The sequence below is a fragment of the Phocoena phocoena genome, chromosome 18 (genome assembly GCF_963924675.1).
Source record: "Phocoena phocoena chromosome 18, mPhoPho1.1, whole genome shotgun sequence".
NCBI lineage: Eukaryota > Metazoa > Chordata > Mammalia > Artiodactyla > Phocoenidae > Phocoena > Phocoena phocoena.
Window position 1 is genome coordinate 16,220,764 of NC_089236.1, and position 206,305 is coordinate 16,427,068.

A 206,305-nucleotide genomic window follows, 5' to 3' on the forward strand; every position below is an offset into this window, starting at 1 on the left:
TTCGTACCCTAGAGCGTTTGACCAAGACTGTAGTTGTGTCCGTCTTGAGAGGATCAAGAATCAGGGATGCTTCCCTTTTATCTATGTGTGCTCACTTTCTTCATGCATCAATCAGCAACTTTATCAAAAAGTATGCTCTTGGTTTTAGGCCTAGTACAGCTTAGTTTGATTAGCAAAGGTCCCTTTTAGTCAGTTGCACAGCAGTTTCTGGGTAGGAGTCCAAGAACTAGGTAGAGTTATGGCTGAAATTAAATTTTGCTGTTGATACCAATAAATAAAAGGAGCTATTGATTGGGGATAGGACAACGTCAGTGTTCCCATACTCCCAGTTACCACTTACTGTTAATATTAGGGTTTAGTGAGTATATCAGTTGGGGTCCCAACAGGAAACAAGTAGAACACTCAAATTAGGATAACTTAGAAAGGTTTATAAGAGGCTAATTACAGAACTGCAGGCAGAATTAAGGGAGCCAAAAGGGATAGGATGAATTCAGAAATGACAGCAGCTGAGCAATTATCACTCCTGGGCCCAAAGGGAAAAGGTGAGGGAAAGTTATGGAGCCTGGAAGGAGAGTCACGCATAGCAGGTGCTGTGAGAGGAGCAATGAGTAGGGTAGCTCGCGGACAGTCCAAGGCAACCTCTCCCTCTTCTCCCACCTTTGGACCTCCTGCCAGACTCCCCTTTGACTAAACACATCCTAAAGCCAAAGGCATGGGGCCATATGGGGCAGCCTTGGGACTGGGAGCAGAATGTAGGAGGGTGGAGAGGGAATCTGGAGGAACCAGTATAAGTTATCTGACACCCCTGGATTTCCAAAGCACAATAGGACCTCCTTCTTACCCCTCTAATCAACCTATCCATGTCTCTTCTTCTCCAGGTTATTCTTAAACCTGGCCATCTCTCAAGGTTTCATCCTCAAAGGGCTTCCTGCAGGCCTCTTCCTCCATAGGTTAAATAACTCTCACCACTCTGCACACTCCCTAGGAATGTAGCCCTACCTTCAACCTAATCCAACTTCCTGCTGGATAACTTGACCCAGATGGCCACTGGTACTGTAAAATCAACAGATCCCCAACCAAACCCATAATCTTCCACAACCTCAGCTCCGAACTGGTTCCTCTTCCTCCTAGCTCATACTACTTGGGTGGGTAGTACCATCATTCTCCCAATGACTCAATCTTGCAAGCTCAGCCATGCTTATCTGTGCCTTCCCTTTTCCCCTCCTCCACTGGTTGTTTGCAAAGTCCTCTACCTTCTTCTTCCAGTGTGCTTTTCTAGTGTGTGTCCAATCTCATGACTAGGTCCTAGTTATGGGCCTTTACTTTTTACCTGGACTATTGTAATATTCTTAAATGTTACCCTAGCTCCAGTCAGCTCTGTACCTAATCCAATGCACAAATAGTTAAGTTTGTTGCACCAAGTTGCTTCACTTATATGGACATAATCTTTGCCTCTGTCCTCCTTGACATTTGAGGGGAGGGAACAATCTGTAAGATAAATCTTCCTAAAGCAGTGCTTGTAGTAGGGCATGAAGCACATGTGACAACATGAGGCCCAGAGAAACTGCTTGTCTATATAACCCGCCTCGAAGACCCAGTGATCTAAGAAGCCTTTGATGACTCTCCTTTACTTTTCTGGTTAGGAGAGCATATGCATTACAGCTTGCCATTCTAGGGTATTTCCACCACGTGTTCCTAACTCATCTGTTTAGGCCTTTATTCTGCAACTAGCCCATACACAGCCTATTCTGGGATACAACTTGTAATCATCCCCATTCGTGTCTTTGCACATATTTTCTCTTAACTGGAATTGGCCTTCCCTCCTTTGATTCCCCAAGATCTACTTGTTCAACATCTGTCCACCTTTCAGAGAATATGCCATAGTACTCTTCCTTTAGACTCTCTTTTACAAAGTCCCTTACAAAGCCTTTCTGGATTTCCCCGACCGAATAGGATCTTTCTCTCCTTTAAGTCTCTAAAAAAACTTTCAGCACTCTTACTTTACCCTGGTCTCTCAAGTATCTGTTACCCTGCTCATGGCTATTTGTATACTTGTCTTAGCCCCTTATTATACTATAAGCTTCTTACACGCATGGCCTATGCCACTTTCTTCAACTTTATATTTCCTATAGTATTAATATAGTGAATTTCACAGAAATATTCTTAATTTCATAACTATTATTAAATTTTGACTTATGATACTTTTTTTCTCTAGAAAGAACTGATTATCCCCATACTTTTTCAATATAACTGTATATCTCTCATGTGTAGTTCTCTTGGCAGGAAGGGGTGAAGTTTCATTTGTTATCGTTGGTTTCGTGCCTGCTAAGATGATGGTATTTACAAGAGCATGTCTCATTCCTCTGATTCCTTACCATTCTCCTTGTTAAATTGGTGAGAGATAAAGACCAACTGGTCTAGTCTATTTTGTAAGTGAATTCTTTTTTGCAGTTAGATTGTGTGTGCAGTATACCTTGAAGAAATAAACAAATGATTGATGGAATGCATGCATAACATGACTGCTACTAGGCATACCTTCTGTCTCACTGGATGTATTTCTGTTCAAATTCTACCTCTGCTACTACTGAGCTGAGAGACCTTGGGAAAGTCATTTAATTTCTCTGAACCTTAGAGAGTATGGACTAAGTTTTCAAACTTTCCTTTTAAGTTGAGGAACTCTTTTATCAAATGAAATCTTACTCAGACATGCACTATGTAAAACTGATGAAATCAGAGTCAGAAGTAGTTTGGCTGAAAATTGGGGAAGCAGCTTTGGGGACTGAGGTGTGAAAACCAATAGACAAGGTGAATTGAAAGTCCATCCCACATTGAACTCCTTCATTAACCACTTTAATCAAAGAATAGTCAGGGCTAGAAGATTCAAGCCTGTACTGACTGGTAGGGGTTTCTAAAATTCGAATTGATTGAGAACATTAAAAATGAGAAGCAGAAAAACTTCACACCCATTAGGATGGCTATCTTAAAAAAAAAACAAAAAACAAAACCCAGAAAATTACAAATGTTGACATGGGTGTGGAGAAATTGGAATCTTGTGCATTGCTCATGGGGATATGAAATGGTACAGCTGCTATGGAAAACAGTATGGTGGTTCCTCAAAAAATTAAACATAGAATTACTACATAATCCAGCAATTCTAAGTACATACCCAAAAGAATTGAAAGTAGGGCCTTGGACAGATATTTGTATACCCATGTTCATAGCAGCAAAATGTTCTATATAGCCAAAAGATGGAAGCAACCCGAGTATCCATCGACAGATGAGTGGATAAACAAAATGTGGTCTATACATACAATTGAATATTATTCAGTTTTAAAAAGGAATGAAATTCTGAAACGTGTTACAACATGGATGAACCTTGAAATAAGCCAGACACAAACAAATATTGTATGATTCCATACTTCATATTTATTTGAGGTACATAATGTAGTCAAATTCATAGAGACAGAAAGTAGAATAGTAGATACCAAGGGCGGGGAGGGGGGAGTAATGGGGAATTAGTGTTTAGTGCATACAGTGTTTTAGTTTTGGATGGTAAAAAGTTCTGGAGATGGAGAGTGGTGATAGTTGCACAGCAATGAGATTGTACTTATTGCCACTGAATTATACACTTAAAATTGTTAAAACAGTAAATTTTATATTATGTATATTTTAGCAAAGTAAAAAAAAAAAAAAAAAAACCCCTAGGATGAGAGACAGAAATAGAATGTATTTATCAGTTTTGGAATTACTGAAGTATAGAGAAAATCTACCTATTGCATATGGTAGCCAAAATGAACTTCAAGACATCTAATAACAAAGGAGTTCTTCATTTTAGTATATGGAATTTCTTGAATGCTGATCTCAGGCTAAAGTCCATACTCACTGGAGAAAGACCTGCACAGCATTAAATCAGTGGTCCATCCCAATGACTTTTAGGATCAGATAGGTTGTTCCCTATTTATGACAGTGGTCTCTGAAGCCTAGGTCTCCAGTTCTTAATTTCTATCAGAAGTCAGGAGAGAACCTCAAGGACAAAACTGGGGTCTATGACCACACACCAGCACACAATCAAGCTTGCATAGGAAAGAATCTGAGAGTCCAGAGTTGGCTCTGGTAGCCCTGTGTCAAACCACAGAGGGAAACTCAGTCACAGGAGCTCTGACTGGGGCAGTGTTCAGCTATTGTTGGCCACAATGTAAGGTAGTAATGTTGAGGTCACAACTTGGAGCCAGGGCTGGCACCTCCCAGGGACAGCATAGACTGGGTCCACAGGTTACAACCTGTCCTTTGTACCTAAGCTACTTCTAAAAAATCTTACTGCTAGATAATTAACAGGCTTTCTTGTCATCTGCTATATATTAGGACAGTTTGGCTGTCCTACCAAACAATATTAAAGCATAAATTTAGACAGTTCAAGGCCAATACGGCAGCTTTAAAATAGCCAGACCCAAATTCTTTTCTTTTTCTTTTTTTTTTTGTCTGTGTTGGGTCTTCGTTGCTGTGCACGGGCTTTCTCTAGTTGTGGTGAGCGGGGGCTACTCTTTGTTGTGGTGTGTGGGCTTCTCATTGCAGTGGCTTCTCTTGTTGTGGAGCACGGGCCCTAGACCACGCAGGCTTCAGTAGTTGTGGCTCGAGGGCTGTAGAGCCCAGGCTCAGTAGTTGTGGTGCACGGGCTTAGTTGCTCCGTGGCATGTGGGATCTTCCCGTACCAGGGATCGAACCCGTGTCCCCTGCATTGGCAGGCGGATTCTTAACCACTGCGCCACTAGGGAAGTCCCCAGACCCAAGTTTTGCTGTCTTATTTTCTCTACTATCTTAGGGTGTGGTCCTTATCAAGATCCAAGATGTCTATTTAGCAGCAAAATGGAGAAGAGGGGTTGGAAGACATGCTTTTTTTGTTTAAAGTTACAGCCCCAAAGTTACATACATCCCTCTGCTGCCATCCCAAGAAAACAGAACACTCAGATGCCAAGGAAGCTGGGTGATAGAATCAATTCTGATTGTCTGTGTGTCCAACTAAAATCACGGCGTTCACTTACTGAAGTAAAAAAGTTGGACCTCCCAGACCTGATCATTCCATCTCCTTAAAATATTGGTGATTGCTTGCACTCTACCATCCAGGTAGATGCCCTGGATCTTGAGTATTGAGCCCAATCAGCAATCTCTGTCTTGGACGGATCTTTTGGTCGTGGGTCTGCCTTACACTTATATCCTCATGGGCTCTTTCTTAGAATCACAGATTGGTTATGCTCTGAGATTCAGTTACAACCTAACCCTGCAGATCTGTCTTCATTCTTGAGCTTGATAGGACATCATATGGCTCATTTCATTGCCACACAAGCCTTCCCTGGAGATCAGCAGAATTAAGTACAATTTTTACACGCTGCTATGTGTTTTGCAATGAGCATGTATATTCCCTATACATCAGTAAGAAAATTACTGTCCTTATTTTACCATGAGGTAATAGAGGCTCAGAGATGTTAAGTAGCTTTCCCTAGCAAACTCAGTGGCAGAAGTGGGATAGCATACTTTCTTATAGAGAAATTATGCAACTGGAGGGTTTTGAGCAGAGTTGTGTCGGGATGTGACTTCCATTTTAAAAACGCCACTCTGCTGTGTCCAGGAGAGTGAGGTGGGGGAAGGGTGGAAGCATGGACAGCAGTGAGGAGGCCACTACCACAGTGCAGGAAGAGTTGGTGGTGGCTCGGACCAGGATGGAAGCAGAGAGAGTGGGGTGAGCGTTTGGACGTTATTTGAAAAATAGACCCGATTTGTTGATGGTTTGAGTGTGATATGTAAGGGGGAAAATGTGAATTTGACGGTAGAATTTTTGTATTTAAGTGGCAATATAGCTCTCAGAAACTAAGACTGGAGCGCAAGGGAGGGGACGACGCTGGAGACAGAGGTTTGAGAAACATTCACAGTAGTGCCAGTAAGATGACTTTAAGGAGTCTCCAAAAAGCGTGTGTGTGTGTGTGATGTGAGTGTGTAGCCAGAGAACGTAACGGAGGCTGTTAGACCTTTAGCGATGTGAAGGTTTAAAGGGCAGGAAGATGAACCAAGAAAGATACAGGGGAAATGGGATAGTTGTCATCAATTCCAGATCACTAGATTTTGTACTTTGTGACTCAGTCTTTGAAAGAGAATGAATCAACATAGTACTATTATTGCTATTTTTGGAAGTTTCCTACTAATGGTGCTAATACTCAATTCTATTTTTGATTAAAGCACTTGATTATTTTAACCATTGAATAAAACATCTGACAGTTGACAGAACTTTGATTTGAAAAATTGGAAGGGCGATTGGTATACTTTTATCTTTTTAGTCCTTTTTGTTTCAGGCTGCTTAATTTGTACTTATGAAAAATGTGTTACATCCACCTGTGATGAGCTATTCTGTTCTTCCCACAGGCACTAACCTCATTCTTGTTTGGATTCAGTATTTGTTTTTGTATGTATAAAACACTAGGATTAATTTAATGCTCACTTTTGGGCTTATAAATCCTTAATAGAAATAAAACTGGCTTTCAATGGCTTTTCTTTTACATGTTCAAAAGACTCTGAATTGTAGTTTAAAATGAGTGTTACATAAGAAAGACCCTTTTATGCAAACAGCAAATCCAAGATTTAGCTGCTGAGTGAGAAGTCTTCTCTTTTATATAAAGAAGCATTTAACTATTCAGAATGTTAGGAGTCTGCATTGATAGGCTCAAGGCTTGCAGGCCACATGGAAGTGTAGTGTGTTCCACAAATATCCTCCAAGTTGACTGTGATCTGGATTTGATTTTTCCTCGTGGTCCTAGGTCAGTAATAATCTCTCCGTGGTTGCATCTCATCAGCCATCATCACCACTGTACAAACTCACGGTGATAATTTGATCAGACCTCCTCTGCATGCCTTCACCCTGTAAAGTATCCGCTTACACTCTTCCTATTTTACAGCCCACACAAATTTTCTTCCACCTGAGAATGCTTCCCACTCTTACTGTTAATCTTCTCCTACTGCTTTGTCTGAACATATTTAGTGACTGAAAGTGTGCTTCCATTATGACTGTCATCATCCAGAAATATCTTCTAATACATAATGGATTCCATACTGAGAATTTTTAAATTTAGGAGATGAAGATTTCAAAAACTGTATTTATATTGATACATTCTCTTAACAGTTCTGATTAACATAAAATGAAGGACCTGAGTGAACTTGTAATAGCCATAGCCAACATTGAGAGCTTACCATATGTCAAGCACTTTATATATTTTAACTTGTTTAATCCGTGCAACAAAATTCTGTGGGGCAGACATTACCAGCATGTCCATTTTACAGATGGGGCAACTGAGTCTTAGACCACTTAGTTAACATGGCCAAGGTCATACAGCCAGAAATGGGATTTGAACTCAAGCTGTATGGCTCCACAGTCCACATAGAGTGTCTACACTACCCTGTCTCTGTACTTCTTCACAGGGAACACTCCATTCTTGCAGGATGTTTCATATCCCTAGCTTCTGGCCCTGAATGTCAGTAGCTCACTGCCTGGCACATCCTCCATCACTGAGAAATCAGAAGCGCCCTCATCCATCTCCAAATGCTTCCCAGTTCAGTTTCTCCGCTTGAGAATCACCAGGGGGAAAGTCTGTATAAAATACATACATATATACTCTCTCTCTCCATATATCATCTGTCTATCTATCTCACAGCTTTTCTAAAAGTTTCAAATGTTTTTATAAATTTATAACTTTAAAAAACTTTTGTTACTTTAAAAACACACAGCAACACAACTGATAGGGAAAGAAAAGGATCAGGTGATGAAAATGAGATAATTCTGTAGGTGTGTTTGTAATGCTCCTCTTTATTACTTGTGAATAAACAATTTTGAGGCTAAAATGTCTTGGATAGTTTGAAAGTAATTATTAAGTAAGATAAACTCTACTGTTTACCTGTCTGCCTAGCAAACGTTTTTTTTTTTTTTTTACAGTGCAAAGGTAAACTTGACTTCAGCCTGGGCCGAATCTCAGAGTCACACATCTGAAAGTCAGGAGTTTTTCCATGTTTATTTTTGGCTGTCATATTCAGACCATCGGGCTTGTTGCCCTTTTACCGGCACCAACCCTTTCTCAGGGAAACCATAACAAGTACAAATATTTAGTAGAATAAAAAGGAATTTGGGGGTTTTGTATTTTCGAAGCTATGCTAGGTCCACTTCACTAGACTTTGCCCATTGGAGCTAAATCTCCAAGGTCATCACATAATTGGATCACCTTACAAGGCTGCAATGTGGACTTTGAACTCCATTTTTAAATGACTGCTTTCACAAGGATGTTATGACAATGCTCTGAGCTATGTAGGAAGAGGAATACATTTACTTAAGGAGGAAAAAGGGTCAATGATAGGTCGTATCCTGAAATAGATATGCCTAGAATTCCTCACCCCCACCCCGGTTTGGTTCACTTATTAAAATAGCCTACTAGTCTTAAACAAAATATTGTATCATCTTATCAGCATCTTAGGTGGTGTCAACACCAGGTAACAATGTTAGGTCTTGTTCCTACCCTCTATTGCCTGTCACATATCTGTTTTACAACAATGCTGCCAGAGCTTGAACAACACAGTAGATGAGATACCTTGATGTCCCTGAGGACCTAAGATTTAGGCCTTTTATTATTAGAACTATTTAATGATGATGTAGAGATTTAAAATAAGAATTTCCTTTTGACAGCTGTGAAGTGACTGACAAACCTACATACCCTGGTATAGCAAAGTGTGGAAATATGTATCATAATTCAGACACAATGAAAGCAACTCACAAAAAGTGTTCTGGTAGTTTCTTGAAATCTGATTCCTTAAAAATATTTTTATACCCCAGAAAGTAAGGCAGAACATACTTTAAAAAGGAGTTTATCCATAGTATGAGTATGTGTTTTTATTTCATTTAAAAATCGACTGTGCCAAACATTTTTACTTAACCTTTGCCCTTTTCTTGAGTGAGGGTTAGAGATGGTTAAGAGGAATAGGGCATTGCTGGCACTTTCCAGGCCCTTTTTGTGAAGGAAGATGGCAGTCTGCAACTGGAATTTCTGGTGGCTTCCTGGCAGGACAGTTTGCTAGTCCCGATCTGTGGAAAGGAACAAACTGCTGGATCTGAGTAACTAATAGGTTTCAGAATTCTTTATGAAAGTGAAAATGGTACTCCTTAAAGTATAAAAGGATCTTCTTGGATGCATTAGTGAGAAAAATGAAGTGCACTTTTACTTAAAAATTTTTTTATCTGCAAAAGATCCAATGGATTAAAGGGAGGCTTGCATTTTATTTCAGTTCTTTACAAAAGACATTGAAAATATCTTTTCAATATTGCTATTGTTATGCCTAAGCAAATTCTCTTTCACAAGTGAGACTGACTTCCAGTGGTGACAGTGTTGCCAATGAAATAATAATGCTGACACAAGTACTATAGGTAAGTGCAGGATATATGCTGAATTAAAGTTGGGAAGAGCTGGAATTAGACTAAAAGAAATAATTTAAAGAAAGCAAAGACTTCCTATAAAACAGGCTTAACTGTAGATGATGGGATAAATCTAAGCAAAGGGAAAAATAAGCAAGAAAAAGTTCAAAAGAAAAAAGTATGTACATGCTTCCTGGTGGAATAAGGCAATTAAAAGCTGCAATTTAAAGTTTATATATAAAATTAATATATAAAATTAATTGGATAACTGAATCAAGTATTTTGGTAATTATAGAGAAAAAAGACGAATCTTGCAATCCAGGGGAAGTTTGAGTTCAAACTTCATAGACTGGTTAAATTCATCATCTAATTGTTCATTTCTTCATATTACATTGCTTGTATTGTCTTGGGTTGTATTTTGAAAAGCGAACCAGAACCAAAATTACATTTCACAGATCTGAACATTAAAACCACAATACGTGAATTAACATCAAAGGTCACAAAATTGCTACATGAAAAACTTAGAGGCTAAGTCATATTCATGAGACAATCACATGTTTAGGGCATGGAGTAGAGGATCCAACATAGGCTGTAGAGTTTGATCAGCATTTGACTTACAGCTCTGCAGTCCCTGTTCAGGACACTTAGGCTCTCTGATGCCTCCTTTCCATGTGATTCCCCTTACTGGAGAAATAACTAAGTACTCAGAGTTGTTACAAAGATTGAGAGATGACAAGTATTTGTAAAACACTAAGCATAATGACTCCTAGGTAGATTTTTAAAATGGCTACATTCCCTTTCTTTTATTACACATACGCATACCCCTTTCATATTGAATTAATTTTAGAGAAAATATTTAGACAGAGGTTTTATGTGAAGTTTTTTGTTTGTTTGTTTTGCCTACTCATTTCAAAGCGATTTATATCATAAAAGTCCAGTATAACACAACATTGGATTGTGCTTCAGCTTTTTGTTTTATCATGGGATTGACTGGTCCATGGTAAACTACACGTATGAGGCAGATGTTAGCTCTAGGTATTTTTACATCTATGAAATTCTCCAAGTATTTTTTATTTTTCTATGTGAAAATGGTTAATTTTCTTATAAAATACATATTTGCCTTTTTTCTTCTTGTTGCTTCACAAAATCAAGTACCTTATATAAACCTTCTGGGATTGCCATTCCAGTGGCAATGCCTATAGCAAACCAGAAATTGTTGGAACTGAAACCAGAAACCCAATGATCTCCACAGATACATCTTTTTAAAGTCAAGATCTCTATTTAACAATAATATGTATGAATATGTATGTCTGTACGAATAGTACAAATAAATACTTGTTGTAAAATTTTAATGGTCCAACAGATGTTATTTTCTCAACATGTCACCAATGTGAACATGCTTTACTTATGATAAAATATATTTTTAATGATAATTAAGTACAATAAACAAATATTTTCCAACTCATGAAACATAAGAGAGAAAAAGGTCATTTATATTTAAAACTTTTGAGACTAGAGTGCATATTCATAAACTATTGACCAGTGTCCAGAATGATAATCTGGTAAATCCAATGAGTTTTTAAAAGTTGCCATGCCAATATTTTAGTGCCAAATGGAAGTTCAGTAAAAATGTGCTTTGATACTAAAAATTATGTTATTACCATATTGGATTCTTTACATGCATGAAAACATTACTACATTTCTTCATAATTACTATGGAAGAAATTTGGAGACATCACCACTAGTTTCATTTTTTTCTAACGATAACAGCTGCCAGTTTTTCAGCATCTACTATGAACCATGCTATTGATGCCACACACATGTTCTTCCTAATCTTGGCAACAGTCCTGCAGTGACAGAGATTGCAGGTTGCCTTCCTATCACATAGTGCAGCCGCCATTCAGGTGACAGTGGCCCTGTAACATAGTTGGTCAGTCAAATCTGAGAGGAAATTATTAGGATGGTTCCAGAAAATCTCTTTTCTAAGGAAAGCCAGCTCAGCTGACTTGCTTTTTTCTTCTCATCTCTTTTACCAAAGCAAACCTACAATACTTGAGGTGAAATAGCTTATTATCAGTTGACAAGCACACATTAAGACGGGCTGAACAAAAACCTGAGAAAGCCTCATGTTCTTAATGACATTATAAAACTTAAGAGTGGACAAATGAGGCCTGCCTGGACAGCCTAACACTGACACAGGTGATAAAAATAACCCTTATTTTTCAGGTTTCTTATTCACGGATGAATGCAACTCTCAACTGATTCACCTGCAAAGAAAATGTTGACCGTTCAGTCAGTATTTGGGGGGCGGGGGGGGTGGGCAACCCAGCTGGTAGAAAATAGGACATAATTTGATACATAGGTATCAGAATCATTAGTGGTCTGATTTAAAAGTGCTTTGAGAATCTTAGATTTTAAGTGTTATATATTATGGGGAAGGTACAATTGTTAGGGGCTATTGAAATATTTCCCTTAATTTTATTTCAATATATTTTTACCTTGGACAAGTGTCTTTAACCCTGGACCTCAGTTTACTTATCTTTAATACAAGAGAATCACACTAGATTTGTCTCTAGGATTCCTTCCATTGAGAACTATTAGAATGCTGTACATATTGGCCTATAATGAAACAACAACTTGGCCCCCAAATGCATAATTCCTGGCAATCTTATGAATACTAGTGAGCCATAAATGTTTGCAATACAGATTTAATACACAGGAGTCACATTATAGACTTAGAGGAACAGTCTAAACAGACATGTAGTATTATTATACTCTGTATTGAGGTTTAACAGCAAAGTGCTGAATGGAATCACTAAAAGAACGTGGACTTGGCCTTGAATTTTGCTTTTCTAGACAGACTGTGCTTTTTTTTTTAGAAAAAAACAAAAGTGCTATACAAGTACAATGCAGAGCATAGTAAAAGCCCTCTTATCCAACATTGGTAGGTGATTGGTGGGCTGAAAAAGTCAACTAAGGCAGAGAAATTTAAAAAATGACACTACATACCTAAAGGTAAAATAACTTGAACTGCAAATGTACAGTCGACTCTTGAACAGGGATTTGAACTCCGCAGTTACACTTACATGCGCGTTTTATCAACAGTAAGTACAACTGTACTATATGATCCCCAGTTGGCTGAATTCATGGATTTTATTTTTTTTGGCTGCACCGTGCGGCATGTGGGATCTTAGTTCCCCGACCAGGGATCGAACCTGTGTCCACTGCGTTGGAAGCGTGGAGTCTTAACCACTGGACCCGCCAGGGAAGTTCCGAATTCATGGATTTGATGTGGATGGTGGCTACCCAGGAACTACAAAAAATGGAGGACCAATTATAAATTATACTCAGATTTTCCACTGTGTGGTAGGTTGGCACTCCAACCCCGGCTTTGTTCAAGGGTCAACGGTATTTCATTTGTCAATCTTTTGAAATGCAAAATATTTATAGATTTTTACTTTTTTTTCTAGGCTTTTGTAGTTGTTTTGCTTACACCTAATTTGACAGCGATTTATTTAGTGACTTTGTTTCACGTTCCATTAATAAACATAGTACAAGTTCAGCTGGTATGAAGGGGCTTGGGGGAAAAATGCAACTGATTACACAAGCATGGAACTTGTAGTGGGTGAAGTTCACAATGATAGCAAAGGAAATTTTACTAGTTTGGGGCGTATATCACGACGTGGGCATGTTTTAAAGAGGGAATGAGGAGCATCACTTAATCTGGCAAATTAAGTGGATGTCATGAGTGCTCCTATGTGCCCGTCATCTGTGATAGATATTGCCTAATAAGATGTAAAGGTATTTTACTCACTGCTTTAGAACACTAGTGTTTGGAGACTAGCGAACTGAATATTAAAATGATATTCTTACTAACATCTTAGAAGCTCTCACCCCATTATCCTTCCCACTATGTTCTTATGAGCAAATTCCTCCCTTATACTATATTTTGTTGATTGGCTCCCTTATGTTTTCCTCTGTGTCTGAGGCTCTGCCTTGTTTTTGTTCCAAGTATCCCAGTTCCTACGTCTGCACAGGGATTAGAGCCCTAGCCCTAAGTCCCAATTCCCACGGATGGGTCAACGACAACTCCTGTCAGGCTTGCCCTGGATTATGCCTCTGGATTCAGATCCGGGTTCTAAGTCTATTCTGCTTTGTGGCCTTGGACTATGTTAATCAATATTACTTGTTCTCCATTTCCTTTTCTGAAAAAGAAAGAACACTTAGCTTGCAGGTTTGTCAGAAGATTAAATGATCATGGGAAGCTCTAGCAGAGTGCCTGGCACAAGTAGGTGATGTAATACATGTTTTCTGACCATTCCCTTGATTTCATATTTCTGACTCAGAGTTCTGACCACCTACAGGTATGCTTGTTGAATGTCCTAGAGGTTGACCACCTGCCAGCCGGGATTTTTGCCCATGAAGCGCTCAGAAGGTCTGCTTGCTTGTCCATACTATCCCCTAGCCGCCACTAAAGAGGTTTCCCTGGAGCATTTAGCTTGGTTGGCTTGGGCAGCCATCCATTTCCCCTTGCTCCCTTGGATGCATTCTCTCCACCTCTGAATCTCTCTATAATTGATTTTGTCATTCACCATAGATTACACATCTGCCCTATACTGGCATATTAGTCAGGGTTCTCCAGAGAAACAGAACAAATAGAAACAGAGGAACAGAACATAGAACATACATATATATACATATGTACATATATATACACATACATATATGTGTGTATGTATGTATATATATATATATATATATATATATATAGAGAGAGAGAGAGAGAGAGAGAGAGAGAGAGAGAGAGAGGGAGAGGGAGAGGGAGAGGGAGAGAGAGAGGGAGAGGGAGAGAGAGAGGGAGAGAGATTGTTTATAAAGAATTGGCTCGGGCTTCCCTGGTGGCGCAGTGGTTGAGAGTCCACCTGCTGATGCAGGGGACGCAGGTTCGTGCCCGGTCCGGGAAGATCCCACATGCCGCGGAGCGGCTAGGCCCGTGAGTCATGGCCGCTGAGCCTGTGCGTCCGGAGCCTGTACTCCGCAACGCTAGAGGCCACAACAGTGAGAGGCCGGCATACCGCAAAAATAAATAAATAATAATAATAATAATAATAATAAAAGAATTGGCTCACACGAGCATGGAGCCTGAGAAGTCCCAACATCTGCATTTGGCAAAGTGGAGACGACCTAGGAGAGCCAATACTGTAGTCCCAGTCCAAAAGCTGGCAGGCTTGAGACCCAAGAAGAGCCAGTGTTACAGTTTTGAGTCTGAAGGCAGGAATAGACTGAAGTCCCTGCTCAAGGTGGTAAGGAGAGACCTCCCTCTTACTCAAGGGAGGGTGTCTCTTTGTTCCATTCAGGTCTTTGATTGGATGAGGCCCACTCACTTGGGGGAGGGCAATCTGCTTAACTCAGTCTACCCATTCAAATATTAATCTCATCCAAAAACACCCTCACACATACCCAGAATAATGTTTGACCAAATTCTGGGCAGCCTTGTGGTCAATTAACATCACACTGGGCACGGTGCTGGGCATTGTTCACATTATTGTCATTATTTCTGGTCTCAGAGAAGTCAGTCCCCCTTCTTTCACATCCTTATGTTCCCACCTGTGCTCTTGACCCTGTCGTTTCCTCTCCCGAGACTGCCCCCCCATACCTCTCTCACATCTTCAGTTTCCCCCCATTTTTTCTCTACCTAAAAACATGTTCAGGTTTTTCCTTCACTTTAAAATAAAGGTTCTCTTTGGTCCTTTGAGCTACCATCCCATCTTTTTTTTAGTTCAAAAAGAGAAGTTTATATTCTCTGCCTTCAGTCATTCACTAAAATCCCTGGTGGGAATTCCCTGGCAGTCCAGTGGTTAGGACTCCACACTTTCACTAAAGGGGGCTTGGGTTCCATCCCTGGTCAGGGAACTAAGATCCCACAAGCTGTGTGGCAGAGCCAAAAACAGAAAAGTAAAAAAAAGAAAAATCCCTGGTGATCTAATTCACCTTATTTCTTCTGTCTTTATATTCCTTATAAAAGTCAACAATGGCTTTCTCAAATCTAATAGCTTTTGTTCAGCCTTCACTTTGTTATGTCATTAACTTTTTTAAAATAAATTTATGTATTTATTTTTGGCCGCGTTGGGTCTTCTTTGCTGCACGCGGGCTTTCTCTAGTTGCGGCGAGCGGGGACTACTCTTCGTTGAGGTCGCGGGCTTCTCATCGCGGTGGCTTCTCTTGTTGCGGAGCACAGGCTCTAGGCGCGCGGGCTTCAGTAGTTGTGGCTCGCAGGGCTCTAGGCGCGCGGGCTTCAGTAGTTGTGGCTCACAGGCTCTAGAGAGCAGGCTCTGTAGTTGTGGCTCACGGACTTAGTTACTCCGCGGCATGTGGGATCTTCCTGGACCAGGGCTCAAACCCGTGTCCCCTGCATTGGCAGGCGGATTCTTAACCACTGCACTACCAGGGAAGTCCTATGTCATTAACTTTTGAAAAAATGTATTTTCCTTTTGGAAATTCTCTTTTCTCTTTGCTTTGGCTTTGGTTGTCCACCTGTTCTCTGCTAATTTGGTGGGTTTCTCTTTCTTGTCCTGTCCAATTAGGTAATGTCCCTCATTGCATTTTGAACTTCTTTTTGGCATTTACCAAATTCCACTCCATGTTTTAGTTATTTCTATCACACAGGTTTAAAAGGGAAGCACCTAGCTCCACCACTTATTCCTTTTCCCTGCTTTATTTTTTTCTAAAGCACTTATCGCTGTCTTACAAATATAGAGTTTACATATTTTTTGTCTTTCTCCTCCTCTTCCCCATGTGGGCAGGGATTTGGGATTGTTTTTTTCACTAATGTATCCCCAACATCCAGAGCAGTAACTAGTGTTCAAATAATAATTGTTGAATTATTACAAAGATTAATGTATAGGGCTGTTCAGTGCATCTTTATTTATAAAAGTAAAACATCTAGAAATAAAATATCTAGTAATAAGAAAATAAATCATGATACACCCATGGGATGGAATATTATGCACTTATTAAAAGTCCTATTGAAAACATTATTTAATGAAAAATGCTTACATTATATTAGGTGGGAAAAAAGCAGGATAGAAAAAATAGATATAAAATACCCTAATTCTATTTAAAATATAAAGGAGGGAATATATACTAAAATGTTCTCAGTGGCTATATCTGTGTAGTGAGATTAAAAGTGAATTTTGGGGCTTCACTGGTGGCGCAGTGGTTGAGAATCTGCCTGCTAATGCAGGGGACACGGGTTCGAGTCCTGGTCTGGGAAGATCCCACATGCCGTGGAGCAACTAGGCCCGTGAGCCACAACTACTGAGCCTGCACGTCTGGAGCCTGTGCTCCGCAACAAGAGAGGCCGCAATAGTGAGAGGCCCGCACACCGTGATGAAGAGTGGCCCCCACTTGCCACAACTAGAGAAAGCCCTCGCACAGAAACGAAGACCCAACACAGCCAAAACTAAATAAATAAATTTAAAAAAAAAAGATCCTTTGCTTGGGTTTAAAAAAAAAAAGTGAATTTTGTTTTCTCTGTTATTTTTGCGTTTTGTAAATTTTTGACAAATTCTTTTAAACAAAATTTAAAGTTAGAAAATTGTAAAGCTTTGAAGAAAAATACTTCCTTATTCAGGTGCTTTATTCTATTCTTTAGTCTGAATGAATTTCTCACTTCAATTAGGGATATTATTTGCACTTATCTTTTGGCACTGATTAGACTGTGCTTAGTATTATGTATCTTTATTTGCTCTGCTAGGCCCTACGCTTTCTGAAATCAGAAATCATGTCTTATTTATAATTTTCAGAGCCTACAATACCTGTCTCTACATTCAATAACTGTTTGAAAGAAAAAATATTTTAAAATGTTTTAATAGCCAGAAATAATGTATAGTGTTAGTTGCTTAGGGAAACCATCAAATCATGTAAATTTCTTTTATTGATCTGATGTCCCTCATGACTGCCTTGAAAATACTCAGGTTTAAAGCCATGTCGGAATGATGACTATAGTTCTGGCTCAAGACAGCTACCTAGGAAGACCTTGAACTCACGTCCTGCCATGGACACAATGTATCTACAGCTGTATATAGAACAATTTCCTCTGAACAAAAACCTAAAAACTGGCGGAGCAACCCCTTCACGTGAGGGAAACCAGAGGGAAACCACATTGAAGCAGGTAGAAAGGCTGAGACACAATCTCACTGTAATTCCCACCCCTGGCATGGCGACCTATAATCAGGAGGCAACCCAAAACCCAGAGCTTCTTCCTGAGGAGTGAAGGGTTCATACCCAACATTGGGCACCCCAGTTTTTAAAATCAGCACCTGAGAGAATGATGACTACAGTACAAGTATTTTAACCTCTCTGTTGGTAAAAATTATTTACGTATTTTTCTAGTTGCTGGTACATTACTTGAAAACTTCTGATTCTGGAGTAAACCTGGGCATGATAGTAGATTTCAGGACTGACACATTAAGGTAGTTAGGCTAGGCTGGTGTTACAAAGAGACCATGGGACAAATGGATCCAAAACACATGGCGCAAATACGACGTTTGTTTCTTGCTCTTAAGGATGGATGTTCTTGGTTGGCAGGCAGGTTTCTTCCACCCATTTAGGGTCCCCGTGTCTTCCATTTTATGGCTTCCCAGGTTATACAGCATGTGCACTGTGTGCTAATTGTATTTACTAATCTCTGCCACCTGTAGGTTAGGTTGTAGGTTCAGTGAGGGCATAGAATTGCCGGATTCAGCAAATAAAAATACAGGATGCCCAGTTAAACTTGAATTTCAGATGAACAACACATAATTTTTTTTCTTATGAATTTATTTAATTTTGGCTCCTCATTGCTGCGTGTGGGCTTTCTCTAGTTGCAGCAAGCAGTGGCTGCTGTTCGTTGCGGTGGCTTCTCTTGTAGAGGAGCATGGGCTCTAGGCGTGTGTGCTTCAGTAGTTGTGGCGCACGGGCTTAGTTGCTCCGTGGCATGTGGGATCTTCCTAGACCAGGGCTTGAACCCCTGTCCCCTGCATTGGCAGGCGGATTCTTAACCACTGCTCCACCAGGGAAGCCCACACATAATTTTTTCAATATAAGTATGTTTCACATAATATTAGGTACATAATTATACTAAAAAATATGTATTATCTGAAATTCCAATTTAATTGTGGATCCTGTATTTTATCTGGCAACTCTCTGAGGGTAGCGAGTAGGTCTATCTCATTTAACACTGAATCCCCAGAATCTTTAAAAAAAATTTTTTTATTATAGTTGATTTACAATGTTGCGTTAGTTTCTGCTGTACAGAAAGTGAATCAGTTATGCATATACATATATCCACTCTGTTTTGGTTTTTTTTTTTGGCTGCATTGGGTCTTTGTTGTTGTGCGTGGGCTTTCTCTAGTTGCGGCGAGTGGGGGCTTCTCATTGCGGTGGCTTCTTTTGTTGTGGAGCACGAACTCTAGGCGCGTGGGCTTCAGTAGTTGTGGCAGGCAGGCTCAGTAGTTGTGGCCCGCAGGCTCCAGAGCATAGGCTCAGTAGCTGTGGGGCACGGGCTCAGCTGTTCCACGGCATGTGGGATCTTCCCGGACCAGGGCTTGAACTTGTGTCCCCTGCATTGGCAGGCAGATTCTTAAGCACTGCGCCACCAGGGAAGCCCTATCCACTCTTTTGTAGATTCTTTTCCCATATAGGCCATTACAGAGTACTGAGAAGAGTTACCTGTGCTATACAGTAGGTCCTTATTATTATCTATTTTATATAGTAGTGTGTATTTGTCAATCCCAGTCTCCTAATTTATCCCTCCCCATTGAATCCCCAGAATCTAAAACTGTACCTGTTGACTTTAAGATAAATAAATCTCTCAATTTTTTTTTTTTTTTTTTTTTTCCTGTACGCGGGCCTCTCACTGCTGTGGCCTCTCCTGTTGCGGAGCACAGGCTCCGGTCGCGCAGGTTCAGCGGCCATGGCTCACGGGCCCAGCCGCTCCACAGCATGTGGGATCCTCCCGGACCGGGGCACAAACCCGTGTCCCCTGCATCGGCAGGCGGACTCGCAACCACTGCGCTACCAGGGAAGCCCTCTCAATAATATTTAATGAGTAATTGGTATTCTGCCTGTCAGGGAGAACATATATTAGCAAAGAATACTTATTATTATTAATTAGAACAATACTGGTATTAGTAAGAACATGTATTATCAGCCAAAAATAGTTATTAATACTACTTGTTATAAAAATACTTAAATATCAGCAAAGAATACTTACCAACAGATAAGACTTTAAAATGTATCAGCATTTCAAACTACAAATGTTTTCAGTAAATGGATAAAACCTGTCTTCCCCTAGATATCTGCACAGCTCTGCCTCTCACTTTCAGGTCTCTACTCAAATGTCATTTTCTCAATGATGTCTTCCCTGTTCTCTATATCTAAAGCGGCAGCCCTTCCCCCTCTGTAACACTGTTACCTTTCCTGCTTTAGTTTTCCTCCTTCACACTTAGAGTGAACATATCATATACTTATCTTCTTTACTGCCTCCCTCCCCAACTAGAATGTAAACTTCATAAGGACAGGCATTTTCCAACCTGTTTTATTCACTGCTAAATTTCTAGCTGCTGCACATACTAGAGATTCAATAAATATTTGTTGAACCAATGACTGAATAAACACCATTGGTTCTTATTAGAATTTATAGTTACCAGTAGTTTGATACTCACTTCACATGACGCAAGATGGATTTAATCTCACAATATCATGATTCTGCCTGCATCTACTCAGTTCACCAAGTCCTATCAATTCATGGAGTCTATCACCTCCATGTCTTTTATTTATTTATTTTTCTATAAATAATATATCACCTCCACGCCTTTCATTTATTTATTTTTCTATAGATTATTTTAAAATTTTATTTTTAAAAATTTATTTATTTTTGGCTGTGTTGGGTCTTCGTTGCTGTGCGTGGGCTTTCTCTAGTTGCGGCTAGTGGGGGCTGCTCTTTGTTGCGGTGCGCGGGCTTCTCATTGCAGTGGCTTCTCTTGTTGCGAAGCACAGGCTCTAGGCAAGTGGGCTTCAGTAGTTGTGGCACGTGGGCTCAGTAGTTGTGGTGCATGGGCTTAGTTGCTCTGGGCATGTGGGATCTTCCCAGAACAGGGCTTGAACCTGTGTCCCCTGCATTGGCAGGTGGATTCTTAACCACTGTGCCACCGGGGATGTCCCCATGTCTTTTATAACACCTGCCTTACCTTACTGTCCCTGTTGTCACATCCACAGTGATTCCTATTTGTTCCGAGTTAAGGCAGAAATTGCCTAATTGGTCTCTTTGCTTACTGTATTCCCATTCTAATCCATCTTCCCAATTGTTCCTGAAGTTATCTTTCTAAAATGAGGTTTTGATCATATTACTCCCTTACCACAAAACTCTGTCTTCCTATCACCCGAAGATAAAATTCAAAATTTCTTGCTTGGACACATGAAACCCTTGATGTGGTCCGGCCTCAACTCCTGCCACTCTTCCACACACATGTTCCAGCCCCATGGATTTCTGTCTGCTCAAATGTCACTTTGTGAGATTAGCTGCTCTAGCTTCAGTACTCACAGAGCTCTTTGTATATTCTAGTGATGCTTATCTTTTTTTTTTTTTTAATTTTTATTTATTTATTTATGGCTGTGTTGGGTCTTCGTTTCTGTGCGAGGGCTTTCTCTAGTTGTGGCAAGTGGAGGCTACTCTTCATCGCGGTGCGCGGGCCTCTCACTATTGCGGCCTCTCTTGTTGCGGAGCACAGGCTCCAGACGCGCAGGCTCAGTAATTGTGGCTCACGGGCCTAGTTGCTCCGCGGCATGTGGGATCTTCCCAGATCAGGGCTCGAACCCGTGTCCCCTGCATTGGCAGGCAGATTCTCAACCACTGCGCCACCAGGGAAACCCCAGTGATGCTTATCTTAAAAGCTACAAACACTAAATAATATTTCACCGACTTTTTTTTTTTTTTAATGTTTATTTGGCCGCACCGGTCTTAGCTGGGGCATGAGGGATCTAGTTCCTTGATCAGGGATCGAACCCAGACCCCCTGCACTGGAAGTGTGGAGTCTTAACCACTGGACGACCAGAGAAGTCCCAGCATTTCACTGATTTTAAAATGTACATTGCTTTCTCTTTTAACATCTTGAAAACTGGAATTCAACCTTCAATAGTTGCATCTTATAATGCTGTCACCAGAAGGCAGTTGTGATGTAGCTGTCATAGCCTGTACATGCACAAACTTCATGATTATTCTTGGTGGCACAATGAGGCAATTGCAAACCTTACACATTTTAGTCAACTAAACGTTTAAAGAGAGGACATAAATCCTATTTGTGGCCTGAAAACCTTTCACTGACACCTTCTAGTTGGATCAAGAAAGCACCAGAATCAAAACTTGTGGAATGGAAGCCAATGGTTTAGAAGAAAATACTGAGGACAATAGTGGAGTATTCTTTTAAAACATGTTGTATCACTAATGCTCCTGGTTGGTAGAATTCAGTACAGTATGGAAAAATTCTAATTGATAAGAAAGCAATATGTCTTAGTTTATTTACTTTTAATTTTCTTGTTGTACCGTTCGGCTTGTGGGATCTTAGTTCCCCAACAAGGGATCGAACCTGGGGCCCTGAAGTGAAAGCGCCCAGTCCTAACCACTGGACCGCCAGGGAATTCCCATGTTGTAGTTTAATTAGCAGCATTTTTTTTTCTTTCAGTGCCCCAAAGTAATGGCATTTCTTAGAACCCGTGGTGTCTCAGAATTGATAAAATATGGTATCTTATCTTGCATTTTCAAAACAATCTTCTAAGACAGGTCTGGTTGTATCATGCCTGGGGTCTGCTGACATCATAAGAGTGTATTCTCACTATTTTTCTGTCTTCTTTCCATTAAACTATAAACTCTCTATGGCTTACCATAGTGATAGGGTTTCAATAGTGCCTGTCACATAGTAGGTGGGCTATTAATAGTTGTTTAAATAATTACTGCTATGTTCATGCTCCTTTGATAGAGAAACTGTTCCACTTTGGTTCTAATTCTCAATTTGGATATGTTCATGTTCAGTACTCATCTTGAATCGCCTAAGACTTCAACTATTACTGTGAAATGCTGCTCGTTGGAAAGGTCTAATTTCTTGTTAATAGTAGTCCCTAGTAGTATTTTTTTCTGAGGATTGACATTATATAATTGGTATTATATAATAAATTAGGAGGACCAAAATTAAATTTCCATATATATTATTTGAATATTTTCTGCTGCATAATTTCACATCTAATTTTTTATGCTTATTACTTCATTTTTTTTTGATGTTCTCGACCTCTCAACATCACTATTGTGATCTCAAAGAGTAAAACAGAGAGCTGAGGAAATGAATGGTAAGACAGCCAAAAGAAACTTTGTTAGGTTACATGTGAGGAACATTAAGTTCATCTGATTATTCTTTTCAGATGGTACAACCAGATACCATAAGCCAAGTCATTGGCACGTACTTATTTTTAAACCGTGTTACCCTGCTTAGTTTAAAATAATTTAAAAGGGCTCTGGTTGGCTCCTACAAATGAATATAATTCATCAGTTCTTAATTGTTAGAATAGCTCCATTTCAACAATTTAGGCTATTGTTTAAGCCAGAGTCACCATTCTTTCAGAGGGTTTTGTATAATTAATTCATTCCCTTTTAAATCGGAGCCATAGCATTTGGGCAGCATTCCTTTAAAAACAGCAGCAAAGAGCATGTTTTCTCCCACATACTTCTTCCCACCAATGTCCTCCCAGAAAAGTCTTCTCTAATCCCTTAGACTGCAACAGCACAGGGCTTAGCACACCCTACTCCAACTAGTTTTCCCTCTAACATTGCAAGAGTTCAGTTTCTTCAGTTGAGTCTGATGAAATAGTTGGCTTGCATTTGGGGGCCATGTTTTAGAAAAATAAGCCTGCATATAACCAGGATCTTTCTGGAATCACATTCTAGAATCACAGAGATTGAGTGAAGAAGAGATTCATGTTTCCCATCTTGTGCTTCCTGCAAGGCCAAAGCTCACTGAGGGGAACAGTGGGAGTCTCTGGCATTATTTTGTTTTCTCTTTTTCCTTTTTGTCAAATATAGTTGAATTCAAGCAATTTAAATATGCATGTGATGGAACTCCACTGTTATCTATATTGGTGTCACATTTATAGTTTTTTTCCCTTTTAGTTTGCAGATTTATTTTAGGAGTTTTAAGAAATGTAATTAACTCTAAGGGTATGTGAATTTTTAAAGTTATTTACTGAGTACTACTAGATGCTAGACACATATTCTTATACTTTAAGCATATAGCTCTTAATCAGCATTATTTAAGATTCACCTGAATAGCTTTTTAAAAAATGAGAGGTGGAGGGCCCACCCCAATTCTACTGTATCACTTTCCTCTGGGTTTGGGGATCTGGTACATTCATTATTATTTTTAAGCTCTATTGATAATGCTGATGTACATCTCCTGGCCCAGAACCACTAATTTAAGCCATCACCAACTAATAGCTTAATTGCCAACCAGAGTCACTAAGAATAAACCTGGCCTATTTCACAATTTTGTCTAGGGACCACTCGTCAATGCTTCCTGGTTTTGGACTGCCTCTTGATTTGCTGCCTATGTATGTCCTGATTTTTTTCCTGTTCTGCCTTGGGGCCTTGCCTTCCAGCACTTCTGGGCCTCTGAACTGGAAACCTGGCCTTTGATCTCAGGTGCCACCACAAGCATAGGTTCTGGTTATATGCTCCAGGTTGGCTTCTTGGACTTGGCTCTCCTGATCTTTGCATCTAATCCTGGCTCTACCATACACCTCCACTTACGACCCTAGTGCAACGATCTGCCAACTCCATGGAGTCAGGGAAGAAAGACCATGGTGGCTCCGCTGGAAATGATTTCAAGTAACGGCAATAGGTAAGGTCATTATTAATGCATGTTCCTCTACCTCACTCGTCTAGTTTGATTCCCTTCAAACACTGCTTTGTACTCAGCACCCTAATTAAAAACTCCAATTTATATGAAAAAAAATTCTTAGCCTGGAATAAAGGCCCTCTACCATCCAGACCTGACCTACCTTTCTGGATCTTATACTGTTCTTCATGTACCTGGTGCTCCAGCCTAGCTGAACTTGATTGTTCCCCAGGAAGCCATTGGCAATGCTGTGCTAACTTCCTTTCTTTACGACATCTTCAACGTCTAGAAGGAGTTTTCACCAGCAGCTTCTTTTCCTTTACCCACATACCCAAATCCTACCGATCTTTTAAAGCAGTGTTTCTCAAACCTGAGAAACGTAGAGGAAATTATGATCCTAGAAAATACATTTTCTGAAAGGCAGGAGTCCACAGAACAGTTTGAAAAAGCGCTGATAGAGAAATCTGAGGACCAACTCTATGAAAATCTTTCAGTTGCAAATTATCACTTTGAAAGAAAAAATTTGTCTTTATAACTAATAAAACAATTTGTATATTGTCATTAAAATGAAAACAAAAAACAGTATCAAAGAACTCTAATTCTTATCTCCAGGGTCAAGGATCCCAGTTTGAGAAACATTGCTTTAAGGCACCACTTAAACCTACTGACCCTGGAAAATTTGTTCTTTCATTACCCTAGGGAAATAAATTTTTCTCTTTTCTGAATTATTTAGTATCTAATCATTTTCTACTCTGTAGTAGCTAATAATATGTAGGCAATATTCTTCTAGCAAAACCACAAACTCTTTGAAGGCAGGGACAATATTTTAACCATTTTTTAACTCCACTGGTCCTAAGCAAGCATTGGATGTAAGCTCGCTACTCCACTTTTAGAAGTCCAAATCTCTTAAAAGTATTTTACTCTTCTATGGCACATACAGAACGCCATATTACTGAATAGCCCTACTATAAATTAACAAAAATTCAGAGGTTGTCTTAATTAGGAAAAGTCCGAGTTATAAAATTCAAAATTTAAAAAAAGTGCCACAAAACATGTCTGTTCTGTGTTAATGGTAATAGGAACAACTTCTTTGAGTGACCAGTAGGGAAATAATTAAGAATTTCAGGATAAACAATCGAAATGCTAGGCTAATAGGAGAGGCCCTCTAAATCTCTACACAGTCTTATACAGGTCGTATGTCCCTAATTCAACTTGTATTTTAGGCAATGTCTTTAAGTTTTCAACTAGTATATTTGAGGCAACTTTTCCTCCGACATAACTTAGGAGAGGAATCATTATGCCATCAAGCCTGATGACAGGGGCTGGTTTTATCCGAGAACGTCTGCCTTCAGGCAGTATTTGGATCGAATCTGAGACAGCATAGAGTGCAAGGAAAGAGCACTGGCAGGGCTATGGAGAACCCATGCTATGTGTCACCTGGGCAAGCCAAGTCAGTCTGTTCATCTAAAAACAAGAGTAATGGACGCTGCTTTTCTAAGGCCCCTTTTAGCTCTGAGATTGATATTCTGTGGCCCTAAGTAAACATGGCTTGTGAGAGGTTATTTCTTTGGGTAGGACGGGTTATTTTTCCCCGAGTATAAAAGGGGCAATAAACTGTTTATCGATATTTGAGTCTTCCCCCGCTGCCCTTTTAGGGCTGAGTTCGGAAAAAAAGGGTTTGTTCCCTTTCTGGTGGGTCCTCCAACGAGAGGGCTCCTGGCTAGGTCCAGCCCTCACCCTCGGTCGCTGCCCAAGGCCGAGCGAGGCTGCGGACGAGGATCGCCCCTCGTCCCCACTCCCCTACGGGAGCGGAGTGACTCGCGGAGACGATTAGTCCCTGGTCATAAACAACCTCTCACTTCCCTTCCCCCGCCCCGGGCCCGCCCGCGCTGGGGCCGGCCCTCCGAGGCCCAAGGAACCTCCTCCGACGACCGCGGGCCCCGAGCCCTCATCCGGAGGATGACCGCCGGCCTGCCCCGACTCCTAACCGGGCGTTGGATCACTCTACTCATCCCCTCGTCACTCGCCCATTGGGGAAGGGGTTCGCTACAGCGACCTCGAAACAGGAGCTGAGGCCAGCCTCCATTTCCCTTCCTCCGACCCCTATCACCTCCAACAGCCAAGGAGAGGCCGAGGGGCCTCACGCGCAGACTCACGGCCGCGGCCCCCGCCCCCATACCGCCGTCCTTCCGCGGGCTGTCCCCGCCCCTTCCCGGAGCCCGCCTCCGCGTCTGCCGGCCCGCCTGCTCGCCCCTCGCGCTCGCTCTCGCGCGCACCCGACGCTCCGCCTCCGCGCGTGCTCCAAAACTGTTCCCGGAGCCAGCCTCCAAGCTTCCCCCGCCCCTGAGCTGTTTGAATATGCTAATAAGAGGCCAGGGATCAGCCAATACATTAGCGGGGCGGTGCATCACGTGGCTAGAGGACGTGTCAGGGGGCGGAGCCTCTGCAGCCCCTGCCCGAGTTAAAACCGGAGTGTGAGAGAGAAAAGCGCTTCAGTAGCGAGAGGGGCTGAGAAAGTGGTGACACCGCCGGGGTGCGGAGGGAGTCCCTGAAACTTCTCCCAACAGCCCCAGGGCCAATCTCCCCTCAGCCCACTCCCCTCTTCGCCAGCTCCCAGGTCCCCACTCCCTGCACCGGGGGTGGGGTTGGGAGCCAGGCCCGTCTCCCGCTGGGACACACACAGGGGCCGGGAGCGGGGACGGGACCCCCGAGGCGGGGGGGACGGACCGACAGACAGACGGCCGGGCGCCCGCCCCAGCGGGCAGGCAGGCAGGAGGAGGCGGAGGCGGGGGTACGACTGGGAGGACTGGGTCTGGGGAGTTTCCTCTCAACTATCGGGGGAGAAACTCCCCGCAGCCGGAGGAAAGACCCAGACCGTGTTTTCCTCCCGGGGGCCGCGCTCCCCCGCCCCGCGTAGCGGCGGTCGCCGCCGCCGCCACCGGCGCCTCCACCTCTACCATCTCCTCTTTCTCCACCACCTCGGGCCCCGGTGTCCCCGGCCAGCACTATGCCCATCTTACTGTTCCTGATAGACACGTCTGCCTCTATGAACCAGCGCAGCCATCTGGGCACCACCTACCTGGACACAGCCAAAGGCGCGGTAGAGACCTTCATGAAGGTACCGACTGACCGAGCCCGGGCGGCGACCCCGGTCCGGCGGCCAGCGGGCGGCAGGGGTGGGGGGAGGGCGGCCGGGGGCGGCGAGGCGGAGGTGTCGGGGACCTGACTGCGGGAGCTGCCGGGCTCGGGGACCCCCTCCCCCACCGCGCGGGCGGGCGGGCGGGCGCTGCAAGCCGGGCTCGGCCCGGGCCGGGGCTGCGGCCCCGGGCGGTGTGCGGGGGCCGATCTGTGTGTGTGGGGTGGCTGCGGCGTGTGCGGTACTGTGGGGGGCGGCGGGGCCGCTGGGCGCCCCTTCTCCGCCTGGTAACCTCGCCTCTGTGCTTCCCTCTCGCCCGCCCTGTTCCTCCTTCCGTTCCCCACCCGCTCTCCCGCAGCTCCGTGCCCGGGACCCTGCCAGCAGAGGAGACAGGTATATGCTGGTCACTTTCGAAGAGCCGCCCTATGCTATCAAGGTAACAGCCCTCGCCCTCCCCCTTCCCTTCCCTGTTCCTTCCTCTCTCACCCTCCCCGCCCCCCCATTCACCCTTCATTATGCTCCCCTCCCCCACCCGCTGTGCTCCAGGCGCTGAGGTCTTTCCCCCTGCGGGCTCCCACCCCCTCCCCCGCTACGGAGCGTCCTGGCGCGGCGCGGAGTCGCCGGGCCACCGCCGTCCCCTCCCCAGCCCGGCCCGGCGGCGGCGGCGGCGGCGGCGGCGCTGCGATCAACATGGCCGACATTTCCCCTCCGCGGCGTGAGCGGCAGCAATGAACTGTGGGGGATATTTATTCAAGTTAGCCCGAGTGACAGCCGGGCCCGGCAGCGCCGAGCCTGGGTCTGCATTAAAGGGGAACCGGCCCGAGGCTGGGGCGGGGGGCGGGGGCCGCGGGGCTGGGGCTGCGGAGTCTCCCCGAGAGGGCCGCGGGCCGGTGGGACAGCGCGCTAGGTGAACTTCGCAAGTCCCGCTCACTTCTGCTTTCCACCAGTATCTTTGCATCCCCGAATTCTGGGTATGAGGCTGGGGAGTACGCTTCCCGGGGAAGTTATAAAGTACGAAGGCTGGTAGCTGCCGAAAGCTGTAGAGCCAGCAGGTTTATTCTTGGCCTCCTTTGGAAGAGAGTTTCCTCAGCAGTGATGCGTTATTGACACGTTACTCAAAACCGTGCAGCAAAGTGAAGCAGCCCCTTGGTGAACGGCAGATTGTAACGGCCGTCCGTGTGCACATGGCTTTGAAAGATGAAAAAAGATTCTTACGTTTTTCTTTTCAGGCCGGATGGAAAGAAAACCATGCAACGTTTATGAATGAACTGAAAAACCTTCAGGCTGAAGGACTTACGACTCTTGGCCAATCCCTAAGGACAGCTTTTGATTTATTAAATTTAAATAGATTAGTAACTGGCATAGACAACTATGGGCAGGTAGGTTGACTATTAAGGTGGAAAAACAGTTGATTTTTCTTTTTGTGGAAAAACAGTCCAGTCCCGAAACTGTATAACGTGAAATACAAGTGTAAAACATTTCAGATTAAAATCCAGTATGCACATAATACAAAAGTGAAACAATGACCACACTGTATATGGTTTTATAGCCCTCATTTTTTTTCTTTTCTTAAAATGTATTTGTGTTCAGAATTCGAATCTGAATTCTTTGCTATGAAGTTGGCATGAATTTAGTTTTAACCTTAAGGTTCACTCAGGAAATAAACGGGAAAACATCCTGCCTCACCACACTCAGTTTCTCTGGTAGTCTGTCCACAGGCAATTGTGCAACTCTTGCAATGACTGACAGACACTAGTTGATTAGTGGTCTTAAAATGTTAGAGGAAATTATTCTATTTGTTGTATCAGGGTTTAATTTAACCATATTATATAGCTCTGAAAGGTAAGAAGGTTTTCATTGTAGTGCACTAACTGGCTGAGTACATTAAGATTTCTCAGCTTTTGAGGTGTGTCCAGTAAGGCACTACGCAGGAAGAATTCTGAAGCCATTCTTGAATTAAATGACAGGTCCAGAGTTTTGTTTTTAAACTCCAAACCCTTGGAAAAGAGGCTGTTTAAAAATATGAAAGAACCCTTCCTTTCTCCCTTAACTCTCCCAGTTCCTCTATTGCACTTGCTGTTATCTCTTTGAAGATGAGACAAGACCATTAAATCACATGATGGTTCACTATGGGATAATGCAAGGTGGTCCATTATAACACTTCTTGAGATAACTGGCCTGGGAAGTAAAAGATACTGAAGAATGTGTAATGTTACACATAACAAAGGAATATTAAATCCAAGGAGTTCAGTTCCTATGTTGTGCAAAGCACTATTACCACAGTGATACTTTTAGGCACACATTTTGTTCTTGTTCCCAAGTTCCATGAGCCACAGTTTTCAGGAGTTTCACAAATTTCAGGGAAATTCTTCCCACAACTACAGCTTTTGGTTTCTTTATATAGAAAGAAGCAGAATTGTTCCCTTGTTTTAGAAATGTTTATGCTTTAGTTTTTAAGGGTAACTTTTCAGTGCCTGAACATCTTTGGCTTTGGAAAATGGTTGAATGTAGTTCTGTTGCATTTAAAGTATATGTTGCAACTTGGAGTCACTTTGTTTCTATCTTTATGGAATTACGGAATTGCATTTCATGTATTTTCTCACACATTAATCTTTTTCTGTTTCCCCTTTCATGCTGCTTTATTTTTCAGCTTTTAGTAAGTTGGGCAGATTTGCCATGAACTTTTCAGTTTGTTTCTTTAAAATAATGGATTTATTTCCCTTTCATTTTCCTTTGTTATCTGTAGCACTGTGCAGTCTTATTGCTTAAGGTTTTGATCTAAACTTTGAGTTCAAAGACAGATGAAACTTGCCATTATTCAGTTATCCTTATTTCCTTATTATTGGATATACTAACTGTTATTATTTGGTTGTCAGGTTGTCAGTGTATAGCAGAACTACTAATTTCCTGATCTTCTGCATCACATTTCATAAGTGGGAAAGGCATTTAGACACGTTTACCTTCTACCTCCTATTAAAAATATGGCTTAGGTGTTTCCTTAGAAAAAACTGATTGTCATGGAGAGGCTGAGGACATTTGTAATTTAAACCCGTTTTTTCCTTTTCCCAGTTGCCATCTTCCACCAGAGGATGCTTAAGTTCTTGTCTATAAAGCTCACAAAAAGTTTGAGGTTGAAGGTGGTCCTGCTGTGCTCTTACCACTTTGACCAAGAGAAGAGCCTGGAGATAGGATGTTTTTGTATGTTAAGATTTATTAATTCAACAGAGGGGAGAGATTATGCCTTTCAGTTATTTTGATGAATAAGCAAGGATGCAAGGAGTAATATCCTGAATTGGCACATGAAAATGATACTAGCATTAAAATAACTAAGGAAGCCACAATTTTCCAAATGAAAATGACAATGATTGAGTCTAATGATTGTGATTCTCATGATTAATTAGAAGAAAACATCTTCCCAGAAGACATTTTTCATCATAAGATTTTTTTCTTGCTGATTTAAATATACATTTTGTATTCAAAAAAGGATAAATTATCAAGAATTTTGGATGTCTCAAATATTTAATATTGAATATAGTTCATGTATTTTCTTCGTAAGGTTATCCGCCTATTTTTTGTGGAGTACCAGTATTCTGTAACCTCAGTGTTTCTTGTAAATACTTCCCGTTTCATGCTCTATATTAGGATCTTCAGAGCCCACAGTACTAAATGCTTTTATATAATCTCAGTAGTTGAAGGAAATGAGAAAAGGTGAGCTAGATGAAAGGGCATATTGATTTTATAGAACATCTAAAAACCTTTATATGTTTCAGAATAATTTTTCTTAAACACTTAAATGGGGTTTATATATATATGTATCTGTATATTTATATAGGTATTTCCACACGTGTTCCCATTACCCACATACATGCACATATGTGGTTTCCATAATCAATTCCAAGAGTATTTTTAATATCTATATCTATATTGCATAAGTTTAGTTGACATACCTACAAATAAAACATCTTTGAGATATTAGCTAGGATACTAAGAACTTGCAGGGCATCAGTAAGGTTAAAGTAGCTGAGAAGAAAATGATTCTTGGTGAATGTTTTCTCAAGCACTTTGGATATCTCACCAAGTTCCTTGCATATAGAAGTCCTTATAAATACTTAATTTGGGTAATCAGTACCATTTGCTGATACTTGTACAATCATGGAACAATGTAGTCAATCTTTTCTTTATAAATTATAGTAACAGCTTACTAAATTGCTTATCCTTGCAGCTAAATTTGATAGATTTTTTTCCCGCATGTATTCACCAGAGTTTCAAATAATGCTGATCTTTTGAGAGCCACTGAAAATTTGAACCTGCCTATCTAAAGTTTGGACATGTATAAAGTTTTAGAGGTCTGATTAAAGTTTCCTATGTAGATCGGTTTATTTTTCATACTTTTCCAAGTTCTATTTTCTGTCAATGTTTTCAACATTGTTTATTATTATTTTTTTAAGTTAGGTTCCAGTTAGGTTTAGCTGCTAAATATTACTCTGGCCTGCAGTTCATCATTTTTGTCACTGGACTGATTCCACACTCCTACTACTGAATGTACTAGTACTGATTCAGTTGTTCTAGGACTTAGAATGGTACCTGACCTACTACTGTATGCCTTTGGTGAAGACAGTCCTTGAGTAATACCATAAAAGGAAGTATAATATGTGTTTAATTTTTAGAGGGTTTTCTATTCCAAGTGTTTACCTCATTGAAAAATGGTGGCTTTCAGACACCATCAAATTGAATGAATCTTAGGGAGAATAATGTTAGCCAGTTTTATTCTTCAGCATAAAGAGCTATTTGTGAACTTAGCAGATAATTCAGGTAGATTTCTAATAATACGGCTTTTTTCCCTTTACCAAAGCAGCAGTACCCATTTAGTTCTCAGGTAGTACATAATAAAGGCTTCTCTTTTAATGTTGGTAGGTGAAGTAATGAAAACTTGATTCCCATTTGGGTTTTTGGTTTCCTTTAGGCTATCAAGAAATATGTAAACAATAGTTTGGTATTTATTGACCTATAGATATCTTTTCAAAGGAAAGTAGATTATTATACTTGAACATTCTGTGCTGAATATGAACTGGAGACATTTTTTAAGTCTCTGAACTTTTTTTTCTAATTTTTAAATTGTGGTAAAAAACACATAACATCAAATTTACCATCCTAACCATTTTTAAATGTACAGTTCAGTAGTGTTAAGTATATTCACATTATTGTGCAACCAATTTCCAGAACATTTTCATCTTTCAAAACTAAAAGTCCTTTCAAAACAATATCTCCTCATTTCCCCCTAACCCCAGCCCCTGGCAATCAAAGAGCGGCACCATTCTACTTTCTGTTTCTATGAATTTGACTACTCTAGAGATGCCACCTATAAATGGAATCATACAGTATTTGTCTTTTTGTGACTGGCTTATTTTACTTAGCATAATGTCCTCAAGGTTCATACATGTAGTATGTGTTGGGATTTCATTTCTTTTTATGGCTAAAATAATATTCCATTGTACATGTATACCACATTTAAAAACTTTTTTTGCGTATACCACATTTTGCCTACCCATTAATCTGTTGTTGGACACTTTGGTTGCTTCCACCTCCTGGCTGTTGTGAATAATGCTGCTATGAACATGGGGTAAATGTCTCCTGAGATCCTGCTTTCAGCTCTTTTGGATATATACCCTGAAGTGGAATTGCTAGATTGTATGGTAATTCTATTTAAAAAAATTTAAGGAAGTGCCATATTGTTCTCCATAAAGTTTGCACTATTTTATATTCCCACCAATAATACACAAGAATTTCAATTTCTGCACATCCTTGATAACACTATTTTCCTTTTTTCTAATATTACCCACCCTAATGGATTTGAAGTGATATCTCATTGGTTTATTTGCATTTACCTAGTTATTATTTATATCGCACATCTCTTCATATGCTGGGTGGACTTTTGTATACTGGCTTTGGAGAAACGTCCAAGACCTTTGCTTATTTTTTGTTATTTTTTTCCGTTGTTGGTAGGAGTTCTTTAAATATTTTGGATATTAACCCCTTATCAGATGTGCAATTTGCAGATTTTTCTCCCATTCCATGGTCTGCCTTTTCACTCTGTTGATTGTCCTTTGTATAGAAGTTTAAATTTTTGATGTATTCCAATATATCTATTTTTTATTTTGCTGCCTTTGCTTTTAGTGTTATATCCAAGCAATCATTGCCAAATCCTATGTATTGATGCTTTCCCCCTATATTTTCTTTCAGGAGTTTTAGCTTTATGTCTTATATTTACGTCTTTAATCCATTTTGAGTTAATTTTGGTATATGGTGTAGAATGAAGTAAGCTTCATTCTTTTGCATGTGGACATCCAGTATTTCCAACACCATTTGTTGAAGAGACTGTCCTTTTCCCTTTGAAAGGTCTTGGCGAGCGCCTGAACTTAAGGCTCCTGAAATTATTTTCGGTAATTATTGATGGATAGGGGACTCTATAGTCAAACTTGCTTAAATGTTTTATCTCCATCTTTAATTGTGTAAAAGAAGAGCAATGGCTAGGAATGTGAAAATTGCATTCCAATTCTGACCTTGACATTGAATTACTATGACACATTGGGCAGTCACTTTACTGCGCTGTGCCTCTGCTTCTTTGTTTCCCAAATTGCCAGCAATGAAGCCATTAATACCCTTAGAGAATCGATGAGAGTCTGAAATGGGATGGTATATTAAAATGTAATTTAAAAATTATGAAGTGCTCAATAGACACAAAGCATACTTTTTCTCCCCTCCATAGATAATTCACTTCTGGTTTTCTCTTATTTTTCACCTTTGAATTTGAAATTAGTTATAAAAATCTAGTGATATTTAAAGCTGATTATTATTACATGCTTTGAAATCTGTTAGTAGCATATTAAGTATATATATATTTTTCTCAGGGGTGGGCTTTATATTGCTTCCTGGGGAAGCAGTGTGAAAGGTAAATATAACTTGATCAAAGTTGTCTTAGTGGCAGTTGATAAGCATGGGATAAAGTACAAGGATGGTATTTTAAAAAAAACAATGTTAAATGAAAACTGGATGAATATCAATTAGCAGATAAGTCAAAGTCATTCTTTCATAGGAATACAAGTTAGAAAAGGAACCCTTAGAAAACAAAAGCACATGTTTTAGGATTCTTTCAAATAGGGAGCTCCCCCTAATGCGTTTAAGATGAGATTTACACAAGTTTAATATGCAAGGAACTTCTGAGGAGCACATCTATTAGGTAGATCAAGGGATGTTTTAATAAGAAGGTTTGACCGAGCTCAAAGTAGTATAACATGGCTATGATTTATTTCCTATTGTCAGCATTAATTTAATTTATTATTTATTTATTTATTTTTACATCTTTATTGGAGTGTAATTGCTTTACAATGGTGTGTTAGTTTCGGCTTTATAACAAAGTGAATCAGCTATACGTATACATATATCCCCATATCTCCTCCCTCCTGCATCTCCCTCCCACCCTCCCTATCCCACCCCTCTTAGGTGGTCACATAGCACTGAGCTCATCTCCCTGGTGCTATGCGGCTGCTTCCCACTAGCTATCTGTTTTACATTTGGTAGTGTATATATGTCCATACCACTCTCTCACTTCATCCCAGCTTACCCTTCCCCCTCCCCTTGTCCTCAAGTCCATTCTCTACGTCTGTGTCTTTATTATTCGTGTCCTGCCTCTAGGTTCTTCAGGACCTTTTTTTTTTTTTTTTTGGATTCCATATATGTTACCATCTCTTTCTGACTTACTTCACTCTGTATGACAGATTCTAGGTCCATCCACCTCACTACAGATAACTCAGTTTCATTTCTTTTTATGGCTGAGTAATATTCCATTGTATATATGTGCCACATCTTCTTTATCCATTCATCTGTTGATGGACACTTAGGTTGCTTCCATGTCCTGGCTATTGTAAATAGAGCTGCAGTGAACATTGTGGTACATGACTTTTTGAATTATGGTTTTCTCAGGGTATATTCCCAGTAGTGGGATTGCTGGGTTGTATGGTAGTTCTACTTTTAATTTTTTAAGGAACCTTCCACACTGTTCTCCATAGTGGCTGTATCAATTTACATTCCCACCAGCAGTGCAAGGGGGTTCCCTTTTCTTCACACCCTCTCCAGCATTTATTATTGTTCGTAGATTTTTTGATGATGGCCATTCTGACTGGTGTGAGCTGATACCTCATAGTAGTTTTGATTTGCATTTCTCTAATGATTAGTGATGTTGAGCCTTCTTTCCTGTGTTTGTTGGCAATCTGTATATCTTCTTTGGAGAAATGTCTATTTAGGTCTTCTGGGTTTGTTTTTTTTTTTTTTTTCTTTTTTTTTGTTTATTTATTTATTATTTTTGTCTGCGTTGGGTCTTCGTTGCTGCGCGCGGGCTTTCTCTAGTTGCGGCGAGTGGGGCTGCTCTTCGTTGCGGTGCGCGAGCTTCTCATTGCGGTGGCTTCTCTTGTTGCGGAGCACAGGCTCTAGGCACACAGCCTCAGTAGTTGTGGCACACAGACTCAGTAGTTGTGGCTCGCAGGCTCTAGAGCGCAGGCTCAGTAGCTGTGACGCACGGGCTTAGTTCCTCCACGGCATGTGGGATCTTCCCGGACCAGGGCTCGAACCCGTGTCCCCTGCACTGGCAGGCGGACTCTCAACCACTGCGCCACCAGGGAAGTCCCCTGGGTTTGTTTTTTTGATATTGAGCTGCTTGTAAATTTTGGAGATTAATCCTTTGTCAGTTGCTTCATCTGCAAATATTTTATCGCATTCTGATGGTTGTCTTTTCGTCTTGTTTATGTTTTCCTTTGCTGTGCAAAAGCTTTTAAGTTTCATTAGGTCCCATTTGTTTATTTTTGTTTTTATTTCCCTTTCTCTAGGAGGTGGGTCAAAAAGGATCTTGCCGTGATTTGTGTCATAGAGTGTTCTGCCTATGTTTTATAGCTTTATAGTGTTTGGCCTTATATTTAGATCTTTAATCCATTTTGAGTTTATTTTTGTGTATGGTGTTAGGGAGTGTTCTAACTTCATTCTTTTACATGTAGCTGTCCAGTTTTCCCAGCATCACTTTGAAAAGGCTGTCTTTTCTCCATTGTATTATTCTTGCCTCCTTTATCAAAAGTAAGGTGATCATATGTGCGTGGATTTACCTCTGGGCTTTCTATCCTGTTCCATTGATCTATACTTCTGTTTTTGTGCCAGTACCATATTGTCTTGATTACTGTAGCTCTGTCTGAAGTCAGGGAGTCTGATTCCTCCAGCTCCATTTTTCTTTCTCAAGATTGCTTTGGCTATTTGGGGCCTTTTGTGTTTCCATATACATTGTACAATTTTTTGTTCTAGTTCTGTGAAAAATGCCATTGGTAGTTGATAGGGATTGCATTGAATCTGTAGATTGGTTTGGGTAGTATAGTCATTTTCGCAGTGTTGATTCTTCCAATCCAGTAACATGGTATATCTCTCCATCTGTTTGTATCATCTTTAATTTCTTTCATCAGCGTCTTATAGTTTTCTGCGTAGAGGTCTTTTGTCTCCTTAGGTAGGTTTATTCCTAGGTATTTTATTCTTTTTGTTGCAGTGGTAAATGGGAGTGTTTCCTTAATTTCTCTTTCAGGTTTTTCATCATTAGTGTATAGGAATGCAGGAGATTTCTGTGCATTAATTTTGTATCCTGCTACTCTACCAAATTCATTGATTAGCTCTAGTAGTTTTCTGGTAGCATCTTTAGGATCCTGTATGTATAGTATTGTGTCATCTGTGAGCATTAGTTTTAAAGATGGTAATTTAAATGACAAATTTCAAGACCCAGGTTTTATTTTCTTTGAAAATACTTGCTATAATTTATCTTCATAATTTTATACTCTAAATCTGTTTTCTAAAGGATCAAAAAACCACCCTGGTGTGTTTTTTTAAAAAGAGAATGAAAAAGAATATCCTAAAGACATCAATTGCATTCTTAATTAGAAATTATTGAAAATAAATCAGAAGTACAAAAGGTAAATAACACGTTCCATTTCTTCAAAGAAATTTTTATTTTCCCTTTATGCAGAAGAATGTCAATAATTATGTATTAAACTGTACAGCTGAAAATTTAAAAGCCAGGAACAAATATTTGAATGAAAGAATTTCACTTATTCATTTATTTTCAATTGATTTAAGGTCATTTATGGTCAGAATTAGATAAAAGTATCGTTCAGCCATGTTTGTGTTATGGATTTCTCCAAGGAGATCATATAATATTTTATAACTTGAAATTTTCCTAAATATTTAAAATTATTTTTAGTCATCATAATCCTTCACTCAAATTTATACTCTTATAAGTAAAATCATCTTGGTGGGTTTCTTTTCTTTGGTTGGTCAGTGCTCACGTACACCAGCCCTGTTTTCTTTCATTTTATTTTATTTTATTTTTTAATTCTTATTTTGTTTTTTTGACTGGGGCACTTGGCTTGCGGGATCTTAGTTCCCCGACCAGATACTGAACCCAGGCCCTTGGCAGTGAAAGTGCAGAGTCCTAACCACTGAACTGCCAGGGAACTCCCTGTTTCCTTTCATTTTAAATAAGTAATTTCTTTATACAAACTTAATTTTCGTTTAGCCCTATTATTAATCTGTTTAATTTAAGCATGGTCCGAAACCATAAAGTACTGAGTTTTTTGGGTTTTGTTTTTGTCTTTATTCCCTGATCCCTCTTCTTTCCCCCCAACCTTTTCTGTTGAGATATACCTTAAATGCACATATTCTAATTATGAAGCTTAGTAAAATTTTAAATACACTCTTGGAAAAAAAATTGAACTTTTTGTATCTACTGACAGAACTTTTCAGCAGACTTTTTGTAAATATTATTATGGTTATTGTTTCCCAGGGCTTTATAATTGAAAGTGATGTTAGATTCCATCTTCCTCATTGTATTAATGTAGAAAGTAAGGCCCAGAAAAGTTATAATGCTGAATTTCTTCACATTATGAAAAATTTGAAAAGAGAGCAATTGGTTATGAAACAGTCATGCAGATTTTATTAATAATTTGTATTTTATTTAAGAGCAAATTTTATTGGAAGGTATAGCCAGTAGATCTGAGTCCCTCTGGGTGGGGGTGTATCAGTAGCTCTCCAATGAAATGTGTGTCCTTTCACTTCCTCTGTGAGAAGCAGGCGTTTCATTTTGTCATTGTGTTACACTTAGCTTTTCTTGTAACACCTGTTAAAATACAGTTTTTTACATTCAGTTGGATTTTCTTCCCACTCCCTCCTTCCCTCCCCAACTCCTTGGAAAAAAAAAAAAAAAGTGTGAACATGGGGGATAGTTGCCAGGATTTTATACCATTTTTTTTTTTTTTTAATACCATTCTTAATTTAAGGCCTGGATGCTAATATGTATGTGTGTGTGTGTGTGTGTGTGTGTGTATATATATATATATATATATATACACACACAGACACATAGTGTTTGATTTCATATTCATAGTTTATTTAACGTTTCTGATGTAGTTAATACAGGACTATTAACCTAGTCTGTTAATTAGTTGACTTTTCCCATGTAGTGTGCCAGTATTACTGCTATAATTATAAGTTTTTACCTGGACAGCTTTGTAATTAGTTAACTATCAATTAGTTTCCTTTGACGTAAGATACTTTTGAAAATCTCTAAGCATTGTTGTTAAGATTCAGAAAAATCTGTTTGGCTCTATGAATTCCTAGTCCACCCATGGGTTCCTGGCAAGTCATGTAATCTCTCAGCCTCAGTTTCCCCATTAGGAAAATAGAATGAAATAATCTATCTTGCAGGATTGTGGTAAAAATTGAGTGATATATGGTATAATTTGTTATTGTAATACACGTATTACCATTTTTGTGAATTTCCTTTTATTTAAATTTTAAAAATTGGAATTGTGGGTAGAGTATTTTATCCAGCTTTTTAAAGAACAAGAATTGTGGTGATAGGGAAAGAACGGCTTCATTAGAACTGGCTGTGCCTGGCTCTGGGGCTACTAGCTTATGTTGTATTGACTGACAAGTCCCTTAACCTCACTGAGCCTCAAATTTCTCATCCACAAAATGGTGGTAATACCAATCTTGAAAAAGTTTTTAAGGATTGGAAATATTTTTTTTTTTTTTTTGCGGTACGCGGGCCTCTCACTGTTGTGGCCTCTCCCGCCGGGGAGCACAGGCTCCGGACGTGCAGGCTCAGCGGCCATGGCTCATGGGCCCAGCCACTCCGCAGCACGAACCCGTGTCCCCTGCATCGGCAGGCAGACTCAAAATCACTGCGCCACCAGGGAAGCCCTGGAAATAATTTTGTTAATCATCTATCAAAGTGCCTGCTTGGAAAAGGTTTATAATCTGAAACCTTTGAGAAAAAAAAAGTTTTTTCATAACCTAATATGTATACATCACAAGAAGCTAGAATTAGCTGTCCAGCAGTTTCAGCTAAAGTAAATTTTCTTGCCATAGAGAACATAATGGTTTTTGGCTTTGAATTGAAGCTCTGTAGATTACTCCAAAAATACTTTTTCCCCTTGGAGTTACAAAAGTCTTTTCCCCCACATCTCTAATTCTTATTCAGAAATGGTTTAATAACAGTGAGTACTTCAAACAAACAAACATGTTTTTGATTTTCAAAGCAAGAAAGGTTTCAAGCTTCTTTGAGGAAATTTAGATCTCGGCCCATTTTTAGGGCTTTGTAACGGTATATTTTAGAATTCACGTTGCTGATGATTAGGATGGGGTGGAGGATGTCATTGTGCAGAAGAAAGGTCAAATGTAAAAGGTATGATCAATTTTATTGTTTGTAATGTAGATTTATGTGGGAAAAGAACATAATAGGATGACCCTAGGAAGGATTATTTTATGTGATGATACTTCTCTTTTAGGGCCTATGTGATTTGAAATTTGATTATTGGTATATTGAGAGATAGTTGTACCTCAAAAGTATTTTAACTTAAAAATCTTATAATTAAGAGGATTAGTTTTAATCAGAGGACCAATTTATCAGCCTAGTGATGACTTAGCAAAACTTATTCTAGGTCCTACATACGCTTGCCTTTTTTATCTTTGCCTTAAAAGGAAATGACGTTTTAACATTTTCCATCTATTAGTTTTGCTCAGAGAAGCTGGGGAACATGTGAAGGTCCTTGGGAGGATTATATCATCTAAAAAACTTTATTATAGAAAGGAAAACAGTTCTGAGTATGTGAGAAAAAGTAATTGTAGCATTAGCTTATTAGGTAATGTAATTTGCAACTAGTCATTGACAGGATTGATGCTGGCATGTTGAAGGAAAACTCTCACTTGGTCTTCAAGCTGGTGAACCTAGTTAGATATTAGGAAACATCAACAAAGTCTGCTTATTCTGGAGTGCAGACACTGGAGGCATCCAAACAACTATTCTGAAAGGATTAAAAACAATTGATTATTTTTAATCACAGAAATTGAAGATGATTGAGTATGCAGTGCTCTGTGAAAGGTTAGACTGCAAACCACAGTGGATGATGTTACAAAGCCTGGGTCCCTAAGATAATGACAGATAATAGTACTTTTGGATTATTAGGAATAAGCAAAGTGATGTTTTTGTGGCCTCTGATGTAATGCTTGAGTTGTGATGGTTCCTGATCATTTATGTACTTTGGAAGGTAATAACTAATGTAGAATTTTGAATTTTTGTTGTACATTTTAAATTGTCAATCCCATTTCTCAAACCAGTATGTTAGAAGAAATACCCAAGTAATTGCATTCAGAAAATTGGGTCTAAATCAAATAGTAGAAAGAGTAAGAGATCTTTACATCTAAGTTTTATTGTTAATCAAGAAGGGATAATATCTAATCCCAAACAAGATTATATTGAATGTAAATCCTAATGTAAAAAAGAGTTACCTTGTCATGTTCTTAGAGCTTCCATTTCAGTGAGCTATAGTATCAATCAAAAACATGTAGCGATCTGTGCAGGCACCCACCCATCCATATGTGACATCTGCTTTTTCATGAGGTTCATTTCTAACTTAAAACCTTGGTGGATTTGTATGTATAGATAGGAAGGCTTGTAAAAATTTGTTTTTAACAGTAGAACCCAAATATTATGTGGTTAGTTTTTTGTTTCCCAAATGTGTCATCTATTTTGAAAAATTTAAATCTATAAACACTTGGGAAGGTGCTTAGCATGAGCATCAGTAAATGTTTGAATCAGAATTTATTTAGCAAGAATGAATTTCTAGAAACTCTTTACTCAAGTTCATATACCTGTATAATGGATTTGGAGAAATTTAAATATTTCCTCCTAAAAAAACTTACTGAAATTGGGTTACCACAAATTCTTTCCTAGAAAACGAAAATTCCATATATACATTTTTTTTTTACAAAGCAGGGCCCCTTAAAACTAAATCTCGCATTTTGATGTATCCAATTAACTTATTTTGAGGTTGACCTTAAGCCATAGCATATGGGAAATAATAGACTATTAGTTTTTCCATGTGCTTATCATGAATTATTTTTCTTTATGAAGTTTAATACTTTATCGCTAACTTTACTGATATGCAGTATTTATTAGGCAGTTCTTCATTTTCAATAGTAGTCTTAAAGATACTTAGGTAGAATTCTGTGGTTGAATTCCATCTTTTTTGTAGGATAGCTGTGGTATGTGTGAATGATTCTTTTGAGAGCATATTCATAGTGTGGATGTTTAGAAGGAAGTAATGATAATGGTTAAAGATGTGATTTAATCAGACTTTTGCAAAAGTAATATCTGTAGGTTTGGTGTAGTCAACAACCCAAGGAGGTGATTATTTTTGATAGAATAGGCAGATCTGTATGAGGTGTTTTTTTTTGAGGTTAAATTAATTTGCAGCATTATTGCTGTATAACTTTACCTATCTTTGAAAGTGTGTTTTCATCTTGGCTTTTATTTTTTTACTTTTTCTGTTATGGTTCTAACATGTTTTTTTTAAATTATTTTATTTTTTTGGCTGTGTCGTGCAGCTTGTGGTATCTTAGTTGCCTGACAAGGGATCAAACCTGGGCCCTCGTCGGTGAGAGCACAGAGCCCTAACCATTGGACTGCCGGGGAATTCCCTAACATGTTTATTATTACATGCTTTGCTGGAATTAAGTTAATACCACATAATCCATTTAGTATAATGGATGTATTAGGTTCTTTATCCAGAATGTTAGTATTTCTTAAGTAAAATTATATTTCTTACACCTTCATTACTCTTTTTATGCCAGTATAAACACTGTTTGCCTGCTACTATGTATTAAATAATGCCAAAACCAAGTATTTATTTGTTAGAGTAATCTTATCCAAATTTTAGACTCCAGTTCAGATGTAAAACTCAAAATTCTATGAAATTATTTAAATATTTAAATATATTTAATTTATATTACTTTCCTTTGATGTGCTCATTGTTAGTCTTATCAGTCATTGAGTTTAACATTCATCTTTTTCACAAAGTCAAGCTAGTAATTCTTCAGTTCTTACAGTGAATATTTTTTACATTACTACCACAGCTGACCCTTCCTTGAATGACACATGGGGAATTTTTTCTTGCATACTACAGTACTACACAGTCGGGGGCTGATTGAATCCGAGGTTGCGGAATCACAGATATGAAGGTCCGACTATAAAGTTATATGTGTATTTTTGACTGTGCAAGGGTCAGCGCCCCTCAACCCCTTGCGTTCAAGGATCAGCTGTATTTAGTTTATTATTTAAATCAAATCCTAGGATATTGCTCCTTACTCATTATGTTAAAATAAATATATGAGATTCCCTCCGACTTTTGCTCTAGTCTTATTCCATCTGTTTCTAATGCTTTTTTTTTTTTTTTTTTTTTTTTTTTTTTTGCGGTACGCGGGCCTGTCACTGTTGTTGCCTCTCCCGTTGCGGAGCACAGGCTCCGGACGCGCAAGCTCAGCGGCCATGGCTCACGGGACAAGCCGCTCCGCGGCACGTGGGATCCTCCCGGACCGGGGCACAAACCCGTGTCCCCTGCATCGGCAGGCGGACTCTCAACCACTGTGCCACCAGGGAAGCCCTAATGCTATTTTTTAAAAAATAAGGAATTAAAAGATAAAGGAACTGTATTGGTACACAATTGTATAATGGCATTACTTGAAACTAAAAATATAGTTCTTTTAATGGGGAATTTTAACATGTTTTTCTTTAGTTTATACTTTAATGTATTCTAAGTACTAGGTTTCTATACACTAGGAGATTTTTTTTAAAGTTTTATTTTTGGATACTAAGCACATTTTAATTTTGAAGAGTACTTGTTTTGAATATGTAATAAATGCATGTGGTTAAAAAGTTAAAGCATTAGAGAAAGTTATACAGTTGCTCACTTCAGTTCTTCAGAGGCAACCATGATTAATCAGTTTATAGTGTGTATCCTTCAGAAATCTTTTGTATGTAGTCGAAGGTATTATTTTAAAAGCAGTGATTTCTTTTTTTTTTTGCTTTTTTAGCAAAAACATTTTTTGAATTTTATTTATTTATACAGCAGGTTCTTATTAGTTATCCATTTTATACATATTAGTGTATATATGTCAATCCCAATCTCCCAGTTCATCACACCACCGCCCAAAGCACTAATTTCTTAAGATGAATATCTGAGTTTTTACATCAAAAGACTTATTTATGCCACACCACTTGGGATCTTGACTCTAAAAGTAATCTTGCTGAATTTGAAAACAAACATAAAACTTGTAATTCTGGCCTTGGAATATTGATTTTAATGTAAGCCTGTTGGGCCTTTACTGACTTAAATAATAATTATATTTTGTTTGGAATGTGTAATTAACGAGTTGTGCATTCATCCCTGTAATATAATGAACCCCCCCACCCTTTTTTAAAAAAAAGCTAAGCAATATTAATGACAGTTATTGAATAGAAAATATAACTTGCACATCAGAACTATGATTTCATAGGTCTTATTACTAGAGTTTGAGGCTAAAATAAAAAAAAGGAACTGATGTAAAGAAAAATATTAAGAATGTAAATATTAGTGCAGGTAATAAGTAGATACTGAAAAAATTCTGGTTGTGGTATTCAAATGTCTGAAGTTTGAGCAATACTGAACTAAAGAATGTTATTCTGGTTGACTTGTGTTGCAAAGTATGTATTAAAAGCCTACTTTCTCAATTCTGTATAGTTGTAGAAGTGTTTATTAGTATTATGACTAATAAGGCTTTGGATGTGAATTGCAATCTAATACTTTTAGAAATAAGCTTAAAGTAGAAGAATATGTTTAATATTGATGTTTCTGTATTATATTTTTTTATAGAATCTGATTTTTGACAAATTATAAAGGGAAATGTCAGAAAAAGTTTCTAAATGAATATGAGCTGGTTTATCATATTTTAGAACATATATTGTTACCTCTTTATTATCTATGGTAATAGAGAAAAATAAGGTAGATAATGCAGGACTCTTTTCATATTTTCAGTATTTATATAGATTTTACAGTGATGTAAATAAAGGGAACCTAAAGCTCTAGTCTTGAACTTACTTACAAAATTTTTAGCAGCAATCCTGCTAGGTACTTATCCCGTATATGCATGAGAACCTTTAGTGATGTAGTACTTATTTCTCAGGGCTGCCCTTTCCATTTCCTTACATTTTTGCTTGTTGTCACTGTAATTTCCTTGAAAAGGAAGTTTTTTTTTTGTTTTTTTTATTTTTTATTTTTTTGTGGTACGCGGGCCTCTCGCTGTTGTGGCCTCTCCCGTTGCGGAGCACAGGCTCCGGATGCGCAGGCTCAGCGGCCATGGCTCACGGGCCCAGCCACTCCGCGGCATGTGGGATCTTCCCGGACCGGGGAATGAACCCGTGTCCCCTGCATCGGCAGGCGGACTCTCAACCACTGTGCCACCAGGGAAGCCCGAAAAGGAAGTTTTAGATTGAAAAAAAGCACGTGCTATTTCTGGAAGTTTTTGATTTTCTGCTAGGTAATATACTTTTAGCCTGGACTTATCGTGTTGTACATCTTAACATCTTTTTGGTTGATTTCTGTTGGCCATAGCTTTCCTGGCACATAGCAAAATAGCTAGCCGGTAATAGATGTGGGTTAGCCGAAGATGCTGTCACAGGAGCGAGCCAGAGAGTGGATCTTTGGTGTACATTTTCCCTGCCCTGGGAAAAGTGTAGCATAGACAGGCACTTGGCTGTCTTTCTGGGATTTGTTTAAAGCAGTGATAATCATGGTGGAGCATGGTGGCACGGAAAGAAAACTTGAGGCCTGTGGTCCTGCAGCAGAGGTAGCCACTAAAAGGTCTGCTGAATGCTCAGGGCTGCCTTCCTTTCGCTTCAGAAGATAATAAAGACATGTTTAAGGGTACAGTAAAATTCCTGTGCCTCTTCCCCCGACATTTTAAATTTCTTGGGTAAAACTAAAACTGCTGATTCTGAGAACCAGGTTAGTTTATATTTGAAGGTAAATTAGCCTTAATTTTATGTTTTCAAAACTATTTTTGCTAAATAACTTGTTTTAACATTTTCAAAAGCATTTCCTTTGCAAAAATGAAATAGGTTTTAGTGGATAAGACCTACTTACTTTAATTATATTCTTTAAATTTTCTTATTGAGATTTTATGCCTTAATTCGTTTAACATCAGAATACTGTTAAATTATTGAGAGAACTTATGTGAAGTAAAAGTTTTTGTATTTGTCTTTAACAAAACTCTTTTACCTGAGACTTTTGACCGATATTAAAACCAAATTTTCTAAATGACAAGATTTCCATTAGTAAATATCTCTAGAGGTAGAGTATTATACTTTGCACTGTAGTTTTTGTTACATGTCTAGATTTCTTTATGCCAAAAACCGGTGCGAGTAAAACATCTGAGTTTAGTTTTGCTAATGGCAAAAGTAAACTTTTAGTCCCTCTACTGGCTGCCTTTGTTGTAGCAGAGCTTAAATTTTTTTTCTTTTCAACTCTTAACTAAGATAAAGTCTAGCTTTATGACCAAGGTGAATTTTAAGGCAAATTCTAATATGAACTGTCCCCAAATTGAGTGACTTCGTAAACAAACTTATTAAGAATAAAAATGGAAAGTAGTGACTTTTAAATATAAAGATTTGAGAATTACTAAACTGCAGAGGCTTGGCCCTGAATAGCTAAAAACATTATATTACACTGATTAAATCATAACTTTAGACTTTTGAAATGTTAAATTATTTTTTGTAAAACGTGAAAAAAAATAATCTTGTGATACTGGCAGACAACCAAAAATGTATTTTAGTTTGCTGGATAAAAGAGAATGTCAGAGAAAGATGCCAGTTACTTATGCACTTCTGCCAAGAGTAAGTGTACTACCAAAGGCGGAGGAAGAGCAGCCTAAAACTATACATGAGAAGCTTCATGGTGCAACATGGTCTGCTCACTTGCTGCAAGTGATTTAAAAATTTATGCTTAGGTAAATGCTAAGACAATCAGCTTTATATAGAGGTTGGGATAACTTTTCCCTGAAGAAAAAAATCCCTCCTTTTGTGTATAAATTACGTTTGTTAAATCATTATTTTAATTTAAAAAAATTTTTGTTTAGTTTTGGCTGTGTCGGGTCTTTGTTGCAGCATGTGGCATCTTCGATGAGGCACCTGGGATCTTTCCTTGCGGCACGCAGACTCTGTTGTGGTGCGCAGGCTTCTCTCTACTTGTGGCGTGCGGGTTTTCTCTTCTCTAGTTGTGGCGTGTAGGCTACAGGGTGCGTGGGCTCTATAGTTGTGGTGCACAGGTTCCAGAGTGCGTGGGCTCTGTAGTTTTGCAGGACGTGGGCTTTCTAGTTGAGGCGCACGAGCTCAGTAGTTCTGGTGCGTGGGCTTAGTTGCCGCATGGCATGTGGAATCTTAGTTTCCCCGACCAGGGATGGAACCCAAGTCCCCCCGCATTGTAAGGAGGATTCTTTACCATTGGACCACCAGGGAAGTCCCTCATTATTGTAATTTTTATCATAACTAACACTATTGCTTTTCTTATTGTGATTCTTGACTAAACTCTTTCACCTTAGAAAGGAAGGGATCTTAGGCACAGTAGGGTTAAGTGACTAAACAGATGAAATGAGGATAACCATATTCTTCTTTACTTTTCTCTGCCTTTGATCTTTACCTGTATTTTCCAAAATTTAAAGTCATTAAAAACTTAATATTTATTTTTTTGTTTGTATGTAAAGTGAAAATTGATTGAAGTTATATAGTTTTCAAAAGTAAGTGATATCTATCTATATAGCATTTTGTTTTACTATGTTTTTGCTGGGAGGTGGTATATTGATTTATATATAGAATAAATGGTAGGTAAGACATCACAGAGCAACAGGAAACCAAGTAATGGAATAGTCCTACTGTACGTAGTTAATTTTACTGCAGATAGAATATAGTAAACCAAACTACTTGTAATAACATTCATTGTTGTGTGACTGTGGCACAACCCAGGTTGGTGTAGAATTGTATTCAAGAGAATTTAGCTGCTACCAGTGGGACCTTCAGATGCTGTAGAAAGACCATGCGATTTAGAGTTGGAATCATGTTCTGGCATTGCCAGTTACAACTGTGTGACTGAGGGTTATATTGTTTAATCTCCCTGAACATTTTACCTCACCAAGTTTTTAGGGTCAGATGAGATAAATATAAGTGCTTTATTGTTATTATTAAGTACCTGGTTATTACAGTAATTCCAGGCATAGACTCTGAGGAGTATCATGTGTATAAGACTCTAGTAAAGTATCAATTGAAAGCTTTGTTGTCAAGCAAAAAGTAACTTTGATTTTAGTGTTTGAATTTAGCTTAATTTTTTTTTTTTTTTTTTTTTTTTTTGCGGTACATGGGCCTCTCACTGCTGTGGCCTCTCCCTTTGCTGAGCATAGGCTCCAGACGCGCAGGCTCAACGGCCATGGCTCACGGGCCCAGCCACTCCACGGCATGTGGGATCTTCCCAGACCGGGGCATGAACCCGTGTCCCCTGCATCGGCAGGCGGACTCTCAACCACTGCACCACCAGGGAAGCCCCTAGCTTAAATTTTAATAACTCAGACTTCTTGCTAAATTTGAATACATTTGAACTTGACTTTTAGACATTGTGGTTCTTTAGAAAGTACATATTAGCTTTTGGGTGGACATCATCATCCGTAAAGTTCTTAATAACTGTAGACCATTGTCATTTAATTATAAATATGACCAATCCTTCGGCGGATAATTCTGATCATGCTTACACAGAAATAAGAATAGATGGGTGTCCAACTTTTGATCAGAAAGTATGACTTTGATTTAGGTTAAAAAGTAAAGGTGATACAGAGATACTTTTGCAAGTATTTAGTCCATGCTCTAGTGGCATTAACAGATTTGCATGTCAGCCAAAGTAGTTTTAGCTTAAGAGTGAAAGCGAGGTACAGTAGTTTCGAAGATACTAGGACTTCTTGATTTTCTTTATCTCCCTTTGCTAATTTTTGAGCTAAAATGGTATTTGTAGAGACCAGGAGAGGAGAGTTATTATAGGTACATCGTTTATGATGTGTGAGAGTAGTGATTATGTATCATGCACTTAACACAATTCCTATGTATGGTAGCCACTCAGTAAATGTTTTTTTTTTTTTTTTTGTGGTACGAGGGCCTCTCACTGTTGTGGCCTCTCCCCTTGTGGAGCACAGGCTCCGGACGCGCAGGCTCAGCGGCCACGGCTCACGGGCCCAGCGGCTCCGCGGCATGTGGGATCCTCCCGGACCGGGGCACGAACCCGCGTCCCCTGCATTGGCAGGCGGACTCTCAACCACTGTGCCACCAGGGAAGCCCCCTCAGTAAATGTTTGAATGACAAACATGAATGAATGGACAATGGACGGTTGGACATATGTAGGAAGGAGGTGGTGTACCCTTGTAGCCTAGCAAATTGTTATATGTTAAGTTTGGGAAGCACTCATTTATATTGAGGTAAAGGTAAGTAACATCTATATATTTTGAAGCTTGTTGAAGTTTGAGTAATTCCGAGTGGCTCTGTGAACTTGGGCAGGTCTATGTTAGGCTATAATCAGTGAATCAGTATTTAACTGTCCAGTGCTTAGATATTTTGTGCTCAGTGCTGAGGAAGAATTATGACATGATCCTTGCCTTCAGTGTATTCAAACAGGAAACAATAGCAAACAGTACAAAATGGTGTATTTTTTAAGAAGTGCAGTAAAAACGCATAACAAAATTTACCACCTTAACCATTTTTAAGTGTAGAGTTCAGTAGTGTTAATGACATATATGTTGTTGTGTGAGGTGTTGTATATTTAAATTGAAAATATGAGAAGGAGAGGATAAATGCTGTGGGGAAGCGGGATTCAAAATGTACTCTAAGAAAGCACTCCAAATCCAATTTTATTTGAGGAAATGTTATATTTATACTTTTATTTACTTAAGTTTGAAAACTACCACTATTAAAATTTGGAGAGGGAAAGGGCTGAATTATTCAAGGCCAGAGTAATCAGGGAAAGTTTCAAGGCAGAAGAGGAAGACTTAAACTGGGCCCTAAAAAATGATTAGGAATTGGATGGGTTGTGGGCAGGGAAAAGGAAAAGCATTCTTCTTGAGGGAGCCAGTCAAAGCTCAGAGGTTGGGGATATGAACATTGCCTGTTTCTCGATTAAAGAGAAGATCTGCATTATGAGAATTTATTGTTTATGTTGGGGGTGAATGGTGTGTAATGTAATGTCTCCCAAAATGTGTTCCATCTGCCATGAATGTTGTAGAGGAGGAAGGGAAGGGAAATTCTTGTCTTTCTCCTGCAAGGTTCTAGTAACATTTGAATGCGACTGTGCATTTGAGAGCTTAAAAGGTTGTATCCAACGTATTTTAATTTTATACGAGCAGAGGAAGTTTTCTCTACCTGGAACCATTGTTTCTTGGACACCAGTTTGAAAACTGTATATGCCACCTACATACACTTTCTTGACTTGATCAAGAAATTTAATATACCAGATATCCCCCTGCTCCCACTTTATGATTAGATTATAATCACAGTTAACCGTATGTGAAAAGTGTTGGTAAACTCATTCAACAAATACGGAGTATGTACTGTAATCTGCTAATGATTGAGAGTTATATACATGTAAGGAAAATGTTACAGAACCACAAGATATTACATGCATATAACCCTTCTACATTCTTGCTATTCTATGTATGGTCAGTGAACATTAGCGTCTCCTAGCCTGCAGTCTTGTTAGAAATGTGAAACCTTAGTCTTTGTCCCAGACTTACTGAAGCAGAGCCTGCATTTTATTAAGATCACCAAGTGATTCATATGCCCATTAAAGTGTGCTGTTTTACATCATATGCAACACAACTTTGTTCTGTCCTTTCTTGAACACTGTTAGTAGCAGAGAATTTGATACCTTTGATTTCCAGCTTAGGGTTTACCTTCTTGAAACTTCTACCCTCTGGTCATGGTTTTGTCTTAAAGAGTTATACAGAATCTGCTTCAGTATCTCAAATGAGAGTCATTTATATGTAAAAGATAAGCTTATGTTTATCTGAGTCCCTAACAAAATGTGTCACCTAGAATTGATCATAGTACTCATAGAGTGACTTGGCCAGAGATTTGAATGGAAGTTATTGAAGTTATTTCACCTTAACTATAGAGCATTTAAGAGCTCTGTGCCACTGTGTTCCATTGCCTCTGCTGCTGTTATTTTTTTACTCCTCTCGCCAAGCAATTTCTTTAAGTAGCCATCCTTCTTACTTTTAACTTTTCACATTGGACTGTTCTTAAATTTTGCTAAGCTCAGGGTAGGCCTAGTGTTTCTTTGGAACCAGCTCTTAGAGCCCTTCCATACCTAGTCACTTGGTTAGATACTTTGATTAAAGACATAGATTACTTGGTAAAGGATCACCTAGTATTTTGCCTTCCTCTTTAAGAAGTTTCTAAAGAAAATTACCTATTATTTTAATTTGTAATATCTAGATATGTCAAATCACTAGAATTGAAATGTAGGGTCCCTTTTAAGTAATTAAATACTTTTAGTTACATAAATATAGATGCTCACTGTAAAAATTAATACAATACAAAAATGTAGAAAGAAGTGAGAAATCCATTTTTTCCTCTTTCTAATTCTAACCTTTCAAGGTTAACCTCTGTTTAGTTTACATTTCCTTCTAAACCTTTTAAAAAAATGTACAAAAGGTATGTGCTATAAATAAAATTTAAAAACAAGAAAGGGGGATTTATATACTGTTCTGAAAATTGACTTTTTACTCAGAAAAATTAAGCTGATCTCTAGACCTTAATACGATCAATGTGTTTTTTTGACTTTAGGGAAGAAACCCTTTTTTTTTGGAGCCAGCAATAATTATTACAATTACTGATGGGAGCAAGTTGACTACTACCAGTGGAGTCCAGGATGAGGTAAGTTATGTTTATATCAGCATGGATTATGCAAATGCAGTTGAAAAATCTTTATTTATGTGTACATTGTAGGATATTGAAACCTTAAGTAGGTTCGCTCTTTATTTGATGCAATCTAGAGTCATCTGGCTCCTAGAACTCATTTACTTTCTCTGTTGTTTGTAGCAATGGCCTCTAAATTTTCTTGAATAGGAATCCCTTCTGTGAAAAATTTTGGAGCCTACCACCCATCTCAATTATATATGTATTTTTGAGTTTATGTGAGGGTCACAAGTGTCAGTTCATACATTAAATTTAGTAAAATGAATTCTTATTTTCAGGCTAAAAAAATGGAGACAGCATTCTAATAATTTCTTTCCATATTTTAGTGGTTTGTCATATGTACTGCACTATGGAGACTCCTAGACTAGAGTACAGCCAAGCCAAGAGGAGGTTAAAACTAGGAAAAGTGAAGGTGTTTGGGTATTTTAATTCTAAGTCAAATGCCATATAAATAATTTACAGCTAACTTCACGTATTCTCTACTAGCATGCATTGTACAGAGTTGGTTGTGTGTGATGTGATAGGGTGAGTGCAAGAGGTTTATTTTAACTTTAAGCTGTTTTTAGTTTAGTATTTGAACTGCTCTTTTTTTTGTTGTTGAGGCATGCGGGATCTTTCGTTGCGGCGCGTGGGCTCTTTGTTGTGGTGTGCAGGCTTCTCTCGAGTTGTGGCGTGTGGGTTTTCTCTTCTCTAGTTGTGGTGCACAGGCTCCAGGGCGCGTGGGCTCTGTAGTTTGCGGCACGCAGGCTCTAGTTGAAGTGCATGAGCTCAGTAGTTGTGGCACATGGGCTTAGTTGCCCCTCAGCATGTGGGATCTTAGTTCCCTGACCAGGGATTGAACCTGTGTCCCCTGCATTGCAGGGCAGATTCTTTACCACTGGACCACCAGGGAAGTCCCTGAACATTGCTTTTGAACATTTCGTTTATTAAAATAGGTTGTTGTAGAAAGGAGATGGTTTAGGCTACTCTCTTTACTGCTTGCATTTGATTTAGAATCTTAATTTTAATTCTCACTGTATTTACACACGGTTTGATTAAGTAGGAAGAGTGTAGTCTTTAAGTTCAATAATTTTTAGAAATACTTTCACTTGTGTGACATCGTGGAATGCAAATTGGATATGGAGTCAGGACACGTGGGTTCTAGTCATTGTTCAACTACTTTCTAGCAGTGAAGTTTGTTATCAGTTACCTAGCTTCCCTAAATTTCTATCCTTGTTCGTGAAATAAAGGTGATAATTCTTGCCTTACCTCATAGGGCTGTTGGAAGACTGAAATGAAATAATGTATATGAAAGTGCTTGGTAGGCTGTAATGAAAAGAACAACTGTATTGTTCTATCATGAAGCATTGGAACTAGTAAAGAATTGTTATTGCCTGATCTTGACTTGAGGGGAAAAGAGCCAGAATTATTTTGTTTGAGCAGTTGACGTTGAAGGGAGTTTAGGATATAATTCATAGAGAAACAGTTGAAAAATTTAGGTAGATTAAAATTCATAATTCAATAATTTATAGTCTATACATAATTAGTAGCCTTGGAACACTCCATAGCTGACCTTAATGGATTTTGGGGCTTTCCTAAACATAGTTTATGTGTATAGCCAATTATATCCTGCCGCTATCAGGAACAGATAGACATTGATTATATACATGAACAATCAATATGTTGCTTAACTTTAAATTTGAAGCTCTCAAACTGATTTTTCCCACTTTACCTTCCTTTTGAAAAATTTGACTGAGAGAAAGATTGAGATATCAATCAGGTCAGAAATACTAATGATTTAGTTTTGTAGTTATGATGACTTCAAAGGTATTTCTCATTTATATTTACATTAATATTTATATTTATGTTCCTACGTGTGAGATTATCCATTCAAGGTGCTCTGGTCTTACCACCTTTGTAGAAATGCCCTTTGGGGTACAGTATATTTTGTTCCCATATATCTGGATCTGGTTTGTTTGTAATATTTGTTTTGTAGGACCTCCTCTAGCTTTAAAAAAATATCTTGAAATATACATGGATGTTGGAATTGCTCACCTTTCTTCCTAGGTCCTTGGGAAAGATACTGGAGAAATAGACCTATGTGTTTATAATAATCTAAAACTCCTTGCTAGTAAAGTTGGGAAGACTTTCCTGTGGGCCAGGAGCTTACCTTTTAGTTCTCTTATATCTTCTACAATATTTAGCATAGTTCTGAGAACAGAGCTTATATTTTAAAAATATTGATTATAAATACTGTTGTATTGAGTCTGGTAGTCATCAAGATCAAAATTTATCACTGCTACTTCTTATCTGAGGTGGAAGTCATTTGTTATAAGGCAAAGGTTTATTTTGGATATGCGGTTGGAACGTAGGTCTCTGAGTTGTGTTGGGTTTCAAATTTAGGAGTTTCTTCGATCATCGGCATGTTTGTTTCTTAATGTTCCAACAAGACTCATTTTGTGGGCCAGAGGATGTACCCTATATGTGTATATTGTGGAAACTTAATTTTTAAAAAATTTTATTTTATTTATTTATACAGCAGGTTCTTATTAGTTACCTATTTTATACATATTAGTATATATATATGTCAATCCCAGTCTCCCAATTCATCCACCCCCCCCCCCCACTTTCCCCCCCTTGGTGCCCATATGTTTGTTCTCTACGTCTGTGTCTCAATTTCTGCCTTGCAAACCGGTTCATCTGTAACATTTTTCTAGATTCCACATATATGTGTTAATATATGGTATTTGTTTTTCTCTTTCTGACTTACTTCACTCTGTATGACAGTCTCTAGGTCCATCCACGTCTCTAAAAATAACCCAATTTCATTCCTTTTTATGGCTGAGTAATACTCCGTTGTATATACGTACCACATCTTCTTTATCCATTTGTCTGTCGATGGGCATTTAGGTTGCTGCATTGAACATTGGGGTGCATGTGTGTTTTTGAATTACGGTTTTCTCTGGGTATATGCACAGTAGTGGGATTGCTGGAATGCTGGTCTCTTCTAGTCCAAGTAATTAAATTATGTTATTCATTTTGAGGAGAATTATCAATTTATAAAAAGCATAAAGGTGCTTTTTTGTTTGCTTTTGTGTTTGTGTGTGTATGTGTGTGTTTGCATGTGTGTGGTACATGTGATCTATATTGTAATTTCTACTAGGAGATAACAAGCAGAATGTTCCCTTTGCCTCTTTCTCTTCAGTTCTCTTAACGTTTGCCTTTGGCAGAACTTGATTCTTTTTAAAGATTTATTGAATGAGTGATTGTGTTGATGATTTCCACATTAGGTATGTGTATAATTCTTGATTACCTGTGACTGCTATTAATGTGACCTGTTACTGTTTATGGAGTTGTGCATCCCACCCATACAATACCCTTTGCTTACGAGTTATATTATCTCACATAGTGTATTTTATCTGTTCTGCCCGTGCTATTTTTCAGGAATAAGTTTTCCTGCTGCTTTGAAATCATCCTTATGGCATATAAGGAAACATGGAGCTCATCTAGTATTACTTTTTATTTTACAAATGAGGAAATTGAGATCCAGGGAGGCAAAGTGATTTGCTGAAGGTTATAACATTTATTATTGCCAAATTCTGGATTAGAATTGTTCTAAATTCTAAAGATATCCCAGCCCCTCAAGACCCAGTGCCTTTTCCCTGATGCTATCTGCAGTCTTTGTGTTTGATTCTATTATTGTACGTTCTGGAAATTTACCTTCTATTTACCTGATTTCCTGTTTGTCTGCTTCCGTTTTCTATACATTTGTGACGTAGGTATTATGTTCTTATTCACTCAGTGTCCCTTGAATGACTATTATGACCTGGGCATTTCTAGTCAGTGAAGATAACAGAGATGAATAGGGTGGATTTCTGGTTCTTAAGTTCACAGTCTTATGGGGGAGGATAGCCTATTAAGTGGTTTTATGAATGATAAACTAGAGATGCCTACTAGGTGTATGGGAGTGCTAAAGAGGGAGGGGAGGGTTAATATTACCTATCTTGTACATATGTCAAATCCTGTGTAATGTGAATTTTTATAGTCATTTTAATGTTGATTAAATGCAAGGATCTTGTGGATGATTTGGTATAGGATGTGGCTCATAGATTATATCTGTGAAAGTTATAGAGAAACCTGGTACAAAGTTGTTTTGAGTGTAGAAAATAGTTAATGGAAAAACTTGGTGCCATACTGCCTCCTGACCTGGCTAAATTTGTACAGGCCAGAATGATCTAATTACTTATAACTTGTTTGTCAAAATAATGTAGGGATAGCATTTCCTCTGTGACGGTTCATCATTTAGCAGTATGTTAGCAATTACAAGAGAAACAGTGTATATTATGGACAAAAATCCTGAGCTGTATAAAATCATTTTACCTTAATTTATAATTCTAATGATCTTTTTTGGCCTTATTTAATAAAAGTCCAGGCCATTGTCGGAATTGTTCATGAGTGTGTTTCTAGTGTAGTGTTTTTTGGATAACTCTGTAGGACTTTTGATGACTGCTTGTGATGGAAGAGTATGTGTGTATTTTTTGACTTTTTTTCTTTTTAAATGTAGCTATTTGGTAAAACTGGTTGGTTGCCGTATTTTCACTTATGAGCTCTGAGTTAGATGGGACTTTGAATTCTGATACACAAGAAATTTATATTTCTTATTGCCATAATAGTCATCTTTGGTGGGTTTTTTTTTATCTTTGGTGTTGATAAACATACTTGTGGTCATATACTCATAATACCATTTATCATGTTATGTTACTAACGTATCAAATGTTTTGGTAGAATCACTAAATTTTAATTGGAGTTACAGAAAAAAAATTTTTTTCTGGTTTTTATTGCTTGCAAAGATCTTCTCTGGTACTCTTTTGCAGTGGAAAACTATTCTGTGCTATGATTCCAGGAACACATGGCTAACTATATTGCTCAATAAAGTAGTCGGAAGAAATCCTGCCAGTACCTTCTTGGTGATGAATGACATTCCAGGATCATGTAGCAGTTAGTTTTCTCTTCCTTGAAAGTGCTAATAGTAGTGTTATCTTTCAAATATTGAGATTTGCTGAAGACTCTTTCTGCATCTCTTGATCAGTTATGATTGCCCTGGAGGCTAACATTTTAGAGAAGATAGTTGCAGTCATAAAAATCCTGTTGGCTTTTGGCATTAAAATTTTTGCCTTATGAGCTTTCCCAGCTTTTTAAGACAAACTAGGACAGCTACCTTCATAACCTCTTGGAAGATGTTCAGAAAGTGCACGTGTTTGTAGAAAGAGAAATGTCTGAGTAACCTCAACTGTGTGTTCAAGTGGCTATAGTTTGGGGTCTTATCTTTCAACTTGTCAGTTCTCAAAAGTTGATGCAGAAGTCCCATCAGTCTTTGAGATGTGGACTGGTATTAGTGATTTTTCTGGATCATTCTGGGCAATGTTTAATGGTTTTATCTTTTGTAAAGATAATCTGTAATTAGGATCTGTAATTACAGTTTGTATTTAACTCTTCATGATATATACTGATTAAAAAACAATCCAGAATTTTAAAATCTGTTTCTACTATCTGAAATAATTCAGATATCCCATCTCCCCACCACCATAAAATATTTGTATTTCACTAAAGTCACCAAAAATATGTGCCGTAAGCTGTCAAAGCTATTTTAATTGTGTCTACAAAGATTTTTAAACACATTTAAAATTGTTGTTTCCCAGTACACTTAGAATTTTGGGGAATTTTGTCTTTATTTTTTTCTTTTTCAAAAAGACGTCTAAGGAATCTTGAGGGACGTCATTGTAGTATGATAGACTGTATTAAACAGATCTGTGTGTAAATTCGTTTCTGAGTTTTCATTATCAAGGTTAGCTCCTGTCTTACTGATTTGTGATTCAAATGTTCTAAACATATGTGTAACATTACTATATAAATATGTTAGTCTCTATCAATTCAACTTTCCAAGAACATTTATTAAGAGTTTGTTGGATATAGATCATTTGCATTTTCTTTTTTTTTCTTTTTAAGCAGAGGTCTTCTTAGAAGCCCATATGATTTAAATTTATTTATTTATTTATTTATGGCTGTGTTGGGTCTTCGTTTCTGTGCGAGGGCTTTTTCTAGTTGTGGCAAGCGGAGGCCACTCTTCATCGCGATGCACGGGCCTCTCACTATCGCGGCCTCTCTTGTTGCGGAGCACAGGCTCCAGACGCACAGGCTCAGTAATTGTGGCTCACGGGCCCAGTTGCTCCGCAGCATGTGGGATCTTCCCAGACCAGGGCTCAAACCCGTGTCCCCTGCATTAGCAGGCAGATTCTCAACCACTGCACCACCAGGGAAGCCCTGCATTTTCTTTTTTACCCATATTTTTGGCTGTGTTCTCTCAACCCCTTACTTCTGGTGTGCTATAGAAATGTATAATATCTACAATTATTATTATTTGAAAATATGTAATTATAATAAAAATGCATAATTAAAAGAAGTTGATGGTATATTTCAATTTAATACCTGTAGTGAATTTTCAGCAGTCCACATTTGCAGTACTCTTTTTGAAAGAACCTTTTTTCAAGGTCATGTGGAAAGAAAAACTCTTAAGGATTGCCTCTAGACAGACACTGTAATAGAATAATTAAGAGGAAATGCTGGCTGATCATTCTTTAGTGAAGCTGTATGGCTACAGTTACTCAACTGTTATCTAGAATTCCGTGTTAAGATATATCAAAATAGTTTTTATTTCAGAGGGTGAAGCAATTTCACCCTGCATTTATTAGCCTGTCAGAACCAATAAGCAATAAGAGATGCTACACATGTAAGAAAAATTTCATTTAGAGATGTTTCTATTATTCTTCTGATTCTAGCTCTTACATATATAAACTACTGATATTAAGAAAAGTAGTTTTCAAATGACTGCATCAGAATCACCTAAGTGTTTTATAAAATATACATGCCTCAGCTCTAATTCTGGAAATTTTGCTTCCATTGATTTGGGCAGGAACCTGGGAATCTGTATTTTTGGATGGGTCCAAGTTGATTTTGATACACAGAAACTATGCATCAGAATCAACTATAGCTAGAAACCATAGTTTTAGAACATAACTACAAATATATATATATTTTAAAACTACAAAACATACTTGTGAAAATAAACAGCTTTAACAAAACAAGATAAAACTGTTTTTGATGTACATGGCCAGCAATATGTTATTTTTTTTTTACATCTTTATTGGAGTAACAGCAGTATGTTTTGTTTAAGATAAAAATTAATTCTTGACCTTTAGAATTGTTAAACTTGGGAATTGGGTGTCCAAGGGATATGAAATAGGTCTTCTGTGAATTTTTTTTTTATTGTGTTTGATATGACTTAGAATCACTTATTGGATAGCCCTCAGATACTAACTTCTATATCAACTGCAGTCAGTCTTTAGTTACTGCATATGGTATGCTGTGTTGAAGAGGACTCTTAGACCCTGAGAATGAGAATAGGGTAGAGGAGAAGAGGGTAAAAAAGGGGGAGTAATTAATTCATATTATCTGTCATGTGCTTGCTATATCTGTCTTAGGAGTTTTTATCGAAAGGACTACGTAGTTTTCTCTTACCCTTACTACGCTTTAATTCCTGATTTGGATGTTCATAACTAGCATTCTTTTTTTTTAAGTTTATATATACATAGAATTGGTGATAGTTACGCTTAATTTTTGCTTTCTAGAGAGTTGCTGCTAAAATACCCTTCCATAATGAATTGTTCCAATTTTGAATGCTTAAAGTACATTTTAGATTAATTCAGCAATGATTTTTCTTGTGCTGCATAGTGACTTTGGTTGTGTACAAGAATCGTGGCACACCATACATTTATATTTAGTACTGCTATATTCTAGGTACTGGGGACACAAAGATGGAATTAAGCAAGGCTTTTGCCCCCTAGAAAACATATTGTGTTTCAAGATAGGAAAGTAAATAAGCATTTTTAACACTCTAAGATAAATCTCGTGGCAGAAATAATGAGAGAAGCTAAGTTTTGAGGAATGAGTAAGGAATTGAGCCGTGACATTTCAGGAAGAGGGAACAGTGTACATATATAAGTATGAAGGCATGAGAACAGTATATTGGGAGGCTATAAATTCTATGAGTGGAATATGGTCAGTGTAGGTAGGAGAAGTGGATGCTTGAAGTGTAGGTAGAGGCCAGATGAAACCATCCTAAGGAGACTGGACATCGTTCTGTTAACATTTGCAGAGGAGGTATTGAAGATAATTAAGCAGATGAGTCACACGATCAGATTTGCATTTTAGTGAGCGTACTTTGCTAGAACGTGAAAGAAGATAGATTTGAAGGATGGTAAACTGGGAAGAATTAGCAGACTACATGCAACAACCCAGGAAAAACATGGGGTGTGCTAAAACTAAGCCAGCGCCGGACAGGGAAGCAGAAGTCTGAGAGATTCATAGGTTTTCATAGGTGCGCTAGGCAGGTCCTCAAGGACAGTAAGGGAGAAGAAAAAAGCAAAGTGTCTGACAGGGTTCTGAACCCAGGGTCCCTGCTTGGGCTTCAGAGGGTTCTGTAAATTCCCTGAAATGTTATCCAGACATTGTCTAGATATATATGCACGGTTTTCTGGGGGACAGAAGTCTCTAGCTTTAATCATATTCTCAGACAAGTAAAAACAAAACAAAACCCACGGTTTTAGTAGTATTTTGAGGTTTTCAACTTGGGAATCTATGTGTGGATATTATTGGTAGTGGTGACTGAGATGGGGATATTGGATAAGTAGTAGAAAAGAATATAAAGTAATTGTTTGATCAAGTATCATTAACTTTAGGGTACAAACGTATTAAAGGAGTTATGAGCCAACTTTTTAAACAGTAAACTTAAAGACTTTTTCTTGCCCTTTAACATTATGTCTTAGGAAAAGTATTTTGTATTTAAAAACAGAGAAGTAAGCAGAATTTTATCTCTGGGTTCTGACAGAATTTTTATTTTGAAGCAGATTAAATAAATAATCGTTGTCATCTTATCATTTATTTATCAGATCTTTAAGTTGTTTTGTTTAAGGCCATAATGTAAACATCTTCAAGTGCTTATTTTAAAGAAGCATGAACATTGATAGTCAGAATGCTCGGACAAGAGCATTGTGTGTCGGGGGTAGAAGTGTCAAGTCATTTAAAGAGGATGGAAGCTTAATTCCTTTTCTGTTCAGCAGTATGTAATTTAAGATGGGCTTTGACTGCATTGGCAGTTTCTGCCAATTAAACTCAGATCAAGTCAGTATGTTAGGTGTATTTCATGCCTCTCTAAGTCAGATTACAATTTGAGAGCATGAAAAAGCTGAGTACTTGGTCTCCTGATGGAGCACACTCACCTAAGCCTGAGGCTGTTAGTCTTTTATAAATACCTTCATTATATTATTTAGCTGTGTTCCATAAATAGCTATTTTATATAACTTCCACCTTGAATTGTTCTTTTCAGCTGTAATACAATAGATTTACAGTTCTTTATGTTTGCGTATTAGGAATAAACGTGCATTGACTGGAACGATACTGAAACTATGATCTTTACATCAAGGCAAAGCTACATTTTGATCTAGACAAGGCTGTTTTGGTATATTTTTCCCCACGCTCTGTCTTTTCAGGTTGAATTACTGATTTTTCCCCCTTTGTTTTGTTTGTTGTGGTTTTGATGTTTTTTTTCCTTTCAGCTAAAGGAGCAGTCCAGTGGTTTTCAAGAAGTGCCAAAGTGCACTGACTGTCTCATGATGACTGGTGCCTCAGGGAGGGTCATGATTCCTGGATACAGGATCGACCTGATCCTGGATGTCACTTCAAGCAGTCAGATCGTGGGGAAAAGCCTTGTCTAATGGCTAGCCTTCCTCAAAAGTCTGATGCTAGTCATCTCGGAAGGCCTCAGAAAGAGCCTTAAAGGTGAGCAGAGTAGAGTGTAGTTCTCTCTGGGGGCTGTTACTATTTGTTGGAGAATATGATTCAACACAGAATGACAACCCTAACCTGATAAATCCAGGTTCAGTTGGTAAATTTAGTTTATAAATTTGTTGAGGATGGTGATCAGACCTCAACTTTTGACTTATTAGAAACCACCTTCCTAACCTTAAGATCTGTAAAGGGAGGAATTTGGTATTTCCTGGGCCCTTCAGAACCTTAGGTTAGTATCTGTTGTCGTAAATGGAAACAGCCTACTATCACAACTAAGGAACACTTTAGTTACAAAATTGCATTATGTTAAATACCCATGGATTAAAAAAAATGTAGTGAAGTATTCTCTTAGTTTATATGGTTATCATATATTGATTATATATCAGGCATTTGGGCTTCAGGGCTTGGAAGGGCAAATTGGCATTTGATTTGTCTGTTACACTGATTTTTTTAAGAAACAGCCACTTTTGAAGCAGTTTGGATTTATGTAACACATATTTGGTTGCATTCAACTTGAAGAATTAGTACTACCTGCATCATTTGAGTAACATTTTTAACCCCATAAAAGATTCTTTAGAGATGTTTTGAGCATTTTGGTTTGGAAAATATTTAATTCTAGGCCTCTTTCTCTTGTCCTTTGAAGTACTTACAGAACCTAATTGTTCATCTAATAATCTTGATTGCTAAATTTTCAATAAACTCTAAAACTTGTCTATCATAATAAGACTTACTAGGTTTTTGTTTAAAAATTTTTTAATTGAGTCACTTCTATTAGTAAAAAAATAATATGGGCATGCACAATCCCCAATGTATTTGTGTACATTTTTACATTTAGAAATTATATATTCACTAATGTATTAATAATATTAGAAAACATATACAAAAGTAAGAATTTTAAAAGATGAGATGAAAAAACTCATATAAAGGGAGTTCTGATATTTTCTTTCCCCCCGCCATGCATCATGATGTATTTCGGGTTGACAAACTCTTTTTAAAGGCCAGATAGTAAATATTTTAGGCTTTTCAGCCCATATGGTTTCTGTTGGAACTACTCAACTCTGCTGTTGTAGGGTAAAAACAGCCACAGACAATATATTAAACAAATGAGCATGGCTGTTTTCAATAAAATTTCATTTACTGAAACAAGCTGTGGGCTGGATTTGGCTGGAGGGCCATCGTTTGTTGACCCCTGGAGTATACCCTGTTTTGCAGACCACTGCCCTAGACTTTGCAATTGTGTTATACTACTTCTGTTAGATCCTTTCACCATCAGTTTTAGAGTACAGTTGATCTTCCTTATTGAAGTGAGCAGAAGAATATTAGTAGTCAGAATGTATTGTTTAATTGAACAGATACTTATTGAATACCAGTGATGTTCAGACATAAGGTTAGGTGCTGGGATGAGTTTGGTAAGAGAGATAGGTAAACAGTTGTGGCGTGGTGTAAGAAGTAATTTGATTACAGCACAAGCTGCTGAGAAAGTGAGGCTGGCTCTGGGAAATGATGTATTAAGTTGGACTTGAAAACTTAATGCAAATTTGTGAAGTAGATGAGTTCAAAGGCATATAGGTGATAGAAGAGAGCATGGGAGAACCATATATATATGCCTCCATAACTGATTGCTGGCAGAGTGTTCAAGAAAGAAGCAATAAGGAATGAGACTGGACAGATCAACATGGCTCACAGTGTGTGCTCTGCCAAGGAGCTTGAACTTTGCCTTATAGGTTGATGGTAATTGTTGAGATTTTAGCAGAGGAAAAAGCCATCAGATTTGAATTTTAGAAAGATAGTGGCAGTAGTGTGGAATATACAAGGAATAAATATTTTTGGTAACTTTTTTTTTTTTAACCTCTTTGTAAAAGAGGACACAAATTGTTTTTGTGGGTTGTTTTATACCAGACATAAAATAAAGAAACTTGGGATATTATTTAGCAACGAAAATGAATGAACTATTGACATGCTACAGTGTGGATGAACCTCCAAAACATTATGCTAGGTGCAAAAGACCACATGTTGTGTGTTTCAGTTTTTACAACATTTTATGGAATGTCCATAAAATAGATTAGTGGTTGCCTGGGAATGGACTGGGGACTCACTGCAAATGGGCACAAGTGATCTTTTCAGGGTGTTGGAAATGGTCTAAAACTGGATGGTGGTGGTAGTTGTACAACTCTGTAAATTTACTAAAAATAATTGGATTGGGCACTTTTTTTTTAATTGAAGTAGAGTTGATTTACAATGCTGTGCCAATATCTGCTGTACAGCAAAGTGTCTCACTTATACACATAGAGACATTGTCGTTTTTAAATATTCTTTTCCATGATGGTTGATCCCAGGAGGTTGGATATACTTTGCATTGGACACTTTTTAAGATGGGTGCGTTTTTTTTTTTTGTTTGTTTTGTTTTTTGCGGTACGCGGGCCTCTCACTGCTGTGGCCTCCCCCGTTGCGGAGCCCAGGCTCCGGACGCGCAGGCTCAGCAGCCATGGCTCACGGGCCCAGCCGCTCCGCGGCATGTGGGATCTTCCCGGACCGGGGCATGAACCCGCGTCCCCTGCATCGGCAGGCGGACTCCCAACCACTGCGCCACCAGGGAAGCCCAAGATGGGTGCATTTTATGGTAGGTAATTGTATTTCAATAAAGTTGTTAAAGACCTCACTTTTGAAATTTTTTGGATAAAACATATTGCTGATTCCCAAATAATTGCTCTTTACTCTGAACAAATAATGATCTTAAGCTGCTGGAACCAAAAAAAGGTGTTTTGTTTTGTTTTTTTCCTCCTAAACTTAAAGGGTGTACATTGTAACTATAGAGTTAACTGTAGGAACTACCAACTAAATAAATCATGTTGTTACTAAATTTTATAGAATTCACTTTGACTTTAATATTTTAAATTTTCCTTTCCTTATTAAATATCATATGAGGAGAACCTTCTTAAGTAGAATATTGGATAATATTAAAAAGCTAGAAGTAGCCTAAGGGAAATTTACTACCCGCCCCCACCTTTTTTTCCTCCAAGGAAATAATTGCTAAAGGAAAAACCTGAAGTTTGATGATTTAAAATTTATAAGTTGTTTCCTCAGTCTTAACAGTTATAGAAAATAAAGTACAGAGCAATTGGAAAATAGTTAATTTTACTCAATAAATATTTATTGAGGGCCTACTATGTGCTAGGCACTGTTTTTTAGAAACAGATTTTAAAAGGTTCTTACTATGTTACTTTTATTCCTGGCTGCCAAAATTTATGACGTTCAGTCCTAATCATTAAAATATGTGCAAAACTTAATTGTGTTACCTTTTATTGTTTACAAGGTAATTTCACATCTCACTTAATTCCTAATTCTGCGAGAGTAAGGAAAATGAGTTTTGTAGTATAGCCAATTCCCAAGTAAGAGCCAGAGCTGGGACTTGACCATTGGTGTTTATTTTTACTTCAAGTCCATTGCTCTTTACATGCTAGTGTGTGATTTAAACAAACAAACAAACAAACAAACCCCCACCACCAACAGTACAGTACTGCATAAGGACAGGCATATAGATCAATAGATAAAATCAAGAGTCAAGAAACAAACCATACATTTATGGTCAATTGATTTTAAAAGGGCGACAAGATAGTTTAATGGGGAAAGAATAATCTTTTCAAGCAGAGGTACTGAACAACTGAATATCCACATGCAAGAGAGTGAGGTTAGACTCTTACCTGACACCATGTACAAAAATGAAATCAAAATGGATGGGCAGCCTAAATGTGAGAGCCAAAACCCTTGAAAGAAAAAACATAGGCGTAAATTTTGATGACCTTGGATTAGTTAAGCAGTGGTTTCTTAGACATGGCACCAGAAACGCAACCAAAGGAAAATTAGATAAATTTGACTTCATCAAAATTAAAAGCATTTGTGCTTCAAAGGATACTGTGAGGAAGAGATAGTAACAGGAGGAAATATTTGCAAATCACATATCTGATAAGGGCCTAGTATCCAGAATATACAAGGAACTCTTATGACACAAAAATAAAAAGACAACCCAATCTAAAAAAAGGGCAACAGATTTGAAAAGGTATTTTTCCACAGAAGACATACAAATGGCCAATAAGCACATGAAAAGATGTTCACCGTCATTAGCCATTATGGAAATGCAAACCAAAACCAATGAGATACCACTTCATACCTACTATAATGGCTAAAATAAAAAAGATGGATAAAGCAAATGTTGATGAAAAGGTAGAGAAACTGGAACTCTCATTGCTGGTAGGAGTGTAAAGTAATGTAGCTGCTGTGGAAAATAGTTTGACAGTTCCTCGAGAAGTTCTACACAGTTATTCTGTGACCCCAGAATTCTACTGGTATGCACCTAAGAGAAATGAAAACATTACCACGTAATATGTCATATCAGCATTATTTATAATAGCCAAAAGGTAGAAACAATATAATGTTCATCAGCTGATGAATGCATAAACAAGTGTGGTATATCCATACAAATGGAGTGTTGATCCCCTTAAGAAGGAATGAAATTCTGACATACACTGCAGTGTGGATGAACTTTGAAAATATGCTAAGTGAAAGAAGTCAGACACAAAAGGCCACTTACTGCATGATTCCATTTATTTGAAATGTCTAGAACAAGCAACTCCACAGAAACAGAAATAGTGGTTGCTAGGGGTTGGGGATAAGATGAGATGCTAATGGGTATGGGGTTCCTTTTTTGGGTGATGAATATGTTCTGAAATTAGATAGTACCTCCCTGGTTCAGCCATTCTAAAGAAATGAAATAAAACAAATGGAAAAACTATCTTTACCTGCATACATCTATTTCCCTCTCTAGTGCCTTTCTTAATTTCCTTTCACAGCAAATTTAGAAGTTGTTTCTGCTGTCTCCTTCGCTTCCCTACCTCTTTTTTACTCCTTAACCTATTACAATCTAGTTTCTGATTCTACCCATAATGAGGTCAGCAATGTCTTCCTCATCTTCCAAATCCAACCGTTGGTTTAAAGTTTTTCTCTTTCATGACGTTTGGCCAGTACTATTGAACGCTCTTTCATAAAGTTTTCTCTTGGCTTCTGGATTTATACTCTCCTGGCTTTCCTCTGGCTTTCTGTTCTGTTTTAATCCTTTGTCTTAATTTATTTGTTTGTTGCTTTAACACTTGTGACTGGTTTAATCTTAGATTTATTTTTATTTTTTTTCCTTTTTATTTGACATTGCTCCTCTTGGGCAGTTTCATTCATTCTCAGGCTTCATCCATCAGTATTGTAAAAATTTCCATCTATAAACAGATTCCTAAGATTTGTTTTGCTAACCTGTATCTTTTTAAAAAAAAACTTTATTATTTTTAATTTTTAATATGGAAAACATCAATAGGTAGATATAACCCACATAAAAGCTCTTTAGGATCCTCAGTTTTTGAGCCTTCAAATGGTGTCAAAGTAAAAAGTGTTGAGCAATGCTGCTCTTGGGTGTATGTATGTATGTATGTGTACATATATATATATATATATATATATACACACACATACACACACATATATGTATTTTTTGAAAAATTGAGATATAATCGAAATATAACATTGTATTAGTTTCGGGTATGCAACACAATGATTCTATGTTTATATATTGAGATATATACATATATATATCACTATAGTAACTCTAGTGAACGTTGATCACTATACATAGAAAAAATTTTTTTTCTTGTGATGAGAACTTTTAAGATCTGTTCTCTTAGCAACTTTCAAATATACCAATACAGTATTGTTAACTGTAGTCACTATGCTTTACATGACATCCCCATGATGTACCTGTTTTATAACTGGAAGTTTGTACATTTTGACCACCTTCACCCATTTGCCCACCCCCACCTGCCTTTATCTTTCTAATTGAGGTGTTTTTTTTTGTTTGTTTTTTTTTGCGGTACGTGGGCCTCTCACTGTTGTGGCCTCTCCCGTTGCGGAGCACAGACTCCGGATGCGCAGGCTCAGCGGCCATGGCTCACAGGCCTAGCCGCTCCATGGCATGTGGGATTTTCCCTGACCGGGGCATGAACCCGTGTCCCCTGCATCGACAGGCGGACTCTCAACCACTGCGCCACCAGGGAAGCCCTCTAATTGAGTTTTGATGCTACTTAGGTGTTCTCCGTTTTCCCCTCATTTCCTCCCTTGGGATATCTGTACTCCCTAACTGGGCATAAAAATCACTTTATGATTTTATTCCAACTTTCCATGATTTATTTGGTTTTTACTACTTTTAAGTGCTTCACCAACAATGAATTGACCCCATTGTTCCTTGAATACATGACACTCTTATTTGTTAGGGCCTGTTCCATAATTTTGGAATGTTTCCTGTCTCTTTCCACCTTTCACTCCCCAAAACCTACTCAGTATTTGTTGAGACACTGGTCAAATGCTACCTCTTGTGAAGCTTTTGGGCATTTAGTTCTACTTTCTTCTCTGCACTTTTAGGGCTTTCTTCTTGTCACTGTAATCCCAGTTTTTGTTCATTATTTTACTTGTTAACTTACCTTACTGCCACTAGACTTTGTGTTGGGCTCCTGGCAGGCCTTTCAGTTTGGGAACTCATATCCTTTAAGTTTCAGAAATGTTCTTATTTCTTTGACAATCTTTTCCTTCTTATGTCTCTATTCTTTCTTTTTGAATGTCAGACTTATGAATTGATTCGTTACAGTCATCATCATCATCATCATCATCATTATTTAACTTTTCTCTCCTACTTCCATCTTTGTCTTTATTCTTTCTTTGTTCTCTCTGGCTAGGTTGGTAAAGGGCTTGGCTTTTACTAATGTTTTTATATTTTTTTGTTGAGGTGAAATACACATAACATAAAATTAATCATTTTAAAGTGAACAATTCAGTGACATTTAGTACATCCTTTTTAATAAAACTCTCATACTAGGCAGAAATATAAACGTGATATAATAGAGTGTGTTGTTCTTCTCTAATCCCAAGCAGCAAATTCTAGGATAGGCAGATTTCTTTCACATATCTTTTCTCCACCAGATAATTTCAGTTTGGGTATCCTTGGATTTTAAACTGTTCTTGGAAATAAACAGAAAAATAACTGAGGATTATGATTGTTGAAGGGTAGAATCTTAGGGAGAGAAAGGATGTTGAAGGACTAAATCTTGAGTTTTAGAATTATTCCTGCATGTATTGGGAAGGAGGAAACTGAAATGAATCTGTAAGGGCCTGATACTAGTTATATGGATTTTTTTTTTTTTGTTCATTATGAGTAAGAGCTAACGCTGTATTATATTTGAGGAAGTAGGTTTAAGAAATACTCAGTTCCACTGAAAATGTTAAAACTTTATTTGAAGCTTTTTTCCCATCTACATTATCCAAGCAAATCTGAGTAATGGGACTAGAATGGGACTTGATCCTGGAGGTGCCAGCGTTCTATTTATTAAATAACAAAGGCATTCAGCATTGGTTTGATTAGAGTGTGTGCTTCCCTGCCTTTAATGCACAAAAATTGCCTCTTCGAATGCATATTTTCTGCAACAAAGCAAAACAAATTGACAAGCATCTAGTTCAACTTTCAAGGATTGTGAAAACTTCTGGAAAGGTATATGATTTAGGATACTGGCTCAGTTTCTGTAATTGGGACAAGAGTAATAGTGGCTTAAAGAGAAAGTTTCTTTTTCTCTCCCATCAAAGACAGAACTGGTTGGTGGTCTGGGAGGTAGGGTGGCTCTGCTCCAAGCTATTGTCTAGGCCCCCACGTTCCTTCTCCTTTGTTGATCTGTCTGCTTTACCTGAATGCTTGACACTGGTTTTATAACACATCCTAGTTCAGTACTACAACTGAATTTCAGCCTGTGGGAAGAATGTGGAGGGCAGGCAGCTTCCTAATGTGAACATGACCTAAATCGTCTATGTGGCAGTTCCAGTCAGAGTCCATCAACCAGAACCTGGCTGCACTTACTGCAAGGCAGAGTATAATCTCTACTTGGGCGGCCGTGTGTCCAGCCAAAATTTAGGGGTTTTGATGAGAAGGAAGAAAGAGAGATTGGATTCTGAGGGCAGTTTTTAGTTTCTGAAATGAACGGGATGGTAAAGAAATTAATTATGGTTTAAAAGCTTTGGAAACTTCCTTACCTTGTAGTTTGACAGCTTATTCTAAGTTTATCTTGTACATTTTTGCCCCAGACCTGGAATCATATCAGGTTCTGTGTATTTGGAAATGGTATGTGGAAACCCATAACCTGAGTGTTAAGAGGTGATCTTTGCTGTTGAGTTGGTCATTGTTTTCATGCCTTTGCAGTAGACAGAGTTAGGAATACATACTTTTTTTTTTTCTGAAAGAAAATATGTCATGAATTCATACTAGTGTTTCCAATTCAAATTTAAGGTAGATATTTAAAGAATGTAATTAAAGAATGTGTTTGTGTTATAAAGACCCAGGCTTGATTCCTGGCTTTGCAGCTAATTAGAGATGTAACCTAATTCTCTCTTGTTCTAAGCTTCAGTTTCCTCATCTTTAAAATGGGGATAATAATAACTGTATCTCATGGTTGTTGTAATGATTAAATGAGAAAATAAGTGCTCAAGAAATTTTACTGTTTTATTATTCTCTATCACACTGCAAAAAGGAGAGACTTCTAATTTTTGTAGGAGTTAGAGAAGACTTGCCCATTAAAGTAACACTGGTGCTATCAGGAAAGATTGGGTGTTAATGGGGTGTAGAGATTTAGTTATAAAAATATCAGGGCAAGAGACTCACCAGGGAGGAGTGCTCTGCATTAGTTAAGACAGGAGCGTAGGATTCTGTTTTGCTCTTTAAAAAAAAAAGAAAAGGAGGGAGGGAGGGAGAAAGGAGAAAGAAAGGAAGGGAGGGAGGGAGGAAGGCAGGAAGGAAGGGAAGAAAGAAAGAAGGAAGGAAAGAAAGAAAGAGAAAGAAGGAAAAAGAAAGAAAGAAAGAAAAAGAAGGAAGGAAGGAAAGAAAGAAAGAAAAAGAGAGGGAGGGAGGGAGGAAGGAAGGAAGAAGGAAAGAGAAAAAGAAAACCTTTTTCCCTTATAGCGTTTAGCTTAGTGTGTAATTACATGGTAATCTGTGTGCTTATTTGATTAATGTCAGCCTGCCTTCCTGCCCCACAAGGGCAAGGACTATCCTGTCTTCCTTTTGCTTACCTTTGTAACCCCAGAGTAGTCACTGCACAGAGTAGTCACTCAGTTGATATTCGTACCCTGAATGAACTTTTACAGCATTTATAAATACGACAAAATTTAGCATTTGATTATGTACCTATATTATCATTCTGTAGTTATTTCATTAGTGTTACCTTGTCTCTAGCTCAGCTATAGCTCATGAACTACTAATTGACCTAATTTCTTTAAGATTGATAACTTATAATACTTTGCAGATTTTTATCATTTATCCATATCTGACAGCATTAGTTCTTTGTAAATTTTTGTTCAGAGTGAATTAATAAATGAATCTGCTGGTGATTCCATTTGTTTGGGGCTCAGCCTGTTGTGAAATGTGTGCCAAGTAATCTATTGTTAAGAGTTTAAAGTACTTCAACTATATCCCTTACAGTGAAGCCACTCGATGCTTTCATTTTGTCATGTTGCCTTAAGTGGGCGAGCGCAGGGTGTATATATATAGTTAGATTATCTTCCCAAGAATTAAGTCTAATACTCCCATGGGAGTGTGTGTGCATGTGTGCTCACATGCACATCTTTAGTGTCCCATGGAAAAGAAGGCAGCATGGTTATAGTATAAGGCACCAGACTCCAAATTACATGGCATATGTATTCTAGAGCCTTTTCTCTTTTTCTTTCTTCCCTTTTTTTTTTTTTGCCACTAAATATATGGTTCTCAAATTTGTGTTTGCTTATATTTCTTTTGTTGTTATTTCCTCTTTGTTTAGCTGCAATCTATATATAATAAAATGTAGCAATTTCAAGTATAAAACTTGATGAGCTTTGACAAATGTAAACATGGTGTTATTAACAGCACAATAATGATATAAAATGTATCTGTCATTCCAAAAAAGTTTTCTTATGCCCTTTGCAGTTAATTTCTATCACTGTCCCCTGGAAACCACTGACATGCTTTCTGTCACAATGTGTGTGTGCGCATGCACGTGAGTGCGTGTGTATAGTTTTGCCTTTTCTAGAATTTCATATAAATGGAATCATTCAGTGTGTAGTTTGTGTCTGTCTTCTTTCACTTAGCATAATGCTTTTGAGGCTTATCTACATTTTTGCATCTATCAGTAGTTTGCTCCTTTTTATTGTTGAGTAGTATTCCACTGTGTGGATATACTATATCTATAATTTGCTTATCCGTTCACCAAAGTAGAACAGTTGGGCTTTTCCCTTTTTTTTTTTTTTTTTGGGACCGTTATAATAGTCATTGTGTACATTGGCATGAAAATTCTTTTGTGAGCATATGTTTTCATTTCTCTTGGGTATACACCTAGGATTATAATTGGTGGGTCACTGACAAGCTTTTTTAAAAATAAATTTACTTATTTTATTTATTTATTTTTGGCTGTGTTGGGTCTTCGTTGCTGTGCACAGGCTTTCTCTAGTTGCAGGGAGCAGTGGCTACTCTTCGTTGCAGGCATGGGCTTCTCATTGCAGTGGCTTCTTATGTTGTGGAGCACCGGCTCTAGGCGCACAGGCTTCAGTAGTTGTGGCTCGCGGGCTCAGTGAAACTGCCAAACTGTTTACTAAAGTGGCTGTACTGTTTTGCATTCCTACCAGGAAGTGTATGAGAGTTCTAGTTGCTCTACATCCTTCCAACACTTGAATTTTTTCAGTCTTAATTTTAGACAGTATAGTGGGTGTGTAGTGGTATCTCATTTTGGTTTTAGTTTGCATTCCTTAATGACTAATGATGTTGAACATCTTTCATGTGCTTATATGTCACCTGTATATCTTTGGTGAAGTGAGTGTTCAGATTCTCTTGCCCATTTTTTACTTGTTATCATTGAGTTATAAGAAGCTTTTACATATTCTGGATACAAGGCTTTTATTGGATACATGTTTTCCAAGTATTTTCTCCCAGTCTATGGCTTGCCTTTTCAATTTTTACAGTGTCTTTTAAAGAGCAAATGTTTTTAATTTTTTTCTTTTTTTAAAATTAATTTTTATTGGAGTATATTTGCTTTACAATGTTGTGTTAGTTTCTACTGTACAGCAAAATGAATCAGTTATACATATACATGTATCCCCTCTTTTTTGGATTCTTTCTTTCTTTTATGGTTTGTGCTTTCTGTGTCCTATTTCAGAAATCTTTGCCTAACTTAATGTTACTTTCTCCTGTGTTTTCTTTAAAGAGTTTTGTAGTGTGAGCTTTTACTTTTAGGGTCATGATTCATTTAGGAATTTTATGTATGATGGGAAGAAAGTGTTGAGGTTCATTTTTTGGACACACTGTTAACTAATTGTATCAGTACCATTTGTTGAAAAGGTAATCCTTTACCCATTGAACTGCTGTGGCATCTTTGTTAAAAGTCAATTGGCCACATATTTGATTGTCTGTTTCTGGACTTTCTATTCTGTTTCATTGATTTCTATTTCTGCCTTTTGCCAGTATAACACTGTCTCTATTACTGTAGCTTTGTAAGTCTTGAAGGCAATTTGTCTCCAACATTTTCTTTTTCAGACTTGTTTTGTCTGTTCTAGGCCTTTGAATTTCCATATTTAAGTCATTTAATTTTTTCCATATTTAAATTTATTTAAATATCCAAATTTAAAGTCAGCTTATTAAATTTTACAAGAAAGCCTACTGCACTTTTGATTGTAATTACATTGAATCTCTAAGTTAATTTGGGGGAAATCCACATTTTACATTATTGGTTATTCTGATCCATGAGCATGGTATATCTCTCAAATTTTTTAAGTCTAATTTTTCTCACCAATGTTTGTGGTTTTCCTTGTATAAGTTTTACACATATATACTTTTTTTTTTTTTTTTTTTTTTTGCGGTACGCGGGCCTCTCACTGTTGTGGCCGCTCCCGTTGCGGAGCACAGGCTTCGGACACGCAGGCCCAGTGGCCATGGCTCACGGGCCCAGCCACTCCGTGGCATGTGGGATCCTCCTGGACTGGGGCATGAACCCGTGTACCCCTGCATTGGCAGGCGGACTCTCAACCACTGCGCCACCAGGGAAGCCCCTACACATATATTTTGACGCTTTTGTAAATCAGTTGTTTTACGTTTAATTTTTGATTATTTGTTGCTAGTACATAGAAATATATTTTATTTTTATATTTTGACCTTGAATTCTGTGACTTTCCTAAAATGACTTATTATCTAGCAGTTTTTCCCAGATTTCTTGGAATTTTTTTTTTCATATAAAATCATGTTGTCGGGCTTCCCTGGTGGCGCAGTGGTTGAGAGTCCGCCTGCCGATGCAGGGGACACGGGTTCATTCCCCGGTCCGGGAAGATCCCACATGCCACGGAGTGGCTGGGCCCGTGAGCCATGGCCGCTGAGCCGGCGCATCCGGAGCCTGTGCTCCGCAATGGGAGAGGCCACAACAGCGAGAGGCCCGCGTACCGCAAAAAAAAAAAAATCATGTTGTCTGTGAATATTCTTTCAAGTATCTGTCTGCTTTTTGGTTTGTTTTTCTTGTCTTAATGTACTGGTAGAAGTGGTGAGAGTAGACATCTTTGCCTTGTTCCCAGTCTTGGCAAATGAGGTGAGAGTGAAACCTTTCACTATGTAAGTGTGATTTTAACTGTAGGGTTTTTTTCTGTATTCCTTTTATCAGGTTTTGGAAGTTCTCCTTTGTTCCCAGTTTGCTGATTTTTGTTTTTAAAATATCATGAATATGAGTATGGAATTTTGTCAATTTTTTATGCATATGTTGAGATTATCATATGATTTTTTATTTTGCTAATATAGTGAATTACATTGATTAATTTTAATGTTAAACCAGCCTTGTTTATATACATATATATTCTTGTTATATATTTTAATAGATGAGGAAACATACACAAAAGTGGTGATGTGAGTAAGTAGACATAAGAGCTCAGGAAGCAGCAGTCTGAAATTAATTACTATAAGTCAAGGAGAAAAACAGATTTTAGTAGTGTGACACACTACTAAACACAGTGTAAACATTAGATGAGAATCCAGATATGTAACAAGGCTGTAGCAAACTGGGAGAATGTGGGTTTAAATCTTGCTTTTTCCAGAATCTGCAGTTACTTAGACAAATTTATCAGTCTCTTTGTGTCAGGGTTTCCTTGCCTTCCTCCCACCCCCAAAGGATAATTCTGTATTTATTTTGTTCTAGGAAATATTATCCACCCTTAGCCTCTCAGAGTTTCTGAAATCAGGAGAAGTTAGTTAGCTTTCAGCTAGACGGTATGGACTTACATCCGGTACTGCCTGTGTCCGTGCATATTGATGCACAGGTGTGGGTCATTTCGCTCTCACTTGGGCTGAACTATTTGCTTTATTAACACCTCGTGTCAGGGGAAATTTTTTATATTCTGTTTAAAAGAGTTAAAATGTTCCGGTTTAAATAACATGAACATTTGGCTAATGTAGTAAAAGCACGACGAGGGCTAGTAGTAAAAGCAAGACCTCCCATTCTCATTTCCTTTCCTCAGAGGCTTTTAATTGCTTGCATTTTTAATTGTTGTGTTGGTTATTCACATATGTCCAATCAAAGAAGTTTTTATTGTGGAACTTTTAAACATATACAAAAGTAGGGAAAATAAAATAATTAACCTCAAGAACCCTTACCTAGCTTCAATAATTAGCCACATTTTGCTGGTCTCATTTCATCTGTTCTGCCCCTACCCCATACACATTTATACATTTATATAAACATTTATATATACAGTATACATTTTAGGGGGAATATTTTAAAGCAAATTCCAGACATCGCACGCACACACACATGCACCCCCCCCGCAATGTTCAATATGACTTAACAGTAATTTATTTTAAAAAATCTTATTAAATTTAAGTTTAAAATATAATTACTCTAAATTAATTTCTTTTTATAGCTTAACAAAAAATTTAAGGTGTTTAATCTAACATCCATTCTATATCCCAGTTTCTCTACTTGTCTCACAAATGTTGACGATTGTTTTGTTTGAATCAGAATGCAAACATGGTTCACAGATTACATCTGATTGTTACGTATTTTTATCCAGAAGTCTCAGAAGTTTAACATAAATTTGTATCCCTAAGGAAATTATTACTTTACAGTGAATAAGCATTGAAACAAACAAAAAATATGATACATACATTAGATCACCTAAGGTACAACAGGCAGTGCAATATAAAGACAGTTGAAATTGCCCAATTTCTGAGAAGAGAGGTAAAACTTTCAAAGCTATGAGATGGTATTATGACTCTTTTACCAGTTGTGAAGAACTATTACTGAAGAATCCAATATCTGTTCAAAGCCAACCTTTTAAAGAAGAGCATTATATCATCTAGTAATTTATCATTGAAATAAAGAGAATGCAAAAACATTCTAAGGTTAATCAAATAGGAACTGCAAATGAAATTCTAGTAGCCTTTGATATACCTTGAAGTGACACTCTTCAAACTAAAGGTGCTATAAAGAGGTCAAGATCATAAGCACAGGCTATAACATATGACTCTGATGTTCTGTTTAACTTATCATGGCCAAAAGGGATTCAGAAGAACCTCTAGACCCAGTGTGGAGAAGACTTAGACTAAACTCTGTTTGATACTCAAACACCATGAAACTCATGAGATGGAAGAAGGGGGGGATATGCAACTTTATGGATAATTATGCGCTATTGTTGGAAAAAGTTTCACATACACTTAATGTTAAATTTTGGGGAAGCAAGGAAATATACATTAAATTGCTGATATATCTTAGAATCTAAGTTATAGGTAACCAGGTGTGGTAGAGGATTAAATATGATGATTCAAGCAGAGTATCTAATTAAAACCCCGGCACAGAGTTCAGTTAATGAAGACTTGTCAGCCTGCTAACTTGCCATGTGATTTGGGGCAATATTTGGTATGAACAAGAGGTCTTTAAGCTTTTTTCTCTCCCTACTTCTTTGAATTATCAAGAAAAGTTTATTATTGTTATTTTTTAGGGGGTACAATGTATTTCCAGACGATAGGGACATATATAACATACTGAAGAAAGTTTGTTGATAAGTTTTTATGCTTGAAGCATTAATTGCTCTCGGTTACCTGGGAAATAATGAGTCTCAAAATGATTCACAAGGTTTTTACTCTATTTTCTGTTTCTTTACCAATGTGCTTTAAATTAACCTTCTGACCTAATACTTTATAATTTATTTCAGTTTAAATGTTTTATGTTAGATTCTGAATAATTTGGGATATTATTTAACAATTATGTGTAGTTATACGTTAGAGTTGGTAACATTATTGTGCATCTTTTGAGAAAAGTGCTCTTTTTTAGAGTGTGTGTGTGTGTGTCCTTTTGGAACTTAGTTTTGCATTTTTTTAAAAGTCACGCTTCATGTATTACAGTAACTTGTTATCATTTGAACATGTTAAATCATCACTGCAATAGTAGAGGTAGAGAAGGCATCAGAGCCTTAGGGGGCATATCATAATCTATATTTTTTCCTCTATAATTGTCTTTGATATTAGTCCCTTGCTTTTTGTTTTCATTAATTTGTTTCTTGCTTTCATTCCTATTCCTTTTGCCATCATTCACCTTGATGTTTTTCTTAAACTATTAATTAGCTCCTTAACTTGTCTTGGTTTCCTTCAAATCTGTCTTTCCATGGCAATAATTATGCTAAAGCACACCACTTGAGTGTATTATTCTATTGTTCAAAATGTTTCATTGTTTTCCATTGTCCACTAGATTCCTCTGGACCTTTCACAGTTAAGCCAGTTACCTTATTTATCCATCCATCTGTTTTATTCATTCAGCTATATTTATTGAGTTTCTTCTATGAACTAGACACTGCTGTGCTCTGAGGATCAAATGATAAAACAATCAGGAGCTCAGTCCCCTTAGGTCTAATTGAGAAGAGAGACATTAATAAAAGTATCATGTGTTAAAAGTAGAACTGCAGTGATCATGTATCCTACAAAAGGGAGGAGTATGTATTGTGAGAGCTTTTAATAAGGGCACTCTGGATCTAGTCAAGAAGGTCATTGAAAGCTAAGATTTGAAGAGGTGAGGAGGATTTACTATCCAAAAAGTGGGAAGGATGATCATACCAGGTAGAGGCACTGTACAAAGGCTCTTCTCCCAAAAGGAGTATGTTTTGAGACTGAGGGACTAGAAGAAGGCTAATGTGACTTGGAGCATAAAAAAAGAGGGATCATTGTATAAAATGGAAAAGAAGGTTGGGATTGACCACACAAGGGGTTTTGAGGCCATGCCAATTAATGTTATTAATATGAATGCAATAGGAAGTCATCCAAGGGTTTTATTTAGAGGTAGGGGGTGGAGGAGTGAAAGACAAGTGGATGTTGGAAGACCAGTTAGGCATTGTTGCATTAGTTCTGACAATAGCTTGGTCAGGGGGTTGGTGATAGTAAAAGGGATAGAAAGAAGCAGCAGTTTCAAGAGAGATTTAGAAAGTTAAGTCAACCAAATTTGCTGATATATATTTCATTTGGGGGTATAAGGAAGAGGGAGATGGCTTCTTGCAAAACTGGATAGATTGCGGTGCCATTCATTGAGCTAGGGAATCTTGAGAGAGTACCATTTGGGGTGGAGGAAAATCATGAGTTCAGTTTTGAGCAAACTGGGTTTGAAGTACCTTTGAGCCATCCAAGAGGGAATGGCAAGTAGGCAGAAGAATATTTTGGTGCTCAAAAGAAAGATCTAGGCTGGACATATCCAATTGTAAGATATCATCTGAGTATAGGTAGTAATTGAAACTGTGAGTAGGTGGATTGAGGATTTAGAGTATAAACTGGCCAAGGCTTAATACTGAGCCTTGAACGTCAGCAGCATGTAATGGCTAGGTATTAGAGATTGAGGGGAGGGTCGGGGTGGAAGACAGAGGAGCAGCCGAAGAAGCAGAGGGAAGCCATGAGAATATTTCAAGGTGAAAGCCGAAGGAAGAGTATCTTTCTAAAGAGTGGTAAATAGTTTTGAATGCTGCTGGGAAGCTAAATCTGAAAAATCTTCACTAGGTTTAATGACTCCTTTGGTTATCTATTTCTGTGTAACAAATCATCCTAAATCTTAGTGGCTTAAAACAACAACAGTTTATTATTTCTCAATATTCTGCGAGTTGGCTTCATTCATCTGGGGGCTCAGCTGGGGCTGGAACACCCAAGATGGCCTTATTTACATGTCTGGGGCTTTGGTGCCCACTGTTGCCTGGGCACCTTGCTTCTTGTCCCTGTGACTTCTGTCTCTCCGTAAGATCTCTTATCGGGCAGTGGTCTAGTTCAAGCTTCTTTACCTGGCGACTGGCTCCCAACGGGCTGGCAGTGAAGCTTCAAGGCCTGTTAAGACTCAAGCCTGGAACACTTTGACCACACTGTCATCTACCACCGTGGCCAAAAAAAGATCTTTGATGACTTAGTGTGGGAGTTGTTTTAGTAGAGTTGGAAAGACTAGGAAATGATGAGCAGATGAAGAAAAATTCCTTATCATTCCCCTATATTTTCTATAAACTTGACCCAAAATAGGCTACTAATTTCCTGAATGCTTCCTGTTTATTTCCTCACATGCTCCTTTCTGCTAAATATTATTCCTCTATCTCCACCATATTAAAATCTTACCCGTTCTTTTTTTTTTTTTAATTTTTATTGGAGTATAGTTGATTTACAGTGTTGTGTTAGTTTCAGGTGTACAGCAAAGTGAATCAGTTATACATACACATATATCCACTCTTAGATTCTTTTCCCATATAGGTCATTACAGAGTGTTGAGAAGAGTTCCCTGTGCTACACAGTAGGTCCTTATACGTTATCTTATATATATATATATATATATATATGAAAATCTTACCCATTCTTAAAGGCTTTCTTAAAATCTTCAGTTTCTTTCCTTTGTATGTTGCTCCCCAGCAGTTCTGAATTTTAATTTAATTTTTTATGCCAGTATTTGTTATTTCTTGCCTTTTATCTTTTTGATCATGATCTTCACTCTGCATGTCCTGCAATCTGCAAAAGGTTATAGATTCTCAGTAAACTTTTCATTCTTCAAACTAACTCAAATGCTACTTCCTCGGAGAGCCTTCGCTGGTCCATCCCCCAGATAATCAATTATTCCTCTGTACCTCATGCATACTTTTACTATTGTACGTATCATAACATATTTATTTACATGTTCTTGAAGGTAGGAGATTACAGTGTCTGCTGTGTTGCCTTTCATTAAATAATTCCTGAGTTATAGCTCGATTTGTGATCCCCATTCTTAATATTTAAGAAAAATGCCCCACATGATAACAATTAGAAATTTTGTGTTAATAATGACCTAATTACTTTTTTGATACTGTGCCAAGTTCATTGATACTAGGCCAGTGCATTAAACTATAAAGACAAGTTTTGGTTTGGTGTGTGAGGTAAAACATTTTTGCAAGAAAGAATGTATGACCACACTCTTTGTATCTCTAAATTCTAAGGCTAAAATTTATGAGGTTGTATTCTGTGTGGCCTCAGTAGAAGTATGTCCATATGTAAATTCTCATTGTGAATATTGTACATTGAGCTCGATTCAGGAGTTGTTAATGGCTTCGCCATATGGAATGGTTGTTTCTCTACCCCCTGCTGTAGGTGTCAGGCAAATTTTTGCAGCTCGTGTCTTTATATCCTCTATGTGTGGGTACATACAAGGGACATAGAGATCAGCTGGTTTCATATATCGGGGAAGAATAATACTTCAGCTCTTGGAGATGGGACTAGCTGGTTCTGCGACCCACCACAGTATGACAGTGGAATCTGTGTTTGTGTGTTTGCATTCATATCTGTGTATGGTTTGGGCTGGGGGGAGCACAAATGTTGTTGGCAGGACACTGACTGGTGCTTGTGCTCTGCAGCCCTCATTCCGCTCCTCGTACTGTACTACTCTAGTCCTTTCCTTAGGCTGTGGGAACAGGACAAATACTATGGGGGGGACACAGAAAAGAATCAGATCCCTCTCCCTGCCTTCTCTCAAACTGGAGAGGGATAGGCAGTCAGGGAAATAGGTCATTAAAACTTAAGGTAGGAAGTATAATTATTAAAGGACTTATAATGAGTTACTTCAGTAATAGAACCAGTTGCAGAATATCCAGCTGCAAGGGGAAACCTCCTAAGAGTTGGTACAGATCAGTCACCTGACTCTCATGATGTGATCATCATCCAGGAGTGAGTTAGATTGCGTGCCAGGAGAAATCCGTTCGGGTCCTGAATTAAAAATGTTTTTAAAAGAAATTTCTTTTATCTTCTTTCAGTGTTTGCTGACTTTTATTTATTTATTTTTTACATTCTGCAAATGTAAAAAATAAGTAATAACGTATGAGAATCCTGATTATCTGAAGTTTTATAATTGGTTATCTTAAAGTGAGCTAGCTAAAACGTTATCCAAATCTTACTTATTTGGCTTGGTAGAGTCCTTATTAAATCCTGAAATAATGCCATGCTTGTGGTAGGCACTCACAGAATAACTGATTAAAATTTAAGTTGATCTTTAGTCCAGCCGTAGCAAAATCACAAATAATTAGGGTCTGAACCATAAACAAATATGAAACAAATTAAGGGGAAGTCACACTATTATAAATAAATGAAGTTTGAGTATGCCTAATGATAGACAATCACCTTCCTAATCGGCCCTTTGTTTTTCATACCTATGGAGAAATAAATTGTCTTCTTTTTTTTTATAAGAAATTGAGGAGAGACTCAAAGGTGAGAAAGGGCAGTAAGATAGTTATCCAAAGGGAAGAAGGAAAAGTAGGACAGTCTTCCTCAATTTAAATTGAAGTTATATTTCCTTTTCTGTCAGCTACCAAGGTAATTATATAAGAAATCTGGAATGGTGAGATCAATAAAATTAACCATTTAAAATAATAATATAGAAAACCTCAATTGTATTCAAGTAAAAATAAAACTTGGTTAGTATAAAGTTTTCTGTGTTTATTAGTCCATTAGACCGAAGCTTTGCAAAGTATAATCTTATGAAGACCCTAATAAAGACCAATAATGTCATGGTTACGAGAAAGTTACTATATTATTGAATTACACATGATTCATCCAGTTCTTAAAATTTTCAGTCCTTCTTTGATGCTCTAAACTTGATTATATAGCAGGGGTTATTTGAGTCAGTATTCTCTCTTGACACACAATCTTACATTGCAACTTGTCTGTAAAATGGGGATAATAATAGTACCTACCCCATCGATTTGTTATAAGCATGTTATAAATGTGAAAAGCTCCCAGAATGTTGCTTGACACATACATAGTGAGTGCTTATTATGCTAGCAGTTATTGTTGTTTATTTTTATTGTTGTTATTACCCATGTACTTGAGAACTGGAAGTGAATAGCAAGAGGGAGAAAGTGCCTCTTTTCATCAAAGAGTAACTGGGGGAAAAGCATAGAATTGTGCTTTATAAAAACAAATAATCTAAAATGTTCATAACATTTAGTAATTAGTGGTTCAAAATCACCAGATTGATTCAGAAATGGATGATTAAAATTTTTTTCTAAAAGTAGTTATTTTTATAATTAAAATTTTCTTTTTCCACTTAATAGAATTAGTTTATTTTTTACATTAATATCTCAACACTTGATCTTTTTAAATGCAGATTATGATTTCAATAACAGGCAGTACAATGCAGTGTTTAAGAGCACAGCATCAGGGACCGGTCTACCTGGGTTTATATTCTGTCTCCTCATCATTTACTGTGTACCTTCTGGCAAGGCTCTCTGTGCCTCAGTTTTTATCATTTGTAAATAGGAATGTGTAGTGCCTGCCACGTTTGTTTATTTTGTAGATTAAATGAGTGTGTGTGTGTGTGTGTGTGTATACACACACACACACACATATATGGTTTAGAACAGTGTCTGCCAAGTAATAGTTACTACTGTAACTATTGTTGCTAATGACAGTTTTTTTTGCCTTATCAGACATTTAAATTTGAGTACTCTCTTACTAAAGTTTCCTGCAATTAAGTCTCAGAAAACGGCTTTTATAAAACTATTTTCCTGTCAAGTGTTCAGAAATAAAAATCCTAATAAATATCTTGATAGCCAGTACTGTGATTTTCTATCTTCTTTCTGTTTGTCAGCTTCTCCTTAAACACATCTCTAAAACCAGTTCCTTTGGGAACATGATCCCTGTCCTCAGAAATCTTGGGAGTAGTGGGACCATATTTTATCATGCATCTTTAAGTCCTCCAAATCCTAAATGTCTAATATTATAGGGGCATAAAAAACGATGAGAGAAAGCAAACATAATTTTCAAGAAATATTCTACTGTCTTACGGTATATTTTAATAGCCAGTTAAGTATAAGCAGAACTCTGTGTGAATGTCCTTAAAAATGTCTGAGCTTTGGGGCTAGTGATTATATCTAATCTGCCTTTTATTGAGTTGAGACGTGTATGAAGTTTTCTTGTGTTTCATTTTCTTATAAAATGATAACACTGTTATAAAAGAGATATAGATAACTGCTTGAATGGATAGTTTACTGTGTTTTTGCATATTATTATATTCTAATATTCTGGATGAGAGTAAGTGATACAAAAATTTCTGCCATATTTGCTCATTTTGATTTTTTTTTTTGTTGAGGATTTTTAAAAATTTAGTGAATGGAAGAGAACATTGCAGATAGTTAAGTGCCGTTTCTTTTCTTCCCTTACTCAGTGTTATTTCCCTCCCTCTTCCCCATCCAAGCAGCAACAATTATCATGAATTTGGTGTGTAGCCTTCCAGTTCATGTTTTTTTACTTTTCCTATATGTGTATGTTATACACATATAAAACTACACTAAGTAATTGTTTAATAGTGCATATAGATGCTCTGCTCTATGTATCATTTTGCATCTTGCCTTTAATTTGTATTATCTGATGATTAGTGTATTTGAGCGTCTTTCTACCTATTTATAGGCTATATGAGTTTCTTCGGGCATTATTTTTTTTTGTTGCCCATTTTTAACTTTGGGAATTATCTATTCATATTTATTGCACATTTTTCTAGTGGTTAATTTTATGTTTTTCTACTTGATTTATGTGCTATTTGCCTTGATTTTCAAAGTCCACATATCCAGAAAGACCTCCCTTGGTGATTATAAGACATTGCTAGAATTTCAACTGTAGACTTTAGGTTTGGAGTAATCCAACCCTCCTGAGAATATTTTTTCATTAAGGTTTTTTATCTTTTTCCTGTCCCTGTTTGCTTGCCCTCACTCATTCTTATTTTACTAGCACATTTCAGCTATAGAGGAGTTTTTCCTGCCTCTTTGGTGATGAGGGAGGGTGGTAGTGATATGGAAGGCGTAAATAATAAGAAATAGAAAAATGAATAAAAATTTGACAAGTTTATAAAATTGATATTGCTCTGTGTAAAATATGCTTGTGACCCTTTGCTTATTTGTTTTACTTGAAGTACATTCTAGATCTAGCATTGTGCGGCCAATAAAAAGATAATGCTCATCATTATCTGATTGGGGTGTGTGTGTGTGTGAGCATTACTTGATAAGTTGTGTGTGTATGTGTACGTGATTTGGGGTCTGTTGTTGTGTGTGTATGTGTACGTGATTTGGGGTCTGTCCACTATTTATTTATACATGAGGTCTCTGCAGTGCTGTTGTCCACTGGATTCTTGAGACAGGTCCACGTATCCATTACTTTCCAGAGCTACTGCATTAACAGTTGAAATCTTCCTCCAGTGCCATTGGTGCTTCGATATTTATCTTCTGGCAGGGTGTGGTGATAGCAGCAAGGTCTTGGAGTTCCCAAGCTGTTTTGCAAGTGTCACAGAACCTTTGAGGTTAGAAAACCTTCCTCAGGGAACACCCTGGCCCAGATTTCTTAATTTAAGAGTCCTTCCTTATTATTGCCTCTGACTTCTGCCTTAAAAATAGGATCAGTGCCAGGAGAAAAGCTCATGACTCTTGGCCATGGGCACGAAATCTTGGCTGATCCTGATGTAGGAATCTTGCAGCAGATTCTCTTGACATGAGTCTTTTGGAGAGAGGTGCCACTTTAGCAGAGCTTTGCTAGGAATTCTCTTCTTAGAATTGAATCTGATTTTTTTTTTAATGGTTTGATGTAAGTCATTGAAGAAACTTGAGTTCTTAAGTCAGTGTAGAATGACTTCAATCCCTAATTTATCAAGTTCAGAAATCTTCAAGGTGAGAAATAGAAAGGCTGTAAGCAATACAATTATGTCTTGTTTTTGACAAAAGTAGTGTAAACTCTGGCAATTAATTTGGAAGTGACAATTTTATTTTATTTATTAAAAAAAATTTTTATTGGAGTATAGTTGATTTACAGTGTTGTGTTAGTTTCAGGTATACAGCGGAGTGATAATTTTGAAATGTGTTCTGTATTTTAAAGAAAACTCCAGTATTTGTATAAATCAGTCCCTGAGTATGCTGATCCTGGGTTTCATTTCTTTTTTTAAAAATTTTATAAGTGATAAGGACTTTTGTTTTCCTAAGCACTATATCATCACACTTAAATATTATTAATAATACCAGTAACATGTATTTCAAATTTTCCCGATTGTCTTAAAAATCTTTGCTCTTGATTGTTTTGTCTCTTATTCTCTAACAGTTCCACCAGCCCTCCCCACTCCCACTCTTTGCTTTTTCGTGCCATTGATTCATTGGAGAAACCAGGTCATCTGTCCTGTAACATTCTGGATTTGACTGATTGCTCCCTGTGGTGGTGGATAACTTGATCCTGTATCGTCAGTTTTCCCTGTAAACTGGTGGTTAGAACTGAAGGCTTGGTTAGATTCAGATTCAACCTTTCCTTCCCTTTTTCTTTCCTTCCTTTTTTCAATGTTATGTACTTCACATCATGAGGCCCATATTGTCTGGTTGTCCCCATTTACTTACGCTAAGACTGATGTGTGGATCTGTTGGTACCTTGTGACTGTTGGTTCAGAGGTACCCATTAGAATCACTTTAAAGTGTTTAAAAATTCTTAAGAATCTTGGATTCTGATTGAGCAGGTCCTAGAGGCATGGGGAGAGGCATAGATTAAAAAACACATGGAAGAAACCCCCAAACCCTCTACCTTTACTCAGAAGTAGTAAGAATCATTACCTTTAATATATTTAATATGTAACTAGAGTAATAAAATTTACTTTTAAGCAAATGCTTTGGGAAGATATGTTTCGTATGAAATGAAGCATATTTAAATCATTAACTGTGGAGGTGTTTGAGGCTACTGTGGTGTGGTAGAAAAAAATACTGACTTGTGGGACGTCCCTGGTGGGACAGTGGTTGAGAATCCGCCTGCCAGTGCAGGGGACACGGGTTCGATCCCTGGTTTGGGATGCCGCGGAGCAACTAAGCCCGTACGTCACAACTACTAAACCTGCACTCTAGAGCCTGTGAGCCACGACTACTGAAGCCTGCGCTTCTAGAGCCTGTGCTCCACAACAGGAGAAGCCACTGCAATGAGAAGACGGTGCACCGCAACAAAGAGTAGCCTCCACTTGACACAACTAGAGAAAGCCTGCACGCAGCAATGAAGACCCAAAGCAGCCAAAAATAAATAAATAAATAAAATACATAAATTAATTAATTTTAAAAAAAAAGAAAAAGAAAAAATAGTGACTTGGACCTGGGAGGCCAAATCATTTATTGTCTCTGAGGCCCATTTTTTTTTTTAATCTAGAAAATAGGAACCCTAAGATATTTATCATAGGGTTGATTTAATGATTAAATGAAATGATTTATTTAGAAGCAGTCCAGCACCTGGTGGTGAGTTGTGTTGAAATCTGAAAAGCATTACAGAAATAGATTTTTTTCAATTGAGGTCTTCTTTGAGCAAAGCTTAAGAAAATTGAAGTAATAATATCTTATATGCTATTTTATATATATATATATATATATATATAAGCTTTTGTTTTTTGAGCTTGGTTTTTTTAAATGATAGGAGACTCATGACTCATGATGTAGTTTTAATATGTGTCATTAATGTAGCCTTTTTGGGAGAAATAGTGTTGGAAATCTTATTGTTTTTTTATTTCCCCTTACTTTCAGCTCCATTTACCTCTTAATTCTCCTTTGCCTGGAAGCGAATTGACCAAGGAACCTTTTCGTTGGGATCAGAGACTCTTTGCATTAGTGTTGCGGTTGCCTGGCACGATGTCAGTAGAATCAGAGCAGTTGACAGGTGTGCCTTTAGATGACTCTGCAATCACACCAATGTGTGAAGTGACAGGCGGTAAGTTCTTTGCTGGCAGTAATTCAGTGACTTAAGCAGAGTTTATCTGAATGTTTTAAAGTGTGCATTTCAAAATCTCCATGTTTGTTTTTGTTCAACAAATTAATATTAGAAGTTAGTAGACATAGATGGTTTTAAAACTACATTGATGAAGGTCTTTGATTCGATTTGAATAGGATGTGAATACTATTGGGTCTGATAATGCATAATATTTTTTTTCTAACCATATAGAAAATGCTGGTATTTGAAGTTGTTAAACTTACATTCTTATCTACAGAGATTGCTAATGATTTACAAATGCCGTAGAACTTTTTTCTCTGAAAAAATGTTTTGAGAATCATCTCATTATCCATGTAATGATTAATGCCTGGTTAAGTACAGTTTTCCCCAGAGGCAAAGAGGAAGCTAGATAGGTTAGAGGAAACAGGTAGTGAACTCTTAGCCAGCTAGTCCAGGTGGTCACTGTGCTCAGTGAACATTAATGAAATTCTTGAAACAGAATATGTAAGAGACTCAGAACTTTTATAATGTGGAATTGGTTAACAGGTGGGTTAAATTCATATGGATATGTATTGAGTGCCTGCTGTGTACCAAGCACTGTTCCATGCTTTAGGACTTCCATAGTGAATATGACAGGCATGGTATTCTTGCTTTCATGGTGCCTTTTAGTTCTTGCTTAGGGAATTTGATACTAAAATGTCCAGGTTGGGCATACCACTATTTCATCAGTGTCAGGGGCTGTGACATAGTCTCCATACACTGTCAGTGCTCTATTGAGATTCTATCATAGCCAGCTATGTAAGTTAAAGGAAAATATAAAGTCTAATTTATATTTTAGGTGCCTTTCTTCTAAAATTCTGTGGATTTTGGAGATCTGCAAATTTCACAGACAAAAAGCGTATCCCATATAGATAGGTATGTGAAGAAGATAAGTTAGAGAGAGTGGCATAGACATATATACACTACCAAACGTAAAATAGATAGCTAGTGGGAAGCAGCTGCATAGCACAGGGCGATCAGCTTTGTGACCACCTAGAGGGGTGGGATAGGGAGGGTGGGAGGGAAGGAGACGCAAGAGGGAGGGGATATGGGAGCATATGTATATGCATAACTGATTCACTTTGTTATGAAGCAGAAACTAACACACCATTGTAAAGCAATTATACTCCAATAAAGATGTTAAAAAAAAAAAAAAAGAAGAAGATAAGTTAGAAGAATATTCCAAAATCACTGTTGGTAATATCTTTCAGTGACCCAGAAAACTTAGTTGGTCAAGGAATTAGGGAGCTTTCCCCAATATACATCCTGAATCTCTTCTGATGTAGTGGTTTATTTACCTTTCTTCATGCTCCTGCTAGCAACAATGGGAAGCTGGTCAAATGTCACTCACCTTTCCATATTATGTGAATAGTATGTTTTCTTCTTTATTTTCAAAGAATGTTGACTAAAAAAAGTTTTGAGGATAAAACACCAGAAAAGTAGAAATAATAGAAAAGCTAACATCCACTGGTGTTGTACTATCCAAATATGTAATCACTGCTAACAATTCTGTGCATTTTTAAACTTGATGATAAGAGTAGTGTGTGTACATTTATTTTTTCCATTATAGAACAATTCATGTTCATTAAGGAAAAATTGGAAAGAAATTTGCCTGTGTTGCCAAAATAACTAATATTTTGTTATATTTTTAATGTATACTTTAAAAATTATATAATTGTAATTGTAAGCATTTTTCTTTTATTATCAAGTAATTAATGAATACTCTATGCCAAATAACTGTTTTTGATCCTGGGAATACAGCAGGAACGATAGACAGAAAGCTTACATTTTTGGACTGTGTGACAGATGAAATCATGTAAAATGAATAAATAATATTTCAGAGAGTTCTCCTTACTATCAAGAAAAAAAAAATAGGGTGAGGGTGCAGAATGTAATGAGGCAGAGAATGAGTATTCCTGGGAAGTCTTTTGAGGAGGTGACTTTTTTTTTTTTAACCATCAACCTAAAGGATATGCTTACCCCAGTTTGAATCAATTTAAAATATTGCATGTCCTTGGAGATTGTTATACTCTTTGTCTAAAGAAGTAAATAAAACAACAGTTATTTATAAATTACATTTGCATATCTCTAACCTTGATGTTAAAGTCAGTTGTTTGAATAAGGATTAAGTCAGCCCTGGTTGTACCTTAAAAATATTAATCCCTCTAAAATTATTGTTACAGCATGTTCATCAACCCTCTCTCTTTTTTAGATATTTTAGTTCCAGGTGTACAACATAATGATTTGATATTTGTATACATTGTGAAATGGTCACCACATGCTAACTAAGTCTAGTTAGCATTTGAACAGAAATCTGAATAATGGAGTAAGCCATACAAAGATCTAGGTAGAGGAAATAATAAGAGAAGGAATATGCCCCATATTTTTGGGAGCAACAGCAAGGCTGATATGGCTGGAGCTTTTGTAGGGAGAAGTAGAGAGTAACAGGTTTGTTTAGAGGGGTAGGCAAGGGCCAAGTATTGAATAGCCTTTTAGGCCATAATGAATATTTTTTATTTTCCAAGTGTGATGAGAAGTCATTGGAGGGCTTTTTATAGGAGGTGACATCTGATTTCTGTTTCTGAAAGATCACTTCAGCTGTTGGATGAGAATATACTGTAAAGTGGTGAGAATGGAAGCAGGGAGACTAGAAGAGATGATAGTACTTTGATCTAAAGTGTTAGGTTTGGAGGTGGTGGGTGAGAGGTGGTCTGATGGAAAGGAGATACTGAGGGCAATGAGGGAAGAAGGAATCAAGGCTGATTCCTAGATGATTCAGTTGGCCTGAACAAGTGGAGGTGAATGGCTATGCCAAGTACTGAGATGGTTACTCAGAGGAGAAGCAGGTTTGGGAGAGGCGCAGGTATGACATCAAATTTTAAAAATGCCTAATAGACATGTTGGTGGACGTATTGAGGATAAAAAGCTTTTTATAAAAATTGTAAGACTTTTCTAGATTAAATAAATTTAACTTTCTTAGCCTGTATAAGGACTGTTGCCCAACTTAGAAATGTTCCTTTTGTCTCTTATCCATTTTACTAAAATGCTAATCTAGTATACTCTGGGGGAAAGTTTTTTTTTTTTTCCTTTGTTTCACTTTACTGCCTTCAGACTCACTATGTTTAGATTTTTTGGGGGGGATCCTCTAACCACAAGTGAGCCAGCTTCTTGACTTGAAAGTATGTGCTTTTCTCACAAATATTATTAGTGATCCCAGAAACTTTATCCTTCAATACAAGGTGTTAAACATTCCAAGAGGTGAGTTTTGACATAAAGAATAAGAGAAACATGACATAGGTTATAGGTTCACTTTGTAAAGATGGCAAAATTTCCTTTAACTTTCAAAAGAATTAATGAATTTTTGTTATTTTCTAAGTGACTCAAGTTTATTTTTTCTCCAATTTTCATAAAATGTCTTTGTTAGTAATTTTATTTCATACTAAGATCATAACCTCTTATATTTTCCTAATCAATTAGTTGATGACACAGGTTAGGGGAGTAGAGAGGATTGCCACAATTTTATACTTAAGAACTTCTGTTTTTTATTAACATCTTGGGAATATGCTTAAATATCATGAAATAAGATATTGAACCTTTATATAATCTTCTAAATACTTCCTGTGTTAAGACGGTCAGCCTTTTTATGTATTGTTTTATGTACATGTTTAAATTGACTAAAAAAATTTTAATTTGCCAATTCTTTCAAATAAGTGTGGTTCCATATAGGCTTTCTACTTTAAAGTAACATCATGGTTTTCAGGGAAGAACGTATGTCCAGATGAAAGTGTCTAATACCTTGTAAGGGTTTGAATCTTGGCTGCACTACTATACTAACTTGAATAAATTAGTTAATCTCTCCATGCTTTAGTTTTCTCATTTGTAAAATGGAGAAAGTAACCAATAAAATTGTTGCTAGGATTGGATAAATTAATAGAGTGATTAGAATAGTGCCAGGTACATAGACACTCAGTAATTGGTGAGTATTTTTATAAGTGTGGCTCTTATTGTTGTATTCAGGGTAAGCCATTTGTTATATGTTGCTTGTTATTCTAAGCTGACTGAGGATTTGAATCACTCTACTGCCTAATGTTCTCTTTTCTGAGTAGCCTTTAGCAAATCACATGTTGAGTGTAAATTGATATGAGTAATTTGATATGTCAAATATAATAATATAACGTGTTTGGTAATAATTGGTTGAATTTCTTAAGGAATAGGACTTTTTCGTATTGAGCTTATTGCAAATAACATTGTAAGATGTTTGATTAAAGATTTTTAGTTGTCATGGTTTTCAGCACTGGTCTAGATCAGTACAGATAATAGAAATATAAGTTATATATATAATTATAAATTTTATAGTGTCACATTAAAAAGAAACTGATAGGGAATTCCCTGGCGATCCAGTGGTTAGGACTCTGCACTTTCACTGCCGAGGGACTTGGTTCAGTCCCTGGTTGGGGAACTAAGATCCCACAAGCTGAGTGGCGCAGCCAAAAAAAAAAACCACCAAAAAACTAAAAAGAAACAGGTAAAATTAGTTTATATAATATTTATTTAAATCAATATATTCAAAATATTTCAACGTGATATTGGTAATTAAAAATTATTCAGGGATTTTACATTATCTTTATATTACATCTACAAAATCAGGTGTGTATGTTATAGTTACTGTATATCTCAATTTGGACTAGCCGTGTTTCAAGTTTTCAGTAGCCATATGTGGCCAGTGGCTGCAATATGGGACAGCACAGGTCTAGATATATTTATTGAAAAATCCCTGTTTAAGAAGTCTTTTCACTGGTATTTTTTCTTAATCACTAGCATTTTAATGCTTCTGAACTAAAAATTTCATAGGTTAAAATATTCAAGAGGGAAATTCACTTAAGATAGGTAATTTCTAAGTATGTAAGCCAAATGAAATTCAGAGAAGCACATGCTACTATCTATATATTAAAGTGCAAACACTTAAAATATGCAGTACCTACCAGCAGATCAATTAAATAATTATTGAGTATCATCTATGTTCTTAGCATTAATCTTTAGTGATAATACTTTTGTTAAGCAGGAGTAAGATTTTGGGGGTTCGTTGCCAGATGTTGTATATGTGTAATAAAGATAAATTGTTTTGGAAAACAGTTGGAGATAGTTTTTTTTAATTTATATATATTTTAAAATCTCATTTCATGTAATACATTGTGTATATATGTAATGATTTTTTTCATTGTGGTTTGCTCACACAAAGATTTCTATTTTACACATACCTTTAATTACAAAGAAAAATTTACATACTCTCACAAAATGGAATTGTTGATTGATTGAGAATAGCTATTTTTGTTTTGTTATTCTTCTATTAGATAATGAAAAGGTCAGACTTTATCATTGAACTTTCGTTAGTCAGTATTGTCAAAAACCCTACTATGGTTCTTTTTTGTTAAAAGTAGGAATTTTTGCAACTTTATTCTTTTTATTTCAGGCCGTTCATACTCTGTATGTTCTCCAAGAATGCTTAATCAGTGTCTGGAGTCCTTGGTGCAGAAAGTACAAAGTGGAGTGGTAATAAACTTTGAGAAAGCAGGACCAGATCCTTCCCCTGTAGAAGGTATTATTGTACTTCTCTTATAGACATTGTAAACTGGCTTTATCAAGTATTCAACTTGAACTGAAAAATTACTATGATTTGGCCTTGTCAATGTTAAGGTCAGATTATTAAGATGACAAAACAGCTGTTGGTAAAGAGGGAAGATTAAATAGGAAAGTCAAGGTAATATGACAGTGGTTTGGTAGCATCGCATTTTTATATTGGTTGTTCATAGCCTGAAAATTTATAAGCGCCAAAACCCTTTTTAAACATTGACAGATTAGCATATTTCCTTTTTAGTATTGTAATGCTGACTCTCTCCAGTATATATGCTTCTTCCATGTCCCTTAATTCACAAGAGTGTTCAACCCTAAGTGTTTATTTAATTCCTTAGCTACATTTTTTCTAAAGATCAGACTGATCAGAACCAAATGGTTGGTCTGGTTCCCAAAATGAGAAACCAGCCTTTGACATTCAGCTTGATCCTTTAAAGTCTAGCTGAGCCCCACCTGGCTTTATTCTAATATTTTGTGATCATGAACTATTTATATTAGCCAGAGGGTATAAGGAGTTTTACCAGAACCAATGGACAGTTTACATCTGGACCTTCTGCCTTGTATGATGTAGCTTATGACAAGAATTAGAAAGTCATTAATGGCACTGGCAGAGGTGATCCACTAGAGTGGGTAATTGGGAGAAGAGAAAGGTCATAGAGATGAGAAAGTGGTACCCTCAGAAGGGATTATAGGGAAGGAGCAGAAGATGGTAAGATTATATAAATCGCATACTGTGTCTGGTTTAAAAAAACAAACTTAAAAAAAATTGAATTGTTACACATGGAATATATTTATTTTTAAATTATTTTAGGACTTTGCTTAGAGTTAGGCACTAAGTAAATGTTTACTGAACTGTTAAAGAGAGTTACCGTTTTCTAGAATTGTTTTAGATTAAAGGTAGGCACTCAAATCTGGATTTTCATATTAACTTTTCATTTTAGTTATTAGGCTTTAGTTAAAAAGATTGATTTTAAAGAAATATTCATTTAGCAATACTTACCTAGTATTTACTAAGCCAAGCATGATGGTGAAGAAATTGAGTGTTTGCCCTTATCATCTAGTGGGGAAAACATGTCATTCGTTAAACAAGTATCTACCATAAAGTATGTTTTACATAATCTGATTGGACAAGGAAAAGATGCTGTGGGACTTCCTTTCACCTATTGAACTCATAGTTGGAATTTGCTGATGTTAGTCTCTAGTGAATTCTGATATAATCTAAATGTTAAGCCTTGGTCATGATAGTATTCTACCATTTAAGAAAAATAGGAAAATCCAGAATTGAAGAAGTATTAAGACATTTTCACTAAGTAATAGTAGATATAATTTAACTGCTTATGTTTTTCCTTTAATGATACATACTTTGCTTTGATTTCTTTGCCGTAGATGGGCAGCCAGATGTATCAAGGCCTTTGGGATCTCAGCCTTGGCATAGCTGTCACAAACTCATATATGTCAGACCAAATCCTAAAACTGGGGTTCCTATAGGCCACTGGCCTGTTCCAGAGTCTTTTTGGCCAGATCAGAATTCTCCAACACTAGTAAGTACCAGAGAGACTGTGACTTTGTAATAGTAACCATTAACTGCTTTTCCTACTAGTTTTAAGTGCTCCCGTCAGTTAAAGTTGTGGCTGTTGTATAGGAATTAGACAAGCGCTCAAAGTGCACTGATGACCTGTTACTTGCTTAAGTGTATTGTATTGTTCATCAGGAAGTAATAGAGAAGAGGCATCTGTCTCCTTTAGAATCTAACATTATGCTTATGCTTTTATTATTGGCATCTGGTTACAGAAGCATAGATATAACAAGAGCTTCTCTTTGGATTGTAAATATAATGTAACATGAGGATTTGTCTCTGGGACATAATATACAGTTTAAATGAAGGCTTAGAAAATAATTCTGATGGTTTGCCTGCAATCTTTTAGGACTTAGTCTTAGAAATTCATGTTGACTTGCATAGTTTTAGTTATATTCAGTGTTTTCAGTCTGGAGGTTTAAGGTAGCAAAGATTTTCTGGTCTTGTTTATAGGAATTATTTTTAGAAACAGTGAGGCTTGTTGAATGATCCTGGTGAATTATCAGTGTTCACTGTATGGTTCTTATAATAATAGGGTAAATTTGTACAAATATCTATTAAATCTTGTTAATACCCTTTTTTCAGATTAGTGTTTTTTGTAGTAATTGAGGACGCCATGGGATATGACAGTGGTTCTTTTGATGTTACCTTTAGAAGATAAGAGTTGTATTTCAAAGGTCATTAAGCAGTCTTTAGTAATGTTTCATGCAGCTATCATTTATGAGTTAAATTGAACTCTTTTTGAATGAAACCTTTTATGTTTTAAACCAATATCAACTCTTTAGGATAATTTTTACTTTTATTCTATACAAGGTCTATAAAGTGATATTTCCTTTATTCATTAGGGATTTAATGTAGTATATGAAATTAAGTTTTTATACATTTCGGTGAGGTATTGTCTTTCTTTTTTGGATTGAACCATCATAGTTTTTTAGTCTGGCTTTAGAGAAGCTCTCAATTTCTTTGGTCATACTACTTTCTCCTCTAGAGCCCTTTCAGAATTCTTATGGAACAGATATCATATTTATATGAAATATTATATTGTTGGTTATTCAGTCTATTATATTTATTTAACACCTACAGTAGTTAAATAACAAGTACATATGGTACTTGTTAAGTCCTAATAGGAAGAATTCCAAAACCAGTATCACAAGCATTATCTATTAATATTGCTCTAGTGGTCTATTACAAATTGTTACATGCCATAGAGGATTTTGAAGTGTCGGTAGGATTTCAGTTGGAGGAGGAAACTGTGTGAGAAAAAAGTATGGAAGTAAAAAAGAACAAGGTGCATTTAGAGGAATGGAAAGTAACTGTGAGGATAGGTGGGTCATAATATGTATGTAGGACATTGAGAGTACTATTAAATAAACCAAATTGCTTATGACTTTACATGCAAGGTTAAGGAATTTGAGCTTTCCTTAATAGCGTTCATAGAACTGAAGACATTTTTAACAGAGTGTTCCTTTAGGAAAATTAATCTGGTGGTTGTTACATGAACTGGAAGGTAAGCTATTTACCTAGAGGGCTATTGCTTTGGTTCACTTAATATAAGAGTTTTAATTAAGATGATGGAAGAGAGAATGATTAAAAAAAAAAGAGAGAGAATATTAGAAAGAACTGGCAAAATTTAGTAACTGAAGGATATTTGAGGGGAAATGAAATTTATATAAATAATAGTATTTCATATAAGAAGTATTGATACTGAAATTAAATGTGATTTATTAGAGACTGGTTCTGAATTTGAATCATGGCTCTACCAGTTATTAGCCATATATCTTTGGTTAATTATATTCTCTAAGCTCAATTTCCCATCTGTTAGAGATAGTAACTCCTATCTCATAGGATTATTTTGGGGATTAAATGAAATAATAAATGCCCCCCCTTTTCTTTTTGGATCTCAATATTGTCATCCAAAAAAATAGATGAGTTTCACAGACCCATTAATTACGCTGTATGTCAGGTACATGCTAGGCACAGGAGCAAAACAGTACTTCCCCTCTGGAACCTTACCATTCCATAGGAAGGTCAGTCATATAAACATAATAGAGTACAGTGTGCTGTCATAGGGGGCAGAGCAGAGCCCAGAGGAGGTGGTGCCTAACTGCCTGGTATGTGTTTGGGGTACATGGTGAGACTGTGTCAGGGAAGAAGTTTCTTAGAGGTTGGTACTTGCCTTGCCAGTTCAGTCTTCAAAACTTGGTTTGTTTGCATTATGCAAGGGGGAAAATAGTAAAGCAGCTTGTGATAACATGAAACACCGGGGCATGAAAGATAATGATTTGTTTGGGCAACTGCAAGTCGTTTTGGTATGGCTGGAGCACAGGGTATACATGGTGTGGTGGTTAAAAGGCAGATGGGGACTGTATTGTCAAGGCTCTTTGTAAAACAATATTAAAAGAAAAGAATCTGGCCCTAATTTTAGGTGGTTGGCTGCTATTTTTACCCAATCATTTGAGTTAGGAAAATTACATGATTATATTTATCTTCCATGGCCATGGGATTGATTGGAGGGGGCTGACTAATTAGGGAGACTAATTAAAAATGAACAGTTGTACTAATCTAGTCTGAGAAATGATGAAGGCATGAATTAGAGTGGTAAGAAATAGAAGGTAAATTTTTAGAGAGATGAGAATTTAGCATTGACAGAGGGCAGTAACTAAAATAGTGAGCATCTGCCATGTTTATGTATTCTGCTAAGTGGCTTAGAATTTGTGGTATCATTTAATCTAATTCTTTGTGACAGTTAAGTATGGAGGATAAGAGGGCAATATTAAGGCTAACATCTAGGTTTTTTAGAACAGGTTTTGTGGTTTGGGGGTGAAATAATGAATAATAATGAATTTGAGGGACCTATAGAAAATTCAGGTTATGTACAGTAGGTAGTTGGATACATAAGAGAAATGAGAGAAATCTGGTCCCTATACAGTAGATTTGGGAGCCACCAGTGTATGTAGATAGTAACTGAGGCCAAAAGGAGTCCTTTATAGCTATGAAATTCCACATTATTTCTTCATAGCTCATATTTTCTTCACCAGTCTTCACTTGGTGAGATTTTTAGGAAGGAGACTGTTAAGGGGGAAATAGAGTAACTTGCTTTTTTTTTTTTCCTTTAAAGTATTGTGGTTTTTGTGGCTCTACAACAGGGCCTCCAAAGTAGGGTGTATTTAACACAGGGGTAACCAATATAGTCTGCTGGAATAGGGAAGGGAAGCATTAGAACTTCTATGTATGTTTACTCTTTTCTATTTTTAATATTATTTTGGTATATATTTTATTATGTACCTATAAATTAATAATTTACAAGTATAAATATATATATGCCCTAATATATTGTATATTCAAAAATTTGTACTGATCAATGTGTGTCATCAATTTCGAAGCCAAGTAGTTAAATTGCTACAACTGAGGACTTAGGAAGGTTTCTATTAAATTAGTTGTTTCTTATATATAAAAATTAATGAGCACTTATTTAATTCCAAAATTTTGCATTTAATTTTTCTGATAAATCTGATTTTAAGACTTAACAAAAATTTTAATTCTGTATAGATTTTGAAGTGTCTTTTTTTCTTGTGAATATTATATAATTTAAGCATTACATTTTAAAGTATTTTCTTTCAGCTTAGTGGTGCTTTTGGTAGTAAATTAAATTCTCACTAGCAAAACTGAGAAACTGAGTAAACTTTGGTAGTGAGGGATACTAAAAAGGAGTTTGTTTCTGGTACTTTGTGAAAGAGTAATAATAAGACTTTCCCCTCTAGCCACCTCGTACATCTCATCCTGTAGTGAAGTTTTCCTGTACAGACTGTGAACCGATGGTTATTGACAAATTGCCTTTTGACAAATATGAGTTGGAACCTTCACCGCTGACTCAATTTATCCTGGAAAGAAAATCTCCTCAAACCTGTTGGCAGGTGAGCTGAACGACTATAGCAGTTTAAAATTTTATTTATTTAATTTTTATTGAGAGTATAATTGATTTACAATGTTGTGTTAGTTTCAGGTGTACAGCAAAGTGAATCAGTTATACATATACATATATCCACTCTTTTTTTTTCTTTGTTGCTGCGCACAGGTTTTCTCTAGTTGCAGTTAGTAGGGGCTACTCTTCGTTGCTGTGCATGGGCTTCTCATTGCGGTGGCTTCTCTTGTTGTGGAGCACGGGCTCTAGGCATGTGGGCTTCAGTAGTTGTGGCACACGGGCTCATTAGTTGTGGCTCGCGGGCTCCAGAGCACATGCTCAGTAGCTGTGGCGCATGGGCTCAGTTGCTCCGCAGCATGTGGGATCTTCCCCGACCAGGGCTTGAACCCGTGTCCCCTGCATTGGCAGGTGGACTCCTAACCACTGCACCACCAGGGAAGCCCTATCCACTCTTTTTTAGATTCTTTTCCCATATACGCCATTACAGAATACTGAGTAGAGTTCCCTTTGCTATACAGCAGGTCCTTATTAGTTATCTGTTTTATATATAGCAGTGTGTATGTGTCAATCCCAGTCTCCCAGTTTATCCCTCCCCACTCCCCACACCATAAGTTTTATTTTTTACACCTGTAACTCTGTTTCTGTTTTGTAGATAAGTTCATTTGTAGCCTTTTTTTAGATTCTGCATATAAGCAATATCATATGATACTTGTCTTTCTGTCTGACTTACTTCACTCAGTATGAGAATCTCTAAAAATTTAATTTGATGTTTCTTAAAAAGTTAAATTGAATCCGTGGTTTATATAACATTCTGTAAAGGTTATTAAATGTGAAGTTTTAACTACTCCTTTTTAACAGGTATATGTAAGCAATAGTGCAAAATATAGTGAACTTGGCCATCCCTTTGGTTACTTGAAAGCCAGTACAGCACTGAACTGTGTCAACTTATTTGTGATGCCTTACAATTACCCAGTCCTCCTTCCCCTTTTAGGTAAGTTATTCTCATCACATTCTCTGTGGCTTAGCATACATACAAATTTTTCCTAAAAACAAACTTTGGGAACATCCCTCCGTTTCTAAGTCTTCTTGTCTTCTGGAAATTAATGAAGATTTTTTTTTTTTTTAATACTCTAAAATACTGAAGCTGTATAAGGTTGTGTTATAGCAACCCGTGCATGTTTCTGGTAAATTGGAAGTCAGTGTCAAACTACCTTTGATTCTGCAAACTATTGAAGATATTATATTTTAAGTTTCTAAATTAAGTATTCTCTAAGTTTTTTGCAATTAGATTTCTTACTTAGTTAGAATTAGTAATGCAGGCTTTGTATTCGGTAAATAATTAGACATTTTGTAGAAGCATATCATATTTATAAGATCTGAGTATTTTCTAAGGATTTATCTGTACTTTTAATTTTCATTTGGCAAATATTTTTAAATGATGAATTTGTTCTAAAATAATATGATAAGCCTAAAGTTGGTTTCTGGGGACCATTTGACTATAATTTTTTGAGGGGTACTGTTGGAGAAGACATCTTTCCCTTCATGGAACTGCATCAGATTTAAAGATTACAGACAAAATATTAATAGGTATATTTTATAGAAAACATTATGCATACTTTGTTTCTGTCTTCAAATCTGTTTCATATATAGATTTTCCTTGTGTATTTTCTGATTCTACCTTTATTATTACATTTAATTTTAGACCATAATTGGCACCTTTTTATTTTTAAAGTGGTATTACTACTCAAAAATGCCAGAATCAAAAATTTTAACCACCTTTAATTTTGTTAAAAATATAGGTCAGATGTTCCTCTCTCTTATATAAGTAAGAAAGCAGACTTTAAAAATGAAACTTATTTGACTTGATTTTCATGTGTGAAAACAATGAATGATGATAGTTTGTTCACATTATAAATTTATAGATGACTTGTTTAAAGTACATAAGGCAAAACCAACATTGAAATGGAGACAGTCATTTGAAAGTTATTTGAAGACAATGCCTCCCTACTATCTTGGGGTAAGAATATTATTGTTAAAAATAGAACTTGTTATAAAATTTTATATTATGCTTATAGTTTACTATAGGTATTAAAACTTATTTATTGCTGTTATAGAATAAATGTCATGAAAATTGAGTGTACAAATGACCCATATAAATGTAATGGGAAAGAAATGTTTCAGTGATTTGCAGAATAATGATGATGATGATGATAATGAGAATATATATATATAATGCTTACCCAGGCCTGGTTCTATCCTAAGCACTTTACATGTATTAACCTCATTTAATTTCTATGGTAACCCTATGAGGCAGAAACCACTGTTCTTATATCACAGATGAGGAAACTGAGGCACTAAAAGATTAAATAATTCATCCAAGGCTACATAGCTAATATTTGGGGGTCAGGAATTCAATCCCAGGCAGGCCTGGCTTTAGAATTTAAGCTTTTAACCTCAGTTGTTATACTAGCTTTTTAAATTGCAGTTTTATAATTATTTCCCTTTAAGGGTACAAAAAAAGGTTTGTGTTGCATTATTCCCTAAACCTCCAGAAATATTGCTTAAAACCTAGTGTATCATAATAGATAGGACCAATAATGCATATATTATTAAATATATTACTTTATTTATTTTGTGAAAAGTAGCTTCTTAACAAAAAGGCCTACACTAAAAGCACTTTAAAACATTACTTCTGCTTTTACTGCAGGAATGTTACAGTATTTGACTGGAACTAATCTTTCTAAATGGTCCCTAATAAGAACACTAATTTCTTGAGCTTTGAAAATCATATGTTATAGTTGTAAGAGAAAAGTTGTGTGTGTCTAGCACATAGTGCCTGCTATGTAAGAGAGGGAAAAGGAAGAAACACTTGAATGTGAACTTGCATATGTTTGACTCCTATGTTTCATAGCAACTGGGAGGATTTAGCCAAAGCCACATGAATATTAAATATCAGATCTGGGATTTGATTCCAGTTTGACACCAGTGCTTTTATACATTTTCTAATATGTCATTGGGTGGTTATCATCCTTTTTCTGACTCTGTCCCATTCACATGGGCTAGACAGTCCTGCTAGTAATATTTTTCCTTGCACAATGTGGCTCTCAATTAGTCCTTACAATTGAAAATCACTGTATCACATCCATAGTAAATATTAGATGATTTTTGCCTCCTCGTTTTTCCTTCAGAGCTTGTTTCTGTTTTTTCAGCTCAGCTAATGATAATAGTAGTAATGATTAATACCTACTGAATGCTTACTGTGTGCCAGATGTATTTACATGTATTAATTCATTTAATCCCATGACAACCCTATGAGGTAGATACTACTATTATCATTTTACAAATGAGAAACTTAAGGCACAGAGGGGTTATATTACCTGGTACGGGGTCACAAAGCTAGTAAGGGGTTGAGCCACAACCCTTCCAGTTACCCAAGGTAGAAATCTTCTATTTTCCTTGACTCCTCTTTCTACTTACCACCCAAGTTCTATCAAATCAACCTCTGCAATGTGTCTCCTGCCCTCTTCTTCCAAACCTAGTGTCTCCAATGGTGCTAAGAAGTCCAGGACTTCACCCTTTCTTGCTCTGGGTGTTGTTATTATAGCCTCTCATCCTTGTTTAGTATTTCAAACTGCCTTTCATACCACTGACAAACATTTTAATGAAGTACAAATATGATTATGTGACTCTTACTGAAGAAAAGGAGACATTTTGGGAGGTGAAATTTTCAAAATTGACAATACATATAGCTATAAGTTTTTGACAAGCTCAGGATTGAGTGGTATTTTCTTTTTCCCTATAGCCTTTGAAGAAAGCTGTTAGAATGATGGGAGCACCTAACCTAATTGCAGACAGTATGGAATATGGACTTAGTTACAGTGTCATTTCATACCTCAAAAAATTGAGTCAGCAGGTAATGTTAAGAAATAGAGCCATTAAGTATTTTGAATGGTTTTGGCTAAGGTGGTCAATAGGCCAGATGTTAGTTCTTGATGATTCTCATAGAATTCCATCATATTAATGTATTACATTTTAAAACCATGTATATCATATATTAACATAATTCTGTCTCAAGTAAATGGTATGCTATGTTTTGAAATGATAGTTTCAAGCAGTAATTCCTAGTTTGTGAAAATGGCTTTATTAATGTGGTCCTAGCTTTCCTGTATGTGAACATTCTTTGTTTTCTTTTGGGAAATTTATGTTAGAAAGTTGTTTTTCTTAGACAAAAAAGTCAGTTTCTTTTGCTTTATGTTTTAAACCTATAGCTTCTTCTTTCAAAATGGGAGTTTCTTTTGAAATATTTGTAAAAATACTGAATTTTGTCATTTTGGGCATACATCACATTAATAGATACTATAGTAGTCAAGCAGTGTACACTTTGACTGCCAAGTTATTAAAATTGTATAAAACACAATTTTTCCAGTACTCCTGCCATCTCTACTTCAAGTGCTAATTGAAATGTAGGTTGGAAAGAGTCAAAATATTGCTATTTGCTTTCCAGTGAAAAACTCCATCAGTGTTTGCCGTATCTATGAACATTTAGTTATGTGCTAGTAATAATGTCTTTAAGTAAATATTGTTGAGATTTTTTTTTTCTAATTTTATTTCACCTCTGAATTGGAAATATATTTTTTTATTTAGGGTACATTTACATTTCATGGTTTAGGTGTAGTGGGTATTTAATAAATAAAATAAATTGAAGTTGTGTTTGTGAACCCTGCTGTAAAACGTTAAGAATTGTGATGATTTAAAATCATAAGACATGATTGTTTAAACTATGTTCAGTTTACCAAGGACTTGACATAAACTTCTCTACTTAAGTAGAGTTTTTAAATTTCTTATGTACTTTTTAAATATAATAAATACTTAATTTATGGAAGACCAAAACGATTAGCATTTAATTTCCACTTCAGATTATGTCAAGACAACTTTTTTTTTTTTGCTTTAGGCGAAAATAGAATCTGATCGAGTCATCGGTTCTGTAGGCAAAAAAGTAGTACAGGAAACTGGAATTAAAGTCCGAAGCAGATCACATGGTTTATCAATGGCTTATAGGAAAGATTTTCAACAGCTGCTCCAGGGAATTTCAGAGGATGTTCCTCACAGACTGCTAGACCTTAATATGAAAGAATACACTGGGTTCCAAGTTGCTTTGCTCAATAAGGTAATGGTTATGAGAATTTAGTACTGATATAGTTATAGTCTGTTATATCGTTGAATATGGCAAATTTTCTGTTAACTGATACTTAGTTTGTCCGAACTTCTGTACCTCCGCAGAATAATGATCAATTATATTATTATTGAATCATTAGATTTTAGAGTTAAACACTGTACATGGTGAGTGGATGAATGGATGGACTGCAAAGAGCAAACCATCCCGTTCATTTTATAGACGAGAAAACAGGCTTAGAGATTGCCTAAAGTTACATAGCTAATGGTAGAGTTCACTGTAGTTTGGTACTTTTATACTGCTGACCTTGGGTACACAGCATGATCCTGAAGTGCTTTGTGAATACTCATTAAAAAGATCTTCATCCCAGTAGTCTTTTTTGTAGAAACAGGCTGATTCTAAAACTTATATGGAAGTGTAAAGGTCCTAGAGTAGCTAAAACAATTTTGGAAAAGAATAAAGCTGGAAGCTTTGCACTATCTAATTTTAAAAGTTACTGTAAAGCTACAGCGATCAACATGTTGTGTTGTTGGCATAAGGAAAAATATATAGATCAGTAGAACAGAAGTAGGCCCTCACACGTAGAGTCAATTAATTTTTAACAAAGGTGCCAAAATAATTGAGTGGGTTAGGAGACAGTGTTTTCAACAAATAGCTTGGGAACAATTGGCTATCCATATGCAAAATAATGAACTTGACCCTTACCTCACATTACTTGAAGTGATCATAGTCATACATGTAAGAACTGAAACTATAAACTTCTACAACAGAACAGGAAGAAATCTTTAAGATGTTGGATTATGGATCAATGAAGATTTCTAAAATACAACACACAAAGCACGCACACACACAAACTTGATAAATAGAACTTCATTAAAATTGAAATTTTTGTCTTCAGAAGAAACTTTGATGCTTCTCCCAGGCAAGCTATAGCCTGGGAGAAAAGCGTGTATTGAATAAAGAACTTGTTTCAAAATATATAAAGAACTCATAGAACTCAGTAATAAAAAGACAAACATCCAATAAAAAAAATAGACTAAATATTTGAACAGACAGCTCATATACAAACTTGAACAGGCACATAAAAAGATGTTCAATATTATTAGCCACTGTGGAAATGCAAATTAAAACCATAATGAGATCCCACTTTATGCCCACTAGAATGGCTAAAATTTAAGACTGAAAAATATGAAGTGTTGGTAAGGTTGTAGAACAACTGGAATTCTTATACATTATTGATGGAAAATAGTTTGCAGTTTCTTAGGAAAGGTAAATATTGCTATATACCAACAGTTCTGCTTGTAGGTATCTACCGAGATAAATGAAAATATGTGTATATAAAGGCTTTGTATGCAGATGTTCATAGCAGCATTAGTAACAGCCCCAAACTGAAAATGGACCAAGTGTTCATCAACTGGTGAATGGATAGAGATATGGCATATCCATGTAAAAAGGAAAAGACAGTAAAAAGGAATCGACACCAATACACGAACAACATGGTTGAATCTCAAAAACATGCTCAGTGAAAGAAGCCAGATAGAAAAGATTGCATATTGCAAGATTCCGTCTATAAAATGGAATGTAGAGAGAAGGAAAGTAGATTAGTGGTTGCTTGGGGATAGCAATAGAGATTGACTACAAATGGGCACAAGGAACTTTCTGGGATGATGGAGATATTCTAAAACTGGATCGTAGTGGTGGTTTCACAACTATACATTTATGAACACTCATTAAACTGTTTACATAAAATGGATAGTTTTATGGTATGTAAATTATATGTCAAAGCTTTTATTTACTTCTCTTAGCCAGAATATGTAATAAAATCTTGGACAGATATGAGTTTGAGATTATTTGGTTGAGCCTCACTACCAAATTTTTATCTTTTGGTTATTAAAACAGTACAGTAAGATTGCATCATATCTCTTTATTTTTTTAAGCTAGTTAGTTAACTTGTGTATCTTATTTTCAAAGCTATGCTGCAGGCTAGAGATTTCAGTCTCTTAATTCTATGTTTGAAAATAAATCTTGTCTTTAAATCTTTTTTAACAGGATTTGAAGCCACAGACATTTAGAAATGCGTATGACATACCAAGACGGAATCTTTTGGATCACTTAACAAGAATGAGATCTAATCTTTTGAAGAGCACCCGCAGATTTCTTAAAGGACAGGATGAAGGTTAGATCATGGTTTTAATGTTGGTATTTCTTCAGTAAACTTATTTCTTTATATTGGAAATAAATAGAGTGTTATTGTAACTTTTAAAGAATTATAACAGTAGTAGTACATTCTCGTTGAATGAAGTAAAAAGTGAGTCATCCCTGATTCTCTACACTCTTCCTACCATCACTGTTGCCCCAAATTCTATTCCCCAGAGGTAACGACCTTTGTTAGCAGCTTAGTTTCCTTTTTAGCTTTCTTCATACATTCACATATACAGGCATATGCGCAAACAAATCATTTTCTTGTGATCTACTAGTATCTGGTAGTTTAACTAGTTTAACTCTGGATGGCCAATATATATCATATTCTGGTATTTCCTTCAACTGTACCCATGGCAGCTACTACAAATCAAGTCAGATGAGAACTTAACCCTTTGCCAACTCTCGTGTAAGCATTTCAACTATAGTTTTATATAAAAAGGGTCATCTATGTGATATCTCTTTTCTGTAAATTCTGCTTTAATTAAATTCTGCTTATTTGGAATAGAGTAGAAGAGACATTTCCTTTTCATAGAAAGGTTACATATATGCTTATTCTATACACTGAAATTAACTGCAATATTTTTGCTTTGTTTAGAAGATAAAATCAAGTATTTAAAATTTTATTTTAAAAAAATCTCAAGATTTTATGTCACAATATTTATAATGGTGACAAAATAATTTAGAATATGTGTTAAGGAAAGATTGACTAGAATAAACCAGACAGCATTCATACATAAGAAGACATTATTTGATAACTAGTTGGAAGGTAGTTTCAGTGAGGTTAACTTTTGTTTTTGCTCTATTCTGTTTGAAAAGATCAAGTGCACAGTGTTCCTATAGCACAAATGGGGAATTACCAGGAATACCTCAAGCAAGTACCTTCTCCACTAAGAGAACTTGATCCTGATCAGCCTCGAAGGTTGCATACATTTGGCAACCCCTTTAAGCTGGATAAAAAGGTAAATTTGAAATGTTCCATTATATAATTTATTTGCGCTAGGCACTGTGGAGAGGAGCAGTTCTTAATTTAACTAAAGAAAGCTGAAGCTATTTTCTTGGTAGAATACCTAATAAATGTCAACAGTTAAAATATAGTTATTTTACTGGGTATTGGAATTAGTTGTGCGATTAAAAACTGTATGTAAAGCTAGGGAAATTGTATTCTTTTTTGTCATAGGGTATGATGATAGATGAGGCAGATGAATTTGTGGCTGGACCTCAAAATAAACATAAACGACCTGGAGAACCAAATATGCAAGGCATCCCTAAGAGACGTCGCTGTATGTCTCCACTACTAAGAGGCAGACAACAGAATCCAGTTGTGAACAATCATATTGGAGGAAAAGGACCACCTGTACCTATGACTCAAGCACAGCCAGATCTTCTTAAACCCCTTCCTCTTCATAAAAGTAAGAGTTTTTCTTTAAATGTTATTTGCTGCTCTTCGGTTCTTCATGGGAAAGATTTTTGTAATACAGAAAAAATTGATAAGGTCCAGGAGTGTCTAGAGAAGATATTTGTTTACTCTAAATTAGCATGTAATCATTTTTATGTCTTTTTAATGAACATGTATTGAACATTTCATATATTCATTATGCTTAATAGCTATCATGATTTGAAATATCATTTGCAAATCTTAAGTATTTAAAAATAACAGTTTTTAAAGGGGCATTATCAACACCCACAGAACGATGGTTTTCAATTTCAGTTTAATTCAACAACTAATTCTTAAATGATATGCTAATTTAGACAGTGCTAGGCACTGAGGTATAGCAGTGAACAAGACAATAGTGATCTCTGCCTTTATTTATAATGAGTGAGGAAAGAAAGTCATTGAACATTTCATTAGAAGTGTGATGAATGTTACAAAAGGGAAGTCAAGCGTGTTGTGGAAGTATTTGGCAAGAGGATTTAACTTAGTCCGTGGGGTCAAGGCACTTTACTGAGGAAGTTCTGTTTATGCCAGTACTTGAAGGATGAATGGGAATTAGTAAACTAAAGCTATGCATTTGCCTATGCCTCAGTAGTAGTCTAAGAAGAGTATGTGCAGAGGCATACAGTAAAGAGCAGGGCGTTAAGGGAACTGAAAGAATGCTGGTTATAGCAAGGGTTGTTGGGAATGAGGCAAAGTGAGAACTGAAAGATATACATGCAGAGTCTAGATCATAGAGGGTCTTGGAAGCCATTATAAAGATTTTAGACTTTATTCGAAGGACAATGAGAATCCATTGAAAGGTTTTAAAGAGGTAGTGATCTGATCTGATTAGCATTTTATAAAGACCAGGCTGACTTTACTGTGTGGAATATTATTAGGGAAGAATGAGAATTGATGTAGGGAACCCTTAATTAATGGATTCATTAATTATAGGTAGTGATCATTCATGGCTAATGACATCTTAACTGGAGAGAAACCAAGTATGATACCTCCTGATGGAATTACACAGTACTACTTTTGAGGTAGTCCTGCCCTCCCCCCACCAAAAAAAAAATACTGAACATCAATCTGACCAAGCCTCTCTGTCTAACTACCAATTTTTAGGAAATATAAGGGACAGAGAAACATGTTAAATAACAAAACAGGGATAAAATTAGAAAAATCCAGATTGTGGGAAATTCTATAGGACAAAGAATCTGGTGTATGTGTGTATTTTTCCAGAAAAAAAAAATGCATAGAAAAAAAGAGGTACAGAAGGATTTTTATAGATTAAAAGATAGTTAAGAGACATGTAAATTAATTGCAATGTCCAGGTCTGATTTGGACTCTGAATCAAAGAAAATCAAACTTTTCACAAACAGAAACTATATAAGGTAATTGGAGATTGTGCACAGTGACTGGGTATTTGATGTTGTTAAATAATTGTTACAGTTGCACAGAAACCAGTTAGGAAACACAGGGAAGAGCTAATGGTTACCTGGGAGTGTGGTTGTGAGAAGAACCTGTATTGGAGAAATACTTGGATATATCAGCAAAGGACTTGGTGATGACTGGCTGGATGATGGAGACAGGGCAAGGGAGGAATTGAGAGACCCGGGGTATTTCAGTGTGTCAAGGGTGGAGTGGAAGAAGAGAGGTTGAATGAGTTTAGTTTAGAAGTGTCTGTTAGATAGCCAAGTGGATTTCCTAAGTTAGAAGATGGGTCATTGAGTTTGGAACTTATGAGAAGAGGACTGGGCTAGAGAGATAGGTATGGGAGGCAGCCTTAAGCCCCATTGGAGTAACCAAGGGAAACAGAAGAAAAAGCCTAGAGCAGAACTTTGAAAGTACCAAAGTTAAGAGGAGAAATAAGGTTCGGAAAAGGAGATTGAGAAGAAAGGAAGAATCCAAGAAAGAGGAGAAAATAGGGAATAATTTAGTGTTATGGAAGCTAAATGGAAAGAGAATTGAGTGGTTGGTGGTCTCAAATACTTCTTAAACAAATCATTTGAGAGGATTGGAATAGTTCTGTAGGTCTTTAAGATGACAGAGTTGAATATATTTAAATGCTGGTGTGATGGAGCCAATAGAGAGGGAACAGCTGAAAATGAAGGTGAGACAGAGTATAATCACAAAATCACTGAGAAGGCAAAAGGGAATGAATGGTCCAGAGCCCACATGAAGAATGCTTCTTCCATTAAAGCCGAATGGGTGTGGTGGGCACAAGTTTAATGGTGGGAAGTCGAGGAAGTTCACCTTCTTTCTGCTTTTGCTTTCCTCTGTGAAGTTGGAGGTGATGTGTACTGCTGAGAGGAAAGAGACACTGGGAAAGTCAGAGATGTTAAGACAGTGGAGAAGGTTTGAATGATTTTTTTTTTTGTGGTAGAGGGAGAAAAGGTTGTAATAAGACTGCTAGGCAGTGCTAAGATCCAGGTACAGGTGGTGACTGTGACCATTCTGTAGAGCTGTGTCATATTTCTCCAGGAGTGCCTGCTCATCATTCCACATGTGAGTCTGCAGCAAGAAGATAGACTGCATCATCAAATTTGGGATTTTTGCTTGGCAGGGGTCATGGGAGGACAATAGAATGAGAGAATTTAGGACATTGTTAAAAAGTGATACATTTTGGGATATAAGTTAGATAAGAAAGTGGATATCTAGAAGGAATCTGATTAATATGAGGGAGAACGTAGAGGAATTGCTGGAGTGAAAAGTCTGGCAGAGTTCAAGAGCCATAGTAGGAATACTGCAAAGACGAGGGTTACACATGCCTCCATCCCTGAATTTGTGTTTCACTCGAGAAGCAAATGGGTGGGTGGAAAAGTTCCTTGGAGATGAGAAATTGAGGAATTGGGAGGCCAGGTTCTTAGCAGGTGATGTCCTTAGACATGGATGTCACATACTACAACATTTCTCAAACCTTAAGGTGTATGTGAAGCCAGGCGGGGGTCGGGGGAGTGGTTAGTTAAACTACAGATTCTAATACATTGTTTGGGATAGGGCTCAAGATGAGCATTTCTAGCAAGCTCTCTGATGGTACTAATGCTGCTTGTCCACAAACCACACTTTGAGTAGTAAGGACCTAGAACGATGTCCCAAGGGACATGGGGTGGAAGGAAGTCTGTGAACCAGGTGCCAGAGACATCCGTGACCACGGGTGTGCTCTGGAGGTCAGTAAAGATAGTGATGAGGAGAGAGAGGATGAGTTGAGTGGGATAATTAAATCTCAGAAGAGCAAGAATTTTTCAGGAGTGCATGGAGAAATGTTCTTGAAGTGGCATTGGAAGGTAAAGGGATTAGTGACTCCACATCCTTATTTATTTATTTATTTTTATACATTTATTTATTTTATTTTATTTTTGGCTGTGTTGGGTCTTTGTTGCTGCGCGCAGGCTTTCTCTAGTTGCGGCGAGTGGGGGCTACTCTTCGTTGCGGTGCGTGGGCTTCTCATTGCGGTGGCTTCTCTTTGTTTCGAAACATAGGCTCTAGGCACGTGGGCTTCAGTATTTGTGGCTCGCGGGCTCTAGGGCACAGGCTCAGTAGTTGTGGCTCGCAGGCTCTAGAGCACAGGCTCAGTAGTTGTGGTGCACGGGCTTAGTTGCTGTGTGGCATGTGGGATCTTCCCGGACCAGGGCTCGAACCCGTGTCCCCTGCATCGGCAGGCGGATTCTTAACCACTGCGCCAGCAGGGAAGCCCCACATCCTTATTTTAAGTCCACGGAGAGTGTTTGACAGACAGCAGTTTCTTTGCAGGAGAGTTGGGTTTCGATTAAAGCAGGAGTTACTCTAGAGAATATTCAGTAAAGTTTGCACATCATGGAATAGAATTTAGGAGGGAGGGAGTCAGAAGTTCAGGGAATTTTTGTGGGGATGAGTTTACATTTTGAACAGTAAAGAGATGAATTCAGCTGGTGTCCTGGTGGTTTGGTGAGCAATCAGAGAACTTAGAATTTAGCTGCTTTCTGTGAGGAGCAAGTACAATAATCTAATATTAAGTAGTAAGCTTGCAAGCTTTTAAGTCTAGTAGTCTAGTGAACTAAAGTGGGCACCAGCTATTCTTCACTGCTCAAGTAATGAAGACTATATGGATGGTTATAAGAAAAGGGGGCGCTGTGGAGGTTTGGTGGTGTGTTGCTGCAGAATATTGATCAGTGTAAACTCCCTGTGTTCACTTTTGTCTCTGAACGGTAATAACTTACAAGGTAGAGGTAAGTTGGAGTGAACTAGTACTCTCTAATGAAAGGATAACCATGATAATCTTGATCACATATATTTCCCTAAAGCATTAAAAACCTACTTATTCAATAAAATTGCCATAGAATAAAGCAGAGAACTAAAAGTTGTTTGAAACTGGCTTTTATTTTTATTCCTAAGGGCAAATATTGTACAGGTTTTTAAAATATTGTGAATGTTTCACATTGAAATATACCATATATTTGGCAAAGCTTAAAAACCATATCAAATTGTTAATTTGCAGCAGTCAGGGAGATCAGTTGTGATTTGCTGTAATATTGTTTCTTTGAGGTTTTCTTTACTGTGTGCTTTGAAATTGGCTCTCATCATTTTTTTTTCTTACTTTTATTTTTAGTTTCAGAAGCCACTAATGATTCGACAATAGATGATGTGGTTGAAAATCATGTTGCAGACCAACTTTCATCAGATATTACACCAAATGCTATGGAAAGTGAATTTTCAGCATCTTCTTCTCCAGCCAATTTACTGGAACGACCAACCAATCATACAGAGGCTCTCGGCCATGACCACTTAGGAACTAATGACCTCACTGTTGGTGGATTTTTAGAAAATCACGAGGACCCAAGAGATAAAGAACAATGTCCTGAAGAGAATCTACCAGCGTCTTCACTCAACAAAGGGAAGAAATTGATGCATTGCAGAAGCCATGAAGAGGTCAACACTGAACTAAAAGCACAAATAATGAAAGAGATCCGAAAGCCAGGAAGAAGTATGTATAATTAGACACAAACATCAGATTTGATTTCTGTTTGTGCTCAAAAAAAAAAAAAAAGTCAAATAAACTAAAGCATAGATCTGATTTTAGATCACTCTTAAACAACATATGAGCTATATAAGATTTGGTTCTTTATTCAGCCAACAAACACTTACTGAATAGCTGCTATATCCAAAGTACTGTGTTAGGTGTGTTAAGTAGGAGGGACTGAGAGCAGAGCAGGAACTCACAGACACACATGGTTCCTACCATGACAGGAACCCATTGTCTTGAGCATTCTGTCAACCAGCAACTGGAATTTTAAGGTAACAGCAAACCCAGACAGATGTAGTGACTATTAAATGACTTCGTATTTGTAAGGTTCTAGGCATAGTACCTACCTACCATCTTAACTTTTAAGATTTAAACTATAATAGTGATCAGGGATGTGTTTAGGCCAAAAAACTAAAATTATGAAAGCTATCTATTATATGAGTACAGAAGAACTTTGTGTGAGATAAAGTTTCAATATTATTGACATTCATTCCAAAGATGTTGGCAGATCACCTGCTATGATGGTGCGGTGGCCCATGGGTGGTCCAGAAGTGGGTAAGACTCAGTACTGGCCATTTAGGAGCTTATAGTCCTTGGCAAAGTTTTATGTGAAAACTTGAAACTGAGGCAGCATCCTTTTTTTTCCCACCAATTACGACGTGTATATATATATATATTTTTAAAAACATCTTTATTGGAGTATAATTGCTTTACAATAGTATGTTAGTTTCTGCTTTATAACAAAGTGAATCAGCTATACGTATACATATATCCCCATATCCCCTCCCTCTTGTGTCTCTTTCCCACCCTCCCTGTCGCACCCATCTAGGTGGTCACAAAGCACCGAGCTGATCTCCCCTGTGCTATGCAGCTGCTTCCCACTAGCTAGCTATTTTACATTTGGTAGTGTATATATGTCAATGCTACTCTCTCACTTTGTCCCGGCTTACCCTTCCCACTCCTAGTGTCCTCAAGTCCATTCTCTACATCTGCATCTTTATTCCTGTGAGACAGCACTCTTAACTTTTTTTTTCTCCCCCGCTCTATTTTATCCACTCCCAAGGTTAGCTGTAATTTAGAATTTGTCATAAGGATGGATTTTTGTAAAGGCCACTTCTTAATTTTCTGTGGCACTACCAAAAAGCTGTTTACTCATCCTTCTAAGCTTTATATTTGATACCCTATTGAGAACTTTTACCAAAAAAAAAAAAAGCAGTGTTTGAAAAGCTATTTTATCTTTTTTGATGTATGATGAAATATGTGTATTATAAAATCTCTAATGAGCAGTGAAAATTTTATGTAGACTAGTTTTGGTTTTGTCTTAGTATATCTTGATATAGTAAACTGTAATAGAAAAATATTGAATAAGAATGCAAATTAAAGCCACTTAATTTTTCTTTTTGCTTCTCGTTTTAAGAATATGAAAGGATCTTCACTTTACTGAAGCATGTGCAAGGCAGTTTACAAACAAGACTAATATTTTTACAAAATGTCATTAAAGAAGCATCAAGGTAAATAATCTGTTGTACATTATGATATGATACAGTGAGTCCCCAGTTTTCTATAGGTGGTATTTTAACAGTATCTGTTTTATACTTGTGTTGTTATGCATGTATATGACACACCCCTTTGTATATAAGTACTTCTCTCTTTTTTTCAGTTTATTGAAAGAAGTTCACTTAAAAAATAGCTATACAGAAATTCTTCAGAAATCATGGACCCTTTCTCTCTACACATTACAGATTCTTGCATAATTCTCGTTTATCCTACTCTGTGGCTTTTTGGTGTCTTTATATGTTATAGTCTTTAATTTTTCTCCTTTGTATATTTGAACTACAGTTAATATTAGTGATAAAACGTAATCTTGAAAGGCAATATTTGAATGCAGTTCACTTGTATGTGGGAAAACATGTAATTAAGGGGACCAGAGCTGGACAAATGGGCCTTATTCTGATTGCCTCAGTAGCCCAGGATTATGTACTTTAGTACAAGGAATGTGGATCAAGATTATAAATGGTAACTGTGAAGTGCAATTAACTGGAAAGCATAGTTGTATGAGTTCAGTGAGTAAAAAAGCAAATTTTTATTTCTTCTTCAAGACTTTTAGAATTTTAGTAATGTAAGAAAACTTAGCGTTTGTCTCATCTGACCTTCCAAGATACCCACCCTTTAATTAGTCCCCCAGTTTCTTCCATCCTACATGTAAAGGTTTTTTTAGATAAAGCTGTTAATTCTATTTTTTTTTTCTATGAGTGGCTAGAGCATAGGTTACTTTGAAGTTTCAAGATAAGGCCATAACTTTTTATATTATTGATATTGAGTATTTAACTCATTCTGCTCTTTATGTAACATTCTGCCAACTCAAACTTCATCATCGATTTAGCTATATTCCGGGTGCCTGCATTCTACTTCTGCCACCTTTTTTTTTTTTTGCATTACGCAGGCCTCTCACTGCTGTGGCCTCTCCCGTTGCGGAGCACAGGCTCCAGACGCGCAGGTCCAGCGGCCATGGCTCACGGGCCTAGCCGCTCCGCGGCATGTGGGATCCTCCCAGACCGGGGCCCAAACCCGCGTCCCCTGCATCGGCAGGCAGACTCTCAACCACTGCGCCACCAGGGAAGCCCTACTTCTGCCACCTTTTAGAGAGTTGTGTAGTATTATGGTCGGTAGTCATATTAGTGTACGAGTAGAGAGGAAGTAGGTATAGATGTGGGCAGTGTTTTTGGATATTCTGAAAAGCATCAGCAGTATTAATACTTAGGCAGACAAAAGCAATTTTAGTCTACTATATTTATTACCGCAAAAATTTAAAACTTGAACTTTGTTTGCTGTATCCTATACTACAGATGTCTAATTGTCCTTGATTTGCTAGTTTTCAAATTGTAATAGTAGAACACCACAGTTTAAATGCAATTGCCCAAATTTCATTTCTTCTTCTGTTTTGTGGGGAATTATATTCATATTTTATTCACATTCCATTCAACATTCAGTGTTCAAAGAGCATAAGAAGCTGTTGGAGTCATTGCTTTGGGAGCCCATATTGCTGGAATATTTATAACCCTTGTATTTATTAGGGTTTTTTCTTCCCCCTTTTTCTTTTTGATTGTGGAAGAAATAACCTCTTTCCCATTGTACTTAGGCCTGGATTATTTGTTTTAGGAACAAACTATAATACTCTACTGATAAAATAATTTGCTAATCTTCCAAGAGATTTTATATATCATAAAGTTGTTGATTTTTCATTTTCATCTCACTTTGAAAAATCTTTCCAAGGCAGTTTCTCTCCTTTAAAAAAAAGTATACTGATATATAACTATTTGTTAAAAAGAAATTGAGAGTGCTATTACTTATTTTTTTATACAGGTTTAAAAAAAGAATGCTAATAGAACAACTGGAGAACTTCTTGGATGAAATTCATCGAAGAGCCAATCAGATCAACCATATTAATAGCAATTAAAAGAAAACAGAATGTGGCCACTTATTTCACTACCTTCTCCAAATACAAAGTAAATACAAGACTGTTGTGATCTTGCATTCATTTTTTGACATGCATTGTTGGCTTTTTGAAATACTAAGAGCAAGTCTACAGATCCTTTTTCCATCATTTTACAGTGACCTTTTCTTCATTTTGGTTTATTTTTGTAATGTGAAAAGTATCACTCTAAAAAACATTTTTATTTAACAAACTAAAAATATTCCTCCAGATCTCTTGCTTGTCATTGACTCTTGCGTGTCAATTTCCCTCAGGTTCTATTTTCTTAAACCAACCTTTAAAATTGTCACCTCTGTTAAGGTTGAACTTTGCCAAAAAAATAAAAAAGAAGTTACTTTGTAATTTTTGGGGAAAAAAGCACATACATTAAAACTAGGCAATGTTTTGTATATACAGTTATTTTGGATATATTATTGTAAGTTGTACAAATGTATTTTGAAGAATATTTAAGAAAAGCACTTTTGTTATTCCATCAATAAATGCTCTATTTTACTCTTGTGTGGTTTAGGAAATAATCACATTTAAAGTAATCATTTAAAACCATCTTAAGATAATGGAATTTTAAAGGCCTTGCTTTTTAGCATTGGAAAAATACACCACTTGAAGTTCACATTTGTTAAACCTAACTGTAATTACGTGTTACATAATCTGCATTGTCTTTTTACTCTATGTTCTTAGATTTTGTTGGCCACTCCAACATGCTCCGTTTCTGCCTAGATAATGGAAATGATGGTATCTATGGCGGATAGGCAGACTCTTTAAAGCTATTTTAAAAGCAGATGCCTTTGGACTTTATTGGTTTCCTTACTTACTTTCCTTCAACCCCTTTTCCTTTCTCACTAGGATTGTGGATGGCACTAAGGTGAAGCTATCGGTCAGGGAGTTGTAAGTTTGGGGTATACCACATACTCTGAAACGTCTAGCATTTAGCAGCTTGATGCCATACTTACAGAAGTCTCACAACAGACTGGGGTTTCAACAGGGATCTCTTAGTTCTGCTCTGCTATTACACTTCAACTCTCCATTTTATTTAGAAGCTAAATGGAAAGGAAACATGTTTCAAATGACTTTGCTCATTTTGCATTCTCCCTAAGTTATCCAGGATAAGGAAAACTGAACACTGTTCACTGTCCGCCCTCAGTCCAACATGGCCTCACGTGTCCTTACTGAGGACGTGACCCTGTGACCTGACTCACTTACCATTCATAGATCACTGCTGTGCCTTGTAGTGCTTTTGGGATAACCAGTAGAAAAGAAGGCTAAAATACATTTAGATTAAGAGAGGGTGAAATAAATTTATAAAATTATGGTAAAATTGAAGTATTTTTAGGTTCATAATATTTGAAAATCACATACCCTTATCTTTTTATACTTTAGCAGAACATTTTTAAAATCAAGGGTATAGCAAAATGAAATTGTAACTTTTTATGAAGAAAAGCATCGATGAAAGTAGAGAACATGCTTGAAATCTGTTAATTCAGTTTAGGGGATTTGAAACTCTCCCAATACTGAAGACAAATGCTGTCAAGAAAAAAAAGCATTTAATGTAGTGTTAAATAGTATTTTCATATGCAATTCTTTAAACATTTTTTCACCTCTACAAAATACCTTTAAGCAGGATATCATTTAGTAAATGGAATTGTTAAGGTAATTAGCTGCAGTCACATTGCTAAATTCAACAAGAGATACACAAAATCCAGAATATACTGTCTGGTTTTAAATTATATATGTTTAGATTCTGAGATTAACAGGAGGGGGACTATAAGTCATTCAGATAAAAGTTAATACTTAACAAGAATATTTAGGAAAGGGACTCAATCTAGTCCAATATTTGGCCACTTTCCTTATCAGAAAGTTCTTAGTTGCATTTCACAGGTTGCTCATGAGGTAATAATCCTTTAGACTCTTGCTTGACCTTTAATACATTTTGGGGTATGAGCCCTCGAGGGAGTTGGAAAGAAGCAGTTTGTTCTGTCTCCTCTTTTCGTCCTAAATCTCTCTGCCTCCATACTCTACGCCCTCATCCCAAAACCTAGTCACAAGCTTTGAAGCCCATCAAAATTCAAGCTTAATATCTCATCTCTTGCAGGTTTTTTTACATTTTAAGAAACTGGGCATATTAGTTGAATTAGTGAAATACTGCAGAATTTTTGTAAGCAAAGGGGAGGGGGAGTACATTTGAGGGGAATATCATGTCTTTTAGCCCCTTTAGATCAATGGATGGATGACTGACTGTAGGCTGGACAAATGATGTTCTCCAACAGTTTAATTTTCAGGTTAAGATCATTTTTTGTAATGTTCTTGTATGTGTCCCATTTGTCAACTGATTGAGTCATTATTTACCCTTATCAGTAAGCTTTGTCAATTTGGTGTACTGAAGGCTGAGACTCATTTGTCCTTTCAATACCCCGTCACCAGAAGAATAGCCACTTTGCCTTGTGTGTTATGAGCAAGTACCTCCCAGAAAGAGAGGTAAATAAATTCACAAGGACTATATTTAGATGTGCGGCGGATTATGGAACTGGTGTTGGATTGTATTTTCATTCTGTTTACTACGGCCGTTCTGGAAACTCTTAGCACGGAAACAGTGGTGTGTCCTTTACTAGGTAGTTCAAAGATTTTACATCATTTTATGCAGTTGAATTCCAAAAGAGAAACTGTTCTCTCTTAACTGTCATCAACCTTTATTGGCTATGAGCTTTTGACAGTGACCTTTCTGTTCAAGTTTAGTCCTGTTTCTTTGTTTCTTGAGGGAGTAGAACCTGTCTTTTTTTTTCATCTTTCATTTTTTGACCTGTATCCTTTCTAAGAGAGGGCTCTCTGTTGCCTGTTCTGAGTGATAAGTGACATTTTCATCTAATAAATATGGGGTTGGGATGATCATGGTGAAATACTAAGAGGATATATTTTGTTGATGGACTTTTTCTCCCCAAATAATCCCCGAATAGATGATTTCCTAGTGAATGATTATCTTCATCCTTTTTGTCGCAAGTGTCTCTTTGATTTCTAGCACAAGTTACAGCAGTATGCAAATGATTCTCAGATAAAATGATGTTGACAGTATTTCCTTAACAATTTGTGTAAAACCTATGCGTAATTTTCATTATTCTAACTTGACTTTTTTTCTCTCCATAAATAAAAATAATGCCTGATGTTTAGTTAAAGTAGATCCACTTTTGCTTGATTTTGTTAGACTTGTTCCATCCTATTTCTTTTTGACACATTGTTTAGACTTGCCAACAACTCTTTACTGAGAATCTCTTTTTCTTTCCTAGGCTGATAAGTAATTGCCAGAGAGGGTGGGGCGACATTAAGAGGAATAATTTGAATACTTTGTTCACTGTTGTTGATGCTTAAAGGACTTCTGCTTGTCCTTCTGATGTGCTAAGGCTCTGCCTGTACCATCCCCTCTTTGGATTGAGATGAGGTTGTGTGGTGGGACCTAACAAGTACTAGGGCAAACATTTGATTTTTGTGTAACTTCAGCAAGCTTGAGAAAGATCAACAGGAAAACTATAGAAATGCAGGTGCGTTCCCTAGGATACTAGGGGTGCTGAGAGCCAGAGGACTGCTTGGACACTCTAGTGGCCTGAAGGAATTCTTTCATCCTCCAAGGCCAAGAAAGCTTGGCAACAATGGGGAAAAAAGATTTATCATTTATTTTACTTTCATGACTTTAAGTCTCCCCAGAAGTAGAAACCTGAATTTTTAAAGACCTACATCAACTATAAATGAGCTGAGAGAAACAGAAGGCAAAAAAGCCACCGAGGTTATTAGTTTGCTCAGTAGTTATGAAATATTCCCCTTTCTCAGGATACATGACATAGCAACTGAGAAGCTTCTGAAGCACCATGGAAACCAGCTAGAAGGAATGCTTGTTTTAGGTTAGGGTGGACAAACGAGGCTTTGTTGCTAGAGAGATGCTGATAAATATTTAATTTATGTGACTCCTATCAAAAAATACTGTAATACCTGTGTTGGGTTCTCTCAGGAAAAAGATGAATGGCCGATCTGCTTTAAAAATAGGAATCCGAGACCTTTTCAGTAACAACAGAGCTGCAGGAAAGATAAAGAATAGAATCCCGTTGTACTTTCTCTTCATTTGAGGAAAGTCACTATTAAAATTGGATACGAAGTCACTTATATGCCTTGATTTTTGGAGAAATAAAAGCATCCTAATGATATAGCATTGTTTAGTGTTATGATGGGGTGCAAATGGGAAAATTAAAGGGAAAAGATACCACTTAGCCAACACTGTGTCCTATTTTCAAAATATTCCATGGAATAAATTCCTTCCTGAAGGTAATTTTCAAAATGACTCTATTCCTTGTTTATGGGGTCGTGCTACAAATCCTTTTCAAAATGGCTATCTCTTTTCTCCCATCAGTTTTCAAAAACTTTGTTAACATTTCTTTTTTTAGAATGCTCTACTACATCTGGACTTGGGTTTTTAGTGGGGAGGCTTAGAAGTGTGAAGGTTGAACTGGATAAATCTAACAGAGGGAGATAAGGGGGAAGCAGCTGACTGAGTGTTGCTGACACTGTGCTCTTAGGAACATACCTGTAGCTGCAGATGCCTTGGTGCCTTCCTCTGAAACCTCAATCTTGGCTTTGTGGATTGCTTCAGAAACATAAACGCCATCCTGGCCTAATCCCAGGACATAAAAATGTGATTGTTTATTTGCATTTTGATGCATTTAGTTGAAAGATTTTAGTACATTTTTAAAGAATGGACTTCACTTACAGTCTCGTTCGTATGCTGCTTACTGTGTAGTTAGGAAGAGATTTGTTTGGGAAATTTTAAGGTACAATAATTTATGCAACTTTCAAAACCTCAAATTTGGTAAATTATCTAATAAATAACCCCTCTCAGATTAACATTCAGGTCTGTGCCCCATTTTTTTCAATAGTTAATTTTCAAAAATAATTTCTAGTTACTGTTGAAATCTTTAGTCAGTGTTTCTAAAATTTCGGTGGTATAAGAATTGCCACAGTGCGTGTTAAAATGCAAATTCTGGAGCCCAGGAATCTGCGCGTTCAGCAAGCTTCTGAGATGATTTCCCTTGAATCTTGGGCTGCATTTTAGGAGCCACTTTTAAATGACAGAAGTTTGTACTATGGGCCTTAAAAGGCAGTGTATAAAAAATGTCTCATGCCTCATGACTGCATTCTGTATACTGAGTATATCAGTTATGCAATTATCTTGCCTTATTGGCTAGAATTTGCAAAGAAAATGAGAAGTTAGAACTATAATAGTTGTATGCCAACAATTTCAAAGATATTATAAGCTTAGCAAATAGGAATCTGAGTGATCCAAGTGTTAGAGGAATTGACAGGTTTTTGTAATTTAGCCATCAATCATTTTTAAACAACTCTCCACAGTGAAATGGTACTTGATCACACAAAGAATGAAAGTAAGAATCTTTAGAATGAGAAGAAACTTTAGAAATCATTCAGTCCAGCCCTCTCATTTTAGAGTGAGCTGTGAAGTCATCTGAGGCCACACACTTGACAAGAGGTCCAGTCGGGCATATGCAGGTGTTCTGAGAGCAGGTGCAGTGCCTATTTCCACCCCACATTTCCATACAGGCGCCACCACCTTGGAAAAGTGTGTTCTAGTCCACTGCAGGACGCACTAGAAAGGGAGCTGTGGCAGGAGTCTTAAAATAATCATTGTGATGGACATGTATTTTGAGGGGGCTTCTTTGTTTGAGCTTAGACTAATATTTAAATTGTTTTGCATTTCTCATGCACATACAAGGGGATGGCAAATGAATGTTGTGAGAGAATAATACCAGTGGAGTACAGAATATGCAGCATTTCATCCATCTTGTAAATAAGGCATACACAGGAAATTGTGAGTTGGCTGTGTTCAGTGTAAGGAACAGATACTTTGCAGCATCAGTGAAGGGGGCCAGACAAGGGCCAGAGGAGGAGAAAAATCAACGGAAACATTCACCTGCCATCGCTTGTCCTAAAACCAGTGCAGAATCTGATTGATTGTAGCAGTTGGTCTTTTTCTGTGGGATCTTTTAGAAAAGAAACAAATTTCTCTATACTAACTAGCCTGTCTCACTAACTCATTGAGCAAACTGAAATGCAGTGCCCAGATCAGAATTGTGTGTATAAGGAATGGTTGATGGTCATGAGAAGCTTTTACTAATCTGTGACTTCATTACTATCTAGTATGCCATCTGGACATTTAAAATAAATGTTAATGAAATGAGCAAAGGTTCTTTATCAGCTAGAATATAGTAAATGCGTTTGTGTTAGAGTCCAGGCACCCTGGCACAATGTGAGAAATGGGGTCGACTGGTTGGTATGAATGAGTTTTTGGCTAGATGGGCTTGGCTCTTTGAATTTCTTGAAACTGCAACTGAGGTTTCATTTAAGTAGCTTTTTTCTCCATCATATTACAGGAGTGGTCCAATAATTGACATTTACATGTTTGCACAGACATAGGCTAAGACCCATAGCCTCTCATGTCCTAGCATCCTCATCTCTCATACATTTTATCTCTGGTAAGAGTTAACATTTCAGAAGACCAACGTTCGTGAGCAAAATAAGGATTCAGGAGTCATCTGTGGGTTTGTGTTTTTCTTGCTTGATCTTGTATTACAGATCCCTGTTTTGCTTGTTTTTGTTAGGTAGCTCTGGAAATGTTATGCAGCAACTAATGAGATCAGCCCAAAGGGATTCTCCTGGCTTTGGGCTCATCCTCTCCTGCAGTGTTGGCAGCTGTCTAGTGCCATTGACGGCCATACAACCTGTTTCCCCAAAATTTGTTCCCAAGGTTGTTTATAGGTGCTATTCTATTAAAAAGGGTTCCATGAGTAATTACAATGGGAACTGCAAGTTGGATAGGTTTGTGCTTTTGTTTTTAATAGTGGACTTCTTAGAGCTGCTAATTTGCTAACGTTCATAGTGAATCTCCACAGGAGGGCTATAATATGTAGTGTTTAACCATGGAAATACCCACACTATCTCCTGTCTCCAAATTTAGCAGGTTAGCATTCTACAGAACATACTTTGGGAAACTAGCTGCCTTCCCCCTGCCCAATAAACTCTTCTGCTCCTATATTACATTTCAATATCCAAAGCAAACAGGTAAAATTCTTCCTGCCCTCCCTGGCATACTCTACCCTTCTTCCATAACATATAAGTATTTCCATCTCAACTTTCCTCATTAGATTGTTAGTTCCCAGAAAGCAGAAGCTGTATTATTTGTTTTAAATATTTACTTTGCTCAACTAGCATAATAATGCTTGGTACACGTATGTGTTTAGTAAATGTTGGATGAATGAATACTCGACACTCCTCACACTGTACATTTGTTTCATTTTCCCATAAAAACAACTGACTTAATGTTCTTTAATCTGATTTCACTTGTAAGGAAATGTTGGTTGCTGTCCTTGGAATCACTGGGGCACAGCACAGAACGAGTCTTTGGCTAATCTCATCCAAATGACTTTTAAAACAGTGTCCCTTCCCCTTTGTGAGTGGAGCCCGTCATTCTTTTTATGTGATTGGCCATACTTTCAAAAGGCTTAAGAGTTTTGATAATATGACATTGTGTAAATGTAAGATTTGCAAAATATAAAGTAGTAATCCTACATTTCATCCTCAGCTTCTCACAAAGCAGGACAAACATCATTTGCTGTGTCTTTTGTCTTCCCAGTTATTATCACTTACTATTGGTAACATTAATGGCTTTGAAAAAGTTATTGCCAGAATTTGCAAATTTGCTTCTAGTTTATCTTTCTCATCCTCTTGTCACTTAGTTGTAGATGGCAAGTGTGTGTCACATAGCACCCAGCCCAGCATATAAAGAGTGAGTACTGGAAAGAATCTGAAATGGCCTCTGAAAGTAGGTGCTTAGTTCCTTTCTCCATCCTTCTCCTCCAGCCCACTCCTCACATCTTTCTTTCTCCCCACCCTCCCACCCAGCTTTGTTGAGATGTAATCGACATATGTAACATTGTGTACATTTAAGGTGTACAGTGTGATATTTTATGTATGTATATATCACAAGTAATATATCTTATATCTGTACCCTTTGACCACCTTCATCCATTCTCCCCACCCTGGCAAACACAATTGTACACTCTGATTCTATGAGTTTAGGTTTTTTAGATTACACATATATGTGAGATCATACGGTATTTGTCTTTCTCTCTCTGACTTAATTCACTTACCATAATGCACTCAGGGTTTTTCTATAATGTTGCAAATGGCAGGATTTTCTTTTTAATGGCCGAATAATATTCTATTGCATATGTATGTACTGCAACTCCTTTATCCATTCACCTGGTGATAGACACTTAGCTTTTTTCCATGTCTTGCCTGTTATAAATAATGCTACTATGAACATGAGGGTGCAGATATCTCTGTGACACAGTGATTTAATTTCCTTTGGATATATACCCAGATGTGAAATTGCTGGATCATATGATAGTTCTGACTACTTTCCGTAGTGGCTGCACCAATTTACATTCCTACCAACAGTGCACAAGGGATCCCTTTTCTCCACGTCCTTACCAACACTTGCTATTTTTTTCTTTTTTTGGCTGTGCCACACAGCTTGTGGGATCTTAAGTTCCCTGGCCAGGGATCGAACCTGCACCCTCAGCAGTGAAAACGTGGAGTCCTAACCACTGGACCACCAGGGAATTCCCAACACTTGCTATTTCTTATCTTTCTGATAACAGCCGTTCTCACAGATGTGAGGTGATACCTCATTGTTTTGATGTGCATTTCCCTGATGATTAGCAATGTTGAGCACATTTTCATGTACCTGTTGGCCATTTGTGTGTCTTTCTGGAAAAATGTCTATTCAGATCCTCTACCCATTTTGAAATTGGATGATGATGATGATTTGCTATTGAGTTGTATGAGTTCCTTAGACATCTTGGATATTAACCCCTTAACGGATATGTAGTTTGCAAGTATTTTCTCCCATTCAATATGTTGCCTTTTCATTTTGTGAGTTATTTCTTTTGCTGTGAAGAAGCTTTTAGTTTGATGTAGTTTCACTTGTTTAATTTTGCTTTTGGTGTTTGTGCTTTTGGTGTCATATCCAAAAAATAATTGCCAAGACCAATTTCAAGGAGTTTTCTACTATGTTTTCTTCTAGGAGTTTTATGGTTTCAGACATCCATTTTGAGTTAATTTTTGTGAGTGGTGTAAGATAGGGGTCCAGTTTCATTCTTTTGCATGTGAATATCCTGTTTTCCTAACACCATTTACTGAAGAGACTATCTTTTCTCCACTGAGTATTCTTGGCTTCCCTGTCAAATATTAATTGACTCCATACGCAATGGTTTATTTCTGGGGTCTCAATTCTGGTCCACTTGTTTGTTTTTAGTGCCAGTACCATACTGTTTCAATTATTATAGCTTTGTAATATAGTTTGAAATCAGGACATGTGACACCTTCATCTTTGTTCTTTCTCAGGATTACTTTGGCTATTCTGGGTCTTTTGTGGTTCCATACAAATTTTAGGATTGTTTTTTTTCTGTTTCTATGAAAAACACTGGAATTTTGATAGGGATTGCATTGAATCTGAGGATTGGTCTGGGTAGTATAGACATTTTAACAACATTAATTCTTCCAGTCCATGAACACAGGATGTCTTTTCATTTATTTGTATCTTCTTCAATTTCTTTCATCAATGTGTTGTAGTTTTCAGTGTAGAGATTTTTCATCCCCTTGGTTAAATTTATTCCTACGTACTTTACTGTTTTTGATGCAATTGTAAATGGGATTATTTTATCTCTTTTTCAGATAGTTCATTGTTAGTGTATAAAAAACAACTCATTTGTATGTTGACTTTGTATGTTACAACTTTACTGAATTTACTGATTAGTTCTATCTAATTATATACCACCATTACAATATTAGAGAATATGATTTTGATGATATATTTACTATTACCAGTGATTTTTACACATTCATACATTTTTACAATGTTAATTGGCATTCTTTTATTTTAGCTGCAAGAATGTCCTTTAGCATATCTTGTAAGACAGGTCTATTGGTGATGAATTCCCTCAGCTTTTGTTTGCTTGGGAAAGTCTTTGTCTCTCCATATGTGAAGGACAGCTTTGTCAGTATAGTATTCTTGGTTAACAGTTTTTTCTTTGAATATTTTGAATGTGTCATCCCACTCTCTCCTGGCCTGCAAAGTTTCTGTTGAGAAACACATTGATTGTCTTATGGGGGGTTCCCTTGTATGTAACTTGTTTCTTCTCTCTCGCTGCTTTCAAAATTCTTTGTCTTTGACTTTTGGCAATTTAATTATAATGTGTTTTAGGGTAGCCCTTTTCATCCTCAACCTATTTGGGGTCATTGGGCCCTCATGAATCTGGATGCCCATTTATTTATTGTTCCAAGTTTGGGAAGTTTTCAGCTAATATTGCTTTAAATAGACTTTCTATCCCTTTCTCTTTCTCTTCTCCTCCTGGGATTCCCATAATGTATATATTGTTTCTTTTGATGGATGTCCCCAGCTCTCATAGACTTTCTTCACTCTTTTTTTCTTTTTGCTCCTCTGACTAGATAATTTCAAATGATATATCTTTTAGTTCACCAATTTTTTTTCCTCTGCTTGGTCAAGTCTGCTGTTGAGGCTCTCTTAATCTTCAGTGCAGTCATTATATTCTTACGCTTTAGGATTTCTGTTTTGTTTTGTTTTTTTGATGGTTTCTATTTCTTTGTTGAACTTGTTACTTATTTGTGCACCGTTTTCCTAATTTTGTTTGTCTGTGCATTCTTGTAGTTTACTGAACTTTTTTAAGAGGATTACTCAGAGTTCTTTGTTAGACAGTTAACAGATCTCCATCTTTTAAGGGTAGTTATTAGAGATTTATTTGTTTCTTTTGGTGGTATCATGTTTTTCTGATTCTTCATGATCCTTCATTCCTTGCATTAATATCTACGTATTTAAGTAAGCAGTCTCCTCTTCCAGACTTCACAGGTTTGCTTTGGCAGGGAAAGACCTTCACCAGTCAGCTGGTAGCAGTCGTGGGCAAGTAAGGCTCTCTACCAGGGTCTCTGTTTGAGCAAGGCTACTGCATATGCTCTGAGGTTGCAGGGGTTGCTGCTGGCTGGGTTACTTGGTTGGGTGGGTCTGCTGGCTGGACTGTGCATTCAAGTGGGGCCACTGCGGGGACTCCCTGTTCAGGTGGGGCTTCTGGCTATGTTTTATGGTTGGGTTGGGCCACTAGCTCTGTAATCGCCTCTGGTTGGGTGAGGTTGCAGGCTGTGTTCCCTGGCAGGATGGTGCACTGATTGGATACCATGATTGGGCAGTTGTGGGATGGGCTCTGCAATCATTCCTGGTCAGGTGGGGTCTCAGGCTGTATTTTCCAACTGGGTGGTGCTGTTGGCTGGGCTCTGTGCCAGGTGCAGTGACAGGCCGGGATCTGGCTTGGTGGTACCATGGGTTGGGCCCCAAGGCCGTCCAGAGTCACCAACCGGTCTTCCTGGTTGTATGGTGTCAGGGGATATGCTCAACAGCTGGGCAGGCCATCTGGCTTGGCTCTTTGCCCCAGCAGGGCTGTAGGATGGGCTTCCTGGCTCTCTGGGTTCTCTGGCCAGGCTTCCTGGATGAGCAGGAATTGAGGCTATGCTCGGCAGTTGGGTTGGGCTGTGAATTTGCTTTCCTGCCTGGGTGGGTTGGGAGTATGGCCCTTTGACTGGAGACCCAAATCACAGAACTGCCAACTGAGCCCTCTGGCCAGATGGGGCCACTGGCTTGGCTCTGCAGATGGGCACTGCTGCTGGCTGGGGTCTTTGCTCAGGTGCCGCTGCAATATGGTCTGTTAAGGTTTGAGTGCCGATTGCTGTAAGCTTTGCCCCTCTTCTCCATCTCTTATCTGATTCCCTGAGATCAGAGACCTGAGAGGGCCTACCAGGATGTGTCCTGCAACATTGAATGTCTACCTTGGGCTCTCTTTTCCCACTGGAGAAACCATAGACCTAGCGCTATGTCAGCCTGGAGGAGGGGTGATGTGGTCAGAGTGTAGCCACTCCTCTTACCTTTCTAAGGTGGTCCTTCTCAGTCTCTGTGTTTCAGAGGGGTGCCTCAGCCTCACCTCCTGGTGGGGGTATTTCCACAATGGTGACTTGTCTATGGATAGTTGCTAGTTGGTCTTCTTGAGAAAGGGACTGAAGTCGGGAATGACCTATGTTGCCATCTTGATGACCTACTGCAGCTCTGCCCAGTCATCTGGTATGGCATAAGTTAACTTCCGTACACAACCAAACAACTGTGGGTGGTTTCCTCATTCACATCATAGTAACAGGGAACTTGTACTTCTTCATGAGCAGAGATTGAAAACTATTCACTTACAAAAGTCAAGAATAAGACAGTTTCTTCAAAGTTTCAAGTTGGTGCACAAGGAGTATTTCTTGGATTAGGAAGCATGGGTTGGTATCAAAGCCTGCTGATCCTATAGGAAGTGGGATTGCTCAAAAAGGGTATCTCTAGCTGATGTCTTTAGTGTAAGTGAAACTAGAATTATTCTTAAAAGCTTCATGTAGTGTCAAGTTTGTCTGGGGAGGAAAATTATACCCTGGTCTCAGTTGGGCCTTGAAATGATATCAAGCAAGTTCATCATGCAGCCAAAAAAGGATCTGATGCCATGAAAGGAGAGATGAGTGACTTTTAAACGGAGCAGGGGAACTTGAGTAAAATGATACTGGACTTTGGAACCAAATGGAAAGAAAAAGCCAAATGTTCCCTGTGGTTGTTTAGTTTCCATCAATAGCACAAAACTGTTTGCAACCCTTTGTTAATTGTAAGATGGGAGGCCAGCATTTTCTGATCATTTACTCTCTGACAAGCTCTCTAATGAAGCTTTGCTATATGATAAGGAATTTCATTCCCGCAAGTAAGATGTGAGGTGGGTGGTGGATACCCCATTCAGGCATGATACGACGATTTGTTAGTGAGATTCAGTGGCCATGTCTCCAGAATTAAGTCAACAGCTTACTTGGGCACAGAAGTGACTCGTCTTTTGATTATGTTTAAAGAACAGCATTGGAAAGCAATATTTTAGTTGGCAAACTCTATCTGTAAAAGGCCAGATATTAAATATTTTAGCCATTGCAGACCATGTGGCATCTGTTGCAACATCTCAATTCTGCCATTATAGCAGGAAAGCAACCACGGATGATTTGTAAATGAATGGGAGTGGCTGTGTTTCAATAAAACTTTATTTATAAAAAGAGGTGGTGGGCCATCATTTGGTGACCCCTGCATTAGAGGAACAAAACTTTATGGGAGAAGATTGTAAGGTGGATGTGTTTTATCTGTAGGAAACATGCATGCAAGCTTCCCACTTGGTGCATGGTAACTGCATGATAGTTATTTAACAAGCCAGATCCATGAGCCTATATTTCTGCTGATTGGAGCAAATATAAGTAGGCTTTAATTGCATTATAAAACAAGAGGTTAGGTATTTTAAAAGGTTCTTTTTAAAGCTAAGCTGCTTGTTAGATCTTATCAAAGAAGCTGTGGGCCTCAGAAGTCTTTACCAATAGGGGAACTGCACGATGTGGGTTGCGCTCAGTCCTGTTTGAGGACACGGAACTGACTGCATTTTAGGATGCACTTCTAAGACATAAAGTCAGAGAGGTTTGAGAACCAGGAAGGAGCAGTGAGTCACAGTGATTACTTGAATGTAGTGGTGTGGAAGAAAAGGTCAGAACAGCCCCAAAGTTTTGAACTAGGATGATCAAAACAGGAATGCCATAGCTGAGCTCCAGGGCCACAAAAAGATGCTGTGATTGGATTCTGCAGGTTATTAAAGACAGTGCACTCAAGTTCTTCATCCCTTGCTCCTTCCTTGCTTCTCATCGTTTTGCTCTAATCTTCCTCTTTTCCTGGCAGTGCTAGATTATGTCTGTGTCACCAGGCAAAATTTCTGGTAGAGTCATTCAACAAAGTCAACAGTATTTACTGGATATCCACTGTGTGCCAAGCATTGTTGGGGCACTGTACCCAAACTGGACTATCACCTTGCTTATCTCTTTGTTTCAGCAATGAGTTCAGAGCTGGTGGATTATAAACAATCTAGAATAGATCCTTCCTCCTGTGTTTTATTTGATGTGCCATGTAGTCTAACTGGTCACATCTAATGCCCAAGCTGAGACTTCTCTTGTGGACCAAACTCCCATGTTTTTCTGTGATTGCTTAAAGAAATCTGAGCAAGCCTTTAGAAAACTTATCTGTGCTATGAGGTTCTAGCATTCAAAACAGAGATTTCACAAGCTCATCAGGCAAGGAAAACATCAAGGCCAATGGCTATGCCTGCCCCAGTGTCATCTTCGTATAGATAATTTACCATCCAGAGCAGAAATGAACCTGAGCCTTTGGAGTTGGCAGTAGTTTAGCCAGTGGTCTCCTGAGAGGATTCTGGAAGATAAGGTTCTGGCATTCCACTCTCTTTTAACGTCAGATGTAAGTCTGTCAGACCATACGTGAATACAGATCCTATTGATTAGGAGTAGCTTGTCTACTACAAGCCAAGAAATTGAATATAGACTCTGGGAGGGAGGACATTTTAAGGCAAGGTTGTAGATGGATGAGTAATTTGAAGAAAGGAAGTTGGATGGATGAGGGTAAGTTCCGAGGTTAGCTCATTAGAAGAGGACAGAGAGGTACAGGAAGGGAGGGAGGGGAGGTAGAAACAGAGTGACCGTGAGGGCATCAGGACAGCAGGAGGTCAGAACGAAGGGCTCTGTTGCACCAATGTCTCTGGCATCTCCTAGTCATGCCAGGCAGAGGAGGGGAGTTGTACTGTGTCCTGTGGTCACTGACTTTACTCTGAAGATGGCATCTGAAAATGGTGCTTAGAGGTGGTCTCAAGAAACACTCCCTCCTCAACAAAGTCCAACCCAAATCTGTTATCTAAAGTAACAAATTCTTATGTAAAGCAAAGCACTTTTAAAATTCTTTTAAATGATGTTAACTCTAGCTGTTTACCTCTGAAGGCTCTGTAGATGAGAATCCCTTAATCAGTGCATGATTACTGATTAGAAACTGCCCCAAACACAATGCTAATAAGCTTGGAAGAAGAACTGGTGTTACCTGAAATTCCTTTCAAGTTAGCTTTGAGTGGGTCGAAGAGATCGGTAACTCCCCAGGAATATAAAATGTTTTTCAAGTTGAAATGATTTTGGATCCTAAACCTAAAAAACAAAAACAAACCATCAACTTTCACTTAAAATTCTCACTCAGTGGACTTCCATACACATCACGTGACAACCAAACCCCCTCACTTGAAAGTCAGGCTCATTTCCAGCTTCATCTGTCATTGCTCCTTCCCAGACCCCCGACCCCCTGACTAATCTGACCACACAGCACTCTCTCCCAACTCTGGACCTTTGCTTCTGCTGTTTTTTCCAGGTCTCCCTTGAGACCTTTCCTCTAAGCTCAGATCAGTTGTTACCCCTCCTCTTCCCCAGCTGTTTTGTAACGGTCAGTTCTTAAGGCCCCTTTAAACACTTTGTTTGTTCGACTCTTCAGATGTATAGAACATTCTGCTTCCTGTTACTGTTATTTATGATACTGTAAACTATTTGAGAAGAGAGCCTGGTCAGTTTTTAGTTCCTCATAATAATTAATGTTTAATGAGTACTTACTATGTGCTAGGCACTACAGCAAGTACTTTATGTGCATACTCTCATTTCATCTTCACGTAACTATGTTATTATTATCCTCATTTTACAGATGAGAAAACTGAGGCTTAAAGAGCTTAAGAAGCTTGCCCAAGAGGACGTCCTGAGTACGTGGTGGAGCTCAACTCAGATGCGGCTGAGCACAGAACCTGTGCTCTTGGCATCTACACTTCACTACCTCGCATCCCGGGTGGCTTCTCACACACAGTAGGTGCAGAAAAGAAGTTGTTGACTAACTGCCAATTGATAGAGTGTCTCATTTAATGTGTTTATCTTTGATACAACATATTTTCATGTTTGCTGTGTGCAAGCAACATGGTTTTCCTAGCAAGTCCCGAGAGCGGGAAGAATCAGCATGCCAACTTCCTCATGTTTCTTCAAGGGCAAGGCGTTTAAAACTTTAACGCTGAAGGAGCCTTTAAAACTACGGCTGACATTATTTTTCTTTGAGAATAAAAAAGTTCAAAATGGAATTTAGATGGTCGTTTCTATAAACCATGCGGAACTTGTAGGAGAATAAAAATACTGCACAATATCAAAGTTCTTCACTGCCATACAAGACAATGTAACCAATATTTTAAACAAAGGAATCAGATTTTCTCGTATATGTGAGTTTTGAATCTGTTCAATAGTTTCAAAAAAAGGCACAAGCTTTCTCTAAGTATGATGATATTTCTCAAAAAAATTTTGGATCACCTTTTCTGAAATTTTCTTCCTTAAACTGCATGCTTTCGAGAACTCTCAATGTTGAAACACAGTGGTTAAGAACATGAACTTGGGAATCCAGTGCCGGGGTCTGAAAGCTGGCTCAGCCTCTTACTACCTGAGGGACTCAGGGCAAGTTACTTTGCCTCTCTTTGCCTCAGTTTCCTTGCTTGTGAAACGAGCCTAATACTAGTGCTTAGTTCTTAGCTTTGTGAAGATTAAATAAAACAGTCCTTGTCAAGTCTTCAGAACAATGCCCAGTGCAGCTCATGCACTTTATTGCTACCACTGTGGTTTTATTGTTTTGCAGTGATATTGAGAAAGAGCTAAGGCACATTTGAAGCCAAGTATGGTGGTTATGGTAGGTGATAAAACTGAGTAATATCACTTTTAGTAACTAAAGACAACAGTAAAAGCGAGGTATGACTATGAAAGACGACAGTGATTTGTCTTTTGTATGGCTACGACGGCCAGTCCAGAAGAAATGCTACAAAAATATCCTGAGTTAAAAAAAAATACCCTTTACCAACACCAGACAAGGATATCACAAGAAAACGACAGACCAGTGTCCTTTATGAATATAGACGTAAAAATCCTCAACAGAATACTAGCAAGTTGAATCCAGCAACATATAAATCCCCCATGAGCAAGTGGGATTTATCCCAGAAATGCAAGGTGGGTTCAACATATGAAAATCAATCAAGGTAAAACACCATATTAATGAAATAATGGACAAGGGCCACGTGATCGTTTCAAGAGATGCAGAAAAAGCATTTGACAAAATCTAGAATTCTTTCATAAAATCAAAAACCACTCAACAAACTTGGGATAGAAGGGAACTTCTTCAGCCTCAAAATGGGCATTTATAAAACTCCCACAGCTAGCATCATCCTTGACGGTGAAAGACTGAATGCTTTCCCCCTAGATCAGGAACAAGATAAGGATGTTCACCACTTCTATTTAACATTGTACTGAAGGGTGTGCACGGCGCTTATGCAAGAAAAAGAAAGCAAATGCATCCAGAATCAGAAGAAAGAAGTAAAGGTATATCTATTCACAGATGACTTGGTCTTGTATATAGAAAATCCTAAGGAATACACACACACACACACACACACACACACACACACACACAGAAAAAACTATTAGAACTAATAGGTGAGTTCATCAAAGATACAAGATCAAGATACAAAAATCAACTGTGTTTCTTTATACTAGCAATGAACAATATGAAAATGAAATCCCATTTAAAATAGCATCAAAAAGGAATAAAATACTTAGAAATAAATTTAATGAAAGAAGTGCAAGACTTGTACACTGAAAACTACAAAACATTGTTGGAAAAAACTAAAGAAAATCTAAATAAAATGAAACACATCTTGTGTTCATGGGTTAAAACTCCTAATGTTGTTATAAAGAAATTATTCCCCAAATTAATCTATAGATTCAACAAAATCCTTACCAAATTCTATCTGTTTATTTGGCAGAAACTGATAAGCTGATCCTAAAATTCATATGGAAATGCATGGGACCCAGAATAGCCAAAACAATCTTAAAAAAGAAAAACAAAGTTGAAGGACTCACACTTGCTGATTTCTAAACATATTAAAAAGCTATAGTAATCAGTCAAGAGTGTGTGTGGTACTGGCAAAAGTATAGATATTTGTGCCTATGGAATAAAATTGAAAGTCTAGAAATAAACCTATACACTTATGGCCAATTGATTTTGACAAGGGTGCCAAGAAAATTCAATGGGAAGAAAGAATACGCTTTTCGATAAATGGCTCTGAAACAACTGGAAAGCCACATGCAAAGGATGATGTTGGACCTCTACTTCATCCCATACCCAAAATTAATTCAAAATGGATCAAAGACCTAAATATAAGAGTGAAAACTAGAAAACTCTTGGAGAAAACATAGACACAGATCTATGTGACCTTGGTTAAGCAATGGTGTTTCTTAGGTATGACACCAAAAAACCCCACAAGAAACAACAACAAAAATAGATTAAACTTTATCAAAATAAAAACATTTGTGCTTCAAAGGACACCATTATGAAAGTGAAAAGACAACAACCCACAAAATGGGAGGAAATATTTACAAATCATGTATCCAATAAGGAGCTAGTATCTAGAATATAGAAAGAACTATTGTAACTCAACAATAAAAAGACACATAACCAATTTAAAAATGAACGAAGAATTCAAACAGATATTTCTCCAAAAAAGATGTATAAATGGCCAACAAGCACATGAAAACATTGTTGACATTAGTAGTCTTTAGGGAAACATAAATGAAAGTCAGACTGAGAGACCACTTCACGTGCCATAATGGCTCTAATCAAAAAGACAGGGGATTCCCCCTACAGCTGTTGTCACACACAGTTGTGAGGTCACCCAGGCTGCAGTGACTTGCCCCCAGCCTGAGGAGGAGGCCAAAGCACAGAGGAGGGCATTGCTGAAGGGCAGAGGAGGTGAACGCATCCTGACTAATGTAACTAAGAATAACGACACAGTTCCTGAGTGCAAGCTTTATAACATCCCTACTCTTTAATCCACAATTTGGGAAGGCAGTCTTTGCCCTTTCCCTATCTCCCTTGCCTCCATAAAGAGGGGCCTTTAAAAAAATTATGGTAAAATATACATTATATAAAATTTACCATTTTAACAATGTTAAGTGTATAATTCAGTGGTGTTAAGTACATTCACACTGTTGTCCAATCACCACCAGTATCCACTCCAGAACTTTCTCATCATCGCAAACTGAAACTCTGTACCCATTAAACATTAAACATGAAGAGGGTCTTAGGGAAAAAAAGGACAATAGCAAGTGTTGACAGGAATATGGAGAAACTGGAACCCTCATACATTGCTAGTGGGAGTGTAAAATGGTGCAGCTACTTAGAAAACTGTCTAGTAGTTCCTCAAACTGTAAAGTATAGAGCTAACACATGACCCGGTAATTCCATTCCTAGGGTATATACCCCAAATAATTGAAAATACATAGCCACAAAAATGTGCACATGTAGCACATTTTAGCTACCACAAATGTTTGTGGTAGCCAAAAAACAGAAATAAGCCAAAAAGTGTCTTGGCACCTAAATGTCTATACGTGGATGAATGAGTAAATAAAATGTAGTATATCCACACAATGAAATATTACTTGGCCATAAAATAGAATGAAGTACTGGGGCTTCCCTGGTGGCGCAGTGGTTGAGAATCTGCCTGCCAATGCAGGGGACACGGGTTCGAGCCCTGGTCCGGGAAGATCCCACATGCCGCGGAACAACTAAGTCCGTGCACCACAGCTACTGAGCCTGTGCGTCTGGAGCCTGTGCTCCGCAACAAGAGAGGCCGCGACAGTGAGAGGCCCGCGCACCGCGATGAAGAGTGGCTCCCACTCGCCACAACTAGAGAAAGCCCTCACACAGAAAAGAAGACCCAACGCAGCCCAAAATAAATAAATAAATAAATTTATAAAAAAAAAAAAAAAAAAGAATGAAGTACTGACACAGGCTACAACAAGAATGAACCTTGAAGACATTATGCCAAGTGAAAAAAGCCAGACAGAAAAGGCCATGTATTGCAAAATTTCATTTACATGAAATGTCCAGAAAAGACAAATCCACAGAGAGAGAAAGTAGATTGCCTAGGGCTGGGGCGAGGGGGATGCCAGTGACTGCTAAGGGGTGTGGAGTCTCTTTCTGAGGTGATGACGATGTTCTGGAATTAGATAGTGGTGATGGTTGCGCAACTTTGCAAATATACTAAAAACCTCTGCATTGTACACTTTAATTGTAAATCCGTTTGGAAGAATGGGTTTTATGGTATGTGAATTCTCTCTCAATTTAAAAAGGAAGAAAGAAAACACCCTCAGAAAAGTGCAAAATGCACATGGTGATGATCAGCAGCTCCTTGAAGGAAGGGCAAGCTCATTTGGGATTTATGAGATCTGGTGGGTTTAAGAAAATGCACATATCATGTCTAACATAAGAAAAAAATGCTCATTGTTTGGCTTCCCACTTTGTTGACCTAAAAACTAAGTGTTTTACTCATTAAACAAATATATATTTGACATAATTAGCCTTTCTTGTGGGTTTTCTTGATTATTCTTTTGGTATGGTAATGTTCCTAGTGAAGACTGACAGCCCTTATATATTCCATTTTATTTCTTTATAAATAAAAGTTTACTTTGGAAGGTAGATATCATAATTCATCCAGAATCTACTGCTGCACTGCTTGGTGATGTTTAACCAGAAGGCTCACGTCGTTGCCATACAATTTTTGCCTGGCTACCCACAGAGTGCCCTAGTTTTGGCCCTTGCTAAGTAAAATATGCAGGCTGACTTTAGAGCAGGTCATACTAAGTGATGAATCAATGATTTGTGGAACTAGAGGAAAATTCTTGCCCAAAAGCTGACTTGCGTCTACCATGGTCCAAAGTTTCGTACCCAAATCTAGACCTATTAAAATAGTTTTTACTTCCTTCTTTATTCCCTAAAGGGCTTAAAGCTAGTTTTTTAAAACTTGTTTAGTTTTGCTTGTGAAATAGCCCTAATAGGGAAGGGGAGTTTTATTTCCCTAAAATCTTCTATCCTTCTCAGACAGCAGGTGGTCTTAGGGAGATTAATTTTTTTTTCTTTTTAATCTGGATGAGGTCAGGTGTGAAGCAATACTTGGGTTACTGTGACCTCTGCCTTCCTGTCCCTTCTCTGTCCTCCAAAGTTTTTTAGGATCATTCCTCAAGGGTTTGCAAGTTCTAAAGGCGGATTCAGCACCAGTGAAGAGTTCGCAATGGAGCTAGGCACCTCCCTGGGGCCTCTTCCTTATACCAGCTGCTCCAGGACAAGGCCAGCCATCTGCCTCATACGCTCAAAAAGACTGTAGCAAATTCCTGCACCTGGCTGCATTTTCTCTCCACTTTTAGCCTTGAACGCTCTTCCTCCTTTGCTGAGCTTCTCTCACACATAACAGAAAGATCAGGGCTGCTTCTGCTCCATGCCAGAGAGATCTGTTGAAATAGCCAGTCTTTGGACTTTGATTTGGGGTCTAAATATTTCGCTTGGAGAGATAGGCTTTGTCTTAGAGTTTAGTTCACCTTCTGCCCTCGCTATGCCGGATCCCGCTTTAGACCTTGGCCCTTCACTCACTGGGTCTCTGTGTGTTTTTGTTCCAGTGCCTGGACTTATTTTTAACTCCTCGAGGGACCACTGCCAAGGCCTCTGGCTCAGCGCTGCTGACAGCCTGGTCAGTGGAGGAGCCCAAGGCGGCCAGTGGGAAGGCACACGAAGAATCCACATGCTTCAAATGAACCCTCGGATACTTTTCTTGCTTGATGCTGGTGTACAAATTAATTACGCATTTACTCTGATTTCAAATGTACCGGAGAAGCTTATCATTTAAAGATGTTCGTTGAGGAATCCTTTGTAAAGTAATGAGGTTTGCAAATAGGTTTTGTTTTGCAGAAGCAAAATCCAGCACCATCATTTAACTTTTTCACCTCTTGGGGTTTTGTATTGGTACCCATTGGGTTTTCTTAAAGAAAGGCTCACCTTTATTTAGAAAGAATAAAACTTTCAGCACAAGGACCTAAAGTCTTGAATTCGTATGCTTTAATTTGCCTTCAGATCAGAATTATATCTGTATTTGCTCAACTGCATAAGCGATCTTGCCTCTTTGGTTTTGAAAATGATGTTTGTATACTCTTAGGATGTGATAAGATTTAGGGCACATTCCTCCAAGGTACCTGTACAGACCCTTGAGTCGGGCCACCTGGGTTCCAGGTCTGGCTGACTGAAGCAGGCTGCAGAGCCCCCCGTCACGACAACGCAGCTGCTCACCTGGGCAGGAGCACGTCCATCCTGGCTCTCTTCAGGCTGGAGGTCCAGATGTGGAGGATGCTGGCTGTGAGGTGAGGCTCAATGTGGCTCAGTGGCGTGTCTCTGTCTCTCGGCAGCAACAGGAGGAGACTGGCCACATTTCCCAGGTATGGCAGCTCGAGCACCCCTACCTGATGGCCCGCGGGGTCCTGGAACTGGCCTGGGGATTCAGCGGATGGGGGGTTAGTTCTGTCCCAGGAGTCCAGGGAACCTAACAGTGCCAGACCCTGGGAAGGGCCAGCTCACAGAAGTGGAAACAATGCATTTTATTAACAAACACGGTGTCCACCTCTGCCTCAGGGAGCAGTTTGAGGCCGAAGACTGTGGGTAGCTGTGGCCATCTTTTCTACTCCTAAGACCTAGAACATCTCTAAGATATTCTCATGGGGCTTGAACCCCAGGGCCGACAGTGGCTGGGCAGGGTGGGGAGGATGGCACACGGGAGAGCCTGTCTTAAAGGGGCAGCCAGTCCAATCCTGGCTTGTTGTTGCCATGTCAGGACCCAGGCTCTTTGTGCCAGATTTTCCTATCTTTCGACAAAAGCTCTAAACCCAGATGTCACGGGAAATTTCTCAATTTCGAAAGCACTGCACAGGCCTAACGAAACAGAAGTCCGGGCTGGATTTGACCTGATGTAATTTGTACCCTGTAGGTCTCAGGATGGACAGCTGGGAGCTTGTGGGCAATGGCACTGGCTGGCTGAGGACAAGTCCAGGCCATTGGGCAGAGCCTGATTTCAGAAGCTTGTGATGGGACGGTGGCAGCAGACCCAGATGGCCAGAGATCAGAAGACCCGGCGAGGGTTGCTGGTGAATGCAGACGCAGTGGCCAGACTCAGTGACAGGGCAAGATGGGCAAGTAACATGCAGCATCCAGCTGGGCTGGGGAGACCTGGCGGTCTGTGGCAGCCCCGGTCTCGGGTGGAGCTCCAGGCCTGATCCCTTCCCTGGGAGGATGGGGAGGTCTGGGCCTTAATGTCGAGGGACAGCTGAGTTGGCGGGTCACTAAGGCAAAATCTTAGGATCAGTGGGGAAAGACAGGGGCGTGGTTCATACTCCTTATTGTGTCTGTTCAATAAATATTTGCTCAGCCTCCATTATGTGCCAGCCACTGTACGCTGGGGAAAGCAAGAGCCTCTCAGAGCCTGCCTGCCAGCCACCGCCCAGCGGACGGATCAAGCCTGGGTCACAGCAGCGATGGGGAAATGTTAGGAGCAAGAACTACAATCGCTGTAAAGGTATATTTTACTTATTCAATAGACGTTCTTTCATTCCCGTCTTACTTGACCTCAATTAATAAGTACTGGTTGAATAAACTAATGAATAAATTCACTGAGAGCTCACAAGGGTCCTGTATGGAATCAAAGCAGGATGACGGCAAGTTTTCTAAACACCGAAGTTCCTAAAACACTGATTCAAGTCTCACTGGCTTAATTAGTGAATAACAACATAATTAGCCCCACAAGCCGGAGGGAGCTGAGCCTGCAGACCAGGGTTTGGCGGGGTGCAGGGGAGAGGAGGTGTGTAGGGGGCAGGGCAGTGGGGGATGGGCAGCGGGGTCCCTCCCTCCCTGGCCTCGTTGGGGCCCCACTGGAGCATCCACAGTACTCACTAGTCTGCTGGGATGGGGGGCAGCCTGGCGTACCTCCACTGCGAGGGGGATGAGTGACAGTGGGCAGGGTAGGCAGGCAGAGAACCCTGGTATTTCAGGCCAGTGGCACTTTCGGGTGGACATGCTCTCGAGAACCTTCTAGACTGGACTCTCAACCTTCCATCCTTTCTCAGCACTGAACACTGAGGCCGGTGTTCATTTTACGGGAGTGACTGCCAGGGGAAGGGATTTGCCCAGACGTTCTTGGTTTCACACTAAGTCCCCCCCTTTACTCAGCGCAGAAGGAAAGGCCAGGCATGAAATCTGGTTTCTCTTCCCCCTGTGCCCCCTCACTATCCTGATAGTCTCCGGCTCCCTGGTCTGTCCTTCCTCCGTGGGCCCCGCACAGCCGAGGGTATCGCAGTGATGCTCGGTTCCATCCTTTCAGGGCAGGCCTCCCCTCCTGCCCTCACGGCTCCCTCCCGGGCTCTCGTGGCTCACCGTAGTTGACCTCGGCCGTTTGGTACATCATGGGGACCTGGAGGACGACGTCCTGGGCGCAGGTGAAAGGCAGGAGCTGAGTGTCCGAGAAGGAGAATCGGTGCCGCCAGGCACTCTGGAAGGACACGGTGCTCACCAGCACCAGCTGTGCGGAGTCCACGCCGCCGCCGCCTTGCTCCCAGGTGGAGCCCCCGGGACGCTCACCTGCAAGCAGAGAGCGGAGCGCCGCTGTGATGCTGACGCTTGCGTGCACACCCGGCTGAGGCATCCCCGAAATTGGGTTTGTAGCTTGCTTTTTAGTACTTAGTTGTGGAACTGTAGTGTTTGTAACGAGCTGTGGTTGGAGACCATGCTTTAATTTTTTTCCGAACAGCTTGGGATGCCCTGGCTTGTTCCAGCTGTGTTCCGGCTGGGACCGTTTCCCAGGAAGCGCGAGGCCTGCGCTGCTCAGACAGCCCCCTGGGAGGGGCTGGGCGCTGTGATGGGAGACGCTGCACAGCGTCACCTCTACCCTCCACCCCCATGGCCCCAAGTGCTGCTGGGCCTCATGGCTGGCAGAGCCTTTGTTTACACAACAACGTCCAGGGCATGGGCTTGAAATTCCGGAGCGGGCTGGCCACTCGTCAAGCGGCCACGTTGCTCCAGCTCATTATTCATTTACTAAACACACACTTTGCGCTAGGCTCTGTTATCAGTGCTTAGCAAACGCTCCCCAACTCCCCCTGCCAGCTCTGTTGTTACTCCCAGTTTTAAAGATGGGGCACCACGACTCAGATAGGCTGTCCAAGGTCTCATACTTGTGAGCTACAAAGTCACCATCCGCCCAGTTACCCAAGACAGAGACCTTGGATTTGAACCCAAGCAGCCTGGCCCCGGTCTCGGGGCACCAACTACCCGTCTTTCTTGGAGGACCATCCGTTCCCCGGCGCCGCACCGACCCCTACCCACGGGGTTCACAGCAGCAAACCGTGGCCTTGCGTCTCCCGGAAGCACAACAGCTGCAACAGGGAGTTAAACGTTTTTAAGTAAATTGAAAGACATTGTGAAACGTTGGAGAAAACTGAAAGAGAGGAAACCTCCTCATCAATAAAGATCTTAACGTCTGCATTTTAACTCTGCACTCCTGCCGGCAAACATATTGTTCTCAATTCGTAAAGTACGTATTCCCTGTTCTGTCTTTTAAGCACTGGGTCTTCAACGTTCTCCCTATTTCTGTGTAACCTTTGTAATCATCAAGGATGCTGGAGCCAGACTGCCTGGGTTAGAATCCTGGCTCTGCGGGTGCAGGGCAGGAGGCACAATTCTCTGTGCCTCAGTTTCTCCGTTTGTGAAATGGGGCCAATAATACCACTTAGATCTTAGGATTACTGTGAGGGGGAACTGAGCTAATAGGCACGGAGCACTTAGAAGGGTGCTAGATAAATAAACTGAACACTCAGTAGATGGTAATGATGTTCATCATCTTTGATGGTAATTACAGCTGCATGATATGTAGGTGCTATAATTCATTGAATCATCCCTAATTGCTGGACAGGTAGGTTATTTATCAGTCTTTTTCTTTGATAATACTGGGCTAAACGTCTTATTACATACAAGTATTTCCTTAAGCTAAATTCCCAAGATACCACTTTTTGGGCTCCTACTGCCTCTTGCTCTGAAGGGAGTTAGCTGTCGATGAGAACAGAGCTCAGTGGGAACACACCTGGGGGGCACTGCATGGAACAAAGCCTGCAGGGCTCGGCTGGGGGTGGGAGGCTCTGAAGAGCGCCCTTCTGGGTGTGCCTGCGTGTGTGCCTGTGTCTCTGGGGGTGGGGGAGGGGCAGAATGGGACCAAAAGTGAGCCTTGCTTCACTCAAGGGTGGGGTCTTCCAACAGGAGAAGGTTCTGCTGCAATTGAGGGCGGCCTGAGTGCCCGTCGCCTGGCTTCTGATGAGTAACGGGGGGAGGACCTGTCTCTTCAGCCCTCCACCTTTAGCCTCATCAAGGTGGACGATTTTCCTTTACCTGTGGTCTGCCTGGGGGCCCATCCGTTGGCCAGGATGGTGGTGCCATTGGGCTCCCTGAGGTTGGCTGCCTCCAGGCTGCTGTTGGCCCACCGGGAGACCTGCTCCACGAAGCAGGGGGCGAGTGGCATCCCCGTTTGCACGTAGAGGGTGCAGGTCAGCTCCAGCTCGGCGCCAGGGCTGGCGCTGGGTAGCGCGGCATAAACAGCTCGAAGCCACTCTCTGACCCTTGGGTCTGCAAAAAAGATGTTGGGATCGATCAAAATGGTGAATGTAAGAGAGGAGTTAGCCCCAGCTCTGTTTGCACGTTGCATGGGAATGGGACCCCAGAGGCTCCACTCTCATTTCCCACGGTTCATCCACCATAGACAGTCAAATGGGTAAAGTCATAGCTAAGTTGCTCAGGAATTAGCCTGGATCTACAGATTAAAAGTTGAGGGGGAAGAGGGCTTCCCTGTTGGTGCAGTGGTTGAGAGTCCGCCTGCCGATGCAGGGGACACGGGTTCGTACCCCGGTCCGGGAAGATCCCACATGCCGTGAAGCGTCTGGGCCCGTGAGCCATGGCCGCTGAGCCTGCGCGTCCGGAGCCTGTGCTCCGCAACGGGAGAGGCCACAGCAGTGAGAGGCCCGCATACCACAAAAATAAATAAATAAAAAAGTTGAGGGGGAGGAAACTAGATTTGAAAGAAATCAGCCTGGGATTAAGTCAAATAGAAAAACACTACCAACCTCTCAGAGACTATGCTTCCTAAACACCTTGAGTCAGAAATGTAGCCCAGTGCTACATTCCCTCATCCCCCTGAGCCCCAGCAGACAGCCCGTTATTATTCATGTCCGCGAGAACCTGCAAGAATGTTGAGGAAATAATAGGCATTTGAGAGAGTCGATGGTTTCCACCTTCTTGGCGGCAGCTGGGCTTCTGGTTATTCACGGCTTACACAGCAGATTGCTTCCTTCTCTCCATAGTCAATAGTAGATTTCTTTCTCGTACTGTTGTTCACGACTGCGGGTCTCTCCCGCCAGCCCTGGGCATCTGGAGCTGGAGCTAGGCTTCTCACCTGCTGCCGAGTCACGACACAGTTGAGTATCCTCCCGAGACGTGCAGGCTGGGCTTTTCCAGCAGTCAGGACCCCTTCCCAGGCAGGCTGCCTCTGGAACATGGCCCTTCCCTTGTCCTCCTGGCCTCCCCTTCGTCTTAGGCATGGCCCAGTGGCTGCCCACAAATCTCCCCCGTGACACCCAGGCTTTGCACCCTATTCCTGCCCGACCCTGCCCCTACTGGCTCTCCCAGGGCGCCAGGGATCTGTCTTGGCTTGGGGGTCCGTCCACACCATGTCCCATCCTTCATGTCACAGAGGCCAGGCCAAGAGGCAGCAGCAGACCCCCTACCCCTGACGTGCCAGCCAGAGTCCTTCTGGGGACACAGAATATATGCCGACCAGCGTCCCCAGCCACCAGGCTGCAGAACGGGGTTGTGGGCAGATTCTACTCCACAGAACTTTCACTACCAAAGCTGCTTCTTAGAGTCGACAACTGTGCTGCTCCTCAAGTGCTTGCTTTTTCTTTTAATGAGAAAAGCCATGAATGAAAAAAAATTCCCGTCAGATTTTCCTCTACTGAGGAAGGTCATAAGTACTTATGGAATCATGTCCCTGTAGAATGTAGACTGTCTGCAGGGGAGAACGGAGACATTTCTGTGGTCCTCAGTGTCACGTGACCTTAGGGGATGGTCACAGAGCTCTCTGTCCTCTCACCCTCTCTGGCCCAGAGGACCAGCTGTCTTTCTAGCCAGGCACTTCCAATTAGCAGAGTCAAGAGGCTTGAGAAATCTTGTCTCCACCTGAGCCTGCTCTGTCCCTACCATTAGCACATTGGAAGTGCTTTTCTAGATGCTGCCGGAATGAACAGACAGCGTCAGAATAAAAGATACTGAAGGTTGACGGTGTTCACACTCTGTTAAACGCTCTACATGCATGATCATGGTTAACCCTTTCCACAACCCTGTGAATTAAGTGCAATTATGATCCCATGTATAGATGAGGGAGCCGGGGCTCAGGCAAATTAATAAACTTGCTCAGTGTAACCCGGCGTCACCCCCCCGCTCCCACCCTCTGGTGAAGGACAGGTGGGCTGGGAACAGTCTGCTCCTCTGCTCGGGAGAGCCTCACGAAGCCTCCTGTTTTGCTGCGTTTCCTAGGCCTTCTCTGTAATGCGGCAAAAGGGACTGACGTGAGTGGTGACAGACGGCTCCCCCCTCCGCCCCAGCCCTTGAAACTGCTGCCTCAATTCCTGTCTCCTCCGCCTCCCCTCCTACAAAGCTGTCCTTCCTGCTGGAGGGGCTGGGTGGCTCTAACAGAACGGTGAGCGAGAAGGAGGGAAACCAGGGGGCTGCAGTAGATCAGGAATGTAGCGGGGAGGGTGGAGGGTCTGAAGGGAGGGTCCCTGGGATGGCGCAGAGTGGCAGGAAAGTGCTGGAAGAAATGGTATTTTCCTGAGTCCCGCTGCAGACCAGCCTTTTAACTCATTTGAGACACCAGCTCGGAAAGAGCCTTCCTTCTCAATACATTAGCTGAACTGAACGTCTTGAATGTGACGCTGAATCCAGGGGCGGGGGGAGGGGTTCTGGATTGTAAGATTAATGTATATAAAATTCTCATTTGGCAATTTGTGATGCTGATTAAAGAGGGTTAAGTTTCGGATGATGTGCAAAGGGTTTGGTTGAGCTGAGAGAGTGATGAAGATGAGTCTGGTGAAAAATCAAGAAGGTAAGGTGCTTAGATATGTTTCTGCAGCTGCTCAGTGGTTGACAGTGGGGCTAAAGAGTTGAGGAAAGAACGTAGGACTGGAGTCAGAAAATCTGGAACTGGAATCCACTTGCCTGTGGGGTGAGCTGAGTCTTACCAAATCATTAACCACTTGTCTCATTTGTAAAATGGGGACTTTAGGAGGCCTAGCGATTGCATATGGCTTCTCTAAGGACCAAATGACATAATGACTGTAAAAGTGAGTCCATGTGCATCATCAGACAAGATTCTTTCCCAGGGGCCAGGCTACCTCCGTCTCTGAGGCCTCTGTTCCCAGCATCATTCTTGTGATGAATAGAAAGCTGTAAAGCGTTCTTTATTAATTTACCTGGAAAAGCAATGGGAATTCCTCGAACTTGGACCATTGGGAAATCGTGTGTCTCATGCGGCGAAAACAAAGGTATTTTGGGGGGATATCACTGGTGCCTGTTCTGAAACTCGTGCTGTGCTTTAGCACCAGCAGGTGGGGATCCTGGCAAAGCTGCTGGTGGTCACCTATTGGCTGGATGTCAGTGAGAAGACAGGGCCCATGGGTCCCACTGTGAACTTGGATGGATCTCTGTTGGTCAGACGGGAACAGTGCCCCAAGCCCGGACTGCACCCACTTGTAAGAGAAAGGCTGGGCCAGGGCAGGGGTGGTGGGCAGTGGCAGGTTGTTTTTAAGTCAGCACGCAGCTGATTCTCTGAGCAATTTTGTGGCAAACAGAAATCCAGGGGTATTCTATTAACTAGAGCTCTGTAAGCAGCGCATTCCTGTTTGTAATAATTAACCATGGCTCCATAAGATAATGAAGCCATTTGTGAGTAAGAAAAAAAAAGGTGGGATTATGTTCCACAGAGTCTGACCATTAAGCAATTCTGGAAGTTTGGTAATTCTTGAATGGGCTCTATGGAAACCCTGTTAATCATCATATTTGGTTAACCAGGTACCATGGTTGTCCCTGTAAACAAAGAATTGACTGTCATCCGTTCTCTTTCTCTGCAGGGTAACTGCGCTTGCATTTCTCACTTTCCCCGTAACCCTGACTTCTGGGAGAATCTGCTTCAAGGCTGAAATGCCCGCCCCTCTTTCATATTCCTATTTATTCTTCATAACCTAACTCAGGTGTCATGTTTTCTGGGGAGGCTTCCTGATCTTCCAGTGGAATACATCATTCCCTCCCCTGTACTAACTTATTTCAAATGAGTACACTCACTGCCTTGTGTTAGAATGTGTTTCTATGCGCGTCGTTCCTATGAGACTGAGCTTTTGTGTTCAGCGGTTTCCTTACATACCTGGCTGCTAAATTCCTGGCGTAACACCAGCCCACGCGGCAGGAGCTCAGAAGTACTTGATGGATTGTGTTGCACTGAATCTAATGTGGCTATGCAAGAGTGACTCCATGGATACGTGCATTTCCGTGATACACTTGCCGAAGAAAATTCAGCTTGATAATTTATGTTTGTCTTCACTTATTCCCAGAGAGAAAACACATTTGTCTGTTGGCCAGCAGGCCCACAAGAATTGTTTTGGCAGAGGACAGGGTACGGATGGAGGGGGACAGGACGCACAGCTGGTGCCTTGTGGCCTGATGTTTGGAGGGCTCACCTTTACTTGCCAACTCAAGATTCCAACTCAAAGGAAGCTCTTGCCATGACTGTCCTGGTATTAGTTCCTGCGCTTTCTAAAAAGTATTAATTTATACAATTGTAGCTCCCATCCTTTTTTACTGGCATCTTATTCCAAGAGAAGAAAAAGCTGTGTGCACGAGTGTCTGTGTTTGTATGGAGTTGGGAGGTTGGGACCAAGGCCAGGCTTTGCCAGGCCCTGAGTGTGGGCCAGGTGTGGCTGACCTGGCATTCATGAGGCTCTTGCCGCCACTGACAGAGCTGTTCTGAAGCCCATAATCATAGAATTATGTTGGTAGGTATGGCCCTGCCTTGAAGTCACAGATTTATGAAAGCAGGTTGGTCAACAGTGCGAGCTCTGAAGCCAGACAGCCTGGGTTTGAGTCCCAACTCTGCTGCTTCCAGGCTGTGTGACCTTGGGCAAGTTGCTTGTACTCTCTGTGCCTAACTGGGCTCCTCTCTAAAATAGGTTTGATGAGATAATTACCTACCTCAATAGGGTTGTTGGGACAATGAATTAGATTATATTTGTAAAGTGCTTCAAGCACATCCTGACACCTAGTAAGCACTATGAAAGGGCTTGTGAAATGCAACTGAGAAATTGCCACCAAACCTAGAGTAGAGGGAACCTTAAACATCATCTGGAGTCACGATGCAGAGTTTGAGTGCCTTCTGCTGCGCACTTGCCCGTGGGCAACCTTCTCTGCCTGCCCCCTGGGGGCAGCCTGAACGGGAGGAGGGTAAGTGTGAGCGGGGCAGTGGGCGTGGGCAGCAGAGTACGGGGAGCAGCGGCCCGCTTACCGTGGACGGTGTACCCCAGGGCCTGGACCAGCTGCCTCCGGGTGTTCCCCTGGGCTCCGAACTGCAGGAGCTCCAGAGGGATGAACGCGCCGGCGGGGGAGAGGACCAGGTTGGTTCGGTTGCCGTCCGTGGCCACGATCCGGTAGAGGCGAAGCGCGAGCTCCGTCCTCAGCAGCGTCAGGTCCTCAGGGAGGTCGCTGGCTCCTCCAGGGGGGCAGGCATGAAGGAGGAAGAGAGCGAGCAGGACAGACCTCATGGTTCCTGCGGTGGAGGGAAGATATGCAAGTGAGGCAAGAGCCGGTCCATCCTGCAGAGAAGCAGGCATCGGGCGCTGGGACAGGCCGAGGGTGCTGATCGCTCAGCTGGCTTGTTACCCGCCCCTGTCCGCTCGCACCGGATGCTTCAGTGTATCCTGTTGTGTCCGCATTAGAAATACTGAGAAACCAAACTGTGAGTCGGAAGGCCTGGATTTTAGGCCTGCTCTGTCACTTACCACATGTGTGACCTTGGGTAAAGCTCAGGTCAGACCAGAAGCAAACCATTATGTTGGAAAATTAATGTAAGAAGTACATCCTACTCAGTTTTCTTGGTACTTAGCTAGCTTATAGGTGGGCCGTGTCTATCATTAATAATAATAGTAACAACAAAAATATACTAAGTTAAGAAGGATTTAGTATATTTTCTCAGTTAATCATTGCAACAGTCTTACAAGATAGCTGTTATTATATTGTAAATATAGAGATGATGAGGTTTAGAGAGCTCAGTGGCTCATTTAAGAAAACATGAGGATAGAAAAGGCCCACGACTCCAGTCCTGGTCTCCTATGGGTGGTACATGAAATATTGGGAATATAAATGCACATTAAAATATCGAGCCATGAGCTAATTGTACCTAGGATATCAGAATTCTTGTGATGTGAATTATTCTCATAAAAAAGAACACTTTCACAGAGAGTAGAATGATACAAATATAACTCCTACTACAGAAATATACCCCTTCGAGGAAGAGAGTGCATTAGTTGGAAATTAATGCAAAGGAAAGAAAGTAAAGCAAAAAGTGTTTTCAGTGACTGTGCTACACAGACAGCCTGCAGCAATTTCTGCTAAGTTGTCCGACTTTGGTGTCAGACAGGATTGGTGTGAGGGAGGCCCAGTCCAAAGTCACCTGAGGATGAGAAATTTGCATGTAAAGCCACTGGACTCAAAGGTGTTTATTTCAGATAAAGGCCCCACATGGAAGAGTATCCTCTTTTTCTCAACTCTTCCATCCTATAGGCGAGCACAAAGGCAGTCCCTGGATGACTTGGCATCTCAAGGGGAGGGACGTGCATGGACATGGGGGTCTTTCTGTGTGTGTGTTTGGAGGTGGAGGGTCCCAGCCCAAGGTCATTGTGAAATGACCAGTTCCCAGGACTCCTGAAGCTCCTATCACCTCCTGAAGGGACAGAGCAACCAGACCTTCATGCCCATGGGCTCCCCATGACCACATCCCAGCCGCGGTTCACTGCAGATGAGCTGTTTACTCACGGACTCTTGTATGGGACTGTCAGAGTTTCCTTGCTTGTTTCTGTTCTCGTGGGTCTCCAGCGTTAACGTGCTCCCCTTTTAAAAAAGTGGAGCAGAATCTGCTTTGAATCACAAGACAGCATAGGGAGGAAGCTGGTAATTGCCGTCTCTGTCGGCGATGTCTCTACCACTCGGTCCAAATTCCTGGAGCCTGAGGTCCTGCAGAGAGCCAGGGGAAGGAGCACAGCCCGGCCAGCCAAGCCCAGATCGGAAACAGAGCGGGCCCTGGGGAGGGAGCCAGCCATACCCGTCAAGCCTTCTTAGGCTTGTGACCTGGTTGTACCAGCAAGGAACCCCTCATCTAGCCCTTTGTCACTTTGAGGAATTTCACTGATAACTCTGCCATTAGGGCTTTTGCTGGGTACCAGGTACCTAATGCTTCTCCCCTCCTCCTGTGAAGAAAACAATAAATCAGTCATTGGGCATGACTTGAAACTTTTAGCAAATGGCATTCTGCAAAAAAGAAAGAAAGAAAAAAAAACCAATGCAAGATATAGCACAGTCAGTTTGGAACAGGGTGACTTGCCTTATTTATTATTAATAAAAGTGAATGCACTTATTTATATGTAATATAATAAATATTATAAGTACTATTAACAATCTTGTTCTTTTCAGATACAACAGTTAATAAATCTGATGACTCAGTTTGAGAAAGAGACCATGTTGTCAATACACAAATGCACATTTGGGGAAAGAATAAGCAGATTCTATCCAAAGTCTGTCCTTGTGACCTATTCAGAATCTCATACATTTCAATTAAGGTCTTAGACGTTGTGTTAAGTACAAAATACATGGTAGGTTATATGTTGTTAATGACTAAAGAAAAGAAGAAGATTTGGAAGATTTAGTAATTTTCTCTCAGGCACCTGTTAGAGTTAATATTTGAAAAAGAATGGGGCTGTTTTTTATCTGACGACTACTCACACCCTTGTAATCAGTGGGTAATTCACTTTAAAGTAAACTGTTGACACTCAAGCCCGGAATCGTTTATATGTCTTAGGATAGTTACACCTCTAGAACTGTTTCACATGAAATTTCCCCAAATCTTTCATGTAGATATAGTGCATTCTTGCATGCTTTGAACTCTAAGTTGTAGTACGATGGGGGAATAAATATGTATAACTTATTCTACAGCATCTAGAGCTGGCATCCCATCCATCCATCCATCCATCCACCCATCCAATAGCTCTTACCTGCCTACTAGGTTCCAAGGCACTGTGCCAGGTCTGGTGGATGTAGCAGTGAACCAGCAACCTGGGCTCAGCTCTCAGGGGACCTACAGTCTTTTCCGTGAGTGCAGACTTTTGATGTTGATGCTGACGGTTTTAAGAAAAAGAACCAACCATGAGGAGGACCGTGGTAACTTGCAAGGGCTGTCTCCCAATGCTGTGAGTTCCCCGTGGTTGCAATTATTTGAGCAGAAGCTGATTCACTCTTTGCCAGTGGTGGAGTTGGGGAGATGCTTATGAAAAGGTTTCCCAAATTCAAAAAAGTCTAGCTGTGTGACTTCTGCTAGCATTCCTTCCTACCTGACACTAAGAATGTATCATTCTAAATTGCTTTTACATTCTCAAGAAAAAAATACCAGGGAAGTTAACATACAAAAAATATTTCCTGTGTAGGTTAAACATTTCAAAGTGTGAATGAAATGAAAGATGGGCAGCAATTTTTCGTGTGTGTGCTCAGCTGTGAACCTGGGTAAGTCTCTTTGTTCTCTGACCATTTAAGCAGCGGTTATCATGCTTGTTTCTGCCTTGCTGGGATATTGGTTACACTGCTCAGGGAGCCTCCATTCCTGAAGGTATTTATCATAATTATAACAACAAAGCTAGTGAACATTATTGAGCGCTTAGTGTGTTCCAAATACTCTGTTATAGCCTTTCAATTCATAATTGCAATGAATCCTCACAACAGTCCTATGCGGAATGTATTATTATCGCCATTTTGGAGAGGATGAAACAGGTTCAGAGAGCTCAAGGTACTTGCCCAAGTTCCCACAGTTAGTTAGAGGCCAAGCTGGGTTTGAACGTAGGGCCGCCTTGATGCCAAGGCTCATGTTCTTTGCCACAGTTCTGGTGGTGTCTTTCAGGAGCCACGGGGCTCTTAAAATCCCTCATGGCTGTGGGATTCCAAGACATTTGGTGGAGAGCCCAGACTCTCCTGGCTCATAATGTGTGTCCACTCTGTCCACATTCACCAGGGATGCTATGGTGACTCTCCTGTAGACAGGCAGCTATGAGGTGCAGCACCTTTTTAACTATAGTTTTTAATTTTTCACAACCTGATTTTTTATAGGCATAAACTATAAGGCAAATCACTTTCAAACCCATCTACACTCCATCAACATCCCACATTCCTTGGTACTTCCCAGCTCTCTTATTTTTCCAGTGTAATAGGTGCAAAATTGTATCTCATTGAGTTAATTTGCATTTAGGTGATCACCAATGATTTTAAGCGTGCCGTCGTATGCTTATTTTTGTGTTTCCTTTTCTGAAATGACCTGTTCATATCCTTTACCATTTTTCTATATTGTAGTTGGGTTTTCTTCTTATTTTTGCAGTCCATATCTAGTATAAATCCCTTGTCAATTTTGGATATTACAAATATCTTCTCCTTTTCTGTCCATTATCTATTAACTATCTTCATGATGTCTTTTGTTAGAAAGAAATCCTTAATTTTGATGTATTCAAATCATCCTTTCCTATTGATTTGTAGGCCCCTTCTCTCATCTATTAAATCTCTGAGCTCTCTAGTCTATTCCATTGGTCCATTTATCTCTATCAAACTGTTTTCATTACTACGGCTTTGAAATGTATCTTATTATGTAATAGGGCAAGTTCCTCTTCCTTACCATTCCTTTTCAATGCTGATTCAGCTTCCTATAGACTTTTATTACTCCAAATCAATATTAAAGTAAGTTTATTAAATACTTCAAAAAATCCAACTAAAATTTGATTATGATGGCACTGAATCTACAGATTATTCTGGAACGAATTAATGTCTTAATAATATTAAATCACCCCATCCAAGACTATAAAATGTCTTTCTATTTATTAAAATCATCTTTTTTCCATTTAAATTAATTTTATTGTATATTGGAGTTTAGTTGATTTACAATGTTGTGTTAGTTTCAGATGTATAGAAAAGTGATTTAGTTATACATATACATATATCCATTCTTTCTCAGATTTTTTTCTCATATAGGTTATTAGAGAATATTGAATAGAATTCCCTGTGCTATACAGTAGGTCCTTGTTGATTATCTATTTTATATACAGTAGTGTGTATTTGTTAATCCCAATCTCTTAATTTATCCCTTGCCCCTGCTTTCCCCTTCAATAACCATAAGTTTGTTTTCTATGTCTGTGAGTCTGTTTCTGTTTTGCAAATAAGTTCATTGGTATTATTTTTTTAGATTCCACATATGTGATACCTGTCTTTCTCTGTCTGACCTATTTCACTTAGTATGATAATCTCTAGGTCCATCCATGTTGCTGCAAATGGCATTATTTCATTCTTTTTTATGGCTGAGTAGTATTCCATTGTATATATGTACCACAGCTTCTTTACCCCTTCCTCTGTTGATGGACATTTAGGTTGCTCCCATGTCTTGGCTATTGTACATAGTGCTGCAACAAACATTGGGGTGCATGTATCTTTTTGAATTATGGTTTTTCTCCAGATACATGCCCAGGAGTGGGATTGCTGGATCATACGGTAGCTCTCTTTTTAGTTTTTTAAGGAACCTCCATACTGTTCTCCATAGTGGTTGTACCAATTTACATTTCCACAAACAGTGCAAGAGGGTTCCCTATTAAAATCATCTTCTGTAATAGACTAATAAAATGTTAAAGTTTTAAAAATAGAGATCTTGTATGCATTCTTGATTAAATTCCCATGTTTTATACTTTATTGCCATTTAAAAAAATTAATAGATTTTTAAAGGCAGGTTTAGGAAAAAAAAAAAAAGGCAGGTTTAGGTTTCCAGAAAAATTGAAAGCACAGAATGCCTGTAAAGCCCTTCATCAGACAATCCCCCACCAGGTTCCCCAGTGATTAATATATTGCCCTGGTATGATTTGTTATAACTGATATGTTATCATTATTAATTAGAATCCATAATTTATATTAAGGTTGACTTTTTGTGTGGTACGGCTTAATGGCTTTGGCAAATGTATAATGTTTTGTGTCCACCATTGCAGTAACATACAGAATAGTTTCACTGCCCTAAAATCCTCTGCGCTTCACCTATTCATCCTTCCCGATCTCCCACCTGCAACCTCTGGCAACCGCTGATCTTTTTATCGTCTCCCTAGTTTTGCTTTTTCCAGAATGTCATATAGTTGGAATCTATAGTATGTAGCCTTTTAGACGGGCTTCTTTTACTTAGCAATATGCATTTAAGATTCCCCCATATCTTTTTTGTGGCTTGATAGCTCATTTCTTTTTAAAAAAATTAATTAATTTTATTTTTGGCTGCACTGGGTCTTCGTTGCTGCGCGCGGGCTTTCTCTAATTGTGGCGAGCAGGGGCTTCTCATTTTGGTGGCTTCTCTTGTTGCTGGCTCTAGGCGCGCAGGCTTCAGTAGTTGTGGCGCATGGGCTTAGTTGCTCCGCGGCACGTGGGATCTTCCCGGACCAGGGCTCGAACCTGTGTCCCCTGCATTGGCAGGTGGATTCCTAACCACTGCGCCACCAGGGAAGCCTGATAGCCCATTTCTTTTTATCTCTGAATAATATTCCATTGTATGGATGTACCACCATTTATTTATCCATTAACCTACTTAAGGACATCTTGATCAATCCCAGTTTTTGGCAATTATGGATAACGTTGCTGTAAACACTCACATGCAGGTTTTTGTGTGGAGGTAAGTTTGCAACTCATCTGAGTAAATACTTAGGAGCGTGAATGCTGGGCAGTATGGTAAGAGTATGTTTAGTTTTGTAAGAAACAGCCACCAAACTGTGTTCCAAAGTGGCTGTACCATTTTGCATTCCCACAAGCAATGAATGAGAGTTCCTGTCACTCTTCGTCTTTGTTAGCATTTGGTGTGTCAGCGTGCCTGTTTTCTTACTGCTGAATTGTAAGCGCTTTTTGTTTATTTTGGGTACAAATCCTTTACCAGATATGTTTTTCAAATATTTCCTCCCAGTCAGTGGCTTGTCTTTCAATTCTTAATTCTTTTCTTCTATGAAAAATTTAGAGAATGCAAAATGGTAAGTGCTTGCAAGAGTCACAGGGAAGGAAGTATTTAGGTCATGTGATCAATGCATGGTTATGTCGTTCTAATGGACAGTGGGTGTCACTGAGTTAGAGGCTGTGTTGGGCAGATGTCAGAGGGGTTCATGGTGTTTTTTAAAAATTTTATATTGGGGTATAGTTGATTAACAATGCTGTGTTGGTTTCAGGTGCACAGCAAAATGATTCAGTTATACGTACACATGTGTTGATTCTTTTTCAAACTCTTTTCCCATTATGGTGATTTTTTTCCCCTCATATTTTTGTTCTGATTGGGAAGGGTTGATATTTGTGGTTATGAGAAGTTTAAAATGTAGATATGGGGTGACAGGCCATGTGATGTGAACCGGACAAAGGAGAGCAGATGATCGGGCAAAGAGGTGGAAGTGGTTTGGGGACCTTACAAATGCTGGGGCTGTGTGCCTGGGGCATGTTGGGGTTTTGTTCACGCCGATGAGCTTTGGTGCTCATCCCAGCTGCTCTGCAGTCCACTGTGGTACCAGAACCAGTGCAGAGAGCAGCTCTGCCTCAAAGCTGGCTCCAAATAATCCTAAGAACAGGGAAAATTAAGCAGAGAGTAATTAAGGTTGAAAATAGGAAAAAGGCACCAAACTGTGTTTGGATATTCTGGTTCTGTAGAGCTTGCTTTTCAGTGTTATTTTCTCATATATTTCTGTGTGATTCGTTAGCATTTTGGCCATTTTTATTAGTTGGATTTAAAAAATAATAATAAAACAAGAAGAGTTGGGACTATGCCATGTTTTTCTCTCTAGCCTTCAGCCTGGGATAACTAGACAGGGGAGGCCGGTCCCCACTAAGCCAGCATCACGTTTAGGAATTGGCAGCTGTAGTCAGTGGGAAAAATCAACCCAAGGGCTGCGAGCCCAGGACATGTGCTTCTCCTCCTTCACCACAGAGCTGTGGGCATCACTGATTTATTACAACAGGCTTTCCTGGGAGCTTGGCCTCGACCTACAAGGCTTCTCTGAGTAGGATTTGAGGATGCTGCTTCTAATTTATCATAGTTAGTTCATGCCCTGGTCAGCTCCAGCTGCTGTGACAGAATACCACAGACTGCATGGCTTAAACAACAGAAATTTATTCTCACAGTTCTGGAGGCTGGGAAGTCCAAGATCAAAGCACCAGTGGATCTGCTGTCTGGTGAGGGCCTGCTTCCTGGTTTGTAAACAGTCAGGCGCCTTCTCCTTGTATCCTCACATGGCAAACAGAGAGAGAGGGAGAGAGAGGTCACCTTTCTAATGTCTCTTCCTATAAGGGTACCAATCCCATTCATGAGGGCTCCACCCTTGTGACCTTATTACTTCCCAAAGGCCCTACCTCTTATTACTGTCACAGTGGGGATTTGGGCTTCAAAATATGAATTTGGTGGAGGGATCAACATTCAGTCCAGCACAGACTATGCAAAGAAATGTATTTGTCATCCCTGAACTACCTCAAAAAGACCCTCTGGCTTGGCTCAGCTCTGAAAACTCCCACGGCCTCCTACGAACCCAACAAGTCAGGACCCTGCTGGCTGCTGGACGCCATGGCCGGACAGGCATGTGGGCAAGTTGTGTAAATACAGTGAATACACAGGGAAGAGACTGACGGATCGCAAGCCCACTTAGGAGGCCTTGAAACCTGAGGCCGGGAAAGGGAGCTCTTTCTGGGCTGGGCCGACTACTGCCGTGGCTGTGATCCCGTGCGGGTGCACTGCTGTGTCCTCTTCATTTCTGACACACCGTCCTTGTGACCTGAGCCCGCCATGTCAGAAACGTCTGCCGTTGGTCACATGGAAGCCACAATCTGGGGAAAAAGCATGAGCCACTGAGGAGCTGTGCAGGGGTTTACGAATGGGAGCGGGACGGCAAGGCTGGGGAATCTGGTAAGTGTTTTAAGTTGTGGCTTTAGACAAATTCTGCCCAAGGGAGGGGTTGGGTTGGGGGCAGGGGAGGGCCGTGTGGTCCCTGGGGAGACCCTGAGGACTCCAGGGAGGAGCCTGTGAGGGGAAGCCACAGGGATACATCAACACAGTCAATTCTCATTCTGTGTTCAAATGGCACATTAAAGCAAACGATCACCTTTTTGAGGGGGTGTGGAAGGAGGAGGGAGAAGAGGTGAGGGGCGGAGGGAGCAACAATTAAAAGAGTTTTAAGGCATTTTGCGAATCTAACATTGCAAGTGGCCCTTGGCACGGGGGTTTGTGGGGTTCACGTCCTGCCCCTGGGGGCCCAGCTCTCAGAGCAGCCCCAAGTGTGGGTCCTGGGAGGCTGTACCTCCACCTTCTGACCTGCTGCTGAGACGTTACGGTGAGGCCCCAAGTGACGATATGAGGAGGTTATTTTAAAAGCTGGGGCAGAGTTCCCAGCACACACATTCAGTTACCGCGCCCCTACGGGAGATCAGGAGGTGAGAGAGGTCGGGGTGTGTGGGAGTGAGATTTAAAAACATTATTTCTCTTTTCAAAACACTAGTGATAGTGGTTAACAGTGATGTGATTTGCTTGGCGGTGGAGTCTGTGAATGCTGGGGAAGGGGGGCCACTCAAAGAAACCTCAGATGCTGGCACGGTTCTGGAATGCTTATGGATCCCTAAGCCAGAAACCTAATGTCTGTAGGAATAGCAGTGACAAGCACAGATTCAGCTCTCAGTGAGAACCCAGCAAGCCAACTGGGAAAGGGGGTGTGGGTTCTGGGCTGCAGACACAAGGCAGAGCCCGGGGAGGCCCCCAAGGGAGCCTAGTGGGCTGGTCTTTTGGATGATGAAGGCTTGTCAGTCCTGCTGGCTTTTTAGCTGAGGGGTTGAGGTCTCTGCGGACAAGTCAGGGCTATCACAAAATCACGCACCTTAGGAGAAATGCTGCACCTTAAAGGCCCACTGCATCACCCCCAGGAGCATCCTCACTGCAGTAGCACCCATACCTGATTGTTCATGAAGAAATGGGGAATTTCACACATGGTGGGCTCCCTACAACCTCTTTATTGGGCTTGGCAATGCATATAATGATGTGATGGTGGTTTATTCTGAGGAATTACACCTCGAGGCAAAACAAAGACCCAGATGCAAGACATCAAGGAGTAGGAACCATCAGGCACAAGCACCACTTACCCTAAATGGGGTTCATGCCTTTATTTCCTTCAATGAACTCAGGGGTCCCCGGGGGCCAGCAAGGGGACAGGGTGGAAGGCATGCCTACCTGTCTGGGAGTGGCTTTCCCTCACTGCTTTGGCCGTCACCCAGTCTCAGCTGGTGTATCCAGTGGTTTCCACTGGCAGAGAGCTTGTTCTCCACCTTCCTCAAAGGCAGGAGTCCCTTATGGTACAGCACAGACTGTACCCTGCTCATGCCACACTGGGTAGATGCAGGAGTTGTCAGCGCTCATGTGGTCCGGCAGCTGGGACGAGATGCCAACTGGGGAGCCTGAGTACCCTGGGCTCGTCTCACAGTCCATTGGTTTACAGTTGCATCTGCCATGTTGGTTGTACATAAACCATTCCATCATTGTCTCTATAAGTTCTTTGCATGTTGCCACAACTTACCAATATATTACTTGCTTTTTTTGTACCATCCAAAACATGTTTATGACTTTGGGATACAGCAGATGTTTATCTCCTTTAGAGGAGATAGCCATATGCTTATTGGTAATGGGATAAGCGTGTTGGTAATTCTAAGTGATTTTGAGAAAAACGTGTTTACAAGCAAAGGAATGGTTTTGGTGGAAAAGCTTATCTTTTTTTAAAAAAAATATTTATTTATTTATTTGGTTGCACCGGGTCTTAGTTGCAGCTCACAGGCTTCTTAGTTGCAGCAGGCGGGCTCCTTAGTTGTGGCATGCGAACTCTTAGTTGCAGCATGCATGTGGGAATCTAGTCCCCTGACCAGGGATCGAACCTGGGCCCCTTGCATTGGGGCCACCAGGGAAGTCCCACTTATCAGTTTTAAGCACAGCAAACAGGTGTTCATTCGTGCCTCTTAAAATGTAGGATGAGGCATCATTTACAAAAAGTCATTTCATGTTCCTCAGACTGGACAGTGGATTACCCTTACCACCTATTGTTTACCCCAATCTGGATTTAGATTCGTTTGCATTTCCCAGTACACCTGGCTTCTCATCCTGGAAGCAGGGTGGTGCCACTTTCATTTGGGAGCGTTTCATTGAAAAAAATGCTACCAAAAATACTTAGGAGAATAACAGCGAGATAATGTCTTGGGTACTTGTGGTTTGGATTTTCTGGACGCTGTGTTCCATGGGCATGGGAGACATTCTTTCTTGTTCACAACTGTATCCCCAATTCTGAGAACAGAGTCTGGCATGTGAAAGGTGCTTAATACATATTTGTTGGATGAGTAAATGAATGAATGGAAGGAAGAATGACTCTTCTAACAGATACTTTGTAAACTCACCCACTGCCCAAAAAACAAAGAATTCAAAATACTACACAGATCTTACTTTTTACTCAAAACTTCTTCCCGATGAGATAAGAAAAGAGCGGTATTTGAGCCATTCTACAAATAAGAAAAAAGAAATGCTTTAATAGCTTTGCCCTTGGTTTCCCAGGTGGATCCATAGTAAAGTGGAGTCTCCTGGATTCTCATCGTGGGCCCCAGGGGGCTGGACCACGTGGCCCGGTGGGGAAACTGTAAACCGCCACTTGTCTGCCAGAGGCAGCCTCCTATCCCACGCCAGCCCTGGGGCTCTGCATCCTGCCTGTCACCTTGGGGGAAACAGCCCTCCCCTCGTGTACCCATCAGGCCTGTGGCTTATCCTGATTCCACCGAGGGGGAGGGGCTTGTGGGGACCAGGGACGGATGCCTGGTTTCTAGACTCAGGAGTTAACAGGGAGCCTGGAGTCAGGAATAAGGGCCAGGTGATGCTGGACTTCTTTGTCAGACAGACACAGAGAGCTGCCCCTGGGCCACAGTGGAGGACAGTAGCGAGGTCCTGCTCGCAGGAGTTGCGTTCCGCAGCCCCTCGTGGTGAGTCCATGAGCAGAGTCATGGCCATGGTCCTGCAGCTGCCTCCTGGCTCTGCCATGTTGCTACACACTAAGTCGCCTGGGTCCAGTCTTTAATATCTTTACATCTCAGTTTCCTAATCTGTAAGGTGGCAACAATAAACCCATCTGAAGTTGTATCTAAATAAAATAAGCCATATGAAAGTGTTTGTAAATTATGAAGTTCTAGAAAATATATTCTTGTTTTTGGTTAGACTTCTTTTTCTTTTTAATGAGAGCCAGCTTTTACTGGCTAAGTGGCACGCTAAGCCTTTTATGAACATTATCTCATTTAATCTTCATAATCATCCTGCCAGTTAGGCAAATGTTCCTCATGGTCATGGCCGAAATATTTTAATAGAATAAAAATGTAAAGAAAACCCCAAATACCTGTGATTGCACTCCGATGAGTGGAATAACTTGTTGTTTATTTCACTTTTCTTTCTATCCTCTGGGATGCCAATGCCAGTGAGGTGAGGAACAAGGTTCGGGAAAGGTACGCGTGTACCAGGGGAGCGCCCAGGTCCGCGCTCCGGCCACTGACTCTTGGGCCAGTTGGGGCGGGGTGATGGGGCCGGCAGCCATCATGCCATCTACTCGGAGGCCAGGCCCGTCATCCGGGCAGTCAAAACAGGAAAAGGGTCAGGAAAGAATTGGCCATGTCCAAGCCCAGGAGAATGGCGGTATAAAAAAAGAAAACCGTGGTTCCCGTTTTAAGCCCTTACTGTGTTCTAGGCACTGAGCTAAGATTCTTATCTGTATTTCATCAATCCTCATGTCACCTAGAAGGCAGGTGCTGGCTATGGTTCCTACTGTATAGATCAGAGATGGAGGCGTAGAGAGGTGATTTGCCCTAAAACACTTCTAGGAAGTATCAGGCTCAGATGTAAACCTGGGTGGACTAGCTCCAGGCCCTTGAAGCCCCGCCATCTTCCAAGAATAATGGAGCCCATTGAGAGTCTGTTTTGCCACCCATCTGCTGAGATTTCTCCCTCTCTCAGAGGGCTCCCAGCCTTAGAGGGGTTTGTCCCCAGGCAAAAAGAAAGGGCATGTCTCTAACACCACTGGTAGATTGCTATTCTCTGGGCAGCCAATTAGACGCAAGCGAGCACACAAATGATAAAAAAATGTACATTTGCTGCCTGCGGTGTCCGCCCAGGCAGTGCCGTTTGTTGGCTTGTGTGGGTTCAGGTACTTCAGGCCACAAGGCGGTGGATTTTAGAAGTCAGTTTCTTTGAGAGCTGAGTGAACCCCCAGGGCAGGTGCAGGACCCCAGGCCTTGGTCGTTCTTTCTCCCATTTCATCCCAGCCCATAAGCAAAAAAGTCCAGACAGTCCCACAGGATGCCTTCCAGGGCTGGCTGCTGGAGGAGACAGTCAACTGCATGGATATTTTGGGCTTTTTTGTCTTTGTTTTTGTTTGGCCACACTGCGTGGTATGCGGGATCTTGGTTCCCAACCAGGGACCAAACCCGTGCCCCCTGCAGTGGAGGCACAGAGTCCTAACCACTGGACATCCAGGGAATTCTCTGCATGGATATTTTGGGAAATTTGGAGAGGGGGTGTCAAATATAGGTGCTGGAGTCAGCAAACCTGAATCCCAATCTTGGACAAATTACTCACGTTGCAAATCCTTAGTGTCCTCAATCTGTAAAATGGGAATTGAGACCTGTAATTAACATCACAGCAGGATATGGTACAAGTGGTGAATCTTAATTTCTAAAAGCTCTGAATCCTTCTCCATGCCTGTGAGGACTCAGGGCCCAGTGGACTCTTCTGTTAGTTATCATAAAAGCTGGGGATTGAAAACTAGTTTGAACAAGGGCGAAACCTGCTAACAACAGGAAGGTAAGTCTACTGGAGAAAAACGACCCAGTGCAAGTACTGGGAAGTCCTCCACCCATTGGGAAGGCCATGGCCACAGCTCTGGGGGCTCAGGCTGAGTGAGCTGAGCGGCACAGGTGGTGGCCAGAACCCTCTGTTCTGAAATGCCTGGGGGAGAGAAAGGCCAGCCCACCAAATAGGGGAGCTTTGACCAGAGGGAGGACAGACCCAGTCTGGGATGCAAATTTATGCAAATGAGCCAGTGGGCCCAGGAATCCAGGCACTTTTTTCCCACCTGAAGAGCAGCATCGTCTGATTCCTCTCTGCAGGCCTGGGCAGAGTATGCGTTCCATCTCATAGGTGAGGCAGCTGGGACTGCACAGAACTGGCTGGAGAACTGGGCGATGCTGAGGGTGGACGTCTGGGCCGACTGCCTCTGCCAGGGTCCCCTCCCGGGAGAGGCAGGATGCACACAGGCAGGTGTTAAATGCTATGTGCCAGACGCTGGCGGGCTGGGGTTACACAGTGAAAGAAACACACAGCCCCTGCCCTAGAGAAGCACACAGTTTAAGGGGAGGCATGTGCAAATGAGTATCCATGTAAAATTCCATCATAGTACCTTTGTACAAAGGCCTCCAGAAGACAAATGAAGGAGCAAATAGTCATTTAGTCATAACGATCCTAGGAGATAGGAATAATTGGCCCATTTTTCAGATGAGGAAACTGAGGTTAGAAACATTTCCTGCCTGCCTGCCTGCCTTCTCTCTGTCTGTCTCTCTCTCCCGCTCCCATCCCCACCAGTGCACCTTTCTTTTTTCTCCTCCTTTTTTATTTCTTTCATTAAGCAGACATTTACTGAGCACCTCCCACATGCCAGGCACTGTGCTGGGTGCGGGAGTGGGCAGTGAAATACACATGGTCCTGTCTGCATAGGGATTTACAGTCCAGAGGGAGGATAGTCAGCACACAAATAGCATTAAAAGCAATATACTTACTATTATAGTATGGAAAATAAAGGGCACAGTGAGAGCATGAACTGGAGCTGTGTCTAGTGTTGACTGTGTTCACACAGCTGGTGGGGATCAAGGCCCCGTCGCCTGACTCCTGCCCACGATGTGGTAAGGAGGAGGATACTTAAACACCTCCCTGGGTAAGTCGTGATCAGGTACTTGCAGAGGCCACAACTTCCTGGACCTATGACTGTGACTTTAGGAAAAATTCCCAGCTGAATAGCGGCATAATTTTAACACTAGATTGTAGGCTGCTCCTAACTGGCGTTAGCCAAGGGGCTCCAAGCAGCCCAGCAGCTGGGCATCCTGGCTTTAGCATCAGTGGGTCCCGGTTACTCCGAGTTTAGATGAGCCTGTCCAGCCGGTGGGTGGGTGGAGGACATAGAAAGAAAGAAGAGGCCAGAGGTGGGCTTGATCCTCACCAGGGTGACCGTAACACAGGCCCAATAACATACATCCAGCTGCATGCTTGTCTTTCCTGCCCTGCTTCTAAAACACATTTTCAGAACGCATTTGAGAAATTCTTATTGGTCAGAAGGCAAGGTAAGCCTCTCCCACGGAACTCAGCAGGAAGCTGGAACAACACGCATTCTGGGTGCGTTTTAGATTTAATTAATTTGCCGGAGAACATTTAAATTGCTTTCTCTCTCATATGAGTGAAATCCACATGATTTCCAATCAGTTTCCATCCTCTGTTCAGATACGTTAATTAGCTTGTCTGTTCATTATGGAGGTTGGTGCCTTTTTCCCTCCCCTTCAAATTTGAGCCCATATTAATTTAGTTTTGATTTCAACAGTGTTTAAAAATAGAGCAAAAGTTATTTTGAGTAGCATACAATCAGGCCTGTAGGTGCTTAAGGGGTTTGTCACAGGCATCTAGATTTTCATTACTTTTCTCTTTCCTGGGCTGGAGGTGTGGCTGTGATCTCCCGTCTTACCTTGCAGCAAGGTGAGTCAGTCTCAATTTTCTTTACAATATTCAGCTTCACTTAAAACCTTTGGCCCTTTGGCCTGCCGGGCAATCACATGCTCTGGAAACCACCAGGACTCTCCTTAGGGTAGGCCTAGGCAAATACATCTTCATGAAGAGGAAGATTAGTTACACTTTGTTTGTTTTTTATTTTAACATCTTTATTGGAGTATAACTGCCTTACAATGGTGTGTTAGTTTCTGCTGTACAACAAAGTGAACCAGCTATACCTATACATATATCCCCATATCTCTTCCCTCTTGCATCTCCCTCCCACCCTCCCTATCCCACCCCTCTAGGCGGTCACAAAGCACCGAGCTGATCTCCCTCTGCTATGCGGCTGCTTCCCACGAGCTATCTATCTATTTTACATTTGGTAGTGTATATATGTCCATGCCACTCTCTCACTTCATCACAGCTTACCCTTGCCCCTCCCAGACACGTTTTTTATTTAGTGGTTGAAAAGCATGAAAACCCCAGACTCCCTCATCCTAAGACACTGGGAGCTATCATTTAATGCTGTTCCGAAGACTTGATGTTTTCCATCCAAGCGCCCTCCTCGGGGCTGCTCAGCCACAGCCCAGGATGACAGCGGTGGGCACAGGACTCACCCAAGCAGAGGACAGCCCTGTGTCTCTGGTTCCTTACCTTGTTTTACTCCCAGGACAGAAGTGCTCAGACTGGGCCATGCTTTTGCATCGCCTGGGGGGACTTGTAGAAAGTACAGGTGCCTGGGCCCCATCCAGCCCCAGTGAATCAGAGTCTCAGGGTAGAGCCCAGATGTTGGTATTTTTTTTTTTTTTTTTTTTTTTTTTTGGTACGCGGGCCTCTCACTGCTTTGGCCTCTCCCGTTGCGGAGCACAGGCTCAGTGGCCATGGCTCACGGGCCCAGCCACTCCACGGCACGTGGGATCCTCCCGGACCGGGGCACGAACCCACGTCCCCTGCATCAGCAGGCGGACTCTCAACCACTGCGCCACCAGGGAAGCCCAGATGTTGGTATTTTTAATACCTAATGGGCGGATGGGTTTGAGGAGCACTGACTGCTTGAAGGCCTGGTAAAAATGGGGTGATATGCACTGAATTGTGTCCCCCCCAAAAAGATATGTTGAAGTCCTAACACCCTAATTCCTCAGAATGTGGCCTTATCTGGAGATAGGGTCTTTGCAGAAGCTGTCAAGTAAAGATGAGGCTGTTTGGATGGACTTGATCTTGGACTTCTGGCCTCCAGAATTGTAGATAATAAACTTCTGTTGTTTTAAGCCACCAATATGTGGTACTTTGTTACAGCAGCCCCAGGAATCTACTACAAGGGAGCATCACCCTATGTTTAGAGGTGCCCATGCCTGCTGGCAGTGCCAGGGAGCTGCTCGGGAATCACCTTTGGATGTGTCTGAACCAGGGAGCATCTCTCACAGACCCCCTCCCCCAGCCGAGGGCCTCATCCGAGGGCTATGAGGACAGGCTATAAAGGCCTATCCCTGTGTAATCACGTCTACTCTGGCCATCGTTTCTGGCTAACTCAGTCCTGCCTTTTCTCTGCTTTAGATCTTCTGTTTTGCCCCTGGAATTAGGACTTCACCCATCCTTAGGAGGTTATGCTTTGAGTCTTTCCGTGCTCCCTTCTCTGGCTGCTGACTCCGGTGACCCTTTGGCCGGTCCTCCCTACTCCCACATTCTTTCCCTGTTCCTGAAACCCCAACGGGGATTGAGCCCTCCTTTCCCACATGCTGGAGGTTGGATAGACCCCCCCAAATGCCTGGGGCTCTCCCTCTGGTCCCCAAAGTAGGGAATAGGTCTGTCTTCTGGATATGGAGCATCTTTACATGCACCATGTTGGTGTCAGCTGCTGTCCCCTGGCTGAAACTCCATTTCAACTTGTTTCGTAGATCTGAATATAACAACATTCTTCCTTATGAAATAAACATTTCTAGTGACTGTTACTGCAAGGGGTATCCATTGTCTTGCTTCTTCCAGGTAAAACTCTTCATGAAAACTGTATGGATGATGTGCTGTTGAAACACCAGCCATTTCTATTCTGGGCTTACCAGATGCATTCAGAATGACCAGAGTGACCATGAAGCATCAGAATCTCATCTTAGAAAATTCCCGAACATGAGGAAAATGTGAAGATCTGTAATCTGTGTGTCGAAACATCCAGGGAGAAAACTCAGTTTGCCATCCAAATGTTTATTTTATATATTTGGAATAGAAGAAATTCAAGCCCTGAATTTTTCACTTCTTATCTGTTTCCACTGTCAGCTCTTCATCCCACTTCCCCCAGCCCTCCTCAGCTGGAGGAACAGCCCTACCTGGCTCCAAAGCCAAAGCTGACCAGGCCAGTAAACACAGGTAGAACCTATCTACCCAAGTGGGCGAGGCCTGGACCTCATCCTGCTCCTGGGGACCTGATGGTGTTGTGGGCATGAGCCCGTGTTTACTGAAAGCCCAGGCACTTTACCTATAGGCAGTGGGGTGTAGAGGTTAAAGATGGGAACCTGGGAGTCAGACCTGGGCTGGGTTTCTGGTCTCTGCTTACTGGCCGTGGGATCTTGGGCTGCTTCCTAAGCTTTCCAAGCTTCTGATTCCTCGTCTGTAAAATAAGGTTCATGAAGAACTACTCATTAAGGTGGTTGTGAGGCCCGTGGGAGATGTCACGCAGAAAGCACTGCATACGGATTAAGCCCTGGACCAGCCCCCTCCTCCCTGGGTCTTTGTTTGGTCTGAGTGAAGACCCCTTACCTTGCATCTGCTTGGGGCCCTCCCTGAATTCAGGTGGACCACAGAGAACTATGATGTCACCCCCACCTGACTTTAGGTATCGCCCCTGCTCAAACTGGACCCCCCAGAAGAATGACAGTAGCAGATGGAACCCAACTGTCCATCCCCCTTGGTTAGTGCTGGCAGGGGGCAGCTCAGGCTGCAGCCCAGGCTTGTTCAGACCCGCCTTCCTCACCCCACCGGTCAGCGGCTGAGGCCTCACAGACTGTGTGACCAAACTGGCTGCCTCAGGACCTTGGCATATGATAAACATCAGGACTTCAGGGGAAAACAGACCACATGTCTGTAAATATTTTATAGTTCGAATCATCATAGATATTCATCTATGTTTTCATTTTCTGTAGAAGAGAAAATAGAAAGCAAAAACTCATCACATTACAGAAACCTGAAAATGGATATAAATCTATGTGGGTCTCTTGGTGCCATTATAGGCAAAACATAGAACTGCAAAGTAAAGTGAGAACTTCAATAAACTCTGTGTGTGTGCGCGCGCGCGCGCGTGTGAAAATGACACCCTTCCTGATAGATCTCTTCAGTGAAGGGCCTGCTGAGTCAGCCTTACAGAAACTCAGCCACACCCTCCTCAGGTGAGAGCCCCTCCCGCTTCCTGCCCCACACCTGTCTGGTTATAGCTTGTCTGCTTCCGGCTGACCGGGAGCATCTTGGGACCTGGTCTTGTATTCCCAACATAGACCTGGGTTTCTGGCACATAGTAGGTGCTCAGTAAATACTGGACAAATGTGAGAACGAGGTCCTATGTGCTTCCTGAGTCTCCCCTCACTCACAGCTAATGCGAGCGTGGCCTACACTTGTCAATTTCTTCTCTTTAAAAAGGAGCACCTCCTAGGTGCCAGCTCCTCATTGGACACTTTTTTCCATATACTGTTTAGTTCCCTTCTCACAAGAACCCTGTGAGGAAGGTATTCTTACCCTCAACTGGCAAAGGAGGCCCCTGAGACTCAGAGGTGGAAGAATTGACTTCGGTCACGCAGCTAACGAGACAAAGAACCAGGAGCTGGTCCTGGTCTTTGTTTAGTTACTCAGCTCTCTTATTTTTATTAACTTTGAAGTTCTTACACCACATCAACCCCAGCTATACAGTCACTGTTTTGAGGGCAGGAACCAAGGGTGATAGTTCTTTGAAACCGTCACAGTGCCAGGAATACCTGATAAAATATTGTTGATTGATCCCATAAAAGGCCTTGATAGCAGACAGCTGACCAGTCTCATGACAAGCCTTTCTCTTTGAGAACCTTCAGATCTATGAGTTGGCTCCAGGACACAGGGATGAAAGCAAGTATTATGTATGAGGACAGGATCGGGCATCAAGTCTGTAACCCTGGAAACCTGCTTTGCCAGGAGCAGTGGGCATGAGTCAAGTTCATGGTTAAGGTTCTTAATACTTTTTAACCTTCTGGACCCTGTATACACAGAGACAGGCAGTCAGCATGGATTAAAGGAGCCCCAGTTAACACCTAACTCTCCATATTTGGTGATTACACAGAAGTGGGCTGCCAGGTGCTGAAGATTAACTGGCTTGGATTATCTGCCTGGGCAGATTAGCTGGCCCACGTTGCAGCAGCTGAGGGTCCCTCGGCTGAGTGGTGCTAATTGTAGGTCAGGGCAATGGAAAGTTCTGTTTAAGGTGGAGGTTTTGAGAGAATGCCGGTCTACGTTGTGTTACGTGAGTGTATTAGTTGCTAGAGCTGCCATAGCAAGTACCATAGACTGGGTGGCTTAAACAACAGATATTTATTTGTTTGCAATTCTTGAGGCTAGAAGTCTGAGATCAAGGTGTTAGCAGGGTTGGTTTCTCCTGAGGCCTCTGTCCTCGGCTTGTCGATGGCTGTCTTCTCCCTGTGTCTTCAAATGCTCTTTCCTCTGTATGTGTCTGTGTCCTAATCTCCTCTTCTTATAAGGACACCAGTCAAGTTAGATTAAGTGTCCACCCTAACTTCATTACCTCTTTAAAGACCCTAGCTTTTGATACAGTGACATCTGAGGTTCTGGGGGTTAGGGCTTTAGCACATGAATGTGGGGGTGGGGAGACAATTCAGCCCCCATAAGAGTGAGAGCATGGGTATGGTTACCAAAAAAGGCTCATCACTGATGGATGCCCCGCAGCCCCGCAGTTGCCATGACATTTGGTACTGTAAAAGGAGCTGTTTCCTGTCGTGGCTGGGTGGGCCATAAGACAGAGGCCTGTCGGGAAGTTTTGACTCAGGAACCCAGAATCAAAGTTATGCTCCAGGACTTAATAAGGAGGATGATTCTTATCCTCCAAATCAGGAAGCTTTGGAGAATGAGAGAGCTGTTAATAAGTACATGGGGTCAGCAGATACAGACTAGGCAGGTCCAGCAAACCGGAGTCATTGGTCTTTTTATTATTAAATCACATTACCGTACTTTTCTGCCCTCTAATCCTACACTGAGCTATGTCAGTGTATCACTTGCATTTAACACATAAGAACTTCTGAATTATTTGTTATTGATTTCAAGAGGTGCTTAACCATGTTCAAATTCTTAGTGGCAAGGAACAGAATCCAACTCTGGCTGTTCTGAGCAGAATTAGAATTTTTATAAAGGATATTGGTGGCTCACAGCATCTCTGGGAGGGCCAAAGAAACAGGTTATGGTACAGAGCCAGGAACAATGCCCCAAAGTCCTCCATAGAACTGTTCAGTGAGGGTTTCAGTGGGTGCACACAGCAGCCTGTGCTTTGATACCACACATCCTCGATGCTGGACGTGGCCTCTAATCTGGAGAATCGTGCTGGTCACTTAGCTTCCTCCCTTGCTCCTTGTATGACGTTCTATTTTCCGCACAGCAGCCGGAGCGATCTTTAAAAACTGCCAGTCATGGATAGGAATAAAGACGCACACATGGGAGAATGGACTTGAGGACACGGGGAGGGGGAAAGGTAAGCTGGGACGAAGTGAGAGAGTAACATTGACATATATACACGACCAAACGTAAAACAGGTATCTAGTGGGAAGCAGCCGCATCGCACAGGGAGATCAGCTCGGTGCTCTGTGACCACCTAGAGGGGTGGGATAGGGAGGGTGGGAGGGAGAGAGACGCAAGAGGGAGGGGATATGGGGGTATATGTATAGGTATAGCTGATTCACTTTGTTATACAGCAGAAACTAACGCACCATTGCAAAGCAATTATACTCCAATAAAGATGTTAAAAAAAAAACCACTGCCAGTCATATCGCCTCTCTCCTCCTGTGGCCTCCCGTTACGTGTGGATGTGCAGGCCCCTCCTACTGCCTGACCTTGTCCTCTGTGCTCCTTAGATACGAGCTCTTCCCACCTCAGTGCCTTTGCATTGTTGCTGTACCCTCTGCCTGGGACTCTCTGCTCCAGGGTGGCCAGTTTCTTCTTATAATTCAGGTTTCTGCTTAAATGTCATGTTCTCAGAAAAGAGGCCTTTTCTGACCAGGCAATCCACAGAAACCCTTCCCTCCAAACGACTCATGATAACATCATCCTGGGTTATGGCAGCCCTTAGCCGACACATTGTCCATTTATTTGTTTACACATTGGTGTCTGTTTCTGGGCTCTAGACTGTTTTCTGCAAGCACCCCTGCTGTCCCCTGCTCTCTCCTCAGCCGCAGACACTGAACCGGGTAAGTGCTCAGTAAATCTAGACCTCTTCTTTTGCACAAATGTTTGCTGAATAAATAAGGGAAGGAGCAGCATTCAGCAGAGAGAAAGTAGGGGGGTACTCTGTATGTCCTGAACAGGGATGGGGCGTTGAACACCGTCCTCTCTCTGTACCACGGGAGTTAAGGATGAGTCAGCTGATTTTAAGAGCCCAGGGTGCACGTTTTTCCGCAGGAGGAAGGCTGACTGCCGACCTCACAGAGCAGGAAGAAGCGCCAACCCTCTCGCAGCCCCTACCCGGCAGTGGCTCAGCCTGTGAACGGGGTCCCATCAGGAGGCTTTTTCTGCAGAGCAATCACTCCTCCTGCGCCTGTGGGCTCAGGAAAAAGACCTCTGTCTGACCCCACCTTCCGGTTCCTGGTTAATTGGTCTGCGTGGGGCCTGGGCGCCCCTAGTGGTGAAAACAGCTCCTCTGGTGCTTCTCAGATGAGGCCTGGCTGGAGAAGCGGGCAGAGCTCCGGCCCTCAACTTCCACAGCCCGCAGTCCCCGGGGTGCTGGTTGGCCTGCAGACTCCCGCTCGGCCGGGTTCCACCCAGCTCCCAGGGGATGCGCTGGCTCTCCGACCTCTCTCTGAGTGGCCAGAACCTAGATCTGCCCAAAGGTATCATTTGACAGGGGAGTAGGAGGCTCCAGTTTGGCCTTAGTCCCCAACCAGCTACTTCTGGAGGGCCCTGCATTTCAAAGGTATGGGACTTGCTCAGATATTAGTGAGATTTTCGTTCTAATTTTGCTAGTGTGATGTTTGTGCGTGTGTGTGCGTTTTCCCTGATGGCCAGACCCCCCCCCCCCCAGTTGAGGGGTTGCAGCAGAGTGGGATCCCTGGGCACAACCTGTTCCCCAATGGTAATATATCAACACTTCCCCTCCAACCCTGACACGCAGCGTTTCAGACCGCCAAACCCAGTCTGCTCAGGTGCGCCCAGTCAAGCTGTTTTCCTTTGCCGGGTTTGTATTACAGGTCTCAGACGCCTCTGCTCCTGCATTCAGCGTCTCGGCTCTGCTGGGACCAAGTGGATACCCCGGGGGCCCTGGAGGACACCAGGTAGGTCCTTTCAGTTCTGACTGCGTCTCTGGACCAAATGGGGTCTTGTTTCCCCTCATCTCTGTGTCCTTCTGATGTTCACAGTCGCCAGCCTCATGGTGTCCCAGCCATCATTATGTCCCCAGCACTTAATACCATACCTGGTGTAGTCATCCCCCAGTAAAGAACTGAAGGAATGAATGACCTCCTACCCTCTGGTCTCCGGTTCTGACGCCAAGCACAGTTTCCTTTGACATGGTTATTCGGAGTAAGAGACAGGTTTCTGTTTTACCTGTAATGATGCTGTGTGGTACTAGTCTTTAGTCCAATAAAGGAGCACAACATGGTTCTTGGAAAAACCTCGGTGATTACAGGTTAGACATCTGCAACAATTAAAATTTTTGGTTGAATTACCAACCATGATCTCAGTCATTGATTCTCAATCCTGGTTGACCTTTAAAATCACCTGAGGAGGATTTTTAACTGTAGATGTTGAGTTCCCAAGCAAATCAACGGAAACTTAATCTCCAAGGTTTGAGCTTTGGGCATTTTTACAGGTGATTCTGCAGCCCACTGATGGCTGAGAATCACTGATGTAAATAAGAGTGAGATTGCCAGGATCTGGTGTGTTGGTTACTTTTCCTTATAGAAAAGCCTGGGAGTGGCTGGGTTGCTTCTAGCAGGCTATTTGGAAACTGCCTGATGTCTTAGAACAGTGGTTCTTAAAAGGAAGTCCCAGGACCAGGAGCCTCAGCATAACCTGGAAACCTGTTATTTTTAAATTTCCCATCCCAGCCCAGACCTACTGAAGCAAAGACTCTGGGGATGGCGCTTGGTAATCTGCAGATTAACAAGCCCTCCAGGTGATTCTACTGCAGGCTTAAATTTGAGAACCGCCGCTTTAGGGCACAGCCATGCTACCTGGAGGGAGTCTCCACCGCGGGCGCCCTCTCCCCTCCACCTATACTGCGTCTTGGCTGGGTTCCTTATCAGACCCAAATCCATCCATGCCACCGATAGTAATCAAACCTCTACTACAGCTAGGTACTATTCTACGCTCTGGCATGCAGAGGTGAGCAAGTTAGAGAAGATCCCTGTCCTCCTGGAACTAACAGTCCATTGGGGAGGACGGATATTATTTCAACACTAGCCTAATTATATAATAAACGGCGAACACTGCTGTGCAGGAAAAAAGATAGCTTATAATGGGGGATTTGACCTCATTTGAGAGGACAGCCTCCTCTAAGGAAGTGACCTTTGAGCTGGGACCTTAAGATTAGTACGAGTGAGTAGGTGAGGGGTGTTTGTAGAAGAAGAGAGAGATTTAGAGGTGGGAAGGGCAGGCACGAAGGCTGTGCAATGGGTGACAGCATGGCACTCAATGTGCTGAAGGAGGCCAGTGAGGTGGGAATAGGGGTACTGGACAGATGGGCAGGAGATCAGGGAGCTGCTATAGTAGTGGCTATAGTGGTCAGAGAGTGTGTGTGTATACACACGTATTTATATATATACACATGTAGCCCCTATTTGTCGTAGATATATATAGTAGTATATATAGTGGCTATAGTATATACATATATATATAAAATAATGTGTGTATATATATTGTATATACATATATCAAATGCATATTATAATATATATATAGCAGTATATACAGTGGCTATAGTATGGCCATTCGGTCTCTGTGGTTACCTTCTTCTCCGTTCACAGCCCCTCATTATGCCAGAGACGTGATTTTGCATCACTGCTAATTCCCCAGCCTTGGCACTTTTTATCCACCAAGTTCACCTTATGTTGCAGTAATGACAGCCCCCAGGAAAAGCCCAGGCTGGATTAGTGCAGGGGACTGTTATTTCAGCACCCTGGGGATTCACAACTGGGATTCACAGCTGTGAAAAGCTGGTTCAGCCCCACTCCCTTTCTTTCAATCAGCAATGACCTAAACAAACTAACTCCACTGCCGAGGAAATTTAGCTGGAGTCAGTGCACTGAAAACTCAAAGGCACAGGATAAGAATGAAAAGTTTGTGGTTCTCAAAAGCTACAGTGGAAAGCCAGAATTTATTATGTCTGCATAGCCCTCTAGAGCTCAAATTTCTCACAGAAATTGCTGTTCAAAATTGTTTAAATGCAAATGCTATAGTATTCCAGTCTCCCTAGAGAATTTCACTTTCTCGTGAGACTAAGTTTGTGGATCTCTTCCTCATCTAATGTTTTTGAATCAAACTTCAAGGCTTTGTGTTTTTTGAGCTCCTAAAACGAGTAATATACAATGTGAAATTCCTAAGGAATCCCTCAAGGAAATCAGAGTGGCAAAGGTCACACATTCCCAGCAGCCCATGAAAGGCGCTCACAGATGCAGCTGAATGTAATATGATGTGAGCATGAGGGAGGGAGGGTAATAATTCTGATATGTGTGTGTGTATGGGAGGGTAATAAAGAAGCATCACTTCCTTCTGGAGAGAATAAGGACCTGGTCTTCTCAGGCTTTACTTCTTCCATTGATTTGAGTTGCCCTTTGCACCAAGAGGTTGTAGAAAGCAGGAGAGGAGAGCACCCCAAAAGGGAACATTTGGCCTCTGTACTTGAGATAAATGGTACTTGTTTTACAAGGAGAACAAAATCTAGCAAAGCAAAGCTGCAGAAAGATGCAAAGACAAAAAGGACTGGGGACAAGATAAGGCAGGGATTGCCTGTGTTTGGGTTGGTTTGAGAGGGCTTCTCTGCAGAGAATCGCGATGTGGTTAAAGACAAATTGATGGGATAAAACACATTGACCAACAGGGTGAACTGGCAAAAATGAATATCACCCCAATTTTTTCACATATTGATAACTTTATTTTGCCAGAGAGGCAGTTCAGCAGTATTTTGTATGTTAGTAAGCATTTCTGCTCATATTCTAGCATATTGAATGGTTTTAATGGTTTGGGATTTTATCGCTTTTATATTTTATTTCCAATTTACTTTCAGGTGTTTGCGACTCTTTTACTTGCTAATCAGTGTGTTCATGAGTCCTTAAAACTTTACCTTTGGCTGTTAGCAAATTCTCCATCTGGAAAAAATGGTTCAAAACAAATCTTGCTAATTTCCTGCTCAGGTTTTTTTCTGACATCTCCTGAATGCATGTAAAAGCAATTTTGTCCATTTTCTAAGTTATTATTTTAAATTATTAATTCACTTTCAATTAATGGGGTGACAGCTGTCCCAGTTTGCCTGGGACTGAGGGGTTTCCGGGGATATTGGAGCTTGCAGTGCTAAAACTGCGAGTGCCCAGGGCAAAATGAGATGGTAGTCATCCTAGGTAGCAGTGCCTACTGGGCAGAGATAGCCAGCTCTCCCCCAAACACTCACATTTCTCTTTCATAGTGTCACATTTTTGTCTAGCCAGGGACACACTTCCCAGCCTCCTTTGCATCCAGGTGTGGCCACGTGAGTGGTTCTCATCCATGGCTCTAATGTTAGCAAAAGTGATACAGAAGCAGGTGTTTCTCTACCTGCTTCTCCATATTACCTGGATGTTGACACCCAAGTCAACCTTGGAAATGCCGTGCACTGACAATGGAAGAGCCACTGTGGATCTGGTTAGTGGTTGACTGCCTGTTGCCAAGGCCCCCTCACCATCCTCCTTGCCACCACTGCCGTGGGGCAAGCAGGATACAAGCTTCTATTGGGTGTCAAAAGTGAGGGGTCAGTCTTCCAGCAGTTGGTGCTATCATAATTAATATAGCTGTCCAACCTTTTAAGCTACTTTCTGACCTTTTTTTTTTTTTTTTTTTTTTGTGGTATGCGGGCCTCTCACTGTTGTGGCCTCTCACTGTTGTGGCCTCTCCCGTTGCAGAGCACAGGCTCTGGACGCACAGGCTCAGCGGCCGTGGCTCACGGGCCCAGCCGCTCCGCGGCATGTGGGATCTTTCCGGACCAGGGCACGAACCCGTGTCCCCTGCATCGGCAGGCAGACTCCCAACCACTGCGCCACCAGGGAAGCCCTGACCATTTTGATTGTATATTCTTTTTAAAATTAAAAGGCTAGGGAGTTTTACCATAAATTTTTTTTAACCATCTATGATATTCTATAGTTACCATTTGATATGACTTCTGTTGTCAGATTTGAAGGCTGAAACTCCCCAGTGTGGATTCAGACTCAGTTGGACCTTTTTTTTTTTTTTTTTTTGCGGTACGCGGCCCTCTCACTGTTGTGGCCTCTCCCGTTGCGGAGCACAGGCTCTGGACGCACAGGTCCAGCGGCCATGGCTCACGGGCCCAGTTCCTCCGTGGCATGTGGGATCCTCCCAGACCGGGGCACGAACCCGTGTCCCCTGCATCGGCAGGCGGACTCCCAACCACTGCGCCACCAGGGAAGCCCCTCAGTTTGGACTTTGCCAGAGAATTCTTAGAACAAGAGGGATGGGCATATCAGTGAGGGAAAGGCGCACTGGCAGATTTCTTGTCTGAGAGGGGCTGGGGTGAAGGAAGGATATGAGATTACTGCAGGTAACAGTCCTCATTCCATTCAACCTACAACAAAATGCATCCCTTACTGAGGCTCGTGAAAACTGCATCTTGGCTCCAAATCTAGAATTTCTCTAGAAAGCTAAGCAGGGCTGGCAGCTCCGTAAAAATACTGAGGGCATCAGCAGCCACTTTACTCACCAGAATTCCCCTTAGATTTTTTAAAATCTGGGAATAATAGTGCTTACCTTTATGAGTTAAACGAGACAACGTATTTGGTAGGTGCACCTTGGTAGGTGCCCTGTAAATCTTCTTTTCCTTCTGTCTTCGCAAAAAGAAAAACGGCCCTTTCTTCTCCTCTTACAAACACGATTCAAATGTTCTAGGGTGGTGTATCCATCAGAGTCCTTGAGAAGCGGATGCGAAGATGAAATTCGATGTGCAGGAGAGTCACTGGGGGGAGAAACCTTGAAGAATAAAGAGAGGGAGAATGGGAGAGGGGAGAACCGTTGATCGGAGATGCTGGTCTGACACCTTGGAGGGGAGGAAGTGTTGGTAGAAGGAGCTGGAGAATTTGGTCCAGCTTTGAGAAGCTCTCGGCCAGCCAATAGGGAGCCCAAGCAAAGACTGCCCACTAGAGGATCCTGCTGTGGGAGGAGTGGCCTGGCACTCCCACTGGGCCCAGGCATCATCCTGACAGCCAGCTACATCCCCTGCAGTAGCTCCTCTTGGCAAGAAAGAATTGAATGGTGCATTCTCACAATTGCTAGGTATAGGGAGATTTTCCCCAACAAACAAAAACCTCTATTGAGGGTTTCGCATAGATTTCAGGTTAGAGTTATAACTAAAGCTTCAATAGCTGAACAGAACAAACTGGTAAAAAGTTCTGCTAAGAAATCTTGGATTTTGTGAAATAGCCAGGAGGTGGAAAAAGCCTCCCGTGTAACGCAATTCAAAGTGGCACAGCAGCCTGGGAATTTGGGACCGTCTCTCATAAGCTGGGTTCATGTCAGGTCCTACGGATGAGCCTGTGATGTGTAGCTGTGTGGAGGTTCTATTACCGGGAGAAGTAAGTCTTAGGGTTAAATCTCTGCTTTGAGATATAAAATGAGAAGTGTCCTGACGCCTTGAGTAGGTAGGGAGCGTGATAGCACTTGAGGACAAGCAGGCTGAGGTGGAAGCAGATTTGGGGGACACCTCTTTTTGTTTTCTGTGCCCCGAGGAGACAGAGGTTTAGAAGAGAGTTAATGGGAGTTTTAGAGACCCGGGGGCTTTGTTTCCACTGGTTCAAGTTACTTCAATGATCTGGGATTTATAGTCCTTAGAATAAAAATGGGAGTCGCGCCCTGTGCTGTCAGTTCTAATCTTCTCACAAGAGACTGGAAAATTTAAATTTTAAATTGATCCTGAATACCAGGTGTGAGTCTGGGGCCTGAAGCTTACATAATTTGTGGGGACTCCTTTAAAAAAAAAAGATAGAAAATATTCGAAACAGGTAAGAAAACAAATACTTAGAATGAAGAAAGAAATCACAACAAATTACAAATTGGAAATACCTGACCAATATCACACAAATCACAAGATCCAGAAAAAGTCTAATATTTTAATGAACTAAGTACCCGTCCCACATCTATAATACTTTCCCCCTACGTTTTTTGTCCACCTCTTCTTATAACAGTGATTTTCGTAATACTATACCAAAATCAGATTATCTTATCTCTCTGTAGAGAGAGTAGAAAGGTAATTCAGACTTTACTAGCATAATTGATCACAAATTTTCCCCCCAGTTTTATTGCAATATAACTGATATATAAGATCAAAATATTTTAATTTGATAGTCGGGATACACAAAACATGTGACTTCATATACTGAAGTATAAAATATTTGTGTTAAATTACTATAGGTTTGTGTTTTATGGACCCAGGCATACTAATAAATTCTGTTCCATGTAATTCCCATGGAAATAAAAATAATAATGCGTGGCATGTTTATAATTGTATTATTGAGCATATTCTGGACAAGGCCCCTATGAGAACTGAATTCTCTGCTCACATTTTTACATGTCTGGGGTTTGGAAGGATTTTCCCGAGACAAGCTTTGGGCTTAGGACATTTCAAGCCTTATTTCTCTCTGACCACCCAAGTTCTTGTAGTGTCAGGTGCCAAAAAGGACGTGTTCATATGCTAGTATGACCTGTGGGCTGATGGGGACCTTTCTGGATTTCTTTTTTTATGAATGCGTCTCTTTTATTATGAATGCACATTTCTGACCCTTTGTCTATGGTTTTGTCTTTTTCTCTGAACCTCTCTGCCTCCTCCTTATAATTTTAAGAATACTTGGGCTTCCCTGGTGGCACAGTGCTTGAGAGTCCACCTGCTGATGCAGGGGACACGGGTTCGCGCCCCGGTCCGGGAAGATCCCACATGCCGCAGAGCGGCTAGGCCTGTGAGCCATGGCCACTGAGCCTGTGCGTCCAGAGCCTGTGCTCCGCAACGGGAGAGGCCACAACAGTAAGAGGCTCACGTACCAGAAAAAAAAAAAAAAAAGAATCCTTGTGATGAGCTGGGTTCACCCCAATTCTAAGGTCAATTGATTAGCAACATTAATCCCACCTGCATTTGGCACATTTTCTTATGTTTCATCATATTCTTTTGCTCTGTTAATTTTTCTTATTGATGTATAGGAGTTCTTTGTATATGAGTAAAATCAGCTCTTTGAGATATAAACTACAGATGGTTCCTGGCCCTCCCCACAGTTTGACATTTGGATTTAACATTGCTTATGATGATACTTGTCTCGAAAAATCTCAAGTTTTACGTAACAAAATTTGTCTGCTTTTCCTTTTCGGTACCATACTTGGGCCTTCCTTGCTCTGAGACTATAAAAGAATTCTCCTATGATTTCTTCTGCTTTATAATTTTATTTTTTACATTTAAATATTTTAACCACCTGGAATTTTTTTCTGGTGTAAGGTATAACACATGGTCCCAATTTTTTTTTCCATATGACCACCCAGTTAATTTACCATTATCTTTTCCACACTGATTTGAAAATCTTATTATAATAATTTCCTCTGTGTATCTGGGTTCATTTCAGTTCTGTCTTTGACCTGTACGGTTATTTATGTACTAGGTCCACACTGTTGAGTACGTTTATGTTTTTTTTTTTTTTAAATTTTAATTTTTTAAGTTTTTTTTGGCCGTGCCACGTGGCATGTGGGATCTTAGGTCCTTGACCAGGGATCAAACCCGTGCCCCCTGCAGTGGAAGCTCAGAGACCTAACCACTGGACCGCCAGGAAATTACCTATTTTTATTTTTAATTTAATTTTTATCTTATATTGGTGTATAGTTGATTTACAATGTTGTGTTAGTTTCAGGGGTACAGCTAAATGATTCAGTTATACATACACATATATCCATTATTTTTCAGATTCTTTTTTCATATAGATTATTACTGAATATTGAGTAGAGTTCCCTGTGCTATACAGTAGGTCCTTGTTGATTATCTATTTTATATATAGTAGTGTGTGTATGTCAATCCCAAACTCCTAATTTATCCCTCCCCACCACCTTTCCCCTTTGGTAACCATAAGTTTGTTTTAGAAGTCTCTGAAGTCTGTGTCTGTTTTGTAAATAAGTTCATTTGTATCATTTTTTTCAGATTCCACATATAAGTGATGTCATATGATATTTGTCTTTCTCTGTCTAACTTAGTATGATAATCTCTAGGTCCATCCATGTTGCTGCAAATGGCATTATTTCATTCTTTTTTATGGCTGAGTAGTATTCCACTGTATATATGTACAACATCTTCTTTATCCATTCATGTGCTGATGGACACTTAGGTTGCTTCCATGTCTTGGCTATAGTAAATAGTGCTGCAGTGAACATTGGAGTGCATGTATCTTTTTGAATTATGGTTTTCTCCAGATATGCCCAGAATTGGGATTGCTGGATCATATAGTAGCTCTATTTTAGTTTCTAAAGGAACCTCCATACTGTTCTCCATAGTAGCTGTACCAATTTACGTTCCCACCAACAGTGTATGAGGGTTCCCTTTTCTCCACACCCTCTCCAGCATTTATTGTTTGCAGACTTTTTGATGATGGCCATTCTGACTGGTGTGAGGTGATACCTCATTGTAGTTTTGATTTGCATTTCTCTAGTAATTAGTGATGTTGAGCATCATTTCACATGCTTTTTAGCCATCTGTATGTCTTCTTTGGAGAAATGTCTATTTAGATCTCCTGCCCATTTTTGCTTATGTTTTTTTGATATAGAGCTGCATGAGCTGTTTGTATATTTTGGAGATTAATCCCTTCTCAGTTGTACCGTTTGCAAATGTTTTCTCCCATTCTGTGGGTTGTCTTTTCATTTTGTTTATGGTTTCCTTTGCTGTGCAGAAGCTTTTAAGTTTAAGTAGGTCTCATTATTTTTGTTTTTATTTTCATTACTAGGTTTATGTTTAAATATCTGATAGGGATGGTTCCGCCTCATTATTTTCCTGGTTACTCTTATTTGTTTGTTCTTCCATATAAACTTAGAATCAACTGGTCCATTAAAAAATCTTATTGCTATTTAAATGAAATCACATTAAATTTATGCACTAACATAGGAAGAACTGATAATATATTTATGTTATAGAGACTTTCTATCCAAGAATATGGTAGGAATTTCCATTTGCCAAAGTCTTTTCTGTCCCTAAGCAGTGATTTAAAGTTTTCTTTATACATATCTTATAATTTTCCCCTTAAGTTTATTCTTAGGGATTTTTAAGTTATTGCTATGAGAAACAGGATCTTTTCTTCCTTTTTTTTCTTCTAATTATTGATGGTTTGCATACATGAAGGCTATTGATTTCTGTATGTTAATATTGTAGCCAGATACCTTACTTAATTCTTTTTTTCCAGTTTTATTGAGATACAGTAGATGTAGAACACTGTATAGTTTAAGATGTACAACATAATGTTTTTCCTTTTTTTTTTTTGCGGTACGCGGGCCTCTCACTGTTGTGGCCTCTCCCGTTGCGGAGCTCAGGCTTCGGATGCACAGCCCCAGTGGCCATGGCTCATGGGCCCAGCTGCTCCGTGGCATGTGGGATTCTCCCGGACCGGGGCATGAACCCACGTCCCCTGCATCGGCAGGTAGACTCTCAACCACTGCGCCACCAGGGAAGCCCCCAACGTAATGTTTTGATATGTATATATTGTGAAATGATCACCACAGTAAGTTTAGTTAACATCTGTCACCTCACATAGTTACTGAAAGGTTTTGCACCTAATTTCCAATGTGTGCGTGTGTGTGTGGGGGGGTGTTTCCACACCACCAGCAAGCAAGCAGTTCTCTGACACCAGCTGGATATCCTACAGTTTAACACAGTTCTGACACTATCTACCTGGAGATAGAATCAGATTCCACAGGTTAAGGGCTCACTCCCACAAGGCCACCCTCCACTTCAGATGCCAGTCACAAGCCCAGGTTGTTACCTGTGCTTCTGATCGACCAGCTACAGATAGGAGGTTCCCACAGCCCCCTCCTTGGGTTCAATTAATTTGCTAGAGCAGCTCACAGAAACTCAGGAAACCTGTTTACTCACTAGATTACTGACTTATTACAAAGGATGTTAAAGGACACGAATCAACAGCCAGATGAAGAGATACATAGAGCGAAGTCCTGAACAAAAGAGGTTCTGTCTTGGTGGAATCTGGTGCTGGCATGGTGGCACATGGAAGCAGTCTGGTTCCCCAAACTGGAAGCTCTTCGAACCCCCTCCTTTTGGGTTTTTCTGGAGGCCTTATTACATAGGCATGATTGATAAAATCACTGGTCATTGGTGGTTGATTCAACCTTCAGCCCCTCTCCCATCTCTGGAAATCAGGGGGTGAGACCGAAAGTTCCATCTGTCTGTTTAAAGTTGGGTTTCCCAGGCCACCAGTCCCATCCTTCAGTGCTTTGCAAAAGTCACCTCATTAACATAAACACCATTGTGGTGGAAAGGGGATTGTTATGAATAACATGACACCCATTTCACCTTTGTGGCTCTGAAGTAATTTTAGGACCTGAGGAAAAGAGACTAAATATTATAATAAAAGATGCCCCCATTGCTCTAATCTCAGGAAATTTTAAGGGTTTTAGGAGTTGTGAGCCAGAAACCAAGGGCAAAGACCAAATGTATATGAGAAATATACTTTGATCATTTGAATGACCAAACACTTACTTCTTATAATTCACAATATCACAGTTACAATTTTTTTTCCTTGTGATGAGATTTTAAGATATAGTCTCTTGGCAGCTTACAAATATATAATATTGTTAACTTCAGTCACCATGCTATACATTACCTCTGCAGAACTTATTTACCTTATAACTGGAAGTCTACCTTTTAACCCCTTTCACCCATTTCCCCTAGCCCCCATTCCTGCCTCTGCCAACCACCAATCTGTTCTCTTTTTCTGCATTTGGGTTTTTTTTTCTTTTAGATTCCACAAATAAGTGAGATCAGATGGCATTTGTATTCCTCTGACTTATTTCACTTAGCATAACGCCCTCAAGTTGCATCCATGTTGTTGCAAATGGCAATATTTATTCATTTTATGGCTGAATAATATTCCATTGTATGTATTTATATATACCACATTTTCTTTATCCATTCATCTGTTGATGGACAGGTTCTTTCCACGTCTTGGTTGTTATAAATGCTGCAGTGAACATGGGGGTGCAGATATCATTTTGAGATAGTAATTTTTTTTCCTTTGGATAAATACTCAGAAGTGGAATTGCTGGATCATGTGGTAGTTCTATTTTTAATTTTTTGAGGAACCACTCTACTGTTTTCCATAGTGGCTGATAATTTACATTCTTACTAATAGTGTACAAGGGTTACCTTTTATTTGTATCCTAACCAACACTTGTTATTTCTTGTCTTTTTGATAGCAGCCATTCTAACAGGTATGAGGTGATATCTCATTATGGTTTTGATTTGCATTTTCAGGGTGATTAGTGGTGTTGAGCACTTTTTCATGTACTTGTTGGCCATTTGTATGTCTTCTTTGGAAAAATGTCTATTAAGTTTCTCTGCTTGTTTTAAAATCAGATTTTTTTTGCTATTGGGTTATATGTGTTCTTTATATATTTTGGGTATTAACCCCTTATCAGAGATATATAATTTGCAAATATTTTCTCTCATTCAGTAGACTGCATTTTTAAAAATCTTTTCAAAACACTTTAATTGTTCTTCAATAATTTTAATTAATTCAAGGTTATACTTTTTTTTTCTTTTGTGGAAACATATTCTCTCAGTCAGAGTAGACTGCATTTTCATTTTGTTGATGGTTTCCTTAGCTGTGTAGAAGCTTTTTAGTTTGATGTAGTCCCACTTGTTTATTTTTGCTTTTGTTGCTCTGCTGTTGTATCCAAAAAAATCATTGCCAAGACCAATGTCAAGGAGCTTACCCTAGAGTTTTATGGTTTCAGGCCTGACATTCAAGTCTCTAATCCATTTTGAGTTGACTTTTGTGTATGGTGTAAGATAGGGGTCCAGTTTCATTCTTTTGCACATGGGTGTCCAGTTTTCCCAGCACCATTTATTGAAGAGACTATCCTTTCCCCATTGTATATTCTTGTCTCCTTTGTTGAAAATTAATTGACCATATATGTGTGGGTTTATTTCTGGACTCTCTGTTTCTTTGATCTATGTGTTATTTTTATGCCAATACCATTGATCACTATAGCTTTGTAATATAGTTTCAAGTCAGGAAGTGAGAAGCTTTTGGCTTTGTCCTCAAGATTTCTTGGCTATGTGGGGGTCTTTTGTAGTTCCATACAAATTTTAGAATTGTTTTTTCTATTTATGTGAAAAAAAAAACATTGGAATTTTGTTAGAGATTGCATTGAAGATGTAGATTGCTTTGGGTAATACGGACATTTTAACAAATTCTTCCAATCCATGAGTTCAGAATATCTTTCCATTCATTTGTGTCTTCCTCAATTTCTTTCAGCAATGACTTAGTTTTTCAGTGTACAGATTTTTCATCTCCTTGGTGAAATTTATTTTTAAGTATTCTTTTTGATGCACTTGTAAATAGAACTGTTTTCTTAAGTCTTCTTTCTGATAGTTTGTTATTATTTGTGTAGGAATGCAACTGTATATTGATTTTTGTATCCTGAAACATGTGATCTGTTCTGGAGATTGTTTCATGTGTGCTTGAGAAGGATGTATATTCTGCTGCTTTTGGTTGCAATGTTTTGTAAGCGTGTGTTAAATCCATCTGGTCACATGTGCAGTTTAAGTCCAATGCTTCCTTATTGATTACTGCTATTAAGTTGTATGACTGGACCCCTATCTTACACCATACACAAAAGTTAACTCAAAATGGATTAGATACTTGAACGTCAGACCTGAAACCATAAAACTCTAGGGTAAGCTCCTTGACATCGTCTTGGTGATGATTTTTTTTGATACAACACCAGAACAACAAGCAACAAAAGCAAAAATAAACAAGTGGGACTACATCAAACTAAAAAGCTTCTACACAGCTAAGGAAATCATCAACAAAATGAAAATGCAGTCTACTGAATGGGAGAAAATATTTGAAAATTATATATCTGTTAAGGGGTTAATATCCAAAATATATAAAGAACTCATACAACTCAATCTGCCTGGGTGATCTATCTATTTTTGGAAATGGGGTATTGAAGTCCCCTACTGTTATGCATAACTGTCTATTTCTTCCCTTAGATCTGTTAATGTTTGCTTTATAAATTTAGGTGCTCCTATGTTGGGTGCATAAATATTTATAAATTTTATATCCTCTTGTTGGATTGACCCCTTTATCATTACAGAATTACCTTTTCTGTCTCTTATTACAGTCTTTTTCTTAAAGTCTATTTTGTCTGATATATATATAATATCCTCAGCTTTCTTTTGGTTTCCATTTGCATGGAATATTCTTTTCCATCCCTTCACTTTCAGTCTGTGTGTCCTTAAAGCTGAGGTGAATCTCTGGTTGGTGGCATGTAGTTGGAGCTTGGGCTTTTTAAAAAAATTTTTAATGCATTAGCCACTATATCTTTTGATGGGAGAATTTAGTTCATTTACATTTAAAGTAATGATTGGTAGGAATTGGCTTACTATTGCCATTTTGTTAATGGTTTTCTGGTTTGTAATTTCTTTGTTCCTTTCTTCTTTGTCTCTTCCTTTGTGATTTGATAGTTTTCTGTAGTGGTACGCTTAGATTCCTTTCTTTTTCTCTTTTGTGTAACTATTATAGGTTCTTGCTTCCTGGTTATTATGAGGCTTATGTAAAATGTCTTATTTATGACAACCTATTTTAAGCTGATAACAACTTAAGTTCAAATGCATACTAAAGCTCTATATTTTTACTCTTGCCCCCAGCCTCATGTTTTATGTTTTTGACATCACAGTTTACATCTTTATACTTTGGATATCCTTTAACAAATTCTTGAAGTTATAGTTATTTTTACTACTTTTGTCTTTTAACCTTCATACTAGATTTAAAAGTGATTTGCTCACCACCATTACATTATTCTGAATTTATATTTTTCCCTTTACCAGTGAGATTATATACCTTTATATGTTTTCCTGTTACTAATTAGTATCCTTTGTTTCAGCTTGAAGGAATCCCTTTGACATTTCTTGTAAGTCAGGTCTTGTGGTGATGAATTCCTTCAGCTTTTGCTTTTCTAGAAACCTCAATTTCGCCTTCAATTCTGAAGGACAGATTTGCTGGGTAGAGTATTCTTGGTTCACAGTTTCTTCTTTCAGAACTTTGAGTATATTGCCACTCCCTCCTGGCCTATAAAGTTTCTGCTGAAGAAATCTACTGATAATCTTATTAGGATGCCCTTGTCCATAATTGTTTTTCTCTTGCTACTTTTTTTTTTTTGAACATCTTTATTGGAGTATAATTGCTTTACAGTGGTGTGTTAGTTTCTGCTTTATAACAAAGTGGATCAGTTATACATATACATATGTCCCCATATCTCTTCCCTCTTGCGTCTCCCTCCCTCCCACCCTCCCTATCCCACCTCTCTAGGTGGTCACAAACCACTGAGCTGACCTCCCTGTGCTATGCAGCTGCTTCCCACTAGCTATCTCTTTTACGTTTGGTAGTGTATATATGTCTGGATTCATCTTATTTAAAACTCTCCATGTTTCCTGAATCTGGATATCTGTTTCTTTCTCCATGTTGTGCATGTTTTGAGCCATTATTTCTCTGAATAAGCTTTCTGCCCCCTTTTCTCTCTCTTCTCCTTCTGGAACCCCTATAATGCAAATACTGGTCCATTTGATGGTGTCCCATAAGTCTCTTAAGCAATTTATACTCTTTTTCATTCTCTTTTCTGTTTGCTCCTCTGATTAAATAGATTTCATTGCCCTCTCTTCAAGTTTGCTGATCCTTTCTTTCACTTGATCCACTCTGATGTGGAACCCCTCTATTGTTGAACTTTTCAGTTCAATCATTATAGTCTTTAGCTCTGTGATCTCTGTTTGGTACTTTCGTATTTTCTATCTCTTTTTTGAAATTCTTACTTTGTTCATTCATTGTTCTCCTGACCTTGGTGAGTATCTTTATGACCATTATTTTGAACTCTTTATCAGATAAATCACTTAGCTCCATTTCATTAAGGTTTTTTCCTGACATTTTGTTTTGCTTTTTGTTTGGTACGTACTCCTCTGTTTCTTTATTTTCCTTGACTCTCTGTATTGGTTTCTGTGCTTTAGATCAGGCAGCCACCTTTCCCAGTCTTGATGGAGTGGTCTTGTGGAGAAAATGAAACTTATCGTTTAGACTGGCCCTAGCTCTTTGTTGTTTCTCAAATCTTTGTGTTTGTCCGGGCCACCCTCTTTGTTCTTAACGACTCCCAGTAGTTGAGTGTGTGCCAAGACCTGCCAGTGTCCCAGAGGGGAGGATTTCAGTAAGCATCTTGATGCAGGCTCATTGGATACTGTACCCCCAAGCAGCTACTTTTAAAGTATGCAGGTGAACGTCTCTCAGGGAAAGAGTGAGGCTGGGCATTTTTCTCTGCTGTGTCCTGAGAGGGATACCTGGTTAAGAAGTGTTTCTTTGTTTTGCTACAGTTCTGTGGAACCTGGAACTCGAGCCCCTCTGGCCACCAGACCAAGGTTATAAAGATTTGTGTCCTTGGGGCAGCATCTCCAAAAGCCAGGGCCCCAGACATGTGCACAGGTCCTTTCAAGGAGACACCAACGACTTGGAGCAGGGCAGAGGGAAAGTGTGAAGATGGCACCTGCTGGCTTCCCTGGTCTGCAGGGAGAACTGCAGTCTATTCCTAGATGTGTGCTGAATTAGAAGCCTGACCTTCAGGTAGCAGCTTTTAAAGTATGCAGATAGGCCTCTTTCAGGGACAGATTTAAAGATGGGCGTGTGTGTCTACTGCCTCTGGACTGATCCCTGGGGGCACAGCCATTGCGAATCCTCAGGAACCTTTTAAGAACTGTGTCTTTGTTTGCGTCATCTTGTGGTTGTCATGGATGCGTTCCTCAGTGGCTTTCAGAGTGAGATGTTTGGGGGCCTGTCGCGCAGGTGGAAGTCAGGTGGAAGTTGGGGCACTAGATGTTGGGTTCAGACTCCTCAGGGAGAATCTGGGGTTGTGAATTTCCTCCCAGTTATATGTTTCTCTGCCAGGGTAGGGTTTATGGTGAGAGTGTGTCTCAGCTTTTCCTACTCGTTTTGATGTGGTTTTTTCCTCAGTTGCCCAATGTGTAGGAGTCACTCAGCTAGTTTCTGGATTTCTTTCAGAGAGAATTGTTCAATGTGTAGCTATAGATTTGGTGTGTCTGTCAGAGGAGGTGAGTTCGGGAGCTTCCTGTGTTGCCACGTTGGACCAGAACTCATGAATTCTTTTTTGTTTGTTTATAATAGTTTTGGTTCTCTTAGTTTTTTCATGTGAACAATCTTATACTCTGAAAATAAGTATAATTTTGTCTTTGCCATTCCAATTTTTATACATCCAGTTTTTTTTCCTACTGGTTGATTGCATTGGCTAGTACCCCAGAACAAGGTAAAATAAATAATTGAGGTGATAGTGGATGACCTTGTCATCTTGTTTCTGACGTTCATGGGAATGCTTCTAGTATATCTTCATTAAGCTGGCTTTTGGGCTGAGAGAGAGAGAGAGTTAAGTATACATCTATTTAATTGATTAAGAGTTTATATCAATAATAAGCATTAAGAAAATACATAGCCTTGCTGTGTATTTGATTGTATAAGCATTTGACTGAGACACCTGGTTTGAAGTGAATCTTTTTTTAAAAATTTATTTATTTAATTTATTTATTTTTGGCTGCATTGGGTCTTCATTGCTGCGTGCAGGCTTTCTCTAGTTGCCGCGAGCGGGCTTCTCACTGCGGTGCCTTCTCTTGTTGCGGAGCATGGGCTCTAGGCGTGTGGGCTTCAGTAGTTGTGGCTCGCGGGCTCTAGAGGGCAGGCTCAGTAGTTGTGGTGCACGGGCTTAGTTGCTCCGCGGCATGTGGCATCTTCCCGGACCAGGGCTTGAACCCATGTCCCCTGCATTGGCAGGCAGATTCTTAACCACTGCGCCACCAGGGAAGCCCTGAAGTAAATCTTTATTCACCAGTTGTGGCGTGCCAGATCTTCCAAGCGTGTAATACTTATGATGCTTGCACTTCATATCTCTAGAGAGCCAAGAGAATCCCTTGAAGTATTAATCACTGTGCCCCGCCTGCATCCCCCATCCAGTTCGTGAGAAGGATGTACATTGTTCAGGTAGAAGGATTATTATCATTGGAGAGCAAAGGGGGAAGAAGTGGCTGAAAAATGATGTGCTAGTTTCCTATTGAGGCTGTCACAAATAACCACAAATTTAGTGGCTTGAAACAATGCAAATTTATTATAGTTCTGTGATTCAGAAGCCTGAAATTACAGACTAAAATTAAGATGGGCTAAAATTAAGATGTTGGCAGAGCTGCATTCTTTTCTGAAGGCTGTAGGGGAGAATCTGTTTTCTTGCCTTTCCAGCTTCTAGATACTGTCCTTATCTTTTTTTTTTTTTTTTTTTTGCGCCACATGGGCCTCTCATTGTTGTGGCCTCTCCCGTTGTGGAGCACAGGCTCTGGACGCACAAGCTCAGCAGCCATGGCTCACAGGCCCAGCCGCTCCGCCACATGTGGGATCCTCCCGGACCGGGGCACAAACCTGTGTCCCCTGCATCGGCAGGTGGACTCTCAACCACTGTGCCACCAGGGAAGCCCCTTATCTGTTTACTTATGGCCAATTCTTCCATCTTCAAAGACAGCAACATAGTGTATCTCTGATGTTGCTTTTGTTGTCACATCTCTTTCTCTGATTCTCTTCTGCCTTCTTCTTGTACTTGTGAGGACTTTTGTGATAATATTGGGCTCACCCCAGTATTAAGGTCAGTTGATTTGCAACCTTAACTCCTCCTGCAACTCCTCCTTAGTTCCCCCACGCATGTAACCTAATGTATTCAGAGTCCAGCAATGAGGACGTCTTTGGGAGCCATTTTTCTGCCTACCACAGAGGCATAGATTTGAGGATCTGTGGGGTCTGGGTGGGAGGGAGCAAACCTATGGAACAGGAGAGGAGGAGAGGAAGTGGCCAGCATCGGGGGAGGGGGTGTGACCCAGCCCTGGTGCACTGTGGACACCAGGAAGCCATGTGGGCAGGCAAGCCAATGCCTATAGACCTTCCACTGAATTTTTTTTTTTTTTGCGGTACGCGGGCCTCTCACTGTTGTGGCCTCTCCCGTTGCGGAGCACAGGCTCCAGACGCGCAGGCTCAGCGGCCATGGCTCATGGGCCCAGCTGCTCCGCAGCATGTGGGATCTTCCCGGACCGGGGCACGAACCCGTGTCCCCTGCATCAGCAGGTGGACTCTCAACCACTGCGCCACCAGGGAAGCCCTCCACTGACTTTTTAAGAAATTAATAAACTCGGTTTCTTTAAAGCATCTTAGGTTCACAGCAAAATTGAGCAGAAAGTACAGGGAATTTGCATGTGTTCCTATCCCTCTCCACATAGGCTACTGACTTTGAGGGAGCCCTGCATGCCCCTTGTGCTGGGGGAAGAGTAATAATTCTTTCCATCAATGTTTGGGCAGAGGCGGTGGACAGAATGCCTGCTCTGGCCCTGAGATGCGGCTCCTATGTGACCACCCCTTTTCTAATGGCCTAGGACACTTGTCAGGGCCCCTAAACAGAAAAATGGATCCTTAGTAACCAGGGTGGGTGGAGGCAGTGAGGCTGAAGGAAAAGCCCCCAACATTGGTACTGGTGAAGGTCATTCCTATGGCACTAACATCAACAATTAAATTCTTACTTTCCAGTAGTTTGTATAAGATAAAGGCAGAATGCAATAACATGTCAGATAATTGCACAGTTGCTAATGAGCCAAGGTGGTGTTCCGGCTGAACTGAATGGTTGTGGCTTTGAACTGCTGGTCCAAGCTCCAAGTATGACTCGAAGGCCAAATCAGCTCTGGGAAGGGTTTAGGAGTCCCAGGGTATAGTGTGAGAGTTTAGATCGGACGAAAGTCAAACATTTAGATGTTGAAGGCAGGGTCTTCTTGATGATCCCAAATGGAAGGCCGAGGAGGCCGGAGTCTGTGTGGCAATTTGGCCGTGTGTAGTCAGGCAACGTGAAGGGCCAGCTGGCTTCAGTGAGCCTCCCAAGGCAAGCTGCCTTTGTGGAGTCCTTGAAAATAGAGTGTGCAGCAGTGAAGTGTGATAGAGTTCGGGGCAAGTGCTGGCAGGGCAACTCCAAGGGATGATTCACAGTCTTGGTTGCACCTGAATTTGATTGTCTTTAATGTTGCTTCAGAGGAATGGACTGCTGGCTGGGGTTGATCTCTTTTTTTGTTACTTGGAGATTTTTATTGTAATTGTTTTTGTGTAAAAGACTGTTTATGGTGATGCTTTGAACCTACACTCCTTTTTTCATCTCTATCTCTGTCACTTCTGGTGACAGTCTGCTTTATTACATATCTTCTAGACTTGCTTCCTTCTCTTTTATTTCACTCACAGCTTTGGTGGTGGGGGAGGGAGCCCCTGGTCTGTACATGGAAAGGAAGATAATAGACAGTATGTTGCTAAACATGATTAGCTTGGATTTTTCAATTTGCCTTTGATCTCCAGGAGTCTGCAAGATGCTAGATGTTTTATTAGTTGTTCACTTAAATTTGGGGGTAAATGTAATACCTCATTAAACAGAGAAGGAAAGAAAGCCTTATTATCCTTTCCTTCAGCCTGTCAGAGCACGAAAAAGGAACAAATCATAGCTGCTTAGGTTGGATTTAAGAGTCTTATTTATCAAAATGGCAAAAGACTTCCATAAGGTTCTCAGAGTCCTTGCTGTGTGGCCGTTGGCTTTGTTGCTACGTCTGTCTGTCACTTTCTTGCCTGATGCCTCTGATGGGTAGGTCTGGGTGCCGAGGCCCCATGTAGGATATACTGCCTGCCTTGATTTAAAAAAAATCAAATAAAATACTACCAGCTTCTTACATGTGTGTTGTGCTTCAGCATTTATAAAGCATCATTATATATAATATCTCAGAGACCCTTCAAGTGGAGGAAACTTCTCGGTGCTCCTGGGGAGTATTAATACACATTCATATATATGTGGGATGTATGCATACATCTCTATAGCATTTGCATGATGATTTATAATTTACAAAACACTCTTATAAATATATCCTCAAGGAGAGGAAACTACTTAGTGTCCCTGCTCCTTTGGGTATAAATAAATATTAAATTGGGTTTAATAGCACTGGGATTGCTTCTTCTGTTAAATTAGATCCTTTACTTAAAACTTGGACACCAGCAGACTTGAAGCTTCACTGTGGAGCGCTGATTTGTGCCAGGAAAGATGGTGGGGTTTTTTTGCTCTTACAAGACAACTCGTCAGCTCTTTCGATGTTTTTCCTTGATGTGCTGATGATTTCTTGCAGCTGGGAGAATAGAAAGTAAAGCAGTAGCTCTTTAGCAAGCTGTCATTGCTGTGCCTGGATTTCCTGCTCAAATATTCTTCTTCTTTTCCATTTTTAAAGCCACAGGCAAATGACCACCCATTTCAGATATCAGTGAATGCTCGGTGAGTCAGATGCCTGGTGGAGGAATGTGCCCACCATAGGGTCTCTTACACCTACAGGCACCATTTTTTAAAAAAAATTAATTTATTTATTTGGCTGCACTGGATCTTAGGTGCAGCATGCAGGATCTAGTTCCCTGACCAGGGATTGAACCCGGGTCCCCCTGCATCGGGAGTGTGAAGTCTTAACCGCTGGACCACCAGGGAAGTCCCACGGGCACCATTTTTGAATTCAGTTCTATTTTGCGAATATCTTTTCCTGGCATTTCTTTTTTATGTCACCGTGGATTGATAGAAATTGAGAGCATTATCGTATGTGGATCTGCTCACATTCCTTGTCCCCCTCTGCTGGTTATTGCGGGTGCCGACCCTGCACCAGACTGTTTTTTTTTCTTTTTCCTTCCTGACACCTGCTCTACATTCAGAGGCCAATTCAATCTGTATGTCATTGAATCTATGATTATATTTATTCAATGAAATGAGAATTATTTCAAATATGTACCTCTCAGAGTCTTATATCACCTGTTCTACTCCTAAAATAATTGACTAATTTTAAGGAAATCTGATGCCCAATCCCAAACACCTTAAATTATACTGTGGATACTTTTGAAACCAAATGCCTTCTGATAGCCATTTTTCCTTCTTCCTTTTAGTAATGGAGCTCTGTGAGTTTTAGCCAGGCACATGGCCTCCAGCTCTAAACTACAGTTCCCAGCCTCCTTTGCAGCTGTGTATGGCCATGTGACTGAATTTGGGCCAATAGGATGTGAGTGGGAGTGATGTGCGCAACTTCCGGGTTTCTACTAAATGATGTTTGCTCTGGCTTCTCCCTTTTCTCTTCCCACCACCTGGGAAAAGTCAAAGAATGGAGCAACCTTGCAAACCACATGCTGTGGGCTACAGCGTTGCCCCGTGTCCCCTCTTCACTTCCCCCAGACCACTCACCTGTGGACTGCAGTATTTGGCTGAGTAGCTTGCTCTGTTGTTTAACTAATAAAAATGTTAAAATTGAGCACTCATGTTAGAGAATACAATAAATTTCAGTGAAAGCTCTGTATGTGAAGGTAGGAGTTATCATGACTAGTGATTGTAACTGGTCCCCTGCCTTCATTCTCCTCCAGTTCTCCAAATGGCTCTCAAAGACAGGCCACTCTGCCGCTAAAACTCTTAAAATCTTCTGCTGGCTTCCAAGGTACCAAAAATCCCAAGCCCTTTGTACAGAGTAGAGACAATATCAGAATTTGTTTGGGCTGAAAACAATAGAATTCCTGACTAAAAATAACATAAACATCAAGGCTTTGGTCTTTTATTATAATGGGGAATCTGGAGGAAGGTGTTTCCAGCATTGGTTTAGAAGGTGAATAATGTCAGGTCTCTGCTTGCCTTTGCTTCAGTTCTCTTGGCTTTCCCTCATAGTTATATGATGGCTGCAGTGGCTCCAGGCTTCACATCCTCTTACCCATCCAAATGCAGGAAGGGAAATGGCACTCTTTTTATCAGGGAGAAAAATCTTTTCCAGAACCCCGTGGCAAACTTCCCTCATTTCTCTTTGGCCAGACTTAGTCATATGCCTATGACTTAGCTGCAAGTTGTCTGGGAAAGTGAGAGTCTGTTGTGGAAGGGAAACTCTACTTATGATACACAGGGGAGCAGACATGGCTGTAAGGCAGGCAGTTGAGCGTGTGCTCCATGAGCCTCACGTACATCCCTGAAGCAAAAAATATGACTGTAAGTTGAAATATAAAAAATTTATCTCCTGTGACCATAGGCCCATTACAAACATTTCTTTTGAATTGTTATTGTTATGATTTATTGGTTAGAACACAACTGACCAAAACAACATACAGTACACAGTTTGGTAAATAATGAAATAAATCAGATTTTACTGAAAATATATTTCTTAATGTTATTAAGACATGTTGCGGAAGAATATTATTGCTAAATGGGGTAGGGTTTAGCTTCAGTTGCATTCTAATTTTCATGTGTGTGGGTTGAGGTGTTTGGTAATCTCGCTCACAAAAATAAGTTGATGGAAACAGAAGGCATTTTATAACTGCAAGATTGATCGGTTCTTTTGGACTCCTTCTGAGTTATATGCTGAAAGGCACGTGGTGATCTATAATAAAAATTAAATATAAGGTTTGGGATGAGTGAGAGGCATTACTTTCTCTTGTAAAGGAGGAGAAGGAGACATGGGAAAGGGGACCCTCGTAATAGCTCCGCCAAAGGGCGTGTTCAGCAGATCAGTTGTGGGAGAGGAAAGCTGAGCGCTAACAATTGATTCCCTCAAGACCATCCAGGCACAGTGTTCCTCTTGGAGAGGCTTCGGAGACCCCCAGCGATACATGTACCCCAGTTTAAAGACCACTGGTTGTGAGGATCAAATGAGATAATGTACACGAAAGCCTTTAGTGTGCTGTAAAGAACGTTCCAAGGGACATTAATAATAATTGCATGCTTTGTTTTTCCCAAATTCTGGTGACAGCCCACGAGGGCTCTAAGGACTTCATGTTCCAAGTCCTGAAAGCGGCTCACTAACAGACAAGGCAGCTCCCCCTGGACTTGCTGCGAATATCCATCCTCCCAATATAAAAGAAGGTTGACGGGAGAGAGTGAGAGGTGACCTTTTCTGGGGAGTGTTGAGCCAGGCTGGAGAAGGAGCGGGTAGTTGGGGCAGGTGCGTGGGAGAGGGTGTCCTCCTGTATCCTGGCTGGATGTCTGCTCTTCCACAGTGTTTGCTGATCAGGTCTGGTCTGTGTGAACAGAGGGAGGAGCCCTGGAGGGAGCCCCTCTTACTCCCTTGAGGTCCCCATTTTAGAACAAATAGAAGGCGTAATCTGCCCAGGTGCTTGGGCCCAGGAGGCCAGACAGCACTGGAGTCTGTAGGCTTGCCAGGCTGCAGAGTGGGCCAAAGGGACATGCCTGATGGTATGAAGTCACCAGTTAGGGGCAGCCAGGCCACAGGGTCACTGTGAGTGGTTGAGGGAGGTGCCTAGGGATGTGTTTGTTCTCTGCCAGCAGGGCTTGGGGACCACAAGTTAGATTGGTGATAATGACCAATAAAAGGGGGGTAGTGACCTCGGTGCTGCTACCGTGATATTGCTGAGGTTGGAAAGGTCCTTTGTCTTTCCTACCTTTCTCCCTGCTCTGATACTGATCTCTGGCGGCCTCGGCCTGCAGTGGCTTGAAGCAGGATTTTGGTTCCCCGGGCAGAGATTGAAGTCAGGTAGCAGCAGTGAGAGCGTTGCATCCTAGCCACTAGACCACCAGGGGCCAGTGGCCAGTGACAAGGCCCTGGCCCATCAGCTTTGTAGAAATAAATTTCCACAAAGAGACGGAAATTAGTGAAACAAGTAAAGTGTTTCGTAGGAGGAGAAAGAGTAGGTGTGAATAGGCGCACACGCGTGGGCGCAGAGAGAGAGTCTCGCTCTCGTGGTGGTTTGAATCACTTATACGGGGCATTTCTTCTGCATTTCCTTTGGCCAATCATCTTGCTTTGCCTGGCTCTGAGTCCGTATTTGGTTATCTCCGGGTCCTCCCATGTGTGTGTGTGCATCTCTTAGCCAAGATGGACTTCAGCAAAGAGGCCTATGGGTAGGTTGGCATCACTCCTTTTTTGACCTCCCAGGAGCCTCTCTGCGTATGTGTAGTCAGGAAGGTCCCCTCGAGAGTGAGAAATGTGTGGTCTCTGTCTCTTTTCTGGGCAGGGCTCAGCTTCTCTGGCTCCCGCTATTTTGGAGTATCTGTCCACAGGGGACAAAGTCCAGCTGCTCAGCCTGGAGCCTATCTATCTCCTGCCTCAAGACCAGAAGAGCAGGCCCAGGAAAAGGGAATGGACAAGTGGGCCAGGCTCATCCCTCTGTCCACGCAGTGCTGCACGGGGGCCATCAGCTTGTGACAGCGCCACGTTCACTGACGCCACCTTGGCAGCTTGAAATCCACCTGGTGGGACTATTTACAGCACAAGAGTCAGCAGAAGCTACAAATCCATGATTCCCCTCCCTTCCAAGTTGAGAAGGGCGTTAGGGTGTCTCACCTCTCCCAGCACACCACTGAGTCCTAGTCACTGGAGCCAGGAGCCGAGCGTGGGGTGCTGGGGAAGGATGTGAGTCAAATATGGGACTGAGATTTACAAATGGACAAGGCTAAGGCTTGGGTAACCGAGATGAGACTATGTTAATAATTCAGTGATTGAAAAGGTGTTAAATGGGATTAAAATGTCCTTTAAAGGAGCCTACTACCCAGCAGAAGAGTAGAGTTTGGCAAAGCATAATGGTGTATTAGAAAAATAATCTGTCTCACGTATATATTTATTTATTTATTATTATTATTTTTAAAACCAATATGCTTTAATGTAAGTTTAGGTCATTCATTTTACAAACACTTATGGAATGCCTACTGTGCTTAAATCATTTTGCTAGATCTTCCCAAAGACACGGTTTATATTAATACAATTCCTAATGTCTTTTTCCTAATGCTTGCTTCAGGGGCTACATCTGGGACTGAATAGAAGCACATAGACATAGGGCTGCGGTATGGCCACCCCTGCTCTACACTCTGGTCTCTTCCAGAGGTGAACACAGCAGTCACTATCTTGATAAGGTGTGTGGATTAGTAATCACCATTCTGTTACTTTGTAAAGTTCAGTTATTTCCCCTGGAGGGGTGCACCAGTCCTGGAAATACTGCAATACCAGGTCGATGCGTGGAGTGGACGAAGCAAGCTCTCACTCCAACTCCTTGCTCCAAAAATCCGTTTAATTCGTTGTTCTCGGGTAGAGAACATATCAGATTTTAAACTGATAAGAACAGATACTACACTTGATCTTAGCCAAAAGGCCGAGAAGCGATACGTCTATATTTTATAATGGGACTTCCCCGATCAAATTACCCACCTCCACACAATAAAGATATTGAAAAGGGCCCAGTTTAATTCAGAGTTGCTGAACACGATAAAGGGTTGGGGTTTTAGAGAATCGTTCCCTGACATGAGCCAGCTGGCCTCAGGCCTTTTCCTTCCCTTGGATTTTGCCACTGTGGCCTCTGGACCACAGAGCAGCGCTGATGGGGTCGGAGACCTTGTCTTGCCTCCAGCCCGGGGTGGACTTCTGCCTTGGCCGGGCTGTTTCTGGCTCCAGAAGCAGATTCTGCAGAAGTGTCAGGATCACCCTCCCTCCAGTACTTAGGCCTTTTCTAAGGAAGAGCAGCTGTGCAGAGAATTCATTCTTTTGCAGAACAGAATCCTTTAATGAGACAGATTGTTTTTATAATAGGACTTTCACAGGGAAAGAAAAACCCCTGTCGCATAAAAGCAAATGGATTCTCTCCTCAGAACGCACATCCTCTGCCCAGCAGGTACTGAATTTCAGATGGTGTTTTCACGCTCCCAACTGGGTATTTAATGAAGAAGGAAGAGGGTCCCACTCCCCTCTCCTCTCCCACCTCCAACACTGGCGATGCACTTTCTCTGTTCATTGAGGTTCACTCTGAGGGGGAAAAGCCTATTTTAAACAAAGGCAAGAGATGCGAGATTTAGATGGAATTTAAATCAAGAAAAAAAAAAAAGGAAGCTGCACAGTTGTTTCCAGGATGACAGTATTTTATGAACCAAGTCTATCGTCCATAAGCTTCCCATTCCAAGTGATTTCAGGAACACGAAGGCTTCTGTACCAGTTAGGACTGTGTTTGGCTGAACAGTAGTTTAACAAAAATAGGATCAGTTTTTCCTCATGTAACAGAAGAGTTGTGTGGATTATTCAGGGCTGGTGTAGCTACTTAACGAAGCTACTGTCCCAGGTCCCCCCTAGCTTCCAGCTCCTTCCTTATCCTGGAGCACCTCTGCTCGGATTGGCAGGATGGCTGCCCTTCCTTCCATCATTGCCCCTGAGTTGCAGGCAGGAAGAGGGGCACTAGGCAAAGTGCAGATGTGATGGGCCACAATCTAGGCTTCGCGATCCTTGCTTTTTACCCAAAAGACCTGAAAACTTTTGTCCACACAAAAACCTGCACAGAGAGTTTTATGGCAGCTTTGTTCGTAATTGCCAGTCGGAAGCAACCAAGATGTCCTTCCATAAGTGAATGGATAAACTATGGTACATCCAGTTAATGGAATATTATTCAGCTCTAAAAAGAAAAGAACTATCAAGCCATGAAAAGACATGGAGGAACCTTACCTGTATATGACTAAGTGAAATAAGCCAACCTGAAAAGGCTACCTACTGTATGATTCCAACTCTATGAGGTTCTGGAAAAGGCAAAACTATGAAGACAGTAAAAAGGTCAGTGACTGCCAGGGGATAGAGGGGAAGGAGGGATGAACAGGCAGAGCACAGAGGATTTTTAGGGAAGTGAAGCTATTCTGTATGATACTATAATGGTGGATACATCTCATTATGTATTTGTCAAAATCCATAGAATGTATAACACCGAGAATGAATTCTAATGTAAACTATAGACTTTGGTTGATAACGATGTATCAGTGTATGTTCATCAACTGTAACAAACATACCCCTCTAGGGCAGGGGTGTTAATAGTAGGGAAGGTGTTCATGTGTGAGGGTAGGGAGCTTATGGGAACTCTGTTGCTTTCTGTTCAACTTTGCTGTGAACCTAGAGTTTCCCTCTCAAAAAAAAAAATCTGTTAAAATAAAAAAGTGATGGGCCAGTTGAGTCTGTCCTTTTTCATCAACAAAATAATAGCTTCCCTAGAAATCCCACGTAAGTAGACTTCTGCTTATACCTCACTGGCCAAAAATGGGTCACATGACTACCCCAGGCTGCAAGGGAGTGACTATTTTATTTTTTATTTACTTTTTGGAGGTACTTTCCCCCCCCAGTTCTATTGAGATATAATTGATATACAGCTCTGTATAAGTTTAAGGTGTACAGCATGATGGCTTGACATACATGTATTGTGAAATGATTACCATGATAGCTTTAGTTAACATCCATCTCTCATTCAGGTACAAAAAATAATCGGTTTTCTTCCCCTTGTGATAAGAACTTTCAGGACTTACTCTTGGCAGCTTTCACATGTACTGTGTAGCAGAGTTCAGTAGAGTCATCATGTGGTAGGTTGCGTTCCCAGCACTGATTCGTCTTATAACTGGAAGTCTGTACCTTTGGATCACCCTTCATCCAACTCCCCCATCCTTCGCTTCCCACTCTGGGAACCACAAATCTGATCTCTATTTTTGTGAGTTAAAAACATTTTTTGTTTGTTTTTTAGATTTTATGAGTGTAATCATACAGTATTTGTCTTTCTCTATCTGACTTATTTCACGTAGCACAATGCCCTAAATTTCCATTCCCGTTGTTGCAAATGATGGATAGTATTCTGTTATACACACCACGTCTTCTCTATCCACTCCTCTGTCTATGGACACTTAGGTTATTTCCATGTCTTGGCTATTGTAAATAATGCTACCATGAAAATGGGGGTGCAGGTATCTCTGTGACATAGTGATTTCATTTCCTTTGCATATATACCTGGAGGTAGAGTTGCTGGATCATATCGTAGTTCTAATTTTTTAAGGAATCTCCACGCTGCTTTCCATAGTGGCTGTACCGATTTACAGTCCCTACAGGCAGTGCACTAGAGTTCCCTCTTCTCTATATCCTCACCAGCATTTGTTGTCTCTTGTCTTCTTGCTAATAGCCATTCTAACAGTCGTGCTGTAATATCTCCTTGTTTTGATTTGTGTCTCCATAATGATTAGTGATGTTGAGCACCTTTTCGTGTACCTGTTGGCCATTTGTATATCCTCTTTGAAAAAGTGTCAGGTTCTTTGGCCATTTTTAATTGAATTACTTGTTTTTTAATTGAGCTGTATGAGTTCTTTATATATTTTGGGTATTAAGCCCTTATCAGATATATGATTTGCAAATATTTTCTCCAATTCTGTAGGTTGTCACTGGACTTTGGCTCTGTCACTGGCTCTAATTAGGCTAACGCTATAGTGACCCCGAAGACACTAATTTGATGGGACAGGGGTGGAAGAATTAAAAAAAAATTAGTATCAGGCATGATTTTAGCAAGACTTTTTGCAAAGATATCACTTTCCCATGTAATATAAAAACGGGCTCTGCGTAATTCATCTCTCTTCCTTCTTTCATCATACGTTTTTCCTCATGTTTAAATCTTTCATCCTGGCCTCCCACTCCATTTGGTCTAAATATCCTCTTTGGTTATTTCTGGTTCAGCTGTTTAGAACATGCTGATTTACGGGGCTCTGCTGGAGATCTGTGGTGGGGGAGTGAGCTGCCCAGAGCCGTGGAAGACATTTGCAATTCAGCAGAATGGTCTCAACTACGGTGCCATCTTTATGCTGTCTAGAGGTGATGTGATGTAGGAAGGAATCTCAGACAGTGTAATTAAACGAACAGACAAAAATCCAGACAGGCAGGGTGCTTGCTTTGAAGACCCTATATTTGTTATATAAAAATCAAACACTCACATTCCCAACTTGATTGTACTCAGCTAGGGAAACGCTGGACAAACTCTGACGACTTGAGGGACCTCTGTGACAAGCTTAGACTGTGCAGATGGCCCTCATCCCAGGGTGAAATCCACACGTGGAGCCAGGGGACCCGTTTGCCTGCGTGCTCCAGGCGCCTCATCCTCGTTGCTTCATTTGTTCCGATGACCCCTGGGCTCAACTACATGCTCCCAGCCTCTACCCCACTCCCTCCTTCCAGAGGTAACATTATAATTTCACAAAGAGAGAAAATTAATATTAATTTTGTTTTGGAAATTTCATGACATTCTTTGACCTCGTTGAAAATGTCACAGATCTGACTTTTGTCAACTGTCTGATGTTCATACCTTATTATTCCTTTCTGTGCCTGGCTGTCCTTATTTTTGATAAGAATTTTAAAACTCCTGTCCTTCGTGTCCTCCATGGGGAAATGAGGAGATGTAAATTTTCCTCTTTTTTTTTTTTTTTTGCGGTACGCGGGCCTCTCACTGTTGCGGCCTCTCCCGTTGCGGAGCACAGGCTCCAGACGCGCAGGCTCAGCGGCCATGGCTCACGGGCCCAGCCGCTCCGCGGCACGTGGGATCTTCCCGGACCGGGGCATGAGCCCGTGTTCCCTGCATCGGCAGGCAGACTCTCAACCACTGCGCCACCAGGGAAGCCCGTAAATTTTCCTCTTAAATCAAAGAGGTGCCAAGTGCTTTAACGGTACTGAAGTCACAGGATTGAGTCAGGGCGTCCCAGGAGCACTGGATACCCACCAAGGCTTCTGTCCCGTCTCTGGGACCACAGCAGCCAGGAGCTCTTGGGGAGCTTTTGATTTCTTCCTTCTTTCTTGCTCCTTTTCTTTTTAAAGATTTTTTTGATGTGGACCATTTTTTTTTTTTAAGTCTTTATTGAATTTGTTACAATATTGCTTCTGTTTTTTGTTTTCTTTGGCTGTGCTGGGTCTTCATTGCTGCAGCGTGCGGGGGCTACTCTTCATTGCGGTGCATGGGCTCTAGGTGCGCGGGCTTCAGTAGTTGCAGTGCGTGGGCTCAGTAGTTGCGGCGCACGGGCTCTAGGGCACGTGGGCTTCAGTAGTTGTGGCGCGCAGGCTCAGTAGTTGAGGCTTGCGGGCTTTGTTGCTCCGCGGCATGTGGGATCTTCCTGGACCAGCGGTCAAACCCGTGTCCCCTGCATTGGCAGGTAGATTCTTAACCTCCGGAAAGTTCTTGCTTCTGTTTCATGTTTTGGGGTTTTTTGGCCGTGAGGCACGTGGGATCTTAGTTCCCCTATCAGGGATCGAACGCGCACCCTCTGCATTGGAAGGCGAAGTCTAACCGCTGTACCTCCTTTTCTTACCCTCTAGATATTTTCCTTTCTTCTTTCCTTTTGCTCCAAACATCAAAGTGGTGGGAAGAATTCAGCTCTTGATTGGAGGTAGAGGGAAGGCAGAGGCTCATCCCCTTGCCCAGGTCCCCCTGGTTGCAGAGGGAAGAAGCTGGTCCCCTGTCAAACTACAAGTGCAACAAAGACACTGCAGGTGGGTCTCTGTGGCCCTAGGTGTGCTGACTGATCATGGATGGACTTGCCGTTTTGCATATTTGACTTTCACAGAAGCAGATCTTTCATATGTTATATATGGATACTGCTGACCACCTTCCAAAGGCAGTCAGACTCTTAACCAGGTGAACTCCTGCTGCCATATGATCCAAGCAGGACCTTCCCTATTTAAAAGGAGACAGTTTTTGCTATCGTTGGTCTTGATAATGACCATAATTAAGCCATAGCCATAGAATTTTAATAGAATGTGCTTATAACTTCTGAAACTTGAATTTAGTCCCAAACAGCTATGTGCTACACCTACCAGATTTTGACCATCAGATTCATTAAGGTGTGGGTCTGAGAAGAACAGTCTTGTGAACTGTGCTTACAATTACATATGCAAATAAGTAAATACAATACATTAATATTTTCTTAATAAAACCATAAATGATGATAAAATAATAATAAAATATGTTATACTAGATGTTGCTGGTTTAATTATTCCTGTTTTGGGGGAGCTCTTCTTAAGAAATGTTTCTGCTTGGAAGGACGTTCTCACATTTTATTCTTAAAATTTTACTCCTCTTCAAAACCCAGATCGTTTGTCATTTGCTTTCACTGGAGTGATTCCTCACTTTTCTACAAGAAAACAGTGCTCATAACACTTGTCACACACCACACTCTTCCTTCTAGATATTTGTGTGTGGTTTTACTTTACCCGCTGTGTTGTAAACTCTTTAGGGGAGAGTTCCTGTTATATATGACTTACATGTTCTGATACAACCTAACAATACTCAATATATGTATTTAAAAGGAAGAAAGAATATGTGATGAGTGTCTGCTATCTGCTGGTTGTGTGATCATGATCATTTCTTTTTTTAAATTAATTTTTATTGGAGTAGAGTTGATTTACAATGTTGTGTTAGTTTCAGGTGTACAGCAAAGTGAACCAGTTATACATATACATATATCCACTGTCGTTTAGATGCTTTTTCCATATAGGTCATTACAGAGTATTGAGTGGAGTTCCCTGTGCTGTACAGTAGGTCCTTATTCGTTATCTATTTTGTATATAGTAGTGTGTATATGTCAATCCTTATCTCCCAAGTTATCCCTCCCCCTTCCTTCCCCCTTGGTAACCATAGTTTGTTTTCAACATCAGATTTCTTATCATCTCTTTGTTTCCTCATGTGTATAATGGTGAAAACTACAACCTCACACATTTAAGATGAAATGAGATCATGTATATAAAATACTTAGCACAAGGCCTGGCACACTGAATTCTCATAAATGTCAGCTCTTTATTTTATCATTATTAACATGGAATGTAGTTTTTAGTAGGTACCTTGAAGCCCGGTGGTTTCTTTGCCGACTAAGGGCGTAGTGGTAAATGAAGGGTAGGTGGGAGCAACAGTATTTCATAAAAGCAAAGTAACAGCAATAAAGCTAGAGTGGTTTCAACTGGTAAAATGATGCTCAGTCCCATATGCAATAATGGGCAGGTTTCCAGAAGGACCTGATGTGCTCTCAAGCATGCATTCAGCACATAAAAATACAACTCAACCTCATCATAAATTTGATCTACAGCCAAGAAATTATGTCCATTATCAAGTGCATACATATTGTGCTGGTCTCCCTCTGATGCAGGTGCTACTTTGGGTAGCCTGCTCTTTTAAAAGGACTCTCCAAGGAAGGTTAAATTCATGCCTTATTTCTCTTTGCATTCATTTTCCTAGAGCTACACAGACCTCCACCATCGTTCTACCCTGAGGTCAACAGCTGAGGTAGGTTTGGCCAATATCTATTGAAAATGATGTTGAGGCGATTTCTTTCTTTTTTTTTTTTTTTTTTGCGGTACGCGGGCCTCTCACCGTTGTGGCCTCTCCCGTTGCGGAGCACAGGCTCTGGACGCGCAGGCTCAGCAGCCATGGCTCACGGGCCCAGCCGCTCCGCGGCATGTGGGATCTTCCCAGACCGGGGCACGAACCCACGTCCTCTGCATCGGCAGGCAGACTCTCAACCACTGTGCCACCAGGGAAGCCCGAGGTGATTTCTTTTACTAGAGATTCTTTTTTCAAAATGAGAGCTCATTTCAGCATTTCTTCCCTTCATGTTCTCCAACTTCTCCAATTTCACAAAAGCTATTCTGTATCCCTTTTCTCTGGCATCACTCATCTTCCCAGACCTGCAGAAGCATTCACCTCCTCCAGAAAGCTTTTCCTGGTTCCCCAGAAATAGTTCACTGTCTCTCTCCACCCCGCCCCCGCCTCTGGACAACACAGGATGGCTCTTATTTGTATCGTTGCCATGACCGTATTGTAGGGCAAGTGTACGTTTAAAGGCTTGTTTCTATTGGTTGACTATGAGCCACTCAAGGTTTGGATCCATTTCTGGTCATTTTTATGTCTTGATATTGTAACAGGAAGGTTTGGGGACAGAGGAATGGGCAGCTATGAGGCCTTCTATGACCCTGCCTGGGGCACAGTGCCTGTCACACTCAGGTCGAGAGTTTGGCTCCACTGGCCACGATGGCCACCACCATGGACCAGCCCCAAGAAGTCTGGTGGGATCGAAGCATAGTGAGTGAGGCAGAGAGGGAATGGGAGATGAGGCTGGATAGAGATGGAGGGGCTAGACCATGCAAGGGTTTTTGGCCTGGGGACAGGCAATTGGACTTTTTGTTCCAAAGGCAATGGGAAGCTGCTGTGAGCTTTAGGAGGGGATGGTGACACGATCCAGTGCAGAGATTCCATCACCTGCTCCTCTTTTTTTTTTCCCCCTCCTGGGTTATGGACACACTGCCGGCTCCTGCAGTGTCTGTCTTGTTGCAAGGAGCGTTTTCACCGTATGCTTTTGAACAGCCTCAAAGCCGTAGATGTGCTGAGGGGAAAGACCGGAGCTTTGAGCACAGAGAGGTAGCAGCATCCTTGCAACAGGCCAGCTGCCCTACCCCTACCCCCATCATCCTCTGGCCTCATGCTGTGGGTTATTGCACTGCATTTTTCTGCAACCTGACGTTGGAGAGTCTGCTGGTTTTCCATCTGATTTTAAAAATAAGTAAATAATCGCAGTCAATACATGGATATGGTGAAAATGCCAAGCAAGCGACAGAATTTGGGCACTGCAGCTCCAGGGAGCACCCGCAGCTCAGAGAGATTCTTGGAGCCTAGACGATTCTGAAGGGACCCATTGCTGTTTTATGTTGTATGTGTGGCTTTGGAGGTCCAGGAGGCCAGCCCCGAGGGACATTTTGGAAAGTGGTAATGGAAGTGATTTTCAGTCCAAGGCAAAGAAGCAGGTCAGGTACCTAAACTCCCTGCCGTACCTTAAAAGGCTCTAATTCTATCCTGACAAACAGTAAAGAGAGCAAATAAGTACGTTCATGCCATTTCAATGTTCTTCTTCAAACATGTGGATTTAAGCCAGTTGGGTTTGGAATCCATTTAGTTTGTGATTTTGCCAAGAGTTTTGTGGGTGTAAAGTTTAAAAATAGCTGTGTACACATAGGATGTCTGTGGGGAAAAGTGGGTAAATTCTAGGTTGGAAAAAGGTTCTGTGAGCAAGTACCCTCAATGTTTAGTTCCAAATGTTTGCAAAGACAAACATTTTGGAGATCAGAGTAACAGTCCTGTTTCACCCTTGGTCTAAACCAGGGTGCGCCTGCGTCCAAATGTGGGAGTGGATAGGTGACTCAGAAATATGTAATGGGGGGAATTAAAGACCCAGAAAAAAGAATTAAAGTTTAAAAAGAGGTGAGGGAGGAAACAGGGAGAAAAAGTTCCGTATAAATAGACTAGTAAAGTCAGGCGTTTTCAGACTGGAAGCATGGAGGCAGATGACATTAAAGCCAAAAAATACAGTAAGTGGCTGAGGTCAGGGTAATTGCAGCCTTGCTCGGTCACGGCCTCATGAGTTTTCCTCCCTGCGCACAATTTCCCCCCCTCAACCCTCCAGGACTGTGGAGTGATTAATTATGAAGTGAGCGGCCTGATCGGGGTCAGGGGCCTTGACTTGGGAATGTGAAGATGGGGATTTATCATCAAAGGAGCACCAGACAGGCCAGCCACAAACAAATCCATCTCTCACGCACGCACCCCTTCCAATCTTATTTATCGAGGTACTGCTTAGACTAAAGACTTAGTTTATAATTTGCCTGGGTGGATAAATCTCGTATCTAAACAACTACAGGGCTAAGTATCACGTGATCCGTCCCGAGCCAGGGACAACCTAGTACCAGCACATCACAGCAGTGGGAAGGGTGCTCTGACTTCCCGGAGGAGGTGTCTGCACTGGCCTTTGGTGGACGGTGGGATCCTGATGGGTAGAGAGTTGGAGAGGAATAACCTGAGCTTTGGCACGTGGGTGGGAAAGCACCAGGTGTGGTTAGTGAAGCGTAGAATAGTTAAGTGGTAAGATGGAAGAGGTGCTGGGGACCACGGTGAGGGCCTGAGAGTGTGTCTGGGGAGAGGGCACTTCTGCTTGGTCGGCAAGAGGGAACCATGGGAGGGTTTTGAGCACGAGGACGTACAAAGCATGTTAGAAATTGGCAGTCGTGTGTAGACGGACAGGAGTGGGCAGATGCGGGGGCCATGGAGACCAGTTGGGAGTGTATGGCCATAGCCCAGCTGAGGATAACATAGTACACAAAGACACTGGAGAGTGGGCATAACTCTCAGGCAGCCAAATCAGGGGTGCGAAAATATTTCTTCATTTTCTTTTGAATCCGGCCAATTCTGACTCAAAACCATCATCCTGTGTGTCATTGGGAAATTCCATTGAGTTATAATTGAGGGCTGCTCTCCTTGGACTAGGGACATATCAGAGTCTTGGAGGATAATATGATAGGTGAAATGGGGAAGAGGCGTCTGGTCTCTTGTGGTCCTGCAGGGGTCCATGAAGCCAGTTTCTGTACCTTGAGGACAAATACCCAGGTGAAGTGAGTGTTTGGATGCCCTCACTTTACAGAGGAGGAACCTGAGCCACAGAAGATTACAGAACTGTCCGAAGTTTCACAGCTAGTAAGGAAGGGGCTGGGATTAGAAGACCTGGCTCCAATCTTTTTTTATCGCTGAATAGTATTCCACTGTGTATGTGTATGTGTGTGTGTGTGTGTGTATATATATATATATATATATATATATATATATACATATCTCACATCTTCTTTATCCATTCATCTGTTGATGGACATTTAGGTTGCTTCCATACCTTGGCAATTTTAAATAATGCTGTTATGAACTTTGGGGCGCATGTATCTTTTCGAATTAGTGTTTTCATTTTCTTTGGATATATACCCAGGAGTGGAACTTCTGGGTCATAGGGTAGTTCTACTTTTAGTTTTTTGAGAAACCTCCATATTGTTTTCCATAGTGGCTGCACCAGTTTACATTTCCACCAACAGTGTACGAGGGTTCCCTTTTCTCCACGTCTTTGCCAACATTTGTTGTTTGTAGTCTTTTTGATGATAGCCTTCTGACAGATGTGAGGTGATATCTTATAGTGGTTTTGGTTTGCGTTTCCCTGAGGATTAGCGATGTTGAGCATCGTTTCATGTGCCTGTTGACCATCTGCGTTTC

General features: G+C 40.1%; 2 protein-coding genes and 1 non-coding gene across 3 annotated transcripts; 1 reads left to right on the forward strand and 2 right to left on the reverse strand.

The window, feature by feature from the left end:
- The first annotated feature begins 27,364 nt into the window (after positions 1-27,364).
- INTS6 (integrator complex subunit 6) lies at positions 27,365-115,488 on the forward strand. Its single transcript, XM_065895890.1, has 18 exons — positions 27,365-27,475; positions 27,852-27,929; positions 28,723-28,872; positions 51,759-51,848; positions 86,889-87,072; positions 92,582-92,707; positions 94,129-94,283; positions 98,080-98,232; positions 99,099-99,231; positions 100,163-100,257; positions 102,043-102,153; positions 103,192-103,407; positions 105,463-105,589; positions 106,432-106,574; positions 106,793-107,024; positions 111,618-111,992; positions 113,449-113,542; positions 115,395-115,488. The coding sequence occupies exons 1-18, from the start codon at positions 27,365-27,367 to the stop codon at positions 115,486-115,488; spliced, it is 2,667 nt and encodes an 888-aa protein (XP_065751962.1).
- Positions 115,489-117,001: 1,513 nt separating this feature from the next.
- On the reverse strand, positions 117,002-147,354 carry SERPINE3 (serpin family E member 3). Its single transcript, XM_065896294.1, has 8 exons — positions 147,099-147,354; positions 141,887-142,120; positions 139,883-140,086; positions 137,753-137,951; positions 130,619-130,719; positions 120,086-120,172; positions 119,497-119,580; positions 117,002-117,045 (listed from the first exon to the last, which is right to left on the reverse strand). The coding sequence occupies exons 1-8, from the start codon at positions 147,352-147,354 to the stop codon at positions 117,002-117,004; spliced, it is 1,209 nt and encodes a 402-aa protein (XP_065752366.1).
- A 48,035-nt stretch (positions 147,355-195,389) lies between these two features.
- LOC136137923 (U2 spliceosomal RNA) lies at positions 195,390-195,580 on the reverse strand. Its single transcript, XR_010656778.1, has one exon. It is a non-coding gene; the product is annotated as a U2 spliceosomal RNA (small nuclear RNA).
- Positions 195,581-206,305: the final 10,725 nt, after the last annotated feature.

Coding starts and splice junctions, on each gene's coding strand:
- INTS6 (XM_065895890.1), top strand. CDS start 27,365: ATGCCCATCTTACTGTTCCTGATAGACACGTCTGCCTCTATGAACCAG. Junction 99,232..100,162: donor AGTCCTCCTTCCCCTTTTAG/GTAAGTTATTCT, acceptor ATAAATTTATAG/ATGACTTGTTTAAAGTACAT. Junction 111,993..113,448: donor GATCCGAAAGCCAGGAAGAA/GTATGTATAATT, acceptor TCTCGTTTTAAG/AATATGAAAGGATCTTCACT.
- SERPINE3 (XM_065896294.1), bottom strand. CDS start 147,354: ATGAGGTCTGTCCTGCTCGCTCTCTTCCTCCTTCATGCCTGCCCCCCT. Junction 137,952..139,882: donor AACGGCCGAGGTCAACTACG/GTGAGCCACGAG, acceptor CTGAATCCCCAG/GCCAGTTCCAGGACCCCGCG. Junction 117,046..119,496: donor CCTGAGAGAACCCAACACAG/GTATTACAGTAT, acceptor TTTTCTTGACAG/CATTTGTCTTCAGTATTGGG.